At 51.7% G+C, this 285,510-nt stretch overlaps 1 protein-coding gene across 1 annotated transcript; it reads left to right on the top strand.

Moving 5' to 3' along the window:
* The first annotated feature begins 70,144 nt into the window (after positions 1–70,144).
* On the top strand, positions 70,145–273,729 carry GRIK3 (glutamate ionotropic receptor kainate type subunit 3). Its single transcript, XM_040974418.1, has 16 exons — positions 70,145–70,274; positions 195,808–195,984; positions 205,408–205,665; positions 211,566–211,747; positions 213,842–213,895; positions 223,674–223,847; positions 224,314–224,457; positions 228,077–228,184; positions 230,980–231,093; positions 238,792–238,995; positions 251,553–251,776; positions 256,365–256,483; positions 258,791–259,008; positions 270,133–270,355; positions 270,613–270,863; positions 273,535–273,729. The coding sequence occupies exons 1-16, from the start codon at positions 70,160–70,162 to the stop codon at positions 273,727–273,729; spliced, it is 2,760 nt and encodes a 919-aa protein (XP_040830352.1). The 5' UTR covers positions 70,145–70,159.
* Positions 273,730–285,510: the final 11,781 nt, after the last annotated feature.

Below are 285,510 nucleotides of genomic sequence, written 5' to 3'. Positions count from 1 at the left end.
GACTGGTTCATGTATGATGGTTCATTAATGCAGTCGAAAATTGAGGTAGGATCTGAGCCCAGGGAGTCTGAACCTGGTCAGATTGGCTAGGGGGAGAAATGGATAGACCGAGGCCTCATGGACCCTTGGTGACCCATATCCAGACAACCTTATCAGGAAATGAGTTCAGAGATGCTGTGGGGGATGCTGGACTGTGCTTTCTGGGGTCCTGGACGAAGGCGGGAAGCTTATAAACAGAGGCACTGCCTCAGCAGGAGCAGAGATGGAGGAGTTGAAGGTGCAGGTTATCCACACATGGATGGATCTGCCATTTCCCTAGCTGGGTGACCTGGAGTGAGTTCCTTAACCTCTCTGAGCCTCAGTCCCCTCATCCATCAAACACAGGTGATGTCACAACTAGCCGAGGCTGATCAGAGGATGAAAGGGATGCAGATGTCACTGGCAAAGAGCTGGCTTCTAGAGACTTGAGCCACCCCTGTGGCATTGGGGGGTAGGTCTCTGCGGGGCCCCTCCTGCTGTCACTGTGGTGGGGAGGCTGCAAGCAGTAGGCCAAGTCAGGGAGGGAGAACGAGGCCCGAGCTGACAGCTGCTGTTTCTGTTCCTCCACGCAGGCACCTGAAGGACTGGAAAGTCTTTCTGCCTTCCTTTGAGGCCTCTGACAAGTGTAATCACACAGTTTAGCAGTCACAACAAAGAGTCCCTGGGTACAAGATTTGTCGCCGGCTGTGAGCGGGGCTGGCTGCAGGCACTGCCTCCAGAAGGCACCTGCGAGAGATTCTGGCTGGATTTCTGCCACCTGCCCCAGCTGGGATCTGCCCATTGGCTGAGGAGCTGGCCAGGGAGGCCTTTGGACTCTGGACACCTGTATCTGGCAAGCTGTATCAGGAAAGGGGCTGAATAGTGTGAGCCACCAGCCCACTGCTCTCTGGAATCCCGGGGTATCCTGGCCAGGTGTGAGGGAGAGAGCTCAGGGCAGGAGCAGATGTGCCCATCCATCTTAGCCCCCAAGTGCAGTGAGGTCCAGCTCCCTGATTGCTTGGAGAAATCATGCCAAGCCCCCTGCCACTCTTGCCTACTTGTAGTGGTCAGCTGGGGTGACCTTGGCCTTGACCTTCCTATGAGAGCAGTGATACGCAGAGGTGCCCTGCACAGGCTCTTGCCATCCTCCTGGAGGCCTCCTGCTTTCGTGCCACATGGTGGTCATTGCAATTCCATATGGGGATGTGCCACCTCCCCTGACCATGTGTGCAGCCAGCCATACACCTCCTCCCTTCAATTCTGCAGGAAGACAGGGCCCTGCTGGAGTCCTTGCCAGCTCTCCTTCTCCTGCCATGGCTGCACCATCCCCCTCATAAACCCAGACTCCCGTCTCTACAAGCCCCTCTGGTGACATTGCCTGGAGAGCTCCAGGTTTTTTCTCTGCTTCACATCCTCCGTTGGCCCCACCCCCAGGGAACCCCTCTGGCCCTGTCTCCAGGGAACCCAAGAGCCAGATGGAGCCTTCCATAGCCTGACAACAAGGATATTCTTCTTGCCTCCCATCCCAGGGCAGTGTTGAGGACTGCTTCTTGTGACCCTGTGCCTTTGCACATGCAGGTCTGCCCAGAGCCACCCTTTTCTGTTTCACCTTGGTTACACCTATCCTTCCCTCAAGACTCCAACTGTTCAGAACTCACCTGATGGAGGAGGGGAGCAGCCCTTCTGGGTACCAGAGGTCAGACACAGGGCCCAGTAGAGCCCCGGAAGCAATCCTTAGGGAAGTGGACGTGTGTGTGTGTGTGTGTGTTGTCAGGAGCTTCCTTGTCCACTTCTGTTTTGGCAGAGAAGTTCCAAACATGGGACGGGACCAGGGACTTAGAGGACTGGCTGAGCCGCCTGTCAATCAAAGCAGAAGAATGCCCTCTGGGGAGGAGGGGCTGGTGGCTCCTGGCCTTCTGCTGGGCTCTGCTCATCTTGTCTCTCCTGTGTATTCAACTGCAAGCCTGCCTTCACTGGGCATGTTCGGGGGTTGGTGAGCACCAACCTGAAACGGGAACCTTTGTGCACTTGTTGTCCATCTGCCTCTTGGCTGTGGCCCTGGCAGGCTGAGGCCTGTGTCTGTCTGTTTTTACGGCCCAGCTATCAGAGCCCCACACTGGCCAGGCAGCAAGCACTTAAGCAGGGCTGCAGATTCACTGCTTGTGTTTTTCTTTTTGCTCCCAGACTTTAATCACACACAGGTTGATTTCTCTTCATGCCTGTGTCTCACTAGGATTGGGATTTAAACTGTGTGCATCATCAGTTCGCACGTGTGACAATTAGATTGCGTGGGTGTCACAGGGTATTCAGGGGACCTGAGAGGATGTACTGGGCACAAGCGCAGAGAGCACAGGTCTCCCACATCGTGTGATCCTGTCATGGTCACTGTCCCTCTCAAATTCATTGTCCATGAGAAAGAGATCACAGTAAAGATTTGCAAGCATCCTCCTCGCTGGGAAAAGCTAACGGAGTCAGGGAAGGCTTCTGAGTTTGGGGTCCAATGAGCTACTGCATACTCTGCCTGGCTCAGTTACCCCCTTTCCAAAGTGGGGACACTGCAAGAGGATTTAGCAGCCAGCAGAGGTGGGAATGCTTGGGAAAGGGCAGTTGACAGATTTGCCACCGTAGTTCTCACTTGTCATGTCTGGCAACAACGACCTGTCTTACAATCTAACACTGATCCGTATCCCTGACGAGCTCGGGACCTTCATCTACACATTCATCCCTTTTGTAATGTTATTTACTTATTTTCATCTACATAAAAGGCACAGAAACCAAGACGGGGATCTTCCATGTACTGGTTCACTCTAAATGCCATCAACAGCCAGGGTTGAGCCAGACTAAAACCCAGAGGTAGGAACTCCATCCAGGTCTCCTACGAGGATGGTAGGGGCCCAGGCACTGTGGCTGTGGGCTGCTGCCTCGCAGGTGCCTTAGCAGGAAGCTGGACTAGAAGCGCCAAATAGCCAGGACTCAAAGCAGAGCTCTGACATGGGATGTGAGCACCCAAGCAGTAGCTTGGTTCTCTGTGCCACCATGTTCACCCTCGCTCTCTCATTCTGTCCTTTATGTCGTCATTCATTAGTTCATTCATTCAGCACTTCTAATAAAGGGGCACTGTGCGTCAGGCCCAGGGTTTCTCAGTGTGCACAAAGCTAGCCTTTGCCCTTGCTTTTAGGTGCTAGTCATGCACTATGGTCACAGAGGAGATTATCACTTATGGGGTCCTCTGCTGGCCCTGACTGGGGTCTTTCCCAGTGAGACGCTCATGCTAGCTTCACAAGCACCTAATGAAACAGGCACCCATGCCAGTCTCCATTTTGCAGATGTTTAAACTGAGGCACAGGGAAACAGAGTCATTGTGACTCAGGGATGGTGAGTTTGGGATTAGAACCCAGGAGGTCGGAACTGACCACCACCCTCAGTCCTGCAGAGCTACTCCGCTCACTGGGCCCATGCTCTCCCTCAGCTGTTAGCATCCAAGAAGTGTGACACTTGCTCAGAGGGAAGCAGACTCTGTGGAGAGAACCCAGCCCAGCCCAGGGCAAACATCTGGTTGTGGGAGTGGGGTTGTGTGGTACCAGCCTCATTTGAACACTTGGACACCTGCTGCTCACCAGGTAGAGTGCCTGAGGTACAGGAACAGGACCCAGGCTCAGTACCCTGCAGATGTTCCCACTGGCAGAGCAGCCCCACCCTGCCCTACTCACGCCTCCTTTTTAAATTCTCTTTGTTCTTGCTCCCAATGCATCAGGTAACAGTCAACTCCTCCACTCTGAGGAAGCCATACTCTGAATTAACCCTGGGACCTTGGTGGAGCTACTCAGAGGCTGCTCTGTAGAACCCTGGTCCCGGTCCACAAGGGCCAGAGTCTCCTGGGGCCGAGAGCTCCTCACATTCACAGCCCCTGCAGTGCAAGTGAGACAATGTCTCCTGGTGCTGACTGTGGGACCTCACAAGGTGTTATTTTCACGGTTGTCCCAGACAAGCTTGCAGCCAAGTGGGAAAGCTGGCGATCACATGTGTAGAGAGTGCACATGCGTGTGCCAGAGCATGTTCATATATGGACAGCAGCATGCTTAGAGACATGCCCCGTCTCTGTGTGCCTACATCTTTCCATACCAATTTGTTGGCTTTCTGTTCACATTAAAAAAAAATTATGTATGCATCTGAAAGCCAGCGTCTTAGACAAAGAGAAAGAGAGATTGAGATCATCCATCCAGTGATTCACTCTCCAAATGCCTACAGCAGCCAGGGCTGGGCCAGGCAGGCAGGCAGAAGCCAGGAGTAAGCTTGCCACCCCCAGGGGTGGCAGGAACCCAAACACTTGGGCTACCTTCTGTTGTCTTCTTAAGTGCATCAGCAGGGAGCTGGATTAGAAATAGAGCAGACTCTAACTGTAGGCAATTGTAGGCTAGCTACAAGGCAAGTAGGGAGAAAAGCAGCCATTAGTTGGCGAGCAATCTGGGCCTGGTTAATGCCTGATCTGTATTAACTATACCAGTGTGTGAGCAAAGTTGCTAAGTCTATCTATTTCTTTTTAAACATATGCAAGGAAGTTGGGGGGATGCTTGGCAGGGACATGCCACTCCAGCACCCAGACACACCCCACAGCATCCAGGGGGTTGCAGATCGCCCCGGGAAGGGGTTTGGGGATGTGTTGGAGTGGCAGAAGCTGAAGGCATTTTTGACAGGGAAAGAATGACTCCCATAGACCGCGCACTGCACTTGAAGGTGGACAAGAGAGGTAGGGTGAGATAGTTCAGAAGGGGAGAAATGGAGGGCATGTCTGGATCAGGCCAATGCACCTGCCCACATGGGAGACCTGGGCTGGGCTAAGTAGCATCACCCACCAACTGCCAGTGCACCCAAAACCTGGGGCTGTGGGGACATGTCTAGTTGAGCTAGGCCACAGTACCTCCCTGTAAGTGTTGTGGCAAGGTATGGGCCAATGCCAGTCTGGGCTACAACACCCCCCAGAATGCATTATGATTGTATCTGGGGGCAGATAATGTAGGGGAATTGTGGGAGTGGTGATGGATCGTGAAACTCACCTGAAAGAAATTCACCTGACACCACAGGAGCTGGAGCTGGGAGGAGGCTTGACTGGACAGGGCCAGGCTGTAGCACCCACTGGCACATGCAAGGGCAAGGACTGAGGGCAGACCATGCCAAGCAGGGCTATGGCACCTGCCAGCATGTATGAGATCCATGTCTGTGAGTGGGCCTGGTAGGAGAACTGTGGGTACTCTCCTATTAGACCTCAGTTCTCAATGATACACACAAGAGACAGGGCTGGGGATGGGCCAAGCTGGACAAGGCAGCAGTATTTGCCAGCATATGTGTGGGATGTTTAGGGGGCAGTTTGGGCTAAGCTAAGCTGCAGTATCTATTGATATGCATGAAAGCTGAATGGGAAGCAGGATGAGCCAGGCTAGGCTGTAGTACATGCTAGCAAGTGCGAAGACAACCTGGAGGTTGGTCTGGTGGGGGTTATTGGGGGTCATGCCGACTAAGCCATGGCTCCCACTGGTGAGTGAGGATCTGGCTTGTGATGAGCTAGGCTGGGCTAAGCTGTACTTCCTGTTGGTTTGCATGAGAGGGGCTGGAAGCAGAACTGACAAGGCAGCTGCACCCACGGTTACATGCATTGTTTGGGGTACCCAAGAGTCAAGTCTAAGGTCTCTCCAAGGCTGAGGCTTCTTGGGGGACTGCCCTGGTAGATTGTTGGACTCAAAATCTTGCCACAGGGAAAATCACACTATATTCGGCCTAATCTTGGAAGGCATGTAATGGTACTGGGCCTCCTCAGTTGCTGATACCTGGGCAGTGGACACCCTGCCCAGATGCACAGGGTAGACATGATGTCCAGCTCATTTAGGCCAGCAGAGGATGTTGAGTGCCTCGTTAGAGGATGGAAAGCAGAATAGGTTGGACAGTTCTGGTCAAGTTTCGCAGCTAGTGTCTGGAACTGTAGATGCACTAAGGTGGACCTGGTCAGCCAACAGACCTTGGGAAGATTTTCACAACTCTGGTTCCTCTGAAGTCAACAACATCTCAGAAATACCAACACAATTCAAGCAACACCCTTGGAACACTCCTCCCCATTATTAGGGTCTCTAAGGTGTCACTGAGTGATCGTCCCTCATCCTTGGGTGTTAATGTAGTCCAATAGCAAGGAGCAGCTCCTTCCTCTTCCCCCTCTGTGGACACAGAAGAAAAGTAAATTAAAAAAGAGCTGAAGCATGTGTCCCACCCACCGATCTTCGTACCTTGATCTCCCCACCCTAATCAGAGACCCACATGGATGTGCATCCCTCTCAACTATATGAATGATATAAAAAATAAAATCACAAATTAAGAGAAAGGAAAAGGAAGGAAGTAGAGCAGAGGGGACTCAAACTGGTATCCATAAGAGATGGTGGTATTGCTGCCGGCAGCTTAGCTCTTTGCACTACAGCACCAGCCCCTGTTGGTTAACTCTGCTGCTAACAGAGCACAGTTTGTCATTGCCTTCCATTGCATCCTCCTTGATCTGTTGGCTTGGGTCACATGATCAAACACCAGGTCAAGGGGTAGGGAACACAGGGGGAGGTGAGGAATTGGAGTCCCTTCTGTGTTCCACCATCTCATACACACATAGGTTTGTGTGCCCATGAACACTTGCCCTCGTGTGTGCACGGATGCCATTTTCCATGCATGCCACAAGCATAGCTGTGCAAATACACAAGAATCTAAAGTTGCACAGGTGTTTGTTCATCTCTCTGTGTGTCCTTCAGATACCCAGGCAGCACCCAGCCATGCCACACCAAGAAAATGGCCAGGACAAATAGTGAATCCAGCTGAGACTGGAGATCCGAGTGTGCTGAGGTAGTTCTTGCTCTGCCAGTGGCCCTGAGAAAATTCACTGGTCAGTTGTCTTGTAGTCTATTATTACCCAGATGTCTGTGTGTTCCAAACAATTGTTTTTAAATTGCTTCATTAGTCTGCCTCTGAAGACCAAATCCTCTACACTTGACTGGCTCAGAATCTCTGGGACAGACTTTGTGAGGGCTGGACAAGCAGCTTGCTTGCTGATGCACCTTCTGGTACAGAAAGGGGTGCTCCAGAGAGGCAGAGAAGAGGAGGAGGGGTGGCCCTACCTTCCCACTCCTCCCTGCAGAAGAGGTAGCACTGTGGAGCTGGACAGAGGGAAACTCTGGAATTGGAAGGAGATAGTTTCAACTCCAGAACAACTGGTGAGACTTTGTAAAACTCATGGAACCTCAATTTTCCCTCCTGTGCAATGGAGTCATTGTTCCCATATCATGGATGTCAGTGAGAGTGGAAGGAGATGATGCAGTGTCCGACATCATGGTGCCTGGGTTACCCAGCCAGTGCCCAGAACTTTGAGCCTGCCTTGTCCTCTTGCCATCAAAGCCTCTGATCTTTCTGCAGAGGCTAGGCCTCACAGTCAGGGCTGAGAAATTGTGTGGGAGGCATTGGTGGCCCCAACAGATCCTCTTGACTTAGATGAGTCCTTGACATTGTAGGAGGAATCCAGGGACATAACCATAACAGAAGCCATCCTTCCAAGATCAATGCTGCAGGCCACGGTCAGGACACAGCCCTGAGGTCGGGCCAGCTGTGCTTCTCCCCCATCCTCCACTGTCAGTGCTGTGCCCTTGGCCAAACTGCCCACCTCTCTAAGGCCAGGTGGGCTGCTCTGAAAACTAAGATGGCATTGGGATCCAGCTCACGGGGCACAGTTTGTGTACGATGCAATCTCACTCTTGGACCCCATTTTGCTCTGTGGGGTGGGAGTCATTGCAGGTGTCTTCTTTGTGTCCCTGCTGCGTAAGGCCCGAGGACCTGAAAGGTCATGTTTGTCTCAAAGCCTGGGGTTGTGGGGTTGCCAGGCACCCGTGGAGCAGGGAGACAGCATGTACTCCTGGACTACATTATCTCCTGTCTCACTGTCCCTTTTGCAGCAGTCAGGGGCCCCACTCCTAGCCCATCATGAGACCCCAGGAGATGCACATCTTAGACTCCATAAGCCCCTGTGCATACTGCCGCAGTCTTTTCCGCTTCAACCCTTTAAAGGTAAAAGCCATTCTTAGCCTGACAGCTGCATAAATATAGACCTGGACTGTGAGCATGCCATGTGGTTTGCCAAACCCAGGAAAATTGCAAGCGAGAGATGCATCACAACTGAAAGTTGTCAAGGCCGTGAGCGAGGCCAGAGAGAGGCTGTGTCCCTCAGGCTTGGGGCCCTGGGCTTTGCGCATGGGGGCCTAGGGTGTATGGGGGCACTGTATTCCCAGGTGTCAGTGCCAAGCATACCTGCCTACCTCCACAACTCTTAAAATATTATCATTTGCTGTTTATTTGAGAGCCAGAGAGGCAGAGAGAGAACTTGCCCCTGCTGGTCACTCCCCAGATGTTTCCAATGACCTGGGCTGGGCTGAGCTGAAGCTGGGTCTCTTGTGTGTGGCAGGCAGTTACTGGAGTCATCACTACTGCTTCCTGGGGTCTGCACTGACAGGAAGCCAGAAGCAGGTATCGACCCAGGTCCTCTGATATGGATACAGGACGCAAACACGGGCATCTTTTTTTTTTAATTTATTTTTTATTATTTATTTTTAAATAATGATTACATAGTTGATCAGGGTGGGAATGATTGAGATTTAGAGAAAATTGAGTGAACTCATTGCTTCCAAATTTGCTATTTCTTCTTGTTGCTCCTGGGGGAAGAGGAGAGACAAATGGGGAAACCACTCGTGACTTTCCACACGTCCCAGTACCCAGGGATGAGGAACCGCCACCTCATATCAACCCAGAGTCTCAATGTGTACATATTCCAAGGGTTCTGTCCAAGTGGCTTGGATAGTTCTGAAATGCTGCTGATTGATTCCACCAATTTGAGGATGATGTCACCCTACCATCCCAATGTCCATTGGCCCCATTCACCAAGATTTGTTTGCTGTCATCGTTGGTTTGGGGTAGTTGTTCAGTTCAGACACAGGCATCCTGAACCAGTGTCTTGGCGCCTATGTCATTACACCTGTTCCTCACATATATAATTGATTTTATTTCTCGAACAGCCTCATGTGGCAGAACTCTAGGGCCCATGTCATACAGAGCTGACCTTGCAACAGGAGTCAAGGGGCTCAAAACCATCGCCACAACAGGTGAGGTTGCCTGAGTAGCATGAGGAGCCCGCAGTGGGAGAAGGAGCTGGAGAGAGGGGAGCAACAGAGAAGCAGCCAGCTGCTCTCTCCGCCCTTGCCCTGACAAACTGCCTGACAGCAGAGTGCTTTGCAAAGGGTTTTGTTTTCATTTGGTGAGGGATGGGTAAAGTGGAATCCATGTCCATGTGTGTAAACACCAAGCACACAAATGAGTCAAAAAGAAAGTGCCCTGGCCCCAGAAACCACCGCAGGTGAGGGTTCCCCAGACATCGCTGTGGGGTGAGCATACGTGAGCATCTCCACTGGCTCTTGTGCAGAGGGAATTTTTTTTCTCTTAGCAATATGTTGTGCTGACATCTCTCCATGTCAATAATGGAAATCGGCAGCTTCATGGGAAGTGGCTGCATTGTGCTCATGTATGCATACAAACGGGGCTTTTGAATGCGAAAAAGGCTCTGTTCTGTGTGGCTCCCACCGAGGGTGTCTGTGGGAGGCACTCAGCTGGGAGCCCAGTGCAGCTGTCAGGACGGGCACCTCACCTTCCCTGTTAAGAGACCGAGTCACTCAGGACCCCCACAGCTGTAGACTTTACAGCCGCCTTAAACAGGCACAATGGCCCGGTGAATGTTCTCAGGGCCACTAGCAGAGGCCCCATCTCGTGGCACAATGAGCTTCTGCCAGCCATCCTTAGGGACCAACTTCCCAGCCGGTGCAGCACACGTCAGCTTGGCAGGCCCTGACATCCCTGGACAGGCACTGTAGGCAGGTGTCCTTACTCCTGTCCCCCTCCCCCACCCCCGCCACCTCCTCCACCTTCCTGGATTTTTCTTTTGCTTCTCTCAAGCTTCTGATCCCAACTATGGAAAGGGTCTTCCCAGGGCCCCTTTATTTTTCCCTTTACTCTGTCCTGTTCTGCCAAGGGCCTCTTGCAGGGCACAACCCAAGCTCAGCTGGGTCTCTTGCATCCAGGTCCCTTCGAACCAAAACTCAGCATCCTCAGGTGCCCACAGCCTGCCAAGCCCCAGTCAGGTTGTAGTTCATCCGTATGCCACTGAGAGCAGACCAACCAACAGCGTGCTCCTTAGTATTTCTATACCTTAGGGCTTGGCACACCAGTCAGCTTTTGGTTGCCAAACAAGCTATGTAACAAACAGGCCTCAAACCTCTACAGCATACCACATAGTCTTATTTCACACTAAGGAGTCTGCAAGATTGGCTGGGATTGACCAATCTGGACTGGCCTCCCAGGTTGGGGCTAGACCCCAGGCTGCTGCCTCCTCCCAGGTGCAAAGCGAGGGACAGTGAGCACAGCCCATGGCTCTGAGTGCCTTGTGTAAGGACCAGGACTCTGCCACTTTCAAGCAAGTCACACAGAGGCCACAGAGGGGAAGGAGGCAAGGAGAGCAGCCCCCACTGCAGAGGTCACACGGCACAAGTCAAGGACACATGGGGAGGCATGGCCAGCTGGGAAGGACAACCCAGGGAGCACTGTGCTGGTGTGTCATGCGGTATCACAAGCCTCTCCACTGGGAACCATCCCCGAACCCATCGTCTGGTAGGACGGTTCCTCCCCATGTCACCAGGAGCCTCACCCCTCCCACACCGAATGGCACCTCACCCTGTGTCCTGGTTTCCCCACTGGGGCCCTTCGGTCTTCCCCAGTGCCCCCAACCTCAGCATCCCTACCAAGATGCCTCACCTGCTGGCATTGACTCATGAGGCTTGGGCCCTTGACTGGCAGGTCTCTCTTATGCACCTGGAAGCAAGGACCTGGGCTCATCTGTCCTGGCTGACATTTTCCTCACTCAACCTGCCACCCTTGACCTTCCTCTGGCATCTACCTGATTATCTGCCCCTCTCCAGGCATGCGCATCGTCTCTTTGGGAGCCTACCCACGACTTTCCTACAATGAGCTGGCCCGCCCCCTCCTTTCAGTTCCTGTAGTCAGCCATTTACCTCCCTGGCCAGGGTCTGGTTCTGTTGGTACAAGGCTGGCATAGGGGCTGGCTTTGTGGCTTCACTCTGGAGCCAGAGTGCATGTCGGGCATGCAGTGAGGTGCAGTGCTGGTACAGTCATGGGCTGACTCAATGGGCACATCTTTATACTCAGCACATTCTGGAGAGAAGCATTCCCTGTAAAAGGCATTCTGGAACATGGGTACCCTTCCTTATGCCAATTCACACCTAACCTAGAGGGTCCCTGACACGCCCCTAGTGGTCACATCCCTAATTCTGGGACGGAACCAGGCATATGGTGGCATCTCCCTGACTACACAGTAAGAGACACAGCGAAGGCTTGGACCCAGCTCTCTTGCCACCAATACTCACATACTCCACAAGCCCATGCAGGGGAGCCTGGCAGGCAGCCACAAAGCCCAAACTACCACCAAGCTCAGCTGGATCACAGCAGGGCCAGTTCCTCCAAAGGGCTCCTGCCTGCTGTTGCAGGGTGAGAGTGAGATCACACCAGACATGTTTAAGGTTTATTAAGGAGTCTTTACTAACCTAGCTTGGTGATAACAGAGCATACTAGAAAGTGCAAATCACAAGTCCATACGGCAATCCAACCAATCATAATCCAACCAACATAATCCCAAAAGGAACAGTTGGTCATTACCCTTAAGTCCATCCGTTAAGCTGAAGACCTATGTCCTAGCTTCCCCAATAATATGCTATCCTGAGATGTGCAACGAATAACCTGGATATACTTACACAGCTGCAGACACTCGCCTTTCCCTGGTTTCTCTGCCCACATTCCATCACTCCTAGGCCTCACCTCTCCTGGAACTCCTGATAGAACATAAACCAGAAACAACATTATCCGTTGTCCCATCTAAGCGGTACACAGGGACCATGATTGCTCCGACCAGCAGTGCCAGTAATGTGTACAGGTAGAGGGTCTGGGGATGAAGCACCAACAGGAGACCAGTGATGGTAGAAGTCTCTGCGGAGTCTACTACTCCTTCACCTCTCCTTATATATGCTCCCTGACCCACGTCCTAATTTAGCCAGGATATTGGGTACAGATGTGTCAAATCAGTCTAGGTGTTTTTAGCCACAAGCCTAGTTCCTGTCCCTGCCCAGCTCAAAGAGCACTAATCAACTCCTGTCAATGGGTGCTGGTTATCACTGGCTGCACCCCATAACACCTGCCTTTTGCCTGGCCCCACACACGTGGGGTGGGCTCTACTGTGACTCAGAACTCCAACTCAGAAGAATGAAACTGACTACCCTTTGGGGGCATGCGGTGAGCCTGGGCTTTCCAATCCCTGCCTTCCAGGAAGCATGCAGCCAAGGAATGGGGGAGCGAGAGGCCCAGGGCTCAGGAGCAGACCTCCCTTAGCCAGGCTCAGGCAGTGTTGATCCCACCTCCAGGTTGAACCCACACAGGAGATCTGCAATGGGCTGTCTGAGCGGGGGTGGGGGTGGGCAGTCCTGGAGCTGGGGTGTGGGGGAGGCTTGTGTAAAATCCTCTCAGCCTGGCATCTGTGAGTCTTGGGGTCAGCAACAGACGAATATTAGAGTGGGCTTGATGAGAAGGCAGAGGTGACAGAACAGGGTGAGGGCCGAGGCTGGGGGGATGGGTGCACCTGTTCCTCTGGGATGGGTGGGGCCCAGCTGCCGCCTCTGCGATTTGCATTCAGTTCTTGCCTGTGACAAACTCCCTGCGCAGCAGCAGCCTCTGCTCCCAGAGATGTGCTATTTTAAGTGCTTCCCCTCCGCCCCTAAGGGTGCCATGTGTTTATCTTGCTTTCCAGTTAAAAGGGAAAATCAATTTCACTCTTACCTTAGGAGGGGTGGGGGGCGAAGCTGGGGGAGGCTTCATTTCATTAAAATGAAAGGAGAAGTGGGGACAGAAAGGGCTTCAGATCTCTCTACCCCACCCCACCCCTCCTCCCACCCCACCACCACCACGTTGGCCTGTGATGAATAAACAACAGCCGGGGTCCACAGCTGGCTTCCCTCTGGCTTCAGCCTCATCCCACAGGACCACAGGAGGCCTGAAGTTAGTTGGCTATCAACAGCAGGGACACTGGACTGACTTTTGCAGCCTCTCATCCCAGGGAGAACTCCTTATTGGCTCATGCCTGTGCGCATGTGTGCACATGTGAGCACATGTGTGCACGGATGTTGAACTAGGCCCTGGATGCTTCCCCTCTCAGCAGACTTGCCCTGTTGGCTTTCATCATCATTGAGCCAAGCCAGGTTAAGAGACCCAAGCTCTTGCATGGACCCAGGCTCTGACCTGACTGAGCCCTTTCAGACTCTGCTGGGCTCCCTTGAGTCTGGCTGCCCTCTTGGTCTTCCCCTTGTAGAGTTTCACCTTTGATGGTCTGCATTTCCTTCCTGGATCTTCTGAGCTGCCCACAGGGAAATCGCCAACTCCAGCCTTCATCCCAAGGACCTTCCAGTGGCTGCTTCTTGTTCCGGGATCTGGGGTACAGGAGGTGGGGCTGCTCTAGATGGAGGAAGAAGCAGCCACATGGAGCCTCTACCTGCAAGGCAGGAGGTAGTTGAATAGAGAGAGGCCACAGGTCTCTCTTTCTTCTCCCTGGACACTTTCGAGACGCACCATTGGAACTCAGAGAAAGGGGTTCTGGGGGAAAGGTCTAGAAGACCATTGTAAGAGAGGCAGTTTGGTTTACTGTGCCTCCTTCCTCTCCACCAACTTACATAAGTAACATTTATGCAGAATGATTCCTTTCTGGGCTATTTTTATGTTTTCTGAGGCCCATCCAGTTGCATTCCAGTTGAAGGACAGCCTGAGTGTATTTTCCTGGAAAGAGGAAGGGAGAGAGGAGCCAAGTTCATCACAGGTGTACGTGTGCAGTTGTGTGTGTGTGCATGTGTGTATATGTACATTGAACTAGTCCCTGAATTTGGCACCCCACCCCTCTACTGAGGGCAGGACAATGTTGGGTTTCTTGGCCACTGGAGCCAAGCCGGTCCCAGATTGTGGGGAACCAGTCAGCCATTCAGGATTCCTGCCCTCAGGGAGCTTGGGATTCTAGGAGAATCAACTGTAAAAACAAGTGTGCTGGAGCAGGTGCTCTGATGCAGATGGGAGCAGCATGTCGTGGGAGTGAATGCCGCGGCATGTTCACCTGCCAGGGAACGGCTCCTCTCCAGAAAGGCAGGGGGCTGAGCTTCCCGTGGCAAGATGAGCAGGGTTCTAGAAATCACCAAATCAGGAGAGGAGATGGCCTAGCCAGGCATTCAATGACATGACAAGTCTGCTAGGCTAGTGGGCAGAGCATGGGCTGCAGTGGGGCAGGCTGGGTGTGAGGTGATCCTGGGCATGTGCATGCAAGCCATGTCATCCTAAAGCCACCATGGGCTCAGCCCCCTGTTGCAGAAGGCCCCACTTTTGTTTCTTTCTCATGGCAATATTGCCAGGTCAGCATGATTGTATTTATGTTCAGACAAGGAGACTGAGGCCCAGGGCTTGGCATGATGGCTCAATGGCTAGATCCTCATCTTGCACGTGCCAGAATCTCATATGGCACTGATTTATGTCCTGGCTGTTCCACTTTCCATCCAGCTCCATGCTTGTGGCCTGGGAGGCAGTGGAGAATGGCCCAAAGCCGTGGGACCCTGCACCCACAGGGGAGACCCAGAAGAAACTCCTGGCTCCTGACTTCAGCTCAGCTCAGCTCCAACTGTTGCAGCCATTTGAGGAGTAATATCAGCAGATAGAAGACCTTTCTCTCTGTCTCCCCTTCTTTCTGAAAAGCCACCTTTCCAATAGAAACAAATAAATCTTTTTAAAAATGAGACTAAGGCCCAAATTGGAAATGTCATTGGGCAGAGTTTGGATTGTAACCTAAAATCTGTTTGACCTTAAAGTTCAGGCAACCAGGAAAAAATAATGTGGGCATTTTGAGTTGGTCAGGAAAGGAGTGGGGGTGCAAACCAGAGGTCTTGAAGGTTTTTTAGGGGAGGAGAGGAAGGGCCTCGGATCTGGATGAAGGTAAGAAGTGATGGTAGTAGGCATGGGCAGCTCAGGATGAAGGGGAGGAGCAGGGCTGGGTGATGGATAGAATGGGACACTTTTGGAGCTGGCACTGGGCAGGCCTCTCACCACCATCTCACAGAGTTGGGAAGGGCCCAAGCAGTCATGGGTCCCTGACTTCTGTGGTTTTAAGCCTCTTGAAATCATATGAGCTTTTGGAAGTCCTGAGATAATCTAATCAAGTTTCACTAATTTGATGTATCCCCACACCTGACTGTAGGCCCTTCTCTCCCTGCGGGTGCTGGCTGCCTCCTGGTGCTGGGATGCTTCCTCTCCATGAGAAGCGAGCTGCGGCTCCAGAGTCCCCACTTATGGTCCAGTGGTATCTCCTGGGACGAGTCAGAAAGGTCTGATGCTTGTCCTGGATCATAGGCCCTTGATGACAATTCCCACATTCTCTCCAGGCTGAGGAGGATACTGATGCCTTTCCTGTCTAAGGCACTGTGCTGAGAGCTTGGCATCTGCTGTTTCATGAGTGACTTTACTGTCTCCACCAGGCACTCCACTGTAGTCCCAAAGACATGGGGGCTTGCTGCAGAACTTGCCATAGGAGAGGGGATATTAAAGAAGAGCTTAGTCTGAAGGGTGGCTAGTCTGAAGGGTGGCCTGATGGAAGTGAGAATGAGGCAGGGGGCTATTGAAATGGTCCATGAACTGTAATAGTGGGAAAAAGTTATGGCAGGTGAACTGCTGAAAAGATCCTCAGGGTCAAGTCAATGGAACTAGGGGAGTAACTGGATTCAGTATTTGCAGGAGAAAGATGAGTGCAGGGTGCCATCCAATTTTTCCCCATATCTTTTTCTGTCCACTGAAACAAAGTCTAAGAAGAATTCCTGGGGACCTGGCGCAGTAGCCTAGCAGTCATGGCACAGGGACCCATGTCTGCTTGGGCCCTTGCCTTGCCATGCATGCGCCAGGATCACATATGAGTGACAGTTTGTGTTCCGACCGTCTTACTTCCCATCCAGCTCCCTGCTTGTGGCCTGGGAAAGCAGTCGAAGATGGCCCAAAGCCTTGTGATCCTGCATCTGCACGGGAGACCCAGAAGTTCCTGGCTTCTGGCTTTAGATCAGCTTATTTCCAACCACTGCGGCCAACTGGGGGAATGGACCAGTGGATGGAGCATCTTTCTCTGTGTCTCTTCTTCTCTCGGTAAAATCTGACTTCCAATAAAAATAAAGAATAAAATTTTTAAAAAGAAGAACACCTGGATCATTTGGCGGAATGATGGGAGAAGGGGCCAGGAGAGAGATGCCATTTAGCTTCGCAAGGATGGAGTTGTAAATGTCAGTGCTGTTCTAGTCCTTCCCTTGTTGGTTTGTCCACTCATTCCTTTAACAAGTCTCTACTGAGGATCGGCTACGTTCCAGATACCTGCTAGGTGCCTGGTTATGAAGACTTGTGTACTCCTGCTCTTGAGGGGCTGGCAGTCTCAAGAGGGAAATAGACACGGAAACTGATGAATAAGAAATTACAACTGTCAATTCGCATGTCTGCCCTTTAGCAGGTGAATGGCTAAATAAACCACGGCACACCATACAATGGAATATCATTTAGTACTAAAAGAAATGAGCTGTCAAGCATGAAAAGACACGGAAAAGAATTAAAATATTACTGAGTGAAAGCAGCCAATCTGGAAAGGTTATATACCCTGTGATTCCAAAAAGTTGACATTCTAGAAAAAGGAAAATGATGGAGACAGCAAAAATAAAAGCTGTGACTTCCAGGAACCAGTGAGCTTAGGGAGTGAGGAAGGATGAAGCGGTCACCCACAGAGGGATTTGAGGGCAGGAAAGCTCCTGTGTGGTACCACAGTGGTGGGCACGTGTATACTGTTCACCAGCACAGGAGAAGCTTAGGCTATGGACTTCAGGTCGTTCCCATTGGGAACATGTGGGGTTTGGGAACATAGAGAAACTTTCTGTACTTTGTGCTCAATTAAGTAGTGAAAACAAACATCTACTCTGAAAATAAACCCTATTTAAAGATTTTGTAGTATGGGGCCAGTGCAGTGGCTCAGAGGGCTAATCCTCCACCTTATAGCACTGGACTCCAACAGGGATTCATGTCCCAGCTGCTCCACTTTCTATCCAGCTGTTTGCTAATGTGCCTGGGAAAGCACAAGAAGATGCTTCAAGTCCTTCGGCCCCTGCATTCACCTGAGAATCCTAGAAGAAGCTCATGGCTCCCAGCTTTGGATCAGCTCAGCTCTGGCGGTCCTTTGACCTGTGACAGATTAAATGGAGACACTGGGTCTCCTAGTCCATGATTTGTCAGGAGGGGCAGAGGGAGGTTTCCAGGTGGGTGACCACGATCTGCAATGCAGCGAGTCGTCAATGAACCATGCAGCAGCCATGTGAACTCAGGAAGGGTGCGTGAACCCTAGAGGGAAAGGGTCAGGAAGGGGGACCCTTCAGTGCCAAGGACCCTGGTGGAGATGAGGAGGCACAGTGTGGAGAGGAGGAAGGGAATGGCTGGAAAGAGGGAGGCGTTGGAGGAAGGAGTGTGCTGCCATGTGAAGAGATCTTTTTCTTCATGGGAGTAGTCCTGCTGAGCTGGGGACCCCCAAGCCTCTAAGAGTCTGAGTTGAATCAATGGACCCAAGCACAGGTGCTTCCATCACCTAAAAGGGAGCCCCAGTTTGGGGACCTGGACTACCAAGCCATAGCCTGCATAGAACAGTTAGAGAAAGGATCTGTTGGTCTCAGAAGGTGCTGCCCTTGCTCCAGGGCTGCATCATGGCCCAGGCTGGTTGGCTCTGGGATGTGAAGACCTGGCCCACTTCCCGGACTTTGAATGATTCTGAGAGCCCCCATTCTGTCCGCCTCACCCACTCCTGTGGGTGACCACTTCCCTATGGGTGTTATTCCTAAGGTTGTTCCCCAGTAAATTACCCATTAGCAAATCACAGAATTTCAGAGTCTGCCTGCTGGGCGACATAACCTACATCACTGGTCAAAGCTGCCGTGACTCCTCCCTGTCGCCACTGCCATGGCCATCCAGCCAGAGACTCTGCTCTGCCTTTGCAACGTCTTTCATCCCACAGGCAGCTCCCATGGTGAACCTGGTGAAGTAGTCATTAGATCAATGGCTGTGCTGCTTTAAGCCATCTCCACTCCACTTCCCTGCTGCATGTGTGTTCAGATTCTACAAGGCACTCCACATGGTCCTGTGTGACCCAGTCCAGCTCATGGCTCCAATGTCATCTCCTTGCTCATCTGCTCCCTCAACTCTGCTGCAGCCAAACAGGCCCCCTTTCTGTTCCCTGGATACCCCAAGACTTTCTAGACCTCAGCTCACAGGCTGCCTCTCTAGACACCTCTGGACCACCCAGGGAAACAGAGCTCCCCTAGATAGCATTTCCATCATTTCACTCTGTCTTACGGTCATCCTAACACATACACAATCTAGAATCTTGCTTGTTTATTCACTGGCTCATTTTAAGCTCCCCTATGCTGAGAATGTAATCTCCACCAAGAGTGGGGACTTGCATAATGAGGGCTTTGGTGGTGCACCTGCAGTACCAAGAAGTATGAGAGTGTGTACACAAAATAATAACTCAACAACATGGATGCAATTGGCAGGGGGCTGTCCTATTAGGATCTGAGTCTCCCAAAAGAGGTTTAGGTACAGTGGGCCTCTCCTATGGACCAGGGTCTAAGCCATCTTGGTCACCAACACCGAAGGTCACCAAGGAGTCCAGCCCAGGAGGGACTCAAGTCATCTATCAGATTTGGTAACTTGGCCGTGACTCTGACCCTGTGGAGGATGCTTCAGGGGAGTGGAGGAAACAGGGGAACTGAATCACAGCAAATGGGAGTGAATGGAAGGGCAAGGAGTAAATACAGAAAAGCCCTGGAATCACTTTGTCAGGGATGGGGAATAAAGGGAGCTTGTTTGTGTCTGTCCATTTTCTTGAGAAGGGCTTTGTTTGACTATAATGTAAGAGGATGGATCTGCTATGGCCATCAGTGCCAGCCAACACTCAGATGCTGGTGGCTAGGTCACCTTGCTTCTTACTTTACAGTTTTTATTTATTTGAGAGGGAGGGAGCTTCTACTCCCCAGATGCTTGCCACTGTCAAAGCCACTGGCCAAAGCCAGGAGCTAGGAATTCAATCCAAGTCTTGTATGTGTGTGGCAAAAACCTAACTACTTGAAGAGCCACCTACACCTTCCCAGGCCAGGGATGGCATTGAACCCAGGCAACCCCAGATGGGATGTGTGCATGCTAACCACCGGGTTAAACACCCACTCCTCCAGGCTTGCTATGTGTGTATTTGCTCATCCATAGCCATGTAAATAATTACCACAAGTTTACGGTTTACAACAACACGCACTTCTGTTACCGAGTTTATCTTGACATGACTCAGCTGGGGTCTCTGCTTAGGGTCTCTCAGGCCACGATCCCAGACAGGCTGGGCTGAGATCTCATCTGAGTCATGACTGGGGAAACATTTGCTCAGCTTGTTGGCAGAATTTACTTGCTTGGGCTGTGGTGCCAAGGGCCCTGGCTTCTTCTGGGGCCACCTTGCCATTACTGGAGGGTATCAGCATTTTTTGCCTGGTGCGGTTCTCCAACATGGCCACTCAACCTCAGCAAGCCAGCAAGGACATTCACTGTCTCCAGGGTGCTAAGGTAGAGCCTTCCATCATGTGACAGCATCATGGGGAGGGTTCGCTCATCACCCTGGCCACATCCTGTGGGTCATAAACAAATCACAAACCCCACCCTTATTCAAGGAGAGGAAGGGGATCCCCCAAGGGCCTGAAGAACAGGGGACAAAGAGGAATAAGGAGCACTTTGGGGTCTGTCCACCCCAGCATGTATTGTACGTTCAATCCTCACTCACTATGAAGTGAGGTTTCTACTTACCCCAGAGTGATGATCGGGAGAGAAGAGGTGGCAACAGAAGAGGAAAGAATGCAGAGTGCACAGGTCTCCCAAAATGGGAGGGGAGGCTTCCCTGGAGGAGGGTCGGGTCGTGGGGGGAGCAGCTTTGAGACTGTGCAGTCTCCTCAGTGTCCATCCAAGCAGGGGAAAAACCCTGTGTCCCCCAGTGCCTTGTTCACTTACGTGTGGGGCAGCATTTATTTACAATAACATGGAGACTTCATGTCCATCAGCAGGTGAACGGATAAATGGTGCTGTGCCCTTATGGATATTTTTATCAAGCAGTTAAAAAGAAAAAGGTATTGATGCCAACTACTCTATGGATAAAGTTCACAAACACTGTGCTCAGGGAAGAAGGCAGAGACAAAAGGCTACATGCACAGGAAGTGTGCAGACAAGGCAAGGCTGGGGGTACAGGAAGTAGGCTGGTGTGGGAAGAGGGAGCGACTACAGAGAGACCCCAGGTTTCTTTTCTTCCCTGGTGCTGGAAATGATTGAAGATTGAATGTTGAATGTGGGGATGGCTCTGCGTCTCTGTCAGTGCACTGAAAACCACTGAATTGTGCACTTCAGACGAGTGAGTTTTATGATATGTAAATTACACCTCATAAAGCTGTTTTAAAAAAAAAAGATGGGGGCAATAAGTTGACAACAGATTTCCCTCTCTGCCAATCGGTCTTTGTCTTTTCAGCAGAGCTGAGAACATCTGCTGAGAGTAAGGAATGCTGCGGTGAGACCCAAGGCAGGCTGGGAAGGCTCGAGGCTGAGCACACCTGGAAGAGGCACTGCAGGCAAAGCCCATGCCTGGAAGGTCACAGCTGGAGACCGTGGACCAGCTACAGTGTAGTCTTGCAAGGGTCAGGAAGAAGAGCAGGTGGACAAAAGCAGCCTTGGTGTTTTTTGATGTGTAAGATGGGAGGAGAGCAGAGAGGGTGCAGTGCTGGCCATGAATGGCAGTGGCATCTCCAATGGCAGGGAAGAAAATGATGCTGGGACCCTGGGGAGGAACCTGTGAGCTGAGACACGGAGGAGAGTCAGAGCGCAGATGTCTCCAGGTCAAGGCCAGACATGCTGGGATAGACAGGCTGGAAGCAAAATCAGAGAAGGATAGTCAACATGCCAGTTCCTTTACCCTTCATGGCCTCATCCACTGATACCCTTCTGGAAGCCTAGTGCTACATCTGAGCATCCCTTTCCTGCGTCCTGCTGTCTGGGTGCACGCTCCACTGAGGTAGCCTTGCCCAAACACTGAAGTTAGGGAAGCCAGCAAGTCCAGACTATGGAACTTGAAAAAGTTCATGAAAAAAGCAGAAATCAAAAGAAGTTTAGAGTCAGCATTGTGGTGCTGCCTACAAAGCCAGTATACCCTGTGGACACTAGTTCAAGTCCCAGGTGCTCTGCTTCTGATCCAGCCCTCTGCTGATGTGCCTGGAAGCACAGTAGAGGGTAGCCCAAGTGTTTGGGTCCCTGCACACCTGGGAGACCCAGATGGAGTTCCAAGACTGTGGCTATAGCCTGGCTTAGTCTCAGTTGTTGTAGCTATCTGGGGAGTAAAGTAACAGATAAAATATCTGTCTCTCTCTGCCCCCTATAACTTCATTTATCAAATAAATACAATAATTTTTTTTTAAAAAAGAAGAGAAGTCTATCTTGATGCAACAACAACAAAAAATATTGTAGTCCATGCACGATGTTTCATGAGCCGTGCTTTCAATGGCCTCTTGGAGTCCCGTCCTATTTCCTGAATCCATCACTGTGGGTGTGGACCTCGCTAGAGAGGCTCTACTCAGCATTGGCAAGGTTCAGCTGTAAACGAGGGCTAGGAGTCGTTGGGACCTCTTGGGGCCCCTAGGAAGGTCCAGGGGACATGGTTTTAAGGCCCCAGGACAGTGCTTGGGCTGCAGAAGACTGTGTGCGTTAAACTGGGGTTAGCAGCCACAGCCAAGCAGTCATCAACATCACGTTCCCAGGTCTGGAGCACATTCTGTCCTGTAATCCCAGCCTCATGGTCCACCCTGATGTCACAGCTCAGATTCTGGCTCCTCGACAGCCACGCCCACAGCTGTACCCTGTGTCCTTGCCCAGGGAAGCAGGTATCTCCTGTCCACCGCTAGGTTGCTGGTGCAAAGACCCACTCTGGGGCCATCCCAGTGGTTTACAGTCCTGTAGTTACAACCCTAGGGCCAGGAAGGAAATGTGAAAGCATTTGGGGAAAATACGAAGGGAAGAAAATGACAAAAAAAAAAAAAAAGTCTGATCCCACAGATGCTTCAGCATTTGCTGGCAGTGCAAGAACCTCAACTTCTTATATCAGAATCCTCCTAGGGGGCCCAGAACCATATCTTCTTGGGTCCCAGGGAGGGGTTGGGGGGGTCGATCTCCTTCCCACCCCTGGGGCACCTTGCCTTCATGCTCTGAGTCCCTCGGGAGGGAGGATCAATGCCTCCAGTGTCTCTTGGAGACAGAGCCACATATTCCTGCAAAAACTATTGACAGCCTTGCCTCTCTCGGGGCTTCCATACTTCATTTGTGAAAAGAACTGTAATTACCCTCAAGGAGTCATTGGAGGAAAAGTGTACAAATTGAAAAGGACTGGAAATGGGCACCTCTGGCTGCGGAGAAAACACTCGCAGTATTGAACGCTGCTCTCCTGGGGCCGGACCTCCCCCTCCGCCTGGACCTCGGCAGTTTCGTCGCTCACCGTGGCTGCCTTTGTGCCCACCCTGACAACGGGCGTCTGACACAGAGGGCAGCGAGATTAATGAGGGCCCAAATTTTCCATTTCTTCCCGCAACAGCTAGCCACTTTCTTTTCAACTCCTATTGCTAAAGAGCTTGAACAATTAATAAAGCTTTGGCTTGTACTGACTTCATGCTTTTTCGCTCTCTCTTTTTTCTTCCCACGCACTTGGTTGTTTGTGCTTCCTTCACCTAACCATCCAGTGGCCTTGTTAGCTGCTTCCAAGACTTCGACTCACCAAGTGGGGAGGGTTCTGAGATTGGCGGGGAAAAACCTTCCTGTTCCAGAGGAGTCATTTAAGGACAAGTTGCTGGAAGCTGTGACCCAGGGCCTCAAAGGTGACCCTGGTCCAGGGCCAGCCACCTGGGATTGGCCATGGCCTCTGGCCCTGCACCCCGTCTGCCTCGGGGACTGTGTCAGCCACCCAGGACTGTAGAACCAAGCACCATGAACCTTGGGGTTCTACAAGAGTGATTTGTTCTCTTTCAGATCTGGAGACCAAAACCAGGGTGTCAGCCAGATTGGCTCATTCTGGCAGCTGTGCGGGGCCGTCCAGTCCATGGCTTGTTCGTGCCCTCTGCTCCCAGTAGCCCTTGGTCTTGGCTTACAGTGGTGTCTCTCCAGTCTCCAGCTTCACTCGACCTTCCCCTCCTGGTGTCTTTTTCTCATTCTCTCTAAAGATGTATTTTTTGATTCATTTATTTATTTGACAGGCAATGTAGCAGAGAGTGAAGGAGAGGCAAAGAGAGAAAGATCTTGCATCTACTGTTTCACTCTCCAAATGGCTGCAATGACAGAGCTAAGCTAGGCTAAAAAGTCAGGCCCTAGGAGCTCCACCCAAGTCTCCCTTAGGGATGATGGGGGATTAAGCGCTTGGGCGATTTTCCACTGTTTTGCCTAGGCCATTAGCAGGGAGCTGGATCAGAAGCTAAGCAGTCAGGGCTTGAATCAATGCTCATCTGGGATTCTGGCAACACAGGTGGTGGCTTAACCCACTGCATCATAACATTGGCTCTTTCTATCTCTTCTGAGGACATCCCTGTATTGGATTTGGCACCCACGCTCATCTAGGATGATGACCTCATCATGGGGTCATTACTTCAAAGAACTGTGCACCAATCTTTAGTTCAAATAAAGTCACATTCTGAGGCTCTAGGCAAGTGAATTTTGGGGAGTCCAAACTCTAACCACTACAGAACACAATACAATTTTGGTGACCTCTAGAACTCAAACCTTGGGCTGAGCTTCGAGTCCCTCTGTCTACCTAGCTCCAGAGCATACCTGTCTACCTGAGGCCACAGCATACCTGGACTGGCAAGGTGTGAGGGGGTCCAAAGGTGGGACTGATGGTCTCACTCACTGCCTAGGGGAGACTTCTATTCCAGGGATGCCAGATGCCAGTCTGGGGAACTGCGGCCCCCACGCAGACACCTGTGTGACTCCAGCATCTCTGCTGAGCAGTCCCTGCAGCTTCCCCAGAGGCAGAAAAGGAAGACTCAGACTATGTGGCCACTAAGAGAGGCCCGGAGCCACTGCCTGGTGAGCGGAGGATCCTTCTTCTTGCATGTTCTCCAGCTGCCCTCCAGCAGCAGCCACAGCCTGAAGAAGTTGCTCAGAACCCCTCTAACTCTCAGCCTGTCTTGGCCTGACCAACTCTGAACTCCCCGGTTCTAGCATGCCAAGTTCACTCTGGCTCTGGCCCACGCAGGTGCACCTGACATTGGAACCCTTTCTTCTCCAGAGCTGTGAAGCTGCTGCCCTGGCTTCCTCTGCTGCCTGAGATGATGAACGTGGCATTCACAGTGTGTATCCATCATGCACATCTCGTGCCAGGCGCTGTTTTGGGCACCCTGCACATATATTACATCTCATTCTCACATCAGCCCTGGGAGTGGGGTGCCATTGGTACTTCTGGTTTAGAGGTGAGAAGACGAAGGCTCAGAAGCAGCTGGCAGTATGCGGAAGGCAGGGTGTCTCAGGCTCACCGCTGTTGACATTTGGAATTGCTAACTCTTTGTCATGGGGGACTGTTGTGTGGGTGGCCAAGTCCCTGGCCCCACTCACCAGATGTCAGCAGTGAGCAGAGGTCCCTGTAATCCTCAGCTGTGACAACTAAAAATGTCCCCTGGGAGTAGGAGTGGAGAAGGGGCAAAGTCACCCCTTCCTGAAAGCTGCTGATCTGTGGCCAAGCAGTAGTGAGCAGCAAAGCTGAGTCCGGAGCCCAGAGCCCAGAACCCAGAAAGTTTGTCTACTTCCTTCTTGAGGGTGACTGCTCCAGGTTGCATCTGTGCCAAGCCATCAATTAAGTTAGGGGTGAGACTTCCCATGAGATCTCATGTGCCCTTGGGCCTCTCCCTGAGTGCCCAGCCTGGCCAGCTGGGCAGCAGGCAGAGTGCGGAGGGTGCACACATAGGGCTTGTGTGCAGTTCCCACCGGGTTGGGTTCAGTCTTCGTGCCCCATGGCTCCCAACTCCGTGGGCACAATGACCCTAGATTCACAGACCAGCCCGGGGATCCACCACATCATGCTACTCCTTCTCAGGACACAGGTGAGGGGATAGGCCCCCATAAAGCTTTCCCATGGAAGGGGCAAGTCCCCCAGCCTGCCTCGGGGAGTGCCCTCCGACTGAGGGAAGGCAGCCTTCTGGCCTTCACTTTGGCTTTTGCTGACTCCAGAGGCAGTGCATGCAAGGTTTGGGATCTATAGAGAAGAAATTGTAATCAAAATATCAAGTTCCTGCCCTTGCTGGTCATGGCCTATTGCCCCTGCGAAGTGCCTGTTGCTTTTCCACCAGGAAGCAAGGAAGGTATTAACCTGGAGGAGTCAAAAGGGTTACAGGTTCCCTCTCTCTCCCTCGCTCTCTCTTTCTCCCTCACACAGTGATTGTGAGAAGCTCCGTGATTCTTTAACAAGAACTCTGCCCGATTGTATAATGAACGAGCAAGGACTGGTGGTGTCATTCTCATGGGAAATGGATCCGCTCTTTCCAAACAGACAGTGGCTCCGAGGCGCGAGCTGCTTTTCATCGTCTGCTATCATCGCTCGTGTTTTATTGGCACATAAAAGGACTTCCTGTAAAACATATTAAAGCTTCCAATTCTGAATGAAAAGCACTTGATGTCAAATCTCTCCATGAACAGGAGGCACTGTCTGGGCGGGCTGATGGCACCTGCCCCGTGTGCTGGGACAGGCACACTTGAGCGTGGCCTGGCCCCAGCCACCGAGGAGCTGTGGCTGAACAGGTCAGGCCTGGGGAGGGATGCAGGAACCTGTGGCATTGGCTGCCTCCCTGACTGGTGGCTGAACCATCACACGTGTGTTCAGTCACGCATTGGGTATGTGTGTGTGTGGCAGGGGGAGGGAGGCAGGAAGTCCCAGGCAAGCATGATACATGGTTCCCAGGTGTCTTTTTTATTATTTTTTTCCCAGAATGTTTTGAACCATAAGATTCAGAAAAAAAATGTTATTACCTTCCTGTGCAAATAAACACAGCACAATTAGGGAGAGGAATATAAAATGTGTGTGCATTTGCGAGGTGAAAACCCAAGAGTCCCCAGAAACTGCTTGGCTTTGCACAATGCGCCTGCCTCTGGGACTGCTCAGCAGAGATGCTGGAGTCACACAGGTGTCTGCGTGGGGGCCGCAGTTCCCCAGACTGGCATCTGGCATCCCTGGAATAGAAGTCTCCCCTAGGCAGTGAGTGAGACCATCAGTCCCACCTTTGGACCCCCTCACACCTTGCCAGTCCAGGCATGCTGTGCGTATTTCATAAACGTTCATGAAATAGATGGCATGAATGAAAATACACATATGATCTGATGTTCCTGCTGTCATGTGCTGCAGCCCTGGGGCCAACAGCTGGTCCAGGTAACTGCCACCACTACCCTGGCTCTCTGGAAGCTCTACACCTCAAGGAACTTGAACGCACACCTTTAACCCAAGAGCCAACAGCACCTCCTCCAGGAAGCCCCCTATCCAACCTCTCCCACGGTATCTGCCATGCCCGTTTTGACCTCCCATCTCGATCTGATCCCTCTTCTGCTGTGCACACAGCCTCCTGTCTGGGGATGGACCAGGGGTGGGACTGAGCAGGCCTGTGTGTTTTTGCACTATTGGTACCTGGCACTTAATTGCTGGTTAATGTCTGGAGACATTTACATGAAGTCCAGTTGCAGAACGGAGGAAGTGCCAACATAAGAGCAGTTTGACTCCTGGATACTCACGTTTTCATGTCAGTGGTGTGGAGATACCGAGAGGCCCTGGGGATTTGGACTTGAAAAGGAGGTCATGCGTACAGGTCGTGGCCATCCTGCAGCTCCTAGAGGCCTCGGCTGCTCTTTCAGCCCCAGCTTTCTCAGGACGAAAAACACAAGGCAAACTTTTTCACTCAAAGGCTCCATAAGAAGAAAAGCCAGGCAGGCTGTTTTTGGTTTGTTTGTTGTTGTTGTTGTGTTTATCTTAAATTCCCCCTCTTAATCTGAAAAGCGTGTGTGTAGGGGTGAGGCTATGGTACCACTGAGACACCCACATCCCATACTGGACAACCTGGTTGAGGCCCAGCTCCTCCACTTGGGCCCCTACATCCATGTGGGAGACCCAGACGGAGCTCCAGGCTCCTGGGCTTTTCTGGCCCAACCTTTGGAGGACTGAACCAACAAAGGAACAATCTTTCTTTTTCTTTCCCCCTCTCTCTGTCGCTCTGTCTTCCAAATGAATAAATAGATCTTTCAAAAATGTGCAACCCCAGGGTCCATCGCAATGGCTCAGTGGTTAAATCCTTACCTTATATATGCTGGGATACCTTATGGGTACTGGTTCACGACCCGGCTATTCCACTTCCCATCCAGCTCCCTGCTTATGACCTGTGAGGGCAACAAAGGATGGTCCAAATCTGTCTTTTCAATAAAAACAAATAAATAAATCTTTATTTTTAATGCACAACCTCACACCCTATCATAAAGAGTGGGGCTGGGGTCACACACTCTATACCACCTGCCCCTGGCCACCTACCCTCGGCTCTGAGAGGTGCTAAAGCTTCAGAACGCCTGCTTAAGGGAACCAAAATGCAGCCACGTTTATAAAGTTCTTAGCATTCAAGAAACGTAAGTTCTTATCCTGACCAGCTTGATTTGATACGAGAGGAAAACCCGGGGCGTTGACTACAGCAAACACCTGCCTCCTTGGGACTGTGCCATCAAGAGAATGAACAGGAACTGGCAAGAGAGTGAGTGCTTCGAGTGAAGCCGGGGAGGAGAGACGCTGACAAAGCCATCACAGCACACCTGCTACCTGGCACCCTATCCTGCCCGACCGCATGGAGCCACCCGAAGATGCAGAGTCCAGTCTTCTCATGGGAAGGATGCCGTTGCTACTCCGGGAACTTGATGTAGCTTGATTAACAACCTTACTGACTGATCCTCTGCCTGGTGTTGGGGTGGAACCCAGCGCTGGCCCTCTGGCTGCCCAGTGTGTGGCCACATAGCCTCTTGGCCCAGCCAGACCCTTATCCCTCTGCATTGGCTTGGATGTCAGACACACTTTTGCTATTTGCACTTGGGACCCCACCTCCCCATCAACCACAATCCCTTGTCCCCTGCCTGTCCCCCCTCTCTGGGGCTTGGGCCGGGTGTGTAATTGGCCTGGCATTACCCAGTAGTCCCTGGGGAATTGCTTCTGTCAGGAGTGTAACAAGCTTATCTGTTTAGTCTGAGTTATGTCACCATGGGCTCAGTGTAAATCTGACTGCCCTCCCGACGCTCAGCGACTGGATGGATTTGTGAATAATTTCGCCACCACAATTATTTCACCATTTTGAATCTTCTCTGGCAACTTAATGCGTAGTCTGCAGCAAGAAAGCTGCATAAATCTTGGGACTGCAGACAAAGGCTGTGCCGCTTAGCCAAGGCTCCTGGTCACACCCAACAGAACGCTGTGCATAGGAGAAGGGAAGCTGCAGTCCAGTCCCCGGCCCGCCTGGCCGCGCCCCTGCACGGAGCTGCCATCTGCCCCAGGACCTTTGCAGTGCTCCCCAGGGGTCGTCTTTTTTTTTTTTTTTTAATTTTCACTGTGATGTTAGTTGATCTCCCCCATCATAAGTGGGGATGAGGAGGTGTTGGCGGTCTGTCTTCCTCTCCCATTTCTAGAATTTGCCCAAGTAAGAATCTAACCTATGATGTATCCAACAGTGTGAATCGAGTAGAGTCGCAGGAGGTCAGAGCTAGCCAAGTCCAGGAGCATGGGCTGTGTCTTATGGGTTGCCTTAAGGGCAAGGAACAGGTGCAGCAGAGTGGTCAGGCTCGGCCATGCAGCAGGCAGAGCAGCCCCCCACCCTTAGTCCTCAAGGTGGGCTTCTGTGAGAATCACAGTGTTCAGTCACTAAACTGAAAACCTTTTGCTCTTATTTCATCCCCTTTGCTTTACAGAATGGGAACTTTAGGGCTCAAAGAAAAATATCACTGCTTAAGGCACTTTGTCACCGGGGCCATAGATTAGGAACTCAGACTCTGGAAATCTGACCTCTTTTGTTTACTCACTGTTATGAGTCTTTATTTAAGGCTAGTTAGTCCCTCTGAGCCTCAGTTTGCTCATCTCTGAAGTGGGACTAATAATCCATTTATTCTGGAGATTCAGGACAAATGTCTGCTGTGTAAGAATGGCATAAAACAATGAGTATTTGTTAGGTCTGTTAATTTGGGCCCACTAACCCTAAAACTACAAGAATACACATCTCAAGTTGTTTTGCAAAAGTGACTCCATCTAGGGCTGGCACTGTGGTGTAGTATGTTAACCCACCAGAATCCCCTATATACAGCAGTTCAAGTCCTGGCTGCCCCACTCCCATTCCAGCTCCTTGCTAATGTGCCTGGGAAAGCAGCAAAGAATGGGCCAAGTATTTAAATCCCTGAACCCACCTGGTAGACCCAGAAGAAGCTCTGGATCTTGGCTTTAGACTGGGCCAGCCCCAGATGTTGCATTGATTTGGGGAGCAAACCAGTGGATGGGCGATAACTCTGTCTTTCACATAAATAAATCTTTATTTTCAAAAGAGAGAGCGCTTGTCTTTAAGTAAGAAAGAAATGAGCACGAGCTGAGAACCTGGGGTCTGCCAGATTCCTGTCATTGTATTTTCAGCAGTGGCAGCATGGGATAGGGTGGGGAGGGGTGACATGCACTTGGCAGGGAAAACAGTAACAGGCCCAGGTGGCAAAGCTCCCTGAGGTGCTCCACCTTATTCAGAGGTGGCACGGGCAGAGAGCCAGGCTGTTAATAGCAGTCTTGGCAGCTGGGACACTGTTGGTCCTCAGATGGTATGGCAGCCGCTCTACAAACCACACGTGTTCTTCTCCTGACACAGACTCGACCTGGTCTGGATGCTACCTTCCAATTGTGTTTGCACTGAGTGCCTTTGATTGCTTCAGTTGGCTGTGCTACCAGCGCCCTTTCCCCCAGTTTTGTTTTGGTTTTACATCCTCTTATAAACACCATGAAGGAGACTCAGGGACCTCACGTTGTGGAGTGCAAAGTACCCAGAAAGGTAAATGGTGAAGGCCTTAGCAATTGTTAAAACAAGTGGAGCTTTTTGTTCTCTATAGCTCCAGTGGAGGCAGATTGGGCATGCTTTCCTCCCTTCCTTCCCTCACTCTTATTTCATTAAGATTCCCTCAAGCACCTTAAGACCCCAAGGGTGCCGTGGAAAACACGATGGACCCAGTCTCTGTCCTCATGGAACTCATCAGAATAGAGGAGAGAGTGGCCAGGAAAGCTAGCTGTGGGCAGGAAGTTGGCATCATCTGTGAGGGAAGTCTCATGCCTTGTCCTCGCTGGATCGGCAGGTGCAACCTTCTGACGATGCTTGCACAGACCCTTTGGGACTGTGTCCCATATCCAGACCATCTGAGAATTCTCCAGTTTCCTTCCCAGGACTCCATCCAGGACCAGAGCAATCCCAGCTATGGTAGCAGTTGAGCAGAGGAGCTGGGATGTTAGCCATGTTTCATGCGATCACACCCATGTGTGGAGACCTCTTTCACACAAAGGCACACAAACGTGTCTACACAGGTGTCTGCACCCCAAGAGAGACATGCTTACCTATCCAGAATACTGGATTTGGGAGCACACACATCTATGGGCACACCACAGTCCACACTGCAAACCAGACACCGCACAGAAGAGCAAGGTGATAAGCAGACATAGTCCCAAGGTCATGGAGCTTGTGGGTGGCAGGAACAGTTATAGAGACAAGAAAAGCAAGAAAAGGCAGGACAGCACCTCCAGAGACACAGTGTAGGCTCTGGAAATGAGTGTGTGGGAGGAAAGCAATAGGACACAAGGCAGGGAATATGTGCCTGTACTTGGCTAAGGGGCACACAAGGCAGGGAAAGTGGCTTTCAGGACTGTGGGTATGCAATGTAACCTTGAGGAAGGCATGTTCAAAGCAACCAAGAACTTGAAGGATGGATGGAAGTGGGACAGGTGCTTGGGGCAGTGATTAAGCTGCTGCCTGGGACACCCACCCTCCACATCAGAGTATATGGATTGTAGTCACAGCTCCACTTCCAGCCACCCATGTGGGAAACCTGGATTGAGTTCTAGGCTCCTGGCTTTGGCCTGGCCCAAACCTGGCTGTTGTGGCATTTAAGGGATGAATCAGTAAATGGAAGATCTTAATCTCTTCATCTCTGCTGCTCTGCCTTTCAAAGAAATAGAAGTAATGAATAACATTTTTGAAAAAAGACATGACTCCATGTTCCCATGAACATAGAACACACAATATACAGAAAAATATGCAGACAAGCCTGCATACCAAGCACATATATCATACTTACAAGGTTAGAGATTTGTCGTGACCATTCTCCTACCTGGGTACACAGGCACACATGTGCCACACATACATATCAAACATATGTGGGAGTATGCAGCAGCACATAGTGTGTGTGCACATACAGGGACACAGCCAAGACATATCAGCAAGAGGATACCCCGGGAGGCACCTGGTGCACACACAAACACACCCACAGGTTCCCAGAGGCCCACAGACATGGCTATACGTGCACTGTGCCCACACTCTCCCTCCACACTCAGCGTGTCCACACAGTCTGTGTGAAAAAAACAGCATGGGCTCAGAGCTTCCAGAAGCTCAGCGAAGCCCGAGTCCGGTATCACTAAAGTCAATGGGTGTTAAGTAGCTGATCCCTCATTCATTGTGAGGCACATTTGGGGTGTAATCCATGCCCTCCTCCATTTCTGCGCAGCTTTCAAAGGATTCTGCAGGGTGAGGACAAGCGATGGGAGATTGGGGTCTCCGCTGGCATCCTTGAGGCGGTTAAGCCTGGGCTCGGCAGCGGCTTCTCCTCCCCCGGGGTTGGAGGCAGATGCTGATCTCATGCCGCCACCACAGAGGGGGCTTGGCTCCGTAATCCATTTTCCTTTGCTTTTCTTTGGAGATTAGACAAGTGCCCCGCTGAGTCCTGGGGCTGGCAGCATCTCTCTGGGGCCAGGCAGCTCACTGTTGCCTTTCTTGGGAGGGAGGCTGAGAGTCTAAAACAGGCGTCTTCACTGTTGCCTGAACAAGGGTGGGCCGGGGGCCCTGCTCTCGGGGATGTGGAGTCCAGATAAGGGAACTGAGAGGAGAAATAGACCGATCGGGTTAAATAAACCTTGAAGAAAGCCAACGCAGCCTGCTGGAGACAGGTAATGTGAGCTCAGAAGCAGCTTAGCCGTATTTCTGAGCCTCAGTTTTATCATCTCCTAAATGATCTTAAAGATATCTTGGCTCTCAGGTCACTGGACACTCGGAAGGACAGGTGAGCTAGGGGCCCTCCAGTTTCTTCGCAGGACCTGTGTGGGTCCTCTATGACCTGAGCCCACTTACTGCCTCCCCAGCATCTCAGGGCCTCCTTGCACAGCTCCAACCACCTGCTACCTGCAGTCCAGTGTCACTGAACAGCCTGCCCTATTAGGATGCCATAGCTTTGCACCTGCTGTTTTTTTCTCCTTGAACATCCTGTCCTTACTTTTTGTCTCAACACATTCTTTTTGGCTCATTAAGATTCAGCAGAGGGCCTGGCATGATGGATCAGTGGCTAGCTCCTTGCCTTGCATCTGCTGGGATCTCATATGGGTACTGGTTCGTGCCCCAGCTGCCCCACTTCCCATCCAGCTCCCTGCTTGTGGTCTGGGAAAGCAGTAGAGAACAGCCCCAAAGCCTTGGAATCCTGCACCCATGTGGGAGACCCAGAAGAGGCTTCTGGCTCCTGGCTTTGGATCGACAGATTGGAAGAGCTGCCTCTCCAATAAAAATAAATCTTAAAAAAAAAAAAAAGGCCCAGCTGAAACTTTGCCTTCTCTGTAAACTTGCCCTGGTGCCCCCAACCCTGGCAAGCATCCCAGGGTTCTTGTAATCCATAGTGACTTGCTCTTGTTCCTGTGCGAGGCCTGCCACCCCATGCACCTGCCCCAATCCTGTGGGGACAGACAGTATCCTGCCATCCTCCTGCACATCCAAGATGTTAAGAGAGAGTCAGAGGCTGCATGGGTGACTGGGATGCTTAAAAGCAAGTCTATTTTAAAAGCCAGACACAGGGAGCATCTCTGGTCTCTGGCAAGCAGAGCTGCCTTTGTTTAGGGCTTGCCTTAAAGTGCTTTGGGGAGAACAAGGTGAAGGCCGCTGCAGTCCGCTCCCCTCAAGGCAAGGTCAGACCGCAGAGCAAGGCCAAAGATGAAAAGGGCTAAATGGGGCCAATTGCTCAGTAGAACCCAGGGGATGAAAGTGCAGTTGCAGGGCAGCTAAGGGCAAGAAATCCAGAACCCAAGAGTGGGGGGCGGGCATGAGTGGAAGGGAGGGTCTCCTAATAAAGTGGGGGCCCCAGGATCCCCAAGGAGCACCCAGAGGACTGGCTTTGGGACAGATTTTCCCCATGCACCCTGCCCCTGGCCCATAGGTGACATCTTTCAGGTGCCAGCTCCTGATCTCCAGGATGGCTGACCTGACCAGGCAAGATTTTTCCAGGGTGGAAAAGGCAGGTGTCTCAACAAGAGAGCAATGGGGCTAAGGGAAAGGACTGCAGCCAGGAGAGCAACAGAGCAGGTGCGATGGAAGGCAGCAGGAAGTCAGACAGAGAGGAGGCTGGGAAAACCCAAGACTCCTAACAGGAAGAAGGTTCCTAGGGAGGCGGGGGTGGGGATTGGTGGGCAAGTTTGGTGGCCTTGGGTACCAGTGGTCTCAGAAACCCCTGTTTGTGGGAGTAGCCCTGAGGCTTGGAGAGTGGGAGTGAGGCGGGGGGCAGCACTGAGCAAGGACACCCCCTGGGGTCCCTTAGTGTCTTCTTGGGAGATACGGGCAGTTTGAAGGGGGCTTGGTGTGAAGGTCTGGAGGTGGCGGGGGCAGGAGGTTGGGGGAGTCAGGTGGCCCAGGCAGAGTCTGAAGCTAATGGGGCCTATCTAGGGACAAGGGAGACTCAGCCACTGCCAGCAAACCTCAGGGCTGGGGCTGCCTGGCAGGGATGGGGCCATTCTCCCCGCCCCCCTTTCTAGAATGAATGCCTGAGACTTCCTTGAGGTTCCTCTGACCACCCACCACCACAGCCTCCCCCTCTCTCTCCCTCCCAGCTGCTGGGGGCCCACACTGTGAGCAGAGACTGAAAACATGCCCATTGCACCTGTCCCTGGGGAGGCTGAGCAGAGTTCACACCATTCGCAGCATTTCAGCACAGCCATTAAATCAGAGCAAGCAATTACGCCAGGCCTAGAGCTGGAGGAGCTGAGCAGGAGACAGGCATGCCAGGGAAGGGGTGTGACATTAGTACACGAACTGACACTAGCATTGCTGGGATGTCCTCAGAAATCTGAGAGCCACTCGGGGTATTTCAGCAAGAGCTGGGAGAGTAAAAGCCACGGCAGCCCAAGGAGAGAGCTGGAGGAGCTGACGCTGGCTCAGAGCAGGGCAAAGTGCAGGAGTGGGCAGCTCAGGAAAAACTTCTCAGGGACCTGGTCCTCCCTGCAAGGAAAGGAAACCGCTCATTCACTGATTCTTGCAATTTAGCAAATGCTTGTTGAGCACCTCTCTCATTCCGGTGTTTGTGGGAAAGTTGAGAGGAGCAATTAGGTGGGAACGGCAAGGTCTGGACAAAGAGCAGAGCCCTGAACCTGAACGGTGAACTTGGAGTCCAAGTCTAAGTGCTCTTCTTTTCTCCTGATCAAGAGGACTTGGAGGAAGGGAGGCGGGGTGCAGGGAAAGAAGCCAAAGGTGGGAGTTGGAAATGAACTTGATGTCAGTGGTTGTCTGACTAATGAGCCTTCAGTGCCAGCCCAGCAGCAGCGGCTGTGCCCACGGCTGGCGCCTGCTACTCCTGACAGTGATGGAGGCCTCTCACATTCTGACCAGCTGAGCGAGACCATGTGTGTGCTGGAGATGACTGGGAAGAGGAGGAGGACAGGGTGGGACCAAAGCCTCACCTTGAAGAGGGCAGCAAAATGAAGTTGGAGTTTGTATGTGTTTGGGAGGATCTAGTGCTAGGTCCGGGGTGGAGCACTGAGCTGGAGGGGAGGTGGCTAGGGAGCCTGCTTCTTGCTGTGCTGCCCTCAAGCATCTGGGGTGAGCTCCAGCAAACAGCCAAGGGAAGAAGGAGGCTCAGCTCCCGGGTCAGATGGGAAGCATCCAGGGCAGCGGAGCTCCATGCAGGCTGGTGCCTCTACAGGCGCCAGGGATGGCTGAGCATGCCCAGCAAGGGTGCAGCTCCTGTTCCGCACCCCACTGTGGCATCCCTGGATGACAGAATTGAAGGGGACAAGCAAGACCAGGCAGACTAGGAAAGAGCAGGCAGTGCATTGGTATCAGTGCCACCTCTTGGGACCAGCTTCAGCTCATCCTCATGGAAATACATGTTTGGGTTGGGGAACTTGTAATTGTGGCCTGGGGAGAAGGACCACCACGGCTTCAGAAGAAGAGAAGAGAGGAGAGGGGAGGGAAGGAAGTAGAAGGGAGGGAAAAGAATAGAGGAGGAGAAGAGAGAAAAGGAGAGCGGAAGGGAGGAGAGAGGAGGGCGAAGCACAGAGGAAGAGAGAAGGGAGGGGAGAAGTGAGGGAAGAAGAGGGTAGAGGACAGGAGGGGAGATAGGAGGAGATAGGAGAGAGAAAGGTAGGGGAGAAGTGAGGGAAGCAGAGGAGTGGGAAGAGGAGAGCCAGAACACCCCAGGGTGTGTGGAGCCTTAGGTATCTTCTGGCTCAAGGGTTCTTGGTCAAGTTGGCCGTTTCTGTTTAGATCTTAGAAAAGTGAACTTGGCTACTCCCTCCCCAGGTTGGTGGCAGGACTGTGAAGGTGAACAGAACTGCTAAGAGTCTGGGGGACTTAAAAGTGTCCATTTGTGTACTTTCAATTGGTGAAGCAAACAAAAAGCCTTGATGATAGTAGGTGTGGAAGAGGGGATGGACTGATGTGACTTCAAACACTGCTGGAAGTACAAATTGGCACAACTGCCCTGGAACGTGATTTGATATTGTCTCGTAAAGTCAAAGCAAGCAACCAGCAAATGCTGCAGCAATTCCTCTCTTAGGAGGCCCACGCCGGAGCTCCTGCACCTGTGCCCCAGGAGACATGTGCATGAGGCCCAAAGCAGCGTTGTTCATGAACACGAACGTTCAACACAGGGGTCTGGAAACCACCCAAATGCCCAATGCTGAAAGAACACCTAAGCACACGGTGGTAAAACTCAACATAACTCAAACACAATAGAACTACGTGGAGCAATGAAAAATGAATGAGCTGCAGCCACACACTGTAAGTTCCATGAATCCTGCAACAGAGCATGGCTGTGTTTGAAAAAGCATCTTAGAAGATGGCATACTGTCTGGTGCCTTATTTATAAAGATCAAAAGGAAGCCAAATTACACGATAATTGTTTAGGCATGCATGTGTGCGTGGATAGGTTAAAGCAGAATGGGAAAGGAAGGAAAGGGGAAAGAAGGGAGAAAGGAGAATAAAGGGGAAGAAAGCAGGAAACGGGCAGCCAAGGTCAGTTCAGTAATTATCTCTGGCGACGGTAAAAGCAGCACATGGGGGGTGTAAGTTTCTGGCCAAGTTCTAATTTGCGTGCTGAGGCTTGTGGTTGTCATATTATTAAGCTCATCGTTCAAAAGTAAGGATAAAACAGGGCTGTGACCAGACAACGTGGACCAAAGTCTATGACCTATATACTGAGGTCCACAAAACAGCTTGGAGCCCTTCAGTCTCCCTTCTAGGCTTTGCCCCAGTGTGCCCACTGTCCTCAGTGTGCCCTCCTCTGCCCACTTCAACTAGGCTCCACGCTGTCTCCTTCCTGCCATCACCTCCCTCCTACCAGTTCTCCAGAAAGCAGCCCGCTGAAATGAGAAGCCATTGCAGCCCCCAGCCCTGAGCAGTGCTGTGAGACATTCAGCCAAGGGTGGAAGGGGCCTGGCTGGGCCTGGATTTGGTCCCTGGCACCCCCTGCTCTCAGCTTCTACCTGATCCCCTCCTCCACCCCCCTCCCTTGCAGTACTTCTAAGCCCACAGTGATGGTGGTCAGGGGAATCCTGTCTGAGATCCACAGGCTCATGATTCACCACCCCGACTCCATCCTGCCTCCCCAGGGCCCATCAGCAGCTCCTCCTGCTTGTCCATTCACCCATTCATCCATTCACACATTCACACACCTTTGCCATACGTCACTGGAGACAAGGCAGGGAGTGGGAGGATCTCCCTCCCAGTCCTTGACAGAGCTGCCATTCTTGGTGACAAAGAGAGAGCATGGGGAGATGGACAACAAGCAAGACAGATCTGGGATGTGCCTAGTGTGGGTGGTGGAAAGTGTAGTGGACCAGAAGGAGGAGAGAGGTATGGGGGCCTGGAGCTTTCCACAGAGAGGCTGGGGAGTCTCACTGAGAAGATGGAAGAGAGGAGGGAAGAAGAGGGGAGGAGAGGGGAGAGGAGGGGAGGGAGAGGAGAGGAGGGGAGTGGTAGAAGGGAGAGGAGAGGAGGGCACATAAGGGGAGCAGATAAGATGGGAGGGGAGGAGAGAAGAAGGTTGGGGTTAAAAAAGGAGGGGGAGATGATTAGAGAGAGGAGAGGAGAAGAGAGAAAAGGAGAGGTGAGCTGTGAAGAGCTGGGAAAGAGCTTGTGAGGCAGGGAACAGCAGATGCAAAGGCTTGTGGTGAAGCATCTGGTGGTTCAGAGAGCAGCAGGGTATGTCTGGGAGAAGAAGGAACAGGAAGGGAGGAGGAGGAAGTGATGTCAAAAATCTTGGCTTTGACTCTGAGTCAAGAGACACCAGAGAGTCTCCAGCAGGTGGTGAATCTTACCGGAGGTCCCAGATTCTGCTAGAAGGGCCAGGTAAGCAGACCAAGAGACACCTGCACAGGAACAAGTGGCAGCCTGGACCCATGGGTGAGAAGTGGTAAGAGCAGGATGGTGAGAGCTGGGCAGATCCTGGATGCCCTCTGGAGGCAGAGCCAATGGGGTTGGGGAGATGGGATATGGAGTGTAAGAGATAGGCCGACAATGACCCTACTGTGTACATCCCCAACCTCTGGAAGGCTGGAGTCATCACACTCAGAGGCGGTAGGGCTGTGGGTGGTACAGTGGTGAACAAAGGTGGTGAGAACCCCTGTTCTATCCTAGCCCTTGAGGTCTCAAAACACTGTTTTGTTAAGTGACAGAATGCCTCAGGCACAGAAGGGGGAGAACCTGGCGGGGCAGAGGATCCACAAGGATGTTGGAGCCTCAAAGCCAGGTCAGGGCCTGGCTGTGCACCCAGCAATGCAGATACCCAGGCGTTGCTCAAGGATTCCAGAGCAACATGAACCTCCTTTGTCTGACGGGAGAGCCTCTGCTTGGCCAGCGGTTGCTCATGCTGATTCCTAACGTTACAATATGGCAGTGGGATAGAGAGGGATAAGCATGCGTCCTCTCCGGGCCTCAGCTTCCTCCTCCCATGGGATCAAAGGTTCTAAGAGTTTCTTGTTGGCAGGGGAGGACTTGGCAAGCAGTTGCGTGAAGCCATGACTTCTCTGCTGTGATGATTAAAAGGTTCCTGCAGGTGTTCCTGAGGGAGAGCCAGGATGGGGGACAAGCGCCTGGGAGGTCACTGCCATCCTGAGGACACCATTGTTGAAGGATTCCACTTGGCTTTCACCACCGCACTGTGTTCAAGAGCATCCCACGCAGCCATGCCAGACGCATCCCCCACCTCCCCCACCTCTCCCACCTGCCTCATCTCAGCTCCCAACCCTGCAGCCCAGGAGAGGAGGGGACACAGCCATTCTGTGCAGCATCACCTGTGAGACTAGCAGGTGCTATGGGGACAATGGACTTCAGGCAAGTCCCTTCTTCCCCTGGCCTCTCAGAAATTGGGGGCAGCTTTTGAAGACGTTGTTTTTGGCCCAGGCACCAGCAGCCCAAACAAAGGCATTTTCTGCTGGGAAGGCGACAATTGTTTCCATTTAGCAAGCGTTTGCTGCCAACGCCAGTATTTTCTCTTGGAAGCCAACGTTTGGTTGAGAAGACAATGCCAAGCTAAATATTTTCTCTGCATAAAAATCCCTTTAATTTTTTAATCATTTGGCAAACATCTCCTCCCTCCTTCCCCCATGCCCTTCTGTTTCTCGTCTCTCCCTTGCTCTCTGTCTCTGGCTGGGACTCTGCAACATCCAACATCTGGGCACATGGGAGAGGTCCGTGGGGCCACCCAGATGTTTGCAAATCTACAGATGGCAGTTTTGTGCAGACACATGGCTGGGTGACACTGGGGAATGTTGTCTCCTTGCCTGTTTCATGTGGATGTCTTAGATGAATGTAGCCATAACTCACCCAGGCCTATTCCAGCTGCCTACATTAAACCTTGGCTAATTGGGCAGGCATTTAACCTAGCAGTGAAGTCACCAGTTAAGGTGTCCGCATCAGAGCATCTGACTTTGAGATCCAGCTCTGGTCTCAGACTCTAACTTTCCACTAACGCAGAGTGTAGGAGGCAGCAGTGATGGTTCGAGGAATTAGGTCTCTGCCGCAGAAGTGGAGACCAAGATTGAGGCCTGGTTCCTGGATTTAGCCCTGGCATAGCTCTGGCCATTATAGGCATTGAGAGAATAAATCAGGGGATGAAAGCTTTCTTTTTCTCTCTGCGTGTGTGTGTATCTCTTCTCAAGTAAATAATTAAAGAGTATGCAAGCCCTGATGAAGAGGCATCAACCAGATAATGCTGCAGGTCCCTCCTGTTGCCAGCTGGAGATAGAGAGGCCTGCCTGTTCCCTGTCATTCCATGGTGAATGGAGGAAGCATCTTTCTGCTCCTCTTGGTCCCTGAGTACCCATAAGAAGGAAACCACATACCTCCCTCTCTGTGCCAACGTCCAAGGACTCCAGGGACTTCTGGTCACCAAGAAGGAGCCTGCCCTGCCTTGATCCCCTCATCCAAAGTCTCCTTCTTGCCACCTTCTCATCACACCTGCTGGGGCCAAGCCCCTCTGGATGCTGAGGCATACCTGCCATGGCTCCCTTTTGCCAAGCTCTCCATTTGGTTCTTCCCCGGTCCTTCCTCCACAGGAAGTAAGAACTCCAAGAGTACAATGCAGAGAGGGGAGCATGTCTCAAGCAGCACTGGCTGAATGGCTACACAGATGAATAAGCCTGTCCGTGGATGGATGGACGGTCACGTTAAGATGTGCATAAGTGAGTCGTTGACCCAATAGGTAAATGCATGGTATGGGTGAATAGACTGAGCCCTGCCTTGACTCCCTACCCTGCGCTGCCAGATGAGTCTGTGAAATCATGTGGGACAGGTCTCTGTGGAGTCTTGCTGAGCAAAGGTGATCTTACTCATTCCTTATCAGTGACAAAAGCCCTGCCTTCTGCAGGGAGAGTCGATGGCCCATCTGAGTCTGATTCTGGCTCTGATGCTGCTCGGCTTCTGACCAAGAAGCTTTGCTCCCCAGAGTCTCAGTCTCTTCATCTGTAAGATGGGCTCACCCACCCCTGAAGTCCTTAGAGGCATCTAACCTGAAAGGTTTTTGGAGACTTGGGGAACTTTAGCCCCAGGAACTTGTTGAGTGTGATTGTTCATCTCCCTAAGGGGCAGTGGTAAAATTGGGGTTCAGTGGAAAACTTAAAATTAAACCTGGGCTCCCCAGGGAGACTCTGCCCCTATAGGTCCCGTAGGTGGGAGGGCACTACAGAGGACCCCAGACACCTGTGTCCAGCTTCTCCGTGCTCCTGGTGGATACTGGACACCACAAGTACTAGGCCAGGAAGGGTGAATTCAGGGAAAAATCATTCTTGAGATGAAGGAGGAACTTTCCAAAAGGAAGCACCACTTGAATGTCCAGCAAAGGCAGACAAAAATGTCCCCTAGAATATAGGTGTGCTAGCCACGGAGTCCTCAGAGACCAGCCAACGACACAAAGCTAGTACAACATAGAGAAGCTGCTTCCTGACTTGGGCCCCTAACTATGCTACTCACCCCTTATGCCTTGCTTCTCCACCTGCATATGGCAATAATCGCATCTGTTACCAGCTACTCCAGCAGACTGAACGGCTGTTCTCAGCTCTTGCTCCTCTCCTTGCAAGATACTTACACAACCTCCCTCACTGAGCTATACCACTTGCTCTAACCAATGGGGAGTGGGTGCCTGGAACAGCGCCCTGGTTCTAAGATGAGGCTCTCAACAGTATCTTCTATTGAATCTCTTCCTCCAGCTCCACTACGATAACAGCACACGGTAGACAGTGGTTAGCTCTAACTCAGAGATGTGGGAAGCTCAACCAAAGCCAGCCAAGCCAGGCCATGGGGAGCCCTCAGACAACCAGAGGGAGGTGTTTGTTGTTAAAGATCACGAGGTATTGCAGCTAAGGAACATTGGCTAAGGCAACTGTTAGGGCTCCCCTCTTTCATGGTTGAGAAAACTGAGGTATGGAGAGACAATGTGGTGGCAACATTACTTAGTTGCAGTTACGTGGTAAAGGGGTAATGAGATTCAGAAAGTCCTTCACTCATTCAGCTGTTGCCCTTTGACCAGCTCCTGAGCAAAAAAAAAAAAAAAAAGCTGTGGGGGGGGGTCCCTGTTCTCTCAGAGCCTACAGTTGTGTTGGAGAAAACAGAGGTACGAGTTGCCCAGGGATGAACCAAAGAGAATTCCAGGAAGTCATAAATGGCTTGGAGGCTGTTAAATAAGGCAACGTAATGGGTGACTGGGAGGGAATGCCTACAGAAGGCACATATGCCTTGTGAAGGGCACCAAGGGTGAGTGGGAGCCTGCTGTGGAAGACACAGAAAAGGACAGGAAGCAGTGGGGACAGCCAGGACAAAGGCCCAGAGGTTGGAACAGCCACAGAATGTTCTAGAAGGAGAAAGAAGCCTGGGGCAGCTGGTGGGAAGTGAGAGGCAGAGAGTAGAGGACGAGGGGCAGGGTGAGAAAGGCAAGGCAGGCTGGTGTTGTTATCTCTCCTGCAGGAGATGACATGCAAGGACCTGGAGGATTTCAAGGAGGAGAGTCTCTAAAGTGGCATCCTTCTGCACAGGGAAGGACTCTAGGAGGCCACTGGGAGGCAAGTGCAAGCATTCTGGGAGGGCTGGGGTTGGGGCTGGGATAGTCAGGGTTGAGGGTGCCAGAGACAGATTTTGCAAGTGGAGGCTACAGTTTCCTCTGCAGCACAGAGGTGAGACTGAGAGGGTAACATGACCTGGGGAGAGACCACCCTCCTGGGACCCTGGATGATGGGGGTTCCGGAATGCTGGAGTTGACTGAATCTGGAGTGGGGTTGGTAGATGTATTAAACTTGATGTCTGTTGGTCTTCCAGGGTCCCAGGGGCAGGTGGTAGAGAGGGGAGAGCTGGAAGCACAGAGGTGGGCATCATGGACATATAATTATAGTTAAAGGACAGGAAATAGTCACCTGAGCAAAGCAAAAGATGTGGGGCTGAGTTCTGGGAATGCTGGAGTTTGGAAATCAGGTGCAGCTGGAGGAGCCAAGACGAGGAGCCAGCAAGGAGCCTCTGTCCACTCTCAGAGGTGAAGCCTGGGAAAGAGGACCCTGGATGCTTGAGGTCCAAGGCTGCACTTCCTACTGCGGTGGTCATCGGCCCCTCATGGCTACCGAGCATGAGAAATGTGCTGGTCCATGGTGTTTGCTGGGAGGATAACACACAGCAGATTACAGTGACCTCGTGTGAGAAACAGTGGCTCCATTTATGACCCCTTCATGATGGAATGCTGATTTAGGTTATGAAAACAGTGTTAACAGCTATTGCACCTGCTTGTTTCATTTAGAGATGTACCAGGTGAAGAGGGCTGAAAATCACTAATGAGACTCCCACGGTGTTTCTTTGGGCAGCCTTGTCTCAGAAGGGCCACAGTAGGGTGACACAATAGGGCGTCACCTCCACATGGTGACATAATAGGCACAGCACTTGCCAGAGCGGTCCCCAGGACTCTCCCCTGCCTGGCCTCTGGGGTCCCTGACTTACCTAGCCAGGAGCAGGTGTCACATTTCTCTGCAGAGACTCTACTGACCAGTTCCCACTGTGGCCCCTCTGGCCCTGCTTTGCTCTAGAGACCACATGCAGTTTTCATCAGAAACATGCACACACACACACACACACACACACACACACACACACACACACACATACACACACACACCATGAAACTAAAGAAAGAAGCTACATTTCCCTGAAGCACTGCCAAGCAACTGTTCTGTTTCCCACAAAGCCCTACAGTTTCTCCAAACACAAAGGCGTTTGCCACATGGTCAACAAAATGTTAGGGAAAGCATCAGAAGCCCAGGCATGGGGTTGGACTGTCTGGGAACCTCAAGCTGTCCCCCATGTCCCCAGAAAGATGTCCCTCTGCCTTGGGCCTTCCCTTTGGAGCTGTTTATCCATCTCCCTGGCTCAGAGGGCCCCTGTGAATCCACAGCTCCACCAAGCTCCAGCTCTCAGGATGGCCAGCCAGGGTCTCTACGTATGGATCCTGGGGACAGGGTGTACTTGGGGACACTGAGCAATTAGCATTCTGCCTTAGGGAGAGAATCTGGACTTAATGGAGTCTAACTGTTGAGGGGAGATGCCATCTTCCTCTTGCACAGACTGGTTCTGTGTCCTCATGCCGGGATCACTGAATGTGGTGAGCACTCACACCCCAGGAGCACAGAGATCTCAGAGGTACAGGGGGGCAGGGCCGAAGGAGACCACAAGAAGGGAGTCTGCAGATGGTTGGTGAGATAAGGAGCCCAGAAAAGACAGACAGCAAGAAGGAGAACTGGGGACTCTGGGGGAACCTTTCAGGAAGGGAGAGATGGGAAGAGGTGCATGATGGGAAGGGAGAGATGGGAAGAGGTGCATGATGGGAAGGGAGAGATGGGAAGAGGTGTATGATGGGAAGGGAGAGAAGGGAAAAGTACATTGTAGGGAAGGAGAGACGGGTAACAGTCCTGTTACCAAGAAATAAAACAACGACCCTGTGCATGTATTTCTAATGAGAACGAACAAGTGCTGTGCGGGTAGGAAGAGCTCACCATCAAAGACAAGTGAGTGAAACCCCTCACATCAGGAAAGACTTCCAGGAAGAAGTGCCGTTTGAGCTGAGAACTGTGTCTCAGTTCATCGTACCAGAGAAATCTGGCCTGACAAGAGAGGAAGCTGTATGTGTGAAGGCCCCGTGGTAGGACGAGATGAGATTCATGGTATAGACCGCAGAAGCAGACAGGAGATGGGTCTGTGGAGAAAGGTACCATGCAAGGCCCCACTGACACAACAGGGAGAGAGAGGCAGGGAATTAGAATTGGGACTCTGGAGATGGGGGCTTCATCAACATGGAGATCAGGTGCACTGAGCATGTGGTAGAGGCAGTGACCAAGGACTGCACTAAGCCATGGGTGCATCCTAGCGGCAGTTAGCCAAAGCCTGGGTGGTTCACACTCCTGCACCATCATTTTCTGCCTCACCAGGATGCTAGGTGGCTTCTCAGTGCTTCAGTGTCCTCTTCTGTCACACAGGCCATTCCACCTGCTGGGGTGTGGCCAGGATTCGATGAACTCATGCTTGGAAGGGGGCTAGCTGGGTGCTGGTGCATGGGGCATGTATACAGAGTGAACTACACTTTTGAGGTTGTGCATGTGGTGAAAGTGGGATGGGGATGTGGGTGGGGGACTCCCTAAGGCAGAGCTGAGGCTTCTGGGGGCTAGAGGTTGTTGAGAGGCAAAGTGGGAATGGGAAAGGCACTTGGCAATCCCTTCTGGGCTCCCCCACTGGCCCGAGGACCTCCATTCCCATCTTTCTCGCCCCTGTTGAGCAGGCAGGTGAATGCTGTGGGGTAGGTTGCGGGTTGTGTTCCCCATTGGTGAGGTGAGAGGAGGGATCTGCAGCTCTCTCCTGGTTCTCCCTCCCTCCAAAGATGACTTCTTAGGGAACTTGAGTCAAACAAGCTTGCTTAGGCAGGGTCCCCCTGCAACCAGCTTCTGGGCCCTCCTCAGGGCATCCTGTCACTCTGGCCCCTCCAAGTGAGCCTGGGGCCCAGGCTGCTGTGGAATCAGCATCCAGGGACCTCAGGGCCTGGAGCATTTTCAGGGTCTCCAAGATCCACAACTTTTTTAAAGGTTTATTTATTATTTTATTGAAAAATAAAAATTTTAAATTATATATATATATATATACACACACACTGGAGATTTTCAATTTTCAGCAAGATTCATGTGTTTATCCATTTGAAAGAGTAATAGAAAATCAGAGAAAGATAATCTTTCCTCCACTGATTCACTCCCTAAGTGGCCACAACAGCCAAGATTGGCCCAGACAGAAGCAGGGAGTCAGAAACTTCATCCTGGACTCCCCCATGGATGGCAGAGGCCAAAATACATGGACCATCTTATGTTGCTTTCCCAGGCATACCAGCAGGGAGCTGGATCAAAAGTGGAGCAGCTGGGACTAGAACCAGTACTCCAATCTGTTTTAATGATGCTGTTTTAATGAGCCATGATTTAATCTGCTTCACTAGCCCCTATGTTGGAATTTCTCATACATGATCTTGTTTTGTTCTCACAACAACCCTACCAGGCACTACCATTATTGTTTGCATGTCACAGATGGGAAAATGAAGGTCTGAGCCATTACTCAGCTCAGTGTCATTCAGTCATTCACTCTGAGGGAGAGGCAGCTGAGCTGGATTCCAACTGCAAGCTGATAGGACCCTGAGCCATTATTACCAAGACTTCCAGCTTTCCTTTTGGGTCTTTTAGCACGTTCTGCTAGTCTTCTTTCCTATGCAAATATATGCATTTGTATTTATATTTGTACTTAGCCCGAGTACATTTTCCAGACTGTTTTGCAGCTTGTCCTTTTTTACTTTCCAACGTATCAGGCGTATTTTCTCAAATCAACATATATTCTTCTCCGGCACTATTCTTAATGTCTGCATAATATTCTGCAGTTTAGACAAGCGGCTCTTGAACATTAGCATCTGCATCATCTGGGGACTGATTGGAAATGCGTGTTCTCGGGCCCCACCCCCAGGTCGACTGCATCGGAAAGTCTTTGGCAAGAACTCCGGAATCTGTGTTTTTCAAAAGCCCTCCAGGTGATGGACGCATGCTAAAATTGAAGAATGGACCGTTGGAGTTTTCTGTATTCCTCTGAGCCTGTCTCCTGAAACTAGGACATTAAAATCAGTTCCAGCTTTGGGCCATCAAAGGTAAGGAGACATGAACATACTTATCTGTCAATTTCAAGACAATGACGTTAAAATAAATCGGGAATCAAAATCAAAGTAGTCACTGGACTGGTGTTTTGACACACAGTGACACCGCTTATGACACCAGCATCTCATGTACAAATGCATTTCAAGTCCCAGTCGCTCCACTTCCACTCCAGCTCCTTGCTTACGTGCCTAGGAAAGCAGCGGGAGATGGCCGAAGTGCTTGGGTCCCTGCCACCCACAAGGGAGACCAGGATGGGTTTCCTGGCTCCTGGCCTCAGCCTGGTACAACCCCGGCTGTTGCAAGCAGGGAGAATGAACAAGTGGGTAGAACAATCTTGCTCTTTCTCTTCTCTGCCTTTCAAACAAAATAAGTCATTAAAAAAATACAGCCAGACACATAAATTAATAGAATGTTAGATTTAAAAAGGAAACTAAAGGGAAGCAGAAGAGGGTCTGGTTGGCCCTAAGGAAGCAGGAGCACCTGGCAGGGAGAATGGGGATGCAGCCGGTCACGTCAGTCACCCGTGGGGACAGCTCAGCCCTGCAGGCAGCCCAAGAGGCTCAGTGTCCCCAGAGCTGCCTTTGAGCTTCAGGCCTTTTCTCATTGAGCACAGAATGGCTGAGATGTTTATTAAAGAGACAGCTGCTGTCTGGACCCCCCAGCAGGGGGAGGGCAGGGGGGCGCTGCAGCAGGCCAGGGAGACGGAGCGAGAGGGCACGCTGGCCATGTGCCTTCCAGCTGGTGGCCCTGCTGAGAGGGCCCTGCCCTGCTCTGTAGGGCTGCTCAGCCTGGCTGCCTTGCCATTATCCAGAGGCCAGCCCCAGACTTCCGAAATAAACTGTGGGCCCTTCCTCGGGGTTTTGGAAGACACCCTCCATCTGATGCCAAGCAGAGATCTGTCAACAGGGCACTTTTCTGTGTGTGCCAGAGCCCAGGCTATCACAGCTGCCCGCCAGCTTGTGCTGCCCCTGCAGCTCCTGGAGCAGCCTGTTGGCAGAGAAAGTTTCCTGGAATCCAAGGGGCCCAAGAAATGGCTTTGCAGAGAATTAAGAAAAGCTGGGTTGACTTTCTGGCATGCATTTGTTTGCTTCCCTTTAAAATGGGAGCCATAATCTTAGTCCAGTGAGAGGAAGCTGAGAGGTAGGTCTTGGTCTGGGATGGACTGCTAATGCCCTGCCTGTGTTTTTATTCTGGAAGCTGCTGCTGCTTGTTAGGGAGCCAAACCGAGGGCTTGAGGACATTCTGGTCTGGGTTCGAGTCACAGCTCTTCCTTGTACTGCCGGCTGCTACTACTGCAAACTTTCCAGCTTCCAGCTCGCCCTCAGCACCAGGGGGTCAAGATGCCCCATTTCCCCTGGTACCAGGGGAGAGCACTCAGTGCTGGTACCCTGCCCACAGTGGGCTGCTCAGCAGGGGTTGGTCTGGGGTCCACACCCTTCCTGTGTTGAGTGGCCCACCTTCCCTTTTCTGCAGACTGTGCAGCCAAGCTCTACCTGCCAATTTGGGGGCCAGTGCATGAGCGACGGCCTGGAACACATCCTTTCACCTAGCTGTGTCATGGACTCTTCATCTGAAAAGCAGGACCAACAACAGGACCTGCCAAGCAAGGCTCTTGTGAGAAGAGGAGAAAACTATGGCCTCCCAAAGCAAATGCTGGTAAGGGACCGCTATTGCCATGTTTCCACATGCAGCAAGGGCCGATGCCACTTCATCAAACACTAAAAAATGTGGAAATGTTTTGGCTTTGATGGGATTTTGATTGACAGCGATTCTCTGAGCTTCAGTTACGTGACAGGAGGGCAGATGGGTCACGGTGAAAGTCAGAGGAAGCTTGACTTGTTCCCATGAAGAGGCTCATTCTCTAACGCATGCAGATGTGGCCCAGAAGGGCAGCCATCTCTGATGACCCCTCTCTCACAACCTCCGGAAAAGCAAGCCCTTGAGAAATTTCAGGTTAAAAAGCAGCTCTCAAATGCCGTTGTAGGTTATTCAAAGGAGAAAAAGAACAAAAATCAATGGGAACCCAGACTCCGGTTCTGAGGAGCAGTCGCATCTTGTTTGTAACCTGAAGGGATCAATAAGAGATGCTGCTTCTGCTCCATTTTTTTAAGCTCGATGGCGGGGATGCAATTTGGTTGACAATTACGAACAATCAGTTATCTCGGATAGTCTCGCTCCTGCCACTGCCGCATCATCAGGCAATCTTGGGCTATTACCAAGGGGGCGGCCTTGTCGTCGGGGTGGCTCTTACCCGCTCACCAGTGATCACTCAGAAGTAAACAGAATTTGTCGATCAATTGAGTGGCTGGCTAGAGTTCTGAATGCTACAATGCAGAAGCTTCTGGAGCTTTGGGACCTATTAACCAAGGCGTAAGTTCCTATGACTGAATCATCTGTCCCCAGGGCTGTGACAAATCCTAGAAGCCAAGAGAATGGATTAGGACTTGCAAGAGTTCAGAATGTCAGGCGCCCTTTGCTGCCATCAAGTGTAGAGGACCAGGCATCTGATGAGCAGGGTGCCCCAGGGACAGATCTGAACTTGAGCTTGGCAATGATTGTGTGGAGAACATTGGCACAAGATACAGGTCATGAACCAGTCTGCTATAGGAACTCACAGGACCAGCCCTCTACAGTGCAGCTGAGCACAGGCACCTCGGCCCTTGGTGGAACATGGCCTCTTTGGAAAACAGATGCGAGCTGTCTATCCATTTAAGGAAATTGGGTGCCCAGATTTTGGCCCATCTCCTTAGGAAATGCCTCTGAGCCCTAGGATAAGATGGCAAGCAAAAAGTTTGAGTCGTATAAATTTTAGTTCCTGTCTAGGCATTACCATTTACAAACTGCATGATGGACGAGCATCACTCCAAGCCTCCGTTTCCTACCTGTGCTGGCAGGCAATAGGAAAGCCCATGCGTAACAGTAACCCATGCACATAGCACATAGTAATGGATTAGTAAATGTCAGCTAGTGTCATCCTCATGTAAGCAATAATTTAGTGGGAAATGGCTTTCAGTCACATGATCTCTATGGCTCCTAAAATCTTAGGATACTGTACTTTCCCATTCCTTCATGTGACTGACCCATGTCCAGTTTCTGCACCAGACTTTACAACCCATAAAACCAGAGATCTCATAAGTTGCCCTAAACACCCTTGTATGTCCGACATGGGGAAGACAACAGAATTAAAATGTAAGTTTGTTTTGGTGTAACAAAGTTTAAAATTCATGTGTGGTGTTCTCAAAATGCCTTTTTTCTACAAACTTTCTGAAGATCCCACATACGTGTTGAATAGAGAGATGAGCACTTAGCTGGACAGACATATTAAGATGCAAATAGGGGCCAAAGGCGGCATGGCCTAGCAGCTAAAGTCATTGCCTTGAACGCGCTGGGATCCTATATGGACGCCGGTTCTAATCCCGGCAGCCCTGCTTTCCATCCAGCTTCCTGCTTGTGGTCTGGGAAAGCAGTCGAGGACAGCCCAAAGCTTTGGGAACCTGCACCCGTGTGGGAGACCCGGAGGAAGTTCCTGGATCCTGGCTTCGGATCGGCATAGCATTGGCCGTTGCCCTCACTTGGGGAGTGACTCATCGGACGGAGGATCTTCCTCTCTGTCTCTCCTCCTCTTCTCTGTATATCTATCTGACTTTCCAATAAATAAATAAATCTTAAAAAAAAAAAGATGCAAATAAAGACTCTTCATAGCCAGCCCCTTACGGGTGCCAGAGCAAAGGAAGTTCAAGGGCAGAGATCAGCCCTATAACCAGAGGACAGTATTCTGTGGGAGCATCGACTCTCCGTGTGATAACCTAGCTGCCCTGTGAGCTCAGAGCATTGTTGCTGGAAACTGCACTGAGCCACATGGCTGTCAATTGGCCCTACCTTTCTCAAGTCATGGTCACCCATGTTTATTCTTCCTCCCCTGGGGTCGCAGCCTTGTGGGCTTATCTGCCTCACCCCACAGCACCCTGCCTTTGGGGAGAGACCTAAGGACTTGAAAGGACCCGAGGCTTCCCTGGAACTCTCTCTTGGGTCATATGCATGTTCAGGACTAGACAGAGAACATTTCAACCCAAGGGATGACTGACTCAGAGATGTCGAGACCATGAGCTCTTGCTCGGAGACTCTCCTGGAGCTTTGCAAACAGGTGCTTGGGGGAAATCCTGCGGCCAGATTTGTGGATGGTACAGCTTGTATTTATTTTTTCCCCAATCATCTACCACTCTAGAAATAAGTAAGGGTGGGTTCTCAATGGGGGCCACTAGGAGCAAAATGCATTACCACCCAGTCTCTTCCAAGGACCTGGCTCCCACACTGGGAAGCAGAGGGGGAACAGCCAGGCTGCAAAGAGGCCAGCAAAGGCTTTGCAAGCAATCTGCTGTCCCTGTCTGGAATTAGACAGGAGTTGGTAGGGAGGAGAGGGAGTGGAACAAGCCTGCTGCACCAGGCAAACAGCCCCCACTGCATGCTGGTCCTGCTCATGCAGTCTGCCAGAAAACTCAGATGCCCCTCGGTGACCCCAAAGAGAACCCTTGCAGGGAAGCAGAGGTGGGGATAGATGAGCTGAGAGGAAAGGGGCTTTTTCCCAGCCTCCCTGGAGTGGGGAATTGCTTGCCCAGTGAAACGCAGGCCCACTTTAGCCTACAGGGCTGATCTGTGCAGCCATTCATCTGGTATTCATGAGCCTGGCGTTAGCTCTAATGGCATAGCACTACAGAGCTGGCTTTTGATACCCAGTGTGGCCTGCCACTCCTTGCCTGGGTCACTCTATGATTTCCCATTAGCAAAAGGAACTTACAGTGCTCAGAGCAACAGCAGCTCAGAGTGCAGGATGGGGGGTTACCTGCTCATCTGCAGGAGAATTTGTTCGCAGGCTCCATGGGCTGAGTTCTGAACCCATGCCTGATTGAGCATGGGCACAAAGATGCCTTCAAATGCAGCCAAAGAGCTGGTAGGAAGCTGCTGTGTCATGGGGTACCAGGCAGCTACCGAGGAACAGCACTATTCCAAGGCAAAGACTGGGTCAAGTGCCAAGAGGCATGGTTTGCTGGATGTGACTGCATTCCTACTGTTGTCCTGGGTGCTTTGTATGCTTCAGCTCTTCTAGTTCGCCCAACAAATTTTAGGTCTATGTTATTATCCTGCTGCACATAGTAGAGAACTGAGATCAACTAAATTGCTCAACAGCACACAACCAGAACCAGGATTCAAAATAGATTTGTTGGACCTGGTGCAGTACTCTAGTGGGTACTAGCTTTGCAAGCACCGGGATCCATGTGGGCACCAATTTTAATCCCAGTAACCCCACTTCCCGTCCAGCTCCCTGCTTGTGACTTGGGAAAGCAGTTGAGGATGGCCCAAAACCTTGAGACCCTACACCTGCATGGGAGACCTGGAAGAAGCTCCTGGCTTCAGATTGGCTCAGTTCCAGCCATTGCGGTCACTTGGGATGAAAGATCTCTCTGTCTCTCTTCCTCTCTGTATATCTGACTTTCCAATAAAAATAAACAAATCTTAAAAAAATAAAAAACAAGATCTGACAGACTCCCTTAAAATACAAGAAAATCATATCATTTGGCCAGGTACACCTCACAACCTTCTCAGAGTCTCAGTTTCCTCATCTGTAGAATGGAAGCTCTTGGGGGTGAGTGTCTGGTACAGTGATTACAATGCTGCTTGGGACCCCCACAGCCCATACCAGCATCTCTGATTTGGGTCCTGGTCCCACTGCGGTCCAGCTTCCTGACGATGCATCTTCTGGGAAACGGCAGGTGATGCTTCAAATGCTCTGGCTCTGCCACCCATGTGGGAGACCTGGATGGAGTTCCAGGCTCCTGGATTTAGCACAGTGCAGCTCTGGCTACTGTGGGCATTTGGGAAGTGAACTGGCATGTGGAAGATCTCTGTCTCTCTCTCTTCCCTTCCTTTCAAAATAAAATAAATACATAAATTTTAAAAATCCCCAAGTAAAGGAAGCTCTTCCCTCCTATTGCAAGAACAGCAGATTCCTTACAGGCAGACAGACAGAATGGGATTTTTAAGCCTCTTTGTCTATGCTCTGCTCTCAGCCCTCCTTCCTCTCAGCAGACTGTCCCAAACAGCATTCTAAATATTCTTTTTGTGAATGTTTTCTATTTTTTTATTTTAAATTTTCTTTTAAAATATTGTTTACATAATTGAGAGAAATGCATGCTCATGTGGGCCTCTAATTAACATAGGGAGGGTCAGAAAAGGAAGAAAGTGGGTGGCACAAATATTTCAATTTTTTTTCTCTTGAGTCCTCAGGGGAAGAGGTGGAGGAGGCTGGTCCTTGTCGTCAAATTGCATCAGCACCTGGGGATGGAGGATAGAGGGACTTTTGATAATGCTTTAGAGACCCTAAAGTGGGGAAGAGTATTCCAAGGGTGTTACTGGAGAGGTTTTCATAGTTCCGAGAAGTTGTTGCTTCATTGCACCAGGGTTGAGCAAATCTTTCCAAGATCTACTGTTTGATAAAGTCCACCTGAGTGCAACCACAGACCCAGGAATGTGCTGCAAAGCTTGGCCAGGAGAGTTGCCCAGCCTGTTCGGCTTTTCATCCTCTGATTATCACAAAAATCCCACTCCAGTAATGGGAAACTTTCTTTTCCTTGTGAGAAAGAGCGGGACTGGCACAAAGTAAAAAGAAGCATCCCTTGCCAGAAGACTCAAGGCGAAGACTTCCTGAAAACTTTCACCTTAACCTCCCTAAACCCATCCCATGGAGGGCAGAGACAAAGTCACTGATTAGATTCTAAGATCCTAGAGCCTCTGCCCTGGACTCCAGCCCAACCAGGGATCCTTACCCTTTTTCCTGCCTCCCACTCTCCTTTTCCACTCCTGTCCTAGGCCACTGCCACTATAGCTGAGGCTAAAATAATATTCACTTTGCTTGTACCATGGAGAGACCATGGAGAGACAAGTGCATTTGCAGAGAGCATGTCTGGATCATCTAAGAGCTGAGCAGCCTGTGGGTGAAGCCACCAAATCTAGGCTGGCCCAGAAGCCCAAGGCAGCAGCAAATCCTCTCCATGCATCCTTTTGGGCAGGAGCAAAGCTGCAACACTTGTTTGGAGGTCTGGAGCCTGGCCCAGATTGACGACCTTTGCCATCCCATCCACCCTGGGATGACCCAACCATGGGCACACAGACATGTGTATTCCCTGAGAGAAAGGAGTGCTGTAGTGGCACAGTTCTGCTGAATCCTCTATTTGAAAACAGGGAGGCCCAGGAGAGCAGAATGCAGAGCACTGGCCAGAGCCCAAGGAAGCGGCTAAAGACCAAGAAGATGGAAGCCATCATTTAACTGAGGTGCCACCTCCTTCTCACTTACCCGTTTCTGCTCAGCGCCTGGGGTGGGGTTGGTGGGAGGAGCCACAAGCCTCCTTCCCTCACTTAACCTGCAGTTCTTTCTCGTCACTGCAACTATTTCTGTTCCAGGCATCCATTAGGTTGTGTGTGCCTGTGATAAGCCAGGGTACTTTAAAATTTTTATGGAGGAATAAAAAAAAGTTTTTAAAAAAATGCAAGTATGGGTGTTTGGCCAAGCAGTTAAACTGCCTGTCAGTATGCACCCCATCCCTGCTAATCCACACTGGAGAAGCTGAGTTCCATACCTAACTGCAGCTCCTGATTCCAGCTTCCTGCTAACGCAGGTACTAAAAAGTAGTAGTAATAACTCAAGTAGTTGGGTTTCTACTACCTATATGGAAGACCCAGGTTGTATTCTCAGCTCTTAGCTCCAGCCTGTCCCAGTTCAGACCAGCACATGGAAGCTTCCTATGTATGTCTGTCTTTCAAAGTAAGTAAAAAACAAAACAAAACAAAAAACCCAAGATAATACACTTTTCATGAAACGCTAAAGATCCCAATTGTATAAGTGCATATGCATGTGTGCTTGTTTATGTATGTGCCTATAGGTGAACATTTGTATGTGATAAGAATGCACATGGATGCTTAATCCATGCATGTTTGTTCTTGGCCAGCCTGCTCCCCCCCTTCTCCCCTGATTGTCAAGCTTGAATCTGGGCTTCTTCTCTCCAAGGTCATAGGTCATCTTCTTGTTCACAGCTTCCTTTCTCTCCCATGAGAACTCCCAAATGTATCCCTCCACCCTCAGACTTCTTTCCCCAGCTCCAAAGGCTACTCCCAGGGCACAGATGATCTGTGGAGCTCTCACATCCAGTGGTCCCAGTGCCCATGCCTACCAGGTCTCCCTCTGCCGGTTTTCCACCCATCTCAGCCCTCACTATGCCTGGGAGGGAGCCTTCTGCCCTGAGGTTCCTTCATCTCTCACACTTTATCCACTCTAGAGGCCTATGGACCCTTCCCACAACCTTTACTGCTGTCATCACCACAGGAATGCTGCCACCTTCACCAAGGTGACCCTCCTCACCGTGACCTTGTTCCACTCACCAGGCCTGTAGGTTCCTGGCCTCCATTCATCCCATTCAGGAAGACTAGAGCCATGTCCCGAATCACAGCTATGTTGTGTCACTCCCCATTCAGAACTTCTGCTAGGTTCCCAAAGCCTGTGCAGCCAGCTGCCCTGGGCCTAAGTCTCCCCTCTGACCCTTGATACCTATGGGACACTGGCCATGTGATAAGATCTTACTCACATAGCTGTGATGAAAGTCGTATGAAGTACATTTTCCATAATAAATGTTATATAAATGTGTTTGCATGTGTATTGCATAAATATGTATTATGTGCTATGAAAAATATAATTTCTTAAGTTCAGCTTCTTGGTTTCAGGAGAAGCAAGTATGAGTATTAATCTGCAAATATGTAGGGAAATGTGTGCTGGAGGCCATCACATGCACAGCAACACTTATATTTATCTGATGGATTCATTCATTCACTCAGCAAACATCTGTTGACAACTAATAGACAATGAATAGCTGAGATGTATAGACACAGGTTCTAGTCTTGAAGAATTTGGCAGCATTGGGACTGGCACTGTGGCTTAGTGGGTCAACCAATGCCCCCAATGCCAGCATCCCATACAAGTACCAGTTCAAGTCCTGGCTGCTCCATTTCTGATCCATTTCCATGCTAGTGCTCCTGAGAAAGCAGCAGAAGATGGTTCAAGTGCTTGGGCCCTTGCATGCGTGTGGGGGATGCATGCCCTCGGTCTGGCCCAGCTCTGGTTGTTGTGGCCGTTTGGGGAGTGAACCAGTCAATGAAAGATCTCTCTGCCCATATCTCTCTGTAATTTTTCCTTTCAAATAAATAATTAGGTGCCGGCAGGATGTCTCCATGGCTAATCTTCCACCTGCAAGTGCCAGCATCCCATATAGACGCTGGTTTGTGTCCTGGCTGCTTCACTTCTGATCCAACTCCTTGCTTCTAGCCTGGGAAAGCAGTGGAAGATGGGCCAAAGCACTGGGACCCTGCACCTGACTGGGAGATTCTGAAGGGGCTCCTGGCTCCTGACTTCAGATGGGCTCAACTCTGACTACTGTGGACATCTGGGGAGTGAACCAGCAGATAAAAGATCTATTTCTTTCTCTCTGTATATCTGCTTTTCCAATAAATAGATACATCTTTTTAAAAATAATTAATTAATTTTTTAAAAAAGCTTCTTGAGCAGAAAGGAGCTGAGACAAACACCCAGATTTAGAGTTGAGGCCTTACCTCCCTTTCTTGAAGGGTGGGGGTATAAGGGAATTTTTAAGTCGCCTGCCCTGCCCTGTCCTTGCTGAGCTGAGCACAGCCCCTCTGTCCCCCAACCCCAACATCAGCAGTTATTTGTTCTAGAGGCACCAGGCTGGCCAACATCCTTCTGCAGCCCCGAGGCCTGCAGTCTCGCTGTGCTGAGGGCAAGGTGTGGGTCAGTGCGGATGGCGCCTGCGCACACAGGCAGCGCTGGGGCCATGCCCCCGCGCATCCCACCCAGCTGAGCTTCTCGCTTGCATTCACCGGGGCATGGAGGAGGAGGTGGAGGTTGACGAGACCCCATCAGACTGAAGTCTCCAATTCACTTTCAGGAAGGAGCTCCATTAACGCGAGCGTTTGGGGAAAAAAACAAAAACACTAATCACCCTCCGAAATGTACATGCTATTTCCCATCTGGTGTGCGGAATTGGATCGTCTCGGGAGGCTCGGGAAAAATGCAGCAGATGGGCTGGGTTTGGAGCTCGTCTCCCCACAGGCAGTGGGGAGGCGAGGATGAGACTTGGCACAGGAAGCAGGGAAGCAGTGTGTGTGTGAGGGTTGCTGGGCCCCACCGGGTCCCCATCAACTGGGTCCTGGAGGCAGCTTCCCCTCTCCATACACACCTGCTGCAGCCAGAGCAGCTGTGCTGGCTGCCCCTGTGGCTGCTGGTCCGTTCTGGGAAGCGGCGGTGGCTGGCTCATACTTTCTGTTTGCAGTGCTGCTGGAATTGAAGGCCAGGGCGCCTCACATGCCTGCCAGGGCTGCTTGCTGGCCATGTGGCTCCTTGTGGGTCACATGTGCCACCTCCCTGAGTCCCCAGGAGTTTCAAAGGAGGTGAATGCGGTGGGCAGAACTGAGCCCCACACCTGCTTGTGGGGGCTCGGCCTGGCTGCTTCTGAACAGAGCATTTTGGCAGGGTGAGGGATGGGGGTTGCTGTACAAGGAATGGGGATCCAAGGGCAGACTTTCGCCGGAGAGGAGGCTTGGCCCCTGAGCGCATGGCCTGCTAGGCAGAGGGGAGGGGTGTCCAGGATCCACCGGCTACACCATAGCCCATGCCATTTTGTGACCCTTGATTGCAGGGGAGAGAATTCTGCAGCAGGGACCATGCCCAGCAGGTAAAAGTAAACTCTGGAAGAAATGAAATTGGAAGGGAAGACCCCTGGAGGGTGATGCTGTCCCCCATTTCCCAGTCTTGGGGTCCTTTCTAGAGAAGCGATGCCTCCTTGTCCTCCTCCATCTGACCCCCACAGCTGATTGCGGTCCTGTCAGATAGCAGGCTACCACCAGTGTTCGCTGCCGTGACTTTCAGGCCCCCTCCCCAGGGCACCTCTGCTCCCAAACATCTAATTAAAGGCAGAAAAGTAATTAAGGAAGGACATGTAACAGTCCCTGTGACACTGGACTTAATGACACCCCCCGGCCCTCCCCCACGGGCAATCCATAAATATGACACGCGGAACAATTCTCGGTAACACCAAATTGTTTATTGCTTGCTAAGCTGGAAAGCACTTGAATTAACCGCCTGCATAAGTGGAGTTAGGAAAGATCCGGGCGTCTTCAAGTGGAAAGAGGACAAGAGTCAGACAGAGTCCTTGTCAGGGAGCCTGGAGGACCCGGGCCATTCACTGCCTCACCCACGCACCCATTCACATGAGCATTTCCTGAGTGCCCACCACACAACAGACCGAGGGGCTGTGCTCAGGGTGGAGAGGACGGAGAAGCCAGCACGCTGCTGTGGTGGGCGACAGAGGTAGTCCTTTTGCATTTTTTTTTTAAGATTTATTTATTTATTGGAAAGTCAGATATACAGAGAGGAGGAGAGACAGAGAGGAAGGTCTTCCATCCAATGATTCACTCCCCAAGTGAGGGCAACAGCCAATGCTATGCCGATCCGAAGCCAGGATCCAGGAACTCCTTCCGGGTCTCCCACACGGGTGCAGGGTCCCAAAGCTTTGGGCTGTCCTTCACTGCTTTCCCAGGCCACAAGCAGTGGAGCTGCCGGGATTAGAACTGGCGCCATCTGGGATCCTGGCGTGTTCAAGGCGAGGACTTTAGCTGCTAGGCCACGCCGCCTTTTTGCGTTTTAAAAATGGTAGCTGCGGTCCAGAGAAAGGCAATCTGCTGCACCCCAGAGGAGGCTTGCAAGGCCAGCGTGGTGGCACAGAGGGTTACACCACTGTCTGCTGCCTCAGCATCCCTTGTGAGCATGGGTTCCAGTCCTGTTTGCTCCACTTCCGATCCAGTTTCCTGCTAATGGATCTGGGAAAACAGGATGGCTCAAGGGCTCACATGGGAGACCCATCCACATGGAGTTCCAGGCTCTTGGCTGGAGGGAATCAGCAGACGGAAGACTTCTTTTTCTCTGTTTCTCTGCCTTTCACATAAATATTTTTAAAAATGATTATTTAAAAAAAAAAGAGGAGGGGGAAGAAAAAAGAGGAGGCTCTCTTGGGGACAGGGATGAAAAGAGAGATGGCAGGACAGTCCTTGAATTCTGGCAAGATTGCTGCTTTTCAGCAAATCCATGAGCGGCTCACAGTCAAGTTGGGATACAGTATTAGGAGAACTACTCCTTAATGGAGAGATGTGCGAAGTCCAGGGGAAATGTGGGCGTTGCAGCTGGTAACCACATCTAGGAGTGTTGTAGAGAGGATTACAAAGAGGCTGCTGTTTCTGCCGCTTGGAACAAGGGCTGTGGAAGGACCTGGGTGTGAAGAGTAGCTTCTGCAAAGGCCCAGAGGCACCAAGAGTAGGTGGGGGTGGGGAGTCATGGAGATAAAGCCGAAGGAGACCATAGGCAGACACAAAGTGTGATGTGGGCTAGAACAAGAATTTAGAGGCCCGGATACCAAAGCCGGCTCCACTGCTTACCAGCCAGCTGTGTCTACATTTCCTTGTTCATAAAGTGGAGGCAATAGTGCTGTCTGCTCAGATTCAAAGAATAAACACAGGGGGTGGAGCCTAGCACAATGCCTGCCCATTGCAAGAACCAAAGGCCTGTAAGGATTGTGCCCCAGCCTGAGCTATGTGCGTAGCATCCCCAGGAGGGCATGAAGGGGAAGAGCAGCACTGCCGGCTCAGGATCACCCACGATCTCTTCAAAGGCAGACTCCCAAACCCTGCCCGAGAATAAACCTAAGTTCCCAGTTCAGTGGTCTTGGGAATATTTCTGGAATGATGGAAATGTTCTGACACTAGATTGTGCTTCTGGCCACACGATTTCAGTAGATGCACTAAAACCCATCAGATTATATCCTTCGAATGGATGAAGTTTATGATGTGAAAATGACATATCAACAAAGTCATGAAAAAACAAAACCGGGCCCGGCGCGGTGGCACAAGTGGTTAAAGGTCCTCGCCTTGCACGCCCAGGATCCCATATGGGCGCCGGTTCTAATCCCGGCAGCCCCGCTTCCCTTCCAGCTCCCTGCCTGTGGCCTGGGAAAGCAGTTGAGGACGGCCCAAAGCTTTGGGAACCTGCACCCGCGTGGGAGACCCGGAAGAGGCTCCTGGCTTCGGATCGGCATAGTATTGGCCCGTTGCACTCACTTGGGGAGTGAACCATCGGACGGAAGATCTTCCTCTCTGTCTCTCCTCTCTGTATATCCGCCTTTCCAATGAAAAAATAATAAAAATAAATCTTTAAAAAAAAAAAAACAAAACAAAAAACAAACCATGGGGCCCGGCGGCTAAAGTCATCGCCTTGAATGCACCGGAATCCCATATGGGCACTGGTTCTAATCCCGGCAGCTCCACTTCCCATCCAGCTCCCTGCTTGTGGCCCGGGAAAGCAGTCGAGGACGGCCCAAAGCTTTGGAACCCTGCACCCGTGTGGGAGACCTGGAGAAAGTTCCTGGCTTTGAATCAGCATAGCATCAGCTGTTGTGGTTACTTGGGGAGTGACTCATCGGACGGAAGACCTTCCTCTCTGTCTCTCCTCCTCTCTGTATATCTGACTTTCCAATAAATAAGTAAATCTTAAAAAAAAAAAAAACAATTCATGGGCCAGCACTGTGGCATAACATATCAAGCCACCACTTGCAATGCCTGTATTCTGTATAAGCGTGCCAATCGAAGTCTCAGTTGCTCTGCTTCCCATCCAGTTCTCTGCTGATGCATGTGGAAGGAGGCAGCAGAAGTTGGCCTGAGTATCGAGGCCTCTGCCACCCATGTGAGAGTCCTAGACGGAGCTCCAGGCTCCTGGTTTCAACCTAGCTCAGTTCTGGTTGTTTGTGGTCATTTGAGAGTCAAGAAGAGGATGGTTGGTCTCTCTTTTTCAGTGTCTCTCCCTGTCTCTTCTGAATTTCAAATAAATAAAAATGAAAAATGCTGGGTGAATCAGCTCAGCCCTGGAGGTGCAGGCTCTGTGTGGGAGTTTCAAGGCCTGGTTCTGCAGTGCCTGCCGGGCATCCAGGAAAGGGAAGGGAAGACATTGGGAAAAAAAACAGATCTCATGGGCTGCTTGCTCCCATGCCTGCTGGATTGGAAGCCATTTCCCTAGGCTCGAATGCCTGTCTCTTCTGCATCAGAAGCCACTGGGTTTTGCTGAAGGCTGTGCCTCCTCTGGGCTCCTACAGTGCCAAATTCACCTGCCACGACTGGGTTTGTCCCAACACAGAGTCCTAACCAGGCTAAATGTCCCAAGGGATACAGCTGGGTGCAGAGCAGGGGTGAGTGGGCCCACGTGGGCTTCCTATGTGGGGGTGTGGGAGGTGCTGCAGAACCTAGATGGGGTTTCAGGGATCCAGCCTGCCAATGACTCCTGAGGAGCAGATGCTACACTGGGCCATACAGTTACTGTTGGGGAGGGGCTTACCTTCCTCCTCCTCTTCCTCCTCCTCTTCCTCTTCCACCTGCCCCAGCCTTGCCGTGTGTGTTTTCTGACTTTCAAGGCTGGGGACTGCTCTTAGGGCAGATTGCTTTCTTCACAGCCCCCAAGCCAGGGGCTTTGTCCCTTCTGCTTTTCCCTGGCTCACCACAGCTCTCGCCTGTCTTTCTCTAACTCTTGCCTGGGTCCCAAGAGCTTCCGCTCCAGATAGGACTCTGTGTTGGTCCCCTTGTCCCCTGGGGGAGTTCTGAAGGGATTATCTGTCCCCTCAAACCCCCCACACAGTGCCTTTGTCCTCTTCCGTGGCCCCACAGTCTCTGCACCACCCCCACATCACTACCGGTGCTCTTCCATTTTGTTCTCCGGGATTCCTCTTGTGAACCTTCAGTCCTCTTGTTTCACCTCAGCCTTTCTGGCCACCTTGTGACTATGGCCACCAGTGATGCAGGCGAAAAGAATGTAAATGAACAAATGAGGAAAGCAGCAGGGCAGGTTACAGGGATGCATTTGAAATGTAACCAGTGTGACAGTGGTTTTCCTTGAATTGTCAGGAAAATTGTTTCTTTTTATTATGCAGTGGTTTGTGCACAGGTGCAGGCACAGCTCCACACTGCTCACCGTGGATTGTGATGAGCATCTACCCCCTACCCCTCTGGATTGGCCTCTGGCCACAGGAGCGAAAGTGAGTAACATACCCAGCGTCTTGCTAGATGCACCTGACTCCCGGGGCTCAGCCCTGTCCCTGGGCTCTCTCAGGGATATGTAGGAGACAGGTGGCATAAAAGCTGGGCTTGAGCCTCCCTCTCAGGCCTCTCTTCCCAGGGGCAGCGAGACCATGAGGGAAGGCACAGGGATCTTATTGTCGTGTGCCTGAACGATGCTCATTGGCAGCATGTCTGCTGTCCCCAGCCCCTGGTTCCCATCTGTCTTCAAGCTGCTCAGTATCTCTGCGCCTCTCTAAGCATCCTTGTGCTTGGAAGAGATGTGTGTGCATGCTCAAGAGCAAAGGGACTCGGCTGGCTAAGTCAACGTGGCCAAATAAAGCCAACTCAGAGAAATGAGGCTGTGGCTATTGGCACCTGTTCCTGGCCCGTTTACTCAAACCAACCAAGCCCAGGTGGAGGCTGGGAGGTTGGGATTAACTGATTGGCAGATCTCAGTTCTCCTGCACATGGTCCTCCTGCTGCCTCAGAGATAACACAGGACCGGGCCTGGTTCCTACCCGACTGGAGCCTTCTCCATTCTTAGGCACCTGCCCAAACCTGCCCTGTGCCCTGGCAGCTGCATTCCTATTCCTCCCTGAGAGACACAGCAGCAGCCCACAGAGGCCCCTCCACATTCCCAGCTCTGGATCATGTTCTTTGGACCCTGAGTGTTTTCCCAAAGATGCATAGATCCTGGACTGAGAAGCAAGGCGTAGCCAGGACTATTACCCAGGCAGGAACCAAGAGGAATCCCTGACAGGTTAGAGGGGAAGTCTCAAAAAAAAAAAAAAAGCAGCAGGAAAAAGGTCAAAATCTGGTAGTAGGTGTGGGGTGCAAGGTTTAGGATACCCTTTCAAGTTTGGGATTAGCCTGCAGGATGAATGCAGAGGACCCCCACAATCTCACAGCATTGGTCCAGAAGGTGGAGGGGGGACAGAGGGATATCTAAACAAGCATCAGCCAGAGTCCCTCCCACGCCCCGCCCCTTGCATGCACCCTCGGGAACCTGGATGCCAGGTTCGTGTGGCAGGAGGAAGGGTGGAGTCCTGGAGAAGCCAGACCTTACTGTGTGCTAGGCAGAATTCTAGACACATCTGTGCTTTAACTTATTTAATTCTCATCATAGCCCTGCAGGGCAGGACATCTGAGTATCCCTATTTTATAGACAGGAAAAAAAGAGGTACAGACAGTTAAGGGCATTGTCCAGGAATACGAAAGCAGTAAGGGACAAGGCTGATTAGAGCACCAGGGTGCCTGGCTGCCTGTCATGCATTCATCAGTCTTCCATGGATGTATGTGTGTGTGTGTGTGTAATAATGCAGGTTTGTACCCATGCCTATATGCCTGCACATGCAAAGGCAATAGCACCAGGGACAAGCACCTGCTCCTGTCTAGCTTCTTCCATGAAATCCAGAGGAATTTTCTGCTTCCCTCCACCAAGCAGCTTGTCACCGCCCCCTGCCCCCGGGTTGCCTCTGCCTCTGGTTAGCTCTATCGCCTGTCAGGAGGAAGTTCACCAACAGAGTCAGGCACATCTGGAAGCAGAGGTGCGTGACTGGGAGATAGGTTTGGTTCCCAGCACCTGCTGTAGCTGGGATTTGGCCCGTGTCCAGCCCTGTCCCAGGCTCCAACACAAGAATTGTCTCCAACATTTGTCAGTCACTGGAAAATCTTCCCTGGAATGAGGTAGGACAGAGGCTGTATTATCAAGATTCTGTTGTATAGGTGGGACGATGCTGTGGGAGTTAGGGCTGTCTCAACCAAGACAGAGCTTTGGCAGCACCAGGAGACAGGGACCCTGGAAGGCAGCGCCTCCTCCTCTAGCTGCCGTTCCCACCTCCCACTGGCTCCTCCTCCTGGGTATCACATGTGCTCCTCCAACTTACAGCCTGGCTGCCTGCCGTCTTGCCTGTCTTGCGGGCAGAAAAGCACCATACCTGTGTGCCAGAGGGGCACAGGTGTGCCTATGCCACTCACACAGTGTACCACCTGCCGGAATCTTGGCGGAGGATGGACTTGGGATGGGATCCACCGGAGAGACATTCTGTGGCATAATTAAGAGGGAGCAAAAGTACAAAACAAAACAATGTTTTCCTTCCTCTCTCTCTTTTCTACCACTTGCCCTAATTATTTTCCCACTTTAAAATTCTACATCAAGTTTAATTAAGCTGGCCTCGGGCAGGGAAGTCTGGCAAACTTGGAGAAGTTCACTTGTTTATTTTCTTATCACTCAGTGATTGGATTTTTGCAGCTCATTCTGTCTCTTCACTCTCCACAGAGGGATGGTGGCAGCCTCCTGCCCGCGGCAGGGACAGGTGCATCCGAGAACCGAGAACCGGCTGGTTGAAGCCTCCGAGGGAGGCACTTTGTCACAGAAAGCTACTGTTGATCAATTTATGCTCCAGCTATGCCTCGCTGCCCCTCCTGCCACCACTCTGCCTCTCCCAATCCCAGAAGAGCTCAGGCAGCACAAGAGAGCACCCATGAAGCTATGAGAAAGCACTGGACATGGAGCCCAGAAACTTGTACCGGAAGCTCAACCTCACCCATCAGTTGTGGAGTGGGGAGTGGGGGAAGGGGGGTGGGAAACTCATTGCATTCATTCATTCACTTGCCCATTCATTTGCTCACTCCCACTTTGTCTCTTGCATTCTTTCAGTCTCACCCTTTGTCTACTCATTCATTTGTCAACCTCTCCCCCAGCACTGAACAAAAGCCCATATCTGCTTTTGGCCTCCCCAGGAAGTCCTTTGTGGGCAAGTTACTGGGCTCCTCTGTGCCCACTTCTTGGCCCCTTCATCTCTGAGTGGCTTCAAGGACAAAGGGAGGTCATGCAAATAGGAACCTGGGATGTTCACCTCGTGGTGCAGGCATGCTGGACTCCAAGGAAAGGCTGAATAGCATCAGGCTCAGCCCGCAAATGACTGAAGATGGGAGAAGAGGCAGGTGTCTGTGCTCGGTCTGCGTGAATGACAGAGTAAATGAGCCAGCAGATGAATGTGTGAGTAAATGAATGAGTGGGTGAGCAACTAGATGAATGAATGAATGAACAAGAGAATGATTGAATAAAAGATTGGAGAACTAAACACATGAATGAAGTAGTGGATGAGTGCAAACGAATGAATAAGAAAATGAGTGAGGGAACAAGTGAGCGAATAATTTAGCAAACGGGCTGGATAAAGGAGTGGATAAGTGAATGTCTGAGCGGATCCTAGAGGGATTGGATGGATTAATTAGGAAATGGCTGAATGGTGAGTGGACTGAGCAGATGAATCAATGAATGAGGGAAGGACTGGGTACAAAGGAGAGGATGAACCTGTGAACAGACGAAGGAATAAATGGTTGAAGCCAGGGCTACACAAATGACTCAGGTCTCCACCCCTGCCTGGAGCTGCGTGTGCAAGGGGGACTTGCTGTCTGCACCTCAGAGGCTGGGGGAGCTGGTTCCTGGCAGGCAGGGCTGCCACTCTCCTTTGCTCCTCACCAGAAAGGTCCTCGAACCGTTGAAACGCAGATGTCAGTAAAATAACAGATCTCTGGTGGCTTGTCTACCTGTCTCCCTCACTGCTGAGAAACAGCTCGCAGCGGCAGGTTAAGCTGACAATAAACACAGGAATTGACTTGAGTGGGGAATGAACCTGCCTGGCTGTTGACAAAAATGTAAGGTGATGAAAGCTTCCGCTGGGGCTTATGGCTAGCTCAGAGGCCAACTGCCTGCTCCTGCCTCTCCCTTCTTGGGATGGGGTACAAGGGATGGAGGCCTCACCCAAGCCAAAAGGCAGGTCACAAAGTGCAGCAAAGAGCCAGGGTTCCGCTTTGCAACAGTCATGTGATTCATGTAGATACATTTGCCACGGAGAGGACGCCGGGAGAGGACGCCGGACAAGAAAGTGTGGGTGTACCCACATTTGGACAGGTGGAAGATCAGAAAAATCGGGCAAGGGACCTGGCAGCTGCCTCCTGCTAATCCACATCAGTCCGGTTCTGACTGAGCTTGAGCTCAGCAACCTCTCCTCCACTCTAAGGCGCCCCAAACCATGTCTATAAACAGCGGCCAGGAGTAAGCAGGTACTGCGGTGCTTAGGAGAGTGACTGGGCCCCCAGGGCTTCAGCATCCAGCTATGGCCAGCCGCCTGGCCGCTGGGCAGCCAGCTGGGAGGGAGATGAAAGTAGGCAGACCTCGGCAGAGGGCACTCAAGCCCTAGGAATCTGCGCTGAGCTACTGGCGCCGCTGCCGCCGCTGCTGCTGCTGCCGCCGCTGCCGCCTTTGCTCCGTGGTTTCCCAGAGAAGTGGAGATCATGAATCTCCGTAACTGGAGCCCAGGGCCTCATCACTCACCGTGATTGTAGCGGATTGAGAGCCGGAGTGGATCAGGCTAAACAAAACACACACATTGGGGACTCTTCTAGAGGAGCGGGCTAGGCCACCGCTGGGGGAGGGAGTGGGGGGTGAAGGGGTGACTCCTTTACCTGTAGAAGTCAGGGAGGGGGGTATGCAGGGGGGCTGATAACCTCCCTACCCTCTGCCTGCACCTGTGAGCCAGCGGGAGCCGTGAATCTAGCTGCCAGCACTTGGACCAGCTCAGCTCATTTGGGGAGGGGGGATGTTAATGAAATGCCGGAGCACTTGTCCTTTCAGACAGCGGCCCCTTTTATTTGGGAATGAAAAGCTGCATTAGTCTGAATGAGGTTTGGAGGCCTCGTAAATCCGGCAATAGCAGCCTCGTGGGGGAGCCGGGAGCAAAGAAGCCTGGCTGGTGGGTAGACTTGTTTACCAACAATTCAGAAAAGCCGGGAGTGGCCGCTCCCAGTGCCCACAAATGCAGCTTGAGATCTTGCCAGCTTTGGTGCCTGCTAGCCACCGGGCAGCCTGGAGAGGCGTGCAACAGCAACAGTGAAGGCAAAAGAGGACCTGGGAGAGAGGGAAGCTTCTCCTAGGGATCTCAGAGCTCCCAGCTTGCTCCGGTAAAGGTCACAGCTCCTGTTCTACTCTCAGCTATTTCCCAGCAGCCAGAGGTTGCTGCTGATCTTTCACTGTCCCTGCTCAGCACAGGCGCTACGGCACATGGCTCAGCCTTGCAAGCTTGGGCATCTGATGGGCCTGCATGGGAACCCCAGCTCTTCATCCACAGCGCATGGCAAAGAGCAAGACTCCAAAAATATAAGGAGAAGGGAGGAAGGGAAGAAGGGAGAATAGGAGAGGGGGAAAGGAGGAGACATCACGCACTGGCTGTGCGACGTTGGACCTCTTACTGAACCCCTCTGAGATTCAGAGTCTTAAGCAGTAAAATGGAAGCATAACCGCGACCCCAGCCCAGAGGCTGTGGGCAGGATGAGAGGAAATGATGCGTGTAAGGCATGTGTACTCCGCCTGGAACATAGAAAGCGCATAATAAACACGCGCGGTCATTACCACAGTGGCGGATGGCTTTTTTGTAGCAGTGCATCCCACCCTCCCTGAGCCTAACAGGCAGTGAGCCAACAGGCAACGGTCAGCTTGTGGGGGAAGGACTGTGTCACAAAATGGCCTGCAGGTAGATAAAAAACCAGGCCCACCCTGGGCTGGTGATGTAGGGTCCCAGCACCTCAGGGTTCCCGCAGGGCCACCAAGCCTGGTGTGTGGAGGTTCCTCCTTCCTCGCTCCCTACCCCATTATCTACAGCTTGGAGGCAGCAAAGAAAAGCCTCTCTCTGCCACGTGGGATGCCAAAGCCACAGGCCCATCCCGTGGAGGTTGGGGGCTAATGGGACACTCACCCCTCTGGGGGCCTCAGAATCCCCCTCTGCCTGCAGCTCCTCCCTTCTCTGGTGCCTCTCTCCTATTAGTATTTATTCTGTTTTGTGTATTGGGAGCTTGCTCTTCCTGCTGCCCCAGCTTCATACTCTCCCCTCTGCTAAACTGGCCTCAAGTCTCCTCCCAGCCCACCTTGCTGCTTTTATTATTCCAAGGGTCCCCTGAGTCCCATCCTTCTCCAGTCAGGGGGTTACCTGAAGAATAAGCCAAACACAGCTAACACTCAAGCTTACCTCTTCATGTCTTGTACCCTAACCAGCCTTAGGCACAGCTGGCCATGCCTTTCTTTCTACCCGTGGCCCTGAACCTTTTGCCTGAGTTCAAGTTCCTTTTCATTTCTGTAGTAAGGCACAGGAATTTTCTTCCAGAACAGTGAGGCCTCCTGGTTCCTGGGGGAGAAGCTGCCAGACAGGGGGTGGAGATGAGGTGAGGAATCTCCCCAGGAGAGCCTGTATCCTGGAGGGCGGGTGGGGTCCTGGGTCTCCTCTCTCTCTTCTATACTTCCTCCTCCTCACAGGCGCCCCTTCCTCTCCCTCCAGAGGTGGCAACTGCTTGCTGCTCCTCTGGCCTCTGGTCTGCCGGGCCTTTCCTTGGGTCCCCAGAGCAACATTTTCCGGTGGCAGCTTGGGAAAGCTGCTGTATCTGTTCAAAGGCCCACGTATAGATGGATGGATGGATGGATGGATGGATGGATGGATGGATGGATGGATGGATGGACGCACGGCAGGCAGACAGGCACCAGGTGGGTCTCCCCGTGTTGGCTGATCTGTGAGAATGACCTCTGTCACATGCATGAAAGCCCAGGGACTAACCCCCCTCTTACAGCTATCAAAGCCTCCACATCTTTGAACAGGCAGGGTTGGGTAAGCTGTGATATTCACACCCTTGGTCCAAAGCCAAGGTTGCCTGCACTCAGGCTGGGAGGACAAAAAAGAAAAAAAAAGAGCGGGGGCAAATCAGCAAGCCAGTGACAGCCGGCCTCATAGTGTATTTGTAAGAAAATTAAAGATTTGTTCATCAGTTGTTGGGGGCCACGGTTTTACCAGACAGCTGGCAAATGGGAGAGATTGGAAATGATGGAATAGATCAAATTATTTAAATGAGAAAAATAAATTCACACACTGCCTCGCTGCCCGGTGACAGTCCCGTTTATTTATCTACTGTATTGGCATCGCTTTGTCTCTGTCAGAAAGGTCATTAAACTCGCCTAACTACGGAATTCGCAGTCTCCTGCGCCAGTCTCGCTCCGCAGCCCCGCGCTTCCCTCGACACCCAGCACCACTTTCAAAAAAATTTATGATTGCTAATAAACGACGTCTTTTTTTTTTTAACCCTTTCTGTTAGTACCGCGCCCCACCCCCTGCAGTGGGCCCTGCCTCCTCCCACGGAAAACAACAGCTTCCCTGGATATTTTTCTCGGGGAGGCTGGGAGAGGGGACCCGAGGCCGCGTCTGCACTTGGCGCGCCCCGGGGGCTAAGAAGAGCCGGGTCCGGCTCACGGGCTCCTCTAAACTCACCGACTGAGAGGCCTGCCCTGCAGCCCTGGCACGAGCTCACGCCCAACTCCCACCGCTCGAGGTCCGGCCTGGGCTCTGCCACCCCTACCAGCTCCCGCAGCTCCCCTCATTCGGCTTGGACAGTTCTCTCTGAATTCGCTCTCTTCCCCGATCTCCCTGCCCCAACTCTGTTTCCAGAAAGGGATAGGGCTGGGGAGGGAAGCCCGGCTCCGGGGTCAAGGCTCCGGCTGCCGCCGTCCTGCCAGCTCCGGCCGCGTGGGAACCTGCAAGGCGAGGCTCCAAAGACGGCGGGCTCCGGTCTCGCTGCCGCCTGCGGGCGCGCCTCCTCCAGTTGGTCGGGCCGCTGGGCTTGACGCCGTCTCCCGGCTTGCGGTGCCAGCACTTGCGCTCCGTGCCTGGCTTTCGGGCTCCGCACCCTCTGCTGTTGCAGGGACTGGGGGCGGTCAGGGCGGCAGGGGACGTCTGGGAAGCGAGCGAGAGTGCCAATCGTGCGGCCGTCCCCTCTACCCAGGCACAGGGTCCCCTTCCCCACCCCCTGCGCAGGTGTGAGCGCGCGCGGGCGAGTGTGCGCCTGGCCGAGTGTGAGTGCGAAGTGTGTGTGTGTGTGTGTGTGCGCGGAGGGAGCGCGGGCGGCGCGGGAGGCGGGAGCAGGGCGCGGGGGAGGGGGCTGGGAGGGAGTGTGTGCGCGCGTGCAACTCCACTCCGGGGCTTTGTGCGAGCCCGGGCGATAGCATCGGCGGCGGCTGGAGGAGGAGCGGCCGGAGACGCGTGCAGCCCGCCCGCCAGCGCCCGGCAGCCGGGGCAGGTGGGAGTCCGCGCGGAGCCGAGCCGACGCGAGCCGGAGCCGAGTCCGAACAGAGAGCCCGGGCGGAGCCCAGGAGCCTCGCTTGCGGGCGGCCCGTGGGCGGCAGCCAGGCGGGGCGGGCGCCGGCGGGGCGGCCCCCCAGTAAGATGTGCGCGGCGCCGCAGGGCGCCCCCCACTCGCAGCGGCTCTCGGGAGCCCGGCGGCTGGGCCAGGCGGCGCCTCGGGGGCTGCTGCGCGCCCGCGCCTAGAGCTGCCGCCCCAGGGAGCCCGCCACGGCCGCGCCCCGGGCACGCTCGGCGGCGCCCAACGATGACCGCTCCCTGGCGGCGCCTCCGGAGTCTGGTTTGGGAATACTGGGCCGGGCTCCTCGTGTGCGCCTTCTGGATCCCGGACTCGCGCGGGATGCCCCACGTCATCCGGATCGGTAAGGGCTCCTTGGAGCCGGCGGGGGAGGGGGGGCAGAGAGGCGGGGAATGGGGTGTCTCGGTGCGCCCGGAGCAGGGCTGGGAATGGGGGGCCTCGCCACGCGATCCCCAGAGAATTTCCCCGACCTCTCTCGGGGCTGCTGGGGCCGCGTGACCGCCAGGAGCTTGTCCCGGTGAGGACAAAGTTCCGTTGCTGGGGGTCACGGGGGTCTTACTTTCCGGGGAGGAGGCGTCGGGGCCGTGGTGGGCGCGGGGCCCTTGGCGCGCTCCTAGGAGGTGGGGCTCGGCGGTGTGTGGCTACGGGGTCCAGTCCCGAGCCGAGTGGCGGGCGCTTTCCTCCGCGCCGCGACTGCCTGCAGAACGGGCTGCAGACCCAGTTCTGGGACGCGGCATCCCCACGGAGCTGGAGCCCTGCGGAAGGCGCCAACTTCTCCGCTGTGCCTTTCTGGCTCCCCACGAATCCCTCGGTCCCACCTCGGGCGTCGCTGGAGCGGCAGCCACGGGGGCAGCACGGAGCGAATTCGCAAGAAGAGGGCAACCGGCTCTCCTCCGTTGGCGGCCGCCCCGGGCCTCGGTGGTCCCCCGTTGAGCCCCCGTGGCGTGGATCAGGGCTAGAGCCGTCCTCCCGCCTTGCCTCCCCTTCCACCTCCAGCCCAGCTGGTTGCTGCCGCCCCGTCCCTGGGGAGCCAGGCCCCTCTCGGGCCCTGGGCCAACGCAGATCGGGGGAAGGGAGCGACGAAGGCGGCGGGGCGCGACGAGTGGCTTGCAAAGTTAGCCAAAATCCCTCCGCAGCTGGCAGCGGCTGGCGGGGCCGCGCGTCACTCCGCTTTTCTCGCTGGAGACTCTTACTCAGTCTTTAACTTTGTTGTGGCCGCCCAAGGCATCCTGTGGGCAGCGCTCCGGGCGGTGCTCGTGGCCGTGCGCGCGTCCCAGGCCGGTGATTGATAGAGCTGGGCCCGGGCCCGGCCCGACCACCAGGGGAGCTTCGGTTGTCGCGGGCCCTTAGCCCGCCTCCACGCCGGAGACGTGGGTGCCTGGGTTCGCGAGACGCCATCGCCAAGGTCTAGTACAGGGCGGCAGACAGAGCTCTGCTGCGGAGGAGCCGAGGCCACCTTACTCCTGCTCCTCTGGTCTCCAGGCGCGGACTTCGGGCTGCTAGCGGCGGGGAGCGGAGCGGAAAGAGGAGTCCGGGCTTGGTTTCCCGGCTTCCTTTCCAAGGAGGTGGTCTGAGACCTCAGAGCGGGCTGTCTCCTCTGTCGTTCTCTGCCTTGTCTCTCCTACCAAGAGGCCTGGCCCAGACCTTTGGGTGCCCACGGAGCCCGAGCAGAGCTCTGAACAGGACCCTGGCTGGCAGACCTCCAGGCACTGGAGGGGACCCTGGGGACAGCCCTTGCTGTCTAGCTTAACCCTTTGGAGCCCAGGCTGCTCCTGGCAAACTGAAAATGCGTTTGGCAGCTTGGCCCACAGCGGGAGGAGCGGCAGGCGGGCAGGGACCCCCTTAGTAGTGGGACCAGCCCTTTCATTATTCTCTCTGTTTAGAAGCGACTTACCTGGCAAGGTATCTTTAGGAGGGAAACGAGGGGAACCCAAATCATGCCCTGTGTCAGCCCCGCGCATTGCAGGTCCTCCTTGGTGAACCTTGCACAGGGGCTGGAAACCTCCCCGCCTAGCTTTTGGGGTGAAAGTCTCCCGGAGGCTTGGGAGGACAGGGGCAGGGGAAGGACAGTGCCAGGCAGATCTGCTGGAAAGGGACCGGATGGTGTCCTTACCACCTTCTTATTACCAAGCTGGACTGGACTGGGCAGTTCCCTGTGTCCCTTAGAAACAAACCCCAGGCTATCTACACCCTTTCCTGGGGTTCCACCTGCAATAATGCCCACTCCTCCTCCAGTCTTCTTCAGGTTAAACTCCAGGATTAATTAGCATGCCGGTCCAGGCCATTCATTGCCACGAGCCCAGCCCCATTTGATTCCCAGCCCGTGGACTGGGGTGCCATACAGATGCCAAACCTGACTGATTGTCAGGGCTGCGACAGCTAGAGTGGAGGGGAAGCGCTGAGGCCTCTGGATCTGGTAGGAGCTGCCCCCGGTAGCTGAGCTGCCATCCTTTGGGGCTGGAGTCAGTGGTCAAGGCAGGCAGGCGGGGGCGGGAACAGTCTCAGTGCTGAAACCCATACACACCGGACTTCACTGGCCAAGCCATAGCCCCTTTTCCATCCCCTGCCACCCGTGGCATCTCATGGGGCTGCAGGAATCCAGGCCCTGAATATTGGGCTCTAAACTGCTCCTGGTTGCCTAGCCTGGAACCTGGGCTGGCTGTACTTCAAACCGAGTGCACCCAGGCATCTCCAAGCACCAACCCAAAGAGGTTTTGCTCCCCCACCCCCAAGCAGGTGCCAGAGGTGCTCTTCCGCCCCCTGTCTATGAGCCTCTTTTGGGGGCTGAAATTTGCTCTTAGACAAGGAGATGGATAGCTCGGCAGTGTGACAGAGTGTTCAAACAATCCGTCTTGAATAGATGAATTGCATTGCTCTGTCTTTTTGTAATTGTGTCTATCAGAGGGAGAGGTCAAGGCATTGATTGCTTGGATGGTTTGCAAGTAACAAAGGAGAGCGAGGGAGAGAGAGTAATTGGATTGTAGTCTGCGGGAAAAAATGATCATTGATTATTTTATATGAATATGTGGGAGATGTATTCTGCGTGTGATTATCAAGTGTTGCTCATTGAAGGTTTGCGAGGCATATTGTTTTGCATAGTATTATTATTATCATTGCTTGCATTGTTTGCATGGATCTGAACTCACGGAAGGCTGTGTTATTGTGTGGGTCCTGTGGCCTCCTGTGGGGGCCCGGATTTCCATGTTCCCTGACCTGGAAGCTGTCGTGGAGGGGGTTGCTGGGCTTGGGGTCAGGGACCTGGTGTCTGTGCTCTACAAACCTCCATTGGCCGTTTCCCTCCCGCTTGAACCTCAGTTTTCCTCTCTGTAAACCGTGTGGTTGGTCTCTTCTGTGGTTTCAGAACTTCCTGGTGATGCAGCCTTGCGGAAGCTGTTAGTACCATTGTGGATTTCCAAGCTAGCCAGTTTCTCCTGCTCTCAGCCAGGGCTGGAGGATCAGGGGCCCACGCAGGGGTGGCAGCAGCCAAGAAAGGCTGGCCAGCTCTTGCAGTGGTGGGGAGCTCCAGTGGATTCCCGTGCTCTCTGGCTAGCCAGCGCGCAGCTTCCAAGCCAAATGACTGCAGATTCATAAAGCAGGTGTACGTGGGTGTGGGGATGAGAGGGGAGGTTTGGACCAGCCCTGGACTCTCTGAGCGTCTGCAGATACAGCAGAACTGAACTGCAGGGTCCCGAGCGTTCCTCAATGAACTGGGATCCCAGGGGGTTGGTCTACCCCTAACCCCCACCCTAGAACCGGTCCCCTCTTCCATGTCCCAAACCTGCGTTATTTGTAGCTCTTATGATCAGTTTACCCAGATTGTCCTGAACATTTGTGTCTGGAGTTTGGGAACTGCTGAGTATAAAACAATGAGATTTCTCAGTCACTGGCAAGGCGCTCAAAGATCCCGCTGCCGTGTAGGAACAGACAGCAGCTGAATGAAGATCAATAGGGTTTCCCCCTGGAAGTAAATAACTTCAGACAAGGCCTGGGAGTGGCCCAGGGGCCAAGGAAGCATTAACTAGAGGCATTTCTGCCCTCACTTCTCAGCCCAGTGGCTCCTGTCAGCCTGGGGCCTCCCTCCTTCTGAGGTTGGAGTTTAATTTCTTCCTGATGCCTGCCTCTCAGTACGCTAAGATGTCAGCATGACCTGGTGTTTTCAGAGGTGGTGGAGGCATGCAGCGCGGTCCTCGGTGCCCTCCCAAAGGCCCTGGTACTCCCCTGCCACCAGGGCTGCTAGTCTAGCCCATTGTGCCATTTGAGAGAGTTGGGGTGGGGGGGTATCTTCGCCTCCCCTCCACCTCTGCAGAATGCTAGAAGGCACGGGTACTTTAGAGGCCTTTGTGGGGGCTGTGGGCCTCCCTGGGTTCCTGAATTCCCAAAGTAGTCTCTGTCGCAGGCTGGGAAATAGAGTCTGCTTCCTGGGGGAGGAGGCACAGATGCTCTTATGGGCATGATAGAACACCCTCCCCTGCTTCCTGCCTGGAAGCCTCAGGACAGCTTGGTGATCTTTCAGGCAGAGACCCGTTTGAACTTGGAAAACGGCATATGTTTTGGGAACCCTCCGCTGTCCTGTCACAGTCAGCAGCCCCAGCTTCCTCCTCCTGCAGCTGCAGCCCCTCTTGCTTGCCCCAGGGATCCTCCTGGGAATGGAGAGTGGAGGTTCTGCTGGGCAACATCAAGAATCCCCAGGGCTCCCCAGGCAAGGCAATGGGGCAGGCTCCGGGCTCGGGCCAGGGCCCTTTTGCCGGGTCTGGCAGATCCTGGTTTGCTCCCCGTTCCACTCCTCTTCCCCCTCACCCAGCCCCACGGAGGCAGGTGGTGTGGTGCATGGGGTGTGCTGGAGCCTTTGGGGAGACCTAGCTGCGGAGACATCCTGGCGGCGGGCTGCTCTCCAGGAGTAGCTGTGCTCCCAGGTGCTGCTTCCCCAGCAGTAGCACCAGAGGGCAGTGTGCCTGTGCAGAGAAGGCTGGCTGCCATGCGTCCTGCCTAGAGCCCCACCTGGGTCTGCAACATAATGAAAAGAATTAAACCACAACATTCGCACGGAGGGCACCCCCCCCTCACCCGTAGATGGAACTGCCAGGTACTGCGCAGCCTCTCACATCATGACTAGTAGGTGCTCAGTAAACAGAGCTGTGGCATTTCCTTGCCATTGTGTTTAGCCTTCACGGGGAAACTAGAGCCTGCTGAAGTCGTTTGTTCTAGATGCCCAGGGCTGTAAGTGTTGAAACCAGGCTAACAACTGGGGTCTTAGAAATGACAGAAAGCTGCCATTTTTAGGTGGGGGGGGGGTGCAGTGGGGTAGGGCTACCTGTGGTGCCTCCTCTGCCATGGTTCTGGCAGCAGAGCCTGCTGGCATCAACCCCACTGGTACCAGTTTTTCAGTCTGAGTGAGTTGCGGGGCAGATCTGCTTCTTCCAGAGGCAAGGTCTGAGTGGCTTTTCCCTCCACCTGCCACTGCACCTGTTCTACTTGACATCCTCCTTCCTGGGCTGGCTTTTAGACTTTGCCCTGTGCTTGACTGACAAAGGATGAGCACTCCATGGGGATATGGCGAGGCTACCCACAGGAGTCCCTGTGTCTGGGATCTCCAGGAGCTGCCTAGCTGTCCTTGAAAATGCTGCCAGCGTCTTAAGACGCAAGTGCCCTATGTCTGTGTGTGCCCTCTCCGCTACGTGCAGGCGCCAGTGACCTAGCTGGAGAAGGGTCCTGGTCAGTTTGCTCTATTTGTTCCTTCTTCTATCCCTTGTCTCTCTCTTCCTTCACCAGTTCTGTCTCATCTCATTCCAGCATCCCTTCCAGACTCACATACGGTCATTTTATTTTCAATCAAGAGACCTTCAAAGCCTGCTTTGGGCATTGAGCCCAGTGGGCAGTGGCGGAGTGTGGACTCTGCTGAGGTTTGGTCTTGGAATATGTTATTGCCCCGTGGCATCATGGTTGGGTGTCCAGGTTGGACGCAAAGTTGTTGTGCACATTCATCCTTCCCCACACCACCTGCATGATGAGCGCACAGGTGAACCCAACCGTATGCGTCCCTGTCTGCTGTGGTCCTGTTCCCAGGGAGGAGGGGGAAGTCTCGGCTGATGCTAGCAGCCAGGGACCCAGCAGTTTCAGAGGTGGGAGAACTTTCCCTGCTTACTAACCTGGTGACAGATTTGGGACTTAGTCTGAAGTCTCATGTCATTTTCCAGGACCTCCACTTCTGCATCTGTAACGTGGGGATTCTGCTGCCTGCTTTACAGAGTCGAAAACATGTGATGTCATCTCAGAAAAGCTTAGATGCTGTTCAGAGAGCAGCACTTGTTCCTGTTCCAGGAGTGAAGGCCAGCAGCACAGAGGGTAGTCAGGATTTAAGGAGGCTCTCAAATGGTGACCTTGCACTGGTGTAACACTGGCTCTGAGAGTGAGTGCTTCCTTAAATCTTGGCCCTGTTCAGGCATCATCCAAAGTCAACTTTGCTCCAGAAGTGAAAGTCTCCTTCTGTTTCTATTTGTGTGCCAAGGATAGAATCCAGACTGAGCCAGATTTGCAGAAATGAGATTGGATCGGGGTACAGGGAGTTGGATTTGAGGACAGCGGGTCTTTCTGGTTGTTGTCCTTCTTTCCCTTTAGTTGCATTTCATAGCAGCTTCATCAGAGAGTCCTCTGCAGCCCTTACCTCATTCTGTTTTCCTCTGCATTTCCTCTGGGGCCAGGGTGCTCCTGCTCTGGGTCTGCTTTTTGCATTTTCTTTCTCCTCCCACCTCAGTCCCCCACATCCTTCTCCCTGCTTCCCTTGGTTCCAAAAGGGTGTTGACCTTGGCTGTGGTTGTGTTTTGGGTGTGTCTGCCAGGCTTCTGTGCCCTGCCTCCTGCATCAGAAAAGCAGCTACCCAGGGGCAACCAAAACCATCTCTTCCCTTCTGCCACCAAGGGGCAGGGTGAATTTTACAATCGCCTCCTCCCTCCCGTCTGCACATCTAGTCTTCATGGTTCTGTGTGCTTGTGGTTGACCTAGATCTGAACATAATAAGCAAAAACAACCAGTAGTTAACTATTCCTGAATTCTAAATTGAAATTTCAACTGTCTTGTGGTTTCCTATCCGGGAAGAGAATCAACCCTTGGTGCTGCGTATCCTTGCTCTATCTGCTACCCACCCATTAGTCATTCAGGAGTCCGCTTCATTCTCAGAGATACAGCCACAGTGTCATTGTGTCCAAGTAACCCTGGGGTAACAGGCTAAAGCCCTGTCTCAATGCCTGTCATTAACCTGACCTCATCACCTGGGCATTGTGTCATCTCCCTTCATTACACAGAGGATGAGTATTGTGCAGGAAGGTATTTGGAGAGAGAGGAGAGACCTTTCATGTAACATTACTAGAGTATATTGCTACAAATGTCATTACTTTTTGTTGTAGCTAATCTCTTATTGTACCAATTATAAGCTAAATTGTGTCATACCTATGTGTGTGGGAAAACACATAGCTTACTCGTAGCCCTTGGAGCAGTTGCAGTTTCAGCTGTCCATTATGTGTGTGCAGTAGGACAGCGTGTGTGTGTGTGTGTGTGTGTTTGTGTTAGAACATGCACCTGCAGTGAAGGGAGAACCATTGCTGTGCACTTCATTGATTCTAGAATGGACTTCTAAGATCTTTTACATTATTTATTTATTTATTCAGGAAGCAGAAAGGCAGAGAGAGACAGACTCCATCTACTAGTTCACTCCCTAATTGCCTGCAATGGTACCTGACTAGCGACAACGCCAGGAACTAGGAATTCAACCCAGGAGCCAATAACTCAGTCCTTGTCTCCCCTATAGATGGTTAGAACTGTTTTCTACCTCTCAGGTGCACAGCAGCAGGAAGCTAGAGTTGGGAGCTGGAGGCCAGTGTGGCATCCAGCCATTCTAAGCACTCACTCCCGAGATGGACTCTTTCTTTCATTTGTACATCTCTGTAGTCTGTATATGTCTCACACACTCCGTGTGTCTGGGTTCACCTGCAGAAATGAATTTGCTGTGTGTCATGGGCTGGCTTAGATGCAGTAGCCTGTGGAAGAGTGGAACCTGGCGTGTCCTGGCCGTGTGCCCTTGAACAAGTCACTGCCCAAGCCTCCAGCTCCTCTCACAAGAGGTAGATATATGGGTTGAAGTGGAATCAATTTACTTTTCTTTTCTTTTCTTCTCTTCTCTTTTCTTTTCTTTTCTTTTCTTCTCTTTTCTTTTCTTTTTCTTTCCTTTTCTTTTTTCCCTTTCCTTTATTTTTCTTTATTTTTTAAAAAAATTTACTTATTTATTTGAAACTCAGCGATATGGTGAGAAAGGGAGACACAGAGAGATCCTACATCCACTGGTTTCCTCCTCAAGATGACCACAATGGTTAGTGCTGGGTGGGTCAAGGCTAGCAGCCAGAAGCTTCATTTGTGTCTCCCACATGGATAGCAGGGGCCCATCTTCTATTGATTTTTCTAGGCTATGAACAGAGAGTTGGATCAGAAATAGAGGAGCCAGGGACATAAACTGGCATCCATATAGGATGCTCGCATCGCAGGCAGCAATTTAACCCACCATGTCACAGCGGCAGCCCCGAATCATCAGTCCTCTCTTTGACCTAGCAAATTTTCATATGGTTTAGCTTGCTCTGGCATCTTCATAGGGCTATTGTGAGGATTAATGTGGATAAAGTATGTAAAGCCTTTTGCACGGTGCCTGATCATTAATAAATGTTAGGAGCAAAAGGAAGGATTCCCAATGGCGGGGTCTATGTCTGTGCTACCAGAATGGGCCGGGAAGCTGTCTGCTTCTTCTGTGCCTTCTGCTTTGTGCTAAGTCTGGAGCCCAGTACTCCATGCAGCCTAGGATGTTGCATTTGATGATTGCCACACCCATGGACCCTGCAATGGAATATTTGGGTCCAGTTGCCTGTACTAGTTGACCACCATGCTGGGGAGCAAGACAGGTGCCTTTCCCAGGATGCCGCTATGTACCAGCTCCCAGACTCCACCTGGATCGGTACTTAACAGAACCTCGGGGTGCTGGTTCTTTCCTGCTTTGGCAGGGTTTTAATTGAAGTACATTTGGTGTGTGTTCAGAGCTGAGAAGGCCCTACTATTGGGATGCCCTGCAGGCACTGGTGCGGGTTATTCTGATCAGTGCTTCTTCGATGGGATGGGCATCAGCTCTCACTTCCTGGGCATGCCAGTGGGGACTAGGGTCAGTTTGTGTGTGGCTGGAGGCTGGGACTCCTTTGGGACACACTAGCTAATGAAGCCTTGGGCAAAATCTGGGAAGGAGAAGAGTCCCCATGGTGATTGTACACATCAGAGATAATGAGGTAGAGTGAGATCTGGGGGGAGTGGCAGGCTGTGACTCCAAATCCTTTGGTGCCCTGCTGAATGGTAGTTAAGGACAGCAGCAGCTACAGAGGAGCAAGAGGCAGCAAAGATTGTGCGCTTCTGAAGAGGGTTCCAATCCATAGGAGACAATTAAGTCTTGCACTATTAAAGGGACGGATGCAGACAGGCTGCTGATAGAAGGGGGTTTATAGAGTTCTCAGAACAACTGCAGGATGAGCTCTTTAAATACGGGAGCCAGGGAGGCTTGTGCAAAGCCTTCTCTGCATCTGCTTTGCAGAGCTGAGATTCGCTATTCCAAGAAGCTGCCCAATTGGGTGGAAAAGCGGGAGCGGGGAGCCAAGGACTTCCCAGGGCTCTGAGCTTCACGTTTGCTGTGTGTGGGGAAGAATCCAGGCTGAAAAGAACCCCGCAGGGTCATTCTAGGCCTCTGGTGCCCAAGCATTAGCATGCAGGAGCATCACCTACAGGGTTCATAGAAACAGGATTGCTGGGCTCCATCCCCAGGGCTTCTGATTTCCATTTCCTCCTCGGGAGAATTTGCATTTTTTTTTAACAGGTATCCAGATAGTGCTGATGCTGCTGGTTTGGGGACCATGCTTTGAGAGACCACTGTACCAGGTCAGCAGAGTGCTTGCCTACAGACAGTGGCATAGCGAGGCTCGCCTTGACTAATGCCAGCTGCTGTAACAGGAAGCTCACTGCAAACGTTTCTGATGCACTCCCCATCTTTGTTGCAGAGTTCTCCCTAAAACGCTGAAACCTGCCTGCCTGCAACTCCAGCGAGGCAATAAAATGTGGATGTTGAGAGTGTAGGTTTTGAAATCCAGCTGTCAGAGTTTAAGCCCTCGTTCCTTGCCTCCTGATGGTGTAACTGTGGGCGAGTCACTTACAATTTCTCCAAACTTTGGTTTTCTTTCCTGTGAAATGGAGATTGTGACAGAGTGCACCCAATGGGATGGTCATGAGAATGAGCAGACCTGCCACAGAGGCAGCCCTCAGAAACCAGCTGGCCATCAGCGTTGTGGATGAGCGTGCAGGATCCAGAGCTCCTAGCCTGCGTTTGAGGACTGTCTCTAGCACTTTCTATCTGTTTAGTCTTGGGCGGATTATTCACTTTGTCATAAAAATAATGAGGATAGTGTTGGTCTCTTGGTGTTTTTGTGAGGATTCAATGAATGAATGCATGCCAAGTGCTTAGAAGGCAGTTATAAACATTCAACAAATGGTACTCATTGTTCTTACTAGGGTGACCACTTGCCCTTCATGCTGGTTCAGGCGCACTGCCTGTACTGCACCACGTGGCATCTGGAACTGACAGTGAAGCCACCATCGTCACTTCCTCAGCTCCAGGATCTGCATAGAGATCCCTAGCTTATTGTTGCGTTTTAGCAGCCATGTCACTCTGTTGACTTGTACTTGAGTAGGTGGTCTCAGAAAATCACTGGTCTTTGCCAAGAGCATTGCTGCTGATCCGTAACTTCTCTCATCTTCCAATTGGTAGTTGATCTTTGGGACCCAAGCCCAGAGCTGTCATTCATTTATCCCCCAATGATTCTATCCATTCTTGCTCTTTTTATACCACCTCACGCTGTCCCATTGCTTTGTCTCAGAAGGTAGACATGAACATGAACGATACATGCTTCTCCCAAAGCTGCTGGTCACCTGGGGCCTTCGGGAGAGAGGTCCAGTGTCCCAAGGGCAGGTTGAGATTGGGAGTCACTATTCTGCTTGGGGATGCTTTGGGGACCCCCTCCTGTTGTCTTGCCTGCTTCATGCCATCTAAGCCAGAGGTAAATACATCTTTCCTCTCTTCTGCTATGTTTTCCATAAACATATTGGCAGGAAAGGACCAATGTCTCAATCTATTGGCCTTATCAACTGATCTTGGATCTACTGGCCTTCACCTTAGCCACTTCAACACTCTACTGGCTTGCTGATGTCTTCAGGCCTTTGCTTTGCTGTGGGGTCATCTCTGGACTCAGGTACTGTCCCTCGTTGGCCTCTCAGGTGCTGCTGCGGTATGCTGGGCACTTACTCTGCTTCTCCTCCTTGCCAACTTCTCATCCTTAGGTGCCAGAAAGCATGTCTTTCCCTTTCTCAGCCTCCTCTTGCACTCTCCTTGTTCTAGCCTTGTGTATTGTAATTCTTCATCCCTTAAGAGATAACATCGTACAAGCATGGAGCAAAGCTGAGTTGTTTGTCACCACATCCAGTGTGTTTAACACTATGCATATTTCACTTTAGATGATGAATAAATATTTGCTGAACAAATGAATGACTAGATGAATAGAGTCATTTAAATGTAAGTCCACCCAATTTCCCTGTCGTTTAGTATACGAGGTTTTCCGTTTTGTTAATGAAGGTTTCATGAAAGGTTTTCTGTGAAGTCAGGGTACAAGTGTCCCTGCCAGTCTCCTGATGCACAGATCTAGCAACAGATCTCTTCCTGTTTTTGGGCACCCATAGCTGGAGCATTTGGGAGGTGGGTTTTAAGTTTAGGACTGAATTTTGCATCCATTGATTGGTTCATAAAATGTTGATTCTCCTGCTAAGGGGATTCGGAGAGACCCACACTACAAGATGGGATCATGAGCCTCCTGCCTTTTCTGACCTTCCCCTTTGCTTCCTGTGTGCCCTTCAGCATTGCCACTGCTCACTCTGAGAACTGAATCAAGGAAGAGAATACTGCTCTTCCATCTCTTCAAGGCTGATCACACAGAGAAACTGTCAGGCAGAACTGTGGCTGTGTCGTTGGCACTGTTGCCAGTCAGAGGTCAAGTTTCTTCTTTGCCTGTCTTTGCCACATGGCTGGATCTTGTGACAGACATTAAGTCTACAGAGCAGCTGTGTTTAAAGCAAAGGAGTTGACACTTAACCTGTGTAGACAGTCTCCTAGCTGTTCAGCCCTGGGAATGTGTGCATCATGCACACTGGTTTCTGGTGAGTGTGAGTGAGTGCTCATGTATGCATTTGTGTACTTGTAAGGTGTCCAAGTAGAGGTTTGCTTCTCTAGCAAGCTTCCCCAAATTGGGGCTCTAAGCACCTTTCCTTTGGGTCAGTGGGGGAAACTAAGGGCATGAGCAATGGTGCTAGCTCTTGAGTGGCTGGGCTGGCTGTCTACTGCATCCGGGCAGCTGAGATCAAGAGTGGGACAGGTTTCAATGGGATCCTGAGCTTCCTTTCCGGAACACGATAGGGCCAGGCTCTCTCACAAGGCCGGGGCCCTGCCCTGTTCTTGCTTTCCTCCTGGGGAAACAAGTGACAGGCACATCGTGAGCAGAAAGAGCCTGTTGTCTACATGGCCATTTTTCCTGCCCAGTTTAATAGCGGTGACAGCCGTCTATTTTACTTGTCTCGTAACATCGAATCAGTAAATAAAATATGGGTGAACTCTCAGGTTTCACTGAATTATGGCTGGTCCACAGGGACTGAGGGCTGGGGGAGCGTGAACAGAGATTGAATCCCTGGCTTGCTGCAAGAGAGGCAGGGCCTTGCGTCTTCTTTTTGGAGCCAGAGGATCTTTCAGTGCTGGAGGAAGCTAGGCGAGGTCGTCCTGTGTGACAGTCTCTGAGCACATAAAAGAATCAGAATGCTAGTAGAGGTGCCACAAGCAGGAGGGCTCCAGGAGTTCTGTCCGACTCCAGGCTGTTCTAGCACAGATGGGGGCACTGAGAACAGAAAAGTGGAAATGGCTTGTCCCATCTCTTGGTGAGCTGTACAAGGAGACAGAAACAAACCTTGATTTTTTTTACCCCCAATCTATTAATGAAACTCTCATCTACCTTCCTATTACACACATGTGCATGCATGACTGTGTACCTCTATACCATTTTGAAGCTTTGATGCTACAGTCCTAGGGGATGTTTCTAGAATTTTCCGAATATATTTATGGGAAAATTTTCACATTGAGAACTCATCTGTATTTAGGAGAATTAACAGGTAATGGATGCACCCATTGGTATTCGGTGAGAGGCAAGGAGAGTAAGGGTCACACGTAACCCCTGTGTTCAGCACCATGGTCAGTAGCCTGACTGGGGGGCAGGGACCATCTGCATGCTGAATTTTCTTTCCAATAGAGGTAAGGATGGACTCTCAGATCTTGCTAAACAGGCATTTTTCCCCTCCAGTGTTATTCCACTAGGACGTTGGCATTCACAAATCGGACTGAGGTGTTTGGTCAGCACCCAGTAGGCTAGTAAGAGCTGTTATTTGTGGTTATTAAAATCGAGTAATGTGTGGTGAAAGAAGCACAGTTAATGAGTAAAATTTTCTTCTGTTTTTCCCCCTTCGAAATAAACTGCTCTTAATCCTTTAGTGTCTTGTATGGCTTGTCTGCTAGGGAGCAGTAGCAGATGACAAAACGGGTGAATGTTCCATTGTCAAATATCGCACCTGATAGCAAGCGTCTTGGCTTAGCGTGTCAGCATCAGCTTTCGCATTGCATTTGGCAAGTAGGCTTGTGTTGCATATTTTTATCCTGCTAAATGTGATTTCTTAGAAGTAGTTGGTGTGTTAATATTTCCTGAATTGTGAAGCCCTGCGTACCTTTCATAGAGCTGTATTTTTTTCTGCTAGTAAATAAAATGACTTCTCATTCAGGTGGTGGGAATTAAATGTGTCACAGCTCCCTGGCATTCCCCACAGAAGCTCACATCCAGGTGCTCCACCACCTGGATGAGCCTGAGAACCTTGTGACTGGGGATGCGTGATGGGAACAGCCTCTCCCAGGCAGACACCCTATGGGTGACCTCCACATACCCCAGATGTGGGGCTTGGGAAGTAGGAAGCTTTTGACCACAGCTGAATTATATGCTCAAAGGGTTTTGGGATTGGCATTTGTGCTTGATGTGGAGTGAGACTGTGTAACGGGCTCCAGGGGTCTGGGAGGTAAGGGGGTGCTATGAATCAACACAGCAGCAGCACGGAGAGCTGGAAGAGGGCGGGAAGGAAGCAGGCTATGATATTTCCAAAGTTAGGGCTACTTCGGGGACCCTGACTCGAAATTATCTCAGTAGGAGGGGATCTGGGGCATTTTGCTGCTCCTGCTTGGATTTGCAGAATCAGAAAAATCTTCTTTGGAAATGCAGCTATTTTTATGCTGTTTGTAATTTCATGTTTATTTCCTGTCTTTTTCACATAGATCTAGGCTGACTCATTGATTCACCAAACCTCTATGAGGCACCCCCTCTGTGTGCTGCCAAGCACACGGGTTGGGGAGGGGGAATTGCCAGGGTGAGTGTATGGGAGCAGCCCCCATGGCTTTGGGGGGCATGGATGCCTCACCATCTTGCCTTCCTTTCTGCCCTTGCCCCTTGTAGATCCTTTTGTTGTGGAATATTCCATCACCCCTTGGTGGTGGCATATCGGCTCATCTTGACCACTGTCCTGTCTCTCAGCAGAGGGGCTGGTGCCTGTGAAGTGGGCAGTTGGGTGGAGGAGGGACAGGGTTGGTATCCAATTTTTAATTCTCCAGAGACTGTGACTCTGCTTTCTTGGTTGAAGAAGTTCTTCTTCCTGCCTGCCTGAGACTCTTCCTGCTGTATTGTAACTCATTTCATCTATGACATGCCATGGCCAATCCTGGACAACACCCGGCTTGGAAGCACCAGCCTTCGGGACTTTTGTTCTAGGGTTGTAGCCAAGAGACCCCGAAACAATTAAATGGAAGTGCCTATGCTTTCCTTCACAGGGGCTCAGACAGATTTATAATATTTGCTTTTTTAAAAAATTGGTTTTTTCCCCATGGTGACTATGATTTATGGAATAATCAATTTCTTTATCTACCTAATACATTGGAGTGATCCGTCAGCTCAGGCATCAATCTCCCTCCGAGGCTGGGGAGGGCGAACAATCCCTGAGCCTGACTCATCAGGCCAGTCTCATCTGGGAGCATCTGAGGTCCACACTGAGGAAGATCTGGGGTCCCTGCAGTCTCCACCTACTGGAAGAGGAGTAAGCTGCAGCACACACCGCTCCCCCACCCCATGGTGCAGATAAGCACACTGAATGCCTTTGAGAAGGCCCAAAGACCAGTGTTTGAAGTTCTGAAAGATGACATCTGCAGCCCTACAGGCTGCACCATGGGAGCACGTCTGGTCTTGGAAGTTCCAAGAGAACTGGTGCCAGTGGGTTCCTGGCCCAAGAAGGCACATTGTGATTTCCCTCTGTCCTAACTCCTAGGTAGTGCTGTTTGAAGATTTAGTCTGGTGCCTTAAGGGGTTGTGTTTCTCCTGTTATAGAGGTTCTGCAAGCACAGATGTTTCCCCAAGGGGCTTGGCATTGCTTTCCTAGGAAATGCAGGCCCAATGGCCAATATCCAGGGTCAGTGTATTTCCTGAGAAGTCGGGGACCGTGCCTGTACCTCGTTATGCCAACTCCACGAAGGCCAAGCTCATCATCGTGGCTGCAAGGAATATGCTTTGGCTCAGACTGTCTCTTCCCTGCATACATCCTGCATAGCTCATCTCCTAGCAGTGCCTGTGAGTCAGAGAGGAAGTGAGTGGCTGCAGCCAGCCGTAGGGAGTGCCCATATGCATCGTGAGCTGTGCAACAACCAACACATCACATCCCTGATCTCATCACAAGTGCCTGCCTCTCAGGTGGATGTAGCTTCTTTCTAAAGACGCAGAAAGCAAGAGCAGGAAGACATGCACGTTCAAGGTCATGTAACTGGCCGGGGTGGAGCTCTACCCATTCATGTACTTGTGCAGTGTTTTGCCTGGTGAGCCTTAGCTTCTACATGCTATAGGAATATGCCACCCCTGTGTCAGGTGCTGGGTCCATGAGGGCAAGCAAGGCGAGCAGGAGGCTTGGTCCTCGTGGAGATTGCAATGTGGTAGGGAGGGCAGACACCAGAGCATGCAAGGCAGGGAAGTACAGGCTGCTAGGCCAGCACCAGAAGAGGTTTCCCTGAGGAAGTGACATTTGCACTCACTGGCGAAGGAGAAAGGAAAGGTTGGAGCAGGTGATGTGGAAGATGAAGGCCATGTCCTAGATCGGGGGAACGGCATGAGGAATGCCCAAGGGACAGGTGGCTGTGTGAAGTTGACTTGTGGGAGACTGCCTACCATGCTGCAGACCAAACATGGTCAAGTGTCAGGGTGATATGTTTCAAACGAGCTGCTAAGAAACTCATCCAAGTCCAGTGTGAATGGAGAGAGTGGAGGGACCTGGTGAAAGGCTGTGTGGGCCAGAGTAGGGTGGCACCGGGGAGCCCCTGAGAACTATATGCTGAGTGACCTAACCAGGCTGGCAGCCCTGAAGTGTCCCTCTGGTGGCTGTGTGATGTGACTGCAGGGAGGAGAGTGGAAGCTGGGAACATCTGGTGAGACAGGCAGAGCAGTGGTGAGGGGGTAGGGTGCTGGTTTCCAGCCTGGAGCTCTCTCCAGAAGCCTGGATATCCTGTCAGCCATGGCCTGGCCTCGTCACAGCTCACAGACACAGGCCCTCCCCAGAGCCCCTTCCCTGAATCCTCCATGGATTTTATACCTACTACCTGGGCCTCCAGCCCCATCTCACAGCTCCCTGGTGTGACCAGAACGCCCTAGACATGTTTGGTCTCTAGGTACTAGGGGCAACGGTAGGTCCTGCGGGGTACTGCTCCTTTCATGGCCTCCGCCGGCAGGCATGGTAGGCCTGGTGGATCTGGTCACCCAGCCAGGCCTTTGGCAAGTCCTGGAGGTCACAGCCTCCACTGGCAGGCAGGGTGGGCCTGGAGGGTCTGGCCACCCAGCCGGGCCTGTGGCAAGTCCTGGAGGATCAAGAAGAAAGTCAGAGAGACTCTGGCTTTCCCCTCTTGTCTCCCAGGGGCCAGGAGCCTGCTGTGGGCTGAGAGAGCACCTGTTTCCTGGTCCAGGTGGAACCTACACCCTCTCCTGGGCAGTTAGGGAGAAGGAAGATCTCAGCATCCGAGGCAGGTGCAGGTGCAGGGGTCATTCCTGGCTCAGCAGAGGTAGGAGCAGCAATCCCACATGGATCGAGCTGGGTTGTGGCCTCCTCCCTTAGGTTTTAAATTTCCAGCCCCTCCTGCCAACCTGGTTTTACTGTATTAATAGAAATAATAGTAGTAACCCACTCAGGGCTTCTTGCATGCCAGACCCGGTGCTAAGCATCTTTCAAAAATTCAGTCATTTTATGCCAACAGCAAATCTGAGGTAACAGTTTGTCCCCACACTACAGATTAAGAAACTGAGAACATGGAATGAGGCACACAAAGAAAGTATTACATGTGCGTTAGCTGATATTATTATTATCACCATGAGCATTAGCAGCTGCTGTTGTAATTTTTTGAGATGAAATAATTTCATTTACTTATTTTTGATATTTTAATGGGAAAATCATGATCTGTAAATTATATACTTAGAATTTCAAATAGTTATTTTATGTATTAATATCATTTAAAAAGAAGATTTATTTATCTAAAAGGCAGAGAAAGAGAGAAGGAAGGAGAGCGAGAAGGAGCTGTGTCATCCTTTCCTTGTTAATTTACTCACCAAAGACCTGCAATGATGGGGCTGGGCCAGGCTGAAAACCAGGAGCTAATAACATGGGTTTCCCGTGGGAGTGGCAGGGACCCAAGGACTTGGGCCATCATCTGCTATCTCCAGGAAGCCTCAGCAGGGAGTTGGGTCAGAAGCAGAGCTGGGACTTGAGCCAGTGCTTCCGTAGGACATGGGGGTGTCCCAAGGGTGGCCGCTGAACCCTCTGTGTCTGATTGCCCACCCCAGAGGGCATGTTCCAGTCTGTGCTGCTCTTAGTGTCTGCCATAGAATGCAGACTTAACTCCGTGTTCTGTACATCGTGGGCACTCCGCAAGCACAAGGATGCTTCACAATCTTCTTGAAAAGTGAAATCAAAGAGAATTTTAGTTTGGCGCAAAAAAAAAAAAAAGTTCAAATCTATGCATAGGTGAGATCTTCAAACAGCTCATTAAAAATGTCTCTACTGTGGGAAACTATACATGGGTTTAATATTTTTGTACCAAAATAAAAGATATCTTTTGTAAAAAGGACTTTTTATTTGAAAGCTAGAGCAGTAGAGATGAGAGGGAGGGAGGGGGAGAGAGAGAGAGAGAGAGAGAGAGAGAGAGAAATCATTCTTGGACTCCAGTCCAGGAATGTGTATGGTGTGTGCTAGGAACCCAGCCATTTGAACCATCGTCTGCTGCTTTCCAGGGTGCATATCAGTACCCTAGACTAGGGCCAGGACTCAAACCCAGGCCCTCTGAGTGGGGATGTGAATGCCCACATGGTGTCCTCCACTGTGCCAAATGCTGGCTTCTAGACAAAAATTTTTTTATTTTAATTTTTTAAAGATTTATATTCTATTTGAAAGGCAGATTTATAGAGAAAAGGAGGGACAGAGAAATCTTCTGTCCTCTGGTTCACTCCCAAAATAGTTTCCATGGCCAGGGTTGGACTGACCTGCAGCTGGGAGCCAGGAGCTTCTTCCAGGTCTCTCATGTGGGTGCAGGCACCTTTTTTACTTTTCTTTTCTTCTTTTCTCTTCTTTCTTTTCTTTCCTTTTCTTTTCTTCTTTTCTTTTCTCTCCCTTCCTTCCTTCCTTCCTTCTTTCCTTCCTTTTCCTCGTTCCTTCCTTTTCTTCCTTCCTTTCTTTCTCTCTCTCTCTCAAGGTTTATTTATTTTTATTGAAAAGGCAGATTTTCAGAAAGAAGGAGAGAAAGAGAGGAAGTTCTTCCATTTGCTGCAAATGGCTGCAATGGTTGGAGCTATGCTGATCCGAAACCAGGAGCCAGGAGCTTCTTCAGGATCTCCTACTTGGCTGCAGGGTCCCAAGGCTTTGGGCTGTCCTCCGCTGCTTTCCCAGGCCTAAGCAGGGAGCTGGATGGGAAGTGGAGCAGCTGGGACATTGGGATGCTGGCTCTTGTAGGTTGAGGATTAGTTAGTTGAGCCATAGCACTGGTCCCTTACACGGGCTTTTTCTTGCTGCTTTGCTAGGCCATAAACAGAGAGCTGGAAAGGAAATGGAATAGCCAGGACACGAAATGATGCCCACATGGGATGCTGGCATTGCAGGTGCAAACTTAACCCACTCTGCCACAGCCCCTCAACTCCTATTTTCATTTGAAAGTCACACACACACACACACACACACACACACACACACACACACAATCTTCTGAATCACTGTTGAAGATCCCCTTTGTTTGGACTTCCAGGAATTCCCTTTCTGAGTTGTTTTATTTCCTCCACCCCCTTGTATTAACTTTAAGTTGAATGAGTTTTATTGGAATTCGTTTTTAAGCTAGTTAACATTGGTAATTCGAGACTTTTGACTAAAATTTTGGCTTGCCACCCTGTCTTCTCACATTCCCATATGCCACAGTGCCTTTCCCATGACTGTGTGGTTGGGGTGCGAGGACCTGGTGCAGGCGGCTGAGCTCAGCTGGGGCATTTTAACATGCTCTGTCCTTGAGTGCTCCTTGCTGTTTGTGTCCTTGTGGTGGCCACAGGCCCTCTGCCCTCCTGCCACACCAGAGAGGCACAACCCTTGCCACATCCCCCACAGGATTGCAAAGTAGGTAGGGTAGCCAAGATCCCCAATTTCTGCTTGGGTGGCAGTTGGGGGAGAATGGCTGTCCTTCCAACACCAGGCACACGGAGGGCTGCTGGGCAGGTCATAGCGAGTGTGTGGGCTCTCTGATGTCCCTGGTGAACATTGTCGGGAAGTGGCCGTATAGGGAAGGCGTAACAGCTGGCCACGTGCTGACTGCCACCCTGGTGTGTGCATCCTGCCCACCCCAGTGCTAAGACTCCATCCTTCGCCCGCCCTGTGGAGCCAGGTGGCAGTCGAAGCTTCAGCTGGACTGGGGAGTTATTTTCTCTGCATGGCTCCCAGCTTTCTGCGAGAGCGGATTATGTTCTGTACCAAACAGGGGCTTTGTCTTTCCTGGCATCTGGGGTGGCTTTCTTTTCTGCCTCCTGGGAGACACTTTGAGGAGATGGATTTTCCTTCTCATCTAAACTTAGAGATTCTGCGACTTCCAAAAGTATCCAAGTTGGGGATTTGAGATAGCGGGCCTTTGTGTACCTGGAGACATGTCCCCGTTCCAGGAGAGGTGTTGTTCTTGACTGAGGATGCCAGTGTCACAGCAGAGATGTGGCTTGTTCCTGACACTGCTTGGAAGAGGACAGAGGCCCGCCTTGGGTACACAGTTTAAGACCCACTTCTCTGGACCCAGCTCAGCTGCTGCCCTGCCTTGGACGTGCCCTTGGCCTCAGAGGTTAGAGTGGAGGGTTAGCATTAAGGAGCGTCTGAGTGGCTCTGCTTTTCTTCACCCCTTTGAGGTCAGGCTGGGGCCAGCACCCCACCAAGGAGGCACAGGGCTTGATGGAACTCAGAGAAGGAGGGCCATGAAAAGTGTAACCCCTCCAGGCTCAGTGTCTCCTAACCATCTTGTTGTGAGTGAAGCATTGGCCCCCTTCCTGGGGCCGATCCCAGTACCTTCACGGTTTGAGATGGGAAGAGCCCACCAGGCAGGGGTGTTCTGCAGTCCCCAAGATTGCCCACACTTTGAGTTCCTTGGGATCACTGCTTTAGGCATTTAGAAATATGGCCTCATCATTGTCTCCCACCCACATGAACAGAACTCCCTGCTTTCATTGCCTAAACCTGAGAGCTAGGCTGACATCTACCCAACGAAACACACAAACAAACTGGACTCACCCCAGGCACCTGCTGAGCCACCAGTGTCAAGCAGGCTTGAGTATTCCTGCCATTCACCTTCAAGGCAATCTCATGAAATGGTGTAGGTTCCCATTTTACAGATGATGGTTGTGTGGCCCAAGAGGTTCAAGCGCTTGTCCAAGGTTGTCCAGGCAGTAGGCAACAGAGCCAGACATCCAGCCTAGGGGGGGCCATGCTCTCAGCCGTTCACTCCAAGACATTTCAAAGTAATCAGGGGACATATGAATATATTTTTCAATAGTCGTTTCCCTGGTGTCTGACCTCTGAATCCTGGCAGGACCTGGACTTGAGCTAAGATGGAGACAGGAAGTAGGGATTGGTGTTTTAGAGCCCTGGGGTGAACCAATGTGGGTGAATTCTTTTTTCTTAGGCTTATTGATTTTTATTAATTTGAAAGGAAAGGTGACAGTGTGAAAGCGAGAGAGAATGTGAAAGAGAAAGAGGGAGACAGATATGTCATCTCTTGGTTTATTTCCCACAACAAGACCTGGACCAGGCTGAAGCCAGAAGCCAGAGCCAGAAACTTCACTGGATCTCTCACATATTTGTCCCACCATCTGCTGCTTCGCAGGGAGCTGGGTCAGAAGTGGAGCCAGGACTCAAGCTCAGGTCCTCCGATTTGGGATGTAGGAGTCTCAAGCAGCCGATTGTTCTGGACAGTTCAGCCTTCAGAGCTAGGCCACGTTTTCCCTCTTCTGCATCCTTCTGGGAATGGAGGGCTTGCCTCTCAGTTGGGGACCTCATCGGCTCCTGTCCCTCGAATGTGCCTGGTGCAGCCAGAGCAGGGTTGATATGGCAGGAGTAGGAGCAGAGCTGAGCCCCCGCAGGGGAGGAAGCCTGTCTTCCTGAGCAATCACCCGCAACCCACAGGTGGGGAGGAATGGGGACCTGAAGGTGCCTAAGTGTCCGTGGGGAGGAAAGCAGTGGGGTTCTGATGGGCTCCCCTGGGAAGTGTATCCTGGAGGACAAGAGGTTCAGGCTGGGTACCCCACTGTTCGGAGGACAGGTCACAGACCTGGCCCCATCTGGCTCATCCTCCTGATAACTCATTTGGGTTTGTTTGCACCTGGTGTTCTAGAAAGTAGAGTTCTCAGATTTGCCACGTGTGTTCACATGGGTGTCTTATCGGATCCCCTCAACAGTGAGCACGGGCTGCTGGGCAGGACTGAGGCCCTTCAGTTAGTTCTGGAACATTCAGGGCTGACATTGTGGCACAGTGGATTAAGCTGCCACCTGTGTTGCTAACATCCTGTATCAGAGTGCCTGTGGATGTCCTGGCTGCTCTGCTTCTTTTCCAGCTCCTGCTTATGCACCTAGGAAAGCAATGGAAGATGACTCAAGTACTTGGGTCCCCATGGGAGATACAGAGGGAGCTCTGGGCTCCTGGCCTTGGCCTCCCTAGCCCAAACTGTCACAGCCATTTGCAGTGAACCAAAGGATGGGAGATCTCTTTCTCTCTCTCTCTCCCTGTCTCTCTCTGTTGTTTTGTGTTGAAAGTCAAGAAAGAAAGGAAAAAGAGATGGAGGTTCAGGTAGGTCCAGTCACTTGTTCCATTTGAGACCACTGAGGCTGGATCAGGAAAGTCATGAGATCAGGTCTAAAGGAGACTGAGTGCTTCTCATTGTTGCTCTGTGGCTTTGGGGGCACAATGCCGTTTTTCTCATCTGCATGTATGGAAAACAGTGGTTAAGTGCCTGGTAAACAGCAGGTACTTAGTAAGTATAAACCCCTTTTCTCCTTTGGTCTGAACTCTTGGCCCAGAGGTGGATGGTGGGATTGTTGACATATCCCCCTTACAATGGTTCACATTCATCATTGTGGCCTTGGGCAGGAAACATCTTGATACTTGCTGCCAGGTAGACAAAACATCTGGAAGATTGGGCCATCCTTCTCCCGCTCCACCCAAATGTTTTGGTGTCATGAAGATAAAGCCACAGAGCTGTAAGGGCCAGGGCCCAGTTCCCAGAAGGCCATAAAACACAGGCGAGCTGGCTTGGCCCCACTCCGGGCAATCCAGCAAAGTGCTCCTGGTGTTCAACACGCGGTTATTTTTTATAGAATTGCTGAACTAGCCATGCTAGCTGTATTGATTAATAAATTACTTTGATGAAAACTCAATAGGCAATGGCCCCCTGGCACTCATGCCCACACAAAGGAAGGTCTTGTTCACTTTCCCTGTCTCAAAAACCTTGGTGCTGTTTCCGGTCCCATTTGTCTCTGTGTGCCGCTCCCAGGGGCTTGCTGCCCGAGCCAGCTCCTGCCTGCACAGAACTTGGATAGTTCTGAGATCATAGGCAAGGGGACAGTTAGTCCATGTGCCCCATCCCCAAATGACAGTGTTGCTTTACAGGGCACTCAACAAGTGCCCCTAGATCCATGAGACCCCTTACTCACTGATTACCACACCTGCCTTTCTGTCGGCACTTGAGGGAAGAGATCATCCATCTTCTGATTTGATTAACTCCCCCTTATGTGCATAACAGCCAAGGCTGGGCCAGACCAAAGCCAGCAGCTGAGAACTTCGTCTGGAGCTTCCACGTGGGTGGCAGGGACCCAACTTCATGAGCCACTGCTGTTGCCTCCCAGGCGTGTCTTAGCAGGAAGCCAGAATCAGGTGTAACACCTGGCTTGAATTCACGGACTCTGTGGTGGGATGCAGAGGTCCCGGGTGGCATCTTTTAACAGCTAGTCCAGACTTTTGCCCCACTCATGTTCTGCTTTTTGAGTACTTGCCCTATGCTGGGAATTTTCCTTGTGTAATCTTAGTAAATGCTAACCCAGAAGACAAATGTTTGAAGTTGACTTCCACTCCCTTAGATGTGCCAGTAGTCTTTATTGTGTGCTTGAGAAAGGCAGGTGCTGTGCTGAGTATCCATGCAGCGCTCGAAGCTCCAGAGGGTGGTGGTCAGGGGCCCTTGTGCTGGACTATGCTGAGAGAGTGGTGGTCAGCGCTAGGCCCAGCTGCCTGGACTTACCCTCTTGTCTCCCAACCCGGGGCGTATTCTTCAACTCCCTGTGCTTCAGTTTCTCTGTCTGCAGGATGGGACAGGAAGAGTGTTTATCCATTATATGTGTGGAACAGGTCAGGCGCATTCTTGTGCAAAGTGCTGTCAACTGCTTTTAGCTGATAACTGGTAAGGAAGAAACAAAGTCTGGTCAGGGTCTTCAAATAATTTGTGGAAAACTGGGCTAACAAATAAGTTTATCTTGGTGCAGAATAAATCAGAAATCCTGTGCCTGCCAAGAGTTGTCAAAAAATTCATGAGAAATGAATATTATGAAAAAAAGCACTTCGTTTTTTTTTTCACCAAAATAGGTTTGTATTTGAATTCAATTTCCCATGAACTTTCGAAGTACACAAACTGTAAGTGGTTAGAATAGTGTACATACATGGAACTCCACATGGCTATAAGTTGGTGTCATCATCGTCTCATTAGATAATTGGCAGCAGTGCCACAAGGCAAGAACGGTTAGTCTTTCCATTCCACAGATGAGAAGACTGAGGCTGCATCAGGTCCAGCAGACGGTCCAGCATCTTGGAGTGGTCAGACTCCAACTTCAGCATCTTGTGCAGTGTGGGTCTGCCTGATGCATTTGTAAGGCTGCAGGATTGGAAAGCACCTGAGCCCACAGAGTGAATGTGGTACAGATGGGGAAGACTGAGGCTGGGAAGGGGGCATGCCATTTAAGAGCACTGGCTGTGAGGCAGTTTAGGTGCCCCTTGGCTGCTTCCTACAGACTTTCCAGAAGTTGCCTGACCTAGCCGGGACCTGCGTGAGGGGATAGGAGCATCTCTAACCTAACCACAGCGCAGGTCCTTACATCGCAGGTCCTTACGTTGGGCTCGCCGGGTCTGAATCCTGTGTCCTGCTCTTCCTCACTGTGCCTGGGTTCCTCTGGGCCTGCAGGAAGGATGTAGTAGGGTCAGATGCTTGGTGCAGACGCAGGGCTCTGTGGAGTTGCCTTCCCTGTATTCTCCTCCCAGATAGACATGAGGCTAAAAGGAGTGGACATCCATCTTTCCAGCACTGCATACCCTCAGAGTGCCCGTGTCCTCAGCGCTGGACAGGAGTGGGAGCCCTTTCGCTCTGCCCAGCAGGGACGACAGCCCAAGGTCACACTGAATCTGTGAATGGTCCCCTCCTGCACCCCAACTGCCCTCCTCCTGTTCCCAGCCTCCATGCTGCTCCTGCCCATGTGCCCCAAAGTGCCTGGTAAGCATTGCAGTGCTGGCCTCTGGGGTGCTGGACGCTCCCCGTCCTTGGGGCAGGGGCAGATATTCCCTCTCCCTCTAAGCAGGTGGCAGGGGAGGGGGATGATCCTCTTAGCAGCGATGTTCGCTGCTCAGCCGCCCCTGGACTAGCCTCCCTTTCTCTCATTAGTCAGGTATCAGTCCTCCTTATCAACCCCACCCCTCCTGTCTCCCCCTGCACCCTCTGCACCCTCTGCCCCTGCTACTTCCTCCTCAGGACGGTGGCTGCGGGCCAAGGGACATTTTTCCCAATTACCATGATTGCCCAAGTCCCTACTTCAGCCTGGCCTGGTCCAGCCCCATTTGCATACCATTAGCTACGATGCCATGCATTATGGATTCCTATTTAATTTTAGTACTTTTTTGGAGGCAACTCTAACCTAATTAAAATCTCCTTCTCCAAGAATCTGACATTTCCCCGAAATCCAGTGTTGCAGGCTCTATGTGAGTGGACCTCCCCCCACCAACACACACACACACACACACACACACACACACACACACACACACACACACACTCACACACTTTCAGCCATAGGCACATGCTGCTGCCTTAGCTCCAATTCTGCAGATTCTTTTTTTAAATAAAAAGGGGGAAAACAGAAGAAAAAAGCATTTACCCTCCAAGGTGATTTGAATGCAGACTCAGCTTCCACAGCCCCTTGGGGTGGAGTGTGGAAAGGCTGCCTGAGCCAGGCTGCAACAGGAAGTGTGGGCTTGGAGTGGAGAGAGCTCAGGTCCTGGTGAGGCCTTCACCTGCTCACACCCCAGTTTTTCCTCCCTCTTGAGGTCATTGGAAAGTAGAAACTGCAACTCCTCCATCACACCCTTGACCTCAGCTGCACCCAGGAAGTAAGACATGAAGTACTTAGAAATCCTTTCCTTTAATCAAATGAAGTAGTATTTCTCCAATGCTTACACTGTGGGAAGGGTGTTGCAGGCACCAACTGGTTAAATCTCATGCAATAATTTGAGGCGAAGTTATCATCATTACATCTCCATTTTGTAATTTTTTTTATCATCTTAGATTTTATTTATTTGAAAAAGAGAGAGCTTTCGTCCTCTGGTTTGCTCTTAGATGACTGTAATTGCTGGAGTTGAGCCAGGCTAAAACCAAGAGCCTGGAGCTTCATCTGGATCTCCTGTATGTGTGGCCGGGATCCAAGCACTGGGCCATTTTCCATTGCCTTCCCACACCCGTGAGCAGGGTAAGGAGCTGGGTCAGAAGCCGACCAGTTAAAGCTAGAACTGCTGCTCGGATGGCGTGTTGGAGTCGCCGGTGGCGGCTTAACCCAGCACATCACCACAACAGCCCCTCCCATCTCCAGTTACAAGGTGAGGAAATTGAGGCTCTGGAGGATGAGGCGCCTGCTCAAGGTCACCCAGCAAGCAAGTGGTAAAGACTGGATGTGGACCCAATGTGGCTTCAGAGTTTTGAGCATCATGCAGAGGCCTTCTCCCTTACATCAAGGAGAGAACCAGGGGAAGGGCTGGAACCACTTCACTCTTCTAATCCTACGATAATGACTCAATTTTCCATTGACTCAGAGCAAGGTATGGACCCCCATTCATCTCCCTGACATTTCTCAGAAATTAGCAGATCAGAATTGTCTGACCTTGTGCTGCTGGGGGTGGGGAGGTTGGAACTTGAACCATGCTGGGAAAGCTGAGCCCTCCCTCCCGGGGTCAGGGAGAGAAGCCGGACCTCCCCAGCAGGATGGCACTGGCCCTCAGCCAGCCCACCTGCCTGTGTCTTACTCCCTCATGTGCAGCAGCCGGTGGGAATCATCAAAATGCCTGGCTTTGGCTGGGCCAGTTGGGGAGAAAACATAAGGTTTATTGTTTTTTCCAACATTTCCTTACGAACAACCCTGAACAGATAGAGAAGCTGAATGCATTCTACAGCTACTGGTCCGTGTCTACAGGGATGGTGCGGGCTCTGCCATCACCTCCTCCGTGCTGTGGCCCAGTCCTAGGTGAGCTCCTTCGGTCGCCCGGTCCTCACACATCCACAGAAGCGAGTCTTTGCTTCCATTTCTCATGGAGAAGGTGGAAGCTTGGACACACAGAGAAACCGCTGCAGGGGCCACCAGTTGGCATGGATAGACTTAGGACTTTTACCCAGAGTTTTCTGAACTCCAAACCCAGCTCCTTTTCCACTCTTCTCTGGCATCCCCAACAAAGTGCCTTAAGTCCACTGCACAGGGACAGGCAAAGCTTTCATAGGTCCCCCTGACTGTAGACCAGAAGGTGCGGTCTCAGCTTGCACTGGACATGCCAGCCTTGACACCAATGACCCCCACTCCTGGAGCTCGTGGTCCTTGCAGGCTATTGCGAGAGCAGCAGTGGAGCCTTCAGCAGGGCCTGGTGGCCCCTAGATTCAGGGCCCTGCCTGTACAAGGCCAGTTCCCAGCTCATGCAGTCCAGGGCTGTGTGGTCCCCCTGTCCTCTGCATGCACCATCCATGGCTTCCACTGAATCCAGCAGCCTCAGGGAGGCCACCCCTCTTTATGGGATCGCTGCTTTTCACCCGTGAGGCAGGGCAGTGCCGGGGACAGGCCCCCCTTGGAAGCACTGAGCCCAGCGCACCTTTCGGGGACCTCCAGGTGAGATCTGTAGCCCTGTCCCCAGCCAGGTCTGTGAGTTCCCAGATGCCTCTGTGTACTTGTGCCTCCCCACCTTTGTTTGTGTGGCCCTCCCTCTCTCTGGAATGCCCTTCCCTATACTCATCAAGGTCAGATCTCAGCTCCTGCAGGGATTTGTTTTTTTTTCCCAAGGTGAACCCAAAGGACCAGTGACCTCCGCATTCTGCTCTGGATTCCAATGATTGGGTCAGAATTAGGTGTCTGAGGTTTGGTTGGATGCCTGGCTCTGTTATCTGTTGGCTGCATGACCTTGAGTAGGTTGCCTGTCTGCTTCAGGCCTCAGTTTCCCTGCCTGTGAAATGGCTGCATCTAATAGTACTTGCCACGCAGTGGCTGCCACTGTTTTGTGCAGACTGGCACCTCTGCCAGCTCCTCTCAGGCTGCTGCCTCCTCCCCAAGAACTGATGTCAGAAAGATGGGAATGTGGACCATGCAGGCCTCAAACCTTTAGGGAAGCTTTGCAGACCTGCAGTCTGGCAAGTTCAGGTCATAAGCAGCAGCTCTGAGTTTGAATCCTGGCTTGCCCTTGCAGCCCTTAGTTTTCTCGCCTGTAGAATGGAAACAGTGACCAGCCCTCCCCATCATGGTGCTCTCGCTAAGACTCCAGCCCAGCTCAGCATTTGCTTCCCCCGCCTCCCTGACCCTCGTGCCTGGCTTGTGAGGGACGCTGCCCTCCACATGTTTAACCAATGAGTTCCCCCGAGGCCGAGGCCTGCAAACATCGACCAGAAGCTCTCTCTCTAGCTGCAGCCTCCCCTTAACTGCCTCCTTGTTTCCTGCTGAGGCTTTTGTAGAAAAGTCATTTTGTGTTTTCTCTGCCTTTGAAAACAAGCTGGGAGACAGGAAGGGAGGGCAGGTGCTGGGCCAAGCCCGGCTGGCATGACCATGAAACAAAGCGGTCCCCAGTGGGACCTACCGACCTCTGCTCTGAGTCACATTGGGGCAACCTTTGCGCAGGTGGCATGAGCCTATATTTAGCCTTGGCCAGGCCTTTGAATGCCAGCCTTCCTATGTTAATAAGGTCACTGTGAGGGCCGGAGGGCTATGCCTGGAAGGTGGGCCTGGGACTCATTTGTACCTCCGGCAGGTGTGTACTGACAGACCAGAGTGGGGGGCCACAGCCTCCAAGGTGCTAACGGCTTCCCCAGAGGGACAGCTCCCTGAGTCTCGTCCTGGCTGAGCCCCATCTCCCTCACATTGTGTTGTCTCCCGCTCCTTCTCTGCCTTCCTCTGGTGTCCTCCCTAACTCCAGCCCTTGCCTTTCACATCAGGTAATCTGATAGTTCCAGGTCAGATCGCTGTGTGTCCCTGTACTATCACTCTGGAATTCTCCAGGGCTTTCCAGTATGGCAAGATGAAGCCAACCTTCTCTGCCCAGCACTTACTTACCTGTCTATCCTCACCAGCAGCCCTTAGTCCCCTTGAAATGAGGTCCCTATGCCATAAAGAGTAGCTTGACTATTCCAGGTTCCCCTGATGATTTTGCTGAATGGGTGGATGGATGGATGGATGAATGAATGGATGGATGTGCAGGGGAATGATGCAATGACCTGCACAGTTCCTCACTGTGGCATCCTTCCCTTGATAGCCATTTGCTGCCTGGCAGACTCCGCCCTCTTTGTGCACCTGCATTCCTTTGTGCTCAACCGCAAGTCCTCCCTGGCAGCTCCACCCCTTCAGCCCCCTCCTAACTTGGGTGCTGTCTGTGATTGTGATTGGTGGACAGCCTGTATCTTCTGCACTGTGTAACTTGGCAGAGGCCACTTCTGCTTTTGCACATGTTGTACAAACACGCTCTTGGGATCTAACATGGTGAGTGGGCCTCAACTCCTGGGCCTCCCAGCACCTCTCCAGTTTCTTGTTGTGTGGACTGGGAAGGACTGGGTAAGGGCAGAAGTGGGGGTGGAGGGTGGGGCGGTGATGCAGCCACAGGAAAGGGATAGCATGATGGTGATGTCCAGAGAGACTAGATGAAGCTGGTATCCAGTGAGGACCCAGGCAAGCCGAGGGCAATTAAAGTGGCCTTGGAAGTGACAGGACCTGGAGCAGGAGTTCTGGCAGGAGGCAACGTGGAGGCCCAGGGCAGCAGGTGAAATTGGGCAGGATCTGGAGCATCTGCCATGAGGACAGCTTTCCTTAGAGAGTAGAGGCTGCTCTGCAGATGTCGGCCCATGGAAACAGTGCGAGAGCTTGTGCTAGTCCCAAAGGTGAGAATCAAAGGTCCGGCTAGCTAAGAGGGGTCCTTGGGTGGCCCCTGTTCTCTGCAGTGCTGGGCTGGACTGGCCATGTCCTCCCCTCTCAGCGTGCCCTGCAGTGAGAATACAGTGACTGGAGAGGAGGCCCTTCAGGTCCCGCACTATACACGTCTTATAAAAGGGAGCCAAGGTCACTGTTGGCAGTCATGGTCTCCATGGTTGTCATCACGCCACCCTTTAGAGGGCACACACAGTCCAGAGATGACAGTGATCACGGACTCTAAACCTGGAGCCTATGTGGGGAGTTGCAAGTTAGAGGTCACCCTCTTCCCATCTCGGCCCCCCAAGACCCCATCTCTAATTACTTCTCTCCTGTTGATTCAAGGCCACAAAGTGAAAGCTGCCGGGGCCATTCTGTGTGGGCCAGGAGGCAGGAAGGTGGGAGTGTTGGTGAAACCCCAGCACCCTCTCCACCCTGCACCCTGGGCCCCCTCCAGGTCCTCAAACTCCATTTCTCCCTAGTTCTTCTGAGGTCACTTGGCTCTCAGAGGCAACAATTGTGGCGCCAATTCTCTGCCTCCGTGTAGGATTCTTTATCCTGCTTACAGCTCTTTTGTGCACCGTTTCCCTTTGATACATCCCCTGTGAGATAGGCTGGTATTATTAACTCAGCTTTATAGATAAGCAAATCAGGTGCAGGGAAGGGGCCTGGGCTTGTCCGAGTCCCTTCAGGTGGGGGTGGGCTGTGGGGGGATTAGAACCAGGAGCACGTGATTCCTGTCTTGTGGCATTTCCTCTGCCCTGGGCCTGTGGACTTTTGGAGGCTAGCTTGTTGTAACCGTGTTTTCAAGGGAAGGGGTGTATGGGGAGGGTGTCAAGGCAGGGATTAGGCCCAGTGTTGCTTCGTACTCTCCCTTCACCCCTGCCCAGGTTGGTGTCCTGAGAGGTGGCAGGTATTGTTCCCAGCTCCCTCTCTGCAACGCCCTCCCCGTTTCAGAGTGGAGACACTTCAGTGTGAGAGTAAAAGAATTGGAGGTGGATAGGAAGAGAGATGAGAGAGGGCTGGTCAGCCCACCAGGAGGAATGGTCATCCGGGCAGGGGGGCGGCATTGGGGGCAGGGGGGTGGCATGGAGGGATATTTGTGTGCTTGAAGAGAGAAGAGAAGGGGGTGGCTTGCTCTGCGGTCTCCACCCGAAGGTCTGTCTTAGGACCCCCAGGAAATTTCAGGACAAGTTAAAGATGTTGGGAGGAGCTTGGGAAGAGAACTGAGGGTACATGCAGGTGGAAGTGAGTGACAATGCCATTGGACCAGGGGCTGCAGGAAAGGCTGGGAGCTGCCTGCTCCAACCTCAGACCTTCGCCCCTAAGAGCCAAAGCTCAGACACTTGTATGTTTTCTTTTTTAAAATCTCAAGGTGAAATCTTCAAAATCTTTGAGAGTAGGATAGGGGGAGACTGAGAGGGAAAGAGAGCGCCTACTGGCTAGATAACTCTTCAAATACTGTGACAGCCATGACTTGCTTGGGCTGGAGTGGAGGTGGGGTGGGGGTCTGGGAGAGACTGGGAACTCAGTCCAGGGCTCCATGTGGGGGCAGGAAGCCAAGCCCCTGGGAGGTCACCGCTGCCTCTCAAGGTATGTGCGAGCAGGAAGCTAGAGCCAGGAGCTGAACCCCAGCAAGGTGAGATGGGATGCCCTGCCAGGTGCCTATCCCTTAGGGATGCTTTGAGATTGAACAAAAGAACCCTCCCACCTGTGGGGACCCTGGCAAGCAGGTGGTTAAGGCCTCACATGTGTCTTTAAGCCACTGACTTCATGTTAAGTTACTGAATGCATTCCACCAAATTGGCAATTACTTAAAAGAATCACATTTAATAAGATAACTTACCATTCAAGGAGTTTGGTACTGGGAAAAATATGTCAGAAGTAAAATACTTCTTGACAGGAAAAACAAAACATCCTTATGGTTGCTATAATTGGGCCAAACGCTGCACTTTCATGTGTCCTGGTGGCCAAAGGGAAAAGTGAAATACTTACTAGTTACTGGTTATGCGAGTTTTACCTTTTCCCCCTGAAAGATCCCATTCTAGTATCCCTGGACAGACACTAAGCTTGTATTAAACCTTCATTTTATTTATTTTTGTTAGTTAATTTTATGTATTTCATTTTCAAATAGAGTAACTAAACAAATGTATGTTGTAACAACAGGGCCAGGCTAGGAACCTGGAACTCAGTCTGGGTCTTCCATTTGGCAGGCCTTTACCTGAATACTTGATCCATCATCTGCTGCCTCCTAGGGCGCACATCAGTATAAAACAAGGGTTAGGACTCGAGCCAGGACTCCACTCCAGGTATATTGATAAGGAGTGTTGGCATCCCACGTGACCACTTCACTGAATGTCTGCCCCAACTTTTCGTGTTAAGGTTCTCACCTTAGGGGAAGACTTGGGTTTCCTTCCACATTGTCCTGACAAGTGCCTAGCAGGTTGCTTCCGTCTGCGTCTCATGCTGTCTCTTTGTGCCGGTTGAAGACATCTTGACAAAACAGTTTAGAAGGTAAACTAATGAAAGGAACCTGGTGATCCAAGAGCAAGTTCTAGGCCAGCTGGGGACAGAGGGGTCTGGCCTGTTTTTCCACCTGTTTCTCTAAAGGCCATTCTTCCCACTGGACTTCTGGTTGGTGCTGGGCAGTAGGTGGTTGGGGCCACCATATATGGCAAGACATCCAGGTGCTTGTTGGGTCTGGGGGCACAGCTCCCCCTCCTCTGGAGCTGTGAGGGCCAGGCCCCCTTCTTGTGTGCACATTGGTAATAGGATTGAGTGTTGGTGGTTTAATCCCCAGGTCCTTGGCTCAACAATGCACCTGCTCTGGGCTGACTTGCTTTGACCTGTTTCACTTCCTGTCCTGCTCCCAGGATGCCACTCAAACCTTGATCTTGGCTTCTGCCTCTGGGGAAATGCAAACTGGGAAAATTTGCTTTTGAAGTGATTGTACAGCATGTCTCTGCTCACAGGAACAGAAAACAGATCTATGCCCGCTGTGCTGATTCGGGCCTGGCAGATCCCCTTCTCCAACACTCCAGGCCCCCACGATGAGCAGCGGGAGAGAGGGACATCCCAGAACGCTCCCTGGGAGGACCAGGCAGGGAGCAGTGTGGCTTCCTGCATGGGGAATTGGATGCAGAACGCCCCCTCCCATAATGCAGAGGAGTTCCCAGCTGTATGGAGTTATTGAATATAAACTCATTAAATCTGAGAGGACAACTGCCAAATACAATCGATTTTTGCTTTAGAACAATTGATCTCAGCCAATTCTCCCTGACAAGCAGATGAAGGACTGGGGGTCTATTACAGCCGTTCTTGGTGTGTGACAATAAAATAGAGCTCAACAGTGCTGCAGGCAGGGAACATAGGGCAGGTGGGACACACTGTGGTAGCATCTCCTAACTCAGCATTTTCCCGTACAAAAGGAAACTAGTGGCTGGCGGTCCCAGGGATACCCTGGCTATGCCTGAGAGGAGGGATGGCTGCGGTCTCATGCAGTTTCCTTCTGCCCTCTGCTGCCAGGCTCCCTGGCAGAGGATGAAGTAAGCCAGGTGCCCAGCATGGCTGTTGGTTGAAAGTGGATTTCCCAGCTGTGAGACTTCTGCAGGCCTTCAGGTTCTTGAAAGGCCTTGTATTTGGGCCCACATTCTCAAGGCTCTTATTCCTGCTGCTGTGACTCCCGACCCCCAGGATGCCCTCTGGATGCACCCCTGGACACAGGGCCCTATGTGGCCATAGTGGGTGAAGTGGCTGTATTTGGGTGTAAGCACATGTGGGGATTCACTCTTGGCTCTGCATCTGGCTAGCTGGAGGACTTATTGTTTACTTGTCTGAAAGGCAGAGAATGATCTTCCCATCCATTGGTTCACTCTCCAAATGGTCACCAAGGCCAGGGCTGTACCATGCCGAAACCAGGATCCTGGAGCTTCTTCTGGGTATCCCAAGAGAGTGCTTGGGTACAGGGGTCAAAGCTCTTTGACCATCATCTGTTGCTTTCCCAGGCACAATAGCAGAGAACTGAATGGGAAGTGGAGCAGCCAGGACTCAAACTGGTGCCCATATGGAATTCTAGCACTGCAAACAAAGGCTTAACCCACTGTACCACAGTCCTTCTCCCGCTTATTATTAATTGGATCAGAGGACCACACCCTGAGCACGTCATCTAATCCTAATCAGCTCCCCAAGGCACCGTCTCTGCACACCCTGGTTTCCACCCTTCCAGCACCTCACGGTGGAGATTAAACTACAGTGTTTTTTCTGGGGCAAAGCACATTCAAGCCATAGCAATAATGCATATTCTGTATAGCCTGGTTTTTTTGTGGATTTGGTCTCTTGGAGTGAAGGTAAGTCAGCTATTTTTTTAAAAAGATGTATTTATTTATTTGAAAGAGCCATAGAGAGAGAAGGAGAACCAGAGAGAGAGAGAGAGAGAGAGAGAGCTCTTTCGTCTTCTGGTTCATTTCCCAGCTGTCTGCAATGGCTGGAGCTGGGACAAACCAATCAAGTGCCAAGAGCTTCTTCCAGATCTCCCACGTGGGTTGCATAGGCCCAAGGACTTGGAGCACTAGCTTGTACTGCTTTCCCAGGTGCATTAGTGGGTGCTGGATGGAAAGCAGAGAAGCCAGGACTTGAATCAGTACTCCTATGTGGAATGCCGGTCTCGCAAGCAGCAGCTTAACGTGCTACACCTTAGTGCTGACCCCAGATGACTTTGAACAGCTCACTGTGTCTCTCTGGATCTCAGTTTCTTTTGGGATGATTGCCTTGTAAAGCAGGCCTGGGACAGTGTAATCCACCTGCAGCGCAATACCTGGTCCCTGACTGTGAGACCTTAAGCAGGTCAGGTTCTCTACACTTCTTCTTCCCCATCTGTCCAACATGGTGAACAGCCCTTACCTCGTAGGACGATTCTGAAGATTAACGTGGTTATACATGTGAAATGTTTGTCACAGGACTGGCAGGCAGTAGGTGCTCAATAAAAGCCAGCTGTTACTGTGATTATTATAGACTCATGGACGGGATGGAGGTAATAAACCCAGCATCTATGCCGTCAGCCGTCAAAGGAGACCGCGGAGTTCAGATTTAGGCAGCTCACTCGTTCCTCCACTCACTGGGTATTTCCTGAGTGTTTCTTGGGTGTTAGGGCTCGGGTCAGCTCTGGGGCATGAGAAAACAGAACAGCACAAGTTGCAGCTTGCAGAGGGCCACGTGCTAGCAGGACACTGGTCACACGCATGGCAATTAGTGTGAAGTAGAGCACGCCAGGTACTGTTAAGTTCTAAGGAGACAAAATAAGCAGGGGTGAGGAAGAAGAGGTGAGTGTGGTGGGGGACCAGGGCTCAATCTGAGCACACATTTGGGATGGTCTTTTCAAGCAGGACTCCTTCAATTGGGTGTGTCGGGTGGGCTCTGTGTGCTATTCTACACAGGTTCAGCCAGGGAACCCTGCCCTGGACTTACTGTCGGGTTGATGCTTTGGTGGGGGTAAAAGGGACTGAGAAATCTGAGCTGGGGTGTCAAGGGTTAAGTGCACCTCCCTTAAGGCTCCTCTCTGGCTGTCTCCAGCCTCTGGGTCCCTGTCTGACAGCCACCTTCTGCCCTACATGGTCAGGGGAAAAGGATTCTGAACCAGGATGGAGGTCACCGCCATGAGGTTGGGTCTTGGCTGTGCACCTGGCCAACCTGATGACTTCTAACAAATCCTTGTGACTCTCTAGGCATCTGGAGGAGAGATGGACAAAGGGCCTTGGCCTCCAAGTGCTTCCCAGAAAGGACCTTGCAGAAAGCAGCCTGGCAGGCTGTCCTCCGACCTGCCTGGGCACACCTGTCGCTCCCCACACCTGGCCCCGACGTGTAGTTTCTTTCGTTGTGCAGTGAACTGCTTGTACAGAGACACTGTGCCCGAGTCTTCCCTGTAGCTCCCTTCTGCATGCACTGCCCCATGGCCCCTTCTCCAGACCCCTCATCTCTGTGCCTCCCCTCCTTTCCCTTCCCATCCAGCCATCCTACCTTTCCCTTCCCTCTCCTCCCCTCACCTCCCCTGCCCTCTTGCCTTCTCCCTCCCTCCCCTCTCCTCCTCCTCCATCTCTGACCCTCCCTGGACACCCACCTGCCCTTTGGCCCTTCAGCAAGGAAGGGCCAGGAGGGGCTTAGGAGATTGAGGGTGGGGGCATTGTTGGAGCCTGCCTAGTTTGCTCCTTGCTATCCTCTTCCCGTCTACTGCTGAAATGCCACCTGCCATCATAGGCATGGCAAGGGGTCCCTTTCAGTGTTAGGGAGTACGGTAAAGGGAACTGTGTGAGCCTCAAGCTCCTCCTCTATAAAAAAGGAGCTAGAACCACCTGTCACAAAGCCCCTGGGAGGGTTTGTGGGGTGGGGGTGGGGGGTGATGCCAGTGCAGTGCTGGCTGGGCTCGAGTCAGCTATGGGCTGGAGTACACTGCTGCTGACAGCTGTGACAGCAGGATGCTGGTGTCACAGGCAAGCCCATCCCCCATTCCCATAGTGTACAGCCTCACAGACGTGTGTTCAGCACTTGAGCTGCACACAGCCAATTAACGGCGTATGGGGTTGGTTCCCACAGAAGCTACAATCTCCCCCAGAGAGCAAAGTTCGGATCAAATTCAAAATTCAGTTACAAGGCCATGTGGGTGGATGTCAACGGAAGTGAGATGAAGCTGGGGGACCCTCTCACCTTCAGACAGGGGCAAGGCAAGGCTCCTCTTGACCCCGGGGCTGGTGGGTGGTGGGTGGTGGCCTTTTTTCCCAGTCTGCAAATATCAAATGAGTAGGACCATTTGTGTGTGTGTGTGTGTGTGTGTGTGTGTGTGTGTGTGTGTGTGTTTAATTGGAAAGATTTGCAGAGAAGGAGAGACAAAAATCTTCCATCCGCTGGTTCATTTCCCAAGTGGCCACAACAGCTGGAGCTGAGCTGATCCAAAGCCAGGAGCCAGAAATTTCATCTGGGTCTCCCATGTGGGTGCAAGACCCCAAATCTTTGGGTTTCAGCTGCTTTCCCAGGCCAAAACCAAGGAGCTGGAAGGGAAGTGGAGAAGCAGGACACAAACCAGCACCTATATGGGATGCTGGCGCATGCAAGGAGAAAGCTTTAGCCACTAGGCTACAGCGCCCACCAGGTCCAAGACCACCTGCCTTTCTGGTGCCCTTGGGGCATCCAAACTGGGACCTGGACTTGAGGGAGAGGGAAATGTGACCAGCCTTGACCTTTTAAGGTGGGCCTGGGCACTACTGTGTCTCCTCCCATTCAGTTGGCTCTGGCTGTGGCTTGCCAGCTATTGTCCTGTACTCTGCCGTTAATATCAGGGAGCAAAACAGACCCTGGGTCCTGAATGAATAGAGCTTATGTTCTGGGAGCCCAGAGTGGGTGTGGTCACTTCTAACTCCTCCTACTCCCATCTGGTCTTCACTGGATTCATTCCCCTCCAACCTCTCCCAGGGTGGGGCTGGGCCACCAAGGCTCCATCCAAGCTAGGCTTGGTCGTTCTTGTTTATGCTGAGAGCCAACCCGGAGTGTGGGATGCCTGGTCCTTCTCATTTACCCCAGGGACAGCCTTAGAGACAAAAGCTGGTGGGCGAGAGAAGATGTACAATGGCTCAATTAGCTAATCTTTCCCCTTGCACATGCCGGGATCCCATATGGGCATTGGTTTGTGTCCCAGCTGAATCACTTCCCATCCAGCTCCCTGCTTATGGCATGGGAAGGCAACGGAGGATGGCCCAAGGCCTTCAGCCCCTGTACTCACGTGGGAGACCCAGAAAGGATTTCTGACTCCTGCCTTCGGATCGGCTCAGCTCCAGCCATTGTGGCCACTTGGAGGGGAAGTAATGAAAGAGATCTTTCTCTCTGTCCTTCTCTTTGTAAATCTGCCTTTCCAGGACGCAGCAGGATGGCTCAATTTGATAATCCTCCTCCTTCAAATGCTGGGATCCGATAATGGGCACTGGTTTGTGTCCTGGCTGCTCTACTTCCATTCAGACCCCTGCTTGTGGCCTGGGAAAGCAGCAGCAGATGGCCCAAAGCCTTGGGACCCTGCACCCATGTGGAAGACCTGGAAGAAGCTCCTGGCTCACATCCTGCTGTTGTGGCCACTTGGGGAATGAATCAGTGCTGAAAGAGATCATTCTCTGTGTCTGTCCTTCTTTCTAAAAATCTGCCTTTCCAATAAAAGGCAGATTTCCAATAAAATCTGCCTTCTGCCTTTCCAATAAATCTAAAAAAAAAAAAAAATGACAATGATTTCCCTTGGAGCCCCTAAGCCCAAAGGCACCCCACAGTCCCCAGTGTGATTGCAGCCTGAACCCCAGCACCTGCCTCTCTGGCCTTATTGCTCTACCTGTGTTCCCAATCTGGGGGTTCAGTTTTCCCTCCCTGTGTGACTGAGAATTATTTTTGGAATTATATTTCCTGGCTTAACCACTGTGAGTGTTTGCTGCAACTTTACTGCCTTCAAAATGTTTTCTAATAATACCCAGGTGTTTTCCTCACATACAATAGCCTGGCTTGTTACAGCCCAATTAGACCCTTATTGGAGAGGCTTAATTAAAACCCTGAGCAGAACAAGCCACGAAGCTTGCTCCTTGCCAACCTCATGCCAGAAGTGTCTGTCCCTACCCCCACTCATCACCCTCATCTGGGGCTTTGATGGCAAACTCTGCTTCCGGTTTTGACTCTGTGGGAGCACCTGTTTTCCTCCTGGGGCAGCCCGTGGAGGCTGAGCTTGGTGACCCAGTGACATTGGACTGGGTTCCCAGTCTCCCAGGCAGGCTCGGCCTCTTTGGCCCACTTGGGCCCAGCTTTATTTACAGCAGCACATTTGACTTTTGCAGCCAGACACTCACCCTTTGTTGTACCCACTGTGCATTGTAGGACGCTCAGTAGTAGCCCTGGTTTCCACCCCCAAGATGCAGGTGGCACCCTGTCCCCAAGAATGACACTCAAGCCTGTTGGCAGACCTTGCCACCTGGGGGCCAAAACACCCCCAATCACTAGGAGACTGTGGAGAGACAAGGGACAGCAGGAAGCTAATTGCTTCATCATCTGGCCAAGTTCCAACCAAATGGAACCCCAAGAAGGTGCTGAGTGGGGAAGCTAATGGTGGGAAGTTGCCCGGCTTAAGGGTGCCTGGACTCATGTTCTTCACTTCCTCCTGGGCTTCACCTGTTCCCTCACGCCCTTCTAGGCTTGGGACAAACTGAAGCCAGTCCCTTGGCAGCCACCCTGTCCCCTGGGTAGAATTAGAAGGTCACATTAACTGATCCAGATTGGGCTGTTCTGATTTGGGCAGTAAAAGATCAGGCCTTGGGAAGCCCCTTAGTCCTCCCTGAATGGACCAGGATGGAGAGAAAGGCCTGGCCACCTCTTGTCCCCCCTAATCACTCCCAAGGGCCTGGGAACCATGGCGTGGAAGGAATGGGTGCCCAGCCCAGCTGTGTGCTCAGGGTGTAGTCCTGGGAAGGCAGGACTAAGGGCCTGATATTTTCTTTTTAAGACTTATTTTTTATATTGAAAAGTATAAAAATACAAAGAGGAGGAGACAGACAGGAAGATCTTCCATCCGTTGATTCACTCCCCAAGTGGCCTCAAAGGCCAGTGCTGAGCGATCTGAGGCCAGGAGCAGGAGCCAAGAACCTCTTCCGGGTCTCCCATGCAGGTGCAGGGTCCCAAGGCTTTGGGCCATCCTCAACTGCTTTCCCAGACCACAAGCAAGGAGCTGGATGGGAAGCGGGGCTGCCGGGATTAGAACCGGTTCCCATATGAAATCCTGGCATGTGCAAGGTAAGGACTTTAGCCACTAGGCTATTGTGCTGGAAGGTTGGCGGGGCTGGATTCTAACCCATGAAGACATTCTGCCAGCCTTGCCATGATCGTGGAGGGAGCATCGAACCTTGCCAGTGCTCTTGCAGAGGCAGGAGGTGGCAGTGATGGGCCAGTTTTGACCTCCAGTCGTTAAGGAGCTGGGAGTATCCTGGGCTCAGCTCAGAGCCTCTGATGAGGCCTTGGTTGATCAGAGACAGTCTCACTTCTATGCAAAGAGAAAGAGACTGGAGGAGCTTCCTGGCTCCTAATGGCCAGGTAGAAGCAACTGGGGAAGCTGTGCGGTGAGAGCCAGGGAGAAAACTGCCCTGCCACCTCCACCCATGACATCCACAGTTGGGAGGATGCAGCTTGAAAACCAGCCCACAGCAGGGTCCCACCCAGAGGATGTGTGAGCAGGCTGCTGTGGTCTGTGGTCGGACTCAGCCATCTCTGGGTGACCATGGATTCCGCAGCCACGATTCTGCCAGACTGAACACACTCACAAGAACATCTCATCTGTTCTGAACACCTACAGCCTTGTCATTATCTCCGACAAGTCCAGATAACAACGATTTACGTAGCATTGCCATTGTATTAGATGTTAGAAGTCATCTAGAGATAAAATACACGGGAGGGTTGCATCTTTCACATGCAGATACAACACCGTTGTTGTGCATCTGCGAATTGCAGCTTCCACGGGAGCCCTTGGAACCAGCCCACTGGGAACACGACCGATGAGGGACAGCAGTTGCTGCACTCTGGCCCAAGGAAATAGGAGGGGGGTCTGGGAGGGACTCCTAAGGAAGTTTTGTGTTTCCTGGGCAGTTGCTCATGGTTCTGTGCTTCCAGGGCACATATGTCAAGGATGGAGGGAAGGGAGGGTAAATGAGAAGGGCAGGGACTCTGGGACAACCTTCCCGAGGAGAAGTGCCAGGAGCTGAGGCTGAGGTGATGTATATGCAGGGAGAAAGCAACTGCAGGGAGTAACGTGGTAACGCAGGCTTCTGCTCACTGAGTGTTTACTGTGTGCTGGGTGCGGTGCCAGGTGTTCTCCATGTGAGAGATCAAGTCCTCTGCTGAGCAGCACTCAAGGAAGGACCTACTGTTCACCCCATTTTTCAGGTGAGAAAACTGAGGGCCTAGATTGTGACTACCAGTGTAGTCATTGGGTGGGGCAGGGTTCGGGACAGAATGCACGTGGCCACTTCCTTGCTGGCCCTGTGGCCTAGGATTGGCTGTCCGCTTCTCTCTTGTAGGAAGATGATGAGATAGGATGGGAAAGAACTTCCCTGTGCTAACTCCATAGGAGGTTCCTGGCCTTTGGTAGGCAGTGTGGAAGGGAAGCTCTTCAAGAAGGCTGTGGAGTGGGAGACAAAGGAGGCAATGCAAGGAGAGGTTAGAGGAGAACCGGTTTCCACTGAGGACAAGAAAAGCCCTTCGTGCTAATGGGGAGACTGAGAGAGACATTTCATTCCTGTTTTGCTTTTGTCATTGAGTGCAAACCAAGGCTCAGCAGCCCAGACCTCAGGCAGGAAAAGCAGCAGCCTCTGGGAGGCTGCACAGATGCAGATTTCAAAAGGAAGATTCCAGAAATCTCAGGCGAGTGTGATGGAGACCTAGATGTATGAGCAGCTAGAGCCGGCAAAGTTTCCCCATAAACAGAAGCAAGGTTTTGTGGCACACCTATCTTGTGTCACATGCAAAGGGCCCAGGCCAAGTTCTTCTAGCTAAACGTTCTTCCTGGGCAGTGCTACTCAGCCTGGGGAATCCAGTAAGACGCTGAGAAGCAGTCAAGTCCTTCTTGCGCACCAGTACAAGAAATGCAACATGGAGGCAGACAATGGGGTGGATGGCTAACTAGCCTGACAGCTGCATTCTGAGGCTGCTAGCTCCTTGACATCTGAGCAAGTGTGGGTTTCTAGAGGCAGGCTCCTTATTACTTGAAGTGCATTTTTGTGCATAAGATCTAGTAAAAGAGAAAGAACCAGGGCCTGGACAGAGCAGAAGCTGGAGGTTGCTTTGGTGTGGGGCCCTCACCATGGAGGCTACCTACTTTTCCAACCATGGCCCTCTACCTGTTCTCTGCCCCCAAGCTCCTGCTGGATGTTCCTGTGACCATCACTCTTGTCACCATTGCTCGTTCTTGGCATCTCTGCCCTCTCCAACCTAATACCCTTTCCACTGCCCGTTGTGTCTGGCAGTTGCAGGTTAACATTCCCAATGGAAGTCATCTGATGGGACCAGCCACTTTTCACACGAGGCCATTTTTCTCCCGGGTCCTGGCCAACCTGTGGATGAGCCACCAACCTCAGTCATTCTGAAAAGTCTGGGTGGAGGGTGGGGGAAGGGAAGGTTTGGAGGAGGAGCCACAAGATGCAAAGCAAAGGCAACCAAGGGCTACCCTTTTGGCAGATGCGATGGGCCGACCCTGACCCCTGGGAACGATAATGATAATGACTATTATGTGATGTGGCAGGTGCAAGTGTGTTTATGAAATCCCTGTGTAATGGGAGGCTGTGGGAAATTGCGATTACATCGGATGACAGCAGCAACATTTCCGAGGACCTTGATGGCTCTTTAGTCCTTGTGACATCTTTCCCTCCCTCTGGTGGACGTTTGATAAGCACTGGGTTCCACCGTGCTCCCAGCCTGGTTCCTCTGCAGAGATCATTGCCAGTCTCATTGTGAGACTATCTCATTGTGAATTCTCTCCTGCGTTTGCAAAGGGTTGGCTTATTCCTAAACAGGGCTCTGATCACACTGAACCCACCTGAACCAGGTGAACTGTGGCCAAGGAGAGGCTGGTATCTTAATGCGTAGGTTCAGAAACCAGCATGCATTCCCAGGCCATGGACTTAGGATGGAAGTGTGTGTGCAAAAGCTTAGTTAGGTACATTGTGTTTAATGCGTGGTTTCTGCCAGAGTGTTTAGGATGAAACTCAGGAATGGTGCAGCAGCTGAAAAGAAATGCTTTCCTAAAATTCCAGGTAGTTTCATTAGAAGCCCAAGATGAGAGCTAGCCAGGGTTGTGGTGCCTCCTGACTGTGTCGTGAGAGACCTGGCCCGGAGCGCAGCATTGGGTGCTTGGTATCCCTGGAAGCTTTGAATAGATTTATCCTCATGTCCTTGCAGCTGCCAGGGTACTGATGCTGCTTTATAGAAAGTAGCACAGAGCAAGACTGGCAAGGGCCTTGCTTAGGGCTTCTCCATTTAAGGTGACTGGAAACCTGGACGTTTGTCCATTACTTAGGCAACTGAGAGTGTCAAAATTTCAGTGTTCGATGGTTTGAAGCAGGGTCCACCTATGTACACAGCTGGAGGTTACAGAGCCCCCCCCCCGAAGTGTCCCCTTGCTTTACTTAGTTGTGTGAAGGAGGGATGCCTAACCCATTTGATTGACAGAAAGAATGAGGCTTGGAGAGGCCAAGCAATTTGTCCAAGGATACTGGAAAAGGTTTGTGTGGATTAGCTCCACTGCATGCAGAGTACTTGGAGGGACCTGATGGAAGGAGCAGAAAATGGCCAGTAGTGTCACCCAGGGGCCTGCCTTTCAAATAAAAATAAATAAATCCTGTAAAAACAGCACTTCCACTTTCTCTAGGTAGTCCACTTCGTGTCCCAGAACATCTTGGGCCTCCCAATGCAGGGCACCATCGTGGCAGGAGTCAGGCACTGGGATTGCCAATTTGAATCCCGCAGTGCCACTCTGAGCGATGGCCTTAGGAAGTTAATAGCCTCTTTGTGCCTTGACTTTCTCATCTGTACAATGACACATTCAACTCACTGTGCTGCTGTGAATACCAGCAGAGCTAATCCCTGGGTTAAGTGCTGGGGATGCTCAGTGTTAAGTGCTGGGGATGCTGTGAATCCCCTGGAAGCCGTGAGAACACGGCTATCCCACCTTGACAATCTCTTCCCAGCCTGCAGAGTCCCCACAGCTCCTGCGCCACTTAACACATGTCTGCTTCCTAGCCCAGTGACCCCTCTCTGATACTCTTGTGCTTTTGAAGTCATTCTCAATTTTCCAAGCTCAGGAAGAGTGGACAACAGCGTCTTCTCTGTCTCCGAGCCCCGGTTCTGCCTTCCCTGTAGATCTGAGTGAACTTGGGACACAGTGGAGAGAGTGGCCATCCCACTAGGGAGCAGGTCTGGGACCCAGGTATCCCTTCCTTGTCACTTTCATCTACCCAGGTCCCCAATCCCCAAGAAAGCCACACCCACCTGCCCCATTGGGAGCAGCAGTGACCAACCACCCCAGCCCTCCATATCACACTGTTCCAAGCCAAGCTCAGCCCCGTGGATCATTTGGAGAGGCCACCCCTGGCATCGCGTCCCGTCCTAGCCCCAGCAGAGGACTTCTGCTGTTTTCACTCCCTCTTTGATTTCCAGGGATTTGGCTGAGCTCTCAGTTGGCACCAGGAGAGGCAGAGGACCCAGGGCCAGGTCACAGCCCTCTAGGAATCAGCAGGTTCCAGGGAAGAGCTGCCATTGGACTCGGCACGGACCCTGTTGGCATCCCAGCTGGTGCCATGCTGGCAGAGTGGGGAGGGCAGAGCGTGGTGCTGCCTCAGCCTGTGCTGCTGTCTGCTGGGGCTGCTAAGGGGCAGCTCGTTGGGCAGCCCCCTTGGAGCTGCATCTGGGGTCTGGGGAGAGCAGCTGGGATGCAAAGGGCAGGACTGGACCTGAGTATGACTTCCTGTGTGACTGGGGCTGCTGCTCTATGCTGCAAATACAGGGCTTGGGGAAGTTAGTGGCTGTGGTCCCTTCAGCCTCCAGCCTGTGATGTTCAGGACTCCTACAAAGGGCAGTCTGGGGAAGAGGGACCAGGTGTGCAACAGACTCCTTCCAGGTGCCTGCAGCGGGCTGGGGGCAAGAGGCGCCCTAGAATCCTCTTGTGTACACACTCAGGCAAGGAACGGGGTACAGACTGTGGAGCCTGCCTGCTTTGCTCCGCTGATGCTCCTCCTCGCTTGTTCTACCAAGGAAGTTTCAAAGCTTAGACCCTGACTCTGCAAGCAAAAGCATCCTCCCCTTCTAGGAGGCTTAAGGCTTTGGCATGCCCAGACTCAGACCAGTAGCCAAGCGACTTCCTTTTCATCTGCTCCCAGCAGCCACCCTCTCTTTGGCGTGGCACTCCGGCCACTGCCCCCAGGGACCTTGGCCCAGCAGTGGGCAGCTGCCAGGTTGCTACAGACCTCAGGTCAGTGCCCGCGGGCACATCCATAAGCACCCTTCTGGCCCTTTGAGGGATCTCACGGTCCAGTGAATGCCTGCCTTTGCCATCAGGGATAGAAATGCGTTTTTGTTTTCCTGTTTTGTAAGTTGGGTTCCAGCCCAGCCATCTCCCTGGCACTCAAGTATTCTCAACAGCAAATTAATGAGCCCTCCAGGAGTCCCAGTGCCTCTCGGGAATTCTCGGGAAGTCTGGCCTGCAGCCCTGGAGCCAGATGGGAGCTGGCTCCTTGCTTCTTGTGGGGGAGTTCTCCCAGTCCTGGGGGTGAAGGGCTGCTGGTCCTTCCAAGCCCAGAATGGAAGCCGGGGCAGGGGACCCAGCTGTGTCTGTGCAGGAGGAGCCCAGCCCAGAAGTCACAGCACAGGCATGTGTGTGTGGGTGGGTGGGTTGTGGGGTAAGGTATGACAGGACTGGCTCATCTGTGAGAAACAGGACCCAGGCCTGAGGGGGAGCTTGGGCAGGTGCTCAGGGTCCCAGCAGGTTGGTCTGGGTTTCTAGGAGGCTGCAGCCGGAAGAGAGGCAGCCAGAACTTTGTCAGCATGCTGTGGCTGAAGGTGTGTCCTCTGGAGCTGGGAGGGAAGGGGTGGTTACCTCTCTGCACTTCGGTTTCCCTGTCTGAAAACTGGGTGTGAGAATAACCGTATCTACTTCACAGACTTAGTGAGACTCAAAAGGGATGAAGCCACAAGTGTTTCCACATGGTGCTGGACCACAGTGGTTGCTCAGTTAAAAAAAAAAAAAAAGGGAGGGGGGAGATACAGGGCCCAGCATGGTAGCCTAGCAGCTAAAATCCTCACCTTGCACACTCCAGGATCCCGTATAGGAACTGGTTCTAATCCCGGCGACCCTGCTTCCCATCCAGCTCCCTGCTTGTAGTCTGGGAAAACAGTTGAGGACGGCCCAAAGCCTTGGGACCCTGCACCTGCATGGGAGACCTGGGGAGTGAATGCACTGAGAGTACTATGATGGGAGAGGGTTCCAGTTAAGATAACTTTGGACTGAGACCAGAGCTAGGAACAACCTCAAAGTCTCACAATGGATGAAGCAACTAACCATGCTTTCCCAAATCAGGCCAGGATTCAGTCTGTGTCTGAAGCGCTGCGGGCAAGGCTGGGCTGGGAAGTGGTGGGGGCTTAGCCAGGGATACCTGAAGGATCCTAGAAATCCACGCGTGTGTTCAGAGGAACTATTTTGCTGACAGCTTCCTCTGCCACAGTGGACTTGAAGCAATTAACCAGCCAGGCCCCCCGGGAGTCGTGCTCGGACGTCAATCAGGGTAACCTTGACCTCCTTTGCTCACGGCTGGGACTGCCTTCTAACTCATAGCTCCAAGGAGCTTCGTGCTGCTGAAGGGCAACCCCTCCCCAGTACAGGGAGGACTCCTCCTCTGCCTCCTCTGCTTGCTCTGCCTCCTCCGCTGGAACCCTACAAACCAGGGCTCTGGGTCCCTGCCACAGCCAAAGTCCCTTGGGTCTCCCACCCGAGACAATTGACCTTACTTGGCCTTTGCACTCCAGAAAATTGCTCATGGCCCCCGGGGCAGCTAGCATGGAGAAGCACAGCCTTGGCAGCTGTGTGTGTGTGTGTGTGTGTGTGTGTGTGTGTGTGTGTGTGTGTGTGTGTGCGCGCACGCATGAGTATGTTTCTGTGTGCACACAAGGGAGAGGGAATCGGGTGTGTGTTCACATGCTTGGCCATGGGACTGTACTGGAAGGTGGAGGGGAGGAAGGCGTGGGCGGCTGCGTGGAAGGGTTGGAGGCTGGTTCTTCTGCTGAGGGGAGTGTGTGTGATCAACGCATGAACATGCTGGGGGAAGGGAGATGCTGAGGGTGTGTAGGGTTGGGGTGGAGGAGGTGGTCACGGCGTGCTCTCCACCGCCCCCTCGCCACCAGCTCGGGCCTGTACGTTTCAAACACTTCATTGTCAGCCCTAGTAAAGCCTTTATTTATAAAGCGCGGGTGTTTCATTCAGCCTCGGTGAAAAGGCCTTTAAATCACCGCAGCTGGGAAGGGCTAATTGCAGTGAGAGTGGTGAAGGACTCTCTTGTCTGCTTTTGCCATCTGCGCCATCGTGAATGCAAAGATCATTTTACACATAGGCAGTTAATGTAGAGAATAATTTGAGAGCTTTAGATATTTATGGTAAATTATTTAACTTTATAGTTGAGTTTTATTGCCTCATTATTCTATGTGTGAAGAATCTTGGCGTTTTCTGTGACTCGGCACTTTGTGAGTTTCACTTTGCAACACTCAGGAGGAAAGTTACTCCCCGCCTACTGGGAGCGCTAGGCACATCTCCAGTCCCTGCCGCCCGAGGAGCTCCCTGCTTGCTCATTGCTGGTCAGCCACCCTGCTTCTTGCCTGTTGTTGGCGGGTCTCTGGGTAGGCTAGGGTGTCCATGGCGGGGATGCAGCCTTGCTCCTGCCCTCTGTCTTCAACCATGAAGCCCTGGAACAGGGAGGAGCCAGAAGGACGGGGCCAGGCTCGCGTTTTCCTGTGTTGGAGCTTTTTGGTCCCTCGTCTGGTGCCTTGCACACCTGCCTGAGTTCTGTTTTGGGTAGGCTCTTGTCATGGGGATGTCATTTACCTACTTGGGTTGCCTCTGATGTTTGTTTAGAGTTAAGCCTTCTCAATGACTTACTGCTCTGGAGCGTCCAAAAGGGACAACTTTTCTTTCTACAGAAAATTCCCGTCCTCCTTGCCATCTCCTCTCTACTGTGGTCAGAGGGAGGGGTAAGTGACTATTTCCTATGGGGCTGTAGTTTCTAGTTCAAGGTTCTGAAATAACTGCATCAAGTTTGAGCTCAGTTCTGGGAGGCTTTAGTTTGAAACCTGAAGTTATTAGAAATTGTTTCACAACACCTCTGAGGTATGTGGTCAAGAGCCCCCTTCATGTCTAAGGACTGCCCCTCATTCTTCAAGACTCAGCTTAAATGTCACCTCCTCTGCCAAGTTTCCCCAGATCCTCCAGGCTTTGGCTGAAATGTTCCCATAGCTCTTTCATGGTAATTGCACTTAGCACATTGTCTTATCATTTGTCTGTCTCCATGTCTCCTTCCTGACCTGGCTGGCAGCTCCTCGAGGGCAGGTGCTATTTGATTCATCTTCTTTGTTCCCAGGGCCCATGAGGTTGGCACAGATGCAGCTCTGAGAATGTGAGCTGCGTGGATGGAGAGACAGGTGGGTGAGCACATGGGTAAATGTACTAGTAGGGGGATGGATGGATGGGTTACTGAGTGATTGTATGTATGGGTAGGTGAGTGGGTGCATGTGAGTATATATGGGTGAATGAGTGTGGATGGATGGATGCATGGATTAATGAAGGAGAATGTGTAAGGAATTGGAGGATGAGTGGATACATGTGTAAGTATGAGTAGATGAGTAAATGGATGGATGGATGGATAGATAGATGGGTGCAATGGATAGTGAATGAATGAATATGCGTGGGTGGGTGAGTGGATATATGTATGTCTATGACTGGATGAATGGATGGATAGATGAATGGATGAATGAACAGACAATTGGCGGGCAATTGGGTAGGTGAGTAGGAAGACTGTTGGATGGATATTGAAGAATCATGGCATTCTGAGCTCATGTCAAACCTCTGAAACATTAGCTTTCCACAAGGACTGTCTTCTTGGGCAGTCAGCTCCTCAAGATTCTCTCGGGAAGCTTGATGAGAAGGAAAGCATGGGTTTGAGTCCCTGGGAAGTGGATGGGGGCTCCTCCAAGCTAAAGATGGGACACTTTCCACCTGCCCTGCAGGAGAAAGAGCTGGGGGTGGAGTGCTGGGTTTGGGGAGCCAGTATGTCTCCCCATCCCAACTGAGAAGGGCACCACAGTGAGGAGAAGATGGGCAACTGTCACCCCTCAGTGCTTGGCAGGAGAGATTAAACAGAGAATGGCCCTGAATGTGATGTAGCAGGAATTCTAGGGGGTTGAAGAGGCTGGTAGCAGCCCCAAGGGTAGGAAACTGACAGCCTTTGAGGTTGAATGCCAGCCCCAACTGTGGTTAGTTAACTGTTGGGGAGGCAGGCCCCAATCCCTAGGCCTTTTTTTTTTGGCTCCTTACTGCCCTAGCATAGAAGATCAGCCCTCTGCCATGCCTGAGACCCTTTCTAGGGCATCCTGAGAGTGGACCAGAGCCCACACCCTTGGCACAGTAGGAACAAGGACAAGAAATGTGTGTGCTCACATCCGTGCCCCTGTTTATACTTAGGATTTGAGTGTGGCGCTTTCGTGTAGTGGGCATGAAGCCCACTGTGCCATCCCCTCCCCAGACAGACATCTGGTCATCCCTGTGGTCCTGAATGATAGCAGTGTCCAGGAAGTGGCAGACACAAGAGGGCCACGGCTGTGGGGAAGGGATTGCAGCCACGGGGAAATGCCAGCTTGGCCAGTGCTTCTGACAGTCTTGTTAAGGACAGTAGGATCTCACTGCTTGGAATTGGGACCAGATAAGCAGATGAGGCAGGGCAAGGGAGCACCCTACACTCATGCTGTGCCTCTGAGAACTCTATAGAGATAGACCTTATGCCCTCCCCGGGGCCCTCATTGTTCCCTTCCTCCACCAACTCCCCCCTTCTGGGATCCATCCCTACCCCCAACACTCTTGGACACCACTATGGGATCATCCTGTTTTGGGGTGTTCTGAGGGTTGATGCCCTCCTCTCCAATTCTTTAGATCCTCCTGCCTCCTCCACTGTTCCTTCTGCACACACCAGTCTCTGCCTGAGATGTCCCTGAAGCTGAGACCATCTCGATGTTCCCAGCCTCACTCTTACTCATTGTAGCCCTTGAAACCTGGGTTATGCATCCTCACAGCCTTCGTGGTCAGGCACTGCAGGCTTCCAGGGGAAGGGCTGGGGACAGAGGGCTTGGGATAACCTACCCCCCCCCCCCACCTCAGCACTGAGTCCTTGGCTTCTCCCTTCTCTCCTGGCTGCCAGGTCCCAAGGGTTTGTAGCCATCATGCCTCCCTCTGTTTCAATATCCATTCTTTCTTTCTAGACTTCAGAATGTTTTAAAAACAACAGCCACCTCTGATTCTCAACCACTTTTTTTTTAAAAAGATTTATTTTATTTTTATTGGAAAGGCAGATATACAGAGAGGAGAGACAGAGAGGAAGATCTTCTGTCCATTGATTCACTCCCCAAATGAGTGCAATGGCCGATGCTATGCCGATCCGAAGCCAGGAGCCTCTTCCAGGCCTCCCACGTGGCTGCAGGGTCCCAAAGCTTTGGGCCATCCTCGACTGCTTTCCCTAGCCACAAGCAGGGAGCTGGATGGGAAGTGGGGCTGCCGGGATTAGAACCGGCGCCCATATGGGATCCCGGGCGTGCAAGGTGAGGATCTTAACCACTACGCCATCACGCCGGGCCCATCTCAACCACTTCTTACTTTCCACCCTGGCTTATGAGTTGGAGTTTGAACAAAGCACAAAGTGGTCAGTTTGGGATTTGGGGGCAGGACTTTTGCCTGCCTGAGTCATTTTTAAGGCCAGGTATGCAGACGGCAGCTTCTCTCTTTGCATTGCTCATCCCTGTGTGAGCTCCTGACCCGTTCTCCTGTGCCTCCCCCATGCACTGTGAGAATGGATGCTTGTGTGAGAGTACACGTGTGCACACAAGTGTGGCATGGAAGGGAGTGTGTGCTTCTGTGTGGATGGATGAGTGTTGTGTGCGTGTGCAGGGCTGTGGATGTGAATGTGCTTGAATGGGAGTGTGCTGGGAGAAGCTGCGTGTACAACTATGTATGCACATGTTCAATCAGGAGCATGTGAGTATACCTGTGTGCAGCGGTGAGGGTGTGAGTGAGGGGTGAGTGATGGTGCACAGTGTGATATAGCCAGTGTGGGAGGCTTAGAACTCAGGGCTCTCTGGCAGGTGTGTGTGTGTGAGAGAGTAACAGTGTGTTGCATGTTGTCTGCCTTCCTCGTGCATTCATTCCCTCACACTGGATTCCAGCTGAGCACCTGCTCTCTGTGTGAGGTAGAATCCCCTACCCTGGATGACCAGCATCAGGAAAGACAGAGACTGGAACAGTGTCTGGTGCCCAGTAGATGCCCAGGAAGCATTTGTAGAGTGGGTGAGTGAGCACTAAACCCTCCCATATGTATCCTGCCACACCCATGGTTATCAACATCAAGAAAGAGCACAGACGTGCTGCACACTGTATACAAAGGGAGCTTAAAGTGGAGGATGGCACAGGGTCTCCATCTTGAAGGTTCTGTGCCATGAATGAGAACATCATGGGATGAAGTGGTTCAGGGCAGTGGTCAGGAGCTTGGAGATGAGCCCTAGCCCTGCTGTTGTTTGAGTGAATGCCTCGCCCTCTGCATCCATGGAATGAGGTTGATCATGGTCCCTAGGGTTACAGTGAAGACCTGAAAAGCGTTTAGGGCACTGCCTGGTGTACAGTGAGTGTCCTTAGCCCTGGGTCCATGGGCATGCCAGAGGCGAGCATGTGTGTGTGTGTGAGCAGAAGCACATATGTGGAAGGGTTTATATGGGGCAGAGTAGATATGCGGATGTGGGCTCCTGCATCCCTGAGTGTTTTTGTGAAAAAATGTATTATAGATATACTGTGTGTGTGTGTGTGTGTGTGTGTGTGTGTGTGTGTGTGTGTGTGTGTGTGTGGTGCACATTTATAGACACACACTTGAGAGAAGCAGAGAACCCAGGGCAGAGGTCACCTACAAGGTGTGATGTGGGCAAATATGCACCTGCTGGGGTGTGTGCTTGTGTAGGTGCATCCCAAAGTGTGTGTGTGAAGACTGCAGAGCATAGGTGCCTGGGGCAGAAGGCAGGTCTGTCTGTGTGACAAGGAGAGGGCTGGAGCAGGAGCCACCACCACAGGTGAGCTGGGATAAAGGGGCTCCCTGAAGATAATGGGACCTTGAAAGCTGTGAGTACCCCCCGAAAGCTGTAGTTGACCCCTTGCCTTACTTGTTGGCCCCCCAGCTTTCAGCCTGGCACATCCTCTGTTCTCCCCACTTCCCTGTCACTGCCTTCCCTCTCCTAGGCTCCTGACTGGCTGTTTCTTCCTCAGCTTCCTTCCGCACTGCTTAAAGACACTGAGCAGTGATTTGCTCAGGGTCAGTGTCTCCCTCAAAGAGAATGTGGCTGGCACGGGGGTGGGGCACTGACCTGTCCCCTACCCCTGGTGCTGGGATGTGAGCCTGTGATACGTGACCTCTGGCAGTTCTTGTCCAAGCTGACCCTCGGGGTATGTTTGCCCAGGATTCCACATTTCCAACAGGCCTACATGCATCACACTTGGCAGAGCATGAACATCAAGGCTTTGGCTGGGGATGCAAGGGTCTTCTCCAAGGACTCTGTTCTCCTTGGATGCTGGCAGAGCTGGCCACCTGCTCTGGAAGGTGTTGGGGGTGGTTGCATGGGTGAGACTGGCCCAGAAGGACTAGAGTCACAGCTTCATTGGCTCTCAACCCTGGGGCCCTGACCCTCCGAGACCTTGCTTAAAGAACCGGGCACTCACTGTCACCACCCCTCCTCCCACATGAAAGGGATGTGCCCTGAGCATTTGTAGGATACCTGCCTTTGGGTTGTCCTTACCTGTCCTAGCTGAGGTGACAGCAAGGGTGAGATTCAGGGGTCACAGGGAGTGGGGAGGGCTTGGAAACAGGAGCCCGAGTAATGAAGGAGTGTCTTTCCCCTGCAGCGCCCCCTCCAGGTTCCCTTGTTTTCTGGTCTCTTTGTAGAATACTCCTTGGAACTCAGCAGCCAGTACCACCTGCTCCATGGCATCACCTTCTACCTCCTTGGGTTTATGTGTGACTGCAAGCTTCTGAGAGCTCATCACGCAGTATCATGTCCTCAGTGCCTGAAATGGTGTCTGGTCCCTAATTGGGGCTCATCACTGCCGTAGGTAGTTTGTGCATCATCCAGGAAAGATTGAACAAGAGCCTGACCAAGGCCTTACCCCCACCTGGAGACATAGCCAGCTACAGCCTGCAGGGAACAGATGATAAGTAGCCACTGGTTAGGCTGCCTAAAGTTGGGTATTGTTGGGCAAATTCTCCCCCAGGCCTGGTTTTCTTAACAGTAAAGCAGAAGTCACACCCCCACCGCGCTGTGTGGCTGTGATGCATCCCAAAACCTCAGCAAAGTCTGCTCACGTATCTCCACCCCTGACCCTGGCTGGCTGCCTCACCTCCCTGCTCACTAGGCAACCAGCTTAGAGGGCAGGGGAGGCCTGTGCAGGCTGGCGGTGATGGCGGGAAGGTGTGTGCAGGTGGATCGCTTCCCTGCTTACCCTCTGACATCCTGCTTCTATGTAAAAGCCCTCAAATAAGCCCGTGCTGACCGAGGGAGCTCAGCAGAGCAGAGCAGACCCACTAGCTTCAGGACTTGACTGCCTGCACTTGAGAACCCAGTTGCTTAAATCCCCCTGCACCTCAGTTTCTGCATCTGTTTCATGTAAGGTGAGGATGAAATAAAACAAAACTGTCTGCACCAAGCCCTCGGCGCAGGGCCTGCTGTAGAGTCAGTGTGCAGTCCGTTTCAGCTGCAGTCATCACTTTTTTTGGAGAGAGCTGACGGCTCCTTGTTCTTATGGGCAAGACAGTGGTCAGGGAGGGAGGTGGGGGATGGACAGATGGACAGGGCTTTGGTCTCCTCACCTGGGAATGAAGAGGCCAGACAACCCTCTTCTGGTTTCCAGGCTTGGATTTTGTGGCCGTTCATCCTCTAGGGGGACATAACACATCAGGGTCCTCCGGAAGGACTTCCTTGCCACTGTGGATCCTGAACTTGCCCTTCTAACTTGTGGTTGGAGTATGGAAAGACACTGAAGGGGATGGGGCTGACTACCAAGCCTGCAAGTACCCATGTGCTTGTAATTTGTACCTGTCAGCCTGGCTTATCAAATGGGATGCTTTGCTCAAACCCACAAACTAGATCCTGGAAGCCAGGGAGGCAAATGACTCCACAGAGGAGAGAGAAGGAGAGAGAGAGAGATGGATGGAGGGAGGGAGGGAGGGAGAGAGAGAGAGAGAGAGAGAGAGAGAGGCAGTGGAGGCCAAGTATATAAGGAAGCATTCTGCAATCCCACCCCAGGAGGCTGGGGCTGGTGGCCAGGAGTGCGACCAGCAGAGGAGGGGTAGAGTATGGGAGGGGCAGAGGACAGGGCAGAAGCCAGGCCACACAGAGCTCTGCAAGCGTGGGAGGATTTGGGGTTTATCCTAAGAGCCCTGGGAAAAATCCAAGGGCTTTATACAGGTTTATAGTCTGGTCAGAGCTGCTTCTGTAAAAATCTTGTGGCTACCATGTGGGGAGCAGGATGGGGCTGTGGTTTGATTCTGTTGGTTCTCCCATGACACAGCCAGGTTCCCACCGGCAGCTTTGCTAGGAAGGCTGGATAAAGGAACTCTGCACAGCAAGACCCAGACTCGCTGGGACACAGGCGACCCAGGCACGTGGAAACATGGAAGACCCAGGAACGTGGGGACACAGGAGGCCCCAACATGTGGGGACGTGGGAGACCCAAACACATGGGAACACAGGAGACCCAGGCTCACTGGGACAGGGAAGGCCCAGGCACATGGGAGACCAAGACTTGTATGGACACAGGAGCTGTGGCATGGCCCCACTTGTTGAACTGGCATTCCAGAGGAGCTGCTCTCAAGACGTAGGTGGATGAGAACCAACTGAGGAGCCTTTGGGAATCCAAGGCTTTGGAATCTCTCTCTTTGTCTCTCTTTCTTCCCCCCATTGACTGGGCAGTATGATTTCTGACCCTGTGAAGTATGAGCCAGGAGCCCACATTGTGACTCAGCAGGTCAAGCGGCTGCTTGCAATCCCACATCCCATATGGGCACTGAAGTGAAGCTCCCAGCTTTCAGCTCCTGGCTTTGATATGGCTCAGCTCTGGTCATCATGGCTGTTTAGGGATCAGATCTGTCTCTATCTCTCCGTTTCTCTCACTAATAAATAAATAGGATAAAAGCAAAGAAAACAAATAGATAAAAACAAAGCACATGAGCCAACCTTGCTCTCTGCCTTGGCTTCCACGCCCCCATCACTTGGACTCCCCAAGGCCCGTCCTGGCCTCCTTCCTTGGCTTTATACCTCTGACTCTAAGCCGCAGCTCCTACTGCTGCTGGTCAGCAGCAGAGTTCTTCCATTCCTGGTTCAGACTCCCGAAAGAAGAGCTCTGACTGAATCAACTTTTCTTCAGGAGTCAGATCATAGGTTGTTTGCTCAGGGCCAAATGTCTGTCCCTTTTCTTCATCAGCTGTGTCTGAGGGGGATGTGATGCCAAGCATGGTCTCCCAAGGCAAACAAACAAACAAAAAGGCTGTGAATAAGTTCCTTTGCTTAGAAAGGGCACAAAGAGTTGGCACATCTACAGCCCACTCCAAGTCCCGAGTCTTGGAGCTCTCACGGTGTAAGCAGTTGTGCCAGAAGGGCAGCTGTAACCTATGAGCTCTGGATGGGCCACACCTGGCCACTAGTCCCCAGCCATAGATTATACTTAACTCTGGTCTGCTAGTTCACTGGCTTCTGTTCTTGGTTCCAAGAAGGGAGTGTGAATGGTTCCCTGGAGGTTCATTTGCAGGCGGAGTGCTTACAAGAGAGGGCTGGTAGGTCCGGAGTCCTCTTTCATCTCAGTGCAGGTCAGCTGGCTACCACACCTAGAGGGCATTTCAGTGTACAGAAGTCACCATGATGCAGAAGTCCATGGTCCACCTGCTAGGCGGTCCCACTGCAGCTTCTAAGATGAGCACTGCAGTGTCTGCGAGTGTGTAAAGTCCGAACATCTCCCATACGAGGCTGATGGCAAGTGACTGTAGTTGTGCCCTCTCCCTGGCATGTGTCATTTATGCAACATGATCATGGTATTTTCTACTAAGAACTGGGTCTATTTCCCCACTCCTCAGCTCTGCCCACGTAGCTTGCTGTGACCAGCAGAAAATGGTTAAAGGGATAGGGGTACCCATTTTAAGCCTGAATGCTGAGACTTTCTTGTGTGCTCTTGCTGTCTCTCTTAGATTCCTACAAGCCTGGTAGGTCTGTTGAATGCTGAGAGATGGGTGACCAAGTCCACCTGTTGCTCCAAGGGATGGACTGGCTGCTGTCAGCCATTATCAGTGAGACCAGCCTAGACCTGCTTCCCTCCCTAGACCTCAGGTACACAAGTGAGTCCAGCCTGAAGCTGCCTGGCTTGGCCCACTACCTAACATATCTATAGATTGCTGAGCAGCAGCCAATGGTTACTACTTTAAGTCACTGAATGCTAGGGTGATTTGTTACCTGGTAGTCGCTAACGGATACACCTCCTTGGAGGAGGACTTCCCAAGACGTGTGAATGCTTGCTTTCTAGCCCACTGTGTGAGTCAGGGGGGAGGTCAACTCCCAGAAGGCAGGACTGCACATGCTGTTGGTTGGACCTGAGTCACAAGGATGACTCCGTGTATTGATAGATGCCCCGTAATCTGGGTGCAGTGTGTGCCAGGCAGCTGCACTTCCTGCCACTTACAGAGAATTTGCTGTAATGCATTGTGATGCATTAGCATAATAATTGCTAAGCATTCGCAAATGAATAGCTCACTGACTGATGGATTTTGTACAGAATCTGTGAAGGTTACATCGAGGGTGAAAACATTTCACTGTGTCAATGAACATACTTAATTTTTCTGGAAGTGCTATTTAAATTGCGTTGTGCTATGACATTAGCATAACAAAGACATAATGCATTCGTTTATGCCGTAGTAGGGAACGCTGCCATAATCAGCGGACATGATGGGGGCTGGTGGTGCAGGGAGGGGCTTGGGAGCTTGGAAGAGCCAGCCCCATTGGCTCTCTGTGGCCATGGGAGGAGGTCCCACCCTGCGGGTCCCGCCTCCCAGGCTTGGCTCCAGATGGGCCGTTGAGACTTCTGGCAGTGGGTGGACTTTGTTTATTGGCCTGTTTCCTTTTCACTGATTTCCCTCTTCTCACTGTTCTGGCCACCAAGTCCTGCTAATGGGTGGGTGGGCCTTGGCTGTCAGAAGAAACCCTCAGGAGAATTAGGAAGTGTCAAATCTGGCAGGATTTACCACCCCCTTTAGCAGGGCAGGGCAGCCTCCCCAGAAGCAACCAGCTGGTCCCCAGAAGCTGTGCATTAGGTCCTGAGCTCTCAGGTCCCTCCCCTCCCGTGCCTTCAGAGCTGTCACCGGAAGTCTCACGGGAGGATAGCTTTATTGCCTTAATTTCCTACACGTTCTGCATATCTAGTTCTTCACGGGGGAAGACAGAGCCTGTTAATTGAGCATCTATTGCCTGCCAGGCATGGAGCTATTTTTACATACACCCGCTCACAACCAGCTGTACCTCAGACTAGAGAGCGTCACGGCCTGGCCCTCAGTTTCTTTGATGCTGAGCTTCTCAGAACCCTCAGTACAATGAGGGCACATGTCTCAGATCTTTGAAACAGAGGGACCTGCCTTGGAGAGGCAGACCGGATTCCCTTGGTTACTTTAGAAGGATGCAGTGAAGGGAGGATGATTAGCTCCATTTCAGATCGGAAGAACTGGAGGCTTGATGAGCCAGTCTCTTCTGCGGAAGTGGCAGCAGCCTGTGTGGGCCTGGAGTTCATGTTTACCTGACCCCAGGCACCAGAGGGAGAAGACGGGAAGGAATGGAGGCCCTGGGAGTGAGTCTATGCACGGAGAGACTCAACTGAGGGTGCCTACAACCGCTGCAGGTCGCAGCCTGGGGCACTTCAGACCCTGACTGTCCAAGCGAGGCCGTTCTCTTACACACACACACACACACACACACACACACACACACACACACACACGGCAGTCAGGACTGAATGCAGCAGGAAGCCTGTTGCACCTGCTGCTGTGCAGAGGCCCTTTGGCAGAGGGAATGCAATGCAGAAGGACGCGTGACTAGGAAGGCCATTCCTGACCCATCCTGACTCTTGCTCCAGTGCTCATGAGGGAGGCAGCTGCAGTGGCCTGCTGCTGTGGGCCTGGACTGGCGTGGGATGAGACAGGCTGGTAGGCTACTTAGGCCTGGACTCAGGTGCTGACTTCAAGCCTCAGAAAGGTGAGAGGAACTGGGAGACCTAAGGACTTGAGGGGAGGAGACAGGATCAGTCCCCAGAATCCCCCTCCCCACAGCATTCTTTTTTTTTTTTTAAAGATTTATTTTTATTATTTTCTCATTGGAAAGGCGGATATACAGAGAGGAGAGACAGAGAGGAAGATCTTCCGTCCGATGATTCACTCCCCAAGTGAGCGCAACGGGCCGATACTATGCCGATCCGAAGCCAGGAGCCTCTTCCGGGTCTCCCACGCAGGTGCAGGGTCCCAAAGCCTTGGGCCGTCCTCGACTGCTTTCCCGGGCCACAGGCAGGGAGCTGGAAGGGAAGCGGGGCTGCCGGGATTAGAACCGGCGCCCATATGGGATCCCGGGCGTGCTAGGCGAGGACCTTAACCACTTGCGCCACCGCGCCGGGCCCCCCACAGCATTCTTGAGATGCAATTACTTTTGTACTTCCTGAGTCTCAGTCGGCACAGGTGAACGTCAGAAAGCTTGTGAAAAGTGAAATTTAAAGGTAAATTTATTTTAGTACAAAAATTTACAAAATCTGTGCAGTTTTCACATTACATCTTTTTCACACACTTTTTGAAGACCTCTTGTATTTTTTGACTCTTAATGGCACAGGTGGTGGAGCCTCCTGGGTGGACACCTCCATACTTGTCTGCCAAAGTACCAAGCCCGTAGGGGACAAGTGGAGTGGGACCCTGCCAACCAGGTCGGGGACCTCCTGGTTCCCCCTGGTCCTGATGGTTGCTGCCATATGGGGAACGAACCAGCAGACACATGATCTCTCTGTCTTTCTATCACTTTACCCTTTCAAATAAAGTGAATCTTTTTTTTAAAAAAAATATTCCAAAAGGAACCTGATGAAAATTGTGTAGGAGAATGCACGTTCAGAAAGGCTGCATATAGTATGAATGACCATAGATGCTCTAAAGACCACCTCCAGACAGCCCCCTCCCCTTATCTTGAGATACAGATGGAAATACCAGACTCTGGCAGGAGGAACGAAAAACAGGACCTTCCTGTTGCCTTAACAGAATTCATCCAAATGCCTGAAGTTAGGATTCAACAGCTCAGCTCAGTTCCAGAGTCTTCTGAAATTACCCCCACATCACAGACTCTGCTCCCTACACACCTGTTCCCTGCTGTCCCAGGCATACTACGTCTGCGTTGTACTCCACTTAGGCTGCCCTTCTACCTCTTTGCTGCTGGGGTGCTCCTCTTCCCATAAACCTTTCTGCTGACTTCTCACTCAATTCCATTCAATCTGACATTTCTTTACTGAGCATATCCTAACTGGTATATACTGGGCCAAGGAAAGGAGTGGGCAGACGGTGGGTAATGCGCTCATGTGACCCATGGGCCAGTGAGGACATAGACAAGGAAGTATGCATGTACAGGTGTAATGACTTTTATGGAAAGGAGCAGGGGATGGTGAGGGGGAGGGGAAGCACACAGCCGTAGGGATTTCATTCCAGCTCCGCCAGGACTTTCCAAACTTTGATCATCTCAGCTCCACTGTTTTCTGCCATATCAGCACAGTCCTGTACTGCTACCCACTTCTCATTGTTTATGTTTAAATAGACTTCAAATATACTCACTGATTTTTTTATAGCCTTGTCCTCAGCAATACAACCTGTGAGATCATGGGTTTAATCTGATATATATATATAATTTGAGCTTCTAAAAAGTTTTGTACTGTGCTGAGATATATAAAACGTAAGATTTACTGTGGGCTCGGCATGATGGCTCAGTGGCTAAATCCTTGCTTTGCCTGCACCAGCATCCTTTATGGGTACTGGTTCTTGTCCTGGCTGCTCCACTTCACATCCAGGTCCCTACTTGTGGCCTGAAAAGGCAGAGGAATATGGTCCAAAGTCTTGGGACCCTGTACCTGCATGGGAGACCTGGAAGAAGCTCCTGGTTCCTGGCTCCTGGCTCCTTGCTCCTGACTTCAGAATGGCTTGGCCATTGGGGAACAGCCACTTGGGGAGTGAAGATCTTTCTCTCTGTATCTCCTTCTGTCTGTAAATTTGTCTTTCCAACGTAAGTAAATCTCTGAAAAGCAGAATTACCATCTTAACAATTTTAAGTATGCAGTTCAGAAGTATTAGGTACACAGAGTTGTTCAGTTACCACAACTATCCATTTCCAGAACTTGTTCATTATACCAGAAACTCCTTATCAGTTAAACAATAGCTTCCTATTACCTTTCCTTGTAACTCCTGATAAACTCTATTTTATATTTTCTCTGTGAATAGTAGGTGTATCATATAGGTGGGATAATACTTATCTTTCTGTGTCTGGCTCATTTCACCGGCATGTCTTATAAGTTAATCCATGATGTAAAGTGTATCAAACCTGCATTCCTTTTAGAGGTGGAGTGATAGTCCATCCATGTGTGTGTGATGTTATTTACGCATCCATCAGGGAGACGTTTGGGTTATTTCTGTCTTTGAGCTTTGTGCATTCCACTTATTTTATTATAGATGTCAAACATATCTGTGTTACTATATATGAGATTATGTCTGAAAGTTGGTGAAAAGTGGAATTTAAAGGTACATTTACTTTAGTGCAAAAAAAACACTTCAAAATCTATGCACAGATTTTTCATGATATGCTTTTTCACACACTTTTTTGGAGACCTCTTTTTTTTTGAGTCTTTAAGTAAAAAGAGACTTCTGTGATCTCATAGACATTAAGAGAAATACTTGCATGCACGTAGTTTATTTTGGAAGAAGCAGGAGTGAAGGAATGGAGAAAGTGAGACAGAGAAGGGTTAAAAGCTGATGCAGTACTAGACTGGTTACTACTGAAGATCTGAAGAAGCACATAGGGCACAGACCAGAATTACCCTACTGGAGAATAGAGGAGTTGATCACACATTCCCATCTAGTTTGCAACATCCATTGCCTCTTTTCCCCTCTCCCCCTACACTTCCAGGTGCTGAGTGACCCTCTCAAGATTCAAGAAAGTAGAGTGGTTGTTGTGTACTGCAGCAAAGAATGGAACTGTCCATGACAGCGGTGGTGCTGAAATTCAGTGTGCAAATAGGATGTGTCCTGTTGCATCACCCACATCTGCCACATTATCTAAAAACACTTCTCCTACCTTGTCCCATGACTTGGAAGGGTTTGGCCTTAAAGAACTGACATCTAGGCTTGCATGCAAAGAAAAGAGTAGGAGTTTGCTAAGGAAAGAGTGTTGGGAGGGGTCCTTGGTGGAAGGAACTGCTCAAGCAAGGACCTGGAGAAGAGACAGAGCCAGTGTGTTTCCAGAGCAGAGAGAAAAAGAGAAATGGACCAGGGGGAGGGCAAGGAGTAAGCTGTGCAGAACTCCGAGGGCCTCTGTGACATCAGTATGTTGTCCTGAGAGCTGTAGGAAGCCTTGAAAGCAACCACATGGAACTTTGTCTCTCGTCCGTTTTTCTGGTGCACATTCCAAACAGGCATGGGAGGTTGGTACCTGACTTTCTTCCCAGTGAGACTCCCCACTGGTGTTTGTGCTCCAAGGCAATACGTTTCTAGCGCATGCCCAGAATTGGTAATAGTGTTTGAGACTCTGGTCTTGTGACTAATTGAGTAAGTCAGGTTTCTATGGGATTCCCTTCGTGTCAGCAAATTATGCCCTGGACACACAAGCTCAATTCCCATCAGTTCATAGTGTAGTAGAACAAGTCCATATAGACATGGATCCTACCTCTGCTGCCAGCTGAAGGGCCTTGGGCAAACCGCTTTCCCTCTCTGAGCCTCAGTTCTCTGTCCTATTAAATGGGATTAATAATGTCCATCTTATGTGAATATTGGGCAGATTCTATGATAAAACTGACTAAGAGATTCAACAAAGTGTTTGGGCCTATGGACAGTGGTCTAGACATAGGGTTTCCTTTTCTGGAACTCCACACTCATTGTGGCTTTCCAAATGTCATTGGCTCATTCTTCATGAGGGAATGGAAAACTGGACGTGCTAGGAGGGAAACGGGGGGCAAGACCCCCTCCCACTTCTTAAGAAACTTCTGCCATTTCCATCCTCTCTGCAGTGTAGTTAGAGGCAACATCCTTGTACCCCACTGTATTTCCTTATCCAGGAATGGGCTGGAGTGATATGAGCCTGACACCTTGTTTCCAATGTGCTGAAGTTAGGGACACTCCAACAAAATTCATCCACCTTCAGCCACGATGAATCTGAAGAGCTAGGCAGAATGGACTCCTTAAGGTGGCTGCAGACCCAGCAAGGTTCTGACAGGCAATACACAGGACTCCCAGACCCTGTGGATTCCCCTTCAGAAATAACGGCCTGATTAGGAAGCTGAGCACGTTGAGGAGCCCCCGCCAAAGATGGATCAGGAACTTCCCTGTGTGGCCGGGCTGGGATGATTACTGCCGCTAAGTAAATTGCCAGCGCCTTCTCAAGGCCCCTCCTGCCTGGCTCCATGATTCATTTCCGTTCAGAGAAGTTTAATAATTAGCAAAGGGGGTTTCTACAACAGATGGAGGAACCAGCTCCGGGGAGTGGTTTTTCCACAAAGAAAGAAGCTGGAAAAGTTTTCCGTTTCCTCCAGATGAGTGTCTCCAAGTCTGTGCTTTGCTGGGCCCATCTGCACAGTATGTCTGCACCAAGGGCAGAGGAAGGAAGGGTTCAGGTGGGGGCACGTGGTGCTGAACTGGAGAGGAGATGGCAGGCAATAGTCTCCTTTGCTATACTCCTAGCAGTCCTTGAGCATAGAGGGGTTGGACTGCTGAAGTGTTCTCACGAGCATGCCTGGGAATTGGGGCAAGGTTCTAGAAAGCTCCAAGCTCTAAATGTTTTGATGTCCAAGTGTGAACTTTGTCTCTCACACCCCCTTGAAATTAGAGGGCTGTTCTCATCTTGCATCTTCCCCTCATGGTAGAGAAAGAGGACTTTACTCTTGGGCTCTCCTGATTTTAGAAGACCAGGTTAAAGCTTCTTATAAGGGAATTAGCAAGTCTCCCGGCATTTTAAGGGAATCAGCAAGTCTCCAGGAATTGGCTAGTCTCCAGATCTGCTTCAGATGTGGCTAGACCCAGGCTATCTAGTTGTGCTAGCCTGTGGCTTCGCATCTATGAGGCCTGAGTGTGGCTTCATTCTCTTCCATGGCTTAGGTTTTCTCCTATTTGTGTGAGGAGGGTGGTTTCTTTGCTAGCTCCCACATAAAAGTGGCCTGACTGGTCTGGCCTCAGAGTGTACCCATGCTGGAGCATTCTCTGTGCCAAGGAGGAGCACCAGGCTGATCTGCCAGTTTGGATGCTAGCCCACCCTTATGGCTTAGAGAAAGTGGGCTCCAACTGACAACCCCACTGAGGATCACATGGCAGAAGGGAATTTCCAAAACCAGAGCCAGATAAGAGCCAGGCTGAGTGCATCTTGGAGGTCCAGAGAGAAGCCATCACCCACCTCCAGAGCTTAGCAGCAGGCCTGGCACACAGATGGTGCCAACACTGAGAGATAGTGCCAGCACTGTGGATGATTGCACAGGTGGGAAGAAGGCTAATTTGTCAAAATCAACATTCTATTTCCCTCCAAATGAAACATTTAACTCAAGCTAACTTGAACTTGGGCTGCACTCTCTTTCTTACCCCAGGACTGATCTTGCAGGGGGCAGCTGGGTGAGGACGGTGAGACTGCTGGTGTCTGAGGAATGGATGCCCTCCCTGAGTTGTGTGGAGCCTCTTCTTCCATGTTCTCCTCCCTGCTGGCCACCTCCTCTGGTGGGAGCAGACATGGATCTGCTCAGCTCGTGGGAAGGCTCTTGGCAAGGGATCCTCCATGGTTGATTGAGAGGATGAACCAGAGGATGCTCAGCCAGTTTTCTGGAAAGGTTGCTTTGTCTTGAAAGTCAGAGTAATTTGAGGGGACGAGAAGGTGACATTTTACAGCTGGTTCCAATAATCTGGGATCCTTGTGGGGCTGCAGAGAGGAGGGAGTAGGGACTGTCACTGCAGTGGGCATTTTGACGAAGCCATTGAATTAGTTTGCCTCCCCTGGGAGAGGGTTGGAAAGGCTCTCTGCCTAGGTTTTGTCTCTGGGATGAGTCATTCTGTTTGCTTGAATTGTCGACTGTCAAACAACAGTAGAGAGTGCATCTCAGGTGGGGGCGTTGGAGCTGCCCTGACAGGCACATCTGTTCCTGAGACACCCACTATTATGGATATAGGGGCCATATTGCTAACCAGTTAGCAGCCCAAGTGTCATGGCAAAGGGCTGCAAGAGGATCTGGCCCCACAGAGAGACAGTGGCTCACAGGCTATCAGGGGGAGCAGTTACTTGTGCTGGTGGATGGATTGCTGGTGTCTGTGTGAGTAGGAGAGGGGAGGAGGATCTACAAGTCAAGGACCTCTCAAAGGCAGGTGAAAGTGTTTTCTGAGCTCCCCCAAACTGGAAGCGAGTTAAATTGTTCTCTGCTCTTGGGAGAGAATCCAAGCCTGGAAGAAGAATACCCAATCAACCTTACTTCTGACCTGTATCATGTGACTGTATGCCTGTACAATGGTCCCCAATCGTCCTAGTTTGCAAAGCCATGGTAATGATAGGGGTGGGGTAATAGGAAGAGAGAGGGAGACAAAAAGTAGAAGCTTGAGAGAGCTCATGGATAGAGGTAGACAAAACAGATACAAGGCATGAAAGGGAGAGAGAAAGAGAGAGAGAGGTAGAAAGCAGGTGAAATATGGTGGAAGTGTTGGAGGTTGTTCCTACCTGCAAGAGACAGATACAGTTGGAGGTTATGGGAAGTAGGAGATCTATTCCCATCACAGAACCCATCTTGTCAGCTGAGCTTCCCAGTGGGACAGAGGACTTGGTGGAAAAGCCTATCAGAGGCCCTAGCACTGCATCTGGACCTCTGTTTGTAGGTGTCTGGGCCAGGTCCTTCAGGACGGGCTCCTTGGACAGAATCTAAGTCATTGCTATCATGTTATTATTATCACTTAAGGAGTGCTCACTATGAGCCATAGATCTATTATCTCAATTCATTCCTCCAGCTTAAAAGGCCTGAAAAGGGAAGATCCCAATCGCTGCGGAGAGGTTTAATTTTCATCCACACCGGAGCCCAGTCTCCCTTTCTCATTTGGCAAACTAGGTGTCTCTGGGCACCCTGGGGCTAGTGGAGGGTTATGGTCACTCCCAGCCTCAGCCAAGGAGCACCTCATTGGGAGCTATCCCTAGTGCTGAACTCCCTGCCTGGAGTGTGTGCCAGCAGAGAGGTTCTGAACCAGATGAACATAGATCAAGCTCCTCCCTTCAACTAAGCCTTCCAGGACCCCTGCTGGCTTGGCAGAGGTACTGGCCTTAGTCCAGGCCAAGTCATGACCTGTGTGTCTGACACTTGTCTGGTCCCATTTCCTGCTTGAGACATCATATGTTTGCTGTAAAAGCTGCCTCAGCAGATGTAGAGCTGAGCAGTGGGGGTGATCTCTCAGGACAAGAGAGGCGACACTTCAAGGCACGGATGGCTGCACCTGCACCCTTAGCTAAAGCCCCTCATTGGCTAGCTCAGTCTGTTGCCCAGTCTCTTGGGTCCAGGGGCCATATTTCTCTAACAGAGCAAAACAGGTGTCACAGGTGGGGCTGAGAAGTGCCATCTCAGCACGAAGTTCCTCCAGCTAATACAGCACCTTGCAGGCTCATCCCTGGAAGGGCAGATTAATCATTTCCACCCAGACTCACCATCCTGGCTAGATTTATGGTGGCGGGAGCATGGGAGCCCCCGACTTTATGGTCTTGTAAATTACAGAGCTGCTTGTACAAGAGGCAGTCTGGGCTGTAAATCATGTGTAATTGCTTGTAAATTGGGAAACAAATAGTATTTTTACTTAAATTACCCTCTTTGCAATGATTCCGGGGAGAATTAAGGTTCCACCAAGGAACTTTACCCTCTCTGGGACTGAAATTCCCCTTGGGGCTCAGTCTAAACAATTTTCAAATCTCTTGGAGCCACGTCCCAGCAGATCTGGGGGTCTTTGGGTCAAATAGAGAATTGACTGTGGTTGTCATAAATTCCTCTTTTTAGGGGAGACTTAAATCACATTCTCTGGGACTGACTACCTCTGTCAACTCCACCCGCTCCGCCCCACATACACCAGTTTGAATTAACCCCAAGAGTCCCATCTGGCTGCTGGTTGTGGCCAGCTCTCTCCCGGGCTCTAGGAAGATGGAAAAATCACATGAGCTCCAGGGACTGAAATTCTGTCCCTGCCTTCCCCCCACGCAAAGGCAGTGACTCACTATGCACTGGTAAGCATGGCCCCTGTGCTAAGATGCTATTTGTTTGCTTTTTCCTCTCATCTTTTCCCATTTCAATGAAATTACATCTATAATCATTTTTTTTTTGTCTGCCTTGGTCAACTTTAAAGAGTCATTAAGTTTGCTGATAGGCAGCCTGGTAAACTTTAATTGAATCACGAATCGTACAGGGGACCTTGGGAACCATATAATTCAGCTCCTTCATTTGACAGACGAGGGCCTCGGAGTCTAGGATGGTTAAGTGACTTGCCCAAGGTCACTCCCTGAGTGAGGGCGCCTCTGAAATGAGAATGGAGCCTCTTTTCTCAGGAACGGCACACTTTCCACTCCACCCTGCTGGGCCTCGGGATGCAGCTGTCACTTAGGCAGCTTTGCTGTGTGACAGATCTTCACAGGATCAGCCAGCGTTCATGTTATAATTGGAAGAATCAGCAGCATTTCAAAACCTCCCTTAGGAAGCTGACTTAGTTCGTGGACATGGGCTGTGATGGTGGCACACTGAAGTTCAGAGATCATCCCATGGGCTCCTCTGTGGGACTTTCATCACATCCCTTGGGAACTCCACCCTTCAGAGTGAGGCTTGAGGCTCTTGAGACTGGTCATGTCAAGTAGGGGAATGGCAAAGGGCATGCCTGGTGGAAAGGACTTGAATGGTCTTGAATTCAGATCGTTATGCTGCTCACCTGATCTGCGTTAAGTCACCTCGTGAGCCGCAGCTTCCTCCGCTCTCAAATGGGCACCAGGTGTTGTCCTTTACGAGGTCATTGAAGACTATAAAAGATGAAGCAAGATATAGTGCCTCGGCCAGAGTCTAGTGCCTGGTGCATGCTGAGTGTATCAGGAGAGAGATATGGACTCTTTGCTTTTAAGTGATCCGGATCTGTATAGAGACGAGTAATTGTAGGGGCCACCCTGGGTCGCAGAGAGCTCTAGGCTCTGATTTTCTACTGTTGGGATCTCCTTCAGCTATACTGGGTGAGATGTCCAGGGCAGGACTTGTGGGCCCGCTCCATCGAGGATTTGCTCTCACAGATCCAAGGCTATAACCAATGCCTCCTTTGGAGCAGGGTAAGAGGGGAAGAGGCTCTTGTCTCAAGGGCTATGGGATAGTAGCCCAGCGCACACCTGCTGTGTGCCCACCAGGCCATGCTGTGTGGTTGTAAGCATCCTGAGATTTTGACACTGATGGGTGGCCCCCTTCTAGCTTGACCTGTGGTTCCTAAGGACCTCCAGCCTCTGCAGGTGTTTTGTCCTGTGTGGGGCCTTCCTGGCCAGGGTGGTAAGCAGAGCCCCGGCTAGTCTTCTATGCCTTTACTTGGAAAGAGAATACTTCTGACTACATGCTGACCTTCTACGCTAAGCTAATTCCTCATCCATGAGAATGACTGAGGCTGACAGATGTGATCTGGAGCACAGGTTCCAAACGTGGCTGCTTTGGGAGGCCTTTGTCCACACCACACTCTCCATGCAGAGATGCCTCCTAGAGTGACTGCACACTGGAGAGCATGCAGGAGACAATGGAGGGGGCCCTCGCACTGGGAACTGCTTCTAAAGAAATCAACCTTCCGAGGTGGGAAGCTCCTACAGAGAGGCCAGCACCATTGTACTCCTCTCTATAGATCACAAGGAATAGAGTTAAAAGCAAGGGGTTCAAACCTCGGCTCCACCACTTCCCAGTTGTGCAACCCTAGGCAAGTTCCCACACCTCTCTGACCTTCGGGTGTTCAAAGAGAGTGACAAATGGGGCCCAGCTCTGAGAGCTGTTGCAGGGATGCAGCGAGATAACATGCAGAAAGACCTGCCCCAATGGGCGCATCATCCACAAGGTGGTTACTTCCTGTCATGCCAAGCCTGCATCCAGGCAGGCAGGCAGGTGGGAAGCAGGCAAGAAGCGTGACGGGTGTGACTTTCATATTCTGCCCAGTGTCCTGAGTGTCCTGGTCTCAGGAGGCTGAGCAAAGGGGTTTGTTTATTCCCAGAGCTGTTTTCTCTGTCGCCTGCCTCCCGCCCACTTTCCCCAGATGCACTTAAGGAGCCAAGTGGGCAGGAGGCAAGAGAGAGAGAGAGAGAGAGAGTGAATCCTGCCAGGCTGATGGAGTGGAAGGCAGACGATTAGCTCCTGTGGACAGACAGATGGGGGCGAAGACACTGGGCACAGAGCCCTCCCCTCACCCCAGGCTGCCCTGCCTGAGGCCTTGACCTCACCATTGGCTTGGTCTGGACTTGGGTCACTCCTTCCTTCTCCTCCCCCTCCAGTTCCTTGCTCCTCCGTGCTGCTTGGTCTCTGTCCTTCTTCTCGCCTTCCCCCAAGCCCTGTCCTTTCTGTCCTTGCTCTTGTCCCTTCTCACTTCCATTCCCTCTACCTCAGATAAGTTTTGGCTACTCATTTGTCTCATTTTTTTTATATTTTTCTTTCTAACTTTTTCTCATTTCTTTTTTTTAAGTTCCCTTTCTGTTGGTCTTTGTCTGATTTTTTTTTCTTTTTCATCATTCCTCCCTCTTCCCTTCCTTCCTGCTTTCCTGCCTTCCTTCCTTCTTTCCTTCCTTCCTTTTTTCTTGGAAGGTGGAGTAATAGATAAGGAGGGCAGGACAGAGATGGTCTTCCTCCCACTGACTCACTCCTCAAAGGACCTCAGTGACTGAGGCTGGGCCAGGTTGAGGCCCGGATCCTGGGAATTCACTGTGGTTTTCCACATGGGTGCAAGAATCCCAAGACTTGACCCATCTTCCATTGCTTTTCCAGGTACATTATCAGGGAGCTAGATGGGAAGCAGAACAGCTTCCCATTGAACTGGTGCTCATATGGGATGCTGGTGTGACTCTTCTTCCTGGTCTCTCTTTTCTTTCTCTTCCTCTCTGATCTCTCAAACTTTCTATTCCTGATCTGCCTCTTGGTCTCTCTCTGTCTCTCCATGAAACTTTTCCTTCACTGTAGCTTCTGCTCTCATGCCCAGGCCCTGTCAGCTCCCCTAGCCCAGCCTGGCACCCTTGGTCCTCTTTCCTTCCCTGCTCCTTTCTCCAGAATCTAGACACATACACACCTGTCCCTAAAAGTGCAGATGGGGTAGACCTCCTGGGAACAGGCACCTGGGTGAGATCTTGACTCTCTGGAGGATAAAGAAGAAGGGTGAGATGGGCAGACCTGTCGGGCACTGGTGGGAATACTGCACAAAGTGTGCTGTACCCAGGACTATGCAGATGAATAGAAGTGGCGCAAGCCCGTCCTCAAGGCTGTTCCTGTCCAGTTGTGTGGGAGACTCTGGTGCATGTGAACTTACGTAACAGCAGGGCCTGGGCAGTTGGGGATGGATGGTCATCAGTGGTTGCCAGGGTGGAGCCTCTGCTCCCATCATCACCTGCCAGTGGCCGCTCCTCTCTTAGTCCTCCCAAGGCTTGTTCTGCCTGGGGTGCCTGTGTGTCTTCTTCCTGCCTCAAGGTCTGGATCAAGGATCCTTCTCTCTCATCCCCATAACACTCAAGTCCCTGGCCCTTGAATCAGCCCTCACAGCACATGAAACCCCCTGGCTGACTTCTCTGTGTCCCTCATCTAGGCTGGGAGTACCCCAAGAGCAAGGACAGTCAGCTTCCTGGTAACTGTCACCTCCCTGGTGCCCAGCATAGCACCTGGCACAGAGGAGGGCCACACGCATTCCAGGTTGGTGCTTGGAGAAAGGAGAAGGGGCAGTCCAGGAGGAGATGTGACTTGAATTAGAGCTGGGCAACCTTGATCCAAGGGTCTTTGTATCCTTTGGTGAAATGGTCTTGTCTGGCACGTTGCAGCCCTGCCATCCCGACGCAGGAGTGATGGAGCTGACAGGACCCTGGAGAGCACCATCCAGCATGCCATTTCACACCAGGCCCTGAGGCTCACCTTGAACCCCAGCAGTACTGGGCAGCACTGCTGTAAGGAAGAGCCCGCGCTGTGTGTCCCTGCTCTGTCTTACACTGCTGCATCCTCTAAGATGCAGCCAAGCAGTGCTTGTTGCTGTCTTTGTCTCTGCCCCTAGCTGTCTCTCTGTCTGCCACTGTCCCTGTCCTTTCTCTTCTGTTTTTTTCCCCCTCTGATGGGATAATTATGCTAATCAGCCTGTCAGAACAAAGATAATTTGTGGTGGGCTATTTCAGACGCGGAATCCAGGCTGAGGCCCCCCTCCCTGCTTGCCTCTGTGTGCCCCTTGCCCTCAGCCTAGGCAGGCTGTCGAGTAAGGGATGGAAGTGGGGCTGCTGGCAGCAAGCGACTATGTGAGGATGTGAGGGCGTGCATAGACCCCGTGTGTGTGCAGGGAGCGTGCCACACTGCTCACGCTGCTAAACCCAGAGGCATATGGAGAGAAACTAAGAAGACCTATTGCCCTTGGAGTACAAGTACCCAGGCCAGATCCCCTGTGTGTCTGGCCTCAGCTCTGGTCTAGCCACTGACCCACCCTAAAATTGCATGACAGGTGTTTGATAATGACCAAGTCAGCTCTTTCTCCTCGCTGAGGGAATGGTGCCTCTCTGTCCTGTGCTACCCACAGCCTCCCAGCCAAGTCCTGGGCTAGAGGATACCATGCATGGGGTATTCACTCCCCCAGTATGGGCAGGCATGGATGGGGAGAGAAGAGTAAGCACTAGTGCACCAGGCTTGGCCTTACAAGGCCGGGGTGGCAGTTCTGCATCGCAGTGATGAAGATCAAGGTCCCTGGGGAGACAGACTCAGCAGCAGGAGTACTGGAGATGCCCATGGGGAGGTGCAGTGGCTGGATGAGGCTCGGGGGCCATCCTGTCTCTCAGAGACCCAACCAAGCCCTGACCCTTCAACTACTCAGGTGCATCCTCAGCGCTCCCTCTTCTTCAGGGGTTCTCACCCCATCCCACCTCTGCCTCTTTGTGCCTTCACTCAAAGACGCCTTTGTGTACCCCTGGGTGCTGTGTTTTGCCAAGCTTCAGATGTGGTCTCGTGGAGATGGAGATTTCTGGGGGATCCTAGAACCACCACTTCCCCTGCCTCTACAGGGGGTTCCAGTAAGCACAAGTCTCTCTCTTCCCCTACTGCCTCCGTGTGTGTGTGTGTGTGTGTGTGTGTGTTCTCACTTACTCAGTCATCTCACCCCTCCCATCAAGATCCCACCCAGCCTTCATCTGGGCTCTGCTGTTAGAGCTGTTTCTACTCCTGCCATATGGCATCAAGCTCCCTGCTTTCCAAGGCTGTCAAGAAGTAGCGGACAGATTGGGGTCTGACACTGAGCGTAGCACACCCTCGTGCCCAGGACGTGGTTCTTGCTCTCCCTGTAGCAGGTCTCCCCATGTCACACCTTCACCCCTCACCTGGACAAGCCTTGCCCTGCTGAGACACCGGCCTCTGCACCAGCCCAGCCCTGATATCTACTGTCTGTCCCCATCCACTGTGCGCTGTCCCCATCTCAGGTTCGCCAACAGCCTCTGATACCCCTCCCCGGCATGTGCCCTCATGCTGCACCTGCCTTGGTGGACTACGGAGCTTCCCATTTTGCCCTCTCTCCTGCTTATGATTCAAGACTTGAGGGCGGCCAAGGCCTCCGACACTGCCCCTGCTCCCACACAGGCGGGTCCTGCAACCGCCATGGGTGCTGGCATCACCCAGAGTGAAGCAGAGGATGCAGCACCACCCACTAGCGAGAGGTCCCCTCAGTCGGTGTCTCCAAAGGCAGAGCTTGGGATGAATGCAGCCGCAAGTGAATAAACAAAAGACGGTTCGGAACTTTTATTTCAAAAGGGTTTCGGAATGTGTAAAAGTAAAATGAACGGCACTACCAGCCCACCTGCTTGAACCAAGACACCACCCATCATTGGCTCACAGCCAGTCCTGTTCTGTTTATACTGCTGACTTCTTGTCTCGCTGCCCAGGAGTCACTTGGGGCTTCGTCCTGTGCCTCCCCCACTTTTCCAAAGATGCTGGGAGCAGGGGTTGGCCTCTCGCAAAGCCTTACCCTAGGGTTCAATCCAGGGGGGTTCAGTGTACCATCGTTAAGGCAGTGGTGTCGGGGATGGAGTGTGGCCATGGCCCTGGACACTCGCTCCCTTTCCCCAGGAGCCCAGAAGCCCAGTGAGGAAGGAGTTACAGCTTCCATCCTGCCTCCTACATCCAAGTGTGTGTTTAGAATGCGTTGTCCGTCCCGGGGAATTGTGGCAGTTTCACAGCCTAGGCTGTGCGTCATTTAAATGGCTGCTGGTGAGCGGCTGCCCTGAGTCATTTAATCTTCCTAAGTAACTTCCTGCGCTGGACTTCTGCTTACGCAGCACCTCAGCCAGGCCCAGCCGGCAACCCCTTCCCACCAATCAGACTCTCTGCTCCCACCTCTCCCTACTGCCCCCCTCCCCCGCCTCCTAGCCCATGCTCTCTCCTGTTCCTACTGCCCAGCGCTAAACTGCAGAGCCTGAAGAGGGAACAAGTTGGTGCTGGACAGCACTGGTTTCGGAGATGGGGCCTCTGCTTCCCCAGCTGAGGGGCCCTGCTTCAGGACTCTCACCCCATCCCTGGAGGTCCTCCTCCCGCCACCCTCTCCACCCCCTGCAATGGCTGCCCAAGGAGGCTGGGGGCCAAGGAAGGAGGTGTCACCAGACACATTTCTGGCATTGTCACCTCCCAATTCTGAGAATGCAGTCTAGAGGCTGAGCTGTTGTCACGAAGGCCTTGGCCATGGGCCATTTTCCCTCATGGGAGGCCCAGGCAGAACCCCAGTCCAGGCTCTATTGGCCAGGAGTAGAGTCTGGAGACCCTGAGGAGACCCCAGCTGTGAGCCTGAGGAGTATACGTGTCGCGTGTCTGTGGCTCTGTGTGAGTGACAGGTAGCATTTATTGGAGGGGGTGCATGAATCAGTATTTGTGTTCTGTTCTTTCTGCTGTGTGTCCGTGTGTCTGTGCACACACCTCATGTGTTTGTGTGGGTGCATGTGAATGAAGAAGCACAGTTGGCACAGTATCACGTCAGGTTCAGCCCCTGCCAGCCACACCTGCCCATCCCTGCCCTGCTGCAGGGTCCATGGCAGCCTGGCAGGCCCTCTGCTAACCAGGAGGCTGTTGCTGACCACTGTTGCTTTCGTGGGTGGAAGAGGAGCTGCCTGGTGAGCTGATGGGTTCACCCAAGCGGTGGCAGATTGGGGAACACAGGGCCCATTCTGGGGTGCCCTTCATTGTGCTAAGGGCTCTTTGGGGCTTCTCAGGCTGAGGGTGAAACCTCTGCCTTCCGCTTACCCTGATGCTACTACAAGTAGTGCAGATCCAGCATGGGTCTTCTGCCTGTCTTGGCAAGGATGCACCCAATTCCAGGGCCCCACAGGGCCCATGTGTGTGTGCATCTGCCATGCACATATACATGGGAGCGTGCCTGTCCACATTGCCAATCACTTACCCCTCTGCTTAGACATGTGTTAAGGGCACCTTGGTGTGTCCTGAACAGGTGTGTCTGTATTTGGTTTCTACATGTGATAGGTTGTGTGTGTGTGTGTGTGTGTGTGTGTGTGTGTGAATGCACACATGTGCTTATTCCTCTGTCGCCTCCTCCGTAGCTATCACATGCAGCCCCAGTTACCTGTCTCTTAGAACAAAGACCGGCCCTCCCCTGTGTTTTCGTGCTGATGTGCATACACCACTCCAAGCTGCCCTTGCCCCCAATCTCTGAGTTGTTCCCCGTTGCCTACTCAGTAAAAACTGTGTTTGCTACCAGCCTGCCAGCTCGGAAGCTTGCAGGCCTCGGTCTCACTGCAAATGGCTTCCCCCACTGCGAGTCCCTCAAAGACCCTTCACTGAGCAAATCAGCCTATCCTGGTTTTGTGTGCCAGGCTGGAGGATGGGCTGGTTAGCAATTGGCAAGGTCCCAGGGGTAGGACTTGAGGGTGCTAAGGAGATGGGGACCTCTGGGGGGGTCCAGACTTCCCAGCAGGATAACCTGCCCTCTCCCTGCTCCAAGAAGCCCTCCCTGTCTTTGAGTCCCTAGCACATTCCCCCTCTTCCAGGACACCTCTGTTGATGCCCCATTTGCAAGTGCACATTTCACTCTGGCCTTCCTGACCTTGTGGCCTGGGAGGCTGTTGACCTTTGTGGAAGGAGAAGCCAGGACTTGGCTCAGCAGCCAGCAGCATAGAGTTGGGGAGGACCAGAGGGCCTGGCTGCTCTTTCCCTTGCTGTCTTCCTCCCTTGGACACTTAGCACCTGGGAGTTCCTCGACCCTCCCCTCAGGGAGCCCCTCCTTGAGTGCTGTGCCACTCACCAGTCCCCAGAACCACTCACCAGTCCCATATTGGCATCCCCTCTCAGCTTCAGACTTCCATCTCGCTCCTCCTGCCTTGACCATCTCCTGGCTCTCCATTGCACCCTCAAGTGCATCATCCACCAACTGGAGATTTGCAGGATCGCTGCCAGCTGCTTGCTCTCCATCTCCCCTGGCCCCTGCCTCATCTGTTCCTGTGTCTTGCTGAGTCACCTTGTGGTTATGCCCATGCTAGTTCTCCTCTCTGCCACCCATCTGCCCCAGGCCACTGTCATTACCAAGAAAGCTGTTCTTACACCTGTCCTGGCTTAATCAAGCCCTCCACGTTCCATACATATGTGTGTGGTGCTGTCTTATTTAAAGCCCTGACCAGATCACTGTTGCCCTTGGAGTAATCCTTTTACCAGGCCACTGACTGCTCCTCATCCTGCAGATCTCATCCTCAGGGAGGCTCCACTGACCCACTCTTGCCTGATTCGTGCTCAGCCAAGTTCTGCCACATGCTCTGCTCACTGCTTGCTCTGTGCATCCCTTAGCCCTGCCCTGAACCCAACGGAGAAGCTTCTTGGGCGTTACTTTTCTGGCTTCCAACACCTATTTCTAAGTGCTGCAAGGCCAGAGTGGGGTGCAGAATGCCCACTGAGCATCCTCAAAGCTGGCAGGGATACTTGGTGGGAGTGGGGTCTCTGCCACCACCCTGGGCTGAATGAACACGGAGATATAGGACAGCAGGTGCATTCTCCTGCTTCCTCCTCCTCCTGCAGGCAGTCCTGGGTCAGCCTGCAGAGGCCCTCTAGAGGACAATGTGGACACCCTGACTGACTTGGCCTGACACCTGTCTTGACAGGGTTGCTTGTGCTGTCCCCTGCTCCTCCCTGCAGCTTGTGCCCTGGTCACATGGCTGGGCTCCTTCTCATGCCTCGTCTCTGTCATCCTGTTTTGCTCTTTCCTTCCTTCCATGGAATGTTCATTCATTCCTGGATGCTTCACCAGTTTGCCCACCCCACCTTGTACTCTGAGAAGGCAAGGCCCACACTTGTTCAGTCCCTGCTGGTTCTCTGAGCCTGCTGGTCCTCCGTAGGAGTTCAGCTCAGTGTGCGTGCAAATGAAGGACTGTTTTAGGGGAGTTTGTTTTCCAATCTTGCAAAGGACCCACTGAAATAGATGAGAAAACTGAGGTTTTCAGGGGTTTGGAGACCCAGCAGTGGTTACAGAGCTCATGAGAAGGTCACACTCAGACTCCCTGACTACAAGGCCTGACCTCATTCACTCATTCATTCAGCACCTGCTCTGTGCTAGGCCTTGTGCTGGGAGCTGCAGCATGGAGATGAATTGTGGGAGCTGCTGCTTGGGGAACTAGAGGACTTCCTTCCTGGAAGAGGGGCTCTTGGAGTGGGGTGTGGAGGGACAAGCCTGGGTGGAGCATGTTGAACAGGAGGAACCTGAGTTGCAGCCATCCCTATGTCCTGTCATGGTGAGAGTCACTTTCCTGTCCTTAAACCTGTTTCTGCACCTGCCGAGCCAGGTGGAGGGGTCGCGCGTGGGTGGGCAGGGCAGGTGGGCATGGCTGCTGGGCAGGAAGGTCTGTTTTTCTCTGCTCCTCCCAGAGGCCCAGAGGGGCTGTCCCACAGAGCGGAACAGGTGGTGCAGCCTCAGGACCCCATGCTCCCTACCTCTCCTTCCTGCACCCCTCCCTCCATCCAGCCCCTTTCCCCTGCCTTTAATCTCACCCCTTCCTTCTCCTTTTACTCTTCTTCTGTTTTTCCTCTCTTTTTCCTTCCCCCGTCCTGCCCAAAAAGGAAGTCACAGCTCATTTAGGCTCCAGTATCTGGCCACCCTGAAACAAGGCCAGTTCCCGGATGCAGGGCCTCGGCCATGGCCTCATTAACCGGCGCTGTGGTTGTAAGTAGGACAGGAATCACGGTGCCACCCACAGGGGCCTTGGGCTGCAGCCGCTTGGCCCCTCCATGGTCACATGGCCACCCCCAGTGTGAGCAGGAGGAGGACAACGGGCAAGGAAGGAGAAAGAAAGGACCCCACACTGTTGGCACCCCTGCTTCCCAGTGCCCTTGCTGCTGGCTAAGAACACTGGCGTGTTTACTGCCCCATCCTTGTGTGGGGCCTCCATCGGGGTCAGCTCTGCCTTATCCAGTGACATGATGACTGCTCCCTTAGGAAGGTGCTGCAGGCTGCGATCCTGTTTGTCTCTGCCTCCATTCTGGCAGGTGTGCTGGCAGAGGAACCTGTGACTTCCGCCCCAGGCAGCTCCTGGCACCAAACAGGTGGCACCTGCATGGTCTGGGCCTCTCCTGTCCTGGACCCGGCTCTGTCCACAATTACACACATTCTGCCCTGCTTTAGCTAGCATTCAGCAACCATCGACCCCAGTCCATGATGCAGGCTCCTCTGTGCCGTCTGCTCCCTTTCCTGTGATGTCACGGCCCCCAATGCCATACCCCAGAGGGGTGAGTGCATGCCTGCTAGGTAAGTAGGTATCCTGCCACTGTTCCTGAGGTCACTTCCTGTTGGTTGTGAGCACAGCTCTGTTCTTTGGTAGGGAGCCAACAAGTCTCCCTGAAGGCACGGGTCTCATGGAGGAGACCATTGCCTTTGGAGGTAGGTGCCCATCTGGCCACCCCAGTGCCCCTGCTGTAATCCTCATCAGCCAGAGACTGGGTAACCACTCCAGAAACAGCCTGTCCAAGGTCACTCCTGGCTGTGTCCTCCTGCAACCACATCTGTCTGGGGGAGGGAGAAGGCGGGCTTCCACGCTGGCCACAAACAGCTCACTGCCCGGCTATGGTGGCTGTGGGGGTACCTGCAGCTCATCCACAAACTCTTACTTTAGAAACAGACAAGACCACTGGAGCCTGTCCTGGGACACTCCAGGTGGTTTTTTCCCCAGAGGGTGCAGGTGTAAGAGCTGTTACTTCCCTGTGTCATCCAGCGGCAGTGGGCTTTGTAAGCAGGAGTGATTACCTTTATGAAGTGAGTTTGAATGCCAGTTTGTTCGCATCTCAGTTGTGCTATCTTTGGCAGCCACATCTCCTTGCAGAGTTCCAATTTCTGCACTCCTAGGATTAGGATAGTAAAAATTATCTTGTAGTATTATTCCAAAAAAGAAATGGGTTTGTGGGTATGGCTGTGCACGCATGAACATAGTTGGGTATAGATGCATATATGCATGTATATGAGTATAATGGGTATTCATGAGCCTATGAATGTGTTTGTTGTGTGTATGTGTATGCGTGTAATGTGAGGTGACAGTGGTGGCCTCCTGTAACTTCAGACAAAGGACTGGAGGACGTCATGAGAAGTAGGTGGACATCAGTGTACAGCTGGGGCCAGAGGTCACACTGGAATTAAAGTCAAGGTTCTGAGTGGGGTCAGAGGCAAGACTGACCGTGTTTCCATGTGGGGCTGATGTTCCGGTTAATCTCTTGCTTCCGGCAGTCCTTGGCCCACTCTGTGCTGCAGGGCTGGGTGGCCTGATGGCCCCTCCCAGCCCCTGCCCTGACTGCTGGGATGGATCCATACTTGGACCCTTTTTAGTCCCTACAGGTCATGAACTGCTCCCTTTCCCAGGCTGAGTGTCATTGACTCTTGCTCAGGGTATCCCCAGGGGCTGTCCTTGTGTCCTGACCCCTCAGCATCTTCCAGCCCACACGTGGCTGTCTGGGCCCTGGCAGGAGGGGGGCCACCCACCCCTGAGCACTGTGCCAAGTGTACTTTTAGAAGAGTCCCTGCCCATCCACCTGGTTGGCCATGGGCTGCAGGGCTGGTGACACGGAGGCTGGATGCTCCTTCCCCCAGGTGTTGACAAGGTGATGGAAGGCCCAGTGCTCCCCAGAGCTGAGCTGAGTTCCTGCACTGGGCCATGCTGGTGGGGAGCGGGCACGGAGCTGTGTGCACAGATGGCCCTATACACGCTTATAATTTGCCAGAATAAATAGTTATTATTAATCTCCCCTGTGCTTTCCTCTTTCCCTCTCTGCCTGTTTCTCCTGCTCTCTCCAAACTGACTGGGGGACATTTGAAAACGGCTGCCTTGTGCAAAATCTAGCACCTAGTAGGGACACTGCCAACATGACACCAAGCCAGGCATTCACAGTCATGTCGTAGGTGCTTTCTCAGCAGGCAACCCAGCACATAGTAAGGGTTCTCCTGACAGGTCCTAGAACATCATGGACATCCATTCAGCAGGGTGTGTAGCGCACAGTAGGGCTTTAGCCAAGCTACTTTTTCTTGGAGGAGACAAGTCTGAGGACAGGGTTCTCAGGGTCAAGTTTCTGCTTTCTTGGTTCTGCTCTGCTGTTCGGGTGCTGCGTGGAGAAGCCTGGCGACTAACACAACAGCCTTTTGATTTCTTAGCCAGGAATCAACACCACAGTCTTCAAAGTCTAGACCTTTATAAACGAGGTAGGTGTGTGTGGAGAGGGGGTGTGGAAGGCTTCCTGGAGGAGGTGGCATGGATGATGAGTCAAATGTTCCATTGCAACTGAGGTCTAAAGGCCAGGGGAGAGGGCAGGTGGGACCCATCGGGATTACTAGGACGTACTGTTGATCCTTGTGGCACAGAATGCCCACAATGGCAGGGCGGGATGGTCATGTTTATTCTACCAGCATCAGAGCCGGCGTTTGGTAGGCACTGCTCTGAGCCCTGCTGACACAGTGTGACGTCACCCTGCCCTTGTGGAAAGAAAACAGCAGCATGTTAGGTGGCAGGTGCTGATGGGGCCATGAGTTCAAGTGAGGGAGGTTGAGGGAGAGGAGACCCATGAGGAAACCTCCTCCGATGGTGGTTCCAGCAAGACCAGGAGCCTGCTCCGTGGAGGAGGGTCTGGCAGTCAGATAGGCGGGAGGTTAGATCGCAGAGGGCAGCCTGGAATGCCAAGGGCAAGAATGAGCATTTGATCCTCCAGGGGTGAAGGGATGGCAGGCGGCTCCATTCTCGGGGCTTTTGAGCAGAACAGGTACAGCAAGCAGATGCTGGCGGAACTTTGGACAGTGGCAGGAAAAGGGGCTGAGCCAGGGTGGCAGAGTCCAGGTGGGAGTCCAGGGACGTGGACGCAGGAGGAGAAAGGAAAGGAGGAGGGGAGGGATGGATGGTGGAGTTGTGTAGTTTGAGGGCGAGGCAGGAGGACAAAGCAGAAAGGCACGCGGGGGTGACCTGGACATCACAGGAACAGAGAAAGCCCGGCCACGTGCGGGCTGGGCAGCAGATGGCCTGTCCCTTCACACTGCTTCCCTCCTGCTTCCCCTTCTCCTCCCCTTGAGCCTTCCTCCCTCCCTCTGTGGCCTCTTTTCCTTCCCCTCCCACAGCGCCTCCCCCTGCCCCGTCCACACCCCAAGGACCTCCCTGTCTCCTCTGTGTTCTGTCGTCTGCGCGTCTCCTCTGCCCTTTCTCGCCCTCCAAGCCTGTGTTCTAGGAGGAAGCGCTGAAGTTCACGTGGTAGAAGTGGTAGATGGTGGCAGGAGTGGTTTCCTCAGCCCGGCCCCAGGGCCTCGGTCCTGCCCTGTGGTTGAGTTACTGGATGCCTGGGAGGCTCTGCCCCCACAGCTACAAGTGAGGCTCATGGCAGCCCATGGCTTCCTGAGTCCCAGCCAGTGTTTCTGTTACTGCTACTGTTTGGTAGTGTTGTGCTCATTCCTGTGAACCCACAGCTAGGCTCTGCCTATCTCAAGCTTCCCACACTAGATGCCTGCACCCTCAGCGGGTACAGGAGCCCCCTGCTGCCTGCTGGAGATGACTTGGCCTGGTCTACCCCAAGACCAAGAACCCAGCTTGTATTGTACACCCTGACTCTCCTTGGGGCAAGGGTAGATGTTCTCTAGGGTTCAGTGTGCCTCTCAGCCCCAGGCCTCTGTGTCAGGGCTGACCCAGTAAGCTGTGGGTGCAGGTGCCTCCCCTGGCCCTGACCTGACCGCCAGAGCCCTTGGTCCCTGACATCTGCCCTGACCACCGTGACCAGCCCTGATGCTGGCCATGCATCCTCAGGCCACCACGCACAGCTCTGCCTGCCTGCTTGCTTCCATCACGCGTTCTTACATGGGTCTGTGACTCTGCTTTGGGTAGAGAGCCTGCTGCTTCCACCCCCAGCCAGACTTTCAGGGGTGCCAAGGTGCTCCTAGATTGCAACAGGGCTTTGTCCAGCACTGTGTCCCAAGCTGCCCTTTGCTGACTGGGTGACTTTGGGCAGATCATCTGGGCTCTTGGAGCTCTGGCAGAAATCCTGTGGTCACATCTTTTGGAGGACAGACAGCATGCTGCAGAGTGGAGATGGCAGCCCTCCACGGTGCCGTCGAGGCTGTGCTGAGTGGAGATCACGTGGAGAGGCCTGGGGTCTGCCACTCACTTGATGGACAACGTAGGGCCATCTGTATTCGCTCGTGAATCTCCCCTGTCCTCCTCCACGTCACATGAAGGATCAGTCTAAATGATGTTGCAGAATCAGCTTAAGTGATGTCGTGAGTCCCTGCCAATTCTGAAGATTTGTGATTGACACTTAGATTTTTCCATTCCCTGGCAGGAACCCAGCAGTCTAAAAGGCCAGTCTTGACCAGGCAGAGGGCCTAGACCCAGGCTGAGAGTTTGGCTGAGCCTTCGACTCTGCTGCTGCCCGGTAGCTTTCCGCTCCCCACTGTCCCTCTCTGTTCCGCTTCCCACTCAAAACCGGTGCTTTGTCCAGGAAACTAATTGCTGTGACCCCACTGTTTATCTGGAGACAATACAAGCCGATTGAAACTGCCGCATCAGGAAAAATATGTTCCACTTAGATCTTTAAATTAGCTTGGCGCCAGCCTCTGATGAGGCCTGCTTCCGAGAGGCGTCCGCCCGCGTGCTCCGCTGATCATTGGCCACTGAGGGCCATTTGCTTAATGAACAGTTTGGCTGGTGGCCAAGGGGTGGGGCCAATGGGACACACACCTGCTGTCCACAGGCAGGAGGGACTGGGGTGCCTCTCCTGTGTCACCCCTCCCCCCATCCCAGCTCAGCAGCTGGCCCTTCTGGTCAGCAAGGAAGGGCATCAGGGTCAGGGCCAGCGTGGTCACCGCTAACGGTCTTAACACCAAGGTGGTACCAGCCACTATGTGCTGGCTCTTCCTGTGTTGGCTGCTGAGCATGCTGCAGCCAGAGCTCACTGGATGTCCCAGGAACCTGGAGAGGGCTCCTCCATTCAAACTGGGGAAGGACTAGGGCATGGTGTGATGGGAGACTTCCCGCCAAGAGTGAGAGTGGAGGAGCCTTCCCTGGCGTCATGGGTGAGGACGACTTCCTGTGTCCTTCATATCTGGCTCCCAGCTCTCTTGTGTTTCTGGTGCTGAGTTCTCAGCAGCCTCACTCTCTCTCCCCTCCCTTTGCTCCTCCCTCTGCTCAGGTGTCTGCAGCTCTCCGTGTCCTGCTCCTCCTCCAGTTGCCCATCCCTGGGGGACTACAGAAACCACTGGGCATCCTGCACCGCTTACAGCTAGGTAGGGGCGTGGGGTTTGTCACACTCTCTAAGACCATCCTCAAACCCAACCACCTGCTACAACCTCTATGTCTTCCTGCTCTTCCATTCACTGGGAAAGCCAGCTCTCCCTCCACCCTTCATTGTTCCTAACCCCTTGTGGCATGGAGCCTCATAAGGTGCAGCCCCTGGAGGAGACCACCCCCTCCCTAACCCTGTGCCTTGATCAGCTTGGCAGGGGCCTGGCAAGAGCAGGCAATGAATGAGGGAGTGAATGAATGAATGAATGGAGCAAACTATCACTCATGTGGCTACTGTGTGTTCGTTTCTGTGATATGTATGTTCTCAGGCTTTATTTGTTTACTCCTGCCAGGAATCTTCTGGTCTGGAGTCCTAACATATAATTACCTCCAGGATCAGGACAAGGGAGGAAGTAATGAGATGCCTTGGGCAGGAGAGATCAGAAGACGGGCACATGAGGGCCATGCAAGGGCCTGATTAGGCGGGCTCCTGGGAAAGACCTTGCTGGGCAGAATTACAGTTTCCAGCTATGGAGGGGAGGAGGAAGGATCAGGCAAAGGCTGTTTTCCCTCCCACGTCTCCCGGCTAGTGAGGATTTTTTCCCCTGTGATTCGCAGGTCTGCCTTCATTCCTTTAGTGAGCCTCAGTTTCCCTACTCTGCCTGAGCTTTGTGCTGCGGGAGGGGTTGCTTTCCATGTTACACACACACACACACACACACACACACACACACACACACACAGACACACACACACACCATCGCCTGCGTTAGGTGCACAGCCCACAGGGCATCCAGGGGCAGTCTCCTCCCCTTCCTTAGAGGTGTGTGACTTCAGTTCCTCACGCCTCAGCGTTGGTATCTGTGAAAGCGACCACAGTGATGGTCCCTGTTCCATGGTGCCAGTGAGGAGAACCGGGAGCTGGGGATGTGTAACGTGTGCCACACCCCGAACAGCCCTGGCTCCATTGAATCATTGCCTTTGTCAATGGCCTTGTCACTTGTCCTCACCTGCGGGTGAGGGAGTCTGCAGACAAATCCAGACACTCTGCCCTGGCTCCTTCCCTTCCTAGAGTTAGCATCCCAGTTAGTGCTGTCTCAACCCTCCTGGGGTAGCAAGCGCCCAGGGGCTGCTAGGGGTGGTCCCTTTGGCCTCTGACTCTCCAGCTGTGTTCACAGGACCAGTTTTTCTTGGTCCTTCCAGCCAGAGCTTTCCTGGAATTCACCAGAGGTCTGGAGAGAGAGAATTCACACTTCACTGAAAATGGGCTTCAAACAATTAACAGGTCTTAACCGCAGGAGCCTTTGAAGTACTGGCCCAGACCAGTGGCTCGGAAGGATTTCTAGAGAACTGACAACCTGGCAGACTGGCAGCTGCTGCCTCAGTGTCAGCTCTGCCCTCTCCGGAGTGCCAGGGGCTCCAGCTCTGGGGGAGGAGGGGCATCTGTGAGTCCCTCCCTGAAGAAGCCCCAGTACCCTTCCCCTGGCCACGGGAATCTGCTACTGGGGACTGTGGAAGTGCAGTACAGCCAGCCTCCCGGGGTATGTGGGTGAGGGTGGAGGAGGGTCCTGCTCCACCTCCTTGTTTACCAAACCTCCCAGCCCTGGGCTTCCTGGCAGAAGCCCTTGAGGCTGAATTTGAAGCTCTCCCATCTTTGAAGAGTGTCTTATGGTTGAATGAATGGGTAGATGCCACTGGAGGGGACCTCAAGACTCGAGTTAGCCACAGTGTGTCTCAGGTGGAGTGGAGAAGGCATGAACTTACTGGTCACAAGGGCTCGTGCCCCTGGCTGAGGTTCATATTGCAAAAGATCTGCTCCTCTTTTAGCTGCATGACCTTGAGTGAAGCAGTGGAAGCCTCTCAGTTTCTTCATCTGTAAAATGGGTAAAACAAATTTGATTCTGCAAGGAAGTTATGGATATTGAATAAAGCGATGCCTAGAAAGTGTCTGACCCCAGTAGGCACTCCTGAGTTGTTGCAGGCGAGCTCTGCTCTGTTCCTTGCAGAGCCAATATAGTAAAAGCCATGAATTGCAGGTCCTTCAGCCAGCACCCCATTGCCTCCCCACACTGTGGAGGGAGAGAGAACTAGCCAGGAGGGGGGTTAGAAGCAGCTCTCCCCCTTCTCTGGCCCCTTGGAGCCACCCCACCCTCTACACCCACTCCTCCTCCCCAGCCTGGGCCTCCAGGCTTCTGTTTGATTCGCTTTCCCTGACATTCCATCCATCACCATAATTGCTTCTCCCTAAAAATGAATTTGTAGTTGATTTCTTCAAAAGAAGGAATCAGCCAACAGATAAAAAGGTTGTTTTATTTAATTTGCATGAAGAGGCCGCCTGCTGCCTCCCAGCTGTGCAGGCTGGGCTGTGGTGAGGGTGCCTGGAGTTAGGGAGGGGGTGTGCACAGGTAGACACAGGCTGCTCCCTGGCTTGGGACCTGTCTCCTGAGCTTGCCTGCTTCCTGGGCTCAGAGCGAGCATGAGAGGTGTCCGGCCACACTGCGATGAAAGTATTGTATTATGGGCGACCTGCACCTGCCCTACGCCTGTCATTTTTGGGGGGCAGTTTAGGGCTCTGAGCCCAAGAGGCTGAGGTTGGGAGTTCGGACACGTAGAGCACAGGGAGGACCAGAATCCAGCACTAACAACAAATGCCATCGAATTTTCTTAAGGGAAAGGGCGATTGGCAATTCATGTGCCCTAGGGTCCTACCAGGAATCACAGGTCCCCTGTTCTGAGCTGCGTGCCACCTCAGAGGGCTGCATGTCCCTTACAAGTCAGCACACCTTCAGTAAGGCTCCATGATGCCAGGGGAGTGGCAAGTTCTCCCCAGGAGCTCTGAATGCACAGCAGCTGGAGGTGACCTGGGGGCCTGGCAGAGAGGGGCACATGGGCAGATAGTACTCCAGAACCTGGTAGTGGCCAGAGATGGCGACAGCCCCCCAGTTTCTAGGGCAGATGACAGCAAGACCCCTGGCACTGTGTAACAACAACTATTGTGATCAGTATCCCCATGAGCAGCAGCACCTGTGACTTACCACGCAGCCCTGGACACAGGCATACACAGGGCTGGCAAAGCAGGACACGTGACTATCCTCGCCGTGTACCCATGCAGTGGGGACCTAGGCAGTTAGGGCATCCTCCCAGGAGTTGCCAAAAAGAGTGCTGCACGTCGCAGGGTTGAGCCAGAGCATCCCTGGGGCCACCAGGACCCCAGGATGGAGGGGAAGAGCCAGGGTTGGCATTGGGAGCCCTGATGCATCTGTTGGGGCTGCACAAGTAAGTGTCTTACCCTCTCTGGGCCCCTTTTCCTCTCCACAACATGCTGAACACTTTTCTGTCTTCTGCCTTGATTGGATTGAGCAATTGCTTTGCTGCTGCAGCTGTGTGCAACTTCGCCTCAGGACCTGAGTGGGAGTGGCTCCAGCCCCTCCCATAAAGCCATCTGGGGTTTGCATGGAACCTCTGCTTCTCCCCTGTACTTCATGTCACCGCCAGTTGATTTAATACCCCAGGCATTGCCAATGCCATGTAAACTGTTGTTGAGCTGCATTGCGTAGGGAATGGTGACATGTTCAGTCTGTGCATGTTCAGGACAGAGACTGCCTTTGCTCTGGGATAGTTTCAGTCTGAGGCCTTTACACATGTGGTTGTGGAACCCACCCATCCAGAGAGCAGAATACACTTGTAGCATTGGCCAGAGTTTACTCCTGGTACCCTTGACAGCAGCTGCCCTGACTGTTGCCTTGGGGACTGTGCCTCTTCTCCCAGCTCCCTTGGGGTTGCATGGTCAGCTTTGTGGGGTCTGATTCTGTGCAGGTATGGAGAGAGTATCAGGCATTGACTGCATGTGACGGGACGATCCTAACAAATAGCAGGTATCCCAGTGGTGGTGCTGCTGACTCAGCCAACTGTTTTAAGGCCAACTTAACTTTAGGGACAGCTAGAACCACACTTTCACTCGTGGCTGATGTCACGAGTCAGCCTTTGCTCTCTCCTACATCCTTTCTGGAAAACCCCAGGGGAGCTTTCAGTTGACTAGGCTAGTGTCAGCTCTGACCTCCCTGTGTGTCACTGGAACTAGGGAGTGGGGCTTGCATCTCAAGCACAAGCCTTGGGTAGGGGGATGGAGAAGAGGATGGGGCCCAGGGTAACATAGACATTGTGGCTGGAGAAAGGCGTGAGCTGGGAAATTTCCTAGGCTCTGAGTCCCCTGGGGAGGCATTTCATGTCAGCAAGAAGCAGAACCTGAGAGTCTGTCCCGACTGCCCTGTGCCTCTAGTGAACAGAGCTGCCGTCCCGCAGGATTCCTGGATGACACTATTGATTCCTTCCCCAGCAGCCGCAGGTCAAGGCTTTGTGGTTTACTGCATTGTGCATCCCAGCCGTGTGGTCGGTGAGTCAACTTTGGGCTCCAAGGGGGTGGGCAGAACTGGCAGAAAGCAGCAACCTCCCGCCTCTGTCTGACAAAGGAAATCAGGTCTGCTGCCCTAGAGTGGATCCCCAGGCCTCTGCCTCCGCTGGCCTGGTGTAGTCAGCTGCAGTGGATCCAGAGTGAGTGCCATCACCCTCTACGTGGGGAAGGCCACCTGTCTGCCTCCTACAAAGACTCCGCCCTCTGTCACTTGGCTGTCTTTCCTGTGGCTGTAGAGTGTGATGAAAGTGTGTCTGACTTTGTTCCTTTTAAGGCAATTGCAGAGAGAGACAGAGAGAGAATGAATCTTCCCTCTATTGGTTCACTTTCCAAATGGCTATAACAGCTGGGGCTGGGCCAAGCTGAAGTCAGTAGCCAGGAATTCCACCCAAGTCTCCCATGTAGGTGGCAGGGACACAAACCCTTGGATCCTCTTCTGCTGCCTTCGCAGCATTAGCAAGGAACTGGACCAGAAGCATAGCAGCCGGGGCTTGAACCTGTACTCTGGTATAAGATGCAAGCATCACAGGTGATGGCTTAACTCCCTTACCACAACAGCTCTCTGTATGGTTTTCTCTTCTGTAGATCACTGAACACCTGAAGGCCACGGACTAAGTGCTGGTTTTGGGTTTAACCATAATGCATGGCACAGGGCTGGGGAACCTGCCCAGTCTTAAAGTAATACTGAATAAACAAAAGGGACCATGGTGAGGTTAGGACAGCATTCATCAGCACAGTGTCCTTCCTCCTGGTGTCCCGACGCCAGCCCTGACATCTCCCCCTTCCCTCTGGGGTGTCTCACAAACCATAGCTTTTGGAGAACTGAACCCTAGCACATCCATTGGTTGCTGTCCAACGCCTTGGGAGTTTGGAGACTCCGTGGCTCCAGTTCCTCCGCCCTTCCCCCGACCCCTCTGAGGAGCCCTGTCAGGATCCTTTATGTGCCCTGGGCCAGGCTGCATGCAGGGCAGGGGCATTGTTCTCCTCGGCCCTAGCCAAGGACGTTCTGGTATTTTCTTCCCAGTCTCTGCCCGTCAAGGCTGGCTTTTGCTGCTTTTCAGGCTGAGGATGATTCTCTTTGACAAAGAGTTGAGAAGTTTCTCTTTGCATTATTTATCTCCCCCTGTGGCCAAAATAGCCGCATTCCCCCCTTTTTGGAATCTGTTTGTAGTTTTTTTGTTTGTTTTTTTGTTTTCTTTTTCCCTGAGACTCCCATTTCCAGGAGAGCACATTTAGGAAGAGAAAAGAAGAAAAGCGCATGGCGGCAGCACTTCTTTTTGCATTTTCCCAGAGCAAGCTGCAAGAGTCGGGGGTGGCGAGTCAGCCTGCGCACCATCAATTTGCAGTTAATTGGTTTAGAATTCATTAACCACATTTTCCTGCTTGCCTCTGCCCATCTTTGGAATGGTGCTTGAGTTTTCCGATTCTTTGAGTTGCCAAACTAATAATTCACCTACTTTATTTCTTGACTCGCAGTTAGTTTGTTTTAGTCTAAATAATGCATATTCAGCTTCATTAGCATATATTTGGATCATTTCCGACTCGAATGTATTCAATCCCATCAATTTACCATTAGTGAGATCATTCGGGAGAGAAGTTTCCGTATCTCTAATGCTTGTGTCAGTCATTCTCATCTGTGTGGGAGTGTGGGGGAAGGGCAGGGGAGAAGAGAAAGGAAGGAGCCTACATGGGGACCCCGGATTTATAGGATCTTACCACCACCACCATGACCATCAATGGGGTGGTTGTAATCAAGATGTGCTTGGGAATGAACAAGGTCAGCAGGTGTGCATTTAGTGGATGGTGAGCTTCCAACTGGGGGATGGGTACCCAGAATTGCATAAGCAGAGGCTCTAGATGTTCAAATTAAAGTACCAAAGAGTTGTCTTGGAGAAACACAATATCCATTCATTCTGTCATTGTTTACTGAGTTCTTCCTAGGTGCTGGGTGCTGGGCACATAGTGATGCCTGAAGCATTTCTGTGTGAATATCATAGAACTTAGAGAAGGGTCTGCAGTGGAATACAAACCAACCTATTAGGTATTTGCTTGCTTCTTTTATAATCTTTGCTGAATGGGTAGTGGAGAGGAAGGAATTCATAAAACCAGGAAGGAGCTAAATTACTCCAAGTAGGAAAGGAAAATTGAGGCTTGGAAGGGAGAGTGCCAGATAGAGGGGAAGGAGGATGTGGGCACCAGGGAGGAGAGCCGGGAGAGAGGCCAGAGGGAGGAGGGCATGGACAGGGGTCCCAGGGGTGCTGCAGGGATGCTGTACTGGGCTGACACATACTGCACATGCCTCCTCGTCTCCACACCAAGCATCTGAGTTATCATTTGGGCATACATGTGGTTGGTGGCTGTGTGCATCTTGGGACAGTGACCAAGAACAGGAAAGGCAGCTGCCAGTAAGGTCTCTTGGGCACCTGTCTAGACCATGTCCAGGAAACTGAGGCTCCCTTGGAATCCAGGGCAGCTTCTGGGAGGAGAGCTGGGGTGGTTGCACAGCATGGATGTCCAGGGAGAAGAGCTGTGCCCCTCTCTCCTTAGCCCTGTGACATTTAGTGTTCCCAGGCCACCCACCCGTCCTCACCCAAAGAGACTCCAAGGACAGCCCCAGTGAGCACAGTGCTTTAGTTCCGACCTCGGGCAGAGTTGACCTGCTAGCAACCATGGCCCAAAGGATGAGGAAACTGGGAGTGGTGGAGAATGAGGAGATCAAGTTCAAGTTCCCCCCTCCTCTAAAGAAAACCAGAAGCTTGGGGGAGAGGATCGTGATGACCAGAGCAGAGGAGACCATGCTGGGCTGTGACCTCCATCACTCAGCTCCTAAGTAGTGCCTGTCCACCTTCTTCTGCTCCTTCTTCCCATATCTTACTGCTGCCACCCATGAACTTGAAAGTAATGTGTGGGAAAAAAAAAACACGTAAGATGCAAGAAAAGATTTTTTTACAGAAAAACATTTCTGCCCTCAGCTAGCCAGAGCATCTCGACAGACTGTACCTTTGGTCACAGTACAGTCACTCAGGTGACTTGTTCCCCGTTGAATCCATGTCTGTGTGTCTGTGTCTGGCCCCTCCCATCTGATCAGCTCAGGAGCTGTCATCTGCCGATGAAATTCCTTCATGTATCCCTCAGTTGTGATGTGTGTGAACTTGAGGGTTGATGTCTGGGGCAGAGCGAGGTCCTTGGGTATAGAGGTGAACAACGGCAGGTGCATAGGCCTGAAGGCTCTGCCCCCTTGGCCCATGCGGCTGCCAAGCTTGAGAGACTGAAGAGATTGGTTAGCTCCATGCCAGGCTGCATGCACTGGGGCTTTGTTCTGAGCTGGGATGGAAATGATGCAGTAGCTGCAGGAGTCACCAAGGTGCTGCTAGTATTGGATATAAGGGCACCAGACCCGGCTTACTGTGGATGTGTCCTTGGGTGCATTGCAGTTCTCCGTGTTCTCAGTGCTTGGGGGTGAGGGGAGGGCCCTGCAATCTCTTACCCCCTCCATTCTCCTGGGGTGTGCATTCCAAGTAGTTTCAGTGCCAGGCACTGAGCTGAGGATAGAGCGGCCAGCAAACAGACATGCCACCTGGCCTCGTTGAGGGCAGGTACACAGTCCTGTGACATGACCAACTTCCAAAGTATTCTGCATGGAAGAAGACAGCTGCTTTAGGAGGTGGGGTGGGGAGACAGACCTCAAGTGGATCTTTGGAGACAATAGGAATCTTACTGCAGTCAAGACAATGCTATGGGAGCTGTACCCCTGGCTGCACAGCGCTTGTCTTGGCCACTGAGTTCTGGTGGGAAACAAAAGTCCTTAGAAGTGTGGCCTTCCTTGGTCTCTGACTTCCGACCCCAAAGAAAAAAGGATGCAGAACTACAGATGTTCCTGGGAGCAGTGAACAAGGAAGGCCCCAAAGTGCTTGGATGTTTCCAGTACTTTCTGTCCTGGTAGAGAGAAGACAGTGAGATGACCTAGTCCCTGGGGGCCTGTGAGGATCACTTTCTCAGGCGTGGCATCCAATGAGGTTCTAGATAGTGGACCTAGGCTGCAGCCAAAGCCCAGAGCTGGCTTTCTACACCTGAATGATCAAAGTTAACACAAGCATGAAAATGAATCAGAAATGGAGGTTAGTCTTCTTGCAGTTATAGTCAATCGGTAGGAAATCGTCAGCCCTGGAATTCACAGCCTTCCCCTGGAGGACTGAAGTGGAACGGAGAGGCTGGCAGATGTGTGCAGGGTAGTTGTGCCTCCCTTCCTCCCCCAGCATAGAACAAGTTCACTCAGGGCAGGGAGGGGCAGGGCCACAAGTATCAGATTAAAGGATGCCCTGTTTCAGGCAAGCTGGCTGGCAAGGATGCAAAAGGTAGAGGCAGAGCAGAAAAGTCCTACTCAGACACAGGTGTAGATGTGCTCCAACCAGGACAAAGATGTGATGGACTGCCCACTGCTGAGAAGTGGGGGTTGCTGAGAGAGGGGGCAGCCCGTGAGCCCCAGCTGGGGAGGAGTGAGAGGGCTGCTAGCTAAATACAGGAGACCGCCTATCAGCCCCAGGTGGAAGGGAGTATGGGAGTGGGCTGGCAAAGCTCTCAGCTGGTCCTGATGGGGTGTGGGAGTGGGCTGGCAAAGCTCTCAGCTGGTCCTGATGCCACATTTGGAGGATGGATGCTCTACTATCTATCTCAGCCCAGCCCAAGGGAAGCTGCTCCTGGATGGGGTAAGAACAGAGGCTAAGTGCCAGTGCTGTGCTAGACAGCACATGCAGGACAGGGCCTTAAATGGTCTCTGTCCACATCCTCAAGAGATTTTCAGTCTGTCTGGGAGATAGAAAACCAGTAAGAAAATGCATGTCTCATTACAAATGTCTTCAGTGTTAGGACCAGAATGAAGAGGAGCCACCTGAAGAATAGCAGGGCGATGGCATCTGGGAGAAGATGATCAGAGAAAGCTCTTTGAGAGGGTTAGGTCTAAGCGTGATCAGGGGGACCCCCCCTCGTGCCTCTCGCCAGGGGTTACTGGAGCTGGGATGGAACTTACATCAGCAGCAAGGGCAGACCAATATGGCTGCTGTCATACAGTCTTTTCCTTGTTGAATTTCCCTGATTATCTTGCTTTTAGCAGTTCTCTGGAGAATACTATAATGGTTTGGCAGATTTCTAGAGAAAGAGCATACCAGTACAGAGAGACTTCTGATACATCTTTGAGTTGGATAGTGGGGTGACCCTCCGCTGAAACTGGATCCATCAGCTACTTGTGAGAATGATCAGGAAGGATGAGCCGTGCACGTTCATGGCTGTATCAGAAGTGTGGGGTCAGCAGGCATCCCAAGGGTGCACACTCAGGCTTCCCACCTGTGGGAGTAGCTGCTCCCACTGCTTATGGCCAAGTTCATACTGGGAGTAAAGAGCAGGTCCCAAGGTGTAGGTTTGAAGGAAGAAAGCTCCTACTGCCCATTGTTCCCTTAGGCACAGGGGTCTATCTACATTCTTCCTCCCATATTATACCTCCACAAAAGCTCTGCTCCCACAGTGCCCGGACTGGAGCCCCCACCATGCCCTTTGACCCAAGGTGGTTGGTTCTGCAGGTCGCTCAAGGCTTTAGGCAGGGATCTGATGCAGCTCGGGGATTTCAGGCCCATGGATCCATAGCCATGTCTTGTCAGACATGTGCAGTGAGAAGGACACAAACACAGCTAGTCAGGGTTTGTTGCTGATTTTTCTCTGTGGTCCTACACAATTCTCTGGCTTTTGTTGACCTTGGTTTTCTTGCATGTCTAATGAGAGTTTGGACTGAATGGCTTCCAGTTTCTGACACTTACAGTTTATAACTATACAAGGTCAGGGAACTTCAGGAGGTTAGGACAGGAAGCTGGTGAGAACGGAGTGAAAAGGCCAAGCAGCCCCTGGAGTTGGAGACATAGGAGAGCTGAGAGTTCCCATCAAGTCTGTGTGCTGGGCCAGCATGGTGATGTGGCAGGCTAAGCCTCCACCTGCAATGTCAGCATCCCATTGCTGGTGCTGGTTTGAGTCCTAACTGTTCCACTTCTGATCTAGCTTCCTGCTAGTGGTCTAGGAGGGTGACAAAGGATGGCTTAGGGGCCACGTGGGAAACCCAGAGGAAGCTCCTGCTCCCAGCTTTGGATCAGTTCAGCTCTGATTGTTGCAACAACCATTCAGGCAGTGAACTAGCAGATGGGAGGGAAATCTCTCTGTGTCTCTACCTCTCTCTCTGTAATGCCAATTTTCAAGTAAAATAAATAAAGTTTTCAAAAGTCTGTGTGCACCTGCAGATCTGAAAACGCTGCACACATTTTCATTTGGTTTCAGGAGCTTGAACCAGAAGACCGGATAGCGCAGTCATAACTCAGGCCTCTTGGTATTCATGCCTTGTGTATTCCCTTCTCACACTGTGTCGGGGTTGTCCTGTGTAACTCCCAACTAAGGGTCGTAAAAGTTATTGACTCTTTTACCTTGCTATCTTGGGGAAGCATGCCATGAGGATCTTGAAGCACCTCTAGGGAAAATCTGCCTGGTGAGAGCTGGAGACCTCCTGCCAATAGCAACTACAGGCATGCCAGCCATGTGAATGAGCGCACCATCTTGGAAGTGGATCCTCCAGTCCCGGCCAAGATTTCGAATGTCTGCAGCCTAGACTGATGTCTCAATTTCAACTCATGCAAGACTCAGAGCTAGAATCATCCAACTAAATTGCTTATAAAGTCATGATGGATATAAAGAAACTGTGGGAGATCGTGTTAATTGTTGTTCTAAGTTGCCAAGTTTCAGGACAATTTGTCTCTCAGCAGCAGAATGAATGTACCATCCCTTTAATTCTAAAGAAGATGACTGAGAGAACACACTTCCCAAATTTTGAAGTAACTACTATACTGTCCATTAAACTCTAAAAGAGGTGACTCAAAGATCATACTTCCCAAAGTTTATTCATCAGGCCACTTATCCCAGGAGATGTTCACCAGTCAAAAGAACTTACAAAGCCCTAAAGAAACCTGCTCATTGGCCTGGCACGATGGCTCAATTGCGAAATCCTCATTTTGCAGGCACCAGGATCCCATATGGGTGCCGGTTCATATCCTGGCTGCTCCACTTTCCATCCACCTCCCTTCTTGTGGCCTGGGAAAGCGGTAGAGGATAGCTCAAGGTCTTGGGACCCTGCACCCACAAGGAAGACCTGGAAGAAGCTCTTAGCTCCTGATCTGTGGCCATTGTGGCTATTTGGAGAGTGAACAGCAGATGGAAGGTCTTTCTCTTTATCTCTCCTTCTCTCTGTAAACCTGATCTGCCTTTCCAATAAAAAATAAATAAATACTTTTTTAAAGAAAGGGGCCCAGTGTGGTAGCCTAGTGGCTCAAGTTCTTGCCTTGCCTTGCACACGCAGGATACCATATTGGTGCCGGTTCGTGTCCTGGTTACTCCACCTCCCATCCAGCTCCCTGATTGTGCCTGAGAAAGCAGTAGAGGATGACCCAGAGCCTTGGAACCCTGCACCCACGTGGGAGGCCTGGAATAAGTTCCTGGCTTTGGATTGGCTTAGCTCCAGCCATGCAGCTGCTTGGAGAGGGAACCAGCAGAAGGATCCTTCTCTCTGTCTCTCCTTCTCTCTGTATCTTTAAGTTTGACTTATAAATAAATAAATAAATAGTTTTTTTTTTTAAAGAAAACCTTTCATTTCTGTTTAACCCAGAATTCCCCAAACTCATATAATTATGGATACCCTGTTGTGCCTAACATTTCCAGGACTTTGTATCTCACTGAACGTGGTTTGGAAATTACTATTTCAGGACAATAGACCATTCAGTTTTCATTTGTGCACTAGAATATTTCATACAGAGTATCCCCAGGGTCTATTTGGGTTGAACCCCATGCATCTAATTGTATTCACACATCCATTCAGTTTGTTCATTCATTCATGCAACAGCAATCACAGATACCAGTTCACTGGAGCCTGCACTGAGTCCTAAGGGTGCAGATAGGAGCATTAGGGACCTGGGGTTGGAAGGCTTGCTTTTCAGTGCAGTTTCACAGATGGCTAGAATGTCGACTTGAGGGACCAGTGTTTGGTCTAGTGATGGAGACAGTGGTTAGGACACCCCTGTCTCCTATCAGGTCCGGGTTCAACTCTGGTTCCAACCTCATGTTAATGCAATCCCTGGGAAGTAGCAGCTGATGGCTCAAGTAGTAGGGCCCTTGCAATGTGTGTGAGGGAGACCTGAATTGAGCCTCCAGCAGCCAGGGTCAGCCTCAGCCCAGCCGTTAAGGGGTATAAATGCAGATGTAAGCTGCTCTCTCTCTCTTCCTCTCTGCCTTTCAACACCAGTTGTAAGTATGAACCAGCTGTCATGACTGAGTCTGAAGACTCCCTTACCAGTTGGAGAAGTTTCTTCACCTCTCTGGGATACAGTTTCTTCTTCTGTAAACTGAAATTGATAATGCTTGTAGTAATCCCTCAGGGAAGATTCTAGAATGAAGTTCCATAGGTGAAGTTGTGTGCCTAGAATATAGCAAACACTCACTGAATATAGCAATTCTCAGCGTGTTTACTACCCATTTTTTAAGCACGGCACAGGTGCTGTCTGCTCTGGAATACGTTTTGGACACCTGTACCCCTACACTGATTCAGGTGCTTCCTGTTACCCGTACTTTGAGACTATCCCAGCCTGCATCCATCTCTGCATTTTTCTAGTGCACAGTTGGGGACTGTGAGAGGCCTGGCATAATCCAATCAGGAAATATTTTGGGTGTTTTTTAAAGATTTATTTTTAAAATTTTTATTGGGAAGTCAGATATACAGAGAGGAGAAGAGACAGAGAGGAAGATCTTCTGTCCGTTGATTTACTCCCCAAGCGGCCACAATGGCCAGAGCTGAGCTATCCAAAGCCAGGATCCAGAAGCCTTCTCCAGGTCTCTGACATGGGTCAGGGTCCCAAGGCTTTGGGCCGTCCTCAACTGCTTTCCCAGGCCACAAGCAGGGAGCTGGATGAGAATCTGGGCTGGGGGGGTTAGAACTGGCACCCATATGGGATCTGGGAGCGTGCAAGGTGAGGCCTTTAGCCACTAGGCTACAGCACCAGACCTAAGAGGTTGTTTTGTACTTTTCTTTCCAGCCTGGAGCTTGGGCCAAAGTCTTGAGCAATGGGAAGTCAGAAGAAATTGTTGAGGAAGGCCATGGCCGTTTGGCCCTCTGTGCACAGGCTTGGCTCTGCCTTGTATCAGAAGAATATATGGAAACTTGCACCTACACACACTAGAGCAGGCCATGTTCTAACCCTGCATTGGTTGCAAAGCTGGGGAGCTGCATCTGGTATACCAACTCACACCCACCCTTGTTCATCTGGACAGCCATAGAGAAAGATGTGAGAGATGACAATGTAGCATCCATGTGGGTCCTCAGGCTTGGCAGCTCATGGCAGAAGTAGCCATGAGCTGAAATGTAGCTGGGCAAATTCCTTTTCATGCCCTAGCTCCTTGGCACCCTCCCTTCACACACCCCAAACACCCAGGCAGGCAGCCTCCTGTTCACTGAGACATAGCCTGAAGGGATGCCTAATGATGACCCCAAGGCCACCCCAGCACCCCAGAGGGGATCCCTACCAGCAAACCTAGCCCAGAGGCCCCCTCTCTGAAGCCCACTCTCTGGCTTCAAGCCAGCTGGTAACTAGAGGGAGGCCAGGGCCCCATCTCTACTGCCTCCCTCTCACGCACAATTCTGGAGGCGGGATGCTAGACAATCTCTTATTCTTCTTAAATCTGTGATATCAAGGACCCGAGGGCATGCTGGGGCTCCAGGTCTCCAATTATCTCTCTCCCCCTGCCTCTTGGGGCGCCTCCCACACTTGCACGCAGCTTGGAGCAGTCAACAGCCTCTTGGAACCTGTTGGAATCTATTACTGACCTTTGGTCTCCTCTGCCACAAAGACTCTTTCTACAGTGAGGAGATGGATTAAACAGAAATGAATCAGCCGACGGAGGCTTTTCACCCTTTCTGTTCTTGCTCCCCTTTTTCTCCTTCTTTCCCTGGATCTCACTTCTCTTATTTCTTTTTTTTTTTTTTCCCTGAAAGCCAGCTGGGCAGAGCCAAGATAAGACAATGTGGTCTGTCTGAACAGAGGTCTTGGGCACCTGAGCAAAATTCACTTTGTTCATTTTGCAAACTAGGACACCAGCAATTCCTCGGCATGGGCCCGTGAGCACTAAATTCATTGCATCTAGCCCAAAAGAAAAAAAAAAGAAAACAAAATGAAAAGCCCATAAAGTTGGACTGTTAAATATTTAGGGCTCATGATGAACAGCGTGTCATAATATTTGTTGAATTGCATTTGCTATTCAATGCATCTTTTCCACTTAAAGCCTCGGTTTTCAGATAGATGGAGAAAACGAGAAGAATTAGGTTGCATCAGAAATGACACGTGGGCTTTAATTTAACCTGGAAAGACAAATCCTGCTGTCACTGGAGCTCTGGGCTGCATGGCTGTTAGCACTCTGGAGGGGAGCTCGCTGCATCCCCTGAATCGCATCCCTCAGGGTTTGTTCACACCCAGTTCTCTGTGCGATGGAGCAGGTGCTCTCAGGTACTCACTTTAAATTCCCGATTGTGGGGGCATGACACTTTATTTGTATATGTTTTCCTGGCTAAGCAGTTCACTCAGCCCCCGGGGAAGGGTGATGCATCTGCTCAGCTGCAGAAGGGATTTCTCTCTGACCTCCTAAATTCCACTTTTGTAGGATTCCTTCTGATTTCTCTCTCTCTTCTAATTTCTCACAAACTGTTACTCCCATAGTCAGGGGGTGGATTGCTCAGATACTATTTTTTTAATTGGAAAGGCAGGTTTACAGAGTGAAGGGGAGACAGAGAAAAAGCTTCTATCTGCTGGCTCATTCCCCCAAGTGGCCGTAAATGGCTAGAGCTGTGCTGATCCGAACCCAGGAGCCAGGAGCCTCTTCCAGGTCTCCTGAGTGGGTGCAGGGTCCCCAGGCTTTGGGCCATCCTTGACTGCTTTCCCAGGCAAATCAGGGAGCTAGATGGAAAGTGGAACAGCCAAGACACGAATTGGCTCCCATATGGGATCCTGGTGTTTGCAAGGCAAAGATTTAGTCACTAAGCCATCACGCTGGACTCCTAAGAAACTGTCTTCAAGTTGAAAAAAAAAAAAAAAGGACGGTGATGCTCAGAACCTGGGGAGTCTGAGAGGTTGGGGAGGTCCTGGCTCTGCCCTCTCCCAAAACACTAGCAGATTTTTCTCTGAGCAGGGATGGGAGAACTTGCTTTAAAAATGGTGGAAGATAGGGCTTGGCACGACAGCCTAGTGGCTAAAGTCCTTGCCTTGAATGCACTGGATCTCATATGGCCACCAGTTCTAATCCCAGCAGCTCCACTTCCCATCCAGCTTCCTGCTTGTGGCCTGGGAAAGCAGTTGAGGGTAGCCCAAAGCCTGGGGACCCCGTATCCACATGAGAAACCCAAAAGAGGCTTCTGGATCCTGGCTTCGGATAGCTCAGCTCTAGCCATTGTGGCTAGAGAATAAACCATCAGATGAAAGATTTTTTTAAAAAATGGCAAAGAGAGAAGGAATAGAAAAGGAAGAAGGCGGTCACAAGTGCAACATGATATGTGAACTGCTAAGTTCACACAGGAGTGGGCTTCCTTTTCCTGTTAATCACCTATTCCTTGTCTCTGTTCCCTTCACTGTCCTGTGGTACTAACTGCCCAACCTGCTCGGGGCACTTACCTTCTTGTAAGGGTAGCACAGGGTTGAGAGTAGAGGGCAGGAATGTTTGGGGCTGACTCTAGGAATTGCCATCTTATCGGAGGTCATCACAAAACAGTCTTGAGGATTTCTGGCCAGTGACTAGCAGAGTCATGCAGTGGCCTCAGTGAGGAGTTGATCTAGAACATCAACCTTCAGTGACCTTGACAACCAGCTCATCATTCTCATCGTTCCCTTGAAATCAGTGAATAAAGATGTGTTGAAGTCAGTAAACAATAACTCCCTGGAAAGGGCGTTTCCAGGACTTTGGAGGTTGCAGATCAGAACCAGGTGCCCAAGTGGGGCGTACCTAGGGATGCCTGAGATAGTAGGAGGAGTGCTTAAGGCTCCCACCACATGGAACATGTCTGCCTCCCTGGGCTCAGGACCCAGACACTCTGTGAGCTGCCCAGCCCTCTGGAGGAGTTGAGATCCCCAAGCTGAACCCTGCCCCCCTCTCTGTTGCAGGGCTACAGGGCTGTGCTTGGCCTGTTGTGGGGGCCACACAGCCGGTACCTGCTGTAGAGCTCCAGTCTCTGGGAGGCACACTCCAGAGGGCCAGGCCAGAGCCAACTTCTCAGTGTCAGCAGGCTTGTTTCTTTGTACACAACATCTATGGCTTTACTGTCGCCATCTGGACTTGTCCCTCAAAGCCCACTCTCCACCCATGGTTGGCAGTGCTGTTGGTGATCTCAGCCAGGTGGCCTGACCAGAAGCTGGGCAGCTTGCAGGGGAAGGGCTCAGAGGAATTGAACTGGCTCCCCGGGGCAGCATTCCAGGTCCCTGATGAGGCTGGAGCAGAGGGTGCATTGGCAGGGAGGGAAGCATTTGGAGCTGGCTATAGTCTTGCCATGTGCGCATACTCATATGTGTATGCATGTATACCTGTGAATATTTGAGTATGTTTCTGTGAATAAATGCATGTGTGATTCATGTTTGCCTTTGTGCTCATGGGTCTGTACCTATGTGTGTATGTGAACATACGTGTGTCTTAGAACAAGTGAGTGGACATGGCTCTCTGTCCAGATGGAATTGGCCAAGCAGATCTGAAAAATGGGAGTATGGCAATTCCTATCACCGGAGTTGCCCATCAAGTTGGATTAGATAAGGCTCATTAAACACTTCAGAAATCGCATATGACATGTAGTAGGTGCTAAATGCATGTGACATTATTCCATGGTCCTGAGAATGTAGATTTGTGTGTGCCTGTCTGCATGTGCACATCCGTGTGTGTGCCTCTGGATCTCGGGGTGTTTGGAGAGTTGTGTGTATGAATGTTTATGTCTGTATTGGCATTCTGTGCCCCCTGCAAGCAGGTGTGTGCACGTGGCCTCCAGAGTCTGGCGCCTGCTAAATATTTGCTTTGCAGGGCCCTGGGGATCTCAGCTGGCAGAGCTGCCAGCGCTGCGTGCAGTGTTTCTGACAGCTTGAGCAAGGCCTCCAGAAGTGTGAACTTTCTCAGGGTAAACAGCTAATGATACTGTGATGCTGGTGCTGACCCCCTCACGGGCCTCTTGGCGGGCTGGGAGTCATTAGGAGGCTTCCGGCTGGCACCTCCCTCCCGCTCTCCTGATGTGGAATCCTGTGGCTGGGATTGAGTGTGAAAGGGCAGCAAAGCCCAGCAACTCACCCTCGTCCCATCCCTTCCTCTCTCTCCATCCAGCAGGCTGGTGAGCAGTGAAGAAGAAAAATAGCATCTCTTAGCCAACTTCTCCCTGCCTTGCCTTCAGCACCTTGGAGAGCTCCTCAAGGGCTGGGGAGTGGGCAGTGACACAGCACCAGCCTTTGCTTTATTGTCCAGGTGCACCAGGTGCAGCCAAGACTGGGCCTGTGGGACTCCAAACACTTCTAGTCTCTAGACTGAAGGAAAACCTGATATCGATGTGATCACCTGGCTAATGTATTCAAGATCTCACTGTCTCCTGAATCAGGTCACAGCTGCTGGGAGTTTATGAAACCCTGGCACCAAAACTATGATGCCTGTGAAAGAATTGACCCTTGAGCCTCTGCCCACCCCCATTGCTGTCTCAGACGTATGCCCCAACTTCCTATTCAGCTGTATATGCACCTGTGGGCACTTGGGTAGAAGCACCTGAGTGTACTTGGTGGGAGCATCTGTGAGCACGCGTGTGGGAATGCCGAGATGTCTGGGATCAGACTTGCTTGTACATAGGGGTTCCTACATGCAAACACATGCCTGTAGAGGTGGGCCAGCGTGTGAACCTGTACACATGTATATATGTGTGTGTGTGCACATGTGTACATGTTCATATGTGTGTGCAACCAAATCATAGACACATACGTGCCTGGATTAGAGTAGGGGTGTCCCAAAAACTATACAAGGGAGGAGATGTCTGGATACACCCAAGGCTGGGCTCAGCTCCCCTGAGCCTCTGGTGAGATGAGCAAGAGTTAAGAGGCAGCACTGAAGACCCTCATGTTTTTCCCCAACTTACAGAAGCGGAAACTGATCCCTCCCCAGGAAGCTGGGGAGGACAGAGCTGAAACTCTAGGAGAGGACTCACCCTCTCCTAGGTCTTGCTTTCCCCGCAGTGTCCGCCACCTCATCTATGCCCCGGTGAGTGGCCTTGAACCCCATGACGGCCCCCAGCAAACCAGGGGTCAGAAATCCCCTGGGACAGAGGATGGCATCTTGGATTTCTCTTCCCTGGCTGCCCTGCCTCTGTGCCAGTCAGTGTAGGCCCCTTTAACAGATGGATTCAGCCTCCCGCCCCTTACCCCCTGCCGCTGCTGCTGAAGAGGGCGAACTGTGCCAGACAGCCCCTGTCTGTGTTTCATTACAAAGACGCAGCCGCATTCCATTAATTCCTCATTTGCTGCGGGCGAAGCGCTGATACGTCCATTTTTACCTGGGGTGGTTTTAATCAGTTAATTTAACCAGAAACATTAATAATGTATTTCTTTGCCACTCGACTGCCCATCTGTTGAACAACGTACCTGTTGGAGAGCAATGTCACCTCCCGTGACTCAGAGCCCTCGGCTGCCCAGGAACAAGATGAGATTCTGCATATTTAATGGCTTTGCGGACCAAGGGTAAAGGCTGGGGGCACAGTGTGGACTTGTAGGCTGCAGTCATGGCCTCCCAGTGCCTGGGCTCCTGACCAATGCCATACCCCGCTTTTGCCTTTGATCATCGCTTTGTCGGTGGGTCCTGGGTTGCCAAAGAGGCTACCTCTGTGCTCCTGGCTGAGAAGCACAGGGGACTGGGGCAGCTGGGAGATGCTGTAGACTAATCTGAGCTCTGAACCGCTTCTCCACTCACTGGGCAAGCGGCAGTACCTCCTGGACCCATGTCTCTCCGCGGCTCCCTCCCGGCTATGTCTAGAAGGTTCAGGGACAGTCTTGGTGAAGCTCAGGCACAACACCTGGTCTCCAGTGGATGCTGGACACAGGAAGGTGTTTCCTTAGTAAATCAGCTCCTGGTCCCAGGTCACTGGGTCAGTGGGGCTAGGAATCTGAATTTCCTTAGGAGAGTCAGTGCGGGTGGCCACTGCTCTCAGTCAGTGGACCCACAGACAGCCCAGACCCCCTGTATGGGCAGGCATTAAGCAGCTCGTTGCTCGATCACAGAGGAACGGGGAGCAGGGTGAGGTCACAGCTGACCTGGGCAGGGCTTGGGGATAGTGCTGGACTGAGGATAGCGCCCACACCTCCCCCTGGGATCTCCTGGGGTTCTCTTTGTCTTCCCTCCACCCACCCTGCGCAGTGTCCGCTCCCCTATTCAGCTGCTTCCATGCCCTGTCTTCACACAGTCCTGAGGCTGACAAACCAGTCATGTGACCTCCTCGTGGCATGGGTGGGCACTGGATCCCAACACATATTCACAGTCCAACGTCTCATTCACACCACCCTTGCCCTGGTGCTGTGAGCACATGAGCCTCCCCAGGTGGAGCTGCGGAGCCCCTCACAAGCAGCACCAGAGCGAGTCAGAGGCCTCTCTGAGAGCCCCAGATGTCCCCGAGGTGGCCAGAGGGACACATCCTGGGGCAGGATGAGTAGAGCCAAGTCCTCAGCAGGAGCACCTCACCCTGCCTGGGTCTGCTTTGATTTCCTAAAACCTAAGCCACCACCAACTGAAAGAGACATGATTCTGTGTTCTTCCCTAAGGGGAAAGAAATGCCACCAATTAAACTATGACACACTACTTTCTTATCATCTATTGCAAGACCCATCTCGATTTCAGGCATGTTAAAATGTGAGGGGAAAAAAAGGTATGATTTAGAATCAATGAAATATGGTAATGAAAAGCATGCTAGCTGCTGTTCTGCAAGAGCTTTGTGTGCACTAGGCTCTCCACTGAGGGGTGGGCAGACAGAAGTCTGTTCAGACCTCAGGAAATCCAACACATAGAGGCTCTGCTTGAAAAGGTTCAGCAAGGCTCCAAGGCCACGTGGTCACCACCCATCATCATGCTGGATATCAAGATACACACACCCCCACCCAGGCTGTGGGACATCAAGGCACCCAGAACTAGTGCATTTGAGATCCTACAGCTCGTAGGTGGCAGAGCATGTACTGGGTCATCTTGGCTCACCCCACTGTCCTGTGATTGGCTAACAGGGACTGAGCTGGGCCTCAAACCCAGCACCGTCTTCTCCCATCGATCTCTGGATCACTAGGCGTTACCACCGGTTCCCTAGAACAAAGCGTGGTGGAGGAGATGTCTGCCCATAGGACTCACCCTCTCCTAGACCCCTCTCCTCCCCTGCCCTAGATAGATCTTTTCTTTAACTCCTGGCTGTCCTATAGAGGGTGGTCCCCGCCAGCTTTCCAACCTCCTCCAGAACTCTCAGCACCAGTAGGCGTGAGGGGGAGCAGCAGACAGACAGGGACGAGGCAGAATCTGAGAGCGAGAGCTGCCTCCGAAAACTCACAAATTGGTCCCAGAGAGAAATGGAGTCTTCTTTTTGCCCATCAGCTCCACTCCCCCACGCAAGCAGCGTGAGGGCCGTGGCTGGAGCGAAACCCAGGCATGGGTATGGGGAATGGCATTGGGACAGCACAGCTCCCTTCTAGAAGGACACAGGGGCCATAGGGGTGGAGGTAGGGGACAGCCCAGGCTCAGCCTCTTTTGAAAAGAATGGGGCTGGGAGTGATGTCAAAGAGCACCTTGTGTAGCTTCAAGGTCCACCTGCTATAGGGCAGAGGAGCAGGTGCTGATTCTAGGGCTTGGAGGCCCCAGATCTATCCCAACAGCAGGTGGTGGCCTCTGGGGTCAGGCATGAGCCCCAGGTGGGGTTGCTTAGCGGGAGCAGGCCTTGTGCTGAACCCCAGGCACAGAACAGCTTGGAGGGAGAAGCTGCAGAGGCTGCATCCTCTACGAGCCAGGCACTAGAACCAGAGAGCCATAGTCATTACCTAGCCAGCCAGCAGCCCTGGGGTGGGGGTGGGGCAAAGCTCCCATTTCATGGACATGAGCACAGATTTGCAGAAGAGGGATTCACAGCTGGCAGGTGGATGACTGACAGTCTGCCTTTCAGGCCACCATACTGAAGGACCACTGGTCTTTCTGGGGAAACTAAGGCAGAGCAGGAGGAGCTCCTGGAGCCCACACGTGGTATCAGGACAGACCAGTGCCATTGTTCATGCTCCTGCAGTTCCTGAATTCTGTGCTATCCCCACTCGCTCAGCTCTAGGTCCTAGGCCTGCAGCAGCGCTATGCCCAGGGGTACACACCTTGCTCTTGACAAGTCAAGCAGCAGCCATTCACAGCTCTGCCCATATGCCTGGTGGCCAGAGTGAAGCTGGCTTTGCAGCCAGGAAGTGTGGGTCATGTGCTTCCTGACTATGATGAGATGCACTGGCCTTGGGCAGGGACCTGAGAGTTGGAGCTTTCCTGCTGAGTCTTCAGTCCACCGTGTTGTTCACCTGCTGACAGAGTGCTGCCCAGGGGCTCAGTGGAGACACAGTCACAGCATTCCAGCTGCCTTCCAGGCAGAGAAGTTCATCCAGCCAGAGAAGTCGGAAAACCTGACCGTTGGACTTAGCCTGGAATGATCTCACCCAGGCCCTGCCTGTTACTCTGTTTTTGAGGTTCAGCTTAAATATCACCTCCTCCAAGAACTCTTTTGGGACTCCGCCTATCCCTCTTGTTTCCCCTCAAACCACTACATCTATCACAATAGAGCCATCACTGGTATCCATGCACTGTCTTAAAGAACCCAAGGCAATAGCCAACATCCATTTTTCTGTTCCCCTGTGGTGAAACCTCTCTGGAGAGAGTCCAAAGAAACCGTCCCCTCCAGGCACTCACTCACATCCTAGTTTCTTTCACAGGAAGGGTGGCACATGGAAGGCAGGGGAGCTGGTGCGCTTAGTTCAGAGCTGCAACCCTGTGCCTGGAACACAACAGGGCTCACAGCAGGTGTTTGATGTGTGCTTGTTGAGTGAGTGAATGAATGAGAGGAAAGCTGCCCAGGGAGGACTCTCACACAGGGCAAAGGTGTGAGTTTTTACCCCCGCTGGATGGGTTTCCAGGCGCTGTGCCAGGACTGGGCAGCATGGCTCCTGAAGGCCAGGTAGTCTGAGTGGGGGGGCAGACATGGGAGCAGACACAGGGCACACGCTAAGTTGTGGATGAAAACTTTCAGCATGTCTTTGGGCTGGACAGCAGCCGGCTTCTAGATGCAAGCCCCAAGGAAGTCACCACACTGCCTACACCTCCTTTTCCTCGTCTGTGGTGGGTAAAATTGGTGATGTCAGCAGGAAACCAGCGGATGCACAGGAGGCATCTGCCACCACGCCTGATACTGGGGAAGGGACTGAATGCTTTGCCACCATTCTTAATAAGCAAAGATCTTGGCCGAGCTGAGATGCCCCCTACTCTGGCAGGTTGAGCAAGAGACAAGCAGAAAGGTAGATGGCAGGGAAGCCAGCTGTATGAAAATGGAGACCTTGATCTACCAGGCGAAGAAAGGATAGAGAGGGAGAATGAAGGTGGGAAAGGTGGCACCCTGGTGGCCAAGCTGGCAGGGGAGGCTGGCTGGTCTGGAGTCAATCTGGGGGCTGGTGACAAGAGAAAGGGAAGGGGGCAGCATGGTTTACAGCCTGGGCTATTGATGGTCACTTGCACCCTTTTCTGAGATGGGAAACCTCGAGAAAGAGAAGAGAATGAAAACTTGGTTCTCAGAAGTGATAGAGCAGTGGACTTGAAGTACATCTCAAGACACAGAAAATATTACACAGACAAAGTCTGTTCTTAGTCATGGTCAGAGACCACACACATCCTTTTGGGGAAAGGGAACATCCCCCAACCCTGACCTAGTCAAAATTGAGGGGATATTCAGCATGAACAGTCCTAGGGGGTGGGGAGTGTGTACTTCGTTTCCCCTCTAACTTTCCCTCTCCAAGTTGGAGCTACCTGACGCTGTTTTGTTCATTATAACATTTGCAGGCAATAGAGAATTAGTTGGAAGGAACTGAATGCATACTGTACCACGACAGCTGCCCACCATTTGCTCAGTAAACAAAAAGCTCGCAGCAAAGCGTTATGAATAACCCGCGGATTGTAGGACTCTGGGCTCTTGTGTTAACTACCAGGTGTGATCTTCTCCTGGCTGAGGCAAAGGGAAGAGATTTACCCCTTTTGCTTCTTTTTTTTTTTAAGATTTATTTACTCATGTGCAAGGTAGAGTTACACAGAGAAAGATCTTCCGTCTTCTAGTTCACTCCCCCAGATGACTGCAGTGGCTGGGGCTGGATCAAGCTAAGCCAGGAGCCAGGAACTCTATCCATGTCTCCCATGTGGGTGACAGGGACCCAAGTACCTGGCCCCCCATCTTCTGTTGCTTTCCCAGGCACATTAGCCAGGGCCTGGATCAAAAGTGGAACAGTCAGGATTTGAAGGGTTTCTCATACAAGATGCTGATATCGCAGCTTAAGGTGCCACGCCACAATGCCAGTTCCTGGCCCGTTTGTTCCTGAATGGAGCTTTATCGCCTGTCTGCTGTGATGTTGGCAAACTCAGGCTCCTGAGCCAGACCCCAGTCTGGCTGCTGGGCCTGCAGGCACTGTGTGATTTTCAGCAAATCTGCATTTCTCAGGGCTTTAGTTTCCTCCTCTGGAAAGAAAAGAAGACTGCAGTGGCAGGGCTATTGTAGGATTCAGTGAGCAGCTAGTAGGGAAAGGTGTAGAACACGGGCCCAGGGGTGCGCATGGCTCTCAGGCCTGTCTCTAGGACCCCAAAGCTGCTAACTCACTGCGGAAGCACATGCGGAAGTCCTATTTCTGCATTTATTGAGACCGCAAGGCTCTGCAGTGTCTTACAAACTGCATTTCCACAATTTAGGCTGCTACTTTTCTGCATTGCTGCTGACAGTCCATGCAAATCTCAAGATTGCAGTTTTACTCCTATTCTGCAAATGCACCTGCCATCCTTCCAGTTATAAAATTGCCTTGGGCTCTCTGAGTGGCTGTGACTAGGGGCAGATTTATGAGTCTTCCTGGCTCCTGGCTAGAAGAATTTGGCTTCTGATCTACATGTTTTTCTAAGAGATCTCCCCCACTGCTTAAAAGCTCTGAATTATATTTTCTCTTCTTCTCGTGTCCCCTTCTGCCACCCTAAGGCAGAAGCTCTGGTTAAAAGTTGCTTCCCACTTCTGGCCACCTGGAGTTTGGCTGTTTAGCCATGTAATGCTGGCTCATACTTCGCATACAAGCTCACACACATATTTGAGACAAGCTTATGGGCCTCCCACTCAACATCCAGCACTGTTCTAAGCACTGGAGAGAAACTGATGAACAAGACAGATAAGATTTCTAGGTTCAAAGAGTTGGTCTTCTAGGGCTGAGCCTGGAGGGCCTAGACGGACTGCCAGGAAAGTAACAAAGGTTTAAGATCATTTCCAAGGGCATTATAAGCTTGGGGGGAAATAAGCAATATGTTACAGAAGCAGAGGTTTCCCCCCTTGCTCCTCTATTGTGTGCTCAAGGGCCTGGCACTGAGCAGAGGATTTCTAAGTGTTCGCTGAGTGCAGGAAGGGCTGAGTGGATGAACATCTGTGTCAGTGGTGTGGGTGGAAGACAAGGTGACTTGGAATTTCTTTGTACAGCCGTGAACTTACCACGATCCAAGCAGCCTCATTTGTTAATGATCATAATTAAGTCGGAATCTCTCCTTTCAACCTGATGCCCCGGGGAGAACAGCACAAAGCGTCACACGATTAATTGCCTCCCCTACACTTCCCTCCCCGCCGTGCTTTCACCCAGATGAGATGTGTACCCACACCTTCTCAGGTGCGTACGCATGCTAATGAGAGCCTAACAGAGCCTATCCCGTGCATCTCTAGGGGAGCAGGTGTGGAGGGGGCAGACTGAGATGTAGAAAATCTAGCCCTGGACCTGAAATAGCTCACGCCTCAGAAGATGAAGGGAACCTTTTGCCCAAAATCAGCATAACACAGTGATTCCAAAGTGTGTTCTGGGTGAGATGCCCTGCCAGGAGCACTTTCCACGCTTGTCAGGTAAGTTTGGGAAACGTGGCTGCCCCACACCAGGAGACTCAACATGCACGTGAGCGGAGCCAATGCCCAAGGAAGTCCTACAGATAAGAAGCCTGGTCTGCCTTGTTCCACTTTAAGTTTTCCAAACTTACAGACGGCTTGAGGCTCCTGGGGTCACAGAAGTAGTAATAAGATGCCCCAGTCTGTCTACCACCCAAGGACCGTGGGAGGTGGCATCAGGGGAAGAAGAGAAAGCAGCAGTCAAGCAGGTAAGAGGCGAGGAGGGCGGGCTGCGCTCCTCAGGTGGAGTATCCCTGACGCAAAATGCCTGGATCCATAAGTGTTTCCCATCTGCGAGCTCCTGAGGTCTGGGATCTGCATAGTCTCTGCCCCTCAAACATCCCAGATTTCAAAAGCTGAGACCCTCCCCAAACCATGACATTTTGAGCATCGTGTTGACATTCAAAAAAGTTCTCAAATTTGGAGCATTTTAGGTCGGTGAGACACAACTCAAATAAGTAGACAAAGAACCGAAGCCTTCTGCACCTGCCCAGGCACCATGGGCTGCAGTGTGGGGCCTTCCTGGTAGACTGGGATAGGTGTGGACCAGCGAGACTTGACCTGTGATCCCAGGTAGCCAGTCATCAGTTGAGGCCCTGCGAAAGGTGAGCATGTGTAAGCAGGAAGTGACCTAGCCAAGGTGTGGGGTGGGAAGCGGGGAGGTGAAGGCAGGTGGAGAGCAGGGGAGGGAGAATGTAGGGGTATGGGCTGAGGACAGGCAGCTTGAGTGGCTCCTGGCCAGTAAGGAACTATGCTGATATTTGCAGCATTTCAGAATCCTGTCTGAGAGCTGTTGTCTGGGAGAGCTTTGCAGGGAAGGGCCTGCCTGCCTGTCACAGCTTCTCTCAGACAGCCCAGGCTGGAGGGCTGTGTTGCGGAGATGGGGGCTGTGTGGCCACGTTTGTTGCTATTTGAAATACCCTGGCTTTTGGCTGCACTGGCCCCTTTCCCTCACTCTACCGTGTTGTCAGAGAAGAAACAAAACAAAACAGAGTGGAAGTTGATTCTATAATTAGAGCAGGTTCCTCACTGTTCATTCAGGATCTCCAGAGATCAATTAGCTTGCTTTTAAGCTAAAAGGCATTTGAATAAGTATTTAACCTGCATAGCAATTGATATTTAAAACAGACAAGGAGGACAGGCACAGTAATGCAGAATGGGCTCGGTTCTCCTCCACTGATTTTCCTGTTCTGCTCCGTGACCCTCGCCTCTGCTCACTTCCATTTCCAGGGTGGCCTGGGGTTTGGCCTCCTGGCATTTTCTGACAGGACTATGGGTAGGTAGGCTGGTGCTAAGGGCTGGAACAGGGCTCTGTTCATGACACTGGCATCTGCTGTCGCTGTCCAGCAGGTGCCTGGGAAGGAGTGGGCTATTGCAGTGAGGGCTACTTGTAGCATACTCCCGTGGCACCCACGGGTGGGAGAACCACATTCTGCCTAGAGTCTTTTCCCATGTGTGGGCACAGAGCACACCCATTCACCCACATAAGCGGGGCAGGATGTCCACAGAGGGCACCTTGGCCCTTCCTTCCTCATCTCATAGCTCATCAAGACTCGAGACGTGTGGGAGCTGTCTTCATTGCAGGTGATCCTAGGATGTGTGTGTGTATGTGCGTGTGTGTGTTCTGACTTGTCAATCAAAGTGTTAAACAGGAATTCATGTCTGGAAATCAGCAGCTGATGTGATCCCAGCACACACACGCCCATGTATTTCACAAACAGGCTTGGGCATCCCTTTGTGTTGTGTTAGGCACTGAGGGTGTCAGGGTGACATGAGTATGCTCCTGCCTTCCAGATGTCCACAGCCTAACAGGGGTGGAAGCGGAATGCAAGAGGTATCTGTGGGCACATTCACAGCTCAGAAAAGGTGTTCTGTCTGGGGATCCCCTGATGTACAGGCCATGCAGTGGATCTGGGAGACAAGCCCAAGAGTCAGCATCCAGAGGGGGCAGGAAGGGAGAACAGGAAGGGGAGAACTGGTGAGGGGTGTGTGAGCAGGGGGTTGTACTGACGATGGGTGTGTAAGCGTGGGATTTTCCTGTAGGCACCTGGGACTCAGGGCTACTGAGCCCTTCTGGGAATTATTCAAAAAAGAGCCTCAGGATGGAAGCCTCTGGCAGGGAGCAAGGAAGTCGGGGCATTGATTGACCAGCCCCCATGCCTCTAGGGGCTGTTCTTTCCTTGGCACATGTGATTTGTTCCCTGTGCTTATACCTCTGTCAGAAGACATTAGAGAAAGCCAAGGGCATCCAAAGGCAGGGTCTGCAGGCAGCCTGCAACATGGGACCAGAATAAGAACAGCACCTGCAACACAGGTCTGTGGAGATACATGTGAAAGCCCAAACAGGTGGAGCTGGGGAGAGGTAGGTGGACCTGGACTAAGAAGAGCCCTGACAGCCTGGGTTAGGTGCTTCATCTTTCTGCTGTGGCTGCTCACAAAAGGCCAGACCATGGGATTGCGCTACTGGCCAGTCACAGTTGCAATCGCTCCACCCATGTCTCCGGGAGGCCCACATGCTGGCTCTGGATCTCCTTCTCCTCCGCGCCTCCAGCAAGGGCATCCACTGCCCACCAGCCCCTCTGCAGCCCCAACGGCCCAGCTCCTGCTTCCCTGCCCTCCCACCTGCTGACAGCCCATCTCTCATCAGGCTCTCTGGGCTGCACCAGAGCCTCCAGCCATCCTCCCAACACGGTCGATTCTGCAATATTTGACTTGCGTGTCCCTGAGTTGTACAAAGCCCTGCATTATCACCAGATCAATTAAAACAACTGCCACCAAGCCCCAGAACTCAATCAGAAGCCCCCCTGGGGATCCGGAGCACGCACATAGGCACTCCAGACTTGCCTCTGTCCCCACCAAAGGTCCCCGCCTCCCTGTCACCCCACAATAATAGCTCCTTGCGTTTCTCAAGGGTTCCCCAGGGGCCATTGATGATTTATGCCACTTAAGCCGCCAAGGATCCCTATGTTGTGAGCACTATTAATATCGCTGCCTCTGACAAGCAAATAGAGGCTAAGATTGGCGAAGAGTCTTGCCCGGGGTCACAGCTGGAGGGTGGGTGTGGCCATGCAGGCTCAGACCAGGTAGGCACAGAGTCCTCAGTCTTAGCTGTCCCTCATCCAGTATCAGCTGTCCCTCTCCCAGACCCCTCCTCCCTCTCTCAACCTCCCATGGGCCAGGCCCGAGAAAACCAAGCCTGTGACCCTCCTGCCCCCTCTCTCTGCACCTGTTTCTCTGTCACCACCTGTCATCTGCTGACTGGCTCCTAAAACTGCTTCCTTCCAGAGCTTAAACGCCACCGCCTCCAGGAAGCCATTGTATGTTCTCTGGCCCTTGTCTCCCCACTCATTGCTCAGACTGCTTTAGAAGTACCGAGAGTTCTCACCCTAACAGTGTTCCTCACTTCTCCTTGTCTTCAGAGCTGTGAGTTCTAATGTCTAATCTCTCTGACCCACCCAGGGCCTAGCATGCTGCCTTGTTCACGGTTGTAATTGATAAGCTGCTGGTGGGATAAATGAATAAGTGAATGAATGAATGAAAGAAAAGAAAAGTGTAGACCCATGGACTATACTTTCTCAAACTTGACCTCTGCCTGCTGGGCTCTCCAGCTCCTACTCACTCCCCAGCTTCCCACTGGGTCACATCCTGTTGCAAATTGAAAATGCAGTGGTAAGGGATGGGCCCAGCAGTTAAGATGCTGGTTGGGGTGCCCATCCCTGATTGGAGGGCCTGAGTTCGATTCTAGACTCTGCTCTTAATTCCAGCTTCCTGCGAAGGCCGATCGTGTAAGCAGCAGTGATGATTCCCGCTTACCGTGGGAGACCTGGATTGAGTTCTGAGATCCCAGCTTCAGTCTGGCTGCTGTGGGCTTTAGGGGAGTGGATTGCTGATGGGCAGAGCTTCCTGTGTTTGCCTTTCAAGTGAATTAATTAATTAGCTTTCAGAAATGGAAGTGCCCTGATATAGGTCACGGTGACAGGGTTGGCTGGGAGCTGTGCTGGCTGCTGGCTACTGCTAACTGCTCCCTGAGAGAGTCATATGCACACCACCCACTGCTAGCCTGGAAATAATCACATTCGAACTTGGATATGTTGTTTCTACTTGTGAATGTCAACTTTGACATCACTGTAAAGCTGAAAGATTGTGTAGTGGGGACTGTCTGTCCCATGGCCAACAGGGAGAGCCCCCAGTCCTTACCTTGTCCTCCTTGGACACAGGTAAGTTGGGGGGTCCACACCAGGGCCCAATGAGGGTACAGTAGAGAACAGAAGCTGGTCCTGCCAGCCCCTGCCCAGCCGTGTAGAGCCACAAGGGCCCTGATAGGAAGAGGAGAGAAAGGCGATCAGAACAGACAGGGAGGCAGTAACGTAGCTGCTGGCAACAATTCACTCATCGCCACCTCAGTTAATCTCTGTGACACCGTGGGAACTCCAGGGAAGGAACAAAGTCCGCTGCAGAAGAAAGAGGCAACCCCTGATCCCCCTGGGCGGCTGGTACCTCAGCTCAGCTCTGGGAATACAAGAGCCTCTCCCGGGACGTGGCTGTCAGGTAGATGCTGGTAGCCCATGGCAGGCCCTACCTGTCTCCCAGCCTCACTGCACTGATGGCCCAGCCTGCTGAGCTGCCTTTTCAAGGGCTAAGTTCAAGAGTACAAAGTGAAATCTCAGCAGGTTCTAGGACAGTCACTGGGTCACCAGCCTTAAGGAGGGACCCATTCCTGGTGCCATTGGCCTAGGACTTGAGCCTTGGGGGCTCTCCTAGGGTCCCCCTTACCCACTGGGAGTTTGGGGTAGGGGGCAGGGCACTGCCTCCAAGACCCTTGCCCTTGATGAAAAGGTCTAGCAGGGCCCAGGGACCATCCTTTCTTCCACATTTGTTTTATTTGAAAGACGGAGAAACCCAGATAAACAAGCTTTCCCCCTCTGGTAGTTCACAGCCCACAAGCACCCTCAATTTCTCAGCCTGAGATGACCAAAGCCAGAGGCTGGAGCCTGATCGGATCTCCCATGTGGAATGACAGAGATCAGACTAGTCAGGCCATCACTTGCTACCTCCTGGAGTGTGTATTTGCAGGAACCTGAAACCAGGAGCAGAGCCGGCACTTGAACCCTGCCAGTCTGATATGGGCAGCAGGCATCCCAAGCAGCATCCTGGCCTAGGCCTTGGGTATGAGATCCCACCCTGCTTCCTCTCCTGGAAGCAGAGGGTTCCCTCTGTGTGGGTGGAACATTTTTTTTTTTCCCCTAGAGGCATAAAAGTTGATTGGAAGGCTCAACTTTTGGAGCTCCTTCCTGCCCCGCCCTCACCCGCTGTGGGAGAGCGTGGAGCAGAGGTGTTCATTGCACACTTGGTGGAGGTGTGGGGACTACCAAGCTCTCTCAGAATCCCTGGTATCCAGTCTTTTGGAGCCCAAAGTGGATTGGGTATCGGCATGCTGAAAAGAAGCCTGTGTTTGTAGCTACTGCTTATCTCCGTGATCTAAATTCTTTTGCTGTAACCAATTTCAAGCTGCCAAACGACTTAACCAGATTTCAACATTTCTGAGAATTGAACCATTGGTTCTCAGGCCAGCTCCACCACTTGGGCTGCAGAAGAGAATTTGCCACTAAGTATTTTAGCAACATCCTTGACCTCCCTGGATCTCAGTTCTCTCTGGTATGGGTCTGTGGAAGTTTTTGTTTGTTTGTTTGTTTGTTTGTTTGTTTGCTTAATCTAATGAAGTGGTTGGGGTCTTTGTGAGTAGTCAAGTGTTTGATACCACCTCGACACATAATTAGCTTTTATCAGAAGTATTATTGTCTGCCTCACCCATTAGGCCTCTATGCAAGGTTCTGGGTAAGAAGAATGCCCCAGCTGCACCTTAGACCCATCACAACACACACACACACACACACACACACACACACACACACACACACACACACACACACACACACACACCCCCTGTCCCATTTGCTTAGCAGCCCTGGTGTCTCTACTCCATTCTATTAAAGCAGAAAGCAGTGACAATTATTTTCATAATGAACTGGCTCTTCAAATTAATGCCAATTACACTATGCAATCATGATTAAGATTATGCATTAATCAACGGTGCCAACCTACTTATTAGCCTCTTTAAATACCGATCATGAGGAATGTATGGGAATGGAGAATGGAGAGGAGCCAATTGAAAGGGGGAGCAGCCTCCAAGTGGGGCAGGAGCTCGCTCTGAAAGCCAAGACCCAAAGCAGCCTTCCTTCCACAGGGCGGGACTTGGCTAAGACACCTGAGCTCCCCAAGCCACAGCTCTGCCACAGGCCGCCTATGCCACAGGGGAAGGCAGGCGAGGACCAGAGGACAGGCGAGAGAGCACAGTGGAGCGACCCTGGCAGCTTACTAGTTGCCCCTCGGTGTCCCTTTCCTCTTTCCCCAACAATGCTGACAGTAGATGCAGTTGACACCCCACCCCCCAGAACTGCCCCCTGCCTCATTTCAGAGCCTGAGGCAGGGATCTGGACGCACTTGTGTCTCTTTTCCAGAAGGAGGTGAGCAAGGCTGGACAGAGATGTGACCACAGCTCATGTCTGGCTTCTGCCTGCTGCTGGGTGGGGGCGCCAGACAAGGGCCTCTGGAACATACAATGTTGGGCACTGGCTGCAGGCTGCACCTGTTACAGATGATTGCCACCCCCCACCCCCCGGAAACGTGGCTCCCTTCCATTGCAAACAGTTCTTCACCAGGAAGAGGACAGCTGTGGGCAGGACCAACATTTGTACCCAGATCTGCCTGCTCCAGAACCTGTGCTCGGAATCTCTGTGCTATAGCTGGACGTTGGCTGCCCAGGCATTCTGAGACATTCAGGTCTTGAGTCAACCTTGACTCCGTGTGTGTGTGTGTGTGTGATATGCTCACGTTGACTGCCTCTCATTTCTACAGTGTCTGCAGAGGGGAGGGGGCTCCTCTTCCAAGTCTCCAGAATGTTCCAGGGCTTTCCCGTTGGCCTACCTGCTTGTTGCTCCAGTTTCCTCTTCTGCCTCTTCTCTCATCCTGCCCTTTGCACCTCCTGTCGTGTTTCTGTCCTGAATTCACCCTGTGCTGCAAACTGCCCACCTTCTCCCCAAAGAACACAAGCTGGTACCCATTTATGCAGCAGGCATCTGTCTTAGACGGGACCCCCTGGCTGCCATGGAGTCACCTAATAGAATCGCTCACTTTCCTGGAGTCCCCTTTTGAGCCCACTGCGTATCCATCCCCTTTCTGCCCTCTCACAACCTCCCGATTCTTTTGCACAGCAGTTTAGTCCCGCCCAGTCTCAACTTTTCCATCTGAAATAAAGACTGCACCCCTCCCCTGGAGCAGGGTACAAATATGGCTGTGTGGCCGAAACAACCCAGCTCCTGTTTTTGTAAATAAAGTATTGTTGAAATACGGTGACATCTGTTAGTTTGTCGTGGCTGCAGAAGTTGAGTCATTGTAGCCATGGTCATCTGGCATACACACAAACGGATTTATTCTCTGCTGGATACTTCATTGACACATTTGCCGGCCCCTACCCAAGAATGTAGAAACTCAAAATTCACTTTTACTAAAAAGCCTTGTTCTCATTTCTGCTTTAATAGTTACTATTGATTAGCCTTCGCATGGACCAAGTGTTTAGCTACCTTTGCGTTATTTTATTTCTTCCTCGTAATAACCAACCCTTGGAAATACATATCCCATGTTGCAGATGGAGAAGCTGAGTCACAGATTGCATCTGTACCTCCCGCGGATGGAGCTGGGGTTGGACCGGGATATGACTGTCTCTAAAGCCTGGCTGGTTCCCTCTCCCCTCCGCTAAGGGTGGAATGGCTTGTTAGCTGGTGACTGCTTGTCGTCAGCTGCCTTGGTAGGCTGAGCCCTTCCTGGGAACAGCGGCCCAGCACTGGCCTCTCCTGGCATCCTGGCCCAGTGACAGGCAGGTTGACCTGGGATAGAAACGGAACTGAAATGTCAGGCTGAGGATTCAAGATTCATTGCCTTAGACTCAGGGCCCTAAGACACGTCACCGCCCTCCTCTGCTGTCTTCCTCACTGCCGAAGTCTGGGCCACCGGAAGCAAGTGAGAAGCTCTATGGCAATGGCTGTGACCCTCTTCTGCAATGGGCAGGGATTATGTTCTTTCCATCTCTAGGGACAAGACCTTTCCCCCAGGCACTCTTTGTTCTGCTTTTCCCTGCATTTCCAAATGATGCTACATATTTGTTGTCCATTGCTAAAACCAAGAAATTACCAAAACTGAGATTACAATGATCTACAGATTCCTTCTCCTCAGAGAACACACTGGTAACATTTCAGTACCGTCCTTCTGTGTCTCCACGGTAAATATAAGTGCATGCTTTTCGTTTGAGAGCAGGTGGCATACTGCAATATCTTTTGCTTCCTGGGGGAGGGAGGGAGGGAGGACAAACATTTTCCATGTCGTTAAGGATGCTTTAGGAGTATTTTTTTTTTGAGTGTCTCCTTCTCATTATCAAAAGCTGTTTCTCAGTGGTGGAGGACACAGGAAGCAAAACAAGCACTAGGCAAAGGCAAGCCATTATCTTTTCATTTTCCAGAAAGAACCTGTGTTCACATCTTGGCGTGTGTCCTTCTGATGTGTCCTTTTTGATTTTAATTGGGGCTGAATTAAATTCATGTATTAATTTGAGGAGTCCTGACATCTTTACAATGCTAATCCGTTCCCTCCTGTAGTAAGTTATGTCTCCCCAATTATTCAAGTCTTCTTTTATGTGCCTAGTAAAGTTTTGTCGTTTGCTTGATAGAGGGACTGCACACTTATTGTAAAGAGTTTTATTTTTTGGTTGTCGGCTTTTGTGACTAGGATCTCTATTTTCCCTTGCCATTCCTCACTGTTGATGGCTGATACATGAGCAGGCTGTGCGTTTGTCTTTATTTGTACACTGGCGCCTTGATGAGTTGTCAGTGTGCTCTCTCCCGGGTTTTCATGTGTTTCTTTTGAATTTTGAAGGGAACAATAATGAGCAAGTGTGATTAGTATCAACTGCATCTCTTCTGATTGCAGTACCACAATTTATTATTTTTGCCTCCTTTGAACCATCATTTTAATGCATATTTTATTATGAAGAATATTGTGAGTTCACAGGTATCTGTCATCAGGCTCAAGACCCATCGGTCACGGGCGTCTGCCACCGTATCCATGCCCCCTTGTGCCAATTCCTCCCACATTCTGAAGCAAATTCCAGGCGCCGTATCCTGTCTCCCATCTTTTGATTCTCAGAGGCTGCAAGTTGTTGTACCATATGGGTGGATTTTGATATATTGAGTAATCTGTTGCTTTTGGACATTAAGTTGTTTCTATTTTTTTGATATTCTATTAAAAATATCTTCCTACATAAATATGTTTAGAAACGGAATTACTGGGTCATATGGTATTTTGATCACTTACTTCCCTTTAAACACATACACACAATCAAGCGATGACTTTCTTGATTGGAAATGTAACACATGTTCATGGCAGAACTTTTTGAAAACAGAAAACACAAAGAAGGGAATTAGTCACTCAACAAGCCTGCCGCTTGGGGCAAACCACGTGTCATGTTCCAGTAGGTGTTCCTGCCTTGTGCCTTAGCGAGGGTACTGTGTGCACCTCACGGGGTTACATGCACCTGTGTTTCCAGCTGTTGGCCTGCTGGAGTACTCTGGGAAGGGACAGATTTACTCACTTTTCTGAACATTTACCATATTTTTTCCTCCCATTTTTAATAGTGTGTGTGTGTGTGTGTGTACCACAGCAGTTTTGGGTTCACAGCAAAATTGGCTGGCACTGTGACCAAGCAGTTGAGCTGCCTCCTGCAATTCTGGCATCCCATAGCAGAGCTTGGGTTCAAGTTCTGACCGCTCTGCTCCCCAGCCAGCTAGCCCCTGGTACTGTGGCCACCTGGGGAGAAAATCAGCAACTGGACAATCTCTCTGTCTCTCTCTTTCTCCGTGACTCTGCCTTCCAAATAAATAAATTAAAACTTGAAGGAAAATGGGGGAGGGAAATGGAAGGCACAAGAGATTTGCCATGCTCCTCCTGCCCCCACACATACCTAACGTTTCCCGGTCAAGATCCTCCCACTGCAGTGACAGATTGGCCACATGTGATGTGCCAACATTCGAAGCACACCATTGTCACCCCAAAACGTCTCTGCACTTCCACCTCCTCACTCCTCCAGGCATAACCCTTGGCAACCACTGATCTTCTCACTGCCTACAATGTCGCCCTTTCAAGAAGTTGGGATCCTACACTTTTCAGGTAGCCTTTTTTTTCCCACTTCATTCGCATAGAAGCTTCCTCCATGTCTTTTCATGGCTCAGTAGCTCATGTTTAAAAGCGCTAAATAAGATTGTGTGTTAGGGAGGAGCCATGGTGCTCACCAATGAAAGTGGCTGTCAAGTTTGAGCAGTAACAACAAAAGGGGCCAGAAACACCTGTGTGTGTTTTGGGGGGGGGGGGTTGTGCAGATTTTCCACTCACTTGGGTAGACGCCAACAGCACCATCGCGAGACGGTGTGGTGGGAGTGTGTTTAGTTTTCTGGGAAGCTGAGAGACTCAGAGCAGCGGAGGACTTAGCCTTCCCACTGGCGAACACATTCCTGAGGCTCCGCCTCCTCATCAGCATCCGGTGTCAGTGGTGTGCTGGACCTTGCACATTCCAGGAAGCATGTATAGGTGGCTCACCGTTGTTTTACTTTCCATTTCCCTGAGGACCCAGAATGTGGAACATCTTCCTATACGCTTATTTGCCTGTGCGTGCCTTTGTGGCGGCAGCTGCTAGGATGTTTGGCCCATTTTTAAGTCAGGTTGCTTATTTTTCTTATCTGTCTAGTTTGGATAATGGCCCTTTATCAGATGTGCCCCAGCCTGTGGCTTATCATTTCATTCTTTCGGGAGTCCTGCAGAACATAACATTTTAATTTTGGTGAAGCTTGGCTTAGCAGTTCTTTCATTCATTGATCCCGTCTTCAGTGTTACATTTAAAATGCCATTGCCTGGCTGGGCATCGGCCTAAGTGCTTTACACACTGCTTAGGGCATCCACCCACTATGCCGGAGAACTCTGGTTCGAGTCCTGCAGTTGCTCCTGAATCCAGCTTCCTATTAATGTGCACCTGGGTAAAGGCTCAAGTGATTGGCTTCCTGCCCTGACATGAAAGACCTGGACTAGGTTCTGGGCTCCCAGGTTCTGTCTCGTCCCGCCCCAGCTATTATGGGTATGTGGGAATGAACCAGCAAATGGGCGTGTGGCCTCTCTCTCTTGCTTCTTAATTAAATAAAATGAAAATGTTTAAAATTTATTGCCAAACTGAAGATCATCTAGATTTTTTCCTATATTATCTTCTAGGAGCTATGTCGTTTTGCATTTCGTATTTCTGTTTATGTCTCTGGCCCATCTCGAGGCCATTTTTGTAAGATCTGCCTCTGGATTCAGTTTTTTTTCTTCAGATAGATGTCTACTTGTTCCAACACTATTTGTGTTAAAAGAGTATTTTTCAGGGCCAGTGCTGTGGCAGAGTGGAAGAAATCTCCGCCTTAGCAGAAAAAAAAAGTTTCCTATCCCTGACAGGCCACTGGTGTTTAAGAGTTAACGCAGTTGGAGGAACATCCATCACATTTGTGACTGATTTCTACTTGTTGTTCTTGTCCCTGCTTCCTATTTTTATCTTAGGCTCTTTTTCTGCTTCTTAAAGTTTTGGTTATGATTATTTTATATGATTCCATTCTTCTCAGCATATCACCTTTGTTTTTCTTGCCAGTGGTTGCTCTCGAGTTCGCAAAATCTATTTATAACGAACCCAGGTCCCCACCACTTTACAGGCAGTACCAGTACATGACAGTGGCAGAATCCTCCTCACCCCTCCCTCGCATCCTAAGAGCATGGCTGTCATTCATTTTGCTTATACATATCCTTACAGAAAGTATACAGAAGTCTGAATACGGCATTGCTTTTATTATTTTAAAAACTGCTGTTAGATCAATTAGTAATAATTTTTGCTTTTACCTTCCCTTGCTCCATCTCCAGTGTTCCTTCTTTCTGTAAAATGGACGTTTTTAGCTGCTTCTAAAGCGCAGAGCTACCACTAGGCAGACTGACTGGCCAGAGATTGCTTCCGCTGTTGTTTCTGAACCAAGGCTTTGCTTCTCATTTTTGAACAGTGCTGGGTACAGAATTCTAGTTGGGCTTTTATTTTCTCAACATGCTATTTCACTCCACTATTTACTTGCATGATTTCTCAGGGGAAGTCCAGTGTGATTCCCATAGGGAAAGTATAGTTGTCCTCGGGCTTCTGTTAGGACGTTTCCCTTATCTATGCTTTTCTGTTGTTTAAAAGATGCCAAGTATTGGTTTCAGTCTGGGGATATTCATCCCACATGGTGTTTTCTGAGCCCCTTGGGTCTATGGTTTAACATGGGGGAAAATTCTCCGTAATTACTATTTCAAAGATTTCTTTCATTCGTGTCGTTTCCTTCTGATATCCCCACTACACCTTTCTTCTTCTTCTTTTTTTTTAGTATGTATTTATTTTACTTGGCAAGTCGGAGTTATAGAGAGGGAGGAAAAGAGAACAAGAGAGAGCTCTTCCCATCTGCAGCTTCACTCCCCAGATGGCTGCAATGGCCAAAGCTGGGATGGCCTGAAGCCAGGAGATTGTTGCAGGTCTCGCGTGTGGGTATTAAGGACCCAAGGACTTGGGCCGTCCTCCACTGCTTGGCCGGGCCACAAGCAGGAAGCTGGATGGGAAGTGGAGCAACCAGAACACAGATCAGTGCCTATATGGGATGCTGGCACCAGCAGGTGGAGGATTGATTAGCCTGTAATGGCACCTTTCTTACAGCTTGAATATTCTGGTTCTCTTTGCTTCCCAGTGTCAGAGGTTCTTTTCTACAGCATCCTCCAGCTATTGCAGTCTTCTGATGAGACCATTACAGGTGTTTGTGCTTCTGTGATGGTGCTTTGGGTCTCTAGCATTTCTTCTGCATTTTCTTAGAAGTTCCATATCTGTGTTCACGTTGCCCATCTGTTCCTGCACGGTTGATCCCTTAGCGCCCTCCGTGCACTTCTCACTGTTGTTCTGATAATCCCCACCTCCCTGCTCATCTGAGTCAGGGTGTGTAGCCTAGCAGGTCTCTCTGCAGGCTGCATGTTCCCTTGTAGGACGTCCTATGATTTCTTTTTCTTGCTAGGCAGATAAGCTGCACTGGGTAATGGAGCTGCTGCAAAGGGGCCTGGAGTACTGTGGTTTTGAGGGAAGGGGGCCGTTAGCATTCTGCAGGCTTGTGACTAGGGTTTGGTCTTCTATGAGCTTGTGTCTGTGGACTGTGAGCTTTGTAAGTGTCTCCCACTTTCCCAACCCTCTTGGAGGGGGCAGGATGTTTAGATTGCTCTGAAGTTGAATCTTTGCCTTCTGAAAGGTCAGCTAGACTTGCACAAGAGTCATGTGCCTTAGTATATTTTACAATTTGAAATATGCTTTTTTCTATGATAACAGAAGTGCAGGACCACCACTTCCCAACCAACACAATATGCACTCTTAAAGAACCCAGTTTTACCTGTAGGAGTAAAACTCACAGAAGAGGCATGCCCAAGGACAGCACCCCTAGAGCTTTGGCTCTCAGGCTAGTCCACAGCAAGCCTGCAGCAAGCTGTCTATCACACTTCGGGTGTTCCTGCTGGTTGCCATGGCGGTCTCTGTCCCAGTGAGCTGCTGCTCTCCCCACTCACCCGACCAGCTTTCTACTTTGAGGGGCAGTACAAGGCCCAGGAACCCCACTTCTCTTCCAGGTCTAAAGTTGGTGAGTCTTCAGTTTGTTTGAGTTTTCACTTATTGTGGACTGTTATGGCAGTTTCCAAGTCTCTTGCATGCTGTACCAGAAATGAGAAACTCAGAAAGCATTCTTTCTTGTTAGTTCTCCAAACAGTTAAGACAACCAAAGACCCATCACTTGGTAGATGGATAAATACAAAGTAGTTATTACATAGCAATGAAAAGGAATGGGGGCGGGGCTGCCATTTGGTCTAGCAAGGAATGCGATTGATATCCACCTTATGTTATCAATACAAAGCTCTGAGTCCTGGCTCCCGCTCCCACTCCGGCTCCCTGCTAATGCACACCTTGAGAAGCAGCAATGGTAGCTCAAGCAATTGGGCTCTCGCCTCCTTCGGTTCTTGTCTGAATTGTAATCTTGCCCCCCAGCTTCTGTCTGGCCTAGCCTCGGCTGGTAAGGGGCATTTGAGGGTTGAACCAGTGGGTGGGAGAGAGACTCTCTGTCTTTCTCTGTCTTTGTCTCTGTCTCTCAAAAGAGTGATGAATATATAAAAGCAGGATCTTCTTCCTAAGGCTTAAATATAAAGGAACACCATGCTTTTACTTGCCGCAACATGGATAAATCTCAAAAATTATGTTAATTCCAAGAAGCCAGACCCAGAAGAGCACATATTGCATGATGCCACTTGTATGAATTGTTCAAAAAGACAGTCTTTCGAGTCAGAAAGTGAATTAACGGTTGCCTGCAGCTAAGGGGGAAAATGATGATTGATTATAAATGAGCATAAGGGATCTTACTGGGTGATGGAAAGGCTCTAAAACTGGATTATAGTGATGATCGCACTCTCAAGAATTTACTAAAATTGCTGTACATTTAGAACAGGTGAATTGTGTGAAGTGTAAGTAATACCTTAATAAAGTTAATTTTTTTTAAAAGCCTCGAGATTTATTTGCAAGGAGCCTGCACTACAGCTCAGTGAACTAAGCTGCTGCCTGCAATAGCAGCATTCCATATCAGAGCAAATGTTTGATCCTGGTTATTCTGCTTCTTTCCCAGCTCCCTGCTAAGGTGCCTAGGCAAGCAGTAAGGGAAAGCCTGCATGCTTGGGCACCTGCCATCTACGTGGATGACCTGGATGGAGTTTGGGCTCCTGGCTTTAGCTTAGACCAGCCCTGATTATTGTTGCTAAACTATTGCTGCCATTTAGGGGGTAAACTAGCAGATAGAGATTCTCTCTCTCTCTCTCTCTCTTTCTCTCGTAATCTTTCAGAAGAAAGCATTCAAAACAAAATAAACCATGTTTCCTACCATTATGTCAGAAACATAAATTCTTCCTTGTCATCTTGCACCTCATCTGCCTTGTCCAAGATGAGGTTTTATTATACCTTCTGCAAGCACAATTATTCACTTACAAATAGGTCATGGAGCTCGGCACGATGGCCCAGTGGCTAAATCCTCACCTTAAAATCATTGACATCCCATATGGGCACTGGTTTGTGTCTAGACTATTCCACTTGCCATCCTGCTTATGGCCTGGGAAAGCAACAGAGGGTGGCCCAAAGCTTTGGAACCCTACAGCCACATGGGAGACTCATAAGAAGTTCATGGCTCCTGAGTCTGGATCAGCTCAGCTCTAGCCGTTGCAGTATTTGGGGAGTAAAACAGCACATGGAAAATCTTTCTGTCTCTCCTCTCCATAAATCCGACCTGCTTTTCCAATTAAAAAAATAATAAATCTTTAAGAAAATATGTTATGGGGGCCCAGCGTGATGCTTGAATGCGCCCAGATCCCATGTAATTACCAGTTCTAATCCCAGCAGCCCCGCTGCCCATCCAGCTCCCTGCTGGTGGCCTGGGAAAGCAGTTGAGGACTGCCCAAAGCTTTGGGACCCTGCACCCACATGGGACACTTGGAGGAAGCTCTGGGCTTCTGAGTTTGGAAGGGCTCAGTTCCAGCCATTCGGCCACTTGAGGAATGAGCCATCGGATGGAAGATCTTCCTCTCTCTCTCTCCTCCTCTCTTTTAATCTGTCTTTCCAATAAAAATAAATATAAACTTTAAAAAAAATATGTTATAGGCATTTCCCACATCATGTGATTTTTTTGCTCTCATATAGGTTCACATGAATTGATGCGCCATTTTTCTGTGGTTTGTTCTAGATCAGGTGTGCCCATTCTTTTGCCTGTTTACAGGAGTAGATTTTTAGAAATCAAAGAGCAGAACCTATTTAAGGCTCTGGCAAACTTCTGGTGGATATCAGGAAAATCTGGGTGCACCATTTTCCCCTGCACTAACAGCTGAGCAGGTGTAGGTTTCCAGACAGCCTCTTTAAAGATGGATATTACAGTTTGTTTGATATCTTTGCCTGTTAGATGAACAAAACACGGTTTATCAAGGTTGGTTGAAATTGACTTGATTTCATTCTTAGGCAGGCTGCACTTTTCTTTATGTGTTAGTAGCTCATTTATATTATTGTTTTCTTTGATGAAACATTCCTACATGTCTCCATACATTTTTCTATTGGAGCATTTGTCTTTCTTGTTGACTTTAAGTGCTTCTTATAGAATGAGAACATCTACCTTTATGCTGTGTTGTATGTTATAAATATATTTTCCAAGTTTGTTGTTTGCCATTTAATTTTGTTTATGGAAGTGTTGATATATAGAAGCTTTATGTTATTTCTGTGAAGTTACCAATCTTTCTCCTTCAGTGTCTGACTTTCTTGAAGTGCTCAGAAAGCCCTCCTCTGCCTCAGATTGTATACTATTCATCGTTATTTTCCTTTATTTCCTTTTTTTGGTAGTTTTACAATGCTTTCTTCCAGGCCTTCACTTATTTTTCTTGTTATTTGATCTTTAATCCAGCTAGAATTTTGTTTTGAGGCCAGAATTAAGGTTAGAATCGAAATTAAATTTCTCCCAGGTAATTGAACAATTGTCACAGCTCACCGAATGAATGACTCATCCTTGACTTGCTCATTGGAAACATGTCTTAAGCACTTCTCTCTACCTTCATCTTCAGGGTCTTTTCCCTCCGTTCATCTGTGTTTTCATATGCCGTGACAATGTGGTTTTCATTATCTTGGCTTCATGATACATCATCTAGGAGACCTGGGCAGTGTTCCTTGCTCCTGGCACCATCATGGCACAGCCCTGACTGTGATAGACTGTGGAGGATTGAACCAGTGGAAGGAATATCACTTCACCACCCACCCCCATTAACAAATTAATGTTAACTTGGAGAAAATTGACGATTCTCCCCTTGATCCCTACCATGTGGGAATACGGCAAGCGTCCTCATTTAAGTCAATGTTTACAGCACCGACTTAAGGTATTTCCTTTTAAACTTGGAATTGTACACTCCCACTTGGTTTATTGTTACATCTTTAAAATTGTTGATATGCTAAAGAAAACTCTTTGGCCGCTAAGTCTTCCTACTGCTTGTCTCTGAGGTGAGCGCTATTCATTAGTGTGAACTGAGCACTTCCAGCGGCCTTCACTTGTTTTATGCTCAGGGATCATTTTAAGGGTTTTTCAAGAGGGCACTTAGATCATTTGCAAATAAGAATTTATCTGTTTCCAAAAGTTATGCCTCTAAATTCATTTGCTCTTTTATTTTATTGGTTAATGGTGTGACATAAATCTTGAAGTCTCTTTTTTCCCCATTTTTCTTTAATGAGAATGCCTCTGGTGTCTCGCCATTAGTGTGATATTAAAGAGTCGTTGCAGCTCAAGATGCTTCCAGGAAGTGTCTTTTCTGGAGCTATTTGATTAAACATTCTTAACAACAGTAGATACTGCATTTTATCAAGAGCCCGCCTGCGTTCTGTGAGTTGCTCATATGGTGTTTGATTCCGTTTCCTCCTTTGAACTATCGATGTGATAGAATAATATTCAGAGATTTCTTCATATTGAACCAGTCTTGCTTTCCTGGAATACACCACTACATGGTCATGGTACTAAAATATTCTGGTAAATTCCACTGGCCAGGGTTCAGAGGAGAATTTCCATGGCAATTAATAATAATTAAGTTTGTAATTTCACTGTGGTCCTGCCAGGTTCTGTTGTTAGAAAATTGCCGAAAGAACCTGTATAGTTTTCAGGTGAGGGTGAGAGCCCCACCCCTCCAGCTCAGCACCCACCTTGTCCCCATATCCCACAGGAGGAATCTTCGAGTATGCCGACGGCCCCAATGCCCAGGTCATGAATGCTGAAGAGCACGCCTTTCGCTTTTCTGCCAACATCATCAACAGGAACAGGACTCTACTGCCCAACACAACCCTGACCTACGACATCCAGAGGATCCACTTCCATGACAGCTTCGAGGCCACCAAGAAGGGTGAGTGTACCAGCGCATGGCAGGGGAGCCCTCTGCATTGTCCTATGTGTTGCTTTCCTTTCTTAGTTTCATTTTATTTTTAATTAACGCATAATCATTGCGTGTAGTTATAGGGTACCAAGTGATGCTTTGGTGCGTGTATACATGTTGGAGTATCTGTCATGTCAAACATGTATCTTTTCTGTGTGATGAGAACATGCAGAATTTCTCTCTTAGCTATTTCCTACTCTGCACTGCATTCTTATTGTTGACCTTGCTGTGGGAACTTGCTTTTTCCATCTCGTTGAAAATCTACCCAGGCATGGGCATTGAGCCTGGTGGTAAAGGCACCCATATCCCATACTTTGTAGACTTGGATAACTGTGAACCAACTTCCCCAGGGCCCTGCTGTCACATGTAACTCTGTTTAAAACCCCAGGTCTCTAGAATCTCATTCCACAGGAGGAATATCTTTTCCACGTGTGACATCACCATCACTGTCATTCCCGTAGTGTGACATCACCACCCCTTGATTTTCTCCTTCACAACCCTAGTTTGATTATTGTGTTTCATACTTTCCCTAACACCCTAGCGAGAGAGGAAGACTCCTTCTCATTAACAAGTCTGCTCCCCTGGCATCTAAAGGGCTGGCATGTAGTAAGTGCTCAGTGAAACCCTTGCGGAAGAAATTAGTGAACGAATGAGGTGAGGATGGGGTGTGGGAGCCTGAACATCATTGCTCTCACACCTGTTCCTACCCAACCCTGCCCTATCCGTTGTCTAATGGATTCATGCTTCTCCTCTGTCTGCTAGTCCTCCAGGAAACCCTTACCCTAGGAAGCTTCCAGAAGAGGTTCCATCTCCATGCTCCCATTTTGTAACACTCTGGATTTTTTTCTCTCACAATTTTGAGCTGCATGTACATAAGAAAGAGAAAGAGAGAGATTAAATACTTATTGCCCATCTCTTTCACCACACTGTAAGCTCCATTGCCTTTTTTCTGCTCCACTACACACCCTCATGTAGGCCTGTACCCAGGAGGCACAAAATCAATACTGGTGCTTTATTCAGATACACTCATGAAGGGATGAATGGATTTGCAGTGGGTCAAGCCTTCTTCAGGATAAGTGGTGCTTACGATGACTGCAAGAGTCAAGGCCTTCCCTTTAGAAGTCAGGTCCATGAGTATGGGGTAGTAAATCATAGGACAAAGAGCAAGCACAAGCAGATGGTGGGAGTGTGCCACATGAGTGTCATGGCGCAAACAGGATAGCTGCCTGGAACAGGAGAAAAAAGAGTTTTGACGGATGGTGGTAAAGAGAGAGAGACATAGAATAAGGTTGAACTAGAGTGATTTGAAGGATTTTAATGTATGCTCTCGAAGAATCCTTGTTGAACACTGGGTGTTAAGGGTGCTGGAGTACACAAGGCCCGACAGCCAGTCCCTACCACCATGGAGCTTCTGTCTGATGTAGATGAAAGAAGAGGTGCACGGTATATAAGACAGGAAGGAGAGGGTGGGCTCCTGGCTTGATCCCAGAGCGCTTGGAATGGAAACCTCGTACAGCTAGCTCTAGAAAAACCTTGAAGCCCACTCATACCAATACACAGACCACACAGACATCACCAGCCCTCCCAGCCATCACCTCCCACACTGCTTTTGCTTGTGGTTTTGCATCACATACACACAGTCATCCCACATCTACCTTCTGAGCCCTGCTATTGCTCCTGTAATTGCTTTATGAGTCTCCCAAGTTGTTGGCCTTAGCAGCAGTCCCTTGTTCTGCACTGAGGTGCAGTGTCTCCTGCTGTGAGTAGTTACCACGGTTTTTAAAAATCTGTTTTGCTTGCATTGCACCTGTGAGTTGATGCCATTTGGAACGCCTACATGTAATATCAAACGTGCTTGCCCGGGTCTTGTGTATGCACCCCTTTCTTCTGGGTTTTACTTGGGAGTGGAGAGTGGGGTCCCAGGATGTGCATGGACTTGGCTTGTCCCAAAGTCACTGCTCCGATTCACCCTCATCCGTCGCCACCCAAAGCTTGCACTTGCTCTGCCACATTGGTTCTTCAATGTTGTCCATGCTAGTGGTTTCTGTTGTGGATACTTTGTTGCGGTTTTCTATTGTCTTGCCCTGATAACTAGCAATATTGAGCACATTTTCTCATGCTAATAGGTCATTTGAATCTTTTCTTTCTTGGAGAGCCCTTTTGAGCCTTTACACCATTTTTCTTTTTAATGAGTTGCTTGTCACTTCCTTTTTTATTAACAGAAGTTCTCTACGTATTCTGGGTAAGAGTCCTTTGATGCATGTGAGTGAGGAGTTCTCAGAATGTTCACAACAGATGGGTATTATGACCAAACCATACTTGGATTTCAAAACAATTTTTTGCACCAAAATAAATGCCTTAGTTCCATTTTTTCATGAACTCTTAAAGGACTTGTAAGGGGCGGGTATTACCCATTGCATATGGGCTTGCCTTCACTGTTCCGTAGTATCTCATTCAATTATTTGAGAGACAGAGACAACGAGCATGTATCTACTTGTTTATCTACCTGTCACTAGAATGTGACAGGTAGAGCTGTGCTGGAGCAAGAGCTAAGAACTGGGAACTCAACCCAGGTCTTCCACAAGGGTGGCAGCAATCCCAGCTCTTGAGCCATCACTCACTGCAGGACGCTGGACTCAGCGGCTGCAGGTGGGGTTAAACCCACACACTTTGATGTGAAGCCTGGGTACCTTAAACTGGCTTCCCACACACTAGGACAAACACCTGACTATCATTTGAAGATCAGATTCCTGGATTAAAAGATGTCCAATTTGTCAATGTTTCCCATTATGGTTACCGTCTTTTGTGTTCTGCTTAAGCAGTCTTTGTCCTAAGGTCAGGCGTGTGTCTCCCTTGCTCTCTTCCAGAAGATGTTTGATTCATCTTCCAGAGTTACCTGGATAATCTGTTTAAAATTGATTTTTTGAGTATGGTGGGAGGTCGGCGTTGAGGTTTACTTTTTTCTGTACATTGATGGTGGGTTCAGAAACTTCAACTTCTTGGGAAAACTGCCTCTACAAAGTTCTTGTATCTCCTAAAGCTCATCAGAAAGAAATCAGGAGCCTGTCAGTAGGTGAATGGACACACTGGGATATAAGTATGCAACGAGATTTTAATAAGCAATAAGAACAAATTTTTTTCAACACACACATTAAGGATGTACCGCACAGACAAAATGTTGACGGAAATGTTAGTGGTCACCTCTGGGAGAGGCAGTGATGTGCAGTAGACACTGACTGGAAGGCGCAAGAGAAAACTTTTGAAAGTGGAAGTGTTTTTACATTTTGACAAGGTGGTACGTGATAGGCATGCACATGATGTATGGGGGCAGCAACATCTCAAACTTTCCTTTTTTGAAATAAAGCCTTTTTTTCTTATTTGAAGATCAGAGAGATGAGACAAAGAGAAAGAGCTTCCACTTACTGGTTCACTCCCCAAATGGCTGCAGTAGCCGAAGCTGGGAGCCAGGAGTTTCTTCCAGGTCTCCCATGTGCCTGCAGGGGCCCAAGGACATGGGCAATCTTTCGTGCTTTCCCAGGCATGTTGACAGGGAACCAGATTGAAAGAGGAGCAGCCAGGACACAAACTGGCACCCATATGGCACTCTGGCTCTGTAGGTTATCTTGCTATGACACAGTGCTAGCTTGAACATCTCAAATTTTCTGTAAGTTCATGTGTTTGAAGGTGAACACACTTTACTATTGCTGTGTTATGAATCAATAATAGTAATAATAATAATAATAAACTAAGTGATTCATCCTGCCTCAGCCTGTTCCTCTGATAACTCGCCTAAGATAGGCGACATCTCTCTGCTGGTTTTAGAAGCACTAGTCTGACCTCAGATGTGTTTCTGCTGTTGGCTTGTCTCTTACTTTCCCATGCTGTACCTTCCATCCCTTGAGGGGAAAAGGAGAGGGCTGTGTTCTCATGGACTTGACTCCTGTTTTGATTTTTGGATTTTTGAACTAGGTTTCTTAGGAACTTCATTAGGACTCTTCCAGAGGGGGCAGATTTGGACCTACTTCTGATTCATCCACCCTGTAGTTCGTTTTCCCCAGACAGAGGTTCTCATCATTGCTCCCTCCCCCACCAGCTGGACCAGGGTCCCTCGCGAGACAAGGGGACACAGAGGCACAGTGCCTGGCACTGCCTGCTCTGGTTCCCTCTGTGTGAGCCCCAGGAAGCCTTTCCCTATTAAAAAATGACTTTCCCTCGTTGTCTTTATTTTTAAATGTGTTGTGGAAAATCAAAAGATGAGTGACTGCCAGGGAGGGCCCGAGCCAGCAGCCCGGAGAGCGTCTGTGTTTTCTTCCAGGCCTGACCAACGCGAGCCTGGAATCGACCCAGCACTCCCCAGGCTCTTCTACCTCCACTTATTCTCTGGGCTGCTCAGTTCCTTTTAAGACACAAATTGATTGGGATAATTTTTGTTCTAACTACAATTGCCATTGGAGGCGGGTGGGAATGCATTCGGACTGCGGCCTCCTGCAATGACGGTGAGCCATTGAGTTACTGTAAAATGACCAGAAAATGGATTCAAAATTGAAGGTACAAATAATGTAATTACTGCAGTGTGTGCTCAGGGCTGCTGGGACAAGGATTGGCTGCTACCCTGGAAACAGCTGGGGGCAAGGCTGCTGCTATGACTGCTACTGTCACCCCTGCCCTGGTCCCTTGAGGCAAAGTGGTCTTCTTCCAAATTGGAAAGGCCCTATAAAATCGAAGGAACCCAGAGGGAACAGGAAAAAGGATGTGGAGAGATCACGAAGTGGGTAAAGAGAAACAGGTAAAGCTACCTCCTGCTTCCCCAAAATGAGGCCTCGTTATGGTGCCTGGGCAGAATGAAATACAATGTGTCTGTCACCATCATCAACATCATCTCACTCTGTCACTACTTTAAAAATTATTTTTATTCGAAAGGCAACGTTACAGAGAGAAGGAGAGGTAGGAAGAGATCTTGTATCCAGTGGTTCACTCCCCAGATGGCCACAATGGCCAGAGCTGGGTTGATCTGAAGCCAGGAGCTGGAAACTTCTTCAGGTGTGCTGTGTGGGTACAGGGGCTTAAGGACTTGGAACCTTCTGCTGCTGCTTTCCTAAGACATAAGCAGGGATTTGGATCAGAAGTGGAACAGCCGGGACATGAACCAGCACTCCTATAAGCATGCTAGCTCCACAGGCAGAGGCTTGGCTTGACCTGCCATGGCATCAGCCCCTCTTTGTCATTTTCATTACACTAGTACCCCAGCACTGCCGTTCCACCATCACCTTCATCACCTCTACTCTTAACAGTTATCAGTGCTTCCCTCACCAGCCTCACCCCTACCCCCACTGTGATCATCCCCAACGCCACCGTGACAGTGACACCTTCACCAATCTCAGTGACACCCATGTTGTCATCATCTTTCCTGCTGTCATCACCACTGTTGCTGTCACAGCCTTCACTTCCTCATCGCCAGCAGCAACACCACCACTCTGCCTCTCCTCCCGACAGCACCTTTGTTCTCACCTCTTCTCTCAACAATGCTTCTATCATTCTCATCACCGTTGCTGTGGCTCCAACCCCCTGCTGTAGACACCATATCAGCAATGGCATCAATTTCACCCTGACCAACCTGTGATCATAATCAGCAGCCTCGCAGTGTGATCTGCACCATCACAATTACTATTGCAGTCACCTTCATCACTGTCCTCACAATCCGTGTCAAAATCAAAGTCACTTCCCTCAAGATCACTCTTAACATCATCTTAACATCATTACTCTGCTCTGTCTAGCAGGATGTCTGCATCTTGGACCTGGTGGGGAGGGGATGAGTGCAGTGAGTGGAGCCTGACTTGAGAGCTTTGGAAGCTGCGTGGAGGTAACGTGATGCAATAGCATTTGCCTGCTTGCTTTGTGGCATAGACGACCAAAGCAGGAAACTCAAGGGGCAGATCCTTGGAAGTGATGTTGGGAAGAATGAGACATCCAAGCCGTCTACATAAAGGTCCTAGCCTAGAGACAGGAAGAATTCATAGGACAAAAACCAGAGATGTGACGAGATGGCTAGAAGGTTCGAAACAGGTTTAGGAGACAGAACATCAGAGAAACCCACAGACTTTATAGGGTGCTCACAACCTCAGCCTTGGCAAAAGGGAGTGTCCAGACCTTGGTGGCTGTCATTGTCACCAAATCCTCTAGGTTAGTATTTAGCCGCCGTGGCCACAGGATGACTAGCAAGTGACCCCTTGCTTCAGATGACAGAGTGATTGACACAAATACTTAACAGACCTACACAGCCACAGAAGGTTGCATGGCCATGGAGGGGACAGGGCAGGGTGAAACTTCATCAGGGTCAGGGCACTGAGAAGGAGGACTGTCCCTACATGTGACAGTTCACCAACAAACTCTTGAGCTCCTATGTCCAAAACATTCCTTTTCCTTTAGGTTTGTCTCCTGCACACACTCACACAGGGCGCTTCCCAAAGTATGTTGGCTCCTAGGTGGCAAGAGCAGGGACAAAACTGTGCTTTTCCCTAACATGAACTCACATCTCAACACCCCAGGAGCACGAGGAAGACATTTTGTGTGACAATGCATACCTTCTTTTGAACTTGACATTGGCTGTGTGGAATCCCAGGTTACACAAAACATGGTCATGGCCATGCTGCTGTTCTGTCCCATGTTCCAGATAGTTCCAGAAGACTTGTGACAAAAGCCAGCTACCACTGCATCTGCATTGCTGTAGTTTTCATCTTGGCCATTCTCTGATATCCTTCAGGACCCAGATCACTGGGAACATAAATCCTTTACAGAGTATCTCCCATTTCCAGGAGACAATGAGGCTAGTGGATATTAGCCAAGAGGAAAAAAGTTCAAGGCCAGTCACTCTGGATCAGCCATGGCACCTTAAGCCCAGTCAAGCATGACTGTCTTCCAGGACCTCTCTTTTTTGGGGGGGCGGGGGGAGAAGGGGAGGTGTCCCTTCTCTCTGGTTTGCCTCTCTTCAAGACCAGTCAGTGGGGCTAAAGAGACCCTCCCTCCAGGAGCCTGAGCCCTTCCTTTCAGCTTTGCTCTAAGTATCTAGAACTCTGAGCTCCTTACCCAGTTGGCCGTGAGAGCCTGGCCAGGGCCTGGGTCTGTCCTACAGAAGGAGAGCTCTCCTTCCAGAATGCACACTTTCAGACTTTTGGACTGGCCATGCTCAGACATAAGGGTTCGGTGTCCACCTAGAAGATGCCAGGGCCCTGACATGCTGGGTGGAGTCAGTGGTACAAGGCATGCAGAGGGCTGGAGCCTCCTTTGCCCACATCACTGTATATAGAAGACTTCCAGCCTCACCTGACTCCCCTGCTCTTGGGAAGGTCCATTTGCCAAGACAGGAAAAAGGCTATATTTTATATTTTATTTCCCAGTTTATTAGCTTGACCTCAGTTTTGAAGGTTTAAATGTTTAGCCACATGTGAACCCCTCTTTGTACTCTGCCCCTGTCAGGCCATGTCCCATTGGAGGTTATTCCCAGAGGCCTTGGGGCAAACCAGAACATGCCATTCTCTGGGATCAGCCAGAATGTGTCGGAATTCATTGCATGTTCATGTTTGGGTACCCAGTTCTGGCTCCTCCTGTGTGTATCAGAGTCGTGTGTGTGTGTGTGTGTGTGTGTGTGTGCATGTGTAAACTCAGGCTGGTGAGTTTGCTGATGCTGTATTGATGTTGAGTGTGGGCTCTTTTGCTTGCGAATGGCAGAAAACCAAACCCTAAATGGCTCAAGTGAAATAAAACAGATTGATTCACTTGACCAGTGCCCAGATGATGTGATTAGACTCCTCCTACTCTCTTGGCCCCGGACACATGAGGTGCTTCCTGCAGGAGCACTGTTACTACAACACCAGCTCTTAAGCTCCCTCTCTCAGCTGTGAGGTTTCATGGTTTCCCATTGGTTCACGTGACAAGACTGGAAAAAGGGGGAGGTGAGAGAGCAGCTGGTGTCAAAGAAGTCACATGCTCCACTCCTGTGGGTGGAGTGGGGAGGAGGTGTGGCTTCATGAAAAAGTATAGACAGTTGCCGGAAGAAACATCATAGGTTCCTGTAGGACCCCAGAATGATCCTAAGAGGTATCCCTTTTTCTGGGTCTCCTGTTCCAGGAACGCCGATAGCCCTGTGCCTGCTTTGCTCTACTGAGGCCACTGATGTTTGATGCTGCTGGGAGCGTGACTCCTCCAAGGGCACGATTCAGCATCGGTCAGTCAATAGTCAGGTGCAGCAGACAAAACAGACCAGGCCTTTGCCTTTTGGGAGTGGTAGAACAAAGTCAGCAAATGAAGAAGACAGGAATAAAGGAATAGAAGGAGTGAGAGGGAAGCTTAAGCCGGCAGGACAGAAATGGGGTGGTGATGACCTCCCTACTGGGACCACAGAAGAAATGATGGTGTTGGTTACAGGGGAGGGAAAGAAATGCAAAGAGTTGGGTCCTGCTCTGCCCCTGCAAGGACCTTGACCTGGATGCTGAGTGAGGCAGCAGCCATGGGGCAACTGAGTGCCATAACCTACCTTACAGTGAGAAAGGCCGCTGAGTGCAGCATGGACAACGGGAATGTCCAAGACAAGAGGAAAGAATGTTCATTTCTCAGTTTGTTAGCTTGACCTTGACTTTCAAAGTTTAAATATTTAGCCACTCATGATCCTTCCTTTGTACTCTGGCCCTGAGCCCTACAGAGGACACTTCTGTTGTAACTGAATGAAAGATGATGCTGGCTTGGACCACAGCGGTGAGTGTGGTGGCCATGGCAAGAGGTGGTCAGATCGCCATCTGTTCTGAAGCCAAGACAACAGGGACTATTGATGGACTGGGCTGTGGGCTGCAAGCTGTGAGGGAGGGAGCTGAACCCGGACAAAACAATGGAATATATGAAAAGGCTTGGGACCAGACAGCTGTTATCTACTGAATCATGGGAGTTTGGAAGGAGACAGGGAGGCTGGTCTGAATGTCTTGGGTCTGGAATGCAACTTTGATACCCCAGGGGCCATGCTGAGTGATAAGCAAGACATATAAGTCAGGTTTGCCTGAACACGGTTGGAGAGGCACCAGCCAGTAAATGTTCCCTTTTTCTTTATCAAGTTCCGCCCACGACAGGATCTGGCCCAGGGCCTGGATGCTACTGATGATGTCAAAGGTGATTGTCATTTCAGTGTCATGAGTGCATCTTGGACCAGCCACTGGGCTCCAGTCTTGCCTCCAGAATCTTATCCAAACCCTAGAGGTCCAGGCTGTTGAAACTCCCTTTCCAGATGAGGGCTTGTGAGTTGGGCTGTCAGTTCTGCCTGCTGTTTTCCCCAGGAGTTTAAGAGATAAGCATTCCTCCCCTGTTTGCAGACCCCCAGCACTGACCAGTGTCACCCTTCCTCTGTTGCAGCCTGTGACCAGCTGGCACTGGGCGTGGTGGCAATCTTCGGGCCTTCCCAGGGCTCCTGCACCAACGCCGTCCAGTCCATCTGCAATGCCCTGGAGGTGCCCCACATTCAGCTGCGCTGGAAACACCATCCACTGGACAACAAGGACACCTTCTATGTGAACCTCTACCCTGACTACGCCTCTCTCAGCCATGCCATCCTCGACCTGGTCCAGTACCTCAAGTGGCGGTCAGCCACTGTGGTCTATGATGACAGTACAGGTGGGTAGCTGGGCCCAAGCTAGTTCTTTAAATCACTCCTGCCTACCCGGCATGCACAAGTGGTCCAGTGAAGCCTGATTTGATGCCATGTGAGCTACACACTAACCCCACAAATGATAACTTAGAAACAGGCAACAGGCTCAGCAGGGGAACCTGTCCTGCCCGCCATTCCCCAGCCAGTAAGCCACAGAGCTACCATGCAACTGCAGGCCTAGATGAGCCCCAGGCCCATGCTCAGAACCCACACAGAGCTGTTGCTTCTACACCGCTTTTTTCAAAGACTCAAGTCCCAAGATATTTCTTAGCGCAGCCTCTTCAGAGAGAGTGACCTTGGCAAGTCACTTAACCCATCTGGCCTTGCTCTGCACGTGTGTCAAGAGCTGTACATCCAGCCTCGAAAGAGCCCTCCAGCCCTTGGCTGCCTGTGAAGCAGCGGCATCCCTTGATTACCTCCTAATAGGGAGTGGGAGTAGGAGGGAGAGGATCCCTTGGGAAAGGCGCCGGCCAGCAAGCTGTTTATTTATCTCAGAGTCTGCTAGCACCTGAGAGTTCCAGCTGTACCCCAAGCATCAGGTAGCAGATCTTGCTGAGCAAGAGCCCCCCACCCCCTGCATACACACTCCTGCTTAGGGCCCCCTGGCTCTAGGATTCTGCCATTAAGAGGCACTCCCTGCCCAGCTCCAGGCCATTTCCCCAGCTACTGTAGCTCGTGGGATGTGCCACTCTAAATGCTTGCCACCTCTACTTCCATACAAGGATCTTTCTGTGCCTCTAGGTTTTAGCACAAAGCCTGCTGCAGAGAAGATGGTTGAACTGAATTGGATTGGATTAGATGGTGTTGCACCAAATTGAAAATCCAGCTGAATTAAACTCTAGCCATTGCAAGAAGGAGTGGAAGGGTGAAGTCATGTAGACATTGTTTCTGTCTTTCTCTGAAGCATCTATTTTATTACAGGGAATAGACTGACCACCCAGAGGTCCCCCACCATTCCCGACCCTGGAGCTAAGAATCCAGGGTTGGGCAGGGATAGGCAGAGCTGGAACCTTTGGGAGAAGGAACTCCACAACCCCAGTTAGTCTGAGCTGACTTTGTAGAGTAGGAGAGAGATGAGCTGGACAGGGAAGACATGGCAGGTACAGGGACTAGCATACGGACAAAATCCGGGAGATAATGAGTATGTGTGGCCATCTCCTAACTGTGCAGCCTGGAGAAGGGAGAGGATCCAAGCAGTCAGGGTGGGAGGGAAAAGTGAGATAAATGGGGTGGGGTCCTGCTGTTCTAAGTCTCTGAGTTCAGACTCTACCCGGGGAGCAGCCAAGCCCCCCCCCCAAGAGGTGTCGAGTGCAGGGAATGATAGAGCAGAGCTCAGGGCAATGGCATGGAGAGTCAGGCCCAGGGAGTGCTGCCGGGGAGAGTGGGAGCTCCAGCATGGAGGTCCAGACTGGAACAAAGGGAGCTGGAGGGAATGGGGTACTTGGAGGAGAACTCGAGACCAAGGCAGACGGGAAGAAATGACTGTAAACAGGGTGCTGTTGACAATGTCACAGGAGTGTCCCAGGTACAGAGCAGTCTGCCCTGCTATGATAGGGCCACCAGGATGGGTGGGATGGGAGAGGGGATACTCTGCAAAGAAGATTCTGGCATCGCAGTGGACGCTGTGGTAGTAACTTGTACTGAGTGGGTGCTGAGGTCTGGAGCTTTCTCTCCCATGTGACCCTAGCAGGTCTTGTCCCTGTCTCCTGGTTCTTGGCACCAATGGGCTGGAATTACCAGTGACCTCACAGCCCAGTAATGTGTCCAACCACTCAGAGGATGACAGGATAACATCTTTGTGTCACCACCCTTTCCAATGCCCAATGCACCCTGCCCTGCAGTATTTAATATTCTGATTTTCATCCAACATAGTTTTTCAAAAGTTTTTTAAAAATTGCACTTGACACATAATAACTGTACTTCCCACTTGATGTTTCAATTCAGCTCAACCCAGTCCAATTCAGTTCAGTTCAACAACATTTAAAAACATAGAGGAATCAATTGGGGGGCGGGTTTGGGCACAAAAGATGATGGGTACGAGGGACTCAGGGTCAGAAGCGGATCAACAAGAGTAGGAGAGTTGGTGAAAAAGGCAATTTAAAAGACAAGTTGGCTGGGGTGCAAAAATATTTTAAATCTATGCAAGTTTTTTTTTCATAATTTGCACTCTCTACTGATTGAGGACTCTCTCATCTGACATTGAAAAGGAGTAATGAGAAGCAAGAGAAGGGTACCCAGAATCAGGATCTTTCAAGAGGCAGGAGGATCGGTGCATCCCCAAACCCGCTACCAGACAGGAATGGGTTTGCCAGTGTCTGGCTCCTACCAGTTATGAATTATCTCCTGGGACAGGCACAGTGCCACTCATGCAGAATCATAGTTCTTTTAGCAAGCAGTATTGCAGCAAACTTCCCCTAAAATTCAGTGACTCGAAGTTTAAAAACATGAGGTCATTATAGGGTTAGGAGACTTCTAGGCTTGGCTCAGTAGATTTTCTGATCTCAGCAGAATCCCTCCCCCATCTGGGGCTCAGCTGGCTGTCGGCTGGTCTAGGATGACCTTGACTGGGGTGACAGGCGTAGCCCAGCTGTCCCCTACATGCTCTGCCTCCCCTATCAGGCTCACCACAGTGGCAGAAATATGAGAGGACAACCCAAGATGCTATGTCGTTTCAAAAGTCTGCCTGTGCTGCTCATGTCCCACAAGTGAGCACAAAGCCACTGCAAAGGCAGATGGCCAAGACTGTGGATGCAGGGATGGATGAAGAATTGTGGTTTGTCTTTCCCCACCCCCTGGGGAAGGACTATTGAGGAGGCAAGTGATGTTTGCACTGTCAACCTTGCACCAACCAAACTCAGCTCTGGTTCAGGGTGAGAGGAAGGAAGGGGGTTAGAGGAAATGAGGGTGATGAAGGTCCTGAGCCCAGAGAACCAAAGTAGAGTCTCTCATTTTGATCCCATTGTCAGCATGCAGCAAAGAGAGTCACTTAATGTGAGCCAGCCTCGGTTTCTTGATCCTTCTCCCCGGGACGGAAATCTCCTTTCTGCCTGCCTTCTAGGATTGGGTGATAGTTAAATAGGGTAATGAATGCTGAAGTGCTTCGTAAGTGAAAAGCATGATTCCAACAGCCATGATTCACTGCAGATATTTTGAGCAAGCCTGATTAGGGAAGCAGTCGGGAAGGAAGGTGCGTCTCCAGCAGCCGAGAGTCCTGTGGTGGCGTGGGCTGTGGGCAGCCCCTGCTCTCCTTGGGGAACACGCTGATGGGAAGGAGGTCTGACATGTGCTGCTGGCGAATGTGGGTCACCATGCATTACACGGACCGTTGTACTTGGCTGACAAGAAGGCCCTGGTGGCCTCTGCTCCAGCATCCAGCCCATCCCTATCCTCGGGTCCCACGTCCCTGAGGCTCACGTGCTTGCTGAGGCTGCACGAGAGTGTAAAAGCCAAGCAAGTGGCAGTAAACTGTTCCCTCTGGGCCTTGCAGGGTGACAGGTGTGAAAGGGCAGCCACATTCCCACCAAGGCGAGATTTTCTGGATCCGCAGGGAGGGAGAGTGGTGCAGGTATGTGTCTGGTCTGTGGGTAGCTTGTGGCCTGGCCTTTTTTTCCTATGGCCCACCAAATCTGCTGGTAGAAGGCACCGCATCACCTGTTGGATCAAGAACCTTATCCGTACCCAGGTTCCTGCTTGCAGACTGTCCCGAGGGCAGGGGTTCCTGAAGGCCCTGCTGGAGCCCGTGTGTGAGCCTGTGGGGAGGCTAGGGCTGCAGACAGATGGCAACAATAGACTCCCGGCAGATTATTTTCTTGATGCCCAGACCCCAGAAATAGACATTAAGAGCTGTTCAGACCCTAGAGCATGTTGTGGAAACTGAGACTCCTGAAAGGTACCCCAAGTGGACTGGGTAGCGGGGAACGCTGTCCTGAAAGGGAGTGCTGGAACAGTTGATGGCAAGCTTCAGCCCAGTGCAAAATCTCAGTTTAAAAAAAAAAAAATGTTTTGACTGATTCTACTGGAAAATTTAGGTTGTGTTCATTTCAGGCGCTGTTTGATCCAGAGGCCCAAATGCATGTCACCAGGGCCTATTTTCTCTCTATTTGACCTTTCTCACTTTTGCCCCATGGGAATCTTCTCCCCTAAACTCACATTCTCCCTGCTTGAAGTTTCAGGGGAGAAAATGGGGGTGTTTCCAAGGTCAGGAGCTCTTATGCTAGGCCCAGCCGCTTCCACATTTCCATCTCTGAGTCAGCCAGTGCACCTGCTTTAGTCAGTGTACCTGCTTTTGGAGGATGTGCTGATAGGCCTGGCTATGGCCACAGACTTTGTCCCTCAGGCTAGGGATGGAACACCCTGTCAAGTTACAGATTAAGAGTTGGGAGGGGTTGAGCCCAGCACAATAGCCTAGAGGCTAAAGTCCTCACCTTGAATGTGCCTGGATCCCATATGGACTTCCATTCATATCTGAGCAGCCCTGCTTCCCATCCAGCTCCCTGCTTGTGGCCTGGGAAAGCAGTTGAGGACGGCCCAAAGCCTTAGGACCCTGCACCCACATGGGAGACCTGGAGGAAGCTCTGGGCTCCTGGCTTCAGATGGGCTCAGTTCCAGCCATTCGGCTGCTTGAGGAGTGAGCCTAAGATGGAAGGTCTTCCTCTCTGTCTCTCTTCCTCTCTTTTTATCTGCCTTTCCAATAAAAATAAATAAATCTTTTTTTAAAAAAAAGAGTGGGAAGGGATGTTAGGAAATAAGTACAACTGGTCAGGTGGTGTGGAAGGGGGCTGCAGGGCTGCAGGAAGGGCACTTGCTCAGAAGGTAGGGGCCAGGCAGGGGAAGAGTGGGACCTGTGGGGACCTGGCCGTGTGCTGGCTCAGCCCCTCCTGCCAGGGCATGGGGAGCAGCAAGCAGAGAGGAGTCAGCAAGAATGGACCTCGAAAGAAGGACAGAAAGGAACTTAATTAGACCTAAGCAAGCCATTTGTCTCCAGGAAGTGACATTCAGTTTTCCCTGGAAGTCCCCAGATTAAGTGGTTTCTCAAAATGCCAAGGTGGAGGATGGATTTTTGCAGTGTGGGGAGCAAAACACAATCGGTCGATCCAATTATGGAAATGCTTGTGGAGTTCCATCCAGTGGCCAGGCTCTGTGCTTGGGGCCGTGGGGACCCAGCAGCCCCGTATCACAAGTGGAGGCCAGGGGAGGCTGGCACTGGGGACGGGGCTGCTGAACTAGAGAGTGAAGGACTGTTTCCCTTGGAGGGAAACAGCAGTAAAGAAAGGCTTCATGAGGAGGTGGCTGCATGAATGGCAGAATCATACATTGCAGGTTACTGTGACAGCCAGTCTCTGGGGAGGGCACCCAGTGGTTGGACCGCTGGAACTACTTTCTGTTCCCATGCCCTAAGAAGCAGGTTTGTCACAGATGTCTAGGGAAGTGACATCCCACGTCTCACAGTGTTGGGAGTGGGAGAGGAGGATGGTAGCCTCCACTTTAGGCTCTGTTAACTCTGGGTTAGACAAGCAAGTGGATCTGATTCTACGTATATGTGTACATGGGTGTGACAGGGCTTCATCTACACACACACCCATACACACACCAGCTTATAAGCCCATGTCAACAGGCGTGTGCTTGGAACGTGTGTCTCTGTGTGTGTACACAGCCAGCCCTAAACCTGTGTGTGTGTGCAGGCATGGCCCAGTTGTGTGTAAATACATGCCTTCATGTGTACGTGCCTGTCTCTGGATACATGCAGCTTGTGGACCACGTGTCAGCATCCCTGTGTACTCACACCTGTGGCCACAGGCACGTGTGTGTTGCAGCTGTGAATATATGCATGTACACTTTGTGTCTTTTGTGCCCACGGTTCCTTTAGGGCTCATCCGGCTGCAGGAGCTCATCATGGCACCGTCAAGATACAACATCCGCCTGAAGATCCGCCAGCTGCCCATCGACTCGGACGACTCGCGGCCCCTGCTCAAGGAGATGAAGCGTGGCCGGGAGTTCCGTATCATCTTCGACTGCAGCCACACCATGGCGGTGCAGATCCTCAAGCAGGTGTGTGTGGCCACCAGCTGGAGCTGGGTCTACCTGCCATACCCCAACTCTCCTTCCCCAGACATACAGGGTCTCCCAAAAGTTCATGGAAAATGTGGATCATGAAAAGACAAGTTTCCAAATGGTATCTTTTCATTCTACTTTTCCAAGAGCCTTTTGAAGCACCCTCAGATAGAAGTGGTGGCAACCAGGTAGCCTTCGACTCGTCGCTCTCTCCCTCTCCAGCTGTGTGACCTTGGGTATCCCTGTGCCTCTCTGAGCCAGGGGCTCGCCAGCAGCAAAATGGATGCAGCAGCCTTCACACTCACGACTGGGCTGGGGAACACGAGGAGTGTGATGTACCCCTGCCCAGCCTGCTCACAGGATGCTGGATAAATGCCAGCTTGTGCTTCAGTGCTGTGCAAGGGTGGAGCCCCCAAAGGGAAGCACAGAGGGGTCTCAGATTTCTGAGGGCAATTCCCAGAATGCCTCCCAGCCTCTCCCAATGACCAAGTCCCCCACTACCTGAGGCACTAGTGTTGCTGTCTTACTATGGAGAGGTGCCCTCCACCATCTCCTCAGCTCTGCAGCCACAGTTGGGAAGAACAGCCAGGGCTCCTGGGGGGCAGGGGACTGCACTCCTGAAAGCTCAGGGGACAGCCTGGAAGTGGGACAAGCCACCTGCAGAAATAACAATAACTCTTCCTGCCTTCCAGTGCTGCCATTGAAAACAACAACGGTAGAGCAGCGCTGTGTGTGTAAAAGGCAATGAAGTGGTTCCAGGAAGTGTCTCTGGTGATGAGAGGGGGCTTATGCACAGGGCATTGGGAGGTGCAGGTGCAGAAAGGGCACCCAAGGGTGCAGGGGAGAGGTGCTAAGCCTTGGAAAACTCTCCCATCTCTCACTTGGTCCCACAGGAGTGTCAGCCAAACAGCAGCCTGCGTCCCCTACCACCTGCACACCCCCCAACACACCTGCTCCTTCTGTCTGTGGATGGGGTTAAACCCCCTCCATCCCGTGCAGCCACGCAGACTGCAGCAAGATGACCAAAGCTGAGAGCTTTGTTTCAGGGCCCCACACTCGGCCAACATTGGGCATAGTCAGCCTGCAAGTTATCCTCGATGCAGTCTTTTGCCCCACCCCTACTCCCACCCCACCTTACCCAATGCTCCCTACGTGATTCCGTCTAATATAGCATGGCCGCAGTGGTAAGCACAGCCTCTGGTTGGCCGGCCAACTGAATCTCAAGGGGAAAGTCACAAGCCCAAGGTCATCCAGTCAGGAATGTTTACCTAGGACCCTGTGAGTTTAAATCTTCTGGAATGAAAGTGAGGATTCCTCACCCCTCTGCACCAGGGTTTGAATGCAGGGAGAATTTCCCCTGTGGACCTCCAGGAGCCTGCAATGTGTGGAGGGGACCGTGTATGCGTCTCCCAGGCAGACACAGATGTGTGGCAGTTTCAAAGCATGTGCTGGACCTGGTGACACCCCTACCCCCACCCCTACTTCCACCCCAGGAGCACTTTGCAAGGCCAGACCTCCTAAGGAACTCTGCAGAAAATGCAGGATGGTCATTAGTATTATGGATTATTCATGTCAAGTGCATCATGCCTGTGTAACATAAACATCACAGTGGTATGAAGTCATCATCCCACAGCAACCACGTGGCCCACACAGCAGGTGTGGCTGAATATTTGGGGGGCACATCAGTGCTGGGATAGAGCCCTCACCCCTCCTTGGGCCTGGTTGGGCTATGGGCAGGGGCAGGCAGGGGTGGTGAGCATGAGGAGGAAGGATGGGCTGTCTGGAATTGGTATGGTGAGTTTGGCTGACAAGGATGCACGGCCAATAAGGTTAGCATTTCCCTGGGAGTGGCGGACCCAGTCATGCTTTGGAAAGAACAGCACCTGTACGTGTCTCTGCAGACTTGGTCTTTAGAGAGCAGAGCATGATCTTATAGTCCCCAATGTGCAAATGTTTGACTGTACACTGTGGTATGAGATGCAATGCCACCTACCTAGCAACCAGTCATTGTCACCCTGGAACGGGCTTCTGACACCTGGGGTGGTGCCGGGGGGGCTCCCTAAGGGTTGCTGACCTGCTGCTTCCCCACAGGCCATGGCCATGGGCATGATGACCGAATACTACCACTTCATCTTCACCACTCTGGTAACGTACCTCTGTGGCCCAGCTCCGGGTTGGGTCGGGTCAGGTGGAACGGGACTGTCCTGGAGGAAGCCTGGGCCAGCCTGCTGGGGACACTTGCTGCAGCCTGAGCAGATCCAGGCTGAATGCACAGCCATGATACCCAGGAAGGGTCCCCAAGGTGTTCTGGCCACGAGCCCACTTCTGAGAAGCCATGTCCAGTGATAATTGAACTCAGGAACCGGCATAGCCTCGGTGGCTTCCTTGCTGTGGGATCTGGGCTGAGTCACTTCGCTTCTCTGCCTCAGTTTTTCTACAAAAGAGCTCTCTGCCTCCTAGGAGTTTTGGAAGGACAAAGTGAGCCAGTAAGGGAAAAGGCTGGGAGTGGTGCCTACTGCTGGAAGCACTATGGAAGTATCAGCTGTCATTACTGCTACCATCTTCCATTCCAACCCCCAACCCCCATGCCCTCACGCCTGACCCAGGCCCCACACAGCAACAGGAAGTGCCACTTTGATGCATGCAACATTTACACTGAAGGCTACCCCCTCACCGTCAGCCAGGCCAGCCCACCTGCAGCCTCCAGATGGGTCCTTGTCCAAACACTGAGAACATTTAGGGCCATCAAAATCCATTAGGATAATGAGTTATGATCTGAGTTCAGCAAAACAAAGAGCTCCCCGTGCCAAAGGGGCATCAATAGCAAACCACCCTGCCTTGGAGCCAGATGCCCTCAGACCTCCTGGGGGTCCTGAGTGGACTCCAGGATGGGAGCAAGTGATGGCACTGCTACCCACCTCCCCCTGCTACTGTCTGGCCAAGCGCTGCTGCTGCTGCTGCTGCAGCCCTGCAGGCTCCTGACTGCTGTCTTTGCTTTGTGCAGCACCCAGTTCTTTTCCCTGGTACATGTACTGAGCTGAGCCTGGGGGCTCAGGGGCCCAGGACCTGGCCTTCATCTCCGTCTCCATCCCTGCACCTGGCTTCCTTTCAGATGATTTGTGCCATCATGGGCTGATCACAGACAGCCTGGGACACTGCACCAGGGAGAATCTAGGAGCTAGGGTCTGGTGGGAAGTAGGAAGTTTATCTACTGAACAGGGCTTTGAGGATCTGTAGGAGTTCAACAAGGAGGAGAGAGGAAGGGTGCTTCCATGCCAAGGGAAAAGCATAACCAAGGGACACGAGGCTTGTTCTGGCATCCGAGAGCTGCAGTGTCACCTGCTTCAACTCCACATCATGATGGTAGCTTGGAACTGGCCATGGTTGGAGCCCTGGCACCAGGAGCTGCCAAATAAGGACTCCCATTCCCACCTGTGAGCTGATCGCTAAGTGATGACCACCTCACCACTGCTGTCGCCTTCACACACCACCTGCTGCATGCTCCAGGGTGCCCCCAACTGTCTCCTCATCCAGGGCGCCCCACACTGTCTCCTCATCCAGGGCCCAGACCTGCAGGCCTGCCAGGAGCTGTGTTGGCAGAAGGTGATCCCTGAGCCTGGTAACTGACACCAAGCACCTTATCCCCTGGTCCCTGCAGGATGTGCCCCACCTATGCTTGATTCTCTGTATTGTGTAGTGTCCTGGAAAGTCTTCAGAGGCTCATGGGGAGACCCTTGGTGCCCTCCTCTCCCTCCTCTGTCTGGAGCAGGACAGAAAAACAGTTAAGGCTTGGCAAGTGGAACCAGAGCACAGCTCAGGTACCCAAGGTCATGTCCCCCACCAGGGCATCCCTCCCGATCCCATCCCAGGTTTCTAGGGGCCTGGGATTGACTTCTAGGCATGGCATGTTCAGCCAGCCCAGCCAATCGCTCAGCACGTGCTTTGTAGGATCTCATCTCACTGACCCACCTCCTTCAGTCTCCTGTGCCCTAGGAGCTGCAACAGAGCCTGGAGATCACACAGGAAGACACGAGGAAAGGATGAGGGACCTGTAGGATCAGACAGGTGCTCCAAGAGTCCTGGGGGTTGCCTACAGACTAAGCCCATCCACCCCGTGCTGCTTTGCAGCGCAGTGGAGGTGAGCCCTCCAGACAAGCACAGGGGGTCTCTGTTCTGCCCCATCATAGCTGTGCACCGAGGACTCAAGTTTCTTGTGCAGAATGGGAATAATTCTTTGGAATGTTTTCTAGGCCTCATACCCTTCACCAGGCCATTCCTGGCTGTGAGAAGCAGAACTTGCTCAAGTAGCCACAAAGCCCAAGGGGGTTCTGGGAGCAGCCATCAGAGTGCAGGGCAGATGCAGAGAAGCAGTCTGGATCCAAAGCGACTCTGGACACTCTGGGGACTGTGGTTCTGGCTTTTGCCCTGTCCTCAGAGTCTGTGATCCCTGGGGATGTCAGCATGGCCAACTGCCTGCACATGTCACATCCCATTACCCAACCCTGCCTGCCCTGCCCGCCTCAGCCCTGCTTTCCATGCAAAGCATGTGCTATCTCCCAGGTCAAGCCATGGGGAGTGCTCTCAACATGGCCACAATGGGCATTTGGAGTGGGCAGTCACTGGCCAATAAGGTCATACCTGTGCTACTGTGTTAGCATCCCTGATCCCTGATCCCTAATCACTGACATGCCTTTCCAAATGCCTGCACAGTGAGCACCTATGCACCACCAGTCAACTTGCAGACCCAGCTCCTTGGCCAGTGAACTGAGGCCTGGCCATGAGAGGAGGGGCAGAATGGGCCAGGGCACAAGACCCAGACAGCAAGCATAGGGGCTGTGGCGTTAGGAGCTTACTTTAGAGCTGGTGACACTGGGACAGGAATGGAATCTGCGTGACTGGCCCACCCATCCTCCCTGTGCTGTCCTCCCAACCTGCTTAACTCCTCTCACTTTGTTCCTGTCCCAGCTGACTCAAAGCCCAACTCCAAAGCCAGGGAGCTGGTGGAAGCCCAGAGCCCTAGGCCCTCCACTCTTAAGCTGATCCGCTTTTCAGGGCAAAACTGATTGGAGAAGGCACCACTGGAGGAGGCCCAGTCCCTCTGCATCAAAGTCATTGCCTGTTGGAATGCAACTTGCACATTCTGGAGGAAGATTACCAGCACCCAGAGCCCCCTCTGTCCCAGGCAGTAGCTTTTTCACATTCTTCGTCCATCACTGACCGATTCATTCATCCAGCAATACGTAAGAGCTCTCCCCAAAATCAAGGAAATTTTGAGTAAAAAGTTAAGTTTGTTTTGGTGCAAAAAATTTTGAAATCACAAATTATGTCTTCCACCAACTTACATATATTTGAAAGGGAGAAAGAGAGAGATGGAAGGATCAGCTATGTGAGAGTTCAGTCCTCTAAGTAGCCACAGTGGCCAGGCCTGGGCCAGGAGCCGGGAACATCATCCTAGTCTCCCACATGGGCGATAGGGACCCACGTACTTGAGCCATTGTCTGCTGCCTTCCAAATACGTTAGCAGGAAGCTGGATTGGAAGCAGAGTAGCTAGGACTCCAATCCACACTCCTGCCCTTCCAGATTGAAGATCCGTTACATAAATGTTTTCTGACTCCCAGACCCTGAACTATTATTGGCAGTTGAGTGGGAGGGGGACACAGATGAATCCCATCCAAAAGCTCATGAGCCATTTGGTTTCCTTGGTATATATAAGAACCAAGGACTATGCCCTGTTCACCTGTCTCCAGTGCCTGAATAGTATCTAGGACATCGTCGATGTGCATGAATGCCTGATCAGAGAGATGGATGAGTGAGTGAATGCAGTAAGATGCAAAGCACAAAGTGATACGAGTATCATCTGGCTATAATTGATTGAGATCATGGACTCTGGTGCCAGTGAATGTGAGCCGGACTTGGGACGCCTGACCTTCCTTGGCAGTGACTTACTCTCTCTGTCCCTGTCTGTAACAGGTGGTCTTCATAGCACCGCTTCACAGGCTGGCTAGGGAAAGCACTCAAAACATGGACACAAGTCATATCTTTAGAACAGTGCTTGGCCCTGTTGCTATGATAAGTGTTGAAAAATAAATGAACCCTGCTTATGTTTACCCACCCAAACCTCAACACCACCCCCTATCCCAGCGGTTCGACAGAAAAGTAGAAACAGTTTCAGAGAGGTCACGCAGCAGGAAAGGGGTGGAGCAGGTACCATTCCCGTTGGGTGCTCTTCAGCTCCAACTCCCTCTGCAGACACCTGTGAGTCTGGTCAGCTAACTCTGACCAGTTCATACCCCATGTGGGCCTGGCATGGCAACTGATACTCTTGGTGGGTGTGTGTAGGAGGGACTGGAGCCACCACAAACCCCAACAGTACCCACACTTCCAGGCTCGAAGCCCCCTTGCCACTGCTGCCTCCTGCTGAGGCTGGCAGGGCAGAACTCAGGCTCCCTATTGTCTGATGGGAAATTGGGCATCCAGGAAGTTATAGGCCTTGACCAGAGCTTCGTGACTCATCCATAATAGAGGCCTTGACTCCTGAGCCCTGATCTTGGCTGTAGCTGTGTCAGTCCAGCCCCCTTCCTCCCCACGCCACCGCAGAAGGTCAAGGCAGGGAGAGATAGGAAGTGGCCCTTTCAGGAAAACTCAGCCCTATAGTACAAACATTCATGAGGGACAGTACAGACACGAGGGTAGATGTCCCCAGCAGTGGCATCGGGCGTGGACAGCTTTCCCTTTAGGAAACGCATGTTTCAGGCCTTCACCAGTTTTCCAATCTGGCAGCTCCCATGCAAGAGACATTTTAATTACCCCAGCTGCCATTATCTGTGGCAGCCAGCTCTCAGCCCTTCCCAGATAACCCCGCGTTAATCAGCCCCAGCTGAGGCCCTGGTACATGTCATGTGTAGGTAAAAAGCCTGGAGGTGGGAAAAGAATTATAATAAATTAATAGATAAGCAATCACAATTAATGCCACTTCCTGGCAATAACAGTTATATCATGGGAAAGATATTTTCATCTGTCATTCCTTAAGGCGATGTTTTCCGAGCTTCAGCTTCTACCCATTCAGACCCATGGGGTACTAATGAATTAGTCTATTATGTTATTCTGAATGTTTCTAAAAGGTCCCTGGTCGATACTGAATTCAGTATGTCAACACTTGGCATCCACAATGCAACTTTTTTGCCAAGCAGCAAGGTTGTCCATAGTTCACTCTGTGCAGCACTTGGGGTCTTGGCCCAGGGCAGTTTGGGCCAACTTTTTTAAAAAATGGAACTGCACAAAGAGGGCCCTTCACCAGCCCCTCCCTCCTACTCCAGCAAACCTTCCACCTCCACCCACTACCGACTTCACGTCACAGGGCTGGACACCCTGGGCCACAGCCCTGCCAAACTCAGGGGTAACAGGAGAAAGGTCACCCCAGCACCTTCCCCACCAACGCACCCCTCTTCCAGGCTGTCACTGTCAGAGCTACACGGTGCAGCCAGAGATCTCACTGGTCCCCAACCCCTGCCCAAGCCATGGATGCCACCCCAACAGTAAGTCAGGTTTTACTCTGGTCCTGAGAGGGGGTGGTAAACTGAGTCCTGGAGGACTTGGAAAAGCCATCGTTTTGACATGGTTGAAGTCTTAGGCAGTGAGCTCTGGCTGGGCCCCATGCAGGGAAGGGATAAGGAGGGCGCCCCCTGTCGGTAGAACTCAACTTCTGCTGGGCTTCTGCAGCTCTGATCCAGCCTTGGGTTCACCACATGGCAGTACAGAATCTTAGCTCTGCAGACCCTTCACCACCAGAGGTGGCTGAGTGGCTTGTTCCTGATACTGGCTGCTCATGGGTCAGCATCCCAAGCCATTGGCCACACCATTCCGAACACCCAGCCCCAAGGAATACCCCCTCCCCAAGAGGAGTGCAATTCTGGTCTCTATGTTCCAGGTCCCGCCCAGTGCTGTGTAGGTGCCCTAGCCAGGAGCTGTGGGCTGGATGTGCCTTCTTTCCACTTTAGCGTGCAGGAACATTTGGCTCATGGACTCACTCAGATCCAAATGGCTACTTCTGATAGATCAAAAGCCCAGAGGCCCCAGCGTAAGAGCAGAAGCATGCTTGCCTCACCCAGCTGTGTGTGTGTGTGTGTGTGTGTGTGTGTGTGTGCGTGTGTGTGTGTGTGTGTGTGTGGTCAGGGGAAGCTTTCTGCGGGACGTGATATTTGGCTGAATCTTAGAGAACAGCCTCTGCCCAAGAGAGGCTGGGAAGACCGGCATTGCACCCAGGGTGTAGAAAGCTCACAAAAGGATTGGACACAGGAATGTGCGTGGCTTTCCTAGGGGAGAAGAGAGAGGAGAATGGGAAGGAAAGGAAAGCTGGAAGGCCGAGAACTTTCTAAACTTTACTAAGGAATCTGCCCTTTATCCTAAGGCTTTAGGAGTCATCCAACTATTTTAAGCAGGGAAATGACAGGGTTGGATTTGTGCTTCCGCACCATCCTGATTGCTCTGTGGGGGAGGATGCACTGTCCAGGAGCCATGAGGGGGGCTGGACAGTTAGAGCCAGAGGTGGGAGGAGTGTGCATTGCTGGGCGGGTGGAAGGGGGTGGTGGGTTGCAGAGCTACACTTGACCCCAGCAGAGCCCAGCATTAAAACCTTGAGCTGACAGCCGGTCAGCCACTCAGTCCCTTTTTCCAAGGCATGCTGGTTATGACACCCTGCCCTTTCCCTCCCCTTGCCTGCAAAGTGCAAGGTGCACAGCTGGTGCTGTGAACTATGCATCAGTATACCCCAACCTCATCTACTGCTTTCCACCAGTAGCCCCAGTGAGTCCCTGGGGTTAGCTCCAGTAGCTGAGGTCACCCAGGCAGAAAGGAAGAGCTGTGGGGCACTGAGGACTTGATCTGCACCGAGGGCCATCTTCTAGCCTGTTTCTTTCTCAGGGTGTACCATCATCATTGCCTGTTAGAAGCTAAGAGGAGCAGGTGAAACTGGAGCGAGGTATTCTAGCCTCCGGGGTCAGGGTTCTCTGGAAGGAGGGGGAGGAGAGGCCTCGTGTGGGATGCTGTCCCTCGCCCTTCCAGCTCACTCTACCCAAGCCCAGAGCCTTTTCTCTGTGTTCCCTAATCACAAGGAAGCACTTCGGCTAGCATCTTCTTAGACTGAGCCAACACTTGCCAGGCCTTACCCCAATCTCTGAATCTGAACATCTAGGTGTGGTAAGTGTGGTGCACACCTTACACACACACACACACACACACACACACACACACACACACACACACACACACACACATACACGGCCTGCCAGTTAGTCCAGCAGCTTAGCCCACATCCCATCTTATGGTACTGGGTTTGACTCCTGGCTCCAGCTCTTTAGCTTCCTAAAAGTGCAGACCCAGAGGAGAGCAGGTGAGAGCTCCAGTTGTTGGGGTCCTGCCGCACACACACAGGATCCTTGGCTTGAGTTCCTGGTTTATACATGGGGACTCTGTAAATGGATATTTTAAAATGTGTATATACCCAAAGATAAACCTGATGCAGCAGTCCCAGGACAGGGTGTTTAAGTCAAAAAGTGATGTCTTAGTGAATGTTTAACAACCCAAGAGAGGGTGGCACACAGCCCCTGATCTGTAACGCTTGACCATTTCCATGGTGTAAATGCTACTGTAACACAGGGGGCACCACATCCCACCCCAGGCAGGCTGAGCACAGGGCATACCCTCCATGTCCCATGAGATTGGGGCTCCGTGCATCTCAGTGAGAACCCCGCCTCTGCTGACACCCTGACCTCCAGCTCTCGGCCACTCCCTCCCCTAGTCCCGGCTTAGAATCAGGACTGTGTTCTTTTGGACAGACAACGATAAGACATCCTACCTGGGCTTAAGTCCACCAAGCTCTGCCCATCACCTCCACAGCACAGTCCAAAAGGTGATGTTTTGGGGGTGCAGAAAGAGCAAGAGGAGTTCCCTGCCTATTAGGAGCTTCTCAGGCACCAGGGAAAGTCAGTACACATATTCTAAGGGTCCCAGTTTTGTCATTTACCACTTTTCCTTGGGCTGACATGGAATGAAGCGAAAGTGATACCAGGAATCCCCTGTCATGGTAGTCACAGGGAGACAGGTACAGCCCAAGTGTGGGCCCACCATGTCTCCTGGCATGGAATGGAGTGACCAAGTCGTGTGTGTGTGTGTGTGTGTGTGTGTGTGTGTGTGTGTGTGTGTGTGTGTGTGTGTGTGTTTTGGGGCAGGAAGGCAGAAGACAGGCAGGGGGCAGCAGAGTGAGGGCTTCGTGCAGACCCGCACAGACAATGTGCGGGTTTCTCTATGGTGGGGCCTGAGCCAACCTAGATCATCAAAATGTGTATCTCAAAGGTCAGAGACGTGAGTCGCATGCAGATACATCACAAGTGGTGAGGATGTGCTCAGCCTGCGAGGGCAGGGGTGTGGCCAGGAATGCTGGCCTGCTAAGCACTGGAGCCACCATGTGTTTGTTCAGGGGCACTGGGGATGGGACATGGGCTAAGACAAGATGTGTTCCTGTTCCTCAAGGCTGCAAGGCCATGACCTTGGGAATCATCATTTCTACCTGACACAAATCAGCACATTCTCCTGCAGCCTGGGCCTTGCACTGGCCACTGGTAGTGAGGCCGTACCCATCCCATGCACAGCCCTAGAGAATGAAGCACTCCTGGTAGCGTTGTGCCTGTTCTGCAAAGAGCATCCCGCTCACTTCCAGCCTCATGTCCAATTTCAAGGTCATTTGGAGAAGGACAGGGATCTGCTTTGCCCCTGTGACTATCCCTGCCCTCTCTTCTCTGCCCTAGGAAACCTGGCTTCTCCCTTTAGGGCCGCTCCCTGGGTCTTCTTCCCCACTTCCCCACCCCTGTACCTCTCATCCCCTGGTAGGGGGGATGCCCTGGTCCTTAAGGTCCTTCCCCTGCAAACTGTGACCCCACCCACAGGCAGACTGGCTCCCCTGGTCCCGCTCAGCTGCTCCTCCCAGACTAAGAGCAAGGGGCCCTGCAGGGTGGGGTGAAGACAAACAAGAGGGGGGGGGGGCTCTTAAATCCTAGACAGACAAACCTGGGTTTCAACACCTTTGGGAGGAGCGGAGATGTGTAACATGGGTCTCCCTGGGAAAGGAAATATGAGGGTGCTTTGAACTGTTCCTAGGAAGTAGAATTAAAAGTTTGTTGGGGATGGTGTTGAGGCATGGCGGGTTAAGCCATACCTACAACACCAGCATCCCATATACGTGCCAGTTCAGATCCCAACTGCTCCACTCCCAATCCAGCTCCTTGCTGATTTTTACTGGGAAATCAAAATGGATGGCCCAGGTTTGGGGGCCCCTTCACCTATGTGGAACCCAGATGGAGTACTGGTTCCTGGGTTCAGTCCAGCCCAGCCCTGGCCATTGTAACCATTTGGTGTGAACTAGTGGAGGGAAGATCTCTCTCCTACCCTTTCTGGCTTTCAAATAAATAAAATAATTCTTTTAAATCAAAGGAAGTTTTAGTGAAAAATAAATTGAAGTCCATGTATATGAGATAGCTCTAAAAGCTTTATGGAAAATGCATGTTATGAAAACATTACCCATGGATTTAAATTTTTCTTTTTGCACCAAAACAAGCTTATCTTCTAATTCAATTGCCAGGAGCTTTTTGAAGTGTTCTTGCTGCGCTCCACGAGAGCCTTCCTAAGCTTCCACGATGCATGAGGCCGACGTCTTAGGTGCGCTAAGTGCGCGTTCCTGGGTCCTGTCAAACTAGTTCCCACTTTGTAGATAAAGAAACAGGCTGAGCCTCCTCCTCCTCCAGTTAGCAGGTGGGGTCCCAGTTCCCAGTGGATTCCAAGCCCAGGTTTTCTTGGGGACTGGGACCCCTGAGTGGAAAGAGGGTGCAGCAGCCCCTCCCCCTGCCTCACACACATTCCCATCTCCCCAAGGATCTGTACGCCTTGGACTTGGAACCCTACCGCTACTCGGGGGTGAACTTGACGGGCTTCCGCATCCTCAACGTAGACAACCCCCACGTCTCGGCCATCGTGGAGAAGTGGTCCATGGAGCGGCTGCAGGCAGCGCCCAGAGTGGAGTCCGGCCTGCTGGACGGGGTGATGATGGTAGGGGTGATGATGGTAGGGGTGATGGCCTTGGGCCCCCTCCTTTTTCCCTCCACCCCTTTCCCTTTCTCTCTCTTTTATTTTCTGCTTCTCTCCCTATTTCTTTTTTTCCTTCTACCACTTAAGACTCATCATGTGTCAGGCTAGGCCGTGTGGACACAAAGATAGGTCCAACTCCACCAACACGGGTGCAGGCATGTTAGCCTGCGATTATGGAGAAGGGGGGACAAAGACCAAGGACCTGGGCACAGAGGGTCTGAGGCTGTGACAGGCAGGTGTTGAAGGCCAGGGAGGCTGGGAAGAAGCAAGTGGGGTAAGGGCCTGGGGAAGACTGCAGAGGAAGGGGCTGGCCTACAGAGGGCACAGAGCAGTCACGTCACCCGACATCCTGTGGCGTTGGGGGGTCAAGGCCTCCGGCAGGAGGCTGGAAGTGCTGCTCTCAGACAGGCCTGGACCCTCTCCGCAGACGGATGCGGCCCTGCTGTATGATGCAGTCCACATCGTGTCCGTGTGCTACCAGCGGGCGCCCCAGATGACTGTGAACTCACTGCAGTGCCATCGGCACAAGGCCTGGCGCTTTGGCGGCCGCTTCATGAACTTTATCAAGGAGGTGAGTACCCCCCAGCTTACACCTGTCCCCAACACTCACCCAAGGGCCATCTTCCCAGGCTGCCTGTGCCTCCGTAGCCCAACTTTGGGTGTCTGCCAATCTGACTTGTAGCCCATGTAGACTGGGGCGCGCTCCCTCACATCTCTGAGCCTCTGTTTTGGGGGTTAAAAGGGGTCTGATGGGACAAGCATGACAGGTGACAGGGGGTTCAGTCCTTGGTGCATAGTCGTTGTCCTGGAGGCGGTCAGCCTTGCCAAGGGTACGCACATCCTTGAATGAGCCTGTTTCCCAATTGTGTATCCCAAGCAGGATACCTTGCTTAGCTTCAATTGCCTCAACTATAGAATGGGGTGTGCAGATGGTCCCCTGCATGGGGTATATGCAAAGCCCTCGGTGCAGTGAGGTGGCTTGGTGAGTAACCAGCAGCTCCACACACACTGCTTCCTGTCCTGGACCCACTGACCTTCTTCCTAGCCCGGGTTCCCCACGAGGGACCCAGGGTATGAGTGAAGTTCAGAGAAACCAGAGAATGTGACATCTTCCAGGCTGTCAAGAAGGTGACCCTGAAAACATCAGGCAATGACTACTGGTTGCAAAGGGGACCTCCCACCTGCCCCGGTGTTCATGTGGCTTCTGGGACTCTGACCGTGTTCTTCCCTTCATCTCTTTGGATGTTTGAGCCCCACCATTACGGGGGACCTCCCCCAGTCCCTACCGTAGAATGAGAAGCCACTTCCTCCCTGCCAAGGACTGACTGTCCACGTTGGGGTCCCTGGTCCTAGACACCTCTTCATGAAGCCCTTTTCTAGAGCATTCCTCTTCTGTACACTCTACAGCTGTTGGAGGCCGAGGTCCAGGGTGGCCACATGACTTGCCCAGGGTCCCCCAGCTGGTACCCTGCCCAAGCCCCTAACCCACACACTCTTGGTTCAGTCCATTTTCAAGTTGCCTGGCTCCCCAGCTGACTGCATGACAGTAAATCATTTTAAAGACTTGGCATTTCCGAGAGGAGCTGGAAAATACCAGGCCGGAGTTCAGTGCGTGTGAAGCATCTTTCATTTAGCGAGTCTTGAGCGGTGGCTGGAGGGGGCGGCTGGGCAGGGAAATGTCATGGGGAGGAGCTGCCCGTGGCTCCCTGCCCTGCCCCTGCCTGACCGCCCACAGATAGGCACACCTGCTGGCATTTAATCCCTGGACAGCTGACAAGGAGGAAGGCTTCCCTCCAGAGCTGGTTTGAAGACACCTGCTGTGATTTCCCTTGGGGGCCTGAGCGGAGGGGCTGGGGGCCATTGAGAAGGAGGAGGGCGGTGGAAGAGCTACAGAGCCAGCAAGGGGGAAGGGAAGCCTTGCTGCCAAGTCACAAGCAGTGACCTGCACCTCCTCAGATGGCATCCTTTAATGAATCTCTGCCTGGACCCCTGGGTCCCCAGCAGCCTGAGCTTTGTGTAATTTCCACCCGGTATCTCCACCCCAACCCCCAGCTTGGGTGCTGCAATTCCTGGGTTGCAGGCTGTTCAGCTCTGTCACTGCAGTGAAAATGTGTGCTGCTTTGCCAGTTTACAGAACCTTCATAGCTCAGTTCCTCTCAGAGCCTCCATGTCCACATCTGTAAAATGGGTGTGACAAGGATGTCTCTCCAAGCGGGGCTGGGATGCAAACTCAGCAAGCTCAGATGGGGAAGAGCAAATGCTCTCTGGGATCAGCTTTTGTGCAGAGCCTGCCCAGCCATCAGAGTCCTGGGCTGGAAGTAGCAAAGAAGGAGCATCACCTGTGGATCTTGGCCATGGCTGTGTGTGTGAGCATTATGGGAGGCGCTTACACGCATACCTCGGTGCCTATGAAGTGAGTGGCTACCTGTACCCTCCATGAAACTCTGAGGGGTGAGAGCATGTATGCCAGGCCCATGCCCCAACCTCTTCTGTCTGACAACTCTCCAGCTCCCTCCAGGATGCTGCCACCTACCCAAGATACCACTCCTGTCACCCATTTGCCCACTGCCCAATTATCCCAGCTACCTTACTGTATCCTGGAGATACCCACGTGCTTAGATTCCCAAGAGTTCTAGTTTGGAGCTATGAATAAACCTCCTGGGATCCATGAGCCCTGAACTTATGGTTGCACCTAGTTGAACTGAGTGTCTACCTGGTCACTGCCAGGGGCTGGGGACATTCAGGGGGAGAAAGGTGGGGCAGCCATGCTCAGAGTCTGCAAGGGAGCCCTGCCGCTGTGTGATTGGGAGCCTTGTGTGGCAAAACCAGGACACAGGGAACCAGTTGACCACTAACCCTCCCACTGCCTCGGGCCTTCTCTCTGGATGCCCTCTCTTCCCCAGCATTCTAACTGGCCTATTGCGGCTACATTGAGTTCCCAGTCGTGCCCCTCATCTTGACTCCAAGTTCACCTGTGCACCAGAAGTCTCAGACAAGTGAGATTTGTCTCCCCACACAAATTTGAGGATATTTAACTGTGCATGGGGCTGCCATGGGATGAGGGAAATGGCTCCAGGCTGAAGAATGGGGTTCTGGGACCCCACATTCTAGTTTGTGTGCTGGGTGACCCATGCCCTACCTGTGGAGCCAGTCTCCTCATGTGTGTAAAATGGGAATTGTGCCACTCACCAGGTCCACCTCCCCCAGCTGTTGCAGGCTGCAGGGCACAAACCAGGTGAATGTGCCCATTTGAGCACCTACTCGGGGTTCTCGGGAAGGATCCTGTGGGGAATAGAGTTGTCAGAGTTCCCCATGCACAGGGGCAGGGAGAAGAGAGTGTGCAGCTTTGTGGGCACCATGTGCAGTTCCACATCTGTAGCACAAATGTGGCCAAGATCATGCAAAACTGTGGCTGTGTGCTAGCAAGCTGGGCAGCGGCCAGCGGGGACCCAGCTCTAGTCAGCCGACCCTTGACCTGCAAGATAGAGCTTGTCCCACACCTCTGCCTGCTGCTCTGACAACTGACAAGGAGTAACAGCAATCACGTGTTCAGGGCTCCTGTTGCACAGGCAGAGTTCTTGGTGTTCCACGGAGGGCAGGTGGGTCCTGTTGTTTGGTCTAGTTGACAGCTGCAGACACCAAGGAAGAGCAGTGGAAACGTACCCACAGCCACACAGTTCTTTGTGATTAAGTCTAGCATTCAGGCCCCAGAGTTCTTAACCACAGTGCGAGGAGCTGGGGCTGGCATTGCCATTGGAGAGGGGAGACCTTCTTGAGCTCCCCTGCCTCTCTGGGGTTGAAACACAAGATCCGGCTTTTACTACCATGGTGGCTGGGCCCTGTGCCTTTTCTGACACCAGGTGGGTCTCGCCTACCCCTCTCCAGGGATCTGACATGAGCCCCACTTCCTTTCCCCGACTTCGAGGTGAGGGCTTGTTTGAGCGCATCCAAGATCAATGTTGTACACGAGAAGGTGCAAATGTAAAGCTGGCTAAAGAGCATAATAGAATTTATGGAAATCGCTGGCTCGCACCGCAGCCTGAGCAATGATGGAGGTGATTATTAATTAATCATGGTCTTGGGGGAACAGTATCAGTGTGAGGAGTAATTAAAATGAAGCATTGTACAGTTGTACCGAATGATGATTTATGAGCCCGAGGAATTACCAGTCTGCCCTCTCCCCTCGGCAGGCTCAATGGGAAGGCTTAACTGGACGGATTGTTTTCAACAAAACCAGTGGCTTGCGGACAGATTTTGACCTGGACATCATCAGCCTGAAGGAGGATGGCCTGGAGAAGGTGAGTGAGCTCAGAGAGAGAGGTCAGGCCGAGACAAAGGGGCAAGACCCAGGGCAGCTGCCTCCTGACACAGAGCCACGGGGGCACCCTTGGACCACCAGGGCCTGGGTAAGCTGGAAATTGCTGAAGCCAGTGGCCTGGCTACAGCAGACACGCCCACCATGGCTCTGTGCGCAAAGCTCTTTAGGGAAGCTCAAGCAGGGAGGTTTAATCCAAGGACCCACAGACTGGGTCCTTCTGACATGGGGCAGATGGGCAGACATGTCCTTGTGTATATAAGCTTTCTAACCACCAAGATGTGCCTGCCTGGGGAAGAGAGAGTTCACCATCCCTGGTTTTTAAGCCAAGATGGAGCAGGTGCTGATCTGGCAGATGGGAGGTGCTGGTTGCCCTTGAACGCAGGTCAAGTACAGGGGTTCTGAACTCCCCTACTGGCTCCCCAGATCCCTCTGCTTCCAGAGAGTCTGCACAAGAATGAACTGGCCTGGAACTGTTTGAACGAGGCCCTGGGAGGCTGTCAGCATCAGGCTGTGGGGCCAAGGAAAAGAATTTCCCTGGAGTCCACAACTCACGGCTCAGCCACATCCTGTCCCATTGGAGGCTGGGCCTTGAGAGCTGCTGGGCACCTCTCCGCCCTACAAGGGAGGATTATGAAATGCAGGGAGCAGAGAAAAGAGCGGAGGGGTCAACAGGTGACTAGCTGTTCCTGTCCTCCACTACCGGCCCTTCCACCTCCACTTTGAAACCCTCCAGCCATCCCGAGGGCACACACAAATGAAGCTTCTCCAAAACACAGCTCTGTCCTGCTCTGAAACTGCCAGTGGACCCTCCAGTGCCCAGTGGCTAAGCTTCAGCCCCCTCCTGGCCCTTTAAGGCTGTGAAACTTCCCAGCTGGCATCCGAGGTTCCACTGCTCCCTAAAAGAAGCCCATGGTTCTGCCATAGGCACAACCTGCACAGAGACCTGGCCCTGCTGGCTCGTTTGCCCCAATGGCCTCATTGCACCTGCGCCTCTAGCTCCTCCATTCCCTCCTGAGCCCCATCCCAACTGGCTCAGGGAGCATGGTGTGGGGGAGGTGTGGCCAGGGAAACTTCACCTCAACTCTCTCACTACTACTACCTGCCACAATAGCACCCATCCCTCAAGGTCAAGGCTACGGCCTCACCAAGGTAGTAAGTCTAATTCTGTCTATACCATATTAGTTCTCATCAAGACACCTAGTCAGTTCTGTTTCTGTGCTGCAGCAATGGAAAACAGCCCCTGTGCCCAGCAGTGAGCACCATACTCACTCAAGTAGCTGTTCATTCCTGTTCCCTCAGTTGCTCTTCTCTGGGGATAGCACAACATTCTTGGGAGACCTGTCAGGTAGCACACACACACCACCGCGCCCCATCCCTACACCTGTGGCAGGCATGCGCAATCAGTCATTAGCGCATTCGTTGCCTCTGAGCTCACCTCTAGCACCCTTCTCCCATCCTCCAGGCAGCTGGTACACTCTCCATCATCCCTGGACAAAGGTGGTGCCCATCAGCAGCTGCTGGTCACAGCCACCTGGAGAGCTTCTGTAGGCTGGGTCCTCCTTGGTCGCAGCTGATCTCAAATACTGCAGCAACGGGCGTCCACCAAAGCTTGCCATTCCAGCATGCCAAAGGCTTGCTGGAATGAGAGCCCCTGCCATGGAAACAACCTCTGGGCAGGTGTTTGTGGAATGCCTTCTGAGCTCAGCCTATTTAGGAGCTCCATCAAGGTTCTCTGCTGTGTCTTCTCCTTGTAGCCCTGGGTGGCCAATGTAGGCAGAGATCCTGTCCCAAGAGGATACTGGGCCCTCCAGCACCACTCTGCCTCTCCTATTCTTACTTGTATTTGCCAAGCAGAGGCACAGATAAGCTGAGGCACAGCCAATCCAGCCAGCTCTAGCCGGTGGCTTCAGGGGGATTAAGGCAGAATTACCCAAGCATAATTACACATCTCTCTGCTATCTGCTTTGCACAGATCTCTTAATGGGATGCTTGCACTCGGCCTCTCAGTTTAATTGATTAGGTTTCCTGAGTACTGCCTCTCCCCACCTCACAGGGCCAAGGACAGAGTGGGCATGCCTAAGTCTTTCTTGAGAGAGGGATTCTGAGACAAGGCAGAGTTAAACCGAGCTGGTTAAAAGGATGTTTACAAGAGACCCAGGGCTCTAGGACAATTTATAAACCTGACCTTTCTTTCCCTCCCTCCAACCTCAGGCCTGGCATCAGTAATGTCCCAGATGAGGAGAGAGCTTGTGCCCTCTTGGCCAGGATGTCTGCCAACTCTGACAGTAAAGCCGCAGAGCCGACTGACTCCAAACCCAGCCACATTACTGCCCCCAGTGGCCTTGTGCAACTCCCACACAGCTACGGGGAGCAGCCCCATGCCCAGCCTCCCCGCCTTAAGCACGGCTCTCAGTCCACAGGTGTCTAGAGGACAATCGGCCCACTTCCAGGACCTGTCCTGGGCTCTGGAAGGTGTCAGCATTGGGGCTGAGACCCAGTGAGTGAGCAGTGTGATCTGACCCTGACCCCAGACCTTCCCCTTGCAGCAGTGAGGAGTTCGCCAGCAAGGACAGGTGGCGAAACTCTGGAGATTGGGCACCTTAGGGGTTTCTTCCATGGAGGAGAGGGCAGCAGGGCTGTCAGAAAAGTAGCTCTCAACTTGGTAGCTGTGACAGCGGCGACTGATACTCAAGGTGAATGGGAACAAGTTGACAGCCTCTTTAATGGGAAGAATGGATGCAGTGAAATCTCAACATCCTGTTTCTGTCTTTCCAGGTTGGGGTGTGGAGTCCTGCCGATGGACTCAACATCACAGAGGTCGCCAAGGGCCGAGGCCCCAACGTCACTGACTCTCTGACAAACAGGTCGCTGATCGTCACCACGGTGCTGGTAAGAACCTGCAGCTGCCGTAGGAAGGACTGTCCCACTTAGGGGTGGAATGCTCATTTAGCTGTAAAGATCCTGTCTGTGCGAACCTCCTGGGAGGTTGCAGGGAGGTGATGATGGGGCACAGCAAGGTACAGTTGAACCACAGCAGGTGCGCTCATGGCTATGGGCTAAAGAAGCCTGCTGTTTATTCCTCTCCATGTCTCCTAGTCCCTGCCACTCCCCAAGTAGGAACTAAAATGGAGGTGAAGGAATGTGCACAAGGCTTCAGGGCTGCCTCTGCCACCTCACATCCTGCAGCAAAGACCTTTCCCACAGTCCTCCCTGCTGTGGCAGGTTCTGTATCTACAGCTGAGGATGCCCATGGGTAACAGGAACCTGCCTGCAAGACACAGCCTGCAGCGTCCAACCCTGAGAGCCATGCCCGCTGACCTGAACAGAACCATGGTCCAGCCTCATCCTTGTTTTCCCTGGACTGGACCACTTGCCAAGAAGTGGCTTTTTGGGTCTGCTCAGCTCTCTGCGCCTGGTAGTACGAGCCTGGGAAGGAGAGCAGACCCAGGGCACTGATCTCCTTTTAGTAACCTGCACTGCACCCACCTCCCATAGAAAGCCTCAGGGGTATGCAGAGGCTCAGGACCAACCTGAGCTTCATCACAGCCTCTTAGATTCTCACTGAAGACCCTGTGGGGACAGGGATGGTCCTGGCCAGCTTGTGATAAGGCAAGTCTGTGAGGACCACATATTGAGGTCCTTCCTTTACACAAAAGAAACTGCAGTGGGTTTGGGATTAGGTGGGGTCTCCAGAAACTGCAGATGGGGCACAACAAATGGGTGCTGTCCATGGTACACAGCTGAGGGGGGTCACTGCCACCTGCTTGCCCACCTAAAGTGACACAGCTGGACTCTGTTGGAGGGTCTTCTATCCTCTACTGAAGTGAGATTCACCAGGTCTAGGCTTGATAATTTGGCACAGGATACCATGACATAAGAAAGGATATAAAAGGGGAAACACATTCTTCCAAGAAACTCAGAGGGTGGCGGACTCAGGGTTGCTCACAGATCCAGGAAACCAAAGTCACCAGTGCTAGAAGGTTATCCCTGAGAGAACCCTTGTGAACAGTGACGGAAATCTGAGCTTGGTTCCCACCCAACTGCTGATGGAGCCGGAGAGGCACCAGAGATCCACACTCCCATCCCCTCCCTTGCCAGTGTCAACCCCATATCCTGCTAGCAGGAGAGCAAAGGGGAGCGGGCACTGATAGCCTGGAGGTTAGGACACGCAACTCCCATGTCAGAGTGCCTGCATTCCATTTCCAGTGTGCTATTCCCAGCAGCAGCTCGGACTCCAGTTTCCTACTGGTGCAGATCCTGGGAGGCGGTGTGGAGTTCTTAAGGAATTGAGTTCCTCTCATCCATATGCAAGTTCCAGATGGAACTCCTGGCTCTTGGCTTCAGCCTGGCCCAACCCCAACCATTTCAGGGGAAGTAAACCAGAGTGTGAGAGCTTTGTTTCTCTCTCTCTCTCTCTCTCTCTCTCTCTCTCTCTCTCTCTGCATCTTGAATTTAAAACAACAACAATGTTTAAGAGCAAAGCAATTGAGTGATACTGATGAGCAATTAAAGGAATATTGATGTGGATAAAAATAGACAAGATAAAAGGTGACTTAAAAGAGAACAAAATAGAAAGGTTAAAGGGAAAATGAAGATAAGGAATGAAATTAAAAGGGGAAAAATTAGAAAAGATGAAAAATTAAATAATTTACAGCTTCGACCAGACAAGGTAAGAAATGTTAAACCAAAATGTCAAAACGCGAAAGGATGAAAGTGTGACACAGCTAAAATATGAAAGGGTAAAAATAAAATAATAAAAAGGTGGTAAAAGATTAAACGCAGAGCTGCATAAAATGTGAGATATAAATAAAACACTTCTCAAGGTAAAATTAAGAAGTGGTTCAACTACTAGGATTTCAGAGGCCAGGAGAGGTGACGTCATGGGTCAGGACGCTTGCACAGAGGCAAGTCGAAGACAGTATACTCAAAGGATGCGAAGCGCAAGCACCTGGGAAGACGAGGTGAAGTTGCATTTCAATGACAGCCGCCTGCCCAACTTCAAGGGCATAAAACCCTTGTGCAGAGCCACGCGGGATTCTGCGCCAGCTCCGGCAGAATCTAGTCATATCCTCAGCTCTTGACCTGTGAGTTCTTGCAGCTTTTCCTGCTCCTCCCAGTTTCTTGCTGCACTCGGGCCCTCTCTGGGGAGTCCAGCCCCCCAGATCCAAGGGACTCCCAGGTGCCACAGGAAACAGGAAGGAGAGGCTCCTCCTGGACTGTTGCCTGCACACAGCTCCTTCTGTACCTGCTGGAAGAAGTGAGCCTAGCAACTCTTTGGGACATGCGGAGTGACAGGATACAGAAGCAAGATTGTGTGATGGTGGGGAGCACTAATTTTGGGAGGGGTCAAATCCTGGCTTTACGGTGAACTTGTGATATGACCTTGAAAAGTCACTTGCCCATGTGCAAAAGCTAAGCTGCTTATCGACATGCCTGCTTCTTCGAGGCGAGAGAATGGATGGTAAATAAACATGAAGGGCACAGAGTGATGAGTGATGGCTGTTAGGGTTAGTCTTTATCATCGAGCCCAAATCCAGTCTCCAGCAAGTTCAGATTCTGTGCCACATGCAGAGTGAGTGTCCTGGAGGAAACCTCTGCTTCCTTCCTCAGGCACAGCCCTCAACTTCACAGATGGGCCCTGGCCAGGCTCTCAGAGGTGACCTCTGGCACGGGGTGCCTCAACATGTTGGCTTTCCCTAGTCCCTCCAGACCCCACCACTTCCCTGTTGCCTGCCATAGTTCTGCTTCCCATGCAGCCTCTGAAGGCATTTAGGGCTCTCGACCTAAGACTGAAAACTCCAGATCCACCACACCTTGCCCCCTGTCTTAACCACAGTCTGAGCTCCTGGCTCTGATGTCACTGCCTTGCCTCTGACACGGCCACTGCCCCTAACCACAACCTGCAGAGTCACACCCCCGGCTGCTCTAGAGCGGCCCTTGAGTCTGCGCAGAGATCACGGGATGGAGCAGGTGGAAGCAGTGAACTCTGCTCCCCGCCATGGGCTAGTGGAAGAGGTCTCATCTGCCTTGGAGGCAGGGGATGGAGGGCATGACCTCTGAAGCGTTCCTGCTGATGACAGGGGCAGTGAGTGACACATGGCTTTTACGAGGGACCCCCCAAAATTCTCTGTGTCTGTCTCCACTTGTCCTCAGAGTTTTCTAGAAAAGAAACATGCTCCCTTGTGAGGACTGTCCTGGGGCTACCCAGAAACCTAGAGCCACTGTCTGCACTCGGTATGATCCATGTGTCCCACAGCTCTGGGGAGGCCCTCGGGTGTGGGCTCTTGAGGACAGCCTGCATATCCCAGGAAGTGGCCCAGCCTGGCCCAGGTCTAGCCACTCAGGCCAAAAATCCTGCCCCATGCTTGGCAGCTGAAGGAAGGGCCAGCAGCTCCTGCTGAGAGCACAGGCCCTTGCCTGTCTGGGAGTGTGTTGTCAGGGCAACAGCGCTTTGAGTGACAGGTGGGTACTGAAGTAGCAGTAAAGGAACATCAAACTGCTTCGCCCCTGGAGAACTGGGCCTGGAGCTGAGACCCATGGTGAGAAGGGATTCACCTGCTCTCTCTTTTCCTTGGGATCTGAATGTGACAGAAAGCGGCAGCTATGTGGGGGCTGCCCCCAAACCCACCTCCCCTTCAACCTAAACCCGGGGCTTAGGTGCTAAGGGTGCTTTGCCCTGAACAGGCATGTGATCAGAGGCCCAACACCGCCCACCGTGGCCCCCCAGAGCCGCAGCCCATCTGCCTTCCCTGTTCCTGCATTGGCCACAATGGCAGCAGGAGCCTGGGAGCCTGCCCTCCCCCCAGCCTCTCCAGGCCCAGCCTCAGCCTCTGTTCTGGTTCTGCTCTTCCATAAGCTCATGAAAGATTCATCTACCCAAACCTCAGCTCACACACCGAGAAAACACGCCCGCCCCGCTCCTGGGGGCCCTGCTTTTGAAGGTTCAGGGTTCTTTTGGCTGCTGATGTGAGCGGCGTTGTTGGCATGTGGGGGTGTGGGAGCAGCTACGCACAGGTGTCTGGCTATGCACTGACAATGGGTATGTTCATGCTGTGTGCACAACGTGACCCACACAGACACAGTCGGCAGGCAGGCTAGATGCTTAGCAAGAGAGGAGAGGAAGCCATGGCCAGGATGGGACTGGGAGGACCATCCCAGATCACACTGTTCCAGGGCCCTCCTGAAGAGAAGGGGGACTGGATCCCCAACATTCTGACCTAGTCCTAACTGGGGCTCAAGGCCTTAGGGGTCAAGTCTTTGCCCTCCATGTCTGAGCAGGGCCAGGCAGATAGAACATCTGAGAGGTGCCAATGGTGCTGTGCGTACATGTCCAGGCACATATGGGTGGGGCTGGATGCTGACTCAGAAAAGGGGCTTGGGACCACAGCTGGGCCCTGGATCCTTCTGCCAGTTGAGGATACCCCACAACAACCCCTCTTCTGACTCCCCGGGTCCTGCCGCTAGGAGAAGCTTAGCACCCTGCCTTGGCTTTCACACTGCCGGTCTAAGTGATCCTAGTGAAGCTAGGCCCAGAACCTGGGCAACAGTGAGTGAGAAAAGGTTATTTTTCTAGACCCCTGTTTTCTGTGACTTGTTGAAGAGAAATATTACCCCTGCTCCCATGACTCCTCTCCCAGAGCAATAGGAGAGCGTGAAGTTATGAAATTGAGGGCACCTTCACTGAGCAATCGATTAGCAGCCGAGAGAGCTTGTGAATTGGCTGTCTGGACATTTCCAGTAATAAATTGTGAAATAGTCCATGAATAAGTAGTTGGCGGAGTTCAGAATTACCCCCTAGGAAATGTTGCAGGTCTGGAGACACATTACTAAGGCGAGCACCGTTTTAATGCTCTGGGCTTTGGCTGTTAAATATGTATGCCATCCGCAAAGCACTTCCTGAAATTAATGGCATTTTACAGCTGCTCTGAAGGCAGCGTATTTATATGGAGATGTATAGATTCTGGGGCTGTGGTGGCTTCACAAATGAAGTGCTAATTTTAGAGGAGACAGCCAGGGAGGGGCATGGGGCGAGGTCAGGAAGTGAACCATGTTGGGATGGGGTGAGGAGGGACCTTTCCCAAAGGATTTCCTGAGGGTTGCCATGGGATTTAACCTTTGGGGACATTGGGTGGGGTCCCCAGGTTGCACAGGTCACTGCGGTAAGAGGAAGATGAAGATAGTGCTGATCACGAACACCCTGATGATATTAATGGCCACTAGAGTATCGACAGCTAACGTTTACCAGCTGCTGTTCTAAGTGTTTAGTTTAGATGGACTCAGTTTCCCCTCGTGATGACAATAACATTGTCCCATTCTACAGAAAGAGGAAGGAGTGCATGGTGGTTGATGGTTTTCTTGGGAATGATGGGGCCTTCTCTCTTCCCTTGAGCTCAATAAAGCCAGAGTCACTGGATGCAGTAGTGTAACCTGTCTGCCACCCAAGAACGTCCACCAAAAGGAGGAGGAGGAGTTGGGACTGAATCCCTACCCAGGCACTACATGGTTGCATCCACCCAGGAAGGCAGTGTGGGACCCAGCCTCAGTTCCCCGGGCCTCAGCATACGCCTCTGGGGCCCTGCTTGGCCCTCTTCTCCAACCTGTGGAGCTGCCTGTGTGTTTGGAGAGTCGCTGAGACTCGGCCAGGGATCTGCCTAGAGGAGCCAGCTTCTCCCTCATTAGATAGAGAAGTGGATTTTTTTTTCTTAGAATCCCTGGAGAGTCCAGCAGCCCTTGAGAATTCAGACACTTCCTGGCTGTTTCTCTGAAGTGTCCCAGAGGACTATGGAAAAGCTGAAGTAAAGCAGTCACGAGCTGGGAGGGGCAGTGGCAAGAGAGCGCTGGTGGGGAGGCAGGCCTGTCCGCTGCAGAAGCGTCCTGGGGAGAGGAGGCTGGGGTTGGGGCTTCTGCTGCTGAGGACATCCAAAAGCAAGGATGAAGGATGTCTCATTATTATGGGTGTGTTGAAGGCTGGAGACATCAAGGGGAAGCCAAGGAGCTGGGTAAAGGAAGGCTACCCAGATGAGTTCAAGGAGGCCAGGACTGTCCAGGAGCTGGCACTAAGGTGGCAGCTCTGGTCCTGAGCCTGAGATGTAGCAAAACAGGTGAGGTCTGGCCTCAGGAAAGAACAGGAAATGCCCAGCCAGGCAAATGTGCTGGTTGCCTGGGGAGGATCAGTTAGGGCTCCATCTAACTCAGTTCTGTGTGACTCTGGCAACCAACTGACCTTCTCTGAGGCTGTTTCCTTGTCAGTCAGAGGGGGGGCACCTCCTCCTTGAGCTATTGAGACTTCCACAGCCTGTGATGAAGGGCTTAACTCTGTGCCTGGCACACAGTAGGAGTTCAGTTCAACTGCCGTAAACAGAATGAAGGTTTGCTAGTGAAGCTGGGTGGACAGAGCCTGCAGGAACCTGGACTTGCATGTTGACCTGGGCTGTGTGACCACACTGTGCGAATCTGGGTTGTGCCCCATCCCTGCCCTCACCTGGATCCTTCTCTGGGTGTCCCGCATTGGATGAAGTCAATTTGCCTGCTCTTCCAGTTACTCTGCAGAAGTCAGAGGCCTGCCCCATTGTCTCACTTTTGTGGAGAGGCAGAAGCCTGGGGTGGGGCTGGGGAGGGCAGCTTGACACCAGAGAGGGGCACTGCTGGGGGAGACTTCTGGCACAGAGCTCATCTTCAGGCCACACCAGCCTAAGGTCAGATCCTATCAGTGCCAGCTGGGTGAACACACACAGGTTCCTTAACCACCTGTATCTACTCCATGGGAGCCTGTGGAGCTGAGTGTGGAGGTTACAGGGGCAAGTCTAGCTCCCGGCTGCAGGACGTGGGTGCCCTGCTGGGCTCTGAGCTGGGTCCTCTTCCCACATTCTCTCGTTTGTTAACCTCCCCGTGGCTGTCACCACCACATACAGATGCCAGCTGTCACTGTCATCACTCATTCTCAGGCAGGAGACTGAGGAGCTCCTTGGAGAGGATGGCGAGGAGCTCTAATCTTTTCAACAAGAGCTGGAGCAGGGGGTGGCAGCGGAGGCACTTGATGAAGGGCTTTCTAAAGCAGCGGCCTTGAACTTGAGCAGACACCAGGATTCCCTGAGGGGTTGCTCTAAACGCAGATTGCTGCCTCCCCTACACACACACACACACACACACACACACACACACTCATGCGCACACAGACACACACACGAGTTCATGATGCAGCTTGGGCCTGAGAACATGCATTTCTCATGGTTCTCAGATGTTGCTGGGAGGCAGCTACTGCTGCTACTGCTGCTTCTGGCCTAGGAACCATAGCTGTGAGAGATCTGGCTTGATTTCTGCTGCAGCAGAGAGAACATGGACTTTGAAGTTCAAATGCCTGATCCATCCCTCTCAGATTGTGACTCTTGGGCCACAATATTGCCAAGTCTACTGAGCACCCAGCCTGATGCAGGGACTATGTTAGGTGGCCATTTAAAGAGAACCCCTGACTTAACAGGGCTTCATCTCAGTCCCTACCCCACATGCCTTTGTAGAAACAAGAAGTTGGAGCCTGCCTCCACACAACCCATCCCCTTTGTCATGTCTGTCCCCTGTCTGTTCCTACAGGAGGAGCCCTTTGTCATGTTCCGCAAGTCCGACAGGACACTATATGGCAACGACCGCTTTGAGGGCTACTGCATCGACCTGCTCAAGGAGCTGTCCCACATCCTGGGCTTTTCCTATGAGATCCGGCTGGTGGAGGATGGCAAGTACGGAGCGCAGGACGACAAGGGACAGTGGAACGGCATGATCAAGGAGCTCATTGACCATGTAAGCCTGGGTGCCCATGCTGCAGGGCAGGGGTCCCAGGAGACTTGGGGAAGTGCTGTTGCCCCTCAGGGTCTGGCACCTGGATGAGGGTCCTAGGGCAGAGGAGATGGAAAAGGAGGAGTAACCTGGGGGATTTGGAGCCCTTATAAGACGTGTTCCCCAATACTTGTGTCTGCCTTTGCACATGCTTCCCAACTCCCAGTCACACCTCTCCCTGGGCCACATGGGATTCTGAGCTGATCCTGCTGACCATCTTTGATGGCTCCCTTCTGGAGAATTCTGCAGCTTCCCTTCTGTTCCTTTGAGTGCTATCACAGGATGTCCCAACCACAAGGGCAAAGCACGTATGTGGAGCCCATCACCAGACACAGGGATGCTGAGACCCATCTGTCCCCACCTGGGTTCACATGGAGTTCAGTGGGGGAGAACAGATGGTCCCAGGAGAAAGGAGGGGGTCCAGGGGAGTAGCTGATGGGAGCAGTACAGAGCTCATAGGACATAGGGAAGAAAACAGAAACCTCAGGCTTGGGACAACACACAACGGTGTTCAAGTTCCAAGTCTTCAATCTTTGGCACCATGGACAGGGCCAGTCGACAACCTCACAGAGCAGGTTTGTCTGTGTAGAAGGCATATCCAGACTCCTTCCTGCAGGGCTGTTGGGGGAGCCTTATAAGATGCTGCCAGCAAATGCACATACTTTTTAAATGCCTTGGCTATGATCCAGTAAAGCTGGAGTTCAAGCCTAGGCCTGAACACTTTCTCTGTGTGTGACTGGTTCAATCCATCAACCTCACTGAGCCTCCATGTCTGCAGTTACTGCAGCCACTAAGGCCTTAGGGCCTTCAGGGCAGTACCACAGGACAGGTGCACCTGGCAATTACTATCATCTGTCGTCAAAGGCGGTGTGGGGAGCACTTCTCGCCAAAGCCTGCTTGTGAGTTCAGGGACCTATAGCAGGCACTTAGCTTGCTTCTCCCAGTTATCTTCACAGCAGCCCATTGAGGCAGGTGCTATTATTGACATCCATTTTACAGATAAGGTAGAGAGAACAAGAAACCCCTGACCCCTGCCCAGCTAGTAAATGGGGTTCAGATGGTGGAATCTTTGGAAGGTTTGTTTCCACAGCCTGCACTCTGACGTCTATGACAACCACCTTGACCCCAGGAGCCAGGATGGAGGTAGCAACAGCCAACAGTTAGGAGGTGGTCATTGTCCACTCCTCCTGGGTCTTCCAATGCTGCCCCTGTTGCTGTCTGATGGGAGCTGCTGGGGAGGGAGCAGGAGCTTGGAAATCAAAGGCTCTGTCAGAGCCTAGCCCAGTAGAGTCCTGTCCTAGGCCCCTGGGGAATCTGGCTGCCCTGGAGCCAGGGAGAAGGGGCTGATGGTAAGGAACATGAGAGCAGGCCAGTTGGATTCCCACTGTTCACCTGGGACTTGGTGTTCCTGCACAAGTGTCTTAACCTCTCTGTGCCTCAGTTTCCCCGTCTGTAACATGAGACTTGGTACAGACAGGCCTGACCTCCTAAGACGGTGGCAAGGACTAAGCTCATAAATGGAGGTTGCTTGTCAGCCTCTTTCAGGACTCCATCTGTATCCTCTTAGTTCTTCCCTGGATACTTAGCAGAGGAGGGCAGGACAGGTGACAGAGAGTGGAGAGGGTGCTACAGGAGGCTCCCTGTTCTGCCATTTCCTAACGCATGACAGTGAAAACAATCCATTGTATCTGCCCTACCTTCTTGCCAGCTTGGGAGGCACCAAGCAGACAGCTGGGGGAAAATCAGCAGAAATCAGTAGAAATGGAAAGGAGTGGTGTTGTCACCATTATTAGTAATAACTGCAATTATTATCCAAATTAGTCTACAGGGCCCTCCCAGAGACCTCTCTGCCTCAGCAGTTCCCCTGTGATCTAGGAGTGGGGGGCTGTGATGGGTTGGGAAGCCCCCACTTGCAGAGCCTACTGGGGGAAGGCACAGAGGGTATGGAGAGTTAGGAGTGCCAGGAAGCAGGGCCAAGCAGCCTTGCCACCCACAACATCCACAGCAGCCAGGAGTATTGAAGAGGGATGCAACAAGAAAACGCCAGAGGCAGTCTGACCTTCCTGCCCTGACACTGGACTGGAAAGAGAGGGGCCTCTTCCACGGCTGTCATGCAGCTGGGCACTGATTTGGGCAACCCAGTATCCATCAAGGCCACAGGCCCTGATGGGACATGCAGGAGGCCTTGTTAAACCCAATCCTCCACAATTGATGAGCCTATTAATCCTAGCTGGGTGCCATTTTTAATAACATCATAACCATTTATTAGTGCTATCAGATAATTAGTCTTCTCACTAGCTCATAGAAAGCATGATAAAGACTTGGCAATATTATTACTTCCTTATTAGGGGTCGGAACAGAGGTGTAAAAGTGATGAATACTCACCTTTATAAGCATCTGCCCCCCAAGACTCATTTGGAAGTCCTGGGTGGAGCCTCTGCCCAGTGGAGCTTCAGAAGCCCTTTCCTGACACGCTACTCACCTCTGGCCCGTGCTCCACAACACCCTGAGGACCCAAGGCTGTGGGGGAAAGGTGGATGTACCCCTCCCATTGATGCACACACCTCTCCCAAGTCATCTCAAGCTGTGGGAGTACCAAATGTGATGACACGAAGCAGGGGTCACTCCGTCCATTACCCTGTCCTCATTCCCACTGCTGCTGCTATCTGCTTGCCTGCCTCTCTCATGAGTCTTAAATGACTCCCACATGTTTTGATGTATCTACCATCCAATGGAAATGAGTTGTTTAACATCAGGATAGTTCATGTCAGTGACGGAACTCCTCTGGCATCTGTGTCCATATCTGTGAAATGGGAATAAAAAGAAGCCCTATCCTACAGGACTCATCAGAAGTCCTTGGGTTCCGCTGGTCTGGCTTCCTGCAAACCTACCTGTCAGAGACCCAGAAATTCTTGTCTTGGCTGCTTTCCCAGGCCCTTGAACCAGAGTGAGAGGTGGGGAGTGGAACAGCAGGAGGCAGCTTCAAGGTGATAAATAAATAGCCTTAGGCCATAGGAAGCCACTGTTGTCACTAAATTGCTACATCACACCAAGGTGTGTATAGCTGTAGTAACAGGTTCTCTACAACTCATAGTGGGGCTGGACCCAAATGGGGACAGGGAGTAGTCCCGGTAGTCTTGGCCTACTGTCTTCTCCCCTGTGGAGGTGAAGTACTGCCCAGATGTCCCTTCTGCTTCCCCACAACACTGGCTACAGACCAAGGAGGGTGGCACAGTGAGACGTGCTCACCTCCTCTGTGGGATGCTTCCAGACAGCGAGGACCTGACAGACTGAAGTTGGCTGCTGCCCAGCACCTGGCACGGGTTGGGAACACGCAGCACAAAGCCTTGGACAGTGAAACACATGAAGCTGCAGACTTGCTCACCATGACCAGGAACTGGCCATGAGACCAAGCAAGTTGGCCTCCCAGCCAAAGCATGCAGATGTCAAGGTTGTGGCCCAAGCACCTATAGGATTTCCTGTCTTCCAGCCAGCCAGGAACCAGGTTACAGCTCTGGCTTGTGTGCACTGGTATCGAGGAGACCCAAAACTCATGCTTATGTTAGCAGAAGTCCTGCCAAAGCCATCTCCATCAGGGCCCGAGCCAGTGCACTTGGAAGTAATCCATTCTGGAAACTCACCTGGGGCAGGTCAGAATCTTGGATGGGAAGGAGTGTTCAGAGCAAGAAAAGCAGAGGAACTCCCAAAGCAGACTCTCATCAGAGACACAAGGATTGCAGAGCTCTGGGGAAGCTCAGGGAGTCATTGGGAACTGTCTGGGGAAGACTAGGTGAGGGAGGGATGCAGGAAAGACATGGAACACTGATGGGATTCACTGCAGAACTGTGAACTCCAGAACCCAGCAAGTGGAGGTTAGCCCAGAGAAGGCCTGGCAGGGGTCGGGGTCCAGACAGTAAGGTGCAAAAGAGACTCAGAGGACCAGAAATACGGCAGGAAAACTGAGTCAGAGGGAGTGGCTGCAACAGGTGCACTCCCCTGCTGGGGATCACGCCACTCAGCAGAATTTCCTCAAGCACCATCTCAGCCTGGACTCCTGCAGAGCAGAGCTGGCAGCAGCAGCTTATGCCTTTGCCCATAGGGAATGTGATACCAGGGATGAGGGAAGAGGGGCTGCAAGGCAGGAAAACCAACCCCAGCACTCGTCAGCACTGTGCATGACCAATGGCTCAATCCTTTCGTCTGTGCCCGGAGACGTCTTACAAAAAAACCTCTGACCTTCGTGGGAGGAGGGAGTGGGAGCAGGTTTATCTAGTGACCCTGACTTGCCTGGATCCTGGATTGGGCATGGTGAATGTGAGAGCTCAGCCAGATCCTGCTGTGACCACAGAGAGCCCAGGGCCTGTGGACGAGGGGCCTAGGCAGGCAGGAGCTGAGAGGCTGTCGGGTTATGCTCAGAGCCCAAGGGTCTAAAAGGGAGTCTCAGAGGGCTCTGAGCCCAGCACCAACGGACCCTGTAACAAGGGCATGGTCATGTGACATAGGGATGGCCAGGGCACACATGGTCCTTTCCTTCAGGAAACACACCATGAATCAGGCAAGTGGATGTCATGAGGATTTCAGTCAGAGTTGGGAGAAATGTCAATCAGAGGAAGATGACGGGAGTGGGGTACACTCCCTGTGGGGTACACTCTCAGACTAACACCTGAAGAGTGGGAAGGTATCTAGAGAGGCTATACCAGGTACCTGCTGGAGGGCCTGCTTGGGGCTGGAGACCAGCAGCCTCGGTGGGTCCATGCTGGGGTGGGCGCTGTGGGGACAACACCTTGGGACACTTGGGGTGTGGGAAGGGGCTCCTTTCAGAGATGTTGATAGAGGGAGAGTACGTCCCCCTATGGTACTGTAAGGAGCACCCCTACAGGACAGTCAGGAGATGGTCCTTGCAGGAGCATTCTCCCAAGTCTTTTCTCAGGATCCTCCTCAGCTCCTCTCCAACCTGTGTGTGACACCAGACCCACGATCCCCTGGCTGACACCTCAGACTTCTCTGGCGCCTGTTCCCCATTAGCTGAAACAGATGGGGGCTACTCAGAGTGCGGTCTTTTGAGCTTAACCGTGGCCACCATGCTAATCAAGACTGACAGCTGACTGCTGGGTCATCAGCAGATGCCATTCTTGACTCACTGCCCCCCGTGGAAACTGGTGTGGCACCCCCCAGGGGAGAGATGGCACATGACCTCTCGGAAATTATTAGTGTTCCCATTGATCAATTTATTCATGTATTCAGAACATCTATTAAAGTCAGACCCCATGCCAGGTGCTGTGGCTACAGTAGTGAATGAAACAGACAGGATCCTGTCTATCCCTGAGCCTCTGGATTTCATGCTTCGGTGAAGGAAGCAGGCACTTGTCCAGGGATACATGAAGGATATAGACATTCAGCCAGGGTGAGTGTTCAGAGCCTGTCTCTGTGTGAGTATCTGCTCATTTCAGGGACACATGAGCAGGGGAACAGCCAGATCCCTGACCAGTAAGTGATAAGCCGGTGGAGGAACAGGACGTGAAACAAGAACTGGCAGATAAGTCATTAGTTGAGCGGGCTTTAAGCACAGCAGTTAAAACTCCCTTTGGGATGCCCTGATCCTGTAAGAGTGTCTGGGTTCAAGTCCCAACTCTGTTTCTGATCCAGCTTCCTGCGAATGTGCACCTGGGTGGCAACAGGTAGATGATAACTCAAGTACTTGGGTTCCTGCCACCCACATGAGAGACCAAGATGGAGTTCCCAGCTCCTGGTTTCTGCCTGGCCTGGCCTGGTTAGTGCAGGTGTTTAAGGTGAACCAACATATGGAAAATGTCTTTCTCGCCTCTCTCTTGCTATTAAATAAATATAAATAAGTAAATGAATAAATAAATAAGTGATTTTAGAAGAAAACATTCCATTTTAGCCAGGGCACAAGGAGCAGTGGCAGTGTCATGGGCACACATGACGGACCTAACCTCCTCTGTTGGGGTTACGGGGAGCTCCCCTAGACACTGCGAGGGCCAGCCCCTCCCTGTCTGGCTGATGCCACAACTGGGACCTGTGGGATTTGGGAAGAGGACTTATAGGGATGGGAAACAGAACATCCCTCCCAGAAACCCTGTGGCTCTGAAGCCAGGAACACCTGTGTCTCCTTTCTGAGAACAGAGGCACAGAATGGAGCCTGCAGGGGCTCAGAAATGGGGCTGCCTCCCGCAGGGCTAGGAGAGGCACACACACCACTGCTCACCACTAGCTTGGGATCTGCTAACAGCTCAGGAAGCCAGTATGGATCACAGATGTTAGCATCTGGCCACCAATGATCACCTGTGACTGTCGTCCCATGTTGAATGTGTGGCTGGTTCAGGATATGGGTTTGTTAAGTCAGTATCTGAGGCCCTTCCGTGGGCATAGCATTTTCACAAGCTTGGTAGAAAGGATTGTGGAAAAGAGCAGAAGGTGAATTTCATGGTTGCTATGTGTCATAGAGAGGGGTAAGGAGCCAGCGGATAGAGCTTAAAGTCCTGCGTGGATGGCAAGAGCAAGACTGGTTTTCTCAAGTGGCTATGGAGGCCACAGAGGGAACAGTGGGTGGGCAGGGACATAGCAGCACCTTGCTCCTCCAGGGCTCCTGGGCCGGGCCAAGCAATGCCATGCAATGCCGAGAGCTCCAGAAGCAGCTATGATCAGGAGCCAAAGTCAAGTCCAGGTGGCCAGGAATGCAACACTGGGCTCAGACCAGGGCAGGGTGGACCCAGCCTTGCAGACTGCCCCTCAGAACAGACAGGGTCTTAAGTAGAAACTCCCTGTGGCGCATGCAACACCTAGGGGTGCTTGTTTCCTGGGACCACCACAGGAGGTGATCTCAAACCTTCAGATGGCAAGAATTTGTTCTCTTGTGGCTCTGGAGGCCAGAAATCAGAAACCAAGGCATCAGCAATGTGAATTCCTTTGTAGGCTTTTGGGGCACATGTGTCCCACATCGCTGTCCCAGCCGCTGCTGTGGCTGGCAGTCCGTGGCATGCCTTGGCTTGTGTCTGTATTAACCCAACCTCTGTCTGTGCCATCCATCCCATGACCATTTTTTTTCTGTGTATCCATGTGTCCCCTCTTTCTTCAAAAGGTCCCAGTTGTTGGATTGAGGGCCATGCTTATTCTACAATCCTCCTTGACTGTACCTTCAATGACTTATTTTCTTCAGAGTCATGTGTGCAAGGTCCCAGAGGTTAGGACTTTGTAGGGGGCCACTTTAAGATTTCCAGAAATGGGGTCCAAGTTTTGGTTCAGCCACTCGGCAGCCAGAGCTGCTCTCCTGGCCTGATGAAGCTGCCCTGTTCCTGTCCGAAGTGGAGGTGATTATGCTGTCTGCTTCATGGGGCTCCTAGGGAGATGGCACGTATGTGTAGTGGCTCTCACTGGACTATCTCTGATGGGTCATGGTCTGTGAAAGCAAACACCCTAGCTGGGGGTGGCAGGGGAGAGCAGGGAAAGAGCACTGCCAGTCAAGAGGCAGAGCCTAGAAATCAGAAATCAGGTAGAACGGGGCAGGGAAGGTGACTCTCAGGAATCCAAAGAAACAGCTGCCAATGGGACACCACACCGGGGCGCAAGCAGGTTGAGGCCACAGACCGTTGTTGGGACCATTCTTTAGAGCCTAGTAGGCCTCATTCTGGGCCAAGGGCCAACAAGCAGCCAGGATACTAAGGAACAAGATAGGGATCTGGACCTGGTTAGGCCATTCTTGCCTCCTGTTCATACTGGGAATATGATGAAGAAGAAAGTGAAAGGAGCTGGAGTCCCATTTCCCACAGAATGGAAAGCTGCTTCTGGAGAATGAAAGAATGTCCTGGAAAGGCCATTCTGCCCAGTCCAGGGGCTTGGACAGGTCCTTGGTGAAGCTGGAGGGACCACCGAGTCGCCCGTAGACTCTTAGAGGTGCTGAACAGAGCAGACATGTTCTTTTGTTCGAGGACATGACCACCATAAATAGAAAAGCAGACACCAAGGAGTTTGTCTAAGCCTTAGTTTCCCTCTATTAAAAAAGAAGGAAGAAGAGGAGAAAGAAACGCAGGCCTAGTGCTCAACTGGTTAATCTCCCCCACTTGCAAGTTCCGGGTGCCAAATCATGTTTCCAGATGCTTCACTTCCCATCCAGCTCCCTGCTTGTGGCCTGGGAAAGCAGATGAGGACAGCCCAAAGCCTTGGGATCCTGCATGTGGGAGATCTGGAAGAAACTCCTGGCTCCTGGCTTCAGTTGGGCTCAGCTCCTTTCATTGCTGCTTTTTGGGGAGTGAACCAGCAGATGAAGGTCTTCCTGTCTCTCCTCCTCTCTGTAAATCTGCCTTTCTAATAAAAACATGTAAATCTTTAAAACAAAATGACGGGGTTGGGATGTGTGTTCTTGAAGGTCGCTCTTCCGGCTCCAGCAGCCTTTGAGTGTGTGACTCATCCCCAAAGGAAATTGCGCCAGTGAGCAGAGCTGCCAGGATCTAGCCTTTCATTGAGAGCAATGAACTGAAACAGCGAAGGCATGACATCTGTTCCCATCTTTCAAGGCGATTTGGACAAAATAATGCCTTTTTTAGGGAAATTGTTACCGGTGTTGGATTATTTCCTGCCTAAACCAAAAATGAAGTGGAAAACTCCACCCTTCCTGAAGTTTCAGGGAAAACATGAATGCTGGCGCTCACTCAGGGTCATGTTGGATGGGTGTCTCACTGCTGGAGGCATGGAAGGCCCCAGAGCCTCTACCTCCCAACCTCTAGGGAGCCAGGGTGCAGGAAGAGCACCAACAGGGGTCTGGAGGAAGACAGAAGGCTCGTGGCCCTATGATTTGCTTCCTGGCCCACTGCTGGAACATTCTGGAATAAGCGTTGCCTGCAGACACTCTGCCATCCAGTTTGCCATGAAAGTTGAAGGAAGATGTTCCACCAGAAACCCACTCCATGGCCGAGACCATTCCCAGAGATGAGATCCAAATGCACTGTGAACAGTGAGAATAGAGCCTGCCACAGAGATGTGCTTTGAAGAGACAGGACAAGCAGGGACCAGGTTCCAGAATCGATGACCATAACACCCCCATCACATCACCATTATGCACAGAAGCCTAGGACTTCCAGATCTAAGTTCAGTGTCTCACCCTGTCTAGGAATCCTCTTTGCAGCAGGAGTCCCTCAGCTAGAAGTTCCAGGAGGGCAGGGAGCAGGTGCTGTGTTAACTTTATGTCTGGTCTGGAATGCTGAGCCCAGGATGGACTGCTGGACTGGAGCTGGACTACTGGAACAGGGCAACTAGACATTTGTCACACCTGCCTCATGCTGCTACTTTCCTCGGCATATGACCTCAGGTGAGGAGCTCCGAGAGTTAAGGAGGCGGTGGTTACCTGCTTTCTTCTGCCCCCAAAGTCTCAAAGCTCCAACCCACACACCCAGAAGGGATCCTGCAAAAGGAAAGTGCCGGCAGAATCACCCTTTGTAAGAAGCCTCTCCTCCCTGATGTCCCAGCTTCTGGAGTCCTTGGGCTTCAAGTGCCAAAGATGAGTGGAGTGTAGGAAACTGGGTGAGTGACATCAGGGTTGTGTGTTGCCCAGCTTTCCTAACCTGCAGAGCCAGGGGTACCCTGGCTTCCAGTCCCTCCCTCCTTAAAATTTGATTTCACCTAGATGGCTAGTTCCTGTCGTAAGTGAAGTCAGGCCTGATGTGAATGGCTACCCTTTTGATTAATGTCCATCTCCTCCACTGGACTATAAGCCCTGTGAAGGCAGAAGCTCTGTGTTTGGATCTCATAAAACAGTGGATAGGTGGCTGATGAGCAGACAGACAGACAGACAAATGGGCCAAGCCCATAGGTGGCTATCTATAGGCATTGCCCTGGGAGAGCTTCAGAGGCCACTGATACCCTGGAAAGATCTTCAGTGGCTGTCCTGCCCAACCCAGACTCATTTCTGTCCTGTCATACCTACAGAAGGGAAGTGATAACCTGGTTCACACTTGGCAGAATGAACATCCACAGGATCCCAGGGAACAGCCCTGGCAATGTTCCAGAGGCCAAGAAAAGGGCTTGGAAATGGAGGAATCAGAAGGGAATCAGCCACAATCCCAACTGCAACCAGGAATTCATAAGCAAATCAGCAGATGAGGCGCAAGGCCACCTGGGATTTAGACTGCCACTCACATTAAACAGGTCAAGACGGCACCATGGGCCAGCGTGGGCCTCGTGGGAGTTTAGAATCAGAGGCTGAATTAGTCGGCTCTTCATCACTGTAATGGAGTGTCTGACATGAACTGCTGATGAAAAGAGGTTTGTTTAGCTCACAGTTTGGGAGGTTCCAAGTCTAAAATCAGTCGTGGGAGGGGGAGCTGCGTTTTTTCCAATCTTGCTGGGGGCAGTAGATGATGCCCCATCACAGCAGGCGCATATGTAGGAGCTAGCGGTCACATCTCAAATAAGGATCAGAGTGGCAAGGCACCGCTTGCTGCTTCTATAACAACCCTCTTACAAGAACCCAGGGGGCGGAAGAACAGTTTGAACTTCCGAGAGCATCTGCATGGGGGTTTGAGGACTTCCCAGTGGATCACAAAACCCAGCAACCCTGAAGAGCAAGATCCCAACACGTGGACCTTCCAGGGCACGTAAACTGTGTGCAAGTCATAGCGGAGGCAGTCCAGAAGGACTTCAGGAAGAGGCAGCGTGTACAAAGGGACTCAGCCCTGTGGTCGGCACAAAGCCCTCTAAACAGGGCTCTGGGTATGCCAAACCTGAGAGATGAGGAGGGGTCTGCAGAAATCAGAGAGCAGTTCAGCAGAGTTCCCTGTGAGAGCCCAGCAGAAGAGGAAGGCTTAAGAAGATTGGATGAAAAGGAGGAAGCTGAGGCCAAAGGGAAAAAACTAATTATCCCCCTCATTAAAGTTGCAATAGGCTAAACTTTATTAACATGAACGATATCAATCTGAAAAACAATCAGAGAGTCTCCAAGGAATGCTGGCATTTACTTAAAACCTAGCAGCCTGATGACAACTGCAGAGTACCGCCTTGGGAACACAGGTGCCACGCTAAATTATGGGCATGTGCAAGCAGGCTGAGGCAAGGGGAAGGTTTGAAAGCCCAACACGAGGAGGCCGTCTAAGATGTTCTGAAACAGTGAGCTTTAGTCTCAACGATTCGGAAGGGGGTGGTGTCAGTCCAGGTTTGAAACAGACGGGTGCTCAACAAATGTCCTTGCAAAAGTAGTCTTTCTGCAGAGTCCACTGTGCCAGCGTGCACTTCTGGAGGTCCTGGGTGATCGTTTCTATCAGGCAGTCATGTAGAAGATCTCTTCCTGCATCACCTCCCGGCTTATCTTCACTCGGGTTGGCAGAAGTGATTCCGTCTTCATTGAGACCAATTTTATCAGGTTCCTGGCCTTTCGCCACTGCCTTCTCTCCATACCACTCACTATTGGCAAGGACCTTGGATTTGCCAGTTTGATTTCTTGCCTACCTTTCTCATTGCCCAGATAGTCTTAGGAGAGCTTTGAGGATATACAAGGGGTCTTCAAGAAGTCCTTGGGAAAATGAAATTTTAAAAAATGCCTGAGTGGGCCCTCGGTCAAATGGTTCAGATGCCAGTTCGGCACTGCATGTCTGAGTATCTGGCTTTAGTACCTGGCTCTGCTGCCCACTCTCTAGCTTCCTGCTGATGCAGGCTGTGGGAGGCAGCAGGGACAGGTCAAGTATTTGGATTCCTCCCACCCACCTGGGAGACCTGCATTGAGTTCCCAGCTTCTGGCTTAAGCCACAACAAGGACTATTGTGGGTATTTGGGGAGTGAACCAACAGGTGGTCTCTCTTTCACTTCCATTCTCACTTGCTTCTGTCACACACACACACACACACACACACACACACACACACACACACACACACATATACACGCAAATGTGTGGGGAGGGAAAAGTATCTACCACTCAAATGAAAATGCAGAAGAAGGCAGATTTGTTTTGGTACAGAACGATTTTGGAATCTGCATGAGTTTTTCATAGTCATGCTTTTTCAGGGATATTCTGAAGCCCCTATGTGTAGAAAATCCAGAATGGGGTGCAGCAGGCGAGAAGGGGATGGGAGAGAAAAGCAGGTTTAGACATGGGTTCTTGTGGCTTCTCTCCTGCTTGAAGGACACAACAAACGTGAGTCTCTCTAGACGCAGGTGGGTTGCTGGCCAGTGCTTATGTAACAAAGCACCATCTGAGGAGGGTTCACGTGCTTGTAGTCACCATAAGACCCCATTCTCTGTGTCTTTGTGTTCCTGTCCTCCTCTTCAGGGCCAAGAACTCTTAAAGACCACAGTTACCTCTAATTCATTACTGTCTGCCTAGCACCCTGTGCTTGGCCTGGAGTAGGAGAGCTAGTAAGTGTTGATGCTAAAAAGAGATCAGAGACTTGAACTCAGGCAGATGACATGGCCCAACTCCCCATCTCCTCTGCTCCAAGAAGGGCTGCGCTGCCCACCGCTGGTCTTGGGGTTTGCTCATGGTATGTCTGTCCATCCCTTTCTTTCTCTCGTTGCAGAAGGCAGATCTGGCCGTGGCCCCCCTGACCATCACCCATGTTCGAGAGAAGGCTATCGACTTCTCCAAACCCTTCATGACACTGGGCGTGAGCATCCTCTATCGCAAGCCCAACGGCACCAACCCCAGCGTCTTCTCCTTCCTCAACCCCCTGTCCCCAGACATCTGGATGTATGTGCTCCTTGCCTACCTGGGTGTCAGCTGTGTCCTCTTTGTCATCGCCAGGTAAGACCCACATCCTCAGCCCTGGCACTGTTGCACCTGCTGTTTCTCTCCCCTGTGCCCCAGAGCCCTTCCTGTCCCTCTGGGAATGTTCTATGACTCTGGGCCCAAGCTCAGAGATGGTGCATAAGCAGGCTTGGTGACATAGTCATTGCTCCAAGCTACATCACCCTGGCTGGGCACCTGGCACAGCAGGCCCATCTACATTCTGCTGCTCTGTGGGGGTCTTCAAACTTGGGAAATGGCCTGTATAAATCTAACCCAGAATGGTATGGAACATATCCACCTGCAGATACATGGCATACATGTGTACTTACCTGTCTGAACACATGCTAGCATCACACTTGCACATTTGGTTGTTCCCATGAGGCAGACATAGATGCTGCTAGGAGGAAGCTGCCCGAAGGAAAGATTTAACAGTATTGAGTGAGCACCCAGTGTTGGCCAAGCATCTTGCTCTGCACCCCACAGCCATTCTCGTATTTCATTCTCACAGCCTTTCTTGAGGGTACTTCAAAAGGTTTGTGGAAAATGGATATTAAGAAAACACTACACATGGATCTCAAAATTTATTTCCAATAAGACAAACTTACCTTTTACTTTCATTTTCTCATGAACTTTTTGAAGTACCTTGTACCTACCATGCTCATACAAGCAATACATGACACATCCGGTCTTGGGACTTGGAGCACCAAGTGTTTCATCTGTCCCCCTCCCACCCCTCCAGCCCATGGTCTGCTCAAGCCCCATGGCCACAGCTACAACACCCCCACCCCTGACCCACGGACCCTCTGCTCCCTTCAGGCTCCAGCCCCAACCGCTGCCCAGGCTCCTTTGTTCTCTAAATCCTAACAAGGCGAAAAAAGAGACTTCTCTGGAGAGGCAATTTGAGATCCAAAGGCTCGGTGTTCCCATCTTCCTTTCTCTGAGTCTCCTTTGAAAGCCTTTCTCTCACTCTGCTCCTGTCCGCTCCCTCCTCCCGAGCAGAGAGAGACCAAAGAGAAGGATGTGAGACATGAAATTGTCCTTCCTCCAGAGCTCTTTGCCGCGGGCCGCCCCACCCTGCCTGGCCGGCCAGCTCAGAGAAGCCTTCATGACATTGCTGGGCTCCTAACAAAGGCCTAACAAGCCTTTGAAAGCCAGAGGCCACTCTCCCAAGTTCTTGCAGCAAATTCAGCAGCTCTGGCTGGGCCTGGTTGGCTGCTCAGCTCCTCATCCTGCCAGGCCCAACCTCCCCAACCTCAGCACTGCTCTTGAAGGTGCACCCCACCCCCACTCAGTTCCCAGCCTTTCTGCAATGAAACAGCCAGGCCAACTTTCCAACGCCCAGCCTCCCTGCCTTAGAAGGTCTGGGCCTGCTTCCAAGGTTGGCATGAGGGACGTTCCAGAAGAGGGGAGGTCCCCAGAACTGCTGTGCTGACATGAGCACCTAAAGAGAGAGGAAGAACAGGAGTCTGGGCCTTGGCTGGAAAGAGCATCACAATAAGCCATTACCTTGTACGGCAGGCACACGATTCCCAAGAATTTCTTTCATAGCCTGAAAGGCAGCTAGAATCATCCCCACTTTACAGTTGCAAAATTGAGGCTCTGAGACATTAAGTCACTGCCCAGTACCTTGTCCAGTTGGGCTTCCCCCACCCAGCCCTGTGGAGAGAGGGGAGCACAGGGGCCTGCTGGGGGCCAGATGGGGTGTGAGGGAGACCAGTCAGCAGCATCAGGTGGCAGCTGTGGGGAATAGAGAACATATAACTGCCTCAAGGGGCAGCTGCTACTCAGCTCCTGCAGCCTGTGGGCAGGGATGGGGTGAGTTAAAGAGAGAACAATTTAGATCTCTAGGTGGCGTCTTTTTCTTTCCCAGAGGTCTCTGATTCAATTGTGTATGACACTGCTTCCCAACAGCACCATGCACCTGTGGGGTGGAAGGGACCCTCTGCCCCCTCTCCCTGTGAGCTGTGTCTCTGGGTTTATTCCATCCTGGCCCCCAATCTTCTGACTCATTCCCAAATGCTTACAATGGTCAAAGCAGGGATAGACCACAGTTCGCATGTGACTCACAGGACACCAATACGTTGAGCCATCACTACTCCCTCCCATGGTCTGCCTTAGCAGGAAATGGACACTGCAGTGCTAGGCACAGGCTTCTTCATCAGCATCTGAACTGCTAGGCCGAACACTCACCCCTAACTACCTGGACAAATGCCTGCCCCTCCTACAGCATTTTGTTTTCGACAGGATCCCAAGTATCATGCACTTGTGTGTACATGTATAACTGGCTTTCTGAAGCAGCAGGGCTCCTGAGAGTTCAGCAGAAACCATCTGTGTGTTGCCTCCACTCTACCTTCCCATGCATTCAAGGGTGGAGGTTCTACCCCGGACCCCTTTGGCAGGACCTCCCTCAGCGATCCCTTCCTGCCATAGCACAGGCCCCTCAGCTCAGCCTGGGGGAACCCGCTGCAATGCCAGGGTGAGAGTCAAGATGGACCTGGGCTGGATCTGTTTTCCACATGGACATGTGTGGTGCAGGGGAAGCACTGTGGACCTGGCATCCTTTGATCTGGTGGTACTTGGCCCTGTGACCTGGGCCAGACAGCAGGCTTCTCCTACCTCCTCCCACTAAGTATGCTACAACCTGCCCCTGCCCTCCAGACTTCCCAAGTGCTGTGCTTGGTTACAGGTCACATGCCCAGCACTCCCTACATCCTGGGAAGCCCCCCTCCCAGCCCACAAAGGATTTTGTCCGAAGACCCTTCTCATGCAACTCCCTATCTCTGTCTTTGGACCAAGAGTATGTCCTCTTGAGCTGGAGAGCATCTAACATGTTCACGCTCATTTCTTTTGGAACCCTCCAATTCCATTTGAGGCCTCACTTTGCAGTTTCCCATCTCGTAACAACTGAATTCTTCCGGCTGAGTGTGGGTGGTCAATGTGTGTGAAACTAAAGCTGTTAGACAGGAGGTGGGGAAGGGCTGTCAGCACTTCGCACTTCAAAGAGCAAAACATAACTGTACAGGCCCCTTTCCAGGCCTGTGCCCTCAGCTTCCTAGCTTCCTAGCACCGCCCCAACGCCGGTGGGGTGGGGTGGGGGACTCCCCAGGCTCTCTGTGTCTCCCCAGCTTCAGACTGACATGTCTCCAGCTGTGAACAAATATTCCTCCAGCAGTCAGGACTGCTCGTGCGTTGGAGACAGGAGGCAAGGGGGAGCTGTGGGTGTTTTGCTCTCATCCATGTATCTGTGTGGTCAAAGAGAACAATCGGGAAGATTCTATCCCACAGGGTTTCCTCCAAGACACCGGAGTCCCTCCACTGTCTCATGTTCCTTGGGAGTACTTTATTAAAATACTTATGTCTCTTATTTTGTTTTTTTACTATTATTATTTACTGTGCTTCTTTGAAACACAGATCTTGTGTCTGCTGGGCCCCAGCTGCCTGGCACAATTGGGACAGGGCCCAGCCAAAGCCTGGAGCCAGTAGCCCATTCAGATTTCCCATATGAGTGACAGGGACCCAAGTACTTGAATCATCACCAGGGTGTGCATTTGCAGGAAGCTCAAGAGGACAGCAGAGCCAGAGGCTGCATCATAAGATGCGCATATCCCAAGTGGTGACTTCATGGGTGCACCAAACATTTGCCTAGCCTGGGTTTTTAAAAATATGTAAGAAATTCAAAATGACACCCTCATTAAAACAATAATCTACTGCATATACATATATATGTTTGTATACATATATGTATATATGTGTATAGTAGATGGACATATGCATATGTGTGTATGTGTATGTTTGTGTAGATATAGATATAGATATAGATATAGATATAGATATAGATATAGATATAGATATAGATATAGATATAGATATAGTGGGAGAGAGCGAGTGCAACAGGTTTCCTAAAGTTCCTCCTGCACTTAGGCCTCCCATCCTTCGAGATGTTCCTTGCTACTTGTCCTCTATGGGACTCCCCAGACCGTTAGTGCACTCCATAGGCATCTGCAAACCAGGTTGCACAGCTCTGTCTGCAGGGACCTGTTTATCTCAATGCGATCATCCAGTTCCTGTTTCCTCCCAATGGTTTTTGACCAAACGATACATCTTGCTGCCCTCCCCTGTCGGCTCATGTAGATGCCACTCCATCTCTAACAGCTGCGTGGTATTTCAGAGTGCGGTTATGGCGTGGCTTATTTAATCACACCTCCCCAAAGGACATTTAGGTTGTTTGCAGGTTTGAGTTTTCTTGTTTTGTATTTGCTATGATAGACAGCGCTTTGATAAGCACCCTATATGTGCACTCTCTTACATGTGTGTGCCAGTGTTGTTTTCTGGGATGGAGAAGATGTTGCAGCATGGCTAAGTGGAAGGGCGCATGCACTTTTAATTTTCAGAGAATCTAAGGAATTGCTTTGGGAGCCAGAAAAGAGCACAGACAGGAGAAAAACAAGAAGAAACGTGGCCCTGATTGCCCTGCCTTCCCGGAGGAATCCCTCCTCAGAGGTTGAGCTATGCCAGCTCGCTTGCCATCTCCATGGCGAGGAGGCCCCTTTCTCGCCTCCTCCCCCTGCAGCTTAGCCTCACTGCTCCTCTCTTCCTGCGCCAGGTTCAGCCCTTATGAGTGGTACGATGCTCACCCTTGCAACCCTGGTTCCGAGGTGGTGGAAAATAACTTCACTCTCCTGAACAGCTTCTGGTTCGGAATGGGGTCCTTGATGCAACAAGGTATGTGCCTCGATTGGGCCCCCCCCCCAGTACCACTGGAAGTAGGGGGTACTTCTCCCCCAGGGGCTCTATGGAGTCAGTAGAGCCAGCCTACCCTCCAGGACAAGCTTCAGACAAGGTGTCCTGGGAAGGGAGCCCGTGTGCTGCACCTAACCCCGTGCACAGGGCTTACCCTTTGGAACTGTCTTGAGCTGCTCCCATGTCTCAGTCAGCAAAGCCCCTGCTCAACTCAAACTGCACAGAGTAAGACGCAAAGATACCAAAGGGCTTGGGAATGGGTCCAGCAGAAGCAGAAGAGGTCACCAAAGAACCCCCACCCAGGGAAGACACTCCAACCCCAGCCCTGCTGCCCCAGAGCCTTGTATCACTGGCACTAAGTAGTCTGCCTGTGTTGCCTTCCCACTAGGAGAGACCTAACTAGAGGGAATGGAGGAGGAAGAAGGATGATTTGAATAAGGAAAATGTCATTGTCCTGCACTCATCTGTATGTGATGCCAAGGCCCAGCAGAAATCCAGTTCTCAATAAGTGCCAAGTGAATTAATGGAGGAAGGATAGGTAGATGGATGGATGGATGGATGGATGGATGGATGGATGGATGGATGGATAGATGGATGGATGGATGGATAGTTGGATGGGTGAGAGGGTAGGTGGTGAAATGAATAGATGGATACATGGGTGGAAAGATGAGTAGATGGATGGAACAGTGGGAGGGTGGATGGATAAATGGTTGGTCAATGAATAAAGGTATGGGTGTGTGCATGGATGGATGAGCAGATGGATTGATGGACAGATAGGTAGCTGAGTGGAGGTGTTGTCCTAGTGTGACCTGAGCACCTGCCACACACCACACCCTATGCTGAATCCTTGAATGAGGGAGGAAGAGGAAGGAAAAGGGAAATGTGCATCAGAGAAGCCTCTCAGCTGCAGCAGGGGTTTGGCCATGGGTGGGGCTGCAAGCAACCTGGCAGGACTCGCCAGCAAGCAATTAGAAGACGCTACCTTCGTTCCCTTTGTGTGGAGCTGGAGTCCTGGCTCAGGGTGACTGGGGTGCCCCTCTAGGAGTGGCTAATTGGTCAGGAGAAGCTGAGTAGCCTCGTGGCATCTTTCAAGGAAAGGAGCTTAGTCTGTCCCACCATTAATGAGTTTCCTGAAGCCTCTCCTTGCATCTTTGTCCATCATCTTTGTTCACTGACTGTTGGGGAAGACCCAGAAGGCCTTGGATGTGGTAATAGCTTCTGGTCTACCTCCCGCTGCTATTCAAAGCATTGGCCCCTGATGTGTTTCCCCACATGGTTTTGATTAGGAGGGAGAAAAATAGTTGTGTATTTGAAAAACTCCCCCTTGAGTGATTTCTTTGAGGAGAAAAAAAAATCATCCATATCAAAGCAGATGCTTTTTAGATTGCAGGTCCAAATATTCTGGAAAGTTCAGGAGTCTCTCACTATTTAAATCTCTTGAAAGCTGCCTAGTTAATTACTTCACTTAGAAGGTTTCATCTAAATTGTGCTCCACATACAAGGTCGGGAAGAAAGAGTGATAAATTTCAGCCAAGAGCTTCAAAAAATGTTGGTTTTTCTCCTTCTGCCAAGTGCCGCATAGTAATCTTGTATTTGTATATGACTTGTATTTCCAATGCAATTTCTCCCCAAATGATATTGCTGTAGCGTCGCAGTATTTGTGCGAGACCGGGACAGAGGAAGGACGATGCTCCATGCTTTGCAGAATCCCAGAAAGGGTTGACGTCTGGCATAAGAGCACAGTATGTGGGGGCAGGATTCACCCAAGATCTCAGGGGTCCCCACGTCAAGGTGTTGCTAACCTGGTGACAACCAAAGGGCCCAGAGATAGGCATCTGTGGATCTGTGAGCCTGTGAAATGGGATGTGTGTGTGTGAATGTGTGTGCACATGTGTATTGTGTATATGTGTGTGTTTTGTGTGTGTATTAGATATGTGGGTACATGGATGTGTATATGTGTATTGTGTATGTGTGTGTGCATGAGTAGGCATGTGTATATATGTATGTGTATCTTGTTCTAGAGCAGCACTTCTTAAATTCTACATAAAAATCACCTAAACAGTTTGTTAACAGAGATGACCAGGTCATCAGCGCCCCCCACACAAGTTACTGATTCTATAGACCTGGGGGTAGAGCCCAGGAACGTGCTTTCTACAAAGCCTTGGAGTGATGGGGATGCTGACAGATGCTGAGCTAGGCCAGGGTCCAGAGCTTTCCCTAGAGCGTCCACGGAGTCCATAAGCCCGATCTGGACATAGTAAGGGACCACTGTCTCCTGCCTCCTCCCAGGGTCTGAACTGATGCCCAAAGCTCTGTCCACGCGCATCATAGGTGGCATCTGGTGGTTCTTCACGCTCATCATCATCTCCTCCTACACGGCCAACCTGGCTGCCTTTCTGACCGTGGAACGCATGGAGTCACCCATCGATTCTGCCGACGACCTGGCCAAACAAACCAAGATTGAGTACGGAGCTGTCAAGGACGGGGCCACCATGACCTTCTTCAAGGTGAGACCTGAGACCCTCATGGCAGCCCTTGGAGTGGACCCTTGTCTCTACCCCTCCCACCCTGCATGAAGCCAATGTGCCTGACACCCCCAAGGACTTGGTACCTCCCTATGTGCACCAGTTGGATGTAGCAAGCTGTGGTGATGCAAGTCTTGGGGAATGGTCTTGGCACTGAAGGTTTTTATATCTGAGACAAATAATGCAAATACATCTCCTCTCCTTCAATCAGAGGAGGACAAGGAGAAAGAGGGGGAAGGGGAGGGATGATCCAGCCACATACAAGGCATTGGGGCTGGTGAATGCCTGCCCTTGACTTTAGGTGTCAGTGCCATGTGTCTCTGAGAAGCTGGCCTGGGGTTGGGGATGAGCTTCCTGCTACTAAGAGGGCAGCAAGAGCACAGCTAGGAAGGGAAGGAGGAAGCTTAAATGGTGAACAATTGTCTATAAACATTAACATGTTACCCTCTTGGAAAAGCAGTGTCTACAGACCAAGTACCTGCCACTCCAGTGGGTTTTCAGCCATGAGTTGCAGCTCCTGCTGCTTTCTAAAGTGCTGGCTTAGTTCACCCAATGTTTTCACTTTCTACTAAGCATAGCTGAGGGCTTCAGAGATGTTAACTGACTTTGGTACCCAGTGGAAGTGAAAATAGTCGTCACACCCACTGCTACCATGGTGGGCCAGGCACATGTTCCATGTTGGCCTCCACATGTCACATCTGTGAAATGGACCCCAGAATTCTGTCCATTTTACACATGTGGAAACTGAGGCCTGAAACTGTAGAGCAGCTGTACAAGTATATCACCTGGAGGAGCCAGATGCTGACCCATCTCTGCCTTCCTTGGTTCCAGGCTAGGGTTGCTAGAACTGAGTGTGCATTGGGAATCACCTGCAGCACATGTCCCAGTGTAGGCTGTGAATCTCACCCTCAGAGTATCGGATCCAGGAAGTCTGGGATGGAGCCAAAATGTGCATTTCCCTAATGTTCCTGGTCCAAGAACCATCGTTAGGGAAGCTCCACTCTGGTTGCTTCTCAGACTTGGAACCTTCCCGGCCACTGATCTGTTTGTCCGTTCATTTATGACTCAACTGCTCTCAGTCCATTGGAAGCCTGGAGTATTGCCCTTACTCTGGTCCCTCGTTTCCCAGCCCCTAGCCCTTTTCTCTGAGGCTAAGCCTCTGTGTGGTAGGCGGAACCATCCCTGGGGAGTGAGCCCAGAAAGGAAGAGGCTGGGCAGGAAAGCCTTCTTCCATCCCCCGAACACCAGAGCCCCCAGCACTTTGCCCTGCCCCAGAATTCCTTGTGTACTGCCTAGAGGTTGGAAAAAGTCTCTCAATGAGGACAAAGGCATCAGAAGGCAGCTGGATCAGAAGCTGCATCAGAAAGCAGCTGGCACGACCTTACCCAGAGGTCACTGCTGAGCACTTAGCATGTGAGCACATGTTCACACACATAACTGCCTGTGTGTAGTCATAGATAATGTATAAGTTTGCACTCATATATGTTTGTGTGTTCACATTGTGTCCGTGCATAGGAGTCCATGGGGGTGCATGTATATTTCTGCTTAAATATGTGTGTGTGCTTTGGGCATATATGTCATGCATGTGTGTGATCCAGGCATGTGGATATGTGCCTGTGAGCCTATACAAGTGAGTGCTGAAGTGTCTGTGTGTATGTGTGCAGAGTACATGTGTGTCTGTCTGCATGCCTGCTCCCATAGCTGTACCTACCTAAGTGTGAGAGAGGGCTTGAATTTGTGTATATGTGTAATACCTTCTGTGTGTATGTGTGTGCAAGGGCCTGTGCACATACAAGTGTGTAACAGTCTTTGCATGTTTTGTGCAATGGCACATGCATGTGTGTGCATGCATAATCTCTACATACATGTGATAGTCTGTGTGTTCATGTGTACATATAATATGTGTAACAAACCTTGTATACATGTGCACACAGTTGTGTATAATATACTCTATGTGTTTGTAAGGACCTGGGTATGAGAGAGCCTGTGCATGTACACATGTGTGTAATATCCTTTGTATTATGTGTGTGTAATTCCCTGTATGTGTGCATGATGGCCCACACTTGCAGGTGTATATTTCATTCTGTGTGTGAGTGCCCATGAGTGCTGGTGTATGTTAGATATCCTATGGAATGACGCACGCATGCATGCATGTAATAACCTTGTGTGTAATGGTACCTTCTCTCTGTAATAGCCCATGCATATGTGTGTATAATTGTGTGTATGTAATGGCCCATGCATGTATGTGTGTGTGAGAGACAGAGATGTGTGTGTGCACGGACATGTGCGCATGCGACCCAGCCCTTTGACGGTGCCAGAGCTCTCTCATGCATTACGCATGAGCCCATCTCTAAGCGGGGCTCCCGATCAAAGGGAAGCGGCATAAATAAGCCTGGTGCAGGCTCATTGCCACTGATTGGATGCCCTTGCCTTCTTCCATGCTAAGATGCTCAGATTGGCTTCCAAGAGCCCGGGCTCAGCTCCCCACCGAGCCTCTGTCCTCGCTTCAAGCAGCACCTCCTGCAGCCTCCTCCACCCTCACAACCTTCTCTCCCCGGGTGCAGCGAGGAGGGGAGGGAGAGGGACATGGATGCTACCCCAGCCAGGATACTGAGATGCAAGGGTCTATGCTGACAGGGCCCTTGGCCAGGGACACCCTCCACCCCACCCCCTGCGGAGCCAACCTCTTTCTCATCTCCTGGTGGTCAGTTAATTTCTCTTTCCATCTGTCTCCTTTTGGAATTCAAGAGCAGCATCTCTCACCTGGTAGGACTGCAGTGCAGGCCGAGAGGAACCCCTAGGCCTTTCAGAGCATGAGCGGGAAGGCTGACACCCACCAAGCAGGGATCTGGACCCACTGACTTCCTGCCCCACCCTTCCTTCCTGGCCCGGGGTGCTTGCCTCCTGCAAAAGGGCAAACAGAGGCCTAGAGAGGCCAACTTAATTGCCCACAGCCACACAGCAGGCCAACAGCAGAGCCAGCTTCCACATGGCCCTCTCTGCCATCCGCCCAAGGTGCTTCCCCTGGCAGGTGGACCTCTCCCTGCCCATGAGGCTTTTCACCAAGAGTGGAGCTCAGATTGAACAGAACTCAGCTCCAGGATGTTCAAGAGGCTTGGGCAAAGTCAGAAGTGCCAATAACACGAGGCCTTCCCCCGTGCCAGGCCAGCACTCCACGTCTGTTCCCTTGCATCCTTCTCACGGCCTTAGAAAGCACATTATGATCATCTCCATTTACCCATGATGAAAGTAAGCTCAGAGTGGCTAAGCCACTAATCCAACAGCACACAGCTAGTGAAATAAAAAGCTGAGTATTTGACCTGAAGCTGTCTGGACCTGGTACCTGTGTTCACTCTGCTCACACTCTCTAAGGCTCCAGTCCTCAGGCATCAGCAGAGGAGGAGGGAAGCCGTAGTCCCAGCCCAGCACAGTCCTGGGATGTGATACATGCTCAACGTGCTGAGCAGGTGCCACCATCAAAGAGGGCAGGGGTCACGTGGAACAACTGCGGAAGACAGTGCTGTGGACAAGCAGGTACTTGGCAGGAAGGCAGGCAGCTTCCCAGGGGTTCCTAGGGTGCAGGCCAGGCTCGCCAGCTTCTGTACATGGTGTGCTCCTGGACAGGCTGCACGCATGCTTACAGAGCCCTGCTGGCTGCGAGCAAGCCGTGGGGGAGGGAGCCCATTTCAGTCCAAATACAGCAGCAGGAGGAGGCAGGGTGCCGGGCTCCCATAGCAGGCTCCAGATCCCTCCCCCACCCCACCTCCATGCCAGGCAGGTCCCCCCCTCCCGGAGCCATGTTGGCCAGAAGCATCCCCCACAACTGCAAAGGAAATTGCATTTGAAGAGTTTTTGGGGAGGTGCATGCATCACACACCGCATTTCCTGTGTTGTCCTCCCTTCGTCTTGGCAGATAAAAATTAATTAGGAGATGAAAAAGGAGGCCTTTGAAGGCACAGTTTGGCTGTGAGAACATGGAGGCGAGATGTAAAGCTGAACACGACGCAGGCGTGTTCTTTGCAGGGAGGGCCAGGCCTTTGAAGGCAGGGGAAGCTGCTGAAGGCAGCCTCACCAAGGAGGGGCAGAGGCTCAGGAAGGGGGTGGAACAGAGCATTCCCAGGCTCTTCCTGTCCTGGGCATGGCCCAGGCCTGCCACTTCCCAGTCAGAGCCCCAGCCTGTGGCCTGGAAGGTGATTGGGGGCCAGGTGTAGGGGCATCAAGCCTACTTCACATCCACCCAACACAGTAGCTTCCTGCATAGGCTGGCAGCCTCAGGACCACGCTCCCCTGTCCCTGTCTCTTGCTCCTCCCAAGCTGTCTACTGACCTCTCCCAGGGAGTGCCTTAGCTCTGTCCTCTTGCACGTGGAAACAGAGGAGAATCGACATGAGGGCAACAGGCCAAGGTCAACAGGGCACAACCTGGCACGGTCAGGTAGCATCAGTCGGAAAGGCAGATGAACCAGTCATGGGTGATGTGTCTGCTGAGAGGCCTTGAGCAAGTTGCTTTGTGTCTCTGAGTCCAGTCTGCTCACCTGCACAGAAGGGGTTCCAATTCCCACCACGCCACCAGTGTGCAAGAGGACTCAGGGGGCTACCTTCTGGGTAGTGTTAGTCCAGGGCCAGGCGCACTGGAGCCCGCAGCTTCCAGGCTTTCTCCTCACACACCTGTCCAAGTGGCTGGACCAGGAGTACAGAGAAGCAGGCTGACCCCTTATAGGGCAGTTGACGTCATTGCAGCATAGCCCAGGGACACCCAAGAATTCACTCTTCCTCCAGACCACCCCCTGCCAAGTGGGGCTAACAGGCTTTGTGCAGGACACTGCTACCTCCTACCATGGAGTGACTACCTGCTTCTTGGTAGAGCCCTGCCTGTCAGGAAGAGCCCCAAGAGTATCAGAATGGAGAAGATCTAGAGCAGGCAGGCAAAGAAGCAGTGACAAGGGCAAGGCAAGGGCCAGTGGTGATGGAAGAACCAATGAGCACTTCTCTGTGTCTTAGAGTTCTCATCTGAAAAATATGTACAATCACAATCCCCAACGGAGTTAGGGAGGCCATTCAACAGGGTGATTCACGGATGCTGTGTAGGACGGTACCCAGCACAAAGTTAACACATGGTGAGCGCTAGCTGTGTGGCTTGCCTACAGTTGCAAACTGACAATGCATAGGTTTGTCCGTACCACAGATATGACCCTGGAGGCCATGACTGGTGCACTTTTATTGAGAGGATTGTTTTTAATTAATTACTGACATTTTAAAATAGGGAAGGGGTTTTTGCATTTAAAAAAAAACGCATATTCCTAGCTTCTTGAAAATGTGATAGACTGGGCATCAGGGAGCTGGCTACGCGTCAGGAGCCTAAGGGCAGTCCGTCCACCATGCACGGCCTGCTCTGGTCTCTCTGCCTAGTCCCTGCTTGGTCCCTGTCAGCATTCACGCCATCTACCCATGAGTATTGTGCCATTTCATTTCCATAGCAACTCTATGCTACAGAAATTATGATGCCCAATTTGTAGACGAGAAAACTGAACCTTGAAGAGAAATAACAATGCCAGCCTGGATCTCTGAATGGTCCCTGCTGACCCTGTAAAACCACATTTTACACAAGTAGGGAGTAAATCTCAGAAATGTAACATCACTCGCCCATGGTCACAGGAGGAGCCGACACTGGAGCCCAGATTGGTGGGGCCCTGGAGTCCACATACTAGATCCAGCACCTCCTGCAGCCTCTGCTCCAGACACCCCACCTCCACCCAAGACACATACACAGAGGCTACCACAGCCTCTCCTGGGCAAGCGTCCATGGGCTGCCTGTGGGGCAGGGGTTAGTAGTGAGGCTGGCCTTGTCAGATGCACCATAACAGCAGTCCAAGGCAGGAAAGCCAGAGATGCCTTCTAGTTCCCATGCAATAGGCCTGGAACAAAGCCTCCACACCCAGGGATACGAAAGCAGATCGGTTTAGGGAAAGGCCTCTTGTCCCATCTGGAAAAGCCCCATGGCCTTGCCTAGAATTGCATTGCCACTGCTCCCCACTCATGTCCCCGACCCCTGGAGCTCATGGGATTGATATATATGTGTCCATAGAGGCCTGTCTATGTCCCCTTGGGCAGAAATGGTAAATTCTCAAGATCTTCAGTTAGGGAAAATCAGTTTACTTCTTTGAGGAGGCTGGAATTGGACGTCGTGAGCCTGACACTTGCTTTCTTGCCAATTTTTCTGAAATGGAAAAGAAAAAAAAGCATCTCATTCTGGCAGATCGCCCTGTATTGGCTGCTTCAAATGATTCCATTAATTGATTTGGGTAACTGGTCCTGAAGCAGGCCTTATTAAGGTTCCCACCCGAACTGGAGGCGTACCTATGGGAGACTATGGTCCCGGGGTGGAGTGGGGTGGGGATGGAGCTGTGGGTCAGTGGCAGGAACTTGGGCCTTTGATAACCAAGCCAAGGGACAAGAAAGCTGCCAGAGATTCCAGCAGGAGTCTGGCTTTGTTTCTTCCTTCCTGGATCCTAGTATCACTGCAGAACAGAAAGGCAGAGCCAGAGAGGACCTAGAGCCCCTGAGCAACAAATGTAGTTGAGAATGGGGGTCCAGAAAGGAAGAAATGGGTGACCATTCTAGGGAGTAAGATTCCAGATCTAGGAGGTGATAGAGGTGGTGGATTTGTTGGTGCTGGAGCCAGGAGCGTGAAACTTCTTGAAATCAGTGTTGTAGTCAGCTTTGAACCTTGTGGTTGCCTCTCCCCTGAACAGGGCCACATTACCTGGTTGTTTCCTTGTCTTCTCATTCAGTTCCTTCACCCATGGAAGCTTTCAGATGTCTCTCCTGTTAAGCCCATCTGGCTCAACCCTCCCACCAGCTCCCCGCTGAGATGTCTATCTTGGTCTGTGGAGTTATGTTTCTTAGAAAAAGCATATGTTTGGGTGTCAGGCATGCCTGTGTGGAGGAGGAATGGGGATGGATGGGCAGAGGGTTTGGAGAGAGAGGGAAAATTCTCATCCCATTTAGAACCAAAATGAGTGGGGCAAGGCCCCTGTCTTGTGGGTCACTGTTGGATTATTTCTGCCAGAACTTGACATTTATCAGATGGATGATTTGGTTGTGTGAGGTTAGTGGAACAGGTGGGTGAGAAGAGAGGAATGGATGGTAGGTGATGGGCGCTTGGCTAACCGGGAAGATGGATGGATTGGCAGTGGGTGAGTGCATGGTGGATGGATGACTCAATAGGTGAGATAGCCAGATAACTGAATTGACTGTCGCTAGTGTGCATTAGAACATAATCAGTTGAATGGGGAGAGGAAGTGAGATGGGGAGGAAGGGAAGCAGAAAGGTTAGAGTGGATTCATGTGTGACTGTATGGAGGAGGCATAAGGACCATCCCAACTGGCCCCTCCATTCCCAGTTTCCACCTCTGTTAGAAGAGGCAGAATTTGGAAAGCAGGAGAGACAGAAATGGACATAAATTGGAAGCTGCAGTCCCCAAAGGGAGAGCAGTGTTTAGGTCACAGTCGCCAGGGTGGTAGAATACTGTGGCACCTGTATCTATCTGGCAAAGCAAGGACACTTTGGGTTTGGGTATCTGGATCATTAGAAGAGTTGAGAATAATGAAAATCTGAAAAAGCAAGTGTATTGGAAGAGAAATAGCTTAGGTGGCAAGAGAGTGTGTGAGTTATCTATGGCTGCATAACAAATTAAAACAGCATCTGTTACCTCAAGCCGGGAGCTAAGAGCCTGGCCCAGCTTAGCCGAGTCCTCTGGCTCCATGCCTCTCATGAGTCTGCAGCCAAGGTGCCGGGCAACATTGCGGTCATGTTTGTAGCCTGACTTCCAAGCTTGCACACATGATTGTGGGCAGTACTCAGCTCTTAGGTTAGTGGCTAAGGGCTTCATTTCTGCATTGTCTACTGGCTGAAGACCATCCTCTTTCTGTAAGGCAACTCCGCTTTCATCATCAAGGAGGAGGACCTATACAGCAGCCAAGATGAACATTCACCTTGGGTGTGACTTCTGTCACTTTGGCTGGGAGTTAAAAGCAAGTGACTAAGTCCCATCACCCCCAAAAGGCATGAGGCCCAGGAGACAGGGACCATGGGAGAGCTCTTTAAACACCACCTCCAACAGAAGAATCTGTAGCAAGGAAGAAAGAAGGGGTGGTAGCAAAGGAGTTGGAAGTGGCACATCAGACTCTAGAAAGCAAGAGACACCCCAGGAGGTGGAGGAGATGGACGGGAGCAAGGTTTCTAAGGGGAAGTAACTACTGGGGGAGGGTGCTGCTGAGGAATCGGGAAGCCCTGGGCAGAAGAGGCTAGGAGGATGGGGTGCAGAGGTTGGAGGGGAACAGGGCAGGGGAATGGATGGAGAGCTAGAGAGCAGGAGCAGCTGGGAGTAGAACCAGAAGGAGTTGGGTATAGCCCAGGAGGACTATAAGCATCAGAGCCCTCCCAAGCTTCTGGTTTCATGGCAGGTGAATTTGTTGGGGTAGAGGTAGGAGTGGGGCAGGGGCTTGTCTGTAATGGTGCCCCTGGTCCTGTGCTCAGAGGAGACCTGACTGGCAACTTGACTGATTCTCCCCCTGGATGAAATTTTAAGGTATCCCATCTGGTGCTTTTGGTCTCCCTCCTGCCCCCAACTTGCCTCCTCCCTCTGCTGTGTTTGGTTCTCCAGGAGCCAGTGTCAAAAGGAACAGCCCTTACCAGAACTGAAAAAAAAACACCTTCCTCTTGGGCTACCCACCCCTCTTCCAGCAGGCACTGCATCCTCCCCACCCCTTGTGGCCCCCCATCCCTACTGCCCCTTCACCCGGTCCACACCAGCTCATGGGAAGCATAATGTGCAACTGGGCAGGGTGCCTGGCAGACAGGCTGACATCACACAGCCACCACCAGACTTGGAAATCACCAGGTACAGCAAGGCCTGCAGAAGCACTTGGTCCCTGGGAACAACCAGGGACAGGCCAACCTCTGCTGGGAGTAGACAGTCAAGTCCCAGAAGCCTCCTGAGTGCCAAGCATCCCAGACTGACCCTTCTTCTTCCGGGCCTCCGGCTACCTCTCAGTCTCCCCAGGCAGGTGCAGGCTTCGTCTTAGGGATGCTACCTTCGCCCATGCACCAATACCAGCCAGGACACTCTGTCCCTGGGCCCCAGAACAGCTGCAGGTGCTTGCTTCAGTCTCACTGTGCTGCAGTGGAATGAACGGGAACCCATGCTGCATAGTCACTTTTTCTTCAAAGAACAGCACAAGAGGAAGTAAAGTGAGGGGTCCCAGCCCCACCAGGCTTGGCCCACATCCACACCTGTCTCTCCCCTGGGTCCTTCCAGTGGCTCCTGTGAGGCACTGCCACTGAGGGATTAGGAGCCAGGTAGTCTGGGACTGAAACCGGCCTTTGCTACCCAGGATCTAGATAACTCTAGGCAACTTACTTAGCTGTGTCTGCATGTTACCCCCGCCCCCATCTACAGACTGGGTCTAGCAGTAGTACCCGCCTCTTGTGATTTGCTGTGAAGAATCAATAGGTGGGGGCCCGGCGCGGTGGCGCAAGTGGTTAAGGTCCTCGCCTTGCACGCCCAGGATCCCATATGGGCGCCGGTTCTAATCCCAGCAGCCCCGCTTCCCTTCCAGCTCCCTGCCTGTGGCCTGGGAAAGCAGTCGAGGACGGCCCAAAGCTTTGGGACCCTGCACCCGCGTGGGAGACCCAGAAGAGGCTCCTGGCTTCGGATCGGCATAGTATCGACCCGTTGCGGCTCACTTGGGGAGTGAATCATCGGACGGAAGATCTTCCTCTCTGTATCTCCTCTCTGTATATCCACCTTTCCAATAAAAAATAATAAAAATAAATCTTTAAAAAAAAAAAAGAATCAATAGGTGGGCCCGGCGCGGTGGCGCAGTGGTTAAAGTCCTCGCCTTGCACGCCCCCGGGATCCCATATGGGCGCCGGTTCTATCCCGGCAGCCTCGCTTCCCTTCCAGCTCCCTGCCTGTGGCCCGGGAAAGCAGTCGAGGACGGCCCAAAGCTTTGGGACCCTGCACCCGCATGAAAGACCCGGAAGAGGCTCCTGGCTTCGGACTGGCATAGTATCGGCCATTGCGCTCACTTGGGGAGTGAATCATCGGACGGAAGATCTTCCTCTCTGTATATCCGCCTTTCCAATAAAAAAATAATAAAAATAAATCTTAAAAAAATAAAAGAATCAATAGGTTCAGGCAAATACTTAGACTGAGGCGTACAGAAAGCAAGTCTTTTTTTAAGATTTGTTTATTTTTATTGGACAAGCAGCTCTACAGAGAGAAGGAGAGACAGAGGAAGATCTTCCGTCCACTGGTTCACTCCCCAAGTGGCTGCAACAGACAGAGCTGAGCTGATCCAAAACCAGGAGCCAGGAGATTCTTCCAGGTCTCCCATGCAGACATCCTCTGCTGCTTTCTCAGGCAAAAAGCATGGAACTGAATGGGAAGTGGAGCAGCCAGGACACGAACCAGTGCCAATCTGGGATCTTGGTGCATATGAGGCAAGAATTTTAGCCACTGAGCCATCATGTTGGGCCCATAAGTTGTTTTTTGAAAAGTTAGTCTGGAGGCCAATATTGTAATATAGCTGGGTGAGCCTCCACCTGCAATGTTGGCATCCCATAGGGTACTCAGAGTGTCAGCTGCTCCACTTCTGATCCAACTCCCTATTAATGCATCTGGGAGAATAGCAGAGGATGGCCCAAGTCTTTGTGCCCTGCACTCATATAGGCTCCTGGTTTGAGCCTGGCCTGGCCTACTGCCAATTGTTGTGGCCATCTGAGATGTGAACGAAACTCTGAAACTCAGTCTTTCCAATAAATAAATCTTTTTTAAAGTTAGTCTGAAGACCACTTAGGTCCTGGTAAAGAGCCTAGAGTTTCTGAGGAGTGGGCCCTCCTCAGCTGAAGTTTTTCCTTCAGCTTTTTCACTCTCTAGCTACATGGTTAGGGACCTGTCTTCCCAGGGCTTCAGTTTCCATGTCTGAGTAATGGGTGAGACCCCCTTGTTTCTGCAGAATGCACATGGAGCTTGGTGGCCTGCCCGGTGGGATGTACAGGACCCCCGATATGCCTGGTCACTGTATGTGTGTGCTTTACCCCAGAAATCCAAGATTTCCACCTTCGAGAAGATGTGGGCCTTCATGAGCAGCAAGCCCTCGGCGCTGGTGAAGAACAATGAGGAGGGCATCCAGAGGACCCTGACGGCCGACTACGCGCTGCTCATGGAGTCCACCACCATCGAGTACGTCACCCAGAGGAACTGCAACCTCACGCAGATCGGCGGTCTCATTGATTCCAAGGGCTATGGCATCGGCACGCCCATGGGTGAGCAAGGGCTGAGGGCTGTGGGCCCTCCCCGACCCCAGTATCTTCCTGGGATCCTGGGAAGGTGAAGGAGCAATGGAGCCTCCTAGCTGAAACGGTCAGTGAGAGCGGGAATAAACAGAGCAGGTGATCTGCTCCCTGGAGGTTAGGCTTACCTTGTCTCACCCAGGGACTCCCAAATCAGGATACCTCTCCGTACTTGTTCTGGTAACAGAGTCCCCCTGGGTGTGAGCTAACAGCTGGGCACCTTCCCCCAGGCTCCCCATACAGGGACAAGATCACCATTGCCATCCTGCAGCTGCAGGAGGAGGACAAGCTGCATGTCATGAAGGAGAAGTGGTGGCGAGGCAGTGGCTGTCCGGAGGAGGAGAACAAGGAGGCCAGCGCCCTGGGCATCCAGAAGATTGGAGGCATCTTCATCGTGCTGGCCGCCGGCTTGGTCCTGTCTGTGCTCGTGGCTGTGGGCGAGTTTATATACAAGCTCCGCAAAACCGCAGAGCGGGAGCAGGTGAGCTGCAGAGTGATGGTGGCGGGAATGAGGAGGTAGGCCACAGGGGGAGGAGCGGGCAGTCAGGACGGAGTTCCTGCTGGCTCACCTGCTCTCAGCAGCCCACCAGGAAGTTCTGCCAACTCTGTGTCCCTGACCCCCAGGGACCACAGCTTTTTCCTTACTGATGCTCCACACTGCCCCCTCTGGCCACAGCCTGCACGCCTCACTGGCACATCCAGGGTTCAGAGAGCAACCGGTGTGCCCTGCTTAGAACTGAATTCAAACCGTACCTAGCTTTGCCCTGAGTAAAACCCTCCAGGGGAATTGCGGGAACTTGGTGATGGCAACATAGGGGTTCATTATACTGTTCCTTCCACTTTTGCATAGATTCAGACAGTTCCATAATCAAAAGTTTAAAAAAGAATAGTAAAGAGGGTCAGCCCGAGCTGGCAGATGGGAGAAGGAGTGTCAACCGCGTGATTAATTCCAAGCGGGGTTGGGCATTGGCCCTGGGGCCCAGCAGCAAATTAGCATCGCAGGGTGAGAGTTTTTAAGTGCTAATGCCCTGGCCTGACTCCCAGAGACTTAATTGGCCTGTGGTGGAGCAGGCACTGGTGTTTCCAGAAAGCCTACAGGATGATTTAAATGTGCACCTGCATGGAGGGCTGCTGGGCTGTGGAGTCTTGCCCCTTGCCGAGAAGTTCACAGGCATCCAAGCGCAGTGTGGAAGGAAGTGGCAGTCAATCAGATGGGGAGGGACCCATTAAAAACAGGCAGCTCATGTGGAGGTAAGGAATAGGAGTTTGAGCCTCAGTCAACTCGGAGGAAGGAGGGCAACGCCGCAGGGTGAAGAGGCAGCCTGGCCGTGCACTGGGACTGCTGGGAGAACGACGGACAGGCACACTTCCAGAAGGCAATCTCACTTCCTTAGGTGGTGACCCATCCGTTACTCCGGGGGATGTGGTCAAGGTTTCAATCCCTGGATGCTTCCAGAAGCATCAGCTACAACCAGACAACAACGTTGGGGGGAGGGGAACTAAGAAGTGATGACATCTGAAAATGATCATCAGATACTTTACGAATTCCCACTGTAATCAGAACGGGTCTGAATTGCACCAAAAAGTCAGTACGACCCAGTGCCTGCCCACCTTGCTGCCCATCCCCCACGCTGCCCCCTGTCCTTTTCACACTTGCTCTCCTCCATGTGCACTGGCTTTTTTTTTTTTTCCCCCAGTTCTTATTACACCAAACCTGTTTTTGCCTCCAGGCATTTGTACGTACCGTTCTACCCACCTTGAATGCTCTTCCCCTGTAATATACTTTGTTGCTTAGTTAGTTATTCAGCTATTTTAATTGAAAGGGAAAGTGAGGGGTGGGGAGAGAGAGATCTCCTATCCTCTGGTTTACTACCCCAAATTCCACAACAGTTGGGACTGGGCCAGGCCAAAGCCAGAAGCCTAGAACTCAGTTTGTGCATCCCCCATGGATGTCAGATGAATATTTGAAATCATCGCCTTCCCAAAAAGCTGGGCCTGGGAGCAGAGCCTGGACAGAAACCCAGGCATTCTGTCCATGGAGTGCAGGCTATCCCAAATGCCTGTTCTCAGAGTCCCCAGTCTCAACACCTTCTGTTCACATATCACCTCCAGTAGGCCTTCCTTCCCTGTCCCCATTCCCGTCATCCCTCTATCCCATTTTGTTGCTTCAGCATCTCAGAACTAATCACTCTGTGTTGACTCATTTTGCTCACATGATGGATGTTTGTTGCCTTCTCGTCATCAGACCGCAAGCCCCCTGAGCGCTGGCACCTTTCCTGTCCTTGTCACTGCTCTATGCCCAACTCCCAAAACAGTGCCCAACACACAGTAGGCCCTTAGTGAGCATGAACAACAGAGGGAAAGGCAAGTTGAGAGACCCAAAGCGGAGGCTCAAAGTGGTAACACACCGCAGAGGTAGAGCTAGAGTTCAAAGCCAGTCTCCATCTCCCCACATCCCATGGCCTGCATCCCAGGTCCTGGCCTTGCTGGGTCAGTCGCAACATCCATTGAAGGTCATCCTCTGGCAGGTGGCCTCATGGAGCCACCGAGTCAGGTATCCATGGCAATATTGGACTTTGTTGGCCCTCTGGACCACCTGTAAAGGCCCAAGTCAGGAAAGGGCCACTGCCACCATCAGCCCTACAAAGACCTGTCCCTCCCACTTGTCTGAGATGCTTACATTGGACTTTGCTGGGTGGGAAGACAGGGATGCCTCCTCTTGGTCAGAAGCCCTGTGGACAGAAGGGCTACCCACACATTCCTAAGGCAGTTCTGGGCCCTGGTCTGTGAGCTACTTCTGCTTCTTGGGCTGGGACTGACACTGGCTGGTTCCTGCCCTGAAAGACCAGGGGCAAGAATCCAGACAGGTAGCGTTCATGGCAAACAGAGCAGCAGTTTGTTTATCTGTGAAATGGGAACAAGATATCTGCTATGACTTCCTGAGGGCTATATCAGATAGCAAGTGTTTGGAGACTGCTAACACGCTAGTGAATCCTCTTGCAAGGGGTAGACAAATGGACAGGATGGGTATGAAGAGGCCTGGGGTAGCCATGACAAGGCTGTGGGAGGTAGGCAAGGAATTGGCCGGCGTTGCAGAACCAGACCTCACCCGTGTGCCCCTGTTCCTTCCCATCCTCCCTCCCCACTGCCAGCGTTCCTTCTGCAGCACTGTGGCCGATGAGATCCGGTTCTCCCTCACTTGCCAACGTCGGGTCAAGCACAAGCCACAGCCTCCCATGATGGTTAAGACCGATGCTGTCATCAACATGCACACTTTCAACGATCGCCGGCTCCCGGGCAAGGACAGCATGACCTGCAGCTCCTCACTAGCCCCCGTGTTTCCCTAGGCACAGGTGCGGCAGGGCCTGCAGGGCCTGGGGCAAGGCTGAGGAAAGCAATGGAGACCGGAAGAAGTGTCCCCTGCCCCTATACTGGGCTTGGGGACCAGGGCTGCTGCTCCTGTTGGCTCAGGAGCCACCTGGGCTTTCCTCTAACCAGGAAATCAGCAGGCCAGCCAAGTAGGCCTCATTCTCCTTGTTTCCTCTATGGGTGTCTAGAACTGCCAGCCAAGATAGCCATGGCCAAAGGAAGCACACGCCTCTCTCAGGCCAAACCCCCCACCCTGCCTCTCAGCTCTCCTCTGGAATCGGCAGTTTCTGTAAAGCTCCATGCACAGGCCACAGAAAATGGGAGATGGTTTGTACATCGCCACCCCTTCCTCAGGAGCCTGGGCCTCCTAGGGCCTGGCCTCAGAACCAGAGATGGAGATGCTGGGCCTCTTAAGGTCATCATGGCATGGTTGGTTGCCAATGGGAGCTACAATGAGGAGCTCCTGTATGCTATGGCCATCCTGTATGCATGGACAGGGGCTAACCACGTGGTCCTGCTCTCCTGGACCTGACATCACTCATGGCAGCCTCCTATTTGGCGAAGTTGAGGGAATTTGGAAGGAAGACAAAGGCCACCATTTGGGATTCTTATGGACGATGTCCCGATGGCTCCCACTACAGGAATAGAAGTGGGCAAGTGTTCACAGAAACTCCTTCCCTACATTCCAGCCAGAGAGAGGACCTTCTAAATCTCTCACAAAGGAGGCCCCCAGACTCAGTTGGGATTTGAAGCCCAGCAGAAGACCCCATGGGCTCTCAAGCCATCAAACCTCCCTTTGCTGGATTAGCTTCTGTTTTCTAAGCCCTTTTAGCATGTAGGAGCCTGGGCTCTTTGCCACCTACTCATCAGCAACACCCTATTCCTGACCGGTTGACCTTGGCCTCTCCCTATCATCCCAGAAGGCCAGGACTGAAATGAAAGTCAAGGTACCTCCATGCAAGGTCAGTGTCCAGATGTTCATAGGCTGATCTTGGGGGCACGTGGAAAGGATCAGAGGACACTCAAGAAGACCCAGCTTCCCCAACTTGCCAGACTTAAAGATGCACCCCAGGAAGAAAAAGCATCCAGGGATAAGAGGCTGTAGCTGCCCAAGGCCTCACGGGTGGAGAACAAGAACCCACCTCCTGGGGAATTAGCCAAAGGCCCCACACAGAGACTCAAGACCCTGCTAGCTGCTGATCTCTTATCCACAGTGGTTGTGACTGTGTGGGGCTTTGGGGGAGGCAGCAGAGAAGTAGCAACCAGTGAAGTCCCCACACGGGAATGGACTAAATGGCCTGCAGTTCCAGCTGGCTGAGACGCGCGCCCTCTGGATCTGTGGCTTGAGTATTCGGAAGAACGCAACACAAAGAAGGTTAGGCACAAAGTGTCCTTAAAGAGTGTGACAGTCCCTGCCAGATTCCTGGGGCCGATGGCAGTCTGTGAGGCAGCGAGGGAACCAGGGCACCAGCCCCTCCATACCCTCTCTGTCACCTGTCTTCTGGTGCTGCTGCACAGGAGAAACCTAAACCAAGGAGGAGCTGCACTGGGGTCTTGGGGATCTTGGCAGCTGCAGGAAGAAGCAACTCTAGCAAGCCAGGACCCCGGGTGGGGGGGTGGAGCCCCAGCCATGAATGCTGCCCATCCATCTGTGCGAGCTGCAGGGCCCCGCTCCCTGTTCAGCTGTGAGTGGCTGAGTACATGCAAGGAGTGAACTAGACAGCATCACCCAGCACAGGGAAGGACAGTAAAGCCACGCTCTGGTGAGCTCTGGACGCCAGGGGTGAAGGCAGAGCTGGACGTATGACATGCAATAATCAGTGACTCCTTTGGGATGTGCATGTGTCTGTGTGTACATGTGCACATGTGCCCTCCCACCCCCCACATCAGTGAACTGGGAATAAGAGACAAGTCTGGAGCAGCCACAGAGCTCTCTATGTGGAAAACAGCGAAGCCATGTTCAAAGGGGGATCTGTGAGCACATGTGTATGCATACATTCACGAGTGGTGTATGTGTGTGTGCGTGTGTGTGTGTGTGTGTGCGCGCGTGTGTGTGTGTGCTTGCATTGAAGGGCACAGTATAGAGCCCAAGGAGAAAGTGTGCAGCATGGCCACATGTATGTAAGTAAAGAAGCCATGGTATCCAAGGCCCACGTGTAAGTGTGTACACACAGGTGCGCAGGCTCTGTGCAGCCAAAGAGGACACCAGCAGGCAGCTGTGCAGCACGGATCAGTGCATGTTGCATGCGAGAAGCCATGAGGAAGAGGCCTTTGTAAGTGTGCTCACGTGTGTGTTCAGGTGCACACTCAGGTTCCAGCTCCCAGAGCCGGACAATCAGGAAGGCAGGCCTCGGGGCACTGCTGTCATGGCACAGCTGTTTGATTTCTGCATGGTGTAGGCAGACACACAAATTGGTCACACAGGCAGAAACCCTTGGGGGGGGAGGGTGGGGCATGGCTGGTCCCTCTTTTGCTATTTGAAGGACAAACACTTTTTGTTTTTCCCCCAAAATAGGATTGTCATGAAGTTATCAGCCAGTTTGTTGTCACCAACCACAGTCATTAACACTATCTGTGTTCAACACAGTTTCATAGCACACACCCACAACTACACTCATGTCACACACACACATACATACAAGTGTGTGCTTTGTGCATGATGCTATAGAATGTGTCATGTTCTTCTGAGGCTATGCACATTAGTAGATTGTGATGGGAGGAAGCAAAGGAAGTGGTGTAGGGAAGGAAGAATTTTCTTCTAAGGAGTGAAGAATGATGGATGAACAGTGGCACAACTGAGTCGGGAAATGGCTCCAGTGGTGCTGCTATAATGTCTTGACTTCCTGGGCAAAGTAGATGGGCAGGCTGCCTGAGCTCCTCTCCTTATGTCCCTGGTGTGGCTCATGATCAGTCTCTGGCTGTGTTAGTCCTAGAGACCAGCCCAGTGTACAAAGTGCATTGGGGACCACCTTTGCCCAAGCCTGAGCCCAGTGTCTCCCAAGGGCTGCTACACCCATGGAGTGGGAGGAGTCAGTCAAACAGACTACATCACTGAGGTTGAGGCCTGCCTCCTCAGGGGTGTGGAGCTGAACAAGGGCCAATGCACCCACCAGAGGTATTGAGGAGTAGCGGGGACTTGGCTAAGCAGGTGCCAGGCTACTATGCTGCTTGATTCCACCAGCCAGCCTCAAACACCTCATCCAGAATGCCAGTTCCTACTCCTCACCTGCTCCAGCTGGCCATGGGCATGAAGACACACCTCTAGCATTGCTGCCAAGGTGCTGGGATCTTGCGACGCAGTCCCCTTGTGTCTGCTCCTGACCAGCTGGGGTAGGGCACCAGTCAATGCTGAGAGCTTGGCCAAGGTCCAGGAAGCCTGTCCTTGTGAGGCTCCCCCAAGAAAATAGTCCCCTGGGGTTCTGAAGCTCTGAATGAGGAGAGTGCCACCCCATCGTCACTGCCTCAACCAAAAGAGCACATCCTGGCTCTCTTCCTCCACGCCAGGCCCTGGAAACGGTGGCCCAGGATGGGATAGGCCCAGCAAAGTCAAAAGCAGATGCCCCTCCTGAGACCCTGGGAACACAGAAGTTTGAATGGGATACAAGGTTGCCAAGAAGGGTCAGGAGCCCTCTGCCTGCTGCTTTTTCAGGGGCTGCTGTCAGGTGGGGGCCTCCCCTGCTGCTCAGTTACTGGAGCAGATCCACCCCAACCCCAAGCTGTTCCCAGCTCTCTGCACAGACTCCACCTTCCACATCTATACCCTCGGTGCTTCCCACGTCATCTCCCATCTGGAAAGGGCTTAGCAGTTAGGACCAACAGCTGAATGCCCTGAATGTCTGAGTGGGGCCCAGGCCCCTGGACACCTGAAATCCCTGGCTCCAGCTCTGCCTTGGTGCAAAGCGGGGTGGGAGGAGAGGAGGAAGGCTGATCTCTGAATCTGGCACATCTGGGAGGCTAAAGGGGGATAGGCACACCTGGAACTGGCTGCCACAGTGGAAGGGCCCTGCCTTGTCCGCCCGTGGTGATTGGCAGCCAGCCCACACATCTGTGCTGATATTGCCTTGGAGTTAGTTTCTGAGCTGTGGTTCTATGTGGAGTCACAAAATCGTCTTAGAAGGCTGCTGTTCTGTACAATATATATGTATGAATGTAAATATATATATATATACTGTATATATATATATATGCACAGTGTATATACAACCTGTAGCCCCTGTGTATACACCCCTCCCTCACACATCTGCGCGCGCACACACACACACACACACACACACACACACACACACACACAGTGTACACAACCAAGCTAGTGTGACTGGGGACCAGGTAAGAGACAGGCAGTGCACCCAGGTTAGGGGTGGAGGTTCAGAGAGCCCCCATTAGGAATGGGGAAGGCCCTGCTTCCATCAGGGCCCTAGATCCTGAGGAAGACAGGCAGAACTGCACAGGGCTGGCAGGGCAAGGAGTGGGAGCTGCAGAGGAAATGGGCAGGCATGGTCCATAGCATGCATCTCTACCCAGGAATCTGAGGCTGTGTCACGCTCTCATACCAAGATAGAATTCTGGTACCCAGGCAGTTCCCAGTGAGCAGAAGGGCTGGGAAAGAGTCTCTCCCTAGGCTTCTATGTATTCCTTGTAGAGTCCCCCAGCAGGTGCCTAGATCTACCAGTCATGTTCTAGAAGGCAGGAGTATTCCAGGCAGCAAAGCCTCTGCCCCAAATCCTCACCCACGTATACACAGACATGCACAGTGGTCACACCTGATGGAGAGCACAGACCGAGGGCATTCACAGCATGCCAACACCTCATCCTGTTGCTCACGGATGGTTCCTGCCTCCTGGAACAGAGACCTCAGATCACCTCAGGGTGTGTCTCTAACAGATCAAAACACTGAGGCCTCTAGACACAGGGATGCAACCACAGACTCAAGTGAAACACTCAACACTAGCAGAGAGCTTGGCCAGCCTCACACGACCTCCCAGCTCCAGTGGACCCAGCAACCCCAAGGTGAAAGATGAGAGCAGTTCCTGGCCTAGCAGAGCCCAGCAACACCTGTCTGCCCTCCCTGTTGTCACACCTCCCAGGCAGGGCACTCAACAAGCAGCAGGCCTCTGGTCCTATGTCCCCCAGATCCATGTGGTCTTCTGTTCCAGTTCCTGAGCACCCCCTATGGGTCTGAGCAGTTGCGGGCCACACGGGAGCAGAGATCCAGAGTGGGCTTCTTTAAGGTCAGCATCCTGTCCTCTCTGCTTTGGTCCCAGGTGTCCAGTGAGATGAACCTGATGTGGTTCTGGCCAAGCGTGTTTGAATCCAGCCCCTGACAAGGGCCCTGTCCTGACTCCCCAGGGATGAAAGGTTTCAGGGGCCTCCATGCCACTGTGCTCCAAGTCTCCAGCCTACTTCTTCTGCCTGAGCCTCCCAGGATGGAGACCTCAGTCGCTGACCCCGGGGGCTGAACCCCCAGACAGCACCCTGGGCCTGCAAGAGCCCCAGCCTGGCCCTCCACCCAGACCAGTGTGCCTGGACCACCCCTCTCCCCAGCTTCCATACATCACGGTTCCCACACACTGGTCTCTGGGCCATTCAGGGGATGCCCTTTGTGGACATGCAGAATTTCTATGAATATAGTTTTTTGTAAACATTTTGTAACAATTTGGGTTTCATAGTAACTGTGTTACTTGCCAATCATTCTAGGCTGATGTAAATAAATTTCCAAACAAATCCAATTATTTTCCTTTTTAAGACACTGTGATATATCCAAGTGCACAGTTTGCTGTATGAAGTAATATGGTTTTAAATTTTAAATAAAGCAATGTTTCTAGAAAACAAAGCCCCCTCAAACTACGTTTTCTATTTCTCTCCTCGTCCTAGACTCAGTGGGTGACACACAAGCCTGGATCTTTGGTTTCATTGCAGACAGCAAGGCTGCAGGATCTGTCCTCCACCCTGCTGACCCCTGCCTTCCCTTCGAGTGGCCCCATTCCTCACCACCCAGCCCCACGCACCACAAGGCTTCCTTGTTAGTTAGATCCGTCATGACTTCTGTCCTTCTGCCAGTGAGGTCCGGTGGGCATCTCCGCTGGGCTTGGCTGGTCAGAGGTCTGCCCTGAGCTTCTACAAGCCAGAATTGAGAGCATAAAGTCAGTTTTATTTCTGGATCTAGAAACCACATGTGGATCAGGGCATTTCAAGCAGGAAAGATTGAATATTGGGGTTTACAACACCAGCAAAGCGATGATGGAGCCAAGCCAGCCTGAGCCTCTAAAAGTGGTTCCTAGAAGAGTCCAAGACTGACCTACCCAGGGAGGGACAATTTCTGAGTTGGAACCTGGAGCTGTGAAAGCAAGACCCATCCCGGAGTTGCCATTGGCGGTTCCAGGAGTCTGGATTAAGAAGCTGTTGCCTCCAGTTCCCATTGTAGTTGCTTCTTCACCCTCTAGGAGATGAAAGAGAACAGACATCTTGTTCTGACCACAGGGTCAGCTCAAAAGAGACCAGGAAGCTGCCTCTGCCACCAAGCTTCCCTCTGAAAGATTTAATTGGTGGAGATTGGTTTCCACCCAGCATCCTGCAGCTCCCCTAGGCCATTGCCATCAACGCAGCAGTGAATCCTCAGTAATTTCCACATGCAAGTGCTAGGCTAAGTCCTTAACCCACACTGCATCCAAAATGTTTGGGGCCAAAAGTGCCTTGCCCTATGCATTCTGTTCTTTTTGGCTTTTTGAATGTTTGCCTAAATGAAATATCATGTCTTAGGGAAAGGGACCCATGTCTAAGCAGTAAATTCATGTGTCATATCTAACATGTACACGTAACTTGGAAGTCATCTACAGTATCTTCTGTGCACCTGTAAGGAGGTCAGAGTTGGAATCATTGTATCATTAATCATGGCAACACTCAAAAAGTGGAGGATGTCAGATCCCCAGTTTTCAGATGAAGGATACTCAACCTGGATCTTTTTGCTTCCCTTCCAGTTCCTGATGCAACTTAGACCCAGACTGCTCAGGCCCTTTCATTGCAAACATCCACTGCCATTGCCTCAGTGGCTGTGATTGGACCTGCTTGGGTCAGGTGGTCACTTGTAGTCCAATCAGCTATGACCAGGAGGAGCGTGGGGTCATGCAATACAACCCAGGCCTGCTGCTTTAGGAAGGTACAAAAGCTGATGAATTTCAAATAAGGCAGCAGGATTGGCAGCCAACCAGGGCCAGTGAGTCAAGCCAAGGCCCCAGCCACGACTGCAGGCTGAGGAGGAGACTGGGACTCAGCCAGCTGCAGTGTCAGAGTTCTGATCTACCCTGGAGCCCCAGGTCTGGAAGCTGCAAGAGTTCCAAGCCAGGTAGGTGGCCAGAAATAGTCCTGGGTAAAAGGAAATCAGTCAACCAACAGGAGTCAGAGGTCCTACTGGTGAACCCTTGGGGTTCAGCAGGAAATAGAGACTGTGAATAAGAGGCTGGGCAGAGAACTGGTAGCAATGAGGCCCTGGCAGGGACCAACAAATAGGTACTCACCCACTCATCCATCTATCCATGCATAGAGTTAAATCAGCATTGGTATTAAAAGCCCAGCTCTTCCACCTGCCAGCTATGTAACCTTGAAGCAGAAACTGAACGCTCTCAGAGCCTCGGTGTCCTCATATGTAAAATGCACAATGGTGAGAATCGCTCCCTGGTAGAACAGTGCGGGGAGTTGAATGAGGAAAAGCATGGGGGTTAACTAGCACAGGGTGGGCACAGCATAAGCCAACACTGAATGGCAAAACACTGAGAAAAACAGGGAAGAAGGAATATGAGGACGTGCCGCGTAATGAGTTATGGCTGAGGGCAGGGAGTTGGCTCAGAACCCGGCCCCAAAGCCCATCTGTGACACCTTGGGCTCTGGACAAGTGTCAGCCAATCCTCTCAGGACACCAGGGTAGCTCTGATTATCTCAGAACAGGGCAAGAGGATGGCAAAACCCGATGTGAGAATCACCTGCTTGACTTCTCAGCCCATCTCCCCCTGGCCGGCCGGCCCAAGCCCAGCAGGCACACTTTATCCTGTTTTCCAAGGACTGCATGAGGGCCAGGTGGGCAGCTGTGCAGGCAGCTATGTTGCCTGTCCCAGTTCCTTCTCTGCCTCGGCCTTTCCCAGTCAATTCCGTAGGTTCCTTTTGTCTCCAGGGAACAGAGCAGACTTTGGCTCCCAGTTCTGGTTCAGGGACGCTCATGGGCAGGACATTCAAGATGTCTCAGTCAGGGAGGCCATGGCAAGCTGCAGAGACTGCTCAGGCTCACAGTAGGTGGCGGTGGGTGGGGTTCAGATTTTACATTCATTCAACTATTTATTTGAAGGATAAAATGACAAAGCATACAAAGGAGAAAAATCTTCTGTCCTTTAGTTCACCCACCAATGGTGCCAATGGTCAAGGCTAGATCAGGCCAAGTCTTCCACGTGGGTACAAAGGTGCAAACACTTGGACCATCCTCTGCTGCTTTCCCAAGAGCACAGCAGAAAACTGAATCAGCAATAGATCAGCCGAGACTCAAACCTGTGTCCAGCTTGGATGCTAGCAGCATTGCAGACCATGACTTCAACTCCTCCACCTCAATGCCAGCCCCAGGAGCTTTGCTGTGAAGAGGGGTCTGATGGAAGCACAGCCAAACCCCTCTCTTCTGTTCCCTCAGCCCACCCACTTCCCTTTTCCTTACCTATGGCAGGAAATGGCCTTCACCATCAGCCCAACAACAGCTACCTCCAGTGGCAGTGACCCTGTGGTACATCCTCTGCCTGCCTTTGAACAGAAAGGGCAGCCGGATGGTGATGTTCTTTGATGACACTGTGACAAGGCGGTGGCCATAGGCTTGCAGCTCTCAAGTTTTGCTGTGCACACAAACCCCTTGGGGAGCCTATTCAAATGGAGGCTGTGGTTCAGTCAATCTGGCTAGGCCTGAGACAGCATTGCAGACAAGCTCACAGGAGAGCTCACAGACACAGGCCCTGCCCACCCCGTTCCAGGCACCCCTTCTTTCACACACCTGAAATGCCTGTTCCCAGGGTCTCCCACTCCACACTTCTCCTCTAGTCCCAGATGCCTGTGCTGGAGGGCATGTCCCATGTCCCTTAAGATTCAGGGGCACTCAAGACCCCTCTGCTAGGACTGACACACAAAGCCTACCCCACTCCTCACCCCAGCATTACACTTGATCTTATGATCAAGGACTATGGACTTGAATGTTTTTAGTTCTGTCCCTTGTTCTGGCCCTTCTTTGAGCTGCAAACTGGGGATCCTAAGATGTATCTCTGAGGACTGTACCTACCCAGTGCACAGTCCAGCTCAGACAAAGTAAGCTAGTAATAGGGAGAGCGGGCAGAGAATAATGGGACCCCTCCCGGGTATGTTAAAAGTCAAACTAGCCCAAGTGTAGAGGAATCAGAAAAAAAAATAACAAAGTACTCAGCTTTTAAGTTCAAAGCTCTGGGTTGTGCTCTAAGGCCCAAACATCTGGGCCCTCTCCCTCTACTACCTCCCACACTAGGCCAAAGATTGCACAGGCTAGAGTTGGGGAGCTGAGGAGAGCACCCACCAGACATAAATGGAGTTAGCTCTGTGTGGAGGGATCCTCAGGTTCTACCTGAACACCTGTGTCTACCACCAATCTTTTAAGGAGTCCCAGGAAGTCCTGGAGAAAGGACCCATCAGCCGCCAACTGTCTGCGGTGACTTGATACCCACACAGAGGTCCCTTCTGTAGCGGCCATGGGATTCCCTCTGGCCACTTTGCATCAGTAAAGACTCACCTGTACCCTGAAAATTTGCTCAGTTTCCTTTTCTCTCCCTGAGTGATTGTTAAATGGCCTGATGACATTTGTTTGAGCACAGTAAGGAAGACTTCCTTTAGCACCATTGCCATGGGTGTAACAACCACTAGAGCGGGATCTTGCCATTGGGGGCAGGGAGAGCAAAGACTGGGTTCAACATGGCTATAGCTGAGACAAGTGGAAACTAACAGCCCCAGGAACAGGGTGGAGGCCAAGGTGTGGGAAATGACTAAAGGGAAGCACTAAGAGTCAGGAGGATTGAGGCTAAGCCCTCCCAGCAAGATTCCTGCTGCAGACAGACCAGTGGAGATGGAGGGTGAAGAAATGAATCAGGTGTCAAGGGTGAAGTTCTTGTAAAGCTGAATTTAAGAGGAGGTGCACAGATGGGCCTCGTAGAAGATTCCAAAGCCTAAAGAGAGTTCAGCCAAGCAGATACCATACCTTCCTATGAGGAATCAGAAGTCAAAGTTCCATCCAGACACCCTGGGATGGTGGTAGAGCCACCCAACCTGGCCAAATGAACCAGGAATAGAGACTTCCCTGGAAGCTAAGGGAGCCTGTCCCAGCTCTGGGATTTTGACCACTATTACTGTTCTATTTCCCTTCCCAAGGCAATCATTGCCAAGCCTTGGTGACTGGTCCAAGAAATGGTCGGGTTTTCATCCCAGAGATACTCCATGGCTTTGACCCAAACCGTTTCATTCTACTCATGGCGCAGAGGTCTGAGACCCACCTCCCACAGGTGCATCTAGATCACAGACCCTCCTCTCCAATCATCTCCCATGGCAGCATGGGCAGGAGACAGGGACTCAGTGTGAGTGCCAGGCCCCTCTATGCCTTCATTTCATCAAGCATGGTGGGCAATGAGCTGGGAGCTTGCTCTGCCAAGCAGTGTAAAATTTTTGATAGGGTTGGCGATCTCAGGGGAGAATGAAACAAAAGATGCCTATGAAAGCAAGCGTAAGTGTGGCGCTCCAGGCTTCCTGTTCATGAGGTGCCTCTCATTTCTCAGCCAGGGTTTCCCTTCCCTGCCTCCTCTGCTCCAGGAGCCAGCCAAGGGGCAGGAGGTGATCTGGGCTGGAGAGCTCCAGGGCTGCAGGTTCCCATCCCTAGATCCAGGCTGGGCTGGGACAGGCAGGTCCCCTGGGGCCTTGATGACACTTTCCAGGGAAACAGAAGCTGAGCGCTTAAGAAGCATCTGTCATTATGGAAACAAAGTTGCCAGGCCATTTTTTCTTTGACTATTTTTACTGCGATTTCATTATCTTATGCAAATGAGGCCGCTGATGAAGCTTTCAGTCGGGTGGCCCATGCTGAGACCGGCTCCACCGAAGGGATTTATCGTCTGCCTCGGCCTCCAGACAAGATCTGGGAGAGATGGCTTCCAGAGCAGCTGCTCCACCCTGGAACCCCACTGGCCCCCACACAAGTTCTCAGACCTTCCTTCACCCCAGGCCCTTCATCTCCAAAGACCCGCGTGACAGCCCAGTGCCCCTACTCCCCCATAGCTGGAGATCATAAGCGCTGAGTTGCTGGGTCCCAGCAGGACATAAATGAAAAGATGGGAAGCAGAGTGTATTAGATACTTGACCCACATCAAGCACCATGATGTAAGGAGAAAGGAGAAAGGCCTGATGCTAGAGCTTGGAGTCCCATAGATGGAGCCCTGGAAGCAAAGACTGGAATACAAGTGAAAAAGTGAGGCACAGGGCCTAGCATGGTAGCCAAGTGTCTAAAGTCCTTGCCTTGCAAGCTCTGGGATCCCATATGGGTGCCAATTCTAATCCCAGCAGCCCCACTTCCCATCTAGCTCCTTGCTTGTGGCCTGGGAAAGCAGTTGAGGACAACCCAAAGCCTTGGCACCCTGCACCTGCATAGGAGACCAAGAGGAAGCTCCTGGCTCCTGGCTTCACATATGCTCAGCCCAGTCACTTGGGGAGTGAATCATTGGATGGAAGAT

The sequence above is a fragment of the Ochotona curzoniae genome, unplaced genomic scaffold (assembly GCF_017591425.1).
Source record: "Ochotona curzoniae isolate NIBS_2020 unplaced genomic scaffold, NIBS_Ocur_1.0 contig_2404, whole genome shotgun sequence".
Lineage (NCBI taxonomy): Eukaryota > Metazoa > Chordata > Mammalia > Lagomorpha > Ochotonidae > Ochotona > Ochotona curzoniae.
The sequence above is the reverse complement of the archived record's forward strand: the minus strand, read 5'-3'. Positions and strand labels throughout refer to the sequence as shown.

Excerpts from the sequence above, each read along its gene's own strand:
- GRIK3 (XM_040974418.1), top strand. The coding sequence starts at position 70,160 with ATGACCGCTCCCTGGCGGCGCCTCCGGAGTCTGGTTTGGGAATACTGG. Across the intron at positions 195,985-205,407 it reads CTTCGAGGCCACCAAGAAGG|CCTGTGACCAGCTGGCACTG; the intron begins GTGAGTGTACCA and ends CCTCTGTTGCAG. Across the intron at positions 251,777-256,364 it reads GTCCTCTTTGTCATCGCCAG|GTTCAGCCCTTATGAGTGGT; the intron begins GTAAGACCCACA and ends TTCCTGCGCCAG.